The sequence below is a fragment of the Schistocerca serialis genome, chromosome 3 (assembly GCF_023864345.2).
Source record: "Schistocerca serialis cubense isolate TAMUIC-IGC-003099 chromosome 3, iqSchSeri2.2, whole genome shotgun sequence".
Classification (NCBI taxonomy): domain Eukaryota; kingdom Metazoa; phylum Arthropoda; class Insecta; order Orthoptera; family Acrididae; genus Schistocerca; species Schistocerca serialis.
The window spans coordinates 914951165-915239522 of record NC_064640.1 but is presented as its reverse complement, the minus strand read 5'-3'; positions in this window follow the sequence as shown (position 1 = coordinate 915239522).

Sequence of the window (288358 nt, the reverse complement as noted above, 5' to 3'; positions counted from 1 at the left end):
AGGTGATGTAGTTTTGTTGCTCGACTTTCTTACACTGCGACCTAAAGGTGTCTCAGTTGTTGACAACAAATTCCAGCTGTGATGCACACAGACCCTGAGGCAGAATTCGTAGTCCAAAACACACTTTTGGTGCTATCAGATGTAAAATATTATGTTCGCACTACTCTTTGCTCTAGTCTACTTCTTTTGGTGGGGCTCAGCCTTTCATTTCTTGTTTGGAAGTTACGATGAACGCATCATAACACGTCACCAGTAACAGTACTGCATAGGATTGCTCAGTGAGCGACCTGATGACGTTCAATAATAGTCACTCCGTTGATTTTTGTTGTTTCGAATTAGAGCATGCAGTACTCCTACACCAGACATCTGAACTTCGCCTGTTGAATGGAAATGTCGCATGATGGAAAAATGGTAATCTGTCACATATATCAATAGTCGAGACTTCCTTAATGGGGAAAATCATTCATGCCAGAACGATCTTTGTTGAAACAAGACTATATTTTTCTGGAGTATTTTTCCAAAAAGCACTCGCTCCAAACACAGTTCAAATCTCTCTAGCTGCCTCTTCTACATTCACCCCTCTGTTATAGTAAAAGTAAACGTTGTGTTGCAGATGTTACACCTTTTTCCACTTGCGACTCAATTTTACAATGCTTAACTGTAGTTCATGATTTTCAAGTATGCAAAATCCAATGCTTAACTGCAAGATGATAACTAGAACTTCAAATTCGAAAATGGCATTGATACATACACTGATAGCGTGGCGCCGCCTTCACATGGGCGGCGCCGGATTTCAGGCGGCGGGTGGCGCCTGGCCGGTGGCCGGTAGCCGCTGCAGCGCGAGGAAACGCCCGAGCGTCCTGTGGAATTGTTTCTGGAATACTTATTATTGCGGGTGGGTAGAATGTTAAGCGAATTGTCTTCGATGTTCAATCAGACTCATAACTTTAGACCGAAATGTGGTAAAAAAAGAAAATAGTTCGACGCGAACATGCGACTCTAAGTTTAGAAAGCACGGCGATTACCGCAAGACCCCGAGCTCACTTCTTCCATATTATCTAGGAAGTAGACAACACTTCCTCCTAACACTTCCGCATCTTACAGTGTTGCCAGATTGTGCAGATGGCCGGATTTAGCGTTGTCAGGGGCGGTCAGTTTTATTGACCACCTTAAGTGAACGACTCGGACTCAGTCTCTGTGGCGGCCGGCCGGCGGTCAGTTTTTATGTCTAATACTGTACCTGTGTGAACTTATCATTTCTGAGAACGCATGCTGTTACAGCGTGATTACCTGTAAACACCACATTAATGCAATAAATGCTCAAAATGATGTCTGTCAACCTCAATGCATTTGGCAATACGTGTAACGACATTCCTCTCAACAGCGAGTAGTTCGCCTTCCGTAATGTTCGCACATGCATTGAAAATGCGCTGACGCATATTGTCAGGCGTTGTCGGTGGATCACTATAGCAAATATCCTTCAACTTTCCCCACAGAAAGACATCCGGGGACGTCAGATCCGGTGAACGTGCAGGCCATGGTATGATGCTTCGACGACCAATTCACCTGTCATGAAATATGCTATTCAATACCCCTTCATCCGCACGCAAGCTATGTGCCGGACATCCATCATGTTGGAAGTACATCGCCATTCTGTCATGCAGTGAAACATCTTGTAGTAACATCGGTAGAACATTACATAGGAAATCAGCATACATCGCACCATTTAGATTGTCATCGATAAAATGAAGGACAATTATCCTTCCTCCCATAATGCCGCATACATTAACCCGCCAAGGTTACTGATGTTCCATTTGTCGCAGCCATCGTGGATTTTCCGTTGCCCAATAGTGCATATTATGCCGATTTTCGTTACCGCTGTTGGTGAATGACGCCTCGTCGCTAAATAGAAAGCGTGCAAAAAATCTGTCATCGTCCCGTAATTTCTCTTGTGGCCAGTGGCAGGACTATACACGAAATTTAACGTCGTCGCCATGCATTTCCTGGTGCATAGAAATATGGTACGGGTGCAATCGATGTTGATGTAGCATTCTCAACACCGACGTTTTTGAGATTTTCGATTCTCGCGCAATTTGTCTGCTACTGATATGCGGATTAGCCGCAACAGCAGCTAAAACACCTATTGGGCATCATCATTTGTTGCAGGACGTGGTTGACGTTTCACATGTGGCTGAACACTTCCTGTTTTCTTAAATAACGTAACTATCCGGCGAACGGTCCGGACACTTGGATGATGCTGTCCAGGATACCGAGCAGCATACATAGCACACGCCCGTTGGACATTTTGTTCACAATAGCCATACATCAACACGATATTGACCTTTACCGCAGTTGGTAAACGGTCCATTTTAACACGGGTAATGTATCACGAAGCAAATACCGTCCGCACTGGCGGAATGTTACGTGATACCACGTACTTATACGTTTGTGACTATTACAGTGCCATCTATCACAAAGCGAAAAAAGTGGTCCATCTAAAACATTCATATTTCTTTACGTACTACACGAATATGTGAAAAAAATGGGGATTTCTATTTTTAAAAACGCAGTTGATATTCGTTTTATCGACGGCAGCGCCATCTAGCGGGCCAACCATAGCGCCATCTGGTTTCCCCCTTCAAGCTAGACGAGTTTGGCCCGGTCACTATCAATGGACCACCCTGTATATATACGAGCCAGAATGGCACCAGGTATTTTCAGTGGGGATGCGCAATATATTTCAAATACCTTTGAGACTTGGCGAATGGTATAAGCATTGGGCATAATGGTTGGGGGCGCTATTTGCATGTGAGACGTTGAGAATTTTGGTTGGACTGGAAGTGGGTCCAGATGGTCGAGGCAGTTAAGGCAACTGTTCTAGAGAAGTAGAGCATCCAGGTTTGAGTTCTAGCCTAGCAGAAATTTTCAGCCTTCGGCACTGAAGTCTTAATTTCTCGTAATATAATAAATGAAAAAAACCTACAGCTATAACTAAAATACCATAATTGCCAACAAATTAACTAGGCCACATAACGAATAAAGTGATCAAACTATTACACAATACCAACGCATAATTAGCAATTCGCATTACCAATAATCTGAAAACAAAAATTCGATCAGGAAAAGCCAAAGTGCCGGAAGTCTTGTGAAAACTGTACGAAATTCTACATCGAGAAACAGGAAAAAACATCAACATTAGATGCAAAGAACGTAGAACTTTCTATCTACATCTTAAAAATGAAAACCACAAAGCAGAACACACTGGAAACAACGTACAATTTTTACACAAAACATTTAAAGAGCATACTATGAATATTGGAAGATTTAGAGCTATACATACACAAGAAAAGCTTTCCGAATCACTTAATCAATGAAAAAACTGATCTAAAACACAAATCCTATTTAGAAATTTTTTTGGAATTTCCGATCACGAGAAAAGATAAACATATGGAATCACAGGCAACACATATACAAAAAATTTTAACCAAATAATGTCTACGCACAAACACACCATACCTGTCTCCCAAAGCATCTAATGAACCCAGTTGTCAAACAATTACCACGAAAAATTTCGTATTATAAAATCTACACGATTATAATAATACTATTTCATAACGTAACAGGCAGGTAACAGTTGGCCCTAGACTCCATACGAGAGTCAACACCAGCTACGCATAACTAAAAATGTAATTTATAAAAATAACGTTACTGATCATAAGTAAGACGTAAGTAAGATCCACTATTCACAATACCCACAGGTGCACTTGAAAATGGCACTATAAGCCGAAAGAGACAGGCCTGTTGTGCAGAAGTCTCCAAATACAAGCAAATAAAAAATGCATTGCAGCTAATGGAATTTACTTCTTATAAAATGTTTGACATGTTCTTTGATGCTGTATACAGCACCGCTATCTGATGTGGCCAAAGAAATATGTGCATACTAACACATGAGTCCGCAGCTCGTGGTCGTGCGGTAGCGTTCTCGCTTCCCGCGCCCGGGTTCCCGGGTTCAATTCCCGGCGGGGTCAGGGATTTTCTCTGCCTCGTGATGACTTGGTGTTGTGTGCTGTCCTTAGGTTAGTCAGGTTTAAGTACTTCTAAGTTCTAGGGGACTGATGACCATAGATGTTAAGTCCCATAGTGCTCAGAGCCATTTGAACCATTTGAACTAACACATGTTCGTATACCACACAACGTTATCCATATCAAATGAGAAAATAAATTAAAGGTAATTTTTTTCTACTTTATTTCAAGTAAAGGTGCAATATATTATAACTTCTGGTTTATACATAGCATTCACTAGAAAACACAGAGAAACATTTTTCTTCGGTATATGCCTTTAATAACTACAAACTTCTTTACACTACTACTACTACTACTACTACTACTACTACCACCACATCTCCCATGACAGCTTATTGTTGCATGGTGTGTCCACATATATTGTTAACATCAAGGTACATAATGAAACTCACATCCTCAGGTGCTATGAACTATCCACCCAATCGTGAGTTGTACCTATGGGCATGCTGGCAAAATTCCCCAAGAATGCTGTATTCGAAAAAGAGCAGCATGTCGCTATCAATCAATAATTCGATGTGGACACGTTCCTGTTCAAAACTACATCTTACAAAAGCCATAGTATGGTGTAATAAAATGTAGGATCCAGAATGTAGGTAGTCATGCAGACATTCCAGTATTTGTTGAAAATATCTGCAAGTAGTCGTACATCTGGGTCCATGTATTGCTTTGCATACCTTCCTAAATCATAGATGTTAAATTCCTGCGAATCATTCACAACATACTCATACTCGGAATCGATTACGGCATTTTCTTTAAGTTTACTGGTGAAAGTGGCTAGGTTAGGCAACGGAAAGACTCCCTTCTTCATCATCAGCTGAAACTTTGCATCATCGGAAATGCAGCACTAGTTACGTGCATCTTCTCCTGACGCATTGTATCAGGAAGTTTCTGAAGCGGGGCTCACATAAATCGAAGCGATAGCAGGGACTGAAAGGTAACGTTTAGAATAATCCACTTGGAGAATGAAATTTATCTCTCTGCACTCTCAGGCTGGACACTAACCTGATAGTTGGGCAAAATGCAATCACCCAAGTGCTCATTGATGAAATGGGCATCATACTCTCTCAAACTATGGAAGAAAACGGATATGTATAGTAGCACTTGCCGGTTTAAGTTGCGTGCATTGTGCGATGCACTACAGAACTTCTCTGTTATATGACAAGTGGTCTCTGTGACGAGTTTTCTATTGTCTGTCTAAAGGCAGACCACAAATATGACATTTGACAGCTTTCTCGTGTAAGGCAAATTTTTCCCAAAATTTGGTCATGGGAATGTTGGTGCCATTAATACAATCAACATGTCTCGCAAGTTGTTAGAGGTCAGACAGCAACTTCTCACACACTTTCTCTGACTTGTGATTTGAAATTATTGTGACTTGAGTAAAATGAGTATATAACTTAATATGCCACCACATACAGTATGTGCTGTTCTGAGAGAGCTATACATAAGGCAGTGGGGTCTCCCTCACAGCATGCCACAACAGGAAACAGGCACGAATGGAAATTCTCAATAACTTTGTTTCCTCAGTTGGCATTTCCACACATACAGGTTCCTGGCTAGAGCAATCAATCATATGATTTTCTAGACCCTCTCTCGTAGTAAAAGAGTTGAGTCATCTAGGGAAATAATGATGTTTATCGTTATTGTTACTCTGTTGTGTGGAAAGTAAGTGGGACATGTTCTTGACACATATGTAATGCTTTTTCTGCTCCTTGGAGAAAAACAACAAATCTGCATGTTTCTCATGCTGACCAGCTGCTTTGGAAAGGTAAAATCTGTGCTTCACTTATTTCTTTTCTTGCGTATCATGCTCTTCTGGCTTCCTTTGCTCTTTATTCAAGTTATAGGCATGAATTGAATACTGTGAGTTCTGCGTCTCAAATTTACGTGTGTCCTGAATTTTAATGGGGAAATCCATTCTGTCAAATTTAAAACTGCACAAGTCTTGTCCATTCCATATGTGAATGGATCCTCACCATACTTCATATAATTTTTGAACAAGTCAATATTGACCAGGTGATCTTCAACATTAATACATGCCACTTTAGTGACTGTATCCCTTGGAAGTTTGATATAGTGAGATCCCCCTTTAATATCTCAAGAACATAGGTGTGGACATCCATGTAGTGTATAAGAATGAGTGTTTTACCAGACGCTCTGTCTTGCATTTCAGAAGGCTTGCCTAGTATGACACTCAAGATGAAATCACAGAACCTGTCAACGACTGAGTCGGCCATCGATATTACGCCAGTTTCCCCCCAAATATAGACAGTGACTTTCTCCTCCACACCACCATCTTGTTTGGCTGCGGGGTGGGGGCTACGTTAGTTTGCAGCATAGTACTGTGGTGCACTAAATGGTGGGATACTGCGGATCTTTTTTGATTTCAGGGAAAGCCCCTTCCCAGAGTAGGGGTACATATGTTAATACAAAGCCACACAGTAGAGTTTCTTGCATGAGATCCACTACCTAAATGTGCCTGCAACCACAGAGTAGTGTAATGCTGGCATGTAACTCACGTGGTTCTGTTCCAGACCAACAGGGTGGGTGAAGAAGCTGCTGCTAGCCAGCTAATGACTACATGTAGACGGCCTTGGGCAAGAAACTGGCGCCATATACAAAGTAGTAGACAGGAAGTGTCACCATGATGGCGCTGTAAACTATCAGCGACTGCAGCCATGACTGTCCTGTGTGAGGTGACAGTGCAGTAGATGGCCCCCTACATTAGGAGTGCAGTCATGGAGAGCCTAGACATGGTGAAAGCACTATAGACAACCCCACATGTGGGGAGTGGAATCGTGATGGGCCCATACATGGTGACAGCACTTTTCTCATCACCGACAAAATAAGGGGTAGCATTGTTGCTGCTGTTGCTAGCCATCGAGCCTGCCTCAAGATGGCTCCCTTAAATATTCTGCAAAAAAATCGACATTGATAAGTATCTCATATGTGTTTTGTAACGATTTCGAAAAAGCGACAAGAGTCATGCGTCAATAGTGACCTCTGGTACTTACCCATACATTTATCTACGTGTGCATCGCTGAATATATAGCTCATATTATCATCTATCTGTGTGAGACTTCGATTCAGAAGCATCTCAACATCATAATTTTTTCTCCCTCTAACCAATGTAGTTACTGAGCAAACCTAGAAGCAAAAAAAAAAAAAACCAGAATAAGAAATATCTCATAAGCATTGCATGTATGTGTGAAAAATGGTTATTACATAAATACATGCGTATCTGCTCGGCTATAATCAGGTGTACCCGTCCCTGCGAGCCCATGAGGGAAAATGGAGTCATGGGCTGAGACAGCTCATTCCACTCGATTTCTACTGGTGTGCCGTTGACCCATTTCCCCATGACTACATCTCCATCGAGAGCACCTAGAAACAAGAAGAACAATGCATGTAAAGAAAACGTGAATCAATATTATCACAGAATAAGAATAAACTACTACTGTACATGAATGTATCATCTATTATGAGTGGCCATGCCGGTGAGGCAAGGGGATAAACTGGTGTTGTGACCTGGGATGTCTTCTAGAAAGAAGAAGAAGTCGTAAGCAATTCATGCATACGAAGCAGTAATAATAATTGTAGAAGAAGAAGAAATATGTATCACTACATATGTATGCATTCATTGACAATCTGAGTCCAGCCCTGGGAACTAAGAGCCGAAGTCACATCATGGGCTCCACAAAAGAATCCACACAAGGTATTTCTATTAAAGAAAACGGACGGTACCGTATAACTACATGGGAAAGAAAAAATCACACACAGGAGAGGAAGAGGAAAGTTCGCATTAACGTTTACTACTCGTATGTTTCAGAACCAGCGTACATCCCAGGCGTCAGCGTGTGGAGCGACCATGGCCTAGTAGCGCACATCCAGGACTGGAAGGTTACGTCCATATCCATCCCCGTAACATTACTGAGAAATTCTACAAAGAAGAGGAAATACGTCAGATAATCGTGCTAGTATTCACCCACACACACACAGACATATATATAAGGATGTGTACTTATGGTTCAAATGGCTCTGAGCACTATGGGACTTGACTTCTGAGGTCATCAGTCCCCTAGAACTTAGAACTACTTAAACCTAACCAACCTAAGGACATCACATACATCCATGCCCGAGCCAGGATTCAAACCTGCAACCGTAGCGGTCGCGTGGTTCCAGACTGTAGCGCCTAGCACCGCTCGGCCATCCCCGCTGGCGTGAACTTATGGTCACACAAATTTCCCATCAGCGGTTCTTCAGCCATAGGCCCAAACTACTTCGCTCCTCCCTCAGGAGAGCGAGAGAACAGGAAATCGAGCTTGTCGCTTCCCATTAATGGCAGCAGTATACTACTACCATCTGCAACAGCAGGAAAAAATTATCATAATTAAAAGAATAAACAAGTACATGGCACATACCGTGATCAATGCAAGCTCGCTTATCTGTCTAACCATCACGGGAAGAGGAATGTATTATGGCTGAAACGAAACCACCATTCAGAGAACTAGGACAAGCCTGGCGCGTCTCTCAAACGTGTGCTGATGACACTTAGATATTCGGTTACGCTGATAGTATCGTTATCGTCAAAGGTAGTGAGAACGCGTGTTGGATGAGTACAATATTTAGGAACGCTTGAATTCACTATCATACGACTACTCAAGAATCCGCCAGTTCAAGAACATGACCAGAGAAGAAAAGGAGGAAGGGGAAGGAAGAACCAATGCTATTATTTCTGATACAACTAATGTGAAACTGCCTTTAAGTTAGGTGACCAATGAATGATGCCAAGGCTGTGAAGCAAAATTCCTATTCTGACCTATTGGTCACTCTAAGTGGTTCTGTCAACTGGCTGAGCAGAAATGAAGTGGGGTCCCGTAGCGCAGCCTATCATTAGTCCGTTGACAGCCTCTGTGGTGGGATCGGATCCGACCATTTGGGTAGCCCCTCAGCCATACTTTTCAACCAATGAGAGTAGGAAACACTGCCGACGGATTTTTTTTTCTTTCGATCAATAAGAGCAGAGGACGGCAACGCTTCTGCAGGTCAGAATAGGAATTTTGCTTCACAGCCTTGGCATTATTCAATGGTCACCTAACTCAACCAACTGGCTGAGCAGAAATGAAGTGGGGTCCCGTAGCGCAGCCTATCATTAGTCCGTTGACAGCCTCTGTGGTGGGATCGGATCCGACCATTTGGGTAGCCCCTCAGCCATACTTTTCAACCAATGAGAGTAGGAAGCACTACCGACGGATTTTTTTTTTTTTTTTTCGATCAATAAGAGCAGAGGACGGCAACGCTTCTACAGGTCAGAATAGGAATTTTGCTTCACAGCCTTGGCATTATTCAATGGTCACCTAACTCAAAGGTAGTTTCACATTAGTTGAATCAGAAATAATAGCATTGGTTCTTTCTTCTCCTTCCTCCTTTTCTTCTCTGGTCATGTTCTTGAACTGGCGGATTCCTGAGTAGTCGTATGATAGTGAATTCAAGCGTTCCTAAATATTGTACTCATCCAACACGCGTTCTCACTGCCTTTGACGATAACGATACTATCAGCGTAATCGAATATCTAAGTATCATCAGCACATGTTTGAAAGACGCGCCAGGCTCGTCCTAGTTCTTTGAATGGTGATTTCGCCTCAGCCATAATATATTCCTCCGAGTTTTACCATATGTAATGGTTTTGAAGTATTTAGGATCTAAACAGTTGCATAGCATGTCGCTATTACGAGACCAGAGATCCGAAAAGCGAGAAATGCCGCTTCCTTAAACATGAACTGTCCAGATTCCTTGTGAAGGTCTTGACTACGTTCGCACTCTAAGATCCCACCGTGAAACACTGCGGATGCCACGCATCAGTCGTAAATTTATGCTACACGTAGTACTATTCCGGTCAGTGGATATTAATTTATCTCCTGATCATGGAGCAACAATGTGTACAAAGCAGTTTCTTTAGGGAAATTGTTCAATGACTCAAATTCTATAGCTACAGTCAGTGACAGAATTAGCGAGACCCTTCACCACGTCGTTAGGAACAGCACATTTTTACTGTCTGTTAATACTCCATAACATGCAAAGCATGTTACCTTGCATATTATCTAGATGTGAAGTCGAAAAACTATTTTTTTCTTATTTTACACGTCTAGTTCCGTGGGAACAAATTGAGGAGCAAATCTCCATGTTCATGACGTGTCAGTACACGAAATTACAAAAGAAAAGTAAAAACAGATAAGATAAAATGTTTATGGAACCTAAAAAGCCGTCAAGCAATAAGTTTATGTTAACGCAATGAGCAATATAACACGGAAATCAGCTTAATTTTTCAAGGAACTTCCCGACAGAATAGAAGGAGCAACCCATGAGGAAATTCTTCAATTTAGATTCGAAAGCGCGTGGATTACAGATAAGCTTTTTTAATTCTTGTAGTAAGTTATTTTAAATGGATTCAGCAGAATACTGCACACCTTTCTACACAAGAGTCAAGGATGTGCAACTGCAGGCTGGATTACTGTCTGGTATTAACTGAGTGAAAGCTACTAATTCTTGGGAATAAGCTGATATTGTTAACAAAAACGACAGTAAAGACTATATACATTGAGAGGCTAATTTCTAAATACCCAGACTAATGAACATGGTCCCACAAGAGGTTCGTAAACTTACACCACTTATTGCCCGAACTGCCCGCTTCTGAGCCAAAAATAGCCTTTCAGAATGGGAAGAGTTATCCCAAAATATAATACCATGCGTCTTAAGCGAATGAAAATAAACAAAGTAGACTACTACTTCTCTTTTCCAACTGTCACTTAGGTGAGATACTGTTCTAATAGTAAAAATGCCAGCATTAAGCCTACAAAAAAAAAAGATCGTGAACATGGGCTTCCCACTAAGTTTACAATCTATCTGAACACCTAGATATTTTAACTGTTCAGTCTCACTAATCAAATGCCCATTCCGTGTAATTAAAACGTCAGATTTTGAGGAAATGTTTGTTAAAAACTGAAAAAACTGGGTCTTACTGTGATGTAGCGTTAGTTATTTTCTAGAAGCCATGAACGTTTGTCTTGAACTGCAGTATCTGAAACAGCGCCAACTTTCTACACAATATCCTTTACTACCAAGCAAACAGAAATATTTCAGGATCAGCTGTAATACTAGAAGGCATATCATTTATATAAATAAGAACCAGGAGTGGCCTCATCACTGATACCTGGGACATCCTCCAATTTAATCGTCCCCTGCATGGACCGCACATCATAACCGATATCAGTACTATGGAGAATGACCTTCTGCTGGCTGTTCGTGAGGTAAGAGGTGAACCAATTGTGTGCTACTCCCCGTATTCCATAGTGGTCCAATATTTTGCGATCAACACAATCAAACGCCTTAATAAAATAAGAAAAGATGCCTAGCGTTCGAAACTATTTGCTTAATCCATCCAGTACCTCGCAGGGAAAAGAGAATATAGCATTTTCAGTTCTTAAACCACTTCTAAAACCAAACTGTACATTTGACAGCAAAAAAGAGAATATAGCATTTTCAGTTCTTAAACCACTTCTAAAACCAAACTGTACATTTGACAGCAAATTATGTGAAACTAAATGATCAATTACCCTTACACACACAGCCCTTTCATTAACTTAAGCAAACAATGATGGCATAGAAATAGGTTTAAAATTGTCGACATTATTGTTTTCTTCCTTTTTATAATGCGACTTTACTACTGACTGCCTTAATCGTTCAGAAAACTAAGCATTCCTAAGGGAAAAATTAAAATTAAGTACGGGGCTAACATGTGGATTATAGTACTTTAGGATTCTGAAGATACTCCGTCATATCCACGACAATCCTTAGCCTTCAGTGATTTAATTATTAACTTAATCTCCCCGTTGTCAGTAACACAGGGGAGTATTTCAGATATCAGTCTCTGAATGCCATTTTCCAGGAGAGTTATATGATTCCCTGTAGAAACTAGGTTTTTATTTAATTCATCAATTATGTTCAGACAGTGACTGTTAAATACTGTACATATATCTGTCTCATCAGAACAGAAAATTTTTTACTGCGTATTGAATTTATATCCTCGACCTTCTGTTGCTGACCAGATACTCGTACTTCCTTCACAACTGACTATAAAGTTTTAATTTTAACGTGTGAGTTAGCTGTTATATTTGCATACCATATACTCTTTGCCTCCTAATAACATTTAAAATACCTTACAGTACTGTTTGTAATGGGCTACTGTAGCTCTATTGTGACTACTTCTAACATTTTGATATAATTCCCGCTTTGTTCTACATGATATCCTTATCCCTCTAGTCAGCCACCCAGGCTGCCTTTTGCTTCTAGTACCCTGTTTAGAACGTACTAATGGAAATCAACTTTCAAAGAGCATGAGAAATGCGCTAAGGATATCATTATATTTGTCATCCAGACGCTACTGGTACCATACTGGACGTCTATATGTCAAGAGCTCATGTCGCCAGAGATGCAACTTCTGGCTGACTTTGTGGAAGATGTCATCATACTAATCCGAAAAGCTCATGGAGGATCACGTATTATGGACTACCGACCATTACCTTTGTTGAACTGTGATACGAAAACTTCGCACTCCTATTGGCAGCTTAAATTTGGCGAACGACGTCTCATGTCCTATCAATGGCTCAGCATTGATCGGTAGGACGCATAATATCCGTGCTGCCTTGTATCACTACGGGGACCTGATTGCCCTCCCTAAGATGCGTCGTGTGTTGGAAGCGCTGGCTGCGACAGACTTCAACCAAGTCAAGCATTTGATCACAACAGTCATACGTACTTCACAGCTATCCTTCAGAAATGGCGCTACTCAGGTGCTTTCGTCGAGGTGGGGCTCCGCCTCCTACATGGGGCTACATCTAAAGTGCTTGTCAACGGCAGAACGTCGAAAACCTTGGTGATTCGCCGCTCTGTTAGACAAGGATGCCCTTTCTTGACGATACTGTACGCTGTAGCATGAGAACTGTTGTAATGTGGTCTGTGTCAGCGTCTCACGGGATTGTCTCACTGTTAGGTGTACTACGCATAAAAATGAGCTGATGTCAACTCTTCGTGAGCGACATGATGTTCATAGAGCCATGGATTAGTCAGCCACTTACGTTGAAGCTTCGGAGTGCAGTGTAAATGTACATAAATCGGTGGTCTTGAATGTTGACACTGGGATGACACCTGCAAACGTCGCGCCCAACTCAGACTGCTATACAATCCGTTGTCTTGGTATCGACTTTACAGACGACATCTCACGCACGACGATCTCTAATTATCGGAGCTTCTTGCAACATATACGACTGGACTTGTGGATCATCGTCTCCGTGCTTTGGACCTTCATTAGCGCACAAAATTTATTAAGGTCGATCGGCCATCAGGAATTCCGCACGTTGCGCAGACCCTACTAATACCTACACATAGCTCAGGATCTCAGCACGGTATACGGTCCGTCAGTGCTGGGACGATATTTATGATTCGATACGACTCCCTCAGTCATCCTAAAGAACACGGCTGACTCGGCCTTGTCATGATTAAGCAGCGTCTCTATACCCTGTAAGCACCTCAAGTGCTGCCAGCGTTGCCACACCAGTCTCACGGGCTTTCTCATGGAAGCTTTGGCACTGGCTTCCCTTGACCCTCCGGAGGCACTAACTGAAGTACTGGTGCCATTTTCCTGTTTTGAGAGGTTTTATCTGGAGTGTAGCTACCTACGGGACATTATCCCTGTCTCCATCTTACCAACGGCCAGTGATATCTATCGCATCTACTTCGTTTCTGGCCCCCTACTGTCTTCGAATTGACATATCCTGCTGTGCACTGGAAGGTTGTATGGCCCACAGTAAACGCCGTAACGTACTATCGACCTGGTACGTGATGGCGAACAAAGAACAGATTACTCGAGAGAGACTTCATAGGATCCATCGTGTCGATTCACCTTGATTTGTCAACTGCAGCGTTCAGGATACAGACGAATACCAGCTACATTATAGGCCGGCGGAAGAGATCTGGTATTTTGTGCGTCAAATTTTGGCTCTCTTAACGTATATCGCCCGCTTATATCAATTCACGCACTCTCCTTCACCTGGACGCTATTTACTACCCGAGGACGAAACACAACACTGTCACGTGGTGTCATAGGACTCATGGATTTTTGGAACTATTTAAATGATCGTTGTGAATAAAAGTGGAGCCAAAACTCTTCGAACTTCTTGTGGAGTATCTTCCAAGATCCGCTCAGCAGCTGGATGATTCATGACATGAGATGAATTTCATACATCCAAACGTAGAAGATTGAACAGATATTGCTACCTATAAAATATTACGAGAAGACATGCCATTCCAGGGGTATCCCATCCGGTCCTGTTCTCTTATTACACTCCTGGAAATGGAAAAAAGAACACATTGACACCGGTGTGTCAGACCCACCATACTTGCTCCGGACACTGCGAGAGGGCTGTACAAGCAATGATCACACGCACGGCACAGCGGACACACCAGGAACCGCGCTGTTGGCCGTCGAATGGCGCTAGCTGCGCAGCATTTGTGCACCGCCGCCGTCAGTGTCAGCCAGTTTGCCGTGGCATACGGAGCTCCATCGCAGTCTTTAACACTGGTAGCATGCCGCGACAGCGTGGACGTGAACCGTATGTGCAGTTGACGGACTTTGAGCGAGGGCGTATAGTGGGCATGCGGGAGGCCGGGTGGACGTACCGCCGAATTGCTCAACACGTGGGGCGTGAGGTCTCCACAGTACATCGATGTTGTCGCCAGTGGTCGGCGGAAGGTGCACGTGCCCGTCGACCTGGGACCGGACCGCAGCGACGCACGGATGCACGCCAAGACCGTAGGATCCTACGCAGTGCCATAGGGGACCGCACCGCCACTTCCCAGCAAATTAGGGACACTGTTGCTCCTGGGGTATCGGCGAGGACCATTCGCAACCGTCTCCATGAAGCTGGGCTACGGTCCCGCAAACCGTTAGGCCGTCTTCCGCTCACGCCCCAACATCGTGCAGCCCGCCTCCAGTGGTGTCGCGACAGGCGTGAATGGAGGGACGAATGGAGACGTGTCGTCTTCAGCGATGAGAGTCGCTTCTGCCTTGGTACCAATGATGGTCGTATGCGTGTTTGGCGCCGTGCAGGTGAACGCCACAATCAGGACTGCATACGACCGAGGCACACAGGGCCAACACCCGGCATCATGGTGTGGGGAGCGATCTCCTACACTGGCCGTACACCACTGGTGATCGTCGAGGGGACACTGAATAGTGCACGGTACATCCAAACCGTCATCGAACGCATCGTTCTACCATTCCTAGACCGGCAAGGGAACTTGCTGTTCCAACAGGACAATGCACGTCCGCATGTATCCCATGCCACCCAACGTGCTCTAGAAGGTGTAAGTCAACTACCCTGGCCAGCAAGATCTCCGGATCTGTCCCCCATTGAGCATGTTTGGGACTGGATGAAGCGTCGTCTCACGCGGTCTGCACGTCCAGCATGAACGCTGGTCCAACTGAGGCGCCAGGTGGAAATGGCATGGCAAGCCGTTCCACAGGACTACATCCAGCATCTCTACGATCGTCTCCATGGGAGAATAGCAGCCTGCATTGCTGCAAAAGGTGGATATACACTGTACTAGTGCCGACATTGTGCATGCTCTGTTGCCTGTGTCTATGTGCCTGTGGTTCTGTCAGTGTGATCATGTGATGTATCTGACCCCAGGAATGTGTCAATAAAGTTTCCCCTTCCTGGGACAATGAATTCACGGTGTTCTTATTTCAATTTCCAGGAGTGTAGATACCCCTTTTCGTATGGGAACCAATACTTCTTCTTCAGTCACCGATTCCAGCAGTTCCTTTGGGAGTTCTGGAGTAACTGTGGCAAGCTTCAAACCAGCGACAGCAGCAATGGCCTCTGGATCAGATCTCGTTTCCATGTACAGGTGAGAATCAGTAAAGAATGCATTGCTTACGTCTCTTTGTGTGATATGATACACGACATCTTCAGTCGTCACCTCATGAATCAAAGACCTGTGTTTGTGCTTTTGTTCCATGGCTATATGGGATTCGTTGGCGATTCTGACCGTTTGACATGTACAGGCGTGCTCAAAAGTATCTGAACGACCTGAATTGCATTTCCCCTTATTCACAAGCAACCCGCATAACGCAGCTATCTAGCAGGTCCTCTAATCGCTCCTCGGTACAGTCGTTTGACTATTGAAAATGGTTCCAACAAGTCACCACTAGAAAACACTGTTCTGTATCGCTGTAAGTCAAGATGTAAAGTAATACCACGATACTACAAATATCAGGGAACACCTTATCACAGATAAGACTATCCTTAAGGCTTGTAAGCTCACATTTATTACAATAAATGACATACCTGAAATGTTACCACTCTCATTATTACGTCAGACAGGTAATGCACGTAGTAAGTTCGTCGTATTCACGATTTCCTCTTCAAAGTAACTTACCATAGTTATTATTTAACACAAAATGACATTAAAAATTTAAGTTATTCACGAGCAGCTAGTTGAGAATATGTATGAACTTCAAATGACACGACGAACCGTCTCGTTCTGCATATGGATTCAAACCCAGGTCATGCAGACTAAGCAAACATTTCGTGAATGACGGAAACTAACAGTCATTCCAGACTAGGCATACAGAGAGTGATATACCTCGATTTTAGACATTATCAGTTAGCCAATGTCAACTTTAAATTACATAACGTAACCATTTTTAACAGACGCGATTTCCTACCCAGCATCTATTGTCCCTGTTAACGAACTACGAGAGATATTAAATATTGCTTCTTCTTACTTGAAATGCTGTGAGGTAAAGCTTTGTGTTGGACAGAGATTCGAACCCAGGACCTAATACGATTTACATTGAAGCACAATCAACTGTGACATATCGGATTTCCTCGGCAGTAGCTAGATGTTTTAACAGAAATAACGCGACGAAACATTAATTTTTTCCTTCTCAAGGCTCCAACCTGGCACCTATCGCTGTTATATTCTAGAGAAAACGAACGTAAATATGTGTTTGTTACACCAGCAGCGACATGTGAGCTTGTTTGAACTAGAAATAATATGACAAAGAGTTCAGTGCTGACTGGGAATCGAACCCCACACGTATCGTTGTTGACTACACACAAAGAGACGTCACCTACCGAATTTTTCTCCACCAGCAGCTCGAAATAACATTCTTGAACTTACAGTGATCTCGCAAATAGTTCTGTCTCTCACTGGGAGTCAAAAACGTCAGATATCGTTAGTGTTGACAACGAATTAAAACACATTAAAAATCAGAATTATTATACACCTGCAGATAAGTGTTCTCATGCTAGAGCTTGATAATACGTAATGAGAATTTTAATGCCAGGCCAGGATTCGAACCCAATCACGCACAATATGTGGAGATGTTGAGGAATCTGCAGCTTTGAACAAACAACAAATTGTAGTCGAGCTCTATTGTCACGAAGGGATCAAATTCCGCGTTAAGGGCGATCTGAGTTGCATTCCCAGTTCAGAACCAATTTTATCGACCTACAGAAGCTGAAATAAAAGATGGAATAGGTGTCCTATGACCCTACATAGCGTTTGTTTCGTCACTGGAATTAAATAACTAGTATCAGAAAGGTTACTGGTGATAGAGTTTGTACATGTCGCTACTCCTGAATTTATTGTGATTCAACATAACAGCTACTTGGTAGGGAAGGAATATCATGTTTAATGTGAATTTCAGACCACAATGCCATTATACCTTCTTCCTTTGGCGTAGCCAGAAGAGAATATAATCTGTCTCTCCCTATCGAAAATCATCAGCAGAAGTTGGAATCGAACCAGACCATAAGTATATGAACCCAACAGCAATCCAACAGACAAGAGAACTTAAATCTAATGCACTAATCTGTCATATTAGAATCTAGAAATTAATGGTAATTCTGAGTAATTATGTTCTGCAGGTGGATTGTTTTGTAATCATTCTGTTGATCTTCTTATATTAGCCCCAAATATGATTGCTCAGTTTGTAATTATTCTTTCTCATATGATTACAATAAATATAATCATTCCTACAATAGAAATTGTAGATCCAATTCCTTGAAACTACATTAGTGATGTATATGCATCTGGGTAGTCTGAATATCATCGTGGTATTCCTGCTAATAATAAGAAGTGTTGAGGGAAGAATGTCAAGCTTACTGCAATTAATGTAATTGTGAACTAAATGTTTAATCATGAATTATTTATGGTTAACCTTGTGAATAGTGGATATCATTGAATAACACCTCCTATGATTTCAAATACAGCTCCTATAGATAATACATCATGGAAGTGGGCTACTGCATAATATTTATCATGTAATACAATGTCATGGGATTCATTTGCTAATACTAATCCTGTTAACCCACCAATTGTGAATAGGAAAATGAACATAATAATGGCGGATTAAACTTGAATTTAGTTCCATAAAATGTGGCCAATCATCTGCATACCTTAATTCCTGTAGGTATGGCAACAGTTATTGTTGCTGATGTAAAGTATGTTTGTGTGTCAACAACCATTCATACTGTAAATATATTATGTGCACATACAATATGTCCTATTAATCCAATTGATAGTATGGCATAGATTGTACCTAGTGTTCTGAATGATTCAATTTTCTCTATTTCTTGGCATACAATGTGTGAAATAATACAAAATCCTGGTAAAATTAAAATTTAAGCTTCTGGGTACCCAAAGAATCATAATAGGTGTTGATACAGAATTGGGTCTCCACCTGCAGGATCAAAGAATGATGTGTTTAGGTTTCGGTCTGTTAGTAATATAGCAATAGCTCCTGCTAAAACAGGAAGTGAAAGAAGAAGAAGAAGGGCTGTGATGGCTACAGACCAAACAAATAATGGGGTTTGGTCTAAAGTTATACTTTCTGATGGTATATTAATTGCTGTTGTAATAAAGTTTACTGCACCAAGAATTAATGATACACTTGCTAAGTGCAGTGATAAAATGGCTACATCTACAGATCCACCCCCATGTGCAATAGCTCCTGCTAGAAGGGGGCGGGGGATAAACTGTCCATCCTGAAAGCACCATTATCTACTATAGAAGATGTAAGAAGAAGGGTTAATGAGGGTGGTAGTAATAAAAACTTACAATATTTATTCATGGGAATGCTATATCTGGTGCACCAATTATTAGTGGTACAAGTGAATTACCAAATCCACCAATTATAATAGTCATTACTATGAAGAAAATTATTACAAATGTGTGGGCTGTAATAATAACATTATAAATTTGCTTGCCTCTAATTAGTTACCTCTGGTTGACCTAATTCAGCATGAATAAGTATTCTTATTGATGTTCCTACTGTTCCTGTTCATGCTCCAAATAAAAAATGCAATGTACCAATGTCCTTATGTATTGTTGAGAATAATCATTTTTGCAGTAAGGTGGGTGAGTTTTCGGTGGTAGACTGCAAATGTACTTATGAGATATTTTCTCTCTTACCATAGTTGGATCTTATATTCAGTTATGATTCTAGATTGCAATTCTGGATGTGTAAGGTTTTACTAAGACCTAAAAGATTATTCTTTTAATTATAACTTTAAAGGTTATTAGTTTAATTAACTTAAGTCCTTAGTATAATGAGATTAAAGTTGATGTTGAAATCAATCCTATTGTTGAAATTATTACACTTATAGGAAGAATAATTCTTGATTTTTGAGACTTTATCTTTATTGATCACGAATTTTCGGTATATGATATAACTAGAGGCGAAAATCTAATTCGTATGTAATAATAATGTGTAATTGTAGTTAGTACAACTATAATTGTTATAATAGTTGCTATGTTGTTTTCTATGAGTGATTGTATAGCAATTCATTCTGGCAGGAATCCAAGGAATGGTGGTAAACCTCCTAGAGATAGTAGCGATAAGAATATTAAAAATTTAATTTTAGTTTTTACTGTTTATGGCTGAATAAATTTGGTTTATGAAGAACAAATTTATTTGCTTGAATAATAAAACCTGTTATTAGTCTCAGTAAAGAATAAATAATAAAGTATATTTCTGAATAGTTTTCTCTAACGGTTAAAGATGTGATTATTCACCCTAAATGTGTAATTGAGGAGTATGCCAGAAGTTGTCGTAATGATATTTGATGTAAACCACCTATTGCCCCAATTATAATTCTTAAAATGATAATGGTTCAAATAAACGTTCTTAGTTGAATACATTATGATAGTACTATTATTGGGGTAATGTTTTGTCATGTTATTAATGTTAAGCAGTTATTTCAGCTTGAAGCACCTATGACTTCTGGAAATCAGAAATGGAAAGGTGCAGCTCCGATCTTTAATAGTAATATGGATCTGATTATTATTGAAGGAATACATTCTCTTTCTCATCGTATTGGATACTTTATCTGAATCAGCAGAATTGAAACTAATAGTATTTCGATGCTATTGTTTCGACAATAAAATATGTAATTGATGATTCATTTATCATTATGTTTTTATTTCTTGTTATAAGTGGAATAAATGAAAGCAAGTTGATCTCAAGTGCTATTCAAACTCCAAATAAGGAATTTGTTGAAATGGACAGGATCGTTCCTATCATTAATTTTGATAGGAAGAGAGTTTTGTAGAGTTGTTGGTCATTAAAAAGTAGAGGATTGATATCTCTATAAATGGAGTATTAACCCATTAGCTTTAGTAGCTTACCTCTTTACATTAAGGTGTGTGATGCACATTAGTTTTTTATAGTAAAGGAGGTATTTTAATTCTATATCATATAATGTCTGATAAAGGTAATTTTATTCCCTTGATTGACCCTATCAAGGTAACCCTCTAATCAGGCACTCCATTTCTTTGTATTTAATATATAAAGTAAAAGTTCTTTTAAAAATTAGGTTGTTTATAGTTTTATTTATTTTGAATTAGTTTCTTGTAATTTGGGCACATATCTTTTTGTCTATCTATCCATTCTCTCTCTCTCTCTCTCTCTCTCTCTCTCTCTCTCTCTCTCTCTCTCTCTATATATATATATATATATATATATATATATATATATATATATTCATACTTATAGGTATATTTATTTAATTAAATGTAGTATATTAATATAAATTATATATATATTATTTATATTAATATACTACATTTAATTAAATAAATATACCTATAAGTTTATTTTATTAATTTTAGTGATTATTTTTATATATATATATTTACCAAGGATTATAGCTACTTATGTTTTTAGCTTAAAATATGTTATTATATTATAAATTATATAATAATATGTAATTAAATATTTTATATTATTATAATGTGATGTAATAAATACAATTGATCTTATATAATTTAAAAATTTGAGATATATGTGAACATTGCTGCATATGACGATTTAAGAAGCAACTAATTGCTTCAGCTACAACAATGTTTAATGAAATCGTCTTAACGCTGCTAAATTGTGTTTGTGAATCGTTTACCAGCCATACTCTGCCGCATTTCGCTGGTTCGAAGGCAAAAAAAGCCCTACTGACAAATTTCACAGAAGGAAAAGGGGGACGAAATGTCTCCCACTGGAAGGTCATGTTGTTTTATTTAAATAATTACAAAATCAAGTAAAACGGACAGTGAGGTTGTCAGTATAAACACATTACTGTTGTCAGTATGATGTTGCACTGCACAGGGCCTGTAATGATAAGGGGTCAATTTAGGTCAGGCATATTGTATACAGAAGTGGAATAGAGAGCACCACTAAATTCTACAATCTGTATGCATTGCATACACCCAGAAATTACTCTTACAGTGTACTTATGGAGCCCAATGAGTGAACTACGTATTTTCCGGTGAGAAAGAGCACTGTGAAACAGTCTTTGCTACATTAGGTTACTTAAACTGGTGTACTCTGAACTAGGATTTATGGTCAGCGACTAAGTGTAAGGTCAATGAGTCGGATGTGGGATTTGCAACTCTGACTTTTCTACATTATAGAAGTGAATATTAAATTTGAACTAATATTGAGGAAATTTTGAACTTGGACAGCTTAGAATCTTTCTTTTTATTGCAAAGGAAAACAAATTATTTTCTGAAACATTCTCTGTCATACACAACTTGAAACAGGTCACATCGACGAAATCATATGGAAGAACTGACAGTGACATATATTGGAAGACAGTAAGATCCCTTGGCTTTTGGTTTGACAGTATGCGACAGCCATTTCAAGGTGCAAGTAAATGAAACAGGCAGCTCGTTTTTGTTATTAAGTAACGTCTGCATCTATTACTTTACTTTTAATGTAATCTAAGAGTACTTGCTGATGTTTGATATTAACATGAAGAGGATTCCATGGACAGGGAAAGAACCTGTTATGGGGAATTTACTTCTATAAGGACCAAAAGGCATTAAATGATCTTCAAGCACATGTTTTCCAGCAGTGATATGAAGAAAATGATAGTACGGTAATAATCAAATTATCTGGTATCTTCACACTTCACAGTGGATTTTCTCCAACTGAGAAATTTGCTGAATTAGTGAAAATTTCAAAATGGTTTCACATCAAGGCTGTGGTGCCTATAAGAGTCCTTACATCCTGCTGACATGAGAATAGCAAAATCTGCATGTCAGAAGTTTCCTTCTACTTAGCCGTTTAACAGACTCGCATTTTTCCACCGTCACTAATTTTGTAAGCTAAGCACATCAGCCATTACAGCACACATCTGGGGATGGGAAATGTAGCTACAATGGTCTGGTGGAAGGAACTATCACAAGTACAATGCGTGGGTTCAGGCATTTACTTTTAAGAGGCACAAACAGATTTACTTTACGTATGGTAATCTCAAGAGAAAGATGTTATAATCAAGAATCCGCATTAAGCATCACATTCCTTCATTCCCATCTGGGTGCAGCCAGTTTACATTGGGAAATGACATAGGCGGAAGTTATGGTAAATTAATGTGATATATTATTAATACAAAATTAAATTTATATTAAATTAATTTAAGTATTAAATAATTGAATAATTTAATTATTACCAATAGATTAATTATATTATTATTATTGAAATATATAATTTTCTTAAGATAATAATATTAACAATATACGATCAATTGTATTTATTGCATCTCATTATATTAACATAAAATATTTAATTACATATTATTATATAATTTATAGTATAAAAACCTATTTTAATGTAAGTAGCTATAATCCTAGGTAAATATATGTATTAAAATAATCTTTAAAATTAATAAATAGATTTATAGGAATACATATACAATTAAAAGTAATATATTAATATAAATTATTTTATATATATATATATATATATATATACGTGTGTGTGTGTGTGTGTGTGTGTGTGTGTGTGTGTGTGTGTGTGTGTGTGTGTGTGTGTGTGTGTGTGTCTGTGTGTGTGTGTGTCTGTGTGTGTGTGTGTGTGTGTGTGTGTGTGTGTGTCTAAAAAGTAATGTGCCCAAATTACAACAAATTAATTCAAAGTAAACAAAACTATAAACAACCTAATATCTAAAAAAACTTTTAATTTATATGTTAAATACACACATTAAAAACAAACTATTTTAAGCTAAAGACATAAGTAGGTATAATCCTAGGGAAAGATATGTATTAAAACAATCATTAAAATTAATAAAATAAACTTATAGGTATATGTATTTATTTCAATGTAATATATTAATATAAGCTTGACATTCTTCCCTCAACATTTCTTATTATTAGCAGGAATACCACGATGATATTCAGACTACCCAGATGCATATACATCACTAATGTAGTTTCAAGGAATTGGATCTACAATTTCTATTGTAGGAATCATTATATTTATTGTAATCACATGAGAAAGAATAATTACAAACCGAGCAATCATATTTGGGGCTAATATAAGAAAATCAACAGAATGATTACAAAACAATCCACCTGCAGAACATAATTACTCAGAATTACCATTAATTTCTAGATTCTAATATGGCAGATCAGTGCAGTCGCTTTGAGCTCTACAAACGAACGTTTGACCTTTTATTAGAAACCCAATAATGGTAGCATGATCAAATTTATCACTTCAAGATAGAGCTTCACCATTAATGGAGGAACTATCATTCTTCCATGCCCATAGTGTGATCATATCATTATTAAGTACAGTAATTGCAGTCTACACCATAAGATGCATACTATTTATTGCCTACACAAACTGGAATATACTTCATAGGCATATAATTGAAACTTTTGAACAGAATTACCAGCAATTACCTTAATTTTTACTGCACTCCAATCACTACAACTATTATATTTACTTGATGATTCAGTTGAAGGATTAATTACAATCAAAACAATTTGGCTACATTGGTACTGAAAATATGAGTATTCACACTTTATAGACATAGAATTTGATACCTACACAACAACAGAGCAGGATTTTGAAAACGATGGTTTTCGACGTCTAAATGTAGATAAACGAACAATTCTTCCAATAAATACAGAAGTATGAGTATTAACAAGAGCCTCAGATGTTCTTCACTCCTGAGAAGTGCCTGCTCTAGGGGCTAAAACTGATGCCACACCAGGTTGACTAAATCAAGGAACCTGGACTATTCTTTCGCCAATGTTCAGAAATTTGTCTAGCAAACCACAGATTCATACCAATTGTAATTGAAAGAACTTCAGTAAATTTATTCATCAAGTGATTATCTAAGATAATTTAAGGAGTTAGTTAAAATATATAACATTAGAGAGTCAATCTAACATAAATAAAGAATTAGTACACCTTGAAACATCAGACGACTGAAAGTAAGTAATTGTCTCATAAACCAAACAATAGTAAATTAACGACTACTTCTGAAGGGGAAGTTTAAATCCAAATACCTGAAATATCTCCTCTGATATTATTCTCTCTATTCATTATATTTTCAGCCACTTTAATTCTGTTCAGTCAAATAAACATTTTCTCATATAAACCTAATCTTATTAAAAGAGCAGAAAAACAACAATTGAGATAAAGAATCTAACCTGAAAATGTTAACAAACTTATTATCAACATTTTATCCTACAACTAATATCGTCAACTTATCATCAAATTTAACTAGAACATTTCTAGGATTACTACTAATCCCAACAATATTTTGACTTACACCATCACGAATTAATATTATCTGAAATAAACTAAACTTAACCCTACATAATGCATTTAAAACATTATTAGGACCAAAACCATTTAATAGATTAATGTTCATTTTTATCTCAATTTTCATTATAATATTATTCAATAATTTCATAGGGTTATTCCCTTACATTTTTACTAGAACAAGCCACTTAGCATTAACATTTGCAATTGCTCTACCTATATGATTAAGATTTATATTATTTGGATGAATCGATCACACTAATCACATATTTACACACCTTGTACCCCAAGGAACACCACCTGCATTAATATCATATATAGTATTAATTGAAACAGTTAGAAATTGTATGTGACCAGGAACATTAGCAGTACCACTAGCAACAAATATAATCGCTGGACACCTATTATTATCCTTATTAGGAAATACAGGACCATCTATCACAATAAATTTAATTTAATTAATAATTATCAGACAAATACTCCTACTAACCATAGAATCAGCAGTAGCTATAATTCAGGCTAATGTTTTTTTTCAGTTTTAAGAACTTTATATTATAGAGAAGTATAATATACTTATGTTAACAACTTACTCAAACCACCCATTCCACTTGGTGGATTATAGATCTCGACCATTAACAGGAGCAATTGGAGCAGTAGTTGTAGTGTCAGGATTCGCAAAATGATTTCACCTATTTAACATTAACTTAATCATAATTTAATTTGGAATTACCTTATTATCTATAATTCAATGATGATGAGATTTAGTACAGGAAGGAACATATCAAGGATTACTTACAGGATTTGTATCAATTGGATTACAATGAGGAATAATTTTATTTATTGCACCAGAAGTCTTATTCTTTCTGTCATTCTTCTGAGCCTTCGTTAGCAGAAGGCTAGCACTAACAATTGAACTAGAAATATTGTGACCTCCAATAGGAATTCAACATTTCAATCCTATACAAATTCCATTACTTAATACAGCTATTTTTTTAGCATCATTAGTAACCGTAATATGAGCACACCACAGCCTTATAGAATCTAATCACACTCAACCACTACAGTACTATTAGGATTATATTTCACAATACTTCAAGCATACGAATGTTGAAAAGCACCTTTCAATATCACAAACGCACTATATGGATCAACATTCCACATTGCAACAGGTTTCCATAGACTCCATGTAAGTATTGGAACAATCGTCTTAACAACATGCTTACTTCGATACTCAATAAATCAGTTCTCACCAAGACATCACTTTGGATTTGAAGAAGCAGCATGATATTGACACTTCAAGATGAAGTATGATTATTCCTATATATCTCAATTTATTAATGAGATAGATAATTGTTTTTCTAGTATAAATAGTACATTTGATTTCCAATCAGAAAGATTGATATAAATCAAGAAAAACAATCCTAGTTCTATCTACAAGAGTTTTCATTAGATTAATTATCCAAATAATCGTTATAATCTTTGCAACAGCACTATCAAAAAAATTAATTAATGACTGGGAAAAAAGGTCACCATTTGAATGCAGGTTCAGTCCAAAAAGATCGGCATGAATACCATTCTCCCTTCGATTCCTCTTAATTGCGGTAATCTCTCACATCTCTGACGTAGAAATCACACTAATCCTAGCAATCGTAATTATTTTTAAAACGTCAGACATTATCATCTGAACAGTATCAGTAACACTCTTTATTCTAGTCCTATTAGGTGGACTGTATCATGAATTAAATCAAGGAGTCTTACAGTGAACAGAATATAGGGTTGTAGTTAACTATAACAACTGGGTTGCATTCAGAAAGTACCGATATAATCAATCAACCTTAAATAGAATAAGAAACGAAACACTGCAATCAGTTTCAACCTGAAAGATTGGTAAATAATATATACCCTTATTCTTATTAATTAATTGAAGCCAAATAGAGACATATTACTGTTAATAATATAATTGCACTATAAAGTTCCAATTAAGGAAATGTAAAGCCAATATGAAAGCTGCTAACTTTTTATGTTAGCAGTTAAACTCCATCTTAACAGCCTTCAAAATTGTTGAACACTCCGTTCTTGTCAGCAGAGTAATGGCACAATTCGTTAAGTGCATGTAAATCACAATACGAGTCGAGTTAGTATGCATTATTCCTGTTCTTCCTTGTAAATGTGGCCCAGTGAGTCCTTGATTCTCCTGCAACATTATTTACATTTCTACATTGTGTTATCCTCATAAACACTACACAGAATCTTGGGATGCCGAATTTTTCACGAATTTTGGTGTAACTGTAGTTGCAAGTGGCCTGTTGAATGGTACAGCTACAGGCTTTTTTTTAAATTCATGAACAATAAAAGGCATTACTGTATAGCTTTAAATAAACCTGATAGCGACAAATTCCATGAGCCTACTTCGTCTTTTCATCTCCTGAAGTTGCTGTTCCACACTCTGTACATTCTTCATGAACTGCACTATAGCCACAGGACCTCTGGCGAAAGAGCCAATAGCTGACAAGCCGGCTATGGCTGGAATTAAAAATGGGATAATAAATTGCAACCGATGTCTTGTATATTGGTAGAACCCTACATATCTTAACCTGTCTTCTCCTTCATACTCCATTTCACTTCAGAATTCTTTTAGCCGCGGACAACGATGACTGGAGGCATTTTTTAAACATCCCACTGGTTTCCTTGTCTGTTTGTTTAGTTGGCGGTGAGATGAGTTCATAACCTGTCTGAAATTTACCCCTACAGCCAAGTTAAAGTGTGTCACACATTGCTTTCTCAACTGTGAATGCGTTGGCCTATGCCTATACATCTTCTTTCATGTATCTGCTTGACTTTATAGGCTATAATTCGATCTGCAATGTGACTTTCAAGTAAACCTTTATTTTAAGTGTAAGCTAAATCATATTGCTTGCAAGCATCATCCAGCAGATTAACCCCTTATCACAATGCACCAGTCACATTTGCAGCTTTGTTCCAGGTACACAATAATTGTACCTGGTTATGTGTAACTCGCCATGTATGGAAGTGAAATATGGACGACAAACAGTTTAGATAAAAAGAGAATAGAAGCTTTCGAAATTCAGTGTTACAGAAGAATCCTGAAGATTAGTTGGGTTGATCACGTAACTGATGAGGAGATACAGAATAGAATTTGGGAGACAAGGAATTTGTGGCAAACTTGACGAAAGGAAGGGTCTGGTTGATAGGACACATTCTGAGACATCAATGGATCACCAATTTATTACTGGAGGGAAGTGTGGGTGCTAAAAATCATATAAGTAGATCAAGAGATGAATACAGTAAGCAGATTTAGAAAGGTGTAGGTTGCAGTAGTTCTCCAGAGATGAAGGGGGTCACACAAAATAGAATAGCTTGGAGAGCTACATCAAACCACTCTTCGGACTGAAGTCCACCACAACAACATGTTTAATTCATGGCAAACTGTCGAGAATACTGTCATTATAGTCCACGATGCACATCCTACAAGCCACACTATGCTACTACATACTTTGAGGTTTTGCGTTCATTATTATATACCATGACTCATCCACTCAGCTGCTGTGTGAGGATAGAAATCAGAGCCATTTAACTGAAGCCTAGCTCCCTCGATGTCTTATGACAGACTCTATGAGAAACACATCGTGTTCAGAGAGACTCTGTATTTCCTGTGTGTAGAAATTACCAGAAATCTCTTCACCTTCAGGATTCTTTACAATGTATATTCTTGGGACTGTTTGTCACACATTGGAAACGGTAAATATCTCTGTAGGCCAGTTTGGCAGGTAACATTTTTCAAATGCTGTCTTGCATTTTGAAATTCGCACAAAATCACCTACATTACATTTCTGCATTTACAGATTAATGTGTCAGCATACTGTATTTAGAAGGTCTTATTTTTATAGTATGATGTCCAGAGTGCTTGGACTGCAGTATTATTTGCGGGAGAATATCGAGCCAATGGTATGATCATGGAAGATTAAACTACGTCCACACATAGTTTTTATTGTTCTATTCAAATGCGTCATGATAATCGTTTTCATGTGGCAGAATGCCGAGCGGTGGTGTATTCCATACAGCTCCTTTACTGCCCTGAAATACAGATTGTAGAATTTGCCTCCATGATCGATTTGAATGTTGCCTGGGCAGCGATTCATCCCTGTCCCAGCAACTGCTCAAACACTTGTGCAACTTTGCTACCAATCTTCACCTCAAAGTAGGGCCACTTCAGTGTCATTTATTATATTGGTTAGCCTTGGTTCTAGTGATTTTTCGCCGTGCATTTCTTTCCCCAGTATTTACAGCAGCATTTTTTTTTACATCTTCTAATTTTTTTTCAATTTCATGGACCTTTACAGTTACCACTTTAAGGGCATCTCCTAACGATTGTCACTCTGCATTAAGGCGTTTAGCAGTTTTTCTTCCTGGAATCAGCATATTGCAGGACAAGTTACTGCAAAGTTCTTGTAATGGGAATGTTTAGTTTACTCAGCCCTGATGATAACTAAAAGCTTACATCAGCATGCAGGGGATTTTTATAGCTATCACATTGTCGGCTGCGTCGGAGATTTTCTCCACTCAGGGACTGGGTGTTGTTTTGTGGTGCCTTCATCATCATCCTCACTGACACGCAAGTCGCCGAAGTGATGTCACCTAAAAACACTTGCTCCAGGCGACCCTCACCACATTACATTTTATTTCATTTCATTTCAAATGTCCTTTGCTTTATAAATTTTTACATATGTGAGGGTAAATGCACACGCTTAATTATGCTTGTAATCCGACATGGATGATTCATACAGGGTGTTGCAAAAATGACCGGTATATTTGAAACGGCAATAAAAACTAAACGAGTAGCGATAGAAATACACCGTTTGTTGCAATATGCTTGGGACGACAGTACATTTTCAGGCGGACAAACTTTCGAAATTACAGTAGTTACAATTTTCAACAACAGATGGCGCTGCAAGTGATGTGAAAGATATAGAAGACAACGCAGTCTGTGGGTGCGCCATTCTGTACGTCGTCTTTCTGCTGTAAGTGTGTGCTGTTCACAATGTGCAAGTGTGCTGTAGACAACATGGTTTATACCTTAGAACAGAGGATTTTTCTGGTGTTGGAATTCCACCGCCTAGAACACAGTCTTGTTGCAACAAGACGAAGTTTTCAACGGAGGTTTAATGTAACCAAAGGACCGAAAAGCGATACAATAAAGGATCTGTTTGAAAAATTTCAACGGACTGGGAACATGACGGATGAACGTGCAGGAAAGGTAGGGCGACCGCGTACGGCAACCACAGAGGGCAACGCGCAGCTAGTGCAGCAGGTGATCCAACAGCGGCCTCGGGCTTCCGTTCGCCGTGTTGCAGCTGCGGTCCAAATGACGCCAACGTCCACGTATCGTCTCATGCGCCAGAGTTTACACCTCTATCCATACAAAATTCAAACGCGGCAACCCCTCAGCGCCGCTGCCATTGCTGCACGAGAGACATTCGCTAACGATATAGTGCACAGGATGGATGATGGCGATATGCATGTGGGCAGCATTTGGTTTACTGACGAAGCTTATTTTTACCTGGACGGCTTCGCCAATAAACAGAACTGGTGCATATGGGGAAGCGAAAAGCCCCATGTTGCAGTCCCATCGTCCCTGCATCCTCAAAAAGTACTGGTCTGGGCCGCCATTTCTTCCAAAGGAATCATTGGCCCATTTTTCAGATCCGAAACGATTACTGCATCACGCTATCTGGACATTCTTCGTGAATTTGTGGCGGTACAAACTGCCTTAGACGACACTGCGAACACCTCGTGGTTTATGCAAGATGGTGCCCGGCCACATCGCACGGCCGACGTCTTTAATTTCCTGAATGAATATTTCGATGATCGTGTGATTGCTTTGGGCTATCCGAAACATACAAGAGGCGGCGTGGATTGACCTCCCTATTCGCCAGACATGAATCCCTGTGACTTCTTTCTGTGGGGACACTTGAAAGACCAGGTGTACCGCCAGAATCCAGAAACAATTGAACAGCTGAAGCAGTACATCTCATCTGCATGTGAAGCCATTCCGCCAGACACGTTGTCAAAGGTTTCGGGTAATTTCATTCAGAGACTACGCCGTATTATTGCTATGCATGGTGGATATGTGGAAAATATTGTACTACAGAGTTTCCCAGACCGCAGCGCCATCTGTTGTTGAAAATTGTAACTACTGTAATTTCGGAAGTTTGTCTGCCTGAAAATGTACTGTTGTCCCAAGCATGTTGCAACAAACAGTGTGTTTCTATCGCTGCTCGTTTAGTTTTTATTGCCGTTTCAAATATACCGGTCATTTTTGAAACACCCTGTACATACTTACACATATCGACACATCACATAGAATGGATCATCCACTTGAGCAATGATTTCTTCAGACAGATTATGAGTTTGGCACGCCAACTCCATCAAATTGGTCCACATTTTCTCACAGGAGCTGTACACCTATGTTCGTAAGCTTATCCGCCTGTCTAGAGCATAATACATTGCATAAATGCCATAAGTTAGGTCTTTAAATGTCTGCTCCTGTAGATGAGTGTACTAATTTTCGTTACAAATTTTAATTGTGCCTGGGTAGTCCCCTAAGGCAACCATAAGATCACCTAGAACGACTGAGGGAGCTTTACCAAGTTCAGTGAACATAGCAGAAATATGCATTGAAGTTTCACATAGGCAAATTCACTCATCTAAGGAAAATATGACATTTGTATAACTATCAAGGATTTTCGAAAGTCTCCATGGGATAGAATTTGCGATCTCAGATCATCCCCAGACTAGCAGATTTGCTGTCACTGATGTTTAAACTGTATGTGGTATTATATAACATTGTTGGCGGCTGCTGCGACGACTTCGCATGAGCTGCAGGAAGTAGAAGAAATGTATGGTCACATCCTTGTTCTTTTTCTACTAACACCACCACCACTAATACTTCATTTCCGCCTGTATTAGGGGGGAGACAAACCGTGACGCATGGGTCGACATCTTCACCCTTTAAGAATTCTCATGCATCTGATATAGCGCTATTTTCAACTGCTATTAATACAAAACATTTGTAGGATGTACACAACCTTTAAAGAAGGAGAAAGGGTTATGTATATGTCTAACATTTTTGGTTTCAGGTGCCAATACAAAGAAGCACGAAGAGAGCTCCACAGGCAAGTCATTGCATGACACAATGAATAAGGATATAATACTGGGTGTTATTGCGATAAGAAAGAGGGAGAAGGTATTAGTCGTTAATTTCCACATGCAGGCTACAATTGTATACTACAAGTTCTCAACACTGAAGCATCGTTCATTTCTCTGAAGTTGCCCATTAATACGCTGTTAACAGAGAATGACGATTGCAGGACATTGGTGTCTTCAAGGAATATCCTATGTCTGACAGTTCTAAACTTCCTGGAGAAAATTCTACTGGAATACGTGGTGATGGTACAGCTAGAAGACTGTGGATTCGACAAGATGGAGAGTGTTGACACATATTACATATTCAAGTGGCTTAAACCCAAAGAAGAATGTAGTGTGATTCTTGAAATTTTAAAAAAACTAATGAAGGAATGTTATAATTTTAATTCAATATATTAGTATATGTTTCCTACAGAACTGATGCCTACCTTGTGCAATATTACACAGATTGCACAAGCATCACTAGTGTTTCAGAGCAATACGTTAATTTTTGAAAGTATGACTGTTGTGATAAACATTTTCAGTTGACTGGGTATAGCGAGGTTGATGGCCCACTTCCTATTAAACTTCTTTGTGATGGTTGTAAAAAATGGAGTGGCTAAAACAAATGTTATTTAATACTTCTTCTTTTTTCACATAAAATGCATGACTAATTTAGCTCAGCCAGTTTTTAATGAGGCCACTTCCTTTTTTGAGTAGAAGTACAATACTCACTGTGGTGGACAAGCAGCATGTCTTTAAGCACTATGAATTAGATCCACATCATACAGAGAGAGAAGCAGCCTGCTGCTACAAGAGAGCGAACTGATGTGTGTTTAATCAGTGCATGAGGAGGAGGTATAGTGCATGAGGTGACTGCCCACAGTTAGTAGTCCACCTGCCTGCATTAGCCACTGCCACTACTCAGTCTGGTAGCTGCCAGCCACACGGAGTGGAGTTGCCCCCTACCACCCCTACTCCCTGATGGGCCCTCGCCATGTACAGCGCTGGTATGTGTAGAAGATATTTGTTTATTTATTTACATGTCAAGTTCCATAGGACCAAGTTGACCAGCAAATCTACAAGGTCATGGGACGTGTCAGTACATGAAATTACAATGTAAAAGTAATAACAGATAAAAATAAAATGTTTATAAAAACAAAAAGAGTCAAGCCATAAGTTTAAGTAAAGGCAGTCAACAACAAAACAAGAATCAGCTTAATTTTTCAAGGAACTCCTTGACAGAATAGAAGGAGTGACCCATGAGGAAACTGTTCAGTTCCGATTTGAAAGTGCATGGATCACTGCTAAGATTTTTGAATTCTGGTGGTAGCTTATTGAAAATGGTTGCAGCAGTTCACTGCACACCATTCTGCACAAGAGTTAAGGAAGTCCGATCCTAATTCAGGATTGATTTCTGCCGAGTATTAATTGAGTGAGAGCTGCTTATTCTTGGGAGTAAGATAATATTGTTAACAAGAAATGACAGTAAGGGATAAATAAATAAATATATATGTATATACATATATACATACATACATATATATATATATATATATATATATATATATATATATATATATATATATATCGAGAGGCCCATGTCAGAATACCCAGACTCGTGAACAGGGGTCGACAAGAGGTTCGTGAAGTTACACCACTTATTGCCCGTTTCTGAGCCAAAAATATCCTTTTAAAATGGGAAGAATTACTCCAAAATATAATACTGTACAACATAAGCGAATGAAAATAAGCAAAGTAGACAAATATTCGTGTCGAACGACCACTCACTTCAGATACCATTCGAATAATAAGAATGGCAGCATCAAATCTTTGTAAAAAATTCCTTAAAGTGGGATTTCGATGACAGTTTACTATCTATCTGAACATCCAGAAATTTGAACTGTTCAGTTTCACTAATCATATGAACATTCTGTGAAATTAAAACGTCAGGTTTAGTTCAATTGTGTGTTACAAACTCTAAAAAAAATATTTTAGAGTTACCCATAATACTAGAGGGAATATCATTTATATATCATTTATATCTGTGGGACACCCCTACTTGACTGTACCACACTCAGACCCTACATCACAGCCGTTCTGTTAACTCTGAATAATGACCTATTGCTGTCTGTTGCTAAAGTGAGAGGTGAACCAATTTTCAGCTATTATTCGTATTCTGTAATGGTTCAACTTCTGGAACAATATTCTGTAATCAACGCAATTAAATGCCTTAGTTAAATAAAAAAATATCCCTAGCTTTCGAATCCTTTTGTTTAATGCATCCATTACCCCACAGAGAAAACGAAATATAGCATTTTCAGTTATTAAACGGCTTGTAAAGCCGAACTGTACATTTGATAGCAAATCATGTGATACAAAATGACAAATATTATCCATACATACACAGCCTTTTCAATAACTTCTGAAACACTGATGGTGTAGAAATAGGTCTTAAATTGTCTACATTATCCTTTTCTCCCCTTTTAGAAAGCGACTTTACTACTGAGTACTTCAATCAGTTCAGGAAACTGCCCATTCCTAAAGGAAAAATTACAAATATGACTAAATACAAGGCTAACATGTGCAGCACAGAACATAAATATCATTTCCATGAGAGTCCTTAGTTTTCAATGATTTAATTATTGACTCAATCTCCCCCTTGTATGTATCACAGAGGAGTATTTCAGACATCAGTCTTGTAAACGAATTTGCCAAGAGACTTATATGATTCTCTGTAGAAACTAAATTTTTATTTAATTCATCAGCAATGCTCAGAAAATGATTGTTGAATGCTGTACATATATCTGATTTATCAGCAAAAGCAATATTTTTACTACAAACTGACTTTATGATGTCGACTTTGTTCTGATGACCAGACACTTCCTTCACAACTGACTATATAGTTTCAATTTTATTCTGTGATTTAGCTATTCTAGTTGCGTACCACATGCTCTTTGTCTTCCTAATCACTTTTTTAAGCATCTTACGGTAGTGTTTGTAATGGGCTACTGTAGGTTGATTGTGAGTACTTCTGACTTTTTGATCTAATTCCCACTTTGTTCTATTTGATATCCTTATCCCTTTAGTCACCCACCCACGTTGCCTTTTCTACTAGTACCCCGTTTAAAGCAATTGTACTGGAAAGGAACTCTCAAAGAGCATGAGAAATATGTTAAGGACAGCATTACATATGTCATCTATGTTATCAGCACTGTAAACATCTTGCCACTGTTATTTCTTGATACTGCATTAACTTTCCTACATAGTTTGTAATTATATGTAATATTTGTTTGAGTACAAAAGCCTTTTAGTGTTAAAATTTGTGCATCACAGTCTGAAAGGCCATTCACCCTGTTACTAACGAGGGAACTTCCCCATCGCAACCCCCTCAGATTTAGTTATAACTTGGCACAGTGGATAGTCCTTGATAAACTGAACACAGATCAATTGAGAAAACAGGAAGAAGTTGTGTGGAACTGTGAAAAAATAAGCAAAATATACAAACTGTGTAGCCCATGGGCCACATAGGCAACATCAAGGAGAACGTAAGCTCAGGAGCGCCGTGGTCCCATGGTAGCGTGAGCAGCTGCAGAACAAGAGGTTCTTCGAGTGAAAATTTTACTTTCTTCATTTTTGCATTGTTATTATCTGTCCGTTCGTTCATTGACGTCTCTGTTCACTGTAATAAGTTTAGTGTCTGTGTTTTGCGACCGCATCGCAAAACTGTGAGAGTAGTAGACGAAAGGATGTGCCTCTCCAATCAGAACCGAAAGCATTTGATTGCAAGGTCATAGGTCAACCGATTCCTCCACAGGAAAACACATCTCTTATATTCTATACGACACTGGTGACGGCATGTGCGTCACATGACAGGAATATGTTGTCGACCCACCTAACTTGTACACTTGGCGAATGGGTAAAAAGATTCTTCTACCTTTCCCGATTTAGGTTTTCTTGTGGATGTGATAAGCACTCCCAAAAAAGTGATGAAAACATAAGAGTTTGTCACATAAACTGAAAATAAAAAAATGAAAGTTTTCACTTGGTGGAAGATTTGAACCAAGGACCTTTCGTTCCGCAGCTGCTCACGTTACCACGAGACCACAGTGCTCCTTTGGTCCCAGTGTCCTTGATGTTACCTATGTTCCCATGAACTACTCAGTTTGTATATTTTGCTTATTTTTTCACAGTTCCACAAAACTTCTTCCTGTTTTCTCAATTGATCTGTGTTCAGTTTTTCAAGGCCTATCCACTGTGCCAACTTATAACTAAATCTGAGGGGGGTGCGATGAGGAGGTTCCCTTGTAAGTAAAGCATGCAGCTAATCTATACCAGTGATGTTTAGTGTAATATTACCATGTCAAAGTAGCAGTAGCAAGAGTGTATTTTTGGTGAAGTATGTCATTACGTATCAAATATTTACACATTATTGCAGGTTATACACTATAGAGTTAGTGGTTAAAAGTGTATGGGCACCTGCATGTTATGCACTGTGGAGTTAGTTGCTACGTCCTGTATTCTTGTATGGAAATGTTATGTACTACAATATTATAGTGTAAAAGCAACTAGAGTGTATTTATGGAGCACTGTCACATTAGTTAGTAGACATTTACTGCATTTTCTGGTTATTCACTGTGGCATTAGTTGTCATTAAGCTCATATTTACACCTCCATTCTTTAACAAATCGAAAATGTCATTGGATAGAATACCCTGCTGGAAGTTAGCAACATTTCATGGTGTTTCTTGAGCGAGGTACAAGCTATAAATGACAAATGCCCCTCAGAATGCTGGACAACCTAAAGGGGTGAGGTGGGTGGAGGGCTCATAGTGGGGGAGCATCTTGTTCAAAAATTGTGTTAATTACAATGACAGTTATGGACCATTAATTGTAATTATAATGACAATTGTAGCTCATTGATTACATCGTTAATAAACAAAATAAGAGCCCAAGTGAGCAGTTTGATTACATAAGGATGCCAGTGCAAGTGGCCAGTTTATTTACATATGGAGCCTCTCTGCAGCTTAATCAGCATACTTGTAGAGCAATTCGAATTTGCATTTCCAGGATACAAGAAAGTGTTATGATGAATAACTCTTTTTGTTTGGGTAAGATAAAATGTTCACTATAGATATTACAATCTTATTAAAGTTACAAAACATTCATAAAATATAACATTTAGGCAACCATTTACTTGATATTAATATATGTCTTATCAACTTATATAGGTGGCTATGAATACAGCTGAAACATTTGTGTGAAAAACTACCTCAATGCAATAACTTCTTCCATGTATACTCCAAAAGCCACCCACTAATGTGCAGTGTAAGGTGCTCCAGGTACTAATATCACTGCTGCACTTCCCTGTTCCGATCACAAACGATGCATGCAAGGAATGACTGTTTATAAGCGCCTATATTAGTGCAGAATGGTGGACGTTTTCCTTCTAGTTGGGCATGAAAGTATGCATTTTGCCGCCTACCACTTCCAAGTCAATAGATTTACCAGGTTTACCAGGTTTACCAGCATATATTTAATGAGCAGCCCCATTTTAAGTCTACAATCAACCGTTTTCCAAATCAGAATCAAGTACACCATATTTATTTCCACAAAATTAAAATAAAGAACTCCATTTCACAAATGAACATAAACAAAAACCAATAAAAAATTTTAACTGAATATAAAATAAAAAATCAGAAGAAATGTAAGTTTTAACTGAATATGAATCAGTTAAATATACATTTTTAACTAGGTACAAAATCATAAATATTAAAAAGATTAAAATAATTTGAGGATACATTGTAACATATTTTTCATTTTGCTTTTTTCTAGTAAAGATTTATTATATTTGATATTTCATTCCTTATCTTCTGATTAATTTTAACTTATAAATTATAACAAATAAAAATAAGATTAGTCTCAATTGGACGCCAGATTTTTAATAAACCAAGAGAGAAAAAATTATTATTTTTAACTGTATATACTTATAGAACATTTGTAATGTAAAAAACATATGATACTGACTATAGGAAAGAATGTGGCTATGAATTTATTTTGACCTGTAAAGAAAATATAATAGATTTTTGGGAAGATGTCGAAACCATATACTCTCTTTCTTCTAACTTAAAAAAATAGTGAATTATCAGAAAATAATCATAATTTATTACTACATCCTTATTGTGGTAATTATGAATTACACAAAAATATTGTGATTACTACATCTTAATAAATACAATAAAATATTATAAAGAAATTACATACTATTTTTAGAAGTTACTCAAAAAATAAATATTGAAGGTAATGTTAATTTTCAAAAGATCTCAATTAATATTGTATTTTGAATATCATAAATTATAATTTTTCTGTAGTAAAAAATATGTAAGCTGAAGTGTTATTAGGAATTGTCTTAAAAAGGAACACACGATATTGTAGTTGTTTTTTGTATTGCCATAATGTTTTTTTCTTTGGGTCATATTTAAAAAATAAATAGAATATTTTGTAATAAAATTATAAAGGATTACTTCACTATCTCCTTTTAATTGTGTTACTATTTAAAAATCACGAAATGAATAATGAGTTTTTAAATCTTATTTGGCACATATGAATTCCACATTTCTTCAGCGAAAAATTTATTTTATTAATTTTTTAAATAAATGATCTGTAATTGGACATTATCAAATAGTTAAGAAACAAAAAATCTGTTTTATTTCATTTTTGTTTGAAGAACAACAAAAAGAAAATAATTCATATCAAACTCTGGTGAATTATAATGATTTGTCATATCTATCTCTAAATTATTTTTATTATTTAATACAGCGATTTCTTACTATGTAATTCAAAAAAGATATTGCTGTTTTAGGGTATTTTAATCTTTCTTGTTATAATTATAGTTCTAAATTATGATTGCATTTATCAATAGAATGCGTCAGCTTCCATATTTTCGATAATAAATTTTCCTTCATTTGGTAAGTATCTTTTGTTTTGACTTCAGCATTAATTTCAATATACCAAAATAACATCTCCAGCAGTATAACTTGAAGTAAAAATAACAGTTAAATCTCCTTCCCACATTACTACTTTATAGTAATTTAAAAAACCACCAATTATTTGTAAAGGATGAAGTACTTTATTTTCTTTACTATTTATGTTACCATTATTGAGTGTATGTCCTTCTGTATAAATTCTATGAGAAAGAGTTGAACTTAAATGTAATGAAAATGACAAGGAAATAAAATATAATTTACATTTTTCTATAGTTACAAAATAAATGAATTTGTCAAAATAGTTACCAATGATTTTCTGTTATATGCATGGTAATCTGATCTATCAGTTAGAACGATTTTAAATTCATAAACAGCCAAACATGATTAGGTTGAACCCAAACACAGTAAATAATAATTTCCACATCTTTATTACAAATATTTAAGTTGTTTTTACATTTACCATTGACTGGAAAAGAATAAATTTGATAGCTTTCTATTTCATTTGTTATAAAGATTAATATATTTATTAAAAGTAACACTGTCACATTATTTTTAGATGCTCAGCTATTATGCGAATTATCAAAACAAAGCCATTTAACGAAAACCTAATCATCTTTATTGTATTATAAGTTTTCTATCAGATAAATATCAGGATATTTTGCTTTTGTGGTCCATGTTCACAAAAATTTCCTTTAACTTCCTTTACGCTGACATCTCTTAATTTATATGTGACTGCATTAGAACAGATGAGTTTCTCAATTTCGAAAATTTCTATTTACCAATTAGCTCTATAGCCCCTTTCAAAAATTCCTCTTAAGATACTTATTCTTACTTCATCGCCAATTTCATATACAGGTTTTGCATCTTCTAGCAATAAAACGTTTTTCATTTTATTTGCCTACATCACTGGATTCATTTTTATTTTTGAATGTGTTGTCTTATTATATAAATCAAAAAGTACTAAACAGGTTCATTTATAATTCCCTTTTAAGTCAAATTTTTTCCACTATTTTTCTTTTCATGTTCTGTTGAATCTTTCAAAAAGCGACGTTTTTAATTCAGTAACAGTTGAATAATGAGTAATATTTATTTTTTGCCAAGTTTTTCAAAATATTTATTATAAAATTCTTTACTATTATCTCTTGATAAATTTCTTGGAGATTTTTTCTTCAAAACTTTTTCAAACGTTTCTGAGGTATTTTTACTACAGTTATCTTTGATTAGAATAGCCCAAGCTAATTTTGACAATGGAACGATTTTACTTTAAAACATTTCTTTCCTTCTAGAATTTTTGAAATTCCTTTAAATTTAAAAGAATCCATTTTTACTTAATCCACTTGACATACATCATTTGAAGTTAAAATGTACTTGAATATTCCTGGTATCTCAACTGCCGATTATTCAGCGCTCTTTTAACTTTAGGAAATCTATCTCAGAAAGAACAAAAATAGACTTGTACCACTATTGAAATAAGCCCTTCAGCTATGCCAAAATTTGAAATATTTTCTAATTTTTTTTAGTTATGGATTAATTCTTCTTCACAAATATTACTATGTTGTAAACCATTAACTACAAATCGTTTTAACAAATCTGCTTTTCTTCCTTTTACAAATTGAACAAATACCTTCAGTTATTTATCTTCCATTTTTATTGTAGTTCTACTTGATGGTGATTTTCAGTAATTTTTTTTTCATTTAGACTTCAAATATGATTGTCTGATAGGTGATTAAGGATAATCACATTTAATTTCACTGAATAACCTTTTTTTTCAAATCTACTGGAACAGTTTTAACTTTAGCTTTAACTTTCGCACATACAATTTTTAATTTACGAAATATCCTTATTTATAGTACATACTAAAAAAAATATCTATTTATCATATCTGGTTCTGTATGGAAATAGAATTAATCTTTTTTCTTACACCAAATTTGTAATCCTCAAATCTATGTAAGTATGATAAGTTTGAAAATGGTATTATTAATCTTTGATAATCCTCTATAGTGCTATAGCGATGTATTTCCTTTTTTAGCTTTTCAATATATGTAAATTGATTTTTCTATTAATCTTTTGTTCTTAACCTCTACTTTTTTTGATCTTTGATCCTGAGAACTTGATATTTTATTTTTGTTTTGATTCGAAAAATGTCCATTTATTATCTTTAAATTGTGTTGAACTTTATAATTTTCTCTTAATAGCGAATAACACAAACTAATTTAAATGACCACAAAAGAATTCCTTAGACTTTTATGTTCTTTAACCATATGGTATAAATTATTTTACACTAATGTTTAATTCGTATACCATCAATGATTCATTAATTGCAATATTTGTTTTAGAATAAGAAAGCCAGTGAGTTTCATTATTATCACAAATATCGAAACTCACTGTACAAAACTCAATTTTTTTTTATTTATTGGGTAATTATCAATCATAAAAGGGCCTCAAAATGTTTAATTTATAATTTTAGTAAGATTTTCTACATCAAAATGTGATAGAGGTTTATTGGATTTTATTTTTAAATTTTTTACTCCATTTCCACTCTTTCCCTTTGCTAAGTTATGCCTTTCTTTGTTCTCAAGGTTTATGTCGTTTAATTTTCTTGCCACTGTACCAGCTACCACATTTGCTGCAACGAAATATGATAATGCACCCAATAATAATGGTAAAAAACCTCGTTCAAGTGCTGTTAATGCAGAATGTTTCTGCTTCTTTCATAAGATTCCAGTAATTTTTTTAGGGTTATATGCCTGCTGTTATAAGTAAATTTCCACCAGCTTTTAACTCCTTTTTCCTTTTGTTCATCAGTTAAAAATTTTCAATAACATTTAATTGCTCATTATTTAGTTTTAGTTTAACTGCTTTTAGTTTAGTTTTACTACTCAGCAGCAAAGTACAATAAACTATAAGGTTATTCATTCATTTACAGTGATATTTTATAAAAATTGGATTGAAATTTTATTAAAAGAAGTCTAAAAATATAAAAGCTGCTTTATTTAGATTAAAGATTTAGAAGACTTCGCTTAAAAACATTTTATTTGCTTTAAAATATTATAGAAATTGCTAAAAATTTAAAAAAAAAACAAATTATTTTAATTTAAAAACTCATCCAAAATCATTGTACTTACATGAAAATTATATTAAATAAGCATTATAATTTGATTACAATTTTACAAAATTTTCTCTAAAACGACAGATATATTGTTTTGAAAATAATTAGAAAATTTATAATCCCCAACGATTGTCATTGAGAACCATAGCAAGTTTTTGTTTTCTGTACATTATTCCTCCCACTCTTTTTGTTGCTGATTTATCGCCAAATGAAGCATCTTTGCTAGACATCTTCTTTCTTCCCATTAATCGAAGTTATTCATTTCCTTCTTTTTTTCTAAATCTTTATTAATTGTATATGGAAATTCATGGTCTTTACAACTTTCGTCTAATAGATTTATTCCTTTATGGTCTGTAGCTAAACTTATTTCTGTTTTGTTCTTAGACCACATTAATTATTACCAGGAAGATGCATTTCAACATGTAATTTATTAATTAAACTATTAACTTATCCTTGTCCACAATTTTCTGATTCCCTAAATGTGTCATTTGAATTATTAAAAAATCTAATTAAATAAAGAACATTTTGGATTATTAATAACAAAATCACTATATTTATTTGTTAACTTTGTTGTTATGCCAACTTCTTCCTTACAATACTTTTATTTCCAGCTAAATCGTCCTTGCTGATTTATTGATTAATTAATTCGTCCAAATATATTTCACAGGTTTTTATGTAAATTTTTTAATAAAACTTGACCAGTCTCAATTCTAACTTTCAACCTGAACTTAAACCGCTCATAATTTTTTTAAAAAAAATGGACATTGCAGATTTCTTACATTAAATATTGATTTTTATTACATCTCCTTGATTTTATTTTAACTGGATAGATAGCAAAGTATTATGCACCTAAATGAAATAAAATATCTGTGTAATCTGGTTAATCATCAGCATTAAATCTATACAGAGTTGTTTGTTTTTTAGTTTGACTTAGTAATCGATTTGTTCCTTTATACATTCTATCACTATAAAATTCTACTGGCAATTTACCAACTATTTTAAGTGTACTCACAGATGTTTATCCAAAAATAGTATCTTCACAGTTATTGATAAAATCTACCATACTTTCAGTGCCATTTATTTTTTAAAAAATTATTTGGTGCTTGTTTATTATATTTTATTTTTTATGCATAATATCTTTTTCATATTTATTGAATAAAACTTGAATTTCTGATTAGCTTAATGTATAATCTCAGTCATACTTTTGGTTTATTAGTATATCATTAGATTATTCTAAGGAATGTTGTTGCTGATGACAAGGAACTATTTGTTCTTCATTTTTCAGCAGTTGCTTTTACGACTTTATCATCTAATCTTTGCTAGTATCAGTAACAGGTTGATCTCCTTTTTTGTGTTTTTCGTATTGGTTTTTTTCCATTTTTTAAATTTATCTCTAAATTTTCTTTTTTAACTTTTTTAACAACCTATATATCACATTTTTTAAACATTGAACCACAGCAAAATCATTAATGATTAATTCTTTCATGATTAAAAAAATTCTTATACAGAGTTATATCTATTTTTAAAAAGGTGATTTAACCATTATGTTGTTTTAAATAATCTTTAATGTTTCTATGGTAAAAATCTTTTATTTGGTGTCTATATTTTCCTTCATACTTTCCTTTTCTAGTCACATCTACTAGCATAAAATCCAAAATTATTATTATTTCATACATATTTCCTTAAAATCATCAAATTATAAATCGCTGCCAATCAACTGAAGGAACATGTGATTTAAATTTGTATCATACTGTTTAAAAATATCATAAAAATTGCAATTATCTCTAAATAATTGTTTTTCTATTTTTCAATGTGTTTGAGCTGTATAAAGCTGTATGTTCCTTTATGTGAAGTATAAAACAATCATATTTTACTACTGAATTATCTCCACATACATCTAATGGAATATTTACGTTATTGTATTCAATAAATGTAGGCGTTTCTTTATTTTTCTATTATAAATTTTTTCGTATTTCTTTATAAATATTGAGTATTTAGGTTGATCCAAACTTATATAATATATAAATATAAAAATGATTCATTTTATTCCAGTTTAACCTTCTAAGAGATAAACTATAAGTAACAATCATTCATGTCTTTTTTCCACAGCCACTTGAGTTACTGCACACTGAATGCAAGTCAGTAAAAGTTTACCACTTATGTTTTGTATTTTTTCTCGTTTTCTTATTTTTGGTTCCCATTCAGTATTCATTTCATGAAAATAATTTTTTATTTACGTTAAATGAGATGCCTATTTCTGTTAAAAAAGTCATCCGTTGTTAAAAAAGATTATCTGTTCTTATAAGAGATAGTTGTATAAATGTTGCAGGTGTAAACTTTTTTAACACCTTCCTAACTCCAAATATAACTTCAAAAAATAATAAATTATTCTATGATATAGAAACTATGCTAATTCCAAGTGACTATTATATGAGGGCGAGTCAAAAGCAAAACTTAAATTTGTAATAACAAATCGAAATTTCGCGCCGTTATCCTGTAAATTGGTAAGTGTGGTACAAACAGTGTGGAGAATATCCTGTAGGTGGCATCATAGTGCAGATTCACACTCACCATCACAGTTTCAGTATAAAGGTGGCCACCCGACTTGCAAGTTGCACCAGGGAAGAACAGTGTTCTGTTATTCTGTTTTTGTGTAGTGAAGGTGTGAAACCTATTAATATTCATCGAAGAATGAAGATTCACTACGGTGATGCATGTTTGTCAAAGCAGGAGGTCTACGAATGGAGTAGGAAGTTCGCAAATGGTGTGACTTCCGTGGAAGATGCTCCTCATCCAGGTCAGGCACAACGAGTTGTGACTCCACAGAACATTGCAGCAGTTGAAGCCATAGTGAAGGAAAACCGCCGAGTGACACTGAATGACATTACAGCATATTTAAGAATTAGTCATGTTTCAGCACACCACATTGAGCATGATATGCTCCAGTTTCACAAAGTGTCTGCAAGATGGGTGCCACAGCAGCTGACTCCTGAAATGAAAGAACGATGTGATGATGCTTGTGAATAACTTATTCAATGCGTTCAACGAGAAGGGAATGGCTTCCTTGCAAGAATCGTTACTTGGGACGAAATCTGGGTTCACATCCACCAACTGGAAACGAAGAGAGCGAGCAAGAAATGGCGCCATTCCTCATTATCATAGCAAAGACGTTTCGAACGGAACCATTACCAGGGAAGGTTATGCTGACTCTCTTTTGAGTAGAAAAAGGCGTCATTTTGGAGCATTACATGCCTAGAGGGACCAATGTCACCACCACATCATACACAGATCTCCTAAGAAATCATCTGCGGCCTGCAATCAAATCAAAGCTACGTGGATTGCTGTCAGCAGGTGTCCCTTTGCAACATGACAATGCAAGGCCCCACACCGCCTGTACAACAGTTGTAACAATCACAGACCTGCATATTGAGTGTCTTCCTTATTCACCATACTCACCAGACCTTGCCACAAATGATTTCCATATGTTTGGAGCACTCAGAGAGGCAATGGGAGGAACGAAGTTCCATTCTGATGTAGAGGTTGGGCACGAGTTGCATCAGTGATGCACAGACTACCAAAAGAATTTTTCGTAAAGCAATTTATGCACTTTGTAAGCCTTGGACGACTTGCATTGAGCGTGGGGTAGATTATGTTGAAAAGTGACACTGCTTTGTACCACTTCTGCACAATAAATAATATTTAAAATAATATTTAAGGTTTTCATTTGACTCACCCTCATACTTAAAAAGGTTCAGAAATTTTTTTCTTACAAGAAAATCAAGTATTCACACTGAAAAAGATAAAAAATTAAATAAGGTTTATTATTGACAGTGTTTTTAAAATATATGGATATAAAAGGTAGTACTGGAAAGATTTTATGCTTCAATGATCAAATTATTGAAACTAAACAATAAACTAGTATCAATATTTTTTATAAGAAGATATACCAGGACTGTTTCTAGAACAAGTAACATTATTGATTCCTTTAATACTAATTTCGAATTTGCTTTAGCTTTAATTTATGAACCAAAATATGCTTTATTCTTCAAAGTGATACTAAACTAATTCATCATTTCGAGATATATACACTCCTGGAAATGGAAAAAAGAACACATTGACACCGGTGTGTCAGACCCACCATACTTGCTCCGGACACTGCGAGAGGGCTGTACAAGCAATGATCACACGCACGGCACAGCGGACACACCAGGAACCGCGGTGTTGGCCGTCGAATGGCGCTAGCTGCGCAGCATTTGTGCACCGCCGCCGTCAGTGTCAGCCAGTTTGCCGTGGCATACGGAGCTCCATCGCAGTCTTTAACACTGGTAGCATGCCGCGACAGCGTGGACGTGAACCGTATGTGCAGTTGACGGACTTTGAGCGAGGGCGTGTAGTGGGCATGCGGGAGGCCGGGTGGACGTACCGCCGAATTGCTCAACACGTGGGGCGTGAGGTCTCCACAGTACATCGATGTTGTCGCCAGTGGTCGGCGGAAGGTGCACGTGCCCGTCGACCTGGGACCGGACCGCAGCGACGCACGGATGCACGCCAAGACCGTAGGATCCTACACAGTGCCGTAGGGGACCGCACCGACACTTCCCAGCAAATTAGGGACACTGTTGCTCCTGGGGTATCGGCGAGGACCATTCGCAACCGTCTCCATGAAGCTGGGCTACGGTCCCGCACACCGTTAGGCCGTCTTCCGCTCACGCCCCAACATCGTGCAGCCCGCCTCCAGTGGTGTCGCGACAGGCGTGAATGGAGGGACGAATGGAGACGTGTCGTCTTCAGCGATGAGAGCCGCTTCTGCCTTAGTGCCAATGATGGTCGTATGCGTGTTTGGCGCCGTGCAGGTGAGCGCCACAATCAGGACTGCATACGACCGAGGCACACAGGGCCAACACCCGGCATCATGGTGTGGGGAGTGATCTCCTACACTGGCCGTACACCACTGGTGATCGTCGAGGGGACACTGAATAGTGCACAGTACATCCAAACCGTCATCGGACCCATCGTTCTACCATTCCTAGACCGGCAAGGGAACTTGCTGTTCCAACAGGACAATGCACGTCCGCATGTATCCCGTGCCATCCAACGTGCTCTAGAAGGTGTAAGTCAACTACCCTGGCCAGCAAGATCTCCGGATCTGTCCCCCATTGAGCATGTTTGGGACTGGATGAAGCGTCGTCTCACGCGGTCTGCATGTCCAGCACGAACGCTGGTCCAACTAAGGCGCCAGGTGGAAATGGCATGGCAAGCCGTTCCACAGGACTACATCCAGCATCTCTACGATCGTCTCCATGGGAGAATAGCAGCCTGCATTGCTGCGAAAGGTGGATATACACTGTACTAGTGCCGACATTGTGCATGCTCTGTTGCCTGTGTCTATGTGCCTGTGGTTCTGTCAGTGTGATCATGTGATGTATCTGACCCCAGGAATGTGTCAATAAAGTTTCCCCTTCCTGGGACAATGAATTCACGGTGTTCTTATTTCAATTTCCAGGAGTGTATGACTGATGAATGTAATGATTTGAAAGATCTTTAAAGGTGTTACTGCAACAGTTAATTTAGAAATAAATTAATTACATTATTGTAATAGTGAAGATAATTTTCTGTGTATAAACGGAATCATTTAATATGAAGGCCAACATGAAAACTTTTTTTCTAAATTGGTGACATAAACTGAAATTTTCTTTAATATTACTGGCTGTGAATATTAAAATACTAGATATGGAGAAAAATGTGTTTAGAAGTCAGTTATAAATCTTACATTATTTTTCTAATAGTTATAATAAATTAATTGATGCATATGCTTTTGTTGCTTTGTAAATTGATATATTATACTAAAATATAAAGGAATGGAGAATATAAAAATAATGAGGAATATGATCTTAAATTTTATACAGAAAAAGCTCACTATTTTAATATTATAAATGAATTTTACCACATCTTATTTTTCCATTTTTAAATAAAGTTTTTTTTCGGAAAATAATAATTTTTTCCATTATAAATGTGTATTGCTATACAAAGCGATTCTAATTCATTTTCTAACATTAATGAGCTAAAATTAAATTTTTATATTATGTCAATAACTGAGAACGTATAAATACTTAATATGGTAGAAGACTTTGTTGGAAACTCAATAATAATTTTAAAATTATTTTGCAAAAAGATATAACAGTCGACTTGATGAATATTTGTTTCAGTTTCTCGATGAAGAGATTAATAAAATAAGATAAGAGGAATTAAAAATAATATTTCCAAAGTAGAATTCACTAATGTTCCATAGCGACTGAAGTTAATTAATAAAGTTTTCATAGTATTTACAATTAAACACTAAATAAGAAAAACATTGAGAATCCATTACCTTTTTCTGATAGTGAAAGTAATAATAATGAGATTATTAAAAAATAAGTCATCTAGAACAACACTTAATTATTATTTAATGGAAATAGCAATAACAGAAAGAGCAAAGTCCAAAATTCTGAGAGTAGTTAATAAAAGATCCAAAATTAGTTAAAGGTTTAAATATAAATTTCAAATTGTCTTCTGAATACGAAATGCGAATCAATAATGATGTTAAGGAATATCCCAAATTATACATTTACTAGAGAAAAAGATATGTTTAAAAATTTAAGAAATTTAATTAAACATTAATAGAGTACACTTATAATACTTATGTTCCATTAAGAAGCTCATCTTACATCAAATAACCAGAAAAAATAATAGAACAAAAAGTAGGATCAATGTTAAAAATATTGTCAAAAATCAAGTTAATCTCCATTAGGAAAGTGGGTGCACTCTGCGAGTGTTATGTAATTTATAAATAATGGAGGACAGTAATCAGTTGTCCTGTTCTGCAGGTTTTATTATGCAAATCCAGATTTTAGCTGGTTCCTATCCATTGTCAATGCACTATTTTTAATATTGATGCAAAGAACTGTGACAGGGAATTAACATGCATAGAGATTAAAAAATAGTGGACTGACAATCGCTAGGCACTAGCCGAAATCTGGATTTGCATAATAAAACCTGCAAAAACAAGGACGACTGATTGCTGCACTCTATCATATATAAATGATCAAAAATGTTTTCTATAAGTTACAAAACATATGAAATAAATGAAAATCCACAAAAGTGTTATTACATATAAAATCGTAGGTCTCGATACTGACCAAAAAATTAAAGGTTTTAAACTACCGTTTAAAATTGACAGTATTTCGAAAATTGAGACAAAAGACATGTATCGATTCATGTTTCTTCTTTTGATAAAAAAATGTGAAGTATATCCCTTATATACAATATAATTTAAAAAAGAAGATAGCAAACATACTAAATGATTATATTTTGAAGAGGAAATAATACATAGTACTGTTGGATAAAAGATTTATCTCAGCTCGTTTCACTTCGCCGGCGGAAGTGGCCGAGTGGTTCTAGGCACTATAGTCTGGAACCGCGTGACCGCTATGGTCGCAGGTTCGAATCCTGCCTCAGGCATGGATGTGTGTGATGTCCTTAGGTTAGTTAGGTTTAAGTAGTTTTAAGTTCTAGGGGACTGATGATCTCAGATGTTAAGTCCCATAGTGCTCAGAGCCATTTGAACCATTTGTTTCACTTCAAATCTCGAAATGTAAAGAGTAGAAATCTATATCACATATATGTATATTACATTTTAATAATAAAAGAAAGTTAGATGAATATATAAATATTTCTTTAATTAATATGCTAGTTCAGGTAGAATGACTGCAAGTAGTAAATATATAGAATTTAAAAATTACAATTATACAAAAAGATTGCTTTTCTTATTTATGGAGGTGTCAACTATTTGATATTAAAAATATATAAGTGTAAATCAAATCTGGAAATGACAAAAAGATTTAAATTAATTCAAAAAATTCGTTATTAACAAAGAATGGTCTTAATAATGTTGTATATAAAGAAATAGCAAAAGAAAAATATAAACTTTCTAAGGAAAAAAATATTGTTTGCTGTTATTTTGGGAAATTTTAGGGAAACTTTTTAACTATTTTAAATTTCTATCTAGCTTGGTATTATGGAACACCTAGTTTATCTTTTGATGCTATGTTAAAAATAACTAAACAACCAATTCAATTATTGCACTATTATGATATAATTTTAATGGTTGGAAAAGGATTATGAAGCAGTGTAATCCAATGCTGTAAAAGACATGTTAAAGAAAATAGTAAACACATAAAAACTTTGATAAAAATATTGTGTCGAATTATTTAGCATATGTAGACGAAAATAATTTATATGATAACAGTAGGTGTCAATATCTACCATATGGAGATTTTGAATGGGGTAAACCAAAAAATTTCGATTCTAAAATAATAAGTAAAATGATGAACACTTATAAAAATGGCTATATTTTTGAAGTAGATTTCGAATACCCAAAAAATTTACGTATTTTCCAAAACGTTTTAGTATTAGTCATCAAAAACAAAATTGTGCTTGGAATTAATGAAAACAGTTATCTTCTACTTAATATATGAAATATAATTATGTTGTCCATTATAGAAATATAAAGAGAATCAGTCTCTAGGAAGGAAAAAAAAGAAATTTTGAAATTTAAACAAACACTTTGTTTAAAAACTGATCTAGATTTAATTACAGGGATGACAATGAAAGCTAAAAATGACACTAAAATATTTCTATAAACAGATGAACAATGCAGTATTAGGAAAAATGATGGAAAATATGATAATTCAGTGTAGATACAAAATTAATCTTCAGTGCTGAAAAAATAATAAATTATTAGCTAAACATAATTTTAAAAATACAACAGTATGTAATAAAAATTTAGTTGCTGTCCATATAAATAACTCTAAAATTCTGCTTAGTAAACCTAATTCTGTTGTATAGTTGTACTTGATATCGATTAAAATAGTTTTCACTGTAATGCTATGAAAGCAAAATATGGAGAAAATATTGAACTTTGTTATCAAGATACTGACAGGTACATCCATAATATAAAAACCGAAGATTTTTATGAAGATATGTAGTCAGTGGCTGAGTATTTTGATACAATTGCCTATCCATACAATAATATTTATGATATTTCTCCAATAATAACAAGTATTCAGAAAATGATCAATGAATATAAAGGAAAAATAATTATTGGAAAAATTTTGTGGTTTATGACCTAAAACACATGCATATGAAGTTGATGAAAAGGAAGAGAAAAAAATCGAAAGAAGGAATGAAATGTGTTGTTAAAATTACAATATGTTTACAAGAGTATAAAGATTGTTTATTTAACAATAAAGAACAACATAGAACTATGAACTCAATGCAAAACTGTAAATGTAATACTTATTCCATCGAAAATAATAAAAGAATCATTAACTTCTCACAATAATAAAAGAAACATTTTAGAAAATAAAATAGATACATTGATGCATATACATTAATTACTTGTATAATTTTTAATTTTTTAAAACCATATCTTCTGTATTTATGTTTTCTATTAAATAGGAAATCACTTTTATGTTTTGTCTTCCAAAGCTGTGTTCCAACCACAATAGTCTTCTTTTGAATGGATAATTTATCATAATTCTCAACTGGATGAATAACATTGTCATTGATTTATCAAATAACACGTTTTATATTTCTTTTCAAATATATTTAATGTTTTCATTGTCTAACTCTTATAAAACATTAAAGAGACCCTGTTTATATAGAATTAATTTTTTATTCTTAACGTATTCTAGAATTCATTTTTTACATTTAATTGAATAGTGCACTTAGATCTTTGATTTTTATAAATAAAATTTAAAGCTTTAATTTCTTTACATTATATTTATTTTTTGAATTTATGTGAGTTAAAAATTGTCATCTTTTTTCGTTTCTACTGATAATATCATTCAATGTTCTTCACTTGTAATTCGTTTTAAATATACATATAATCTTCAGCATGTTTCTGTAGCACCACAACACGGAAATTTCTGTTCTCTTCTTGTCTGAACTGTTTATCGTTCATGTTTCATTTCCATTGAAGGCTACTCTCCAACAAATACCTTTAGAAAATACTTCCTAATAATTACATTTATACTTGATGTAAGAAATTTCTAAACTTCATAAATGCTTTTGTAGACATTACCCCTCTGCATTCAATGTAGTTTCTACTTCAGCTATCGTAAATTATTTTACCGCCCACATAGCAAAATTCATCTACTCCTTTTGGTGTCTCATTTCCTAATCTGATTCCCCCACACATTGCCTGGTTTTATTCAGTCTCATTCCATTACCTTTATTTTGCTTTCCTTGATGTTCATCTTATATCCTCCTTTCAGGACACTGTCCATTTGTTGCAACTGTTTTCCCAAGTTAAAACTCAGACAGTCCTTATGAGAGTTTTAATCGTAGTTCCTAATAAAATAATAATAATTTCGTTAGGGTCACTGGCCTAGTGCATGTATTTCAAATCAACGCCACTTCGGCCACTTGTGTTTCCCAAACGTACCTCAGTTATTCAATTGGGGAAAGGGGACCTACACTTAAATGTGGAATCCAAACCACGTGTCGTTTCTGGCGACTCATGACAAATATCTGAGAAGTAAGGCCAAGGCCCCCACACCTTTTGGTTGTATGAAGCACTTTACCACTAGGCCGCTAGGCCCGACTCATAGCTCCTACGAGACAAATGGAACTGGTAGACTAAGTTGGGAGTCTGCTATAGTCGAAGTCATATAACAGGCGACGGTCGGGCTACTGACTGTGTACTGGAGTCAGCTAACAGCATGTCCTAGTGGCGGCATAGATGCGGCAGACGATTCGTGTCTTTCAGCAGAAGCCAGAAGCAGTTGTCTGGTGTTAGTAGCAACAGTATTCAGAAGACAAGTCTCTTCAAGGGCGTCATAGGTGTCCCTACTCTCGCGTCTCCGAGTGAAATATCAACTTTCGCTACTTGAACCAGTGTAGACGGAAAACTATAGACTGTATGGGTGCCCAACTTTATAGGACCATGTGCTGCTGACTTTGCGTTATTAATAGTGTTAGTGTCTTGACTTGCCACTAGGTGCCGGAACTGGTACGGTGATGTAGGGTTTAAACACAAGCATTAGTGTGCATTACAGTTGCAGACAGTTAAAATGGGTCTGGATTAGGTAAACAGGGCTTTACTCTAAAACTGTTTTACCGAAACAACAACTGCTTTTCGCGAGTATAGGCACATTAAGGGATTACAGAGAGGCCTCTTTCCGCACGGGGAGTGAAGAACATGATTCGGAAGTTCGAATTAACTGTCAATTTAGGAAGTGATCCTAGAAGAGGCCGACGGCCTAATGTGCTATAAATTGTTCAAGAAGTTACTGTTACCATGGCTGAGAACGCTGAACGTAATGTGCGATCTTCAAGCAGTGCACGAGCTGTGTTAGGAGAGCTGAACATTCCATGGTCCATCGGTTGATATCTGCTGTGAAAAATTGTGAAATGGTACCTGAAAAAACATCCAGGTGGTCTTCACACTGAGTGACGTTTGAAGCGTGGAGTGTTCCATGATATGCGATTAAGAAATGTTATCCTCTCATGTGGAAATTAAAATGTGTTTCTTTTAAGATTTATTCGTTATTTCTCTTCTGCTAGTCTTTACATATGTTTCCACAAAGTTTCATTGTCCTAAGACCACTCATTTTCCATGGGGGGGGGGGGGGTCTCTCAAGTGGCGAAAGTTTAACTACAATCATTCTGTACTAGCGACTCTCTCCGGGAAGAACCTCTATCATAGTTTCGACATCATGTCTCCCACACCAGGATGACATTTCCCCTAAAATTCTGCAGAGGTTTCTCTGTGAGTGTGATCATGCACCCAGCTGGCAAGCTCATGTTCTTCTTCCAGCTGATCAAATTATTTTGCAACATGCTTCTTAATTATTGCACACCGCCTGTAATTCCCATGGTAGAAAGACCACGCAGAACCGCCAGTGAAGTTATTCCTAGAAGCCATTTCTTTACTTGGCGAGTTACGTCTCGCCCAGTAATTGTTGACATTCCCTGTCCTGTGTTCATCTCCGATTGCCATCGCTGTCCTCTAAAAGCTTCTATCTGCAAATGTCTACTCTCTCCTGTGTCGTAACTCCCCCAAGCTGCTATTGATATCATCTGCAGCCGATGATATTAAATCCTTCCTCACGTTGCATTGAACTTTTACCAGAGCTCTTAGATTGTGTCACGATTTTAAAGTAGTATAATTCACCCTAACTGCATTACATAAGAAAAACTAAATGAAATTTGCAGAAAGAAGTAGATAATTTCTCGTCATGTCACAAATATGGCGCTACTATCAATGAAATTCTTCCTAATTTTGAAGTTGGTACATTTTATGCATAAGCATGAGGTAAGAGTCAATTCTGACAGCGCAATGTTTCATTATACCACTTTTTTGGAATTATTGTGCTCCATGTGTTTCATTTAAAAGGAAAAATTGAAATAGAGTCCCTTCATAATACAGTTTGTTTTGGGAAATTTTTACCACCGAAATTCATCCAAACTTTGTCGATGCTTGTAAATACTCTATTTCTTCTTTGCACTTTTAATTGTAGGGTAACCTAATTCATATGTGGCTGCACTTCTCGCGAGAGAAGGACGCTCCAAAATTGTAACCACTGATCAAAACATTCAAAAAGTTCGCAGTATCGTGTTGAATGATCAGCAGTTAAAGAAGTATGATGTAGCAGGAATCATAGTCATATCAGAAGAAACAATACGATATATTTCACACAAAGAAACAAGTTAGTGGTACATTTCTTGTACATTTAATGATTACAATAGTTAAGTACGTGGAAGGAATGGTCCGGTTCAGAAGCAGTTCTGTGCACAAATGCCATAGACAGGTATGTAAATGACGATGACAGTGTTGTTGACTTTGACAAGGTTTATAATGGACGTGCAATGTGTCAAATGGATAGTGAGCATTGAGAGTGCCCTGTGCTCACTTGACAGTACGTTACCAACTTTTAACAAGATTTGAAAGTGGCGTCGTTGTGCGCCTGCATGTAGTTGCCTGGTAGAACCGTGCAATATCTAGACACTTGGATCTGACAGTGGCCTGATATTGGACTGAGCGGGAACGCTATGGGAACCACACATGTTGTGTAGGATCCGGTTGACCAGACTTGAGCACACTAAGGGAAGATTGCCCCATTACGCACCAAACACATTTTAACCCCTTCAAATCACCATCTGCTGACAGACCCATGTCATCCCACACTACTGACTGGAGATCAGCAGAATCCAGCGAAATTAACCGTCGTTCAAAAAGTAGGCCGCAGTTAACAAGCAACACAGATAGCTGCCATTGGAATGATGTTGTACTTGAGAAACATAGATTGCTAACGAGTGGCGCCGCATCATTTTAGTGATGATGCTCTACTCTGCACTATTTATTATGACCATTGTCGATAGCGACCGTAGGAGACGACGAATCTTACCAATGTTTGGAGACATAGACAGGTGACCTAGCATGATGGTATGGAGAAACATCAGGTACAGGTGTGACTAGAATCACCTCTGGTAGTGATTCAAGGCACTTTGACGCCACAATGGTACATCACAGACATGCTGCATACTGATGTGTTACCTCTCGTGAGGCAGTATCCTAGTAATACCTTTCTTTTGTATCTTTACGTGATACGAGCCCGCAGTCCGAAAAAAAAATGTAGTGACATAACAGGAGGTTACGTCGAAAATGAAGTTCATTTTTTGACTAAGAAACCACCGTTTTTCAAAGGCCCGCCGATAAACCGTTCCCTTGGCCTCTTAATGTAATTGAGAACCCATTATAAGAGAACCAGTTACCGATTGGTCTATACACACACCAAAAAGGTTTTGCATCACCACAGTTCCGAGAGTGTAGGTACCTGTACAGAAAAGTGGAACAGAGATCAACATAAACGTCATTTCCGCCCTTTTTGTTGCTCATGAAAACCACACATTGCATGTTGTACAACCATACAGCGACACCTTCAGAGGTGGTGGTGGAAATTGCTGTATACATCGATACTTCTAATACCCAGTAACACATCCTCTTGCATTGATGCATGCCTGTATTCGTCGTTGCATACTATCCACAAGTTCATCAAGGCACTATTGGTCCAGATTGTACCACTCCTCAACGGCAATTAGGCGTAGATCCCTCAGAGTGGTTGGTGGGTCACGTCATCCATAAACAGCCCTTTTCAATCTATCCCAGGCATTTTCGATAGGGTTCATTTCTGGAGAACATGCTGAGGTCTCTAATCGAACGATGTCGTTATCTTGAAGGAAGTCATTCAAAAGATGTGCACGATGGGGGAGCGAATTGTCGTCCATGAAGACGAATGCCTCTTCAATATGCTGCCAATACGGTTGCACTATCGGTCGGAGGATGGCATTCACGTATCGTACAGCCGTTACGGCACCTTCCATGACCACCAGCGGCGTACTTCGGCCCCACATAAGGCCATCTCAAAACATCTGGGAACCTTCGCCTTGCTGCACTAGCTGGACAGTGTGTCAAAGGCGTTCAGCCTGACCGGGTTGCCTCCAAACATGTCTCCGACGATTGTATGATTGAAGGCATATGCGACACTCATCAGTGAAAAGAACATGATGCCAATACTGAGCGCTCCATTCGGCATGTTGTTGGGTCCATCTGTACCGCGCTGCATGGTGTCGTGGTTGCAAAGATGGACCTCGCCATGGACGTCGGGAGTGAAGTTGCGCATCATGCAGCATATTGCGCACAGTTTGAGTCGTAACACGACGTCCTGTGGTTGCACGAAAAGCGTTATTCAACATGGTGGCGTTGCTGTCAGGATTCCTCCGAGCCATAATCCATAGGACTGGCATCCACTGCAGTAGTAGCCCTTGGGCGGCTTGAGCGAGACATGTCATCGACAGTTCCTGTCTCTCTGTATCTCCTGCATGTCCGAACAACATCAGTCAGAATCACTCCGAGACGCCTGGACACTTCCCTTGTTGAGAGCCCTTCCTGGCACAAAGTAACAATGCGGACGTGATCGAACCGTGGTATTGACCCTCTATGCATAGTTGAACTACAGACAAGACGAGCCGTGTACCTCCTTTCTGGTGGAATAACTGGAACTGATCGGCTGTCGGACCCCCTCCGTGTATGGTTGTTTACATTTTGAGCAATCAAAGGGACTGTGTCTGTGATACAATATCCACAGTCAACGTCTATCTGCAGGAGTTCGGGGAAGTGGGGTGATGCAAAACTTTTTTTTTTTGATGCGTCTAGTTCAGTTTCTATGAATCGCATGCAAATCGACGCACTGGGTGTCGATGAAGTGTGAGAGTAGTGTTAGTGTTCGATGCTTGACTGGTGGCGTGTTCCCCGACAGATGTGCCGCTGATGTGGCTGGGGGCGCGGCTCTCCGATCACGGCTGGGAGTGGACCAGCTCGCTGGAGAGCGTGCCGCCGGAACGGAAGGGCAGGCCGTTCCCACTCTGGACGCACGCAGACAAGCGACAGCTTCCCGGGCACGACTGCCTCGCCGTAGACCTCAGGAATCCGCAGATGCCCATGTTCGTGCCTCGCCCATGCACCGATGTCCTTCACTTCGCTTGCGAAAGAGGTGAGTACAAGTATCTGGTACTTTCAAGTACGTTGTTCAGTAACTTTGGGGAAGAAGGGCAATGCTCGTCTCTTGACTATATCGCTACTAATGGATTACAGATTATTAGGTAGTTTTATAAACATTTGTTTTTAACAAACCTCGAGGCAAATACGGTATCTTCTCAAAAGTATACGGACACTGCTATGTAATGCGGGATCGATCACTAGGTGGCACGAGAGGCGGACACGTCAGCATCATACAAGAAGAGGATAGTGTTGTGTTGTCAGCAAGAGGCAGTAAGAGCGGAATGCATTGGTCAGGAGAGCCCAATGATTTCGAATGTGGACTAGTCATTGGATGTCACCTTGGTAAGAAATACATCGAAGACATTTCAGCCCTTCTACTGCTGCCCAAGCCCACTGTCGGTGGTGTGACTGTCAAGTGGAAACGCGGAGAAGCAACCACAGCTTTACGGAGACCAGACATACGTCATGTGCTGCCGAACAGAAACTGTCGAGCATTGCGGAGATTGGTTGTACAAAATGGTATGAGATCAGCGGAAGGAATCACTCGTAAGCTCCAAAGTCCTACCAGGAATACAACTAGCACAATAACTGTGCGTAGGGAATTAAAAATAATGGTGTACAATGGCCGAGCAGCTCCTCATAAGCAACCCATTTCTGTAGTCAGTGCTACGCGTTGTTTGAGTTGGCGTAAGTAGCGACGCCACTGGACGGTGGTTGATTGAGAACGAGTGACCTGGAGTGATGAGTTACGCTGTACCCTGTGGCAATCCGATGGAAGGATTTAGGTTAGGCTAATTCCTAAAGAATGTTACCTGTCATTGTGCGTAGTGCCAACAGTGAAGTACAGAGGAGGTAGTATTACGGTATGGGTGTGTTTTTTGTGGTATGTTGTGGTCCCATTATGGAGCTTATGAAAACGTTAAATGTGGAAGGATAAGAACACATATTATAACAATGTGTACTGCGTACAGTAGAGAAGAAGTTCGGAGACGAGACCGATTGGATCAGCACGACAGTGCACCTGTCATAAAGTAACACTTTTGAGCTAATGGTCTGTGGACAACAACAGTCCTGAAATGGACTAGCCTACCCAGTGTCCCAACCTGAATGCAATGGAACACCTTTAGGATTAGCCAGATCGTCAACTTTCCTCCAGACCCCAGAATCCAACATCACTACCTTCTCTCATTTGGGCTCTTTGGGAAGAATTGGCTGTCTTCCCTCTACAGACATTGAGCCACATCATTGGAAGTGTCATCAGCACAGTTCAAGCCATCATAAAGGTGAAGGATGGACACACACCCCACATTAATGTCTGCTGATAGGTGTTCAGATACTTTTAACTGGATTTTGTATGTGATGTTATCGTTATGTAAAAGAGAGACGTTGGAAGCTGCGCCGCCGAAATTTGATTCCATGTACCCTGCAGGATAACATGCGATAAGTTGATGTTACTCTTTATTGTTGTTGTTATTGTAGAATATAACGACTTTATCAAAAGGTTGAATATCTTTATCATTTTTTTCCCTAATGGGCATATTCGATGAGTTTGGCAGTGTTTATTGCTGGATGCACATTTATTCTTAACAACTTTTTTATTATCTAACCCATGTTTGTAATTAGGTAGACCCTTGTGTTTGAGGCTATGTCATAAGCTGTTCTTCATCGTATTTCCCTTTCTTCCTTTTCTAATCAAAATTCTTTTCATCTAAATCTCAGTAACTGCTAAGTAATGAAATTAAGTGTTGGGTTTTGGGGTTATACAGCTATGTATGTATAAAATAAGAGAAAAGCGTTAGTAATGTTTTGTGCATCTTTAAAAAGTAATAACGGTGAAATAAGGCCTACAGCAGATTTGAAGGTGGAGGTTATGTGTAAAAATAGCAACCAATAAAAATAATCGACTGCACCGGTTTTAAAACCTTTTAAAGTGGACGCAGTCGAAATCGGCCCAGCATTGGCAAGCAATTGCACGCTCATCTATTAACAGACAATAGCGTTGCCGCAGTGGCAACACCGGTGCCCGTCAGATTAGCGAAGTTAGGCGTTGTCGGGCGGGACAAATGCTTGGCTGGGTGACCGTCCGAAGCTGAGCGGAGTATCGCACACTGGACTCGCATTAGGGAGGGCGACGGTTCAAACCCTTTTGAAGCCAGCCCGATTCAGGTTTTCCGTAATTTCTCTAAATCGCCTAAGGGAAATGTCGAGATGGCTCCTTCGAGACGGGACGGCCTCTTCCTTCTGATTCCTTCCCTAATCCGAGCTTGTGTTCCGTCTCTAATGATCTCAATGTCGACGGGACGTTAAACAGTAATCTCCTCCTACAGTTCCTACGTTCCAGGTCTGCAGCCGCTGTCGGCAAGCGTCATCCACTCAGCCCTTGTGAGGCCAGTTGAGGAGCTACTTGACTAAGACATTGCGGGTCCGGTCACGGCCGCTGCCAACAGCCGGGCGAGCGGTGTGCCAACCACTGCCCCTCCTTATCTGCATCTAGTGACGCCTACCGACAGAGGATGACGCGGCGATCGGTCGGAACCGTTGAGCCTTCCGAGACCTGTTCGGACGGAGTTTACTTTAGTTTCTAATCAATAAATATTATGAAAATGAAAGACGAATACGCCTATTAAAAATTAATGGCCTGCGGAATCCATAATGGGAAACAATTGTTGTACAGTTCTTTTCATTCCATCACATGCATAGCGGCTGGCAACAGACGTATCCGCGTTCTTCTGTGTACCTCTACTTTTTTTAACTAAGAGGTTCTTAGAGACAATACAATAAAAGGTCAAAATATCTTGGTGTTGTTGATAAGGTGATTCAGCGCAAAGCTGATAAATAATTATCAGCTTCTGGCGAAAGTAAATGGTTAGATGACTAGCTTCGTTGGAACCTAAGTAATGTGGATATCAAGAGCTTGATGTGAGTCCTACGGGATGGGGAATGGATTTTACGGAGTTGGATATGTCACAAAATATTTTCTGTCTACGGCTATTTTGTCTAAAACTGGCATGCTGAGACCGTGGCTGTGTACAGTTAATGTAGGTTAATTCTTACAAAGAAGAAGAAAGCAACCAGTCACTATTAATGCTGCTATTTATTTAGGTAAATAGCGCCGTAACGGTTTCGAACTGGCAAGTTCATCATCAGACGGCAGTTCACATGATTTGCAAGATACACTTCTCATAATCGTCAGTTTTCGACTTTTATTCTTTCACTGTGGCGAAATATTCTTGGCGTTTTGGTGCCGTCGTGTATTCGTAAATCTGCAGTCTTTGTGATAACTTCACATGTGGCAAATCTGCAATCTTTGTTATAACTTCACATGTGGCAAATTCTTTTTGGTGTGTGTGTGTGTGTGTGTGTGTGCGTGCGTGTGTGTGTGTGTGTGTGTGTGTGTGTGTGTGTGTGTGTGTGTGGTGCTTTGCACAATATGGTGATGTACAAATTACATAAGTGCAGGATATATTTTGGAATATTCGAAAAATACAATCCTGCAACTTCGCAACAAAATCGCAAGGAATTTTCGACGGCACCAACACACCAAGAATATTTCACCACAGTAAAAGAATAAAAATAGAAAACTGACGATTATGTGAAGTGTATCTTGCAAATCATGTGAACAGCCGTCTGATGGTGAACTTGCCAGTTCGAAACCGTTTACGGCGCTATTTACCTAAATAAATAGCAGTATTAGTGGTGGCTGGTTGCTGCCTTCTTCTTTGTAAGAATTAACCTACATTACTTCCTGTCTGTTTTGGTAAACTGCAAAGTATGGCCATTTGAAACTTCACAGGAGGTGGTAACCCTTTGGTTCTTATTTATTTATTTTTTTGTCGAGATATAACGGGTAACGAGCATTTCCTAAGGACGGGACGACAGTTAAGTGACATCTTTTGAGTTTCTCTTGGCGCCTTGAAATTCTAGACTACATTCTGGAATCAGAGACTCTGAAGAGAAACCTTGGAACTCAGACTTTGCGGTTCTTGGTGAGTCACCAAGATGAACACGGATAGGTGACGTCGTTGACCGTGTTGGAAGAAGCTATTCACCATTATGTGTGATGAGGTAACTACTGAAATCCTCATCAGTAATGTACAAAGTTTCGTGTCTCCTCTGACGGCTGTTATCATCACCGATGGTCATCGCAGTGAACATTTGTAATCACAGTTGCATTTTTTTAAGTGAAGGAAGGAAGATTTAGAGGTAGAGAGGTCGGGAGAAATGTAAAATTCGAAGTATTGTTCACAAAGAACTATCACACACGAAGACGGACGTGAGAAAGGAGACGCTCTGGTCTTAAAGAACCAACATGGTGTCCACTTGTACAAATTTAACCATATAAAACTAACTCGGAACTGAAAGACCGAAATTTACATTTTTCCTACCGAACACGAGCCCAATGTCTTAACCAACGTGGCTGTTTCCGTTTATTTAATTTTAGTGTTTGACATCGTTTCGCAATTATAAATAAAGAAATAAACAGTTCTGATACAGCAACAACAACAAAAGGAAAATACAGATAATAAAAGAATGGAATTGATGAGGTTTTCCTTGGTACCAGCCTAACGCAGTTATTTCAAGGATCTGTCGGTAGCACGCAAGTAACACTCCTGTACTATATGTGGCACCATCTGCGTTAACTCGTTACAGTTAAAGTATCTAGTGTCTCGCCATCCACTGTTTTCAAGTATAGCGATAGTTATTTTTGTGCCACATGCCTGTGTACTATTTTGTACTGCATGTTGTGAATTGCACTGCACTAATGTAGTGACTGCTGGCAGGAAAATTTTACTATTTTGGCAATTTTTTTTCACTGGTAAAATGAAAACTCATTTATTTCTATGAAAAGACAGCATGCTAATGGCAATATTTTTCCATACTTTCTATGTCCATTTTTTCGCTTATCCTATTACCTGCTAATCTCCTGGTATATTCATGTATATCCTTCTCGTAAAACGCCTAGTCCGTTGTCTTGCAAGACAGGGAATGAGACAGACCCAAACCGAATAAACCGCCAGAAACAATTCAAAGCAAGTCATAAAAATTCTCAACATAATCTAAATTGAAGTTTTCCATCCAGCTATATTAAGGTCGGTATATGTGTGATCTAGGTTCAATCGCTGTCACAACAAATTTTTACAATAAAGGTGAATGTTTCACGAGTATTTCCGTGAAGTGTTGAATACATAAAAATGGGGAAAAAAATTGGTAGCTCTCGACACTCGTAATCGCTGGTTCGAGTCTCGTTTCGGTCATTATTTTTTCTTTTTTTTTCTATTCAGTTCGAATACCAACATCATTTAAATAAAAAATTCGTTAAATATGTGCCAACTGACATATCTAATTGTCATTTTTATGAAAAATGAGAGTCTTCCTATGTTCCGTTACATATCGCACACAAAAATCCAGCTTTCATTGTAAACATAAATATGTAACTGCCGATATTTTATAAAAGATTATTTATCAAGCTTGTTTCGATCAAAAAACATTAGCCTTTAATTTTTTCACCTCCGCTTCACTGAAATGTTCATAGAATATCGGCCTTCGTTTAAAAATTCGATGCCGCTTGGAATCGAACCCAGTCCCCCCCTCTCCCCCGCCCCCCCCCCCCTCCCTCCGTGTCAGACGAGCACTCTACCCTTTTTTTTTTTGTTCTCATTTTAGTTAGGACACCCGTTCAAGTTAGGTGTTGAGCCTTTGACTCAGTTTTTTATTACAGGGGGCAGCTAGCCCTCTGACCTAACACGCTGAGCTACCGTGCCGGCATATCAGAGACCCACAGTACCTGGGGGAAACAAGTGCCCTTATTTCATCATACTAAGCATGACTGGGAAAGTTCAAAGTCGATTTCCTCTTGAACTTTCGGGATTTGCAGCGAACTGTTATGGATCTTTCGTGTTTGAGTTCTGAACCTCGTGTACCACTAATACAAAAAAATACAAAAATCTGCTGCCCGAGTGGTCTCATTGTTTGATGATTGTGAGTTCGTGACGTCGACAAACAAAACCAAGTGCATAAGCGAAAACTTATACAGTGGGGACCCTGTAGAATGAACAATCGTTAGGTGTATCACATTGGAGCATGCGGTGACTTCCCAACATTTTTACCCTCGCATTGAGATATAATTGCTTATAAATTATATGTTATTTTTGTGGCACATTGTAGTCATGAAAATCAACTTGTACCACATGGCATTAAGCAACATCCATAGATTGTTCAACTAGTAGCCACTTTTGTAAATATCACACACTATCAACGTAAACTCTGCAGCTCACCTTCACAACAGCTACAGCGTCTACTAAAAACTTTTTAATGTTACTGCCCTGAACTGCAGTACGTATCACTATTGTGAGTAGCGTGCTTGTAAGTTCATTTCTTGTAGACAAGTCTTAGTGTAACACTGGAACCCATGTATAGTGAAAATAAATTAGAGGGCGTAACAGTAATGCTACGTAATGGAATAATAACATGTAGCAGATCTTAAGTCAATTAGAAATATACGCTTTTGTCCACAGCTGACAGGGAGTGTCAACATTACATCAAGACCATCCACCTCCCCGATCGTAAAATAATGTTAATCGAAGAAAGGAAATCCTTCGACGAAGCAGTGCAGTCCTGCGCGCAATATGAGGGCGTCCTCGCGACGCTGAACAAGCCACATTTATTAAAAAGACTTCAACCACACAGCAAAAGTAAGTACCTTCTATAGATCATCCCTTAATTCATATAATTAGTTATAGCTCTTCCGAAAACTACCCTTACAGTCATGTATGTAATGTGTATGGCAGTCTGAATCGCAACAACATTTTCGTGTACTGCAATGCAAGAAGCGAAATAGTATAACTCACGGCTTAGTACCGCCACAGTTTACAACAAGTTACTCGGTAAATGGCTTACTTAAATACATACTAGAAAGCAGTGCACAGATAATAAAATTAGCATATCAGCCTTTCTAAAATTGAGTAAGGTCTATCGGTTTGTTAACAAACATTCAAAAGAGTACAAAATCATTGCTTTCGGCTCGTTATATAATTCCCCCCACCCCTCTCACCCCCCGTTCTATTCTGATTAAATACATACAAACATATCTGTATCAGCTGAATTAGTTTTTCTCATTTTTAGCTTGTTGTTGTTGTGGTCTTCAGTCCTGAGACTGGTTTGATGCAGCTCTCCATGCTACTCTATCCTGTGCAAGCTTTTTAATCTCCCAGTACCTACTGCAACCTACATCCTTCTGAATCTGCTTAGTGTATTCATCTCTTGGTCTCTCTCTACGATTTTTACCCTCCACGCTGCCCTCCAATACTAAATTGGTGATCCCTTGATGCCTCAGAACATGTCCTACCAACCGATCCCTTCTTCTGGTCAAGTTGTGCCACAAACTTCTCTTCTCCCCAATCCTATTCAATACTTCCTCATTAGTTATGTGATCTACCCATCTAATCTTCAGCATTCTTCTGTAGCACCACATTTCGAAAGCTTCTACTCTCTTCTTGTCCAAACTATTTATCGTCCAAGTTTCACTTCCATACATGGCTACACTCCATACGAATACTTTCAGAAATGACTTCCTGACACTTAAATCTATACTGGATGTTAACAAATTTCTCTTCTTCAGAAACGCTTTCCTTGCCATTGCCAGCCTACATTTTATATCCTCTCTACTTCGACCATCATCAGTTATTTTGCTCCCCAAATAGCAAAACTCCTTTACTACTTTAAGTGCCTCATTTCCTAATCTAATTCCCTCAGCATCACCCGACTTAATTAGACTACATTCCATTATCCTTGTTTTGGTTTTGTTGATGTTCATCTTATATCCTCCTTTCAAGACACTGTCCATTCCATTCAACTGCTCTTCCAAGTCCTTTGCTGTCTCTGACAGAATTACAATGTCATCAGCGAACCTCAAAGTTTTTATTTCTTCTCCATGAATTTTAATACCTACTCCGAATTTTTCTTTTGTTTCCTTTACTGCTTGCTCAATATACAGATTGAACAACATCGAGGAGAGGCTACAACCCTGTCTTACTCCCTTCCCAACCACTGCTTCCCTTTCATGTCCCTCGACTCTTATAACTGCCATCTGGTTTCTGTACAAATTGTAAATAGCCTTTCGCTCCCTGTATTTTACCCCTGCCACCTTTAGAATTTGAAAGAGAGTATTCCAGTCAACATTGTCAAAAGCTTTCTCTATGTCTACAAATGCTAGAAACGTAGGTTTGCCTTTCCTTAATCTTTCTTCTAAGATAAGTCGTAAGGTCAGTATTGCCTCACGTGTTCCAGTGTTTCTACGGAATCCAAACTGATCTTCCCCGAGGTTGGCTTCTACATTTTTAGCTATAGGATTTCAATTCCTATGTCTCAGTGTTCAAAAGAAATTAACAGCATTTAAGTTTGTTAAAGATTTCATTTTTGGAAATACTCCTGTCAATGTCTTCAAGTGACATTAACACTGATTTTCAGGCGGTGGCTATAATTATGGACAGAATTCGCGAGACTCCTCGCCTCTTCGGTAATGTCATTTGCAAAGCTTTACCGTCTGTTGCACAACATAACAGGCTAGGAGAAACAGTGCTACCATAATACTGTCGACTCACAGTGTCCAAGTTTACGTCACAGGAATCAGATAGTGATATGCCAACTGGACCCACTTTAGGAGTTAATAAAAACGACTTTTACACAAAAACAGTTTTTAAAAAAGTTTTCTTCTATTGTGGTAAATTTTCCCACGGCGTTGTAAGCTCTTCACGACTGACACATTCTTTTCTATAACCCTGCCATTGTTAAGTCCAGATAGCAATGAGAGTTGAGATGCTGCAGGTTACATTCATCAGTCAGATATTTCTGGCACATTGGAATGAAACAGTGCCTATATCGCAGTGGAATCCATGAATCAGATGAAGGGAAGCAAACCGTCGACAGTCCTAGTGATGCACATTTCTGTCACCTTCATCACACCAGATACAGGATACGGACGTTCCATTGGTCGCTAAGCTACCGATGACGATATATTCAGATAAGGATGACACATTCCTTTATCACTATTAACATGATTACATGTCTATACACGAACCGAGTTATGTCCAGCAGTCGTTCCCATAGTTGTGCTAGGATCCAAATAAATTGTTCCTGTTGCCCCTCATCGTGAACCGTGAACTAAACCAATAGTCACTAACTAGCCCAAAGTTCGCCTGGATGTATTTGAGGACACCTCTAGAACCCACACTGGGGCTGGCTGACGTATCCGAATCGAACGAGCTGGCCTCTATCCAAGACGACTTTCGCCTATCCACTCGGACGGACCGGTACCTTAGCCCATCCGCGCAGCTACTCCGGTACGTGTCCGTGGCCGCGGTTCTCGATTATCGAAGTGTGGTAACACACAGCGTCCACCACAGCAAATTTATGCATCGACCCCATTTAGCAAAAAGGAGCCAGTTAACTATTAGGCCAGTGAATAAGTTCGTAGCGCTATACACATAACAGACACTTTAGTTATCACTAACATATTCTCCTTCACTTTCTACGTCTGCCAACAATGGGATATTGTATGTGTGTATTGTGTGTGTTTGTGTATTAAACCGGAGGCTTCGTCCCGCCGTAGCCCTCAGTAGTTCACAACCCCACAACAGGCCACAGCAAATCACCCCACCCCACAGCAGCCCCACACCGAATCCAGGGTTATTGTGCGGTTCTGCCCCCAGTGGACCCCCTGGGAACGTCTCATACCAGACGAGTGAAACCCCAAATGTTTGCATGGTAGAGTAATTATGGTGTACGCGTACGTGGAGAAAGTGTTTGCGCAGAAATCGCCGACATAGTGTAACTGAGGCGGAATAAGAGGAATCAGCCCGCATTCGCCGAGGTAGATGGAAAATCGCCTTAAAAACCATCCAGAGGCTGACCTGCTCACCGGACATCGACACTAACCGGCAGGGCGGATTCGTGCCAGCAACAAGCACGCCTTCCCACTCGAGAAGCAGTGCGCCTGACCGCACGGCTAGCCGGGCGGGCTAACACTGGGGTAACTTTCCGATTCCACGACTGTAGAAATCACATAATTTTGAGGCGAAGAACTCGTCGAGCCATATTCAGAGTGCATTTTCATGAGGAAAGGAAGTTCCTTGAAGACTGTTCGACAGAACAGACAAGGTGAAAATCTGAGGGCCTAAGATCAGGTGAATAAAGCTTGGTGCAGAATGAGCTTCCGACCCAGTTCCTGTATAGTATTTTTTGTCAGTGTAGCAGAATGCTGACAGACGTTATCGTGTAGTAGGATCACTTCGCGCAGTCTCCCTGGTCGATGTTTTTTTGTATTGCGTCTGTAAGACGTGTCAGTGGCTGACAATAAATATCACCAGTGATGGTTACATCTCGGGGAAGCAATTTGTAGTACAACACCCCGTCGCTGTTCCACCAAATGCATAACATTATATTTTCTGGATGCGCGCAAGTTTTTGTACGGGGTGCTGCCACTTTGTTTGGGCACAACCATTCCTTTCCTTTCCTTACGTTAGCATAAAGACAGCATTTCATGGCACCAGTAACGGTACAGCAAAGGAATGGTCGTTGTTGTCCGTGAGCCAATTGATGATGAGCAACCAGAGTGCACATATGGCCTCTCACCGATTTTTGTGATTTTGACTTACAGCATGCAGTATCCATACACAACATATTTGAACCTTCTCCACCGCATGCAAATGCCGCACGATGGTGGAATGATCACAGTTCATCAATCTTGCCAGTTCTCGAGTACACTGACGTGAGTCATTGTGGATTAATGAGCTTAAACCATCTTCATCAAACCCCGAAGGTCTTCCCGAACGTGGAGACTCACTGTTGTCAAAACGATCCTCCTTGAAACGAGAAAACCATTTTCTTGCTGTGCTTTTTCCCAAGGCATTGTCTGCACACGTGGCGCAAATGCTTCGGACTGCCTCCGCTGCCGTCACCCATCTCTTGAACTCAAACAGAAGAATATTTCGGAAATGTTCCGATTTCTCAACTCGGCACTCAGCATCCACAGCTCCATCACTATCTCCAAATAACAAAATGACAATGTTTACTCGTAAACTCAAATAACAACAGATAACTATAAACAAAAAATGACTACTGATAAATAAACCCAAAGCAGCCGGAATACCAATATGCAAAACAAAAACATTGCGAACTTGTTCACTAACCCACTAATTTGTACTACACAATCACGCATGCTGGACCCGTACTGGAAGCAATTACTCGTTAGCGGAATCGGCATCCTCTGTCACGAATCGTTTGAGGCCACGTTGCCGCACAGCATTCGGATGGCCCACCAGCTCTCTCAGATGACAAGACATTACAAATGTAGGGCTGGGTGGAACGCCGGTGGTTTTCTCGAAACTGAAGATTCCATTCTAAACGTCGTCTACACTAGTTTTAACACTTGCAGTGAATGTAGAAAGTTAACTATTACTTTAAATATACATCAAATATAAATAGCTGTGATGCAGCCAATGATAACGTCCATTGTTGTTGTGGTCTTCAGTCTGAAGACTGTTTGCTGCAGCTCACCACGCTACTCCATCCTGTGCAAACCTCTTCATCTCCAAATAACAACTGCAACCTACATCCTTCTGAATCTGCTTACTGCATTCACCTCTTGGTGCCCCTCTATGATTTCCTTCCCCACCCCCCTCCAAACACACACACTTCCCTCCAGTACCAACTTAGCAATTCCTTGATGTCTCAGAATGGGCCCTATCAACTGATCCCTTCATTTCTTCATGTTGTGCCACAAATTTCTTTACTCCCTAATTCTATTCAGTGCCTCCTCATTAGTTACGTGATCTTCGAATCTAATGTTCAGCATTCGTCTATAGCACCACATTTCAAAAGCTTCTATTCGTTTCTCGTCTAAGCCGTTTATCGTCCATCTTTCACTTCCATGAAGGAGGAGGAAGATGATCTTATAGGGGTACACCTCATACACATACTTTCAGAGAAGCTTCCTAACACATAAATCTATATTCAATCTCTTCTTCAGAAACGTAGTTCTTGCCGTCGCCACTCTACATTTTATATCCTTCCTGCTTCGACCATCGTCAGTTATTTTCCTACCCAATCAGCAAAGCTCATCTACTACTTTAAGTGTCTCATTTCCTAATGTAATTCCTTCAGTACCATCTGATTTCATCGGACTACATTCCATTATTCTCGTTTTGCTTCTGTTGATGTTCATATTAATTCCTCCTTTCAAGACACTGTTCGTTCCGTTCAACTGCTCTTCCAAGTCCTTTGCAGTCTCTGACAGAATTATAATGTAGTCGGCAAACCTCAAAAGTTTTATTTCTTCTCCCTGAATTTAATTCTTACGCCAAATTTGTTTTTGGTTTGCTTTACTGCTTGCTCAATGTACAAAGAATAACATTGGTGATAGGCTATAATCATGCCTCACTCCGTTCTCAGCCACTGCTTCCCTTTCATGCCCCTCAACCCTTATAACCCCACCTGGTTTCTGTACAAGTGCTGAATAGCGTTTCACTCTTTGTGTTTTACCTGTGCTACCTTGAGAATTTCAAAGAGAGTGTGCCAGTCAACACTGTCAAAAGAATCCTCTAAGTCTACAAATGCTGTAAATGTAGATTTGCCTTTCCGTAACCTGTTATCTAAGATAAGTCGTAGGGTCAGTATTGCCTCGCATGTTCCTACATTTCTTTGGAATTCAAACTAGTGTTGCCCAAGGTCAGTTTCTACCATTTTTTCCATTCTTCTATAAAGAATTCGTTTTAGTATTTTGCAACCATTGCTTAGTACATTGACAGTTCGGTAATATTCACACTTGTCATACCTACTTTCTTTGGAACTGGAATTATTACATTCTTCTTGAAGTCTGACGGTATTTCGCCTGTCTCATACATCTTGCACACCATATGGAAGAGCTGTTTCATGGCTGGCTTTCCCAAGGCTATAAGTCGTTCTGACGGAATGTCGTCTACTCCCAGGGCTTCGTTCTGACTTAGGTCTTTCAATGTCCTGTCAAATTCCTCACACAGTATTATATCTCCCATCTCATGTTCATCTACGTCCTCTTCCATATCTATGACATAGACTTCAAGTTCATCTACACTGCTGGCCACCGTAAATGCAACACCCTGAAGGAAGCTTCCGAATCAAGTGAAATTTACATCATGGGTTTGCAGTGATGAGATATGCAACTGATTAGAATTTCAGCGCAGACGCACATCACGCGCGCCTTTGGCGCCACCTCATAGCGCCATTTAAGGCTTGGCGATTTCGACGAGTGTACGTTCGGCACGTGTGTTTACCTTGTGGTTGTTTCACAAGACGATCAGTTATGCCTCGTAGACAACAGCGAACATCGTTTGATCAAGTATCCGAGTTCGACAGAGGAAGGATAGTGGCTTACCGAGATTGTGGATTATCATACAGAGAAATCGCTAGTCGTGTTGGACGAAACCAAACAACTGTAATGCGGATATGTGACCGTTGGATGCAGGAGGGTACGACGGACCGACGTGGTCGATCGCATTCACCTCGGTGCACCACTGCACGTGCTGATAGGCAAATTGTGCGCATGGCAGTGACGGATCGCTCAGAGACATCCCGAACCATAGCACAGCACATTGCGTCTGTAACGCATCATCCAGTGTCTGCGCGTACCATTCGACGCCGTTTACAGCAGAGTGGTCTGTCCGCAAGACGTCCATTGCTTCGTCTACCATTGACGCAGAACCACAGACGTCTCCGTCGCCAATGGTGTGATGACAGACGGATGTGGACGGCAGAATGGACTGACGTTGTCTTTACTGACGGGGCGCGCTTCTGTCTGCAGCACCACGATAGTCGGATTCGAGTGTGGAGACACCGTGAAGAGAGGATGCTGGACAGCTGCATTATGCACCGCCACACTGGTCTTGCACCGGGTATTATGGTATGGGGCGGTATTGGATATTACTCTCGCACGCCTCTAGTACGCATTGCCGGTACTTTAAATAGCCGGCGCTACATATCCGAGGTGCTGGAGCTAGTTGTCCTTCCTTACCTTCAGGGCTCGGCCACAGCCATATTTCAACAGGATAATGCGGGACCACACGTGGCACGCATTGTCCAAAGGTTCTTCGTCAATAACCAGATTGAAGTGCTTCCCTGGCCGTCTCGCTCTCCGGATCTTTCGCCGATAGAAAACATGTGGTCCATGGTTGCTCAACGAGTGACCCAGATTACATCCCCAGCTGCCACACCAGATGATCTTTGGCAACGTGTGGAAGCTGCTTGGGCTGCTGTACCCCAGGAATACATCCAACGTCTCTTTGACTCAATGCCGAGACGTGTGGCAGCGGTGATCTCCAACAATGGCGGCTACTCTGGCTACTGATTCTGGCAGGAACCACATGTCATAGACGTCTGTAAACGTAATCATTTGATACTTGGTCAACATGTTATCTACAAAATAAATTTTGTTGTGCTGCCTCTTGTCTTTCTTGGTGTTGCATTTACGGTGGCCAGCAGTGTATATAGAACCTCTATATATATCATCTACCTTTCAGCTTTTCCTTCTTTGCTTAGGACTGATTTTCCATCGAGTTCTTGATATTCATATAGCTGCTTCCCTTTTCTACAAAGGCCTCATTAATTTTCCGGAAGGGGGTATTTATCTTTCCTCTAGAGAAACATGTTTGTAAATTCTTACATTTACCCTCTGTCCTTTCCTGCTTAGCCATTTTGCACTTCCTGTCAATCTCATTTTTTAAAAGTTTGTAATCCCTTTCGCCTGCATCAATTGCTCCATTTTTGTATCTTCTCCTTTCATCGATTAAATTCAATTTCTCTTGTGCTATTCAAAGTGATTCTACTATGCTTTGTCTTTTTACCTATTTGATCCTGTTCTACATTTACTATTTCATCTCTTAAAGCTACCCATTCGTCTTCTACTGTATTCCTGTCCGCTGTTTTAGTCAGCCGTTAGCTAATGTTCCCTCTGAAACTCTCTACTACCTCTGGTTCTTTCAATTTATCGAGGTCCCATCCCCTTAATTTCCTACCTTTTAGCAATTTCTTTAGTTTTACTCTACAGTTCATAAAAATAAATAGTGGTGAGAGTCAATATCTGCGCTGGAAATATCTTACAATTTAAAAACTGGATCCGAAACCTGTGTTGCACCACTATGTAATTAGTCTAAAGCCTTTTATTGTCTCCAGGTCTCTTCCACTATACAACCTTCTTTCATGGTTCTTAATCCAAGTGTTAGAGATGATTAAATTATGCTCCGAGCAAAATTCTACCAAGCGGCTTCCTCTTTCATTCCTTTGCCCCAGTCCATATTCACCTACTATTTTTCCTTCATTTTCTTTTCCTACTACTGAATTCCAGTCCCACATTACTATTAAATTTTAGTCTCCCTTAACTATCTGAATAATTTCTTTTATCTCATCATAAATTTCTTCAATCTCTTCGTCACCTGCGGAACTAGTTGACATGTAAACTTATACTACTGCTGTAGATGTGGGCTTCGTGACTATCTTGGCTACGATAGAGCGTTCGCTGTGCTATTCATAGTAACTTACCTGCATTCCTGTTTTCTTGTTCCTTATTAAATCCACTCCTGCATTACCCCTGTTTGATTTTGTATTTATAACCTTGTATAAATCCTGTTCCTCCTGCCGCCGAACTTTACTAACTTTCACTATGTCTGACTTCAATCTATTCCTTTCCCTTTTTAAATTTTCTAACCTCCCTGACCGATTACGAGGTCTAACATTCCACTTTCCGAGCCGTAGTACGTCAGTTCTGTTTCTCCTGATGACATGCTCCTGAGTAGTTCCCGCCTGGAGATCGGAATGGGGGACTATTTCATCTCAAGAATATTTTATCCAAGAGGATGCCATCATCAGACACCCGGATAGACCTGCATGACCTCGGGAAAAATTATGGCTGTAGTTTCCCATTGCTTTCTGCCATCACAGAATGTTCAATTTGGTTGATATTACAAGGCCAGATCAGTCAATCATCAAAACTGTTGCCCCTGCAACAACTCAAAGACTGTTGCCTCTATTCAGGAACCACAAGTTTGTCTGGCCTCTCAACAGGTACAATGACCAAGGTGCCACAATGTTTAGCACACTTGATTCGCATTCGGCATGCAGATTTAGGTTTTCCGTGATTTCCTTAATTCTCTTAAGGCAAATGCCCGCATGGTTCAACATCAACATCATTTCCGCCCTTTTAATTGCTCATGAAAACCAAACATTGCATGTTGTACCACCATACAGTGAGACCTTCAGAGGTGGTGGTCCAGATTGCTGTACACACCGGTACCTCTGATACCCAGTAGCACGTCCTCTTGCATTGACGCATGCCTGTATTCGTCATGGCATACTATCCACAAGTTCATCAAGGCACTGTTGGTGCAGATTGTCCCACTCCTCAACGGCGATTCGGCATAGATCCCTCAGATTGGTTGGTGGATCACGTCGTCCATAAACAGTCCTTTTCAATCTATGCCACGCATGTTCGATACAGTTCATGTCTGGAGAACATGTTGGCCACTCTAGTCGAGCGATGTCGTTATCCTGAAGGAAGGCTCTCACAAGATGTGCATGATGTGGGCGTGAATTGTCGACCATGAAGACGAATGTCTCGCCAATATGCTGCCGATATGGTTGCACTATCGGTCGGAGGATGGCATTCAGGTGTCGTACAGCCGTTACGGCGCCTTCCATGACCACCAGCGGAGTACGTCGGCCTCACATAATGCCACCCCAAAACAGCAGGGAACCTCCACCTTGCTCCACTCGATGGACAGTGTGTCTAAGGCGTTCAGCCTGGCCGGGTTGCCTCCATACACGTCTCCGACGATTGTCTGGTTGAAGACATTTGCGACACTCATCAGTGAAGAGAACGGGATGCCAATCCTGAGCGGTCCATCCGGCATCTTGTTGGGCCCATCTGCACCGCGTTGCATGGTAACGTGGTTGCAAACATGGACCTCGCCATGGACGTCGGGAGTGAAGTTGCGCATCATGCAGCCTATTGCGCACAGTTTGAGTCGTAGCACGACGTCCTGTGGCTGCACGAAAAGCCTTATTCAACATGGTGGCGTTGCTGTCAGGTTTCCTCCGAGCTATAATCTGTAGGTAGCGATCATCCACTGCAGTAGTAGCCCTTGGGTGGCCTGTGCGAGGCATGTCATCGACAGTTCTCCTTTTTCTGTATCTCCTCCATGTCCGAATAACATCACTTTGGTTCACTCCGCCTGGACAGTTCCCTTGTTGAGAGCCCTTCCTGGCACAAAGTAACAATGTGGACGTGATCGAACAGCGGTATTGACCGTCTAGGGATGGATGAACTACAGACGACACGAGCCGTGTACCTCCTTCCTGGTGGAATGACTGGAACTAATCGGCTGTCGGACCCTGTCCGTCTAACAGTCGTTGCTCATGCATGGTTGCTTACATCTTTGGGCCGGCTTAGTGACATCTGTGAACAGTCAAAGGGACTTTGTCTGTGGTACAATGTCCACAGTCAACGTCTACCTTCAGGAGTTCTGGGAACCGGGGTGATCCAAAACTTTTTTTTATGTGTGTAGATACGTAATTAATGTAATAACCTAACGTGCATCGTAGATCAGTGTCGAAACAGTATTTCTAACCGTACCGAAACAAAAAATAAACCTTTCAGTTGCTTGGTGCAGTGGTTATTAGTTTTATTCATAACGATTGCAGTGTGCACTCGTAACAGGGAAATAAATATTGTAATTTCTGAAATGAGAGTGACAAACTTTAGGCGGATTTTTTTTTATTGCCATACGTTAGTACCATACTATACAACTATAAATGTTAACAATCGATTGGCAACCTTTAAAGCCGTATCCTACCGGCGCAAAATCTGTTTTTCATTTATTAAAACAATTAATGAGAATCATAGTATAGCTTATTGGGGACTAATACTAGCGTACACTATTGTATGAAATGAAAATTCAGACACCAGATTTGTTAAAAATGTAAGCTTATTTATAAAGGCATACTAGCTGACATATAGCTGGTCAATAAACACAAAAATTGGACGCTCCTGTCCTCTCCATTTCTTGCATTGCTATATGCTTCTTAGTAAGTCTCCTGTCATCGCAAAGATAAAACGCATATATATTTTTAACAATACTGAAGGACTGCAAACATTATGACTAAATTAATGCAATCATTTACAGCCCTATTAAGTAACCTCGAAAAAATCTGGATGATAAGAAAGAAAGTAAATATATACAACAAGAAACTGTGTAGAATCAAATGAATTTCGCTAACACATAATATTTTTTTTTAGTTTGCGTCTTTGAGTATTGACACAAAAACTAAATTTTGCGGTTAAGTAAGATACAGAGCTACCGTTTACCTCTGTCATCGTATACCCTAAATCAGCTTCAATCAGCTTCACCCTAGTCGATAGCAAGGGAACATAATCGATTTTAACGTGATTTCCGAACACTGGTGGAGCCTGACGTTCTTCAGTTGACATTGCCAAAGATGGAGGAGGTCTTTTGGTGAGTTTGCCATCGAGCGTAGACCTCTAACATAGGAAACCAGAACCAGTCCACCCGACCAGACGCCTTTTGTCTAAAACTATGTGTCTGAGTAAAATTAAATCTGAATGGCCATACGGGAATTTGAACTACTGCACAAAAAGTCGGATGTAGTAATACTGTATGTATCAATTTTTGCTTGGACGTGACTTTAATAGTGACAAGATGTGGTGCATTTATATCAACTTAGGGAAAGTTTACTGTTGATCCTAACAAAAATATATCTAAAGCAAGGGTTTCTGCAAGTCTTCAGAAGGAATGTTGCACATCTCATGACACAAAGAAGGTGATGCGCACACCAAACTGCTTCCCAGCGTTTGTTCATCGCTGCTGGCATTCGTTATCAAAAATTCACACCCCTTTCTGTCACCATATAAGTAAAGAAACGAGAAGACAGCAGCAAATGTTTCTAGCGTGATATCGCCCGCCATCAGTTTGCCGATTTATAAAAAGAAGCTTCTCAAGCCTTGGTTGGGAAACAGTTCCTCACCACACTTACTCTTCTGATCTTATGCTCTGAAATGTCCCCCTTTTACGATTGCTATCGGATAACCATCAAGAAAATCCTTTTCTGGGTGAAAATGCGCTTTAACGGTTGGTTAACAACATATTTAATTCTGAATCAATAGTTTTCATAAACGTGGCAACAATAAACTATCTTAGCAATGTCAGACTGTTTTAGATCATGTGAGGTGTCGTATACTTGGTGATTAATTTCACTCTTACATTTATCTTTTGTGTTCAATTAACTAACGAAATATGCGATAAAACATACACTGTGCTGATAGGAATTAATTACTACTTATCATGAAACCTTGTAACAAAAGAATATTTTAATAAAACATAATGCATCCATAAGATGAGCGCGCTCAAACCGCCACGAATTAGTAAGATGTTCCACAATTTTAAACTAAAAGTCCTGTGCCATACGCAAGTAGCACTGCAGTACTTCCACAAAAATACGGAAATGTGGCAGAGACGGTACACATTGCAAAACATAGTTAACAAATAATTGTGACGCAATGTCATCAGTAAAATTTTATCTTCTCAAAAAAGTAAAAATGACCTTGGCAGGAGCAGAAAAATGCTGACCAGTGTGCAGTTCTGCAAGATAACCCTCAATGGGGCTCTTACTCTAGGTTGTGAGATAACTTATGATTCATAATTTTTCTTAATATTTCCTTACTGATATTATCTACCTGATCATAGTTACGTGACAGAAGAAGTAGAAATCTTGTCGCCAGTGAGATTTAAACAAAAAGACAATTCAGCGTCTGTGTTACGGGTGCAACCAGGGCAGAAACCGTAACTAAAAAGACGGAATTATTTGCACAGGTAGAGAAGAGTAAAACTGGGCTGGAAATAATCACTCACCTTAAGATATGCAACCAAACTTACACTATCTACTGCAGGGTGTGGAGCTTGTAAGTTGTGTCGCACATCATAAGGTGTATAAAATATACTCAAAGCTGGATTTATTTTGTCCAGCCTACAGTTTCCTAGACTTAGAAACCTAAAATTACTAACTCATTGTCACACCTTAAGAGGGAATAAATACGAATAATTAGTGGATATGACAAGAAAATATCAATTCTGAGCCACTCCAGAAGGTAATACGACGGTAACAGAGTTGCCAACCATATTCTTGAAGGTCGTCACGTACAATTACATTAGCGGTAGGGTTAATATATTTCCACAGCCAGACTTTCTTGAGGTGTACAGTTTATGCATCAATGAAGCTGCAGAGGCAGTACTGTTGCCTTAAAGCGAAAACACCAAACGAAGAGACCAGTGAGTTTTATTCCCATTTCTGTAACCTGGAATTGGGTTAAAGCACAGTTACGAATAATATTCAGATCCACCAACTGCAAGCTGAACACCATAAACTAAGAGCAGGGGGATTATTTAAGATTTGCTTTCTCTTTTTATTTTTTTATATGTCTAGTGATTGTCTACAATTATTATGAGTCGATAACTTTCTCTGGCCTTTTAGCATCAGAAACTTAAAAGCTGTTTTTCTTGGGAATACTTTAATCATAACTATCCCAAAACCAATGAATAACGTAAGGTATCAGCTCAATAAAGTGAAATTTGCGGGTAAATCATGTGTAAATACAATCAAGTATGCTCAAAAACCCATAAAGACGTGAAACTAGCCAACGTGTGCAGTGAAAATTCTATTCCAGGCTCTGCTAATACGATGGGAGAAACAACTGTCATCGGAAATGTAGAAAAGGACACCAAAACCTGACAGTATTGTCTAGAATACGTCATCCATACGCGAAACTGCCTCTCAGTCCATAATAATCAAAAGAATGAAAAGCGTCATGATCTCGTAAAGATAACAATACCACCGCTGCCGTTCCTTTGTAACACAGAACTGTTTCTCGTGAATGGGCTCGTCCACCGTCTGTAAGCTTAATACAAAGAGAAATCAAGATAACAATAAGAGGTCCATCAAGCTGAGCGTGGGCTGAAGTTTCTACGCAGTGCCTCACAGTTGGCGATGTTTGCTCTTAATTTAATCCCTGCTGATTTTATGCTAACGAAGCCTCAAGGCTATCAGCATATTCATATGAGAATTTTCATGGTGTAATAGTGGGTACAGTCTGTTAAATTTAGTAGTACTCCACTTGTGGCTGAACATGACTCAGTCGGTGACGCATCAGCTAATAGCATTCAGGAAAAATTCCGAACTGCCCTGACTGTTGTGTTACCTGCTTCATGAAAGTCACCAGAACAATGCCTTGTTGGCTGGCAGTCAGAACTGGTTACAGAAACGAGCAAAACTCTTAATTTTCGTGGGCTGTTATCTCTTCTTAACAGCATATTGCTCACCACAATAACTCGTAAAATATTTAAGAGTTCATTTTGCTGAAGCACTGAATGACAGCAAGACCATAGGTAGAAAATATAAACAAAGGGAGCAACATTTACACACAGAGTCCCGCAATAACTGCATACCACGGTGGAGACGGGCCAACGGTGCTGGAAAGCGAGGGGAATATCCCTATTCTCCTGAGCCATAAAGCAAAACTGCAATCAATATATAAAGGCGGACACTGGATGCGTCACTGTAAACCTGACTAAATTTGTATCAGGCAAAAAATTGCTCAACTGAGTGTGAGTACCACCTACACCTATGCGCCCCACACTTTACATCGATACCCCTTCTTGGCTGTTTAATATTTTATTGGACTCAGATTAATGTTTTGAACCTTTCAGCATATTTTGACTTTTGAAAGCGAATGTCGTGACTGAGCACGGCAGTTCACGGCTCTATGGCAGCAGCTTCCGACAGTGATAGCTGATCGGCTGTTTTGTTTTTTAAAGTAGAGTGTGTAGAACATACAATCTGATGTTATTAATCAAAGGCAGCTTCACGGAGTAAATCTACATCTACATTTATACTCTGAAAACCACTGTGAAGTTCATGGCAGAGGGTACTTCGTATTGTACTACTTCTTTCGTCATTTTGGGATAAATGAACACTGGGAGACTTTTGAAAGCAATGAATTTGTTCGCTCCCGAAATGTTTAGTTTGTTCCACTCTTGTTTAATTTAAAACTGTTGCTTCACCATTTATATACATCTTAAAGAATTTTTCAAATTTTCAAAATTATCAGTGGTATTGTCAACGTTGCTAGTCTTCATGTCTATCTGTCGTTCTCTTTTTAATTGTAATTCTCTCATTCCGTTAAACATATTCTTCTGAGCAGCAGAATCAGGAGACAAGTCGATGTACCCAAGAGTTACCACAACAGAGTTACTAATACATTACAGCAGCCTCCCTGCCTTTTCACCGGATTTTGATATATTGGACTATCCAAATTTGAGATCAAACCACTTTGTTTCTCTATGACTAAAGCTGCTACAAGCGTTAAGTCTGCATTTTCGTTAACCACAAAATAAAATTTTTGTATCATCATTGAAAAACAAAAAATAAAAGAAATTATTAAGAGTTTGCGAAATTCATTTTGTTCTACACTGTTTCTTGTTGCATACATTTCATTTCTTATCATCCATATTTTTTCAATCTTACAGAACGTGGCTGTGAATGATACTGTTAAACTAGTCATAATCTTTGCCTCCTTCATCGTTATAGTGATAGATGTGTGTTCTTCTTTGTGATGACAAAAATATACTAAGGAGAATACAGAAATGTAAGTAATAGAGAGGACACGAACGTCCATTGTTTGTGTTTGTTAAGTAATCGCACGTCAACTGGTCTGACTTTATAAATAAGTGCATTTTTAACAAATCTCTATTCTGAGTTTTCATTCCATACAATCGTATATGTTAGTATTAGGCTCCAATATATAATCGTTAGTTTGTCATTAATTGTTTCAATAAAAAACAGATTTTCCATCGGGTGGATACGGCCGCAAAAACTGACAATCGATTGTTATCATTTATAGTTGTGAGTACTAACGTATACCTGTAAAATAAAAAGAGCGGCCTTAAGTTTGCTGCTCTCGTTTCAGATTACAAAATTAATATCCCTATCACATTTGCACAATAGAATCACCATAATAAAACTAATGACCACTGCACCAAGGAACTGAAGTTTATTTTTGTTTCAATACAGTTAGATGCACGGTAGGTTATTATATCAAATATGTATCTATAAAGGATGCTGTTACCAATTACATCACAACTAACTTACATTTAAATTAGTATTTAACTTGCTACATCCGCTGCAAGTGATAAAACTGGTGTAGACTACAATTGTAATGAAATATTCACTTTGGTTGAAAATAACCGGCGTCCCACCAAGCTGTACAGTTGTAATGTTCTGGTACCACACAGAGATGGTGGGCCATCCGAACATTGTGGGTCTCCATGGCCTCTAACGATTCGTAACAGGGGATGCAAAGCAGGAGCCCTCTTGTCTGTTCCACTAACGAATAAGTGATTCTAGTATGTTCTTGTGTTAAATTTTTATTTTACCCATTGTAATATGTGACAGAGCCATAATTCCTATATTTCCGGTCTTTAATGTGCGATTAGCTGTTGAAGACGCATAGGTTAGCTGCTATAATAGAAGAACAAGGGGAAACGGTGTCGGTTTGACAACGAAAAACTGTTTTTTTAGGTTCAAAATACGCATATTTTACCGTTTTAGTCCAATATACTTTGTGTAATAATTTTCAGTGTGTAGATTACAATCCAGAAACGCGATTCAGTAGAGCTCCGCAAAATAACCATATGCATCTGCCATAGCATCTTTGTTTTCCCATCCAAATGTTTCCTCATGTATAACAGGTGTAATTCAGATGGTGCAAAATCTGGCCAATACGATGGATGTTCCCACATCTTGCTTTTTAAATCCCTTTGTAGGCTGGTGTGTTGTCCTGATGTAAGAAGACATTTCCTGTTGCATATTTTAACAGTTCCTTGTGTCAGAAGAGTTGTATAGTATTCGCCGATTAATTTTTACCCTTTGCAGGGGTAGTGTTGCTTCTAAATTTGAAGAATCGCCTTTTCATCTGTAAGATGAACTGCAGTTCGCTGTTCTACCAAAATATTTTCCTAACTTTACTGTTACCTTGGGACATTCGCACTTTTCTAGACCTGTAGTAAATAATCTGAGAATACCACTCAGAGTCTCAGACAACTTTCTTGTCTAAGTTGTGAACTAAGTGACTTGCAAAAATATGTTGTTGATCTGAAGGAAACTCACAATCAATGCTAACCTACACAGTTATAACTCCCACGAAATTCTGGTCCATTCACATATGCTACAAGGTATGCGTTATTGTACTTTTGTTATCAAGTGCCATTGTGGGACCGAAAATCTCTCCGTGAATATTTGCAGAGAACGCACTAGAGTTTGCTGAGCATTTTCCTGACACTCTCGCACTCACTAAGCGAAGCCTTCACGGATCGATCCACTCCTGTTTGGAAGGAAGGAAGGAAGATCAGGGCTTAACATCCCATCGATTACAAGTTATTAGAGACGGAGTACACGCTCTGATGGAGGAATGATACGGATGAAAATCGGCTGAGTCGTTTTCAAATGAGCACTTTCCTCCAGCGATCTATGGAAACCATGGAAAAAGTAAGTCTAGACTCTGGACGGGGATTTCAAGAGCCGCACCCCCTATGCGAATCTAGTGCATTAAAATTGCGCAACGTAGTTCAGTTCTTCTTTAGATCTCCTCTATTCGTGTATAAGAAACGAGCAGAAAATTTCCGTTCGAGGGCCGTATAATCTAGAATCGGTATGCCAATCAGGCAAAATCACCGTGAGTATTGATGCAATCGTCCTACGGACGCACCAAATTGAAGATTCCCATTAGGTAGTACACCGCGTCCTGCCACGTGAAGAAGTCCGTAACTGTCAGCTGTATACCTTCGTTCGACTGGAATACTCGACTCTTCAAAACCCATTATTAAGAGACCGAAAGCGTGATAATCGAACGGAGAGAGGTAAGAACTATAGGGCGGGTTCTCGATTGTCTCAAACTTGATTTGGAGTAACTTCTGCGTTACGCCATTTGTGATATTGGGACCAGCGTTGTCATAAAGCAACAGTACACCGTGTCACAGTTTTCCCGACGCTCCATTCCACAACGGTGGTTTTCGACAAACATGCTGGCCTACACATATTTTTCATTTTCCGATGGATGTCTACCGGTGTTTGTCCGTCGGCAGCCAAGAAAAGAACAACAAACCGCTGGTCCTGTCTGGATGCATTTGGTAATAAAATCGCCATAGTTTACATTTCTACATTCACGGCATGCACGTTGGAAACACACGAATGCCACACTAATCCATTTCCTGCATATCGGTGTTTACATACCCGCATTGCAGTAGCGCTACGTTGCATACGCGCTGCCGCAACGCTCTCAAACGGACAATATTTGATCGCCCCTTATATTACACTAAAGCGCCAAAGAAACTGATATAGGCATGTGTATTCAAATACAGAGATATGAAAACAGGCAGACTACGGCGCTGTGGTCGGCAACGCCTATATAAGACAAAAAGTGTATGGCGCAATTGTTATATCGGTTACTGCTGCTAAAATCGCAGGTTATCAAAATTTAAGTGAGTTTGAACATAGTGTCATAGTAGGTGCACGAGCGATGGGACACAGCATCCCCCAAGTAGCGAAGTAGCGACGAAGTGAGGATTTTCCCGTACGATCATTTCACGAATGTACCGGGAATATGAGGAATCCGGGAAAACATCAAATCTCCGACATCGCTGCTGCCGGAAAAAGATCCTGCAAGAGCGGGACCAACGACGACTGAAGAGAATCGTTCAACGCGACAGAAGTGCAACTCTCCCTCAAATTGCTGCAGATTTCAATGCTGGGCCATCAACATTCAACGAAACATCATCGATATGGGCTATCGGAGCCGAACGCTCACTCGTGTACCCTTGATGACTGCATGACACACAGCTTTACGCCTCGCCTGAGCCCGTCAACACCGACACTGGATTGTAGATGACTGGAAACTTGTTGCCTTGTTGGAAGAGTCTCGTTTCGAATTGTATCGAGCGGATGGAGGTGAACGCCTATGGAGATAACCTCATGAAGCCATGGACCCTGCATGTCAGCAGGGTGGAGGCTCTGTAATGGTGTGGGGCCTGTGCATTTGGAGTGATATGGGACACCTGATATGTCTAGATACGACTCTGACAGGTGACACTTACGTAAGCGTCCTGTCTGATCACCTGCATCCATTCATGTCCATTGTGCATTCCGACGACTTGGGCAATTCCAGCAGGACAATGCAACACCCCACACGTCCAGAATTGCTACATAGTGGCTCCAGGAACACTCTTCTGAGTTTAAACACTTCCACTGGTCACCAAACTCCCCAGATATGAACATTATTGAGAACCTCTGGGATGTCTTGCAACGTTCTGTTCAGAAGAGATCTCCACCCCCTCATACTCTTACGAATTTATGTACAGCCCTGCAGTATTCATTGTGTCAATTCCCTCTTGCACTACTTCAGACATTAGTCGAGTCCATGTGAGGTCGTCTTGCGGCATTTCTGGATGCTCGCGGGGGCCCTACACGATATTAGGGAGGTGTAACAGTTTTTTTGCTCTTCAGTGTATGTCTGCCTGGTAAGGCTTCCAGACTGACAAGCAACTCTAAATAATCGGTCGAATGAAGGTTATTTAAGTTATCTCACTGATGAATGAATTTTAAAGGGTGTATCATAATTAATAGCGTAAACGCATACAGTTGGAAGTACACGATATTAGAAGCAAAAAAGCCTCAGTGAACGTAGCGTCGAAAATGCATACCTTAAGAGCTACGAGTAATTTTTCGTCTTCGATACTGTGAAGCATATCTCTTCTACTGCAAGCTCTTTGCTTTCCACATTTTGGGAAGTAGTAGTATGGGCCAAAAAAAAAAAAAAGTCCAGTAAACATTTCCTCTAAAATTCATACATTAAGAGCTATGAGCACGTGCTCATCTTCGCTACTTGGAAACACAACTCTTCTAATGAAAATTGCTCATAACTTTTAAGGTATGCATTTTAGAGGAAATGTTTACTGGACATTTTTTCTTGTTTTGGTCAATACTACTACTTCCCCAAATGTGGAAAGCAAAGAGCTTGCAGTAGAAGAGATTTGCTTAACAGTATCGAAGATGAAAAATTGCTCGTAGCTCTTAAGGTATGCATTTTCGACCCTATATTTACTGAGACTTTTTGCTTCTAGTATCGTGTACTTTCAACTGTATGCGTTTAAGCCATTAATTATGATACACCCTGTATTTCCTTAGTAAATCTTAGTCTTGCATTTCCTTTTCGTACAATAGCTCAATTTTAGGTGGCGCTGAATGTACAACCACGTATATTTAACGCTATTCGGTCGCCAATCATGTAATCGAACAATAACGGGACTATTGGATTATTTATATGCTATACATTAGAGTAATTTATGCTTAAGGCCAATTCCTTTCCGTAAAAGCATATTTTCTGACATCTGAGTATTTGTTCATTGGAGGGGCTCAGCATAACGTCCATTCATGATATGTTTTCTGTTGTGGCGTAACAAGACAGCTATGCCACACTGAAATAGCCGAAAGGCACGCGTAATCTCACGTAGACTAGATAGAGGTCTGAAACAGGATGCTCAATGAATTGCTATAAAGAAAAGTACGTTGCTTTGGGAATACTTAACTTTTAATCCGTCATTGGTTTACAACGTTCTTGATGAGACATTTCATACGATAACTATCAAACTATGTAAGGCTAATGGCGCCTTGCTAGGTCGTAGCCATGGACTTAGCTGAAGGCTATTCTAACTGTCTCTCGGCAAATGAGAGAAAGGCTTCGTCAGTGTAGTCGCTAGCAAAGTCGTCGTACATCTGGGGCGAGTGCTATATCGTATCTCGAGACCTGCCTTGTGGTGGCGCTCGGTCTGCGATCACACAGTGGCGACACGCGGGTCCGACATGTACTAAATGGACCGCGGCCGATTTAAGCTACCACCTAGCAAGTGTGGTGTCTGGCGGTGACACCACATTCCTCCCCCGCAAATCGGCGAACGGTCGTGTGATAAGGCTTCCGCCCGCCGTGGGGAGGACCCCATGTTGACGTATGCGATGAGGTGGGGAGCCTAACAACAGGCGAGGCTGTGCCACCCGCACCCGGCCATTCGGTCCGAGGGGAGCTAGGAAACGCCTGAAAACCTAGTCCAAGGTGCACGTCAACATGCGGCGTATGCGCCCGTAAAGAGACAGGAGGAGTCGAAGGGTCGACCTCCATTGCGTCGGAGTATCCGACGCGCGAAGACGCCATGTGGTCCGGAGCGGGCAAGAGTTCCATGGCGGAGGACAGCTGGTCACGGGAAGCGATCGGCGGCGCGTGACCCAGGGAGGCGCTTGGCGGCTGCAGCGAAGCGTCCACTGCGGGCGGCGCCGGCTGGAGGACAGGCGGCGGCGGCGGAGGCGGCAGCGGCGCGTCGCCATGGGGCAAAATGGAAGGCATCGTCGGTAACACCTGGGGATGAGGCGAGCCAGTAGATGGGTCCCCAGGGCGCTGACCGGACGGCACCGTCGCTGAAAGCAGACGGGGAGCGGCAGAACCCATGCGACGACAGAGGCGCAGCTGATTGAGATGCCGACGCACCTCACCAGAGGCCCCCAAAACCAAATACATCGCGCGGCCGAGGCAGCGAGGAATGCGCCCTGCGAGCCAACGCCGTGAACCTCGATAGTTGCGATAGAATACAACGTCGCCTGGAGCAAAACCAGAAGTCTGCCGCTGCTCAGGAACCTGATGCGGCGGATGCAGCAAAGACATCAAGGTTCGATGAGGACGACCGTGGAGCAACTCAGCCGGCGAGCGACCATCTCGGGGCTGAGAGCGATACGATGACAAAAAGAGCAACAACACGTCCTCCCGAGAATGCGACTCTTTCAGCTTCAACATCTGTGACTTGAAAGTCCGGACCAATCGTTCAGCGGCACCGTTTGACTGAGGCGAAAACGGCGCGGATGTCAGATGTTGAATACCATTGGCCTTGCAGAATGACTGAAATTCCGCGGACATAAATTGTGGGCCATTGTCGGAAACAATAGTCTGCAGAAGACCATCAATGCAAAAGATAGCAGATAACGCTTGGATGGTGGCAGATGACGTCGTGGAAGACATCCGGACAACAAAAGGAAAATTACTGAAGGCATCTACCAGAACCAACCATCGAGCATTCCAGAATGGACCAGCAAAATCGATGTGTAAGCGTTGCCAAGGGGAAGTGGCTTTTGGCCATGCAAAGAGTTTCCGCGGCGGTGCGGATTGTTGTTCCGCACACGCCATGCAAGAAGAACACATATTCGTAATCGCAGCATCGATTCCGAACCAAGTACAGTGCTGACGAGCAAGTTGTTTCGTTCGCACTATACCCCAATGTCCTTGGTGAAGAAGCCGTAAAACAGAGGACTGTAACGAACGTGGGACCACGGCTCTGGACTGATCATTATCAGAACGCAACAACAAAACACCACGTCGAACAAAAAGTCTCTCCTTATGAGCAAAAAATCGGCGAACCAACGGATCCTCCATCCCAGACTTTGACAAAGGCCATTGCGTAGCAACAAAACGCAAAACGGTAGCAAGGACAGGGTCAGCAGCTGTGGCCGTAGCTACACGACTAAAATCAATCGGAAACGATTCGACCACTTCATCGGTTTCCGAATCAATGAACATGCAAGCAAGTTCGGAAGAATCGAATGCTTTATCCTCAGCAACAGGCAAACGGGACAACGCATCGGCGTTTCCGTGCTTAGCAGTGGACCGATACACGATATCGTAGTGGTACTGCGAGAGGAAACTAGACCAGCGAATGAATTTCTGCACTGTACGCGGAGGTACAGGCTTGTGCGGATGAAAAAGCGACGTCAGAGGTTTGTGGTCTGTGATGATGGTAAAGTGACGACCATACAAGAAATCATGGAACTTAGTAACACCAAACGCGAGAGCCAAAGCTTCTTTCTCTATCTGGGAATAATTTCTTTGCGCAGATGAGAGCAATTTGACGCAAAGGCAATAGGGCTATCATGCGAGCCAACTTTGTGCGCAAGCACAGCATCGATCCCGAAATCCGATGCATCTACCATCAACAAAAGGGGTTTCTGGGGATCGAATGGCGTAAGGCAAGTATTAGAAAGCAACGCCGATTTCAACTGGCGAAAGGCGCGTTCGCATTCCGTCGTCCAGTCGAACGGAACACCTTTACGGCATAAGCGATGAAGCGGAGCTGAAATCGAAAAGGCATTGCACACATTCACTCACACTTTGTGATGCTAAATCGTTTAATGTTCTTGCGACCTCATCACGCAATGCGTGAGGAACATTGCGCGCTCTGAAAAATTTCGGTTGCGCGTTGACTTTCAGTTCCAAATGTGCGTCATAGTTCTTAGTGCAACCAAGGCCCGGTGCAAAAATGTCTGCAAATTCTTCACACAGACGAGAAACACTGTCTGAAGGCACAGTCTGATTCACTGATAGGACCTGATTTACTATAGACATGTTAAACAACTGAAATAAATCTAAACCAAACAAGTTCACTGCAGTAGAAGAACGAAGAACGTAAAATGACACAAGTTTTGTTTGTCCCTTGTATGTTGCAAGAAGAGTGCACTGTCCTAACACAGGGATCTGCTGTCCTGAATATGAATGTAACTTAACAGTTGCGGCATGCAACGGAGGTTTGCCCAATTGTTTGTACGTTTCGTGATTGAGCAATGAAACTGCAGCACCGGTATCGAGCTGGAATGGTATGACCATGGCATTGAAGTCCAAATCTACAAAAAGTTTATTGTCCTGCTGACGACAAGAGCGACTGCCTCGTGCAATTGGAACTGATACAGGTACAGCATCACTTGCTAATTGACGTGATTTCCGGCGACGTCGACGTACAGTATTTGTGGGACGAACACAGTCACTGTTAGCGAAAGTGGCACTGGACGAAGTGGAATTAACTACATGAATGTCCATGGGTGAAGGTTCACGAGCCTGTGTGTCCTTGGTTCGAGTCCGGCGCGAAGCAAAAGGCCTGGAATGGTTGTGATTGTCTGATCTGAGCTTTTTCTGGCAAACACGTTGAACATCTCCTTTCTTATTACAGTAAAAACAAATAGCTTGGCGGGACGGGCAATTGTCACGCGAATGTCGAGTTGCACACTGCGGGCATGATTTCACTGCATTTGTGTGCTGGCGCGGCACACCTGGTTTAGAGCGTGGCGGCAGCTGTGTGGACGTGCGCGAGGGCAGTTTACCGGGCCGCGCAGCGCGCCCGGCGGGCCGGTTAATGTGACACACGGCCGGCGAAGTTGCAAATGATTCCTGAGCAAAGTCAAGCGTGTCTTGTCTATCCAATATGTCTATCACTTGCTGAAGGGAGGGATTAACTAGTTTCAAAATCTGTTCCCGTATACGAACATCAGAAACGTTCTGTGCAATTGCATGACGGACCATTGTATCTGAATAAGGGAGTCCACATTCACACTCAAAAGCACAATCCCTTGTAAGGCCTTGCAATGTTGCAACCCACTGCCTATTAGTTTGACCGGCCGTACGTTTTGTACGAAAGAAAGTATACCTTTTTGCAACGACATTGACTGTTTCTTTGAAATAGGCGTCCAATGCCGACAAAATTTCGTCGTAGGACAGAGTTGCTACGTCGCGTCGGGGAAACAATTTCACTATCACATGGTACGTTTGCACCCCTACACATGCCAATAAATGAGGCTGCCGCTCGTTACCTTGAATTCTGTAGGCGGCGAGATGAAATCCAAACTGGCGTGACCACTCCGTCCACGTCTCTTGGGTTGGGTCAAACTTGCGAAACGGCGGTGCAACTGCATGTTGTGGCTGCGGTAGTGGTGAAGCGGCGGCGGCCGCATCGTTGTGCAGTGCACGTTGACCCTGGACGAGCTGTCCAAGGGCATCCAATAACGCCTGCGTCTGCTGATTCTGCAAGCGATAAAATTCGGACAGTACATCTGGCGAAGCCATGACACAAGTAAATGTAAGCAAATAGAAAGAACAAGACCCTTTCCGTTGCCTCGTCGCCAACTGTTGTGGCGTAACAAGACAGCTATGCCACACTGAAATAGCCGAAAGGCACGAGTAATCTCACATAGACTAGATAGAGGTCTGAAACAGGATGCTCAATGAATTGCTATAAAGAAAAGTACGTTGCTTTGGGAATACTTAACTTTTAATCCGTCATTGGTTTACAACGTTCTTGATGAGACATTTCATACGATAACTATCAAACTATGTAAGGCTAATGGCGCCTTGCTAGGTCGTAGCCATGGACTTAGCTGAAGGCTATTCTAACTGTCTCTCGTCAAATGAGAGAAAGACTTCGTCAGTGTAGTCGCTAGCAAAGTCGTCGTACAACTGGGGCGAGTGCTATATCGTATCTCGAGACCTGCCTTGTGGTGGCGCTCGGTCTGCGATCACACAGTGGCGACACGCGGGTCCGACATGTACTAAATGGACCGCGGCTGATTTAAGCTACCACCTAGCAAGTGTGGTGTCTGGCAGTGACACCACATTTTCATATGTTATGCCCATCCATGGTACTGCACCCCTCTATCTTTCGGCGTAAAAAATCACTCCGTCGTCAGGTCACGAGTGGCCTACCGGGACCATCCGACCGCCGTGTCATCCTCAGCGGAGGATGCAGACAGGAGGGGCATGAGGTCAGCACACCACTCTCCCGGTCGTTATGATGGTATTCTTGACCGAAGCCGCTACTATTCGGTCGAGTAGCTCCACAATTGGCATCACGAGGCTGAGAGCACCCCGAAAAATGGCAACAGCGCATGGCGGCTGGATGGTTACCCATCCAAGTGCCGGCCACGCCCAACGGCGCTTAGCTTCGATGATCTCCCGGGAACCGGTGTACCCACTGCGGCAAAGCCGTTGCCACGTCTTTCGGCCTAAAGAATCACGCATTCTTGAATGTTAACCAGTTTTTGTTGTACGCGCTGACGCGCATTACGATGCAATCCTGTAGTACTGGCACATCGTTGACTGGAGGGGTGGTGTCCTTCAAGTACCATCGTAACCAAAAGACCAAGATACTGAGATCTGGGGTACGAACAGGCTGGGGTAACTTACCTTTCTGACCATTCCTGAAATGTAAGTGTTAAATGTTGATACTACACGTATGGCTCTATTAATCTGTCGCCAAGAAGAGTTGTATGCATTGAGGAACGGCGCCGCTGGCTTTTTAGTGCATTTGCATAGGGATTATCACCAGCCCACACATGCTGATTTTGATCTCTCATAACACTATCTCTCGTGAACTTCGCCTCGTTATTGAATACACTTCTGGACATTAAAATTGCAACAACATGAATGAGGGAACCTCCAAACGTCAAATTACACTGATCAGCCAAAACATTATGACCACTGCCGACTGCGATGTTGGATGTCGCCTGGTGGCGTTACGGGTACGTGACGCAGTACATGCAGAAGCATATAAACGGAGCAGACACGAACGGGGGATCACCCTAGCGAAGATATGAGGAAATTCATTGAGGTAATCAACTTTGACAAAGGACAGATTATTATTACGTAACATCTGTAAACGAATATGTCGGAAACGGCGAAGTCGATCGAATGTTCATGTGCTACTACTGTCATGGGCGTCTACGGAAAGAAGTAGATGGACAGTGAAACTACCATTAGGCGCTAAATGGGTGGACGTCCAAGACTCTTGACAAAACGTGGGGTTCGGAGGCTTGTCTGTTCTGTGATCTGTGGCATCTCTGTCGAAAGAATTCAATACTGGTGCACGCACAAATGTTTCGGAGCACACAGTTCCTCGTACTTTGTTGAACACGGAGATTCTCAGCAGACCACTCCTACGTGTTCACAGGTTGACCCAACGACGTCGTCAGTTACGATTGCCCTGTGCACGGGACCATCGGGATTCGGCCGTCGATCAATGGAAACGTGTCAACTCTTTAGTTGAATCACAGTTTTGCTACACTATGTCGAAGGTCGTCTCCACAAACGCAGCCATCGAGGTGAATGGCGGCTCGGAAGATGCAGCGCGCCAGAGACGCAGGCTGGTGGGAGCAATATTATGCTATGGGAGACATTACCCTGCGCTTGCATGTGAACTGTGGCAGTAATCGAAGACACGCTAACAGCTGCGGACCACCTGCAGCCCTTCATGCTTGATGTCTTCACTGACGGCGATGTCATATTTCAGCAGTATAATAGTCAATTTCTCGGAGCCAGAACCGTGGTTCAACTCACGTCGATGTCTCGGCGACCAAATTCTCATGATGTAAATCTTACGGAACCCATCTGGATCACCATCGGGCGCTACCACCGCGTACACAAATCAGCGGCCCATTATTTACGAGAATTACACGACATGTGCGTAGACATCTAACGCCACATTCCTTCACAAATCTACCAACAAACTTTCGGATGCCTGATGCGCAGAATCAGTGATTTATTTCGTTCCTAAAACGGACAAAGAAGGTATTAAGCAGGTGGTCATAATGTTTTGGCTCTTCAGAGTATCATGAAATGTACTACATGTTTCGATATTCAAATGTTTATCATTTCACTGCAACCGCACAAAGTATGTAAGAGTGATGTCATTTACACTCTGTTAAGAAGGAAAGATTACAGAGCGTGTTTCTCATTCAAAAATTTCATCTGAATCTTCGCTGTTTGTGATACGATTCTGTTATACCTTATGTAAAAAGGAGAAAAGTCTATCAGAACGCATCGGAGCTCGACACTAGCAGGATCGTGCCTATCAACTGTAGTTTATCGATCCGTGATACAGCTGTCGAGATGGTGCTCGTAGGAGCCCACGACTATCAAGCTAATACCGAATCGATTTGTCCAGGAGAGCCATCCATACACAACACCATGCAGGATTTCAGGGGGACTATCACAAGAGAGTACAGACATTTCCAGAAAGAATGTTCACTCTGCAGGTGGTGTGCGATGGTTTGAAACTTTCTGGCAAACAAAAATTGTGAGCCAGACCGTTACTCGAACCGTGAACTTTGCCTTTTGAGGGCAAGTACTTTACTGGCAGAGCTATCCGAGCACCACTCAGCACCCCCGCCGACAGCTCACTTCCACCGGTACATCTTCTCCTACTTCGCCAGCAGTTCTTCTGATACTCTGTGGGACTAGCACTCCTGGAAGCAAGGGTATTGTGCAAAAATGGCTGTGCCACAGCCTTGGGGATTGATTCCATTAGAGGTAGTTTCACAAGGTATACCGGAAAACTGTGAAGTTTGGAAGGTAGGAGAAGAGGTACTAGAGGAACTAGAGTTGTGAGGGGCAGTTGTGAGTCATGCATGGATACCTCAGACAGTAGAGCTCTTGACCGCCGAAGGAAAAACCCCACGTTCGAGTATCAGTTCAAAACACAGTTTTAATCTGCCAAGACAGTCATTGTTCGCCCAGCACTGAGGATCACACAGCCACATCAGGTACCGCGAGTCAGGGAATGGTCTTGTTTGCAGCAATACAAGTATCCACACAGACACTGCAACTACGTCTGGAGCACTGCGGACTGTCAACACAGCAAACATTGCCGTGGTTTTCTTGGCACGGCAGGAGAGAGATTAGTGCCCGACACTGGTGCATTCAACAACCGTGGCTACGGCACTGGCACCTCATTGTCCTTACAGACGACACCCAGTCCTGCCTGCAGCATCACGATGGACATAGCCCTCAGAGGGACTCAGAGGAGAATGAAAGTTGCTAGACTGCATTCGTCATCACCACGTGGGCGTTTGGTATGATACTGTGGGATGTTGTTGGGTGCACAACACGACCAATACCAGCTCGTATAGCCAGTTATTTGGATTGCAGCAGTTACGTTTCCGACATGGTAAGGTCGGTTGCAGTGTCTTAACTTCAAGCTTTCAGTGACGTTATCTCTGAGCAAGTTAAAGAAGTCTGCATGTTGCTGTTGCAGTCTTGACCTGAAGCAGAGAGCAATCAACTGCGCCACACTGGTCAGCACCTCCTCCAGATATATCACCAAGAGAAAACATCTGTTCATTGACGAGAGACAAGCATGCATCTCTTGCCAATAGAGAACCTCCACCGTTTCTGGATTAGACAAAGGCTTTTCCCCCTCCCCTCTCCTCTAGTCATCCAATGTAAAAGTCAAGGTCACCCTCACCCCATCCTCCACTCCCAGAGAATTTTGATACAGACAAAGGATTTCCCACTCCCTCTCCCACCTCCAGTCCACGACTGCTGACAACCCAATATTTTGGAACAAGCCCAGTTGTCTTAAGTTAAAATGGTGGTAAGTTACAAAAATCCAAGATGCTAAACTAGCACATTTGTGTTATGTTCAAAATAGCGGTAAATTAAAAAAATCGAAGATGACCCAATCTTCTTAGGTTACACTGGCGAAAACTTAAAAAAAATCAAGATACCACTTCTGTGTGCAGGTTTTATGTTTAACTTGATTTTAATCAATGTAGTGCAATTAGCCAACCATATTTTATTGTTATAGTTAGTAACTGTCCTCTCCCAGGAGTGTGTGTTTTGTTTACAACACTATGTCAGAGCGGTTTTCTGTTTATTGTGAAGCAGGAACATTTGACGTAGATAAACATGGAGCAGCGACATTTTGTTTATGTAAACGTCATAACATTGTTCAAATGTTCAAATGGTGAGGTCATCGGTCCCTAGACTTACACACTACATAAACTAACTTATGCTAGGAACAACATACACACCCATGCCCGAGGGAGAACTCGAATCTCCAGCGGGAGCGGCCGCGCAATCCGTGACATGGCGCCTCAACCGGAGCGGTCAGTATTCGCGGCTCATAGCATTGAAATGTGGATACTTGGCATGTTTATTTAAACATTTTATTGTTTATACAAGCACATCAATTGAAGAGTTCCTAGATAACAGAATGCAGCATGTCATTCTCAATGGAGAGAAGTCTTCCGAAGTAGGAGTGATTTCAGGTGTGCCGCAGGTGAGTGTCGTAGGAGCGTTGCTATTCACAATATACATAAATGACCTTGTGGATGACACCGGAAGTTCACTGAGGCTTTTTGTGGATGATGCTGTGGTATATCGAGAGGTTGTAACAGTGGAAAATTGTACTGAAATGCAGGAGAATCTGCAGCGAATTGACGCATGGTGCAGGGAATGGCAATTGAATCTCAATGCAGACAAGTGTAATGTGCTGCGAATACATGGAAAGAAATATCCCTTATCATTTAGCTACAATATAGCAGGTCAGCAACTGGAAGCAGTTAATTCCATAAATTATCTGGGCGTACGCATTAGGAGTGATTTAAAATGGAATGATCATAAAAAGTTGATCGTCGGTAAAGCAGATGCCTGACTGAGATTCATTGGAAGAATCATAAGGAAATGCAATCCGAACACAAAGGTAGTAGGTTACAGTACGCTTGTTCGCCCACTGCTTGAATACTGCTCAGCAGTGTGGGATCCGCACCAGATAGGGTTGATAGAAGAGATAGAGAAGATCCAACGGAGAGCAGCGCGCTTCGTTACAGGATCATTTAGTAATCGCGAAAGCGTTTCGGAGATGATAGATAAACTCCAGTAGAATACTCTGCAGGAGAGACGCTCAGTAGCTCGGTACGGGCTGTTCGAGAACATACCTTCACCGAGGAGTCAAGCAGTATATTGCTCCCTCCTACGTATGTCTCACGAAAAGACCATGAGGATAAAATAAGAGAGATTAGAGCCCACACAGAGGCATACCGACAATCCTTCTTTCCACGAACAATACGAGACTGGAATAGAAGGGAGAACCGATAGAGATACTCAAGGTACCCTCTGCCACACACCGTCAGGTCGCTTGCGGAGTATGGATGTAGATGTAGATCATTTATACTGCACCACACCGCTTGGCTGTTGGCTTCATCCAAATGCGTCTGGCTCGACAGCTGTATGGGGAGCTACTTCCGCTTCTATTCAGAGGATTAGAGCAAGGTGCACCTGTTCATTTTGCCAATATAAGGACAGACAAAACATGTTTCTCTCGCTTTAGCCACCGTCATCATAACTGTTCCTTCTGACGCAGCCTCCCAGCCCCACACTCAGCGGGTGAATACTACTTATTACGTTTCTCATTTACTAAATGCTTCTGAAAAGAACCTTCAAAATTCAGTTTCCCAGTTTGTAGCAACGAGAAATATAACATAAATCTCCCACCCAATATTAAGAAGTTGTCGAAGTTCAGAAAATAGTGCGTATAAAAAGTGAAATGAAATCAGTATGCAACATTAAGTATAAGTTTACATCTCATGCATTTTTAGGTCATATGAAACATAGAAAACATATCGAAAGTGTATTAAAAGTTGAGAGCAGTATAATATCTATATCTGCCCTGAGAGATATGTCTCGCCCAGGGGTCGCATGCACTGCACCCAGTTCTGTGCAAGTGAAATGTTAATCACTTATTCGTATCAACTATCACATTTCATAAACACTTCAAGATATCGAAACGAGGTTTTTTGAAAATGATAGCATGTCAAGAGGCATATATTTTGCCATATGATTAATACTCTAAACTAACTTATCTTTTGAGATATGGAAGGAACTATAGTTCTTCCGCTGTACTTCCTTTAATAGCATTTAATGTCTTGTCAAAGAAGAATACCGGGGCATGGCACACGTTAATATTTACAATATTCTATGTGGCTTGCTGTTCTTTAATGGAAACCTACTTGTTATTATTTCACAAGATGTGACTGCTAACTAACTATATGTTTTAATTATTTCAGTGTACCTCTAGACCTTCTGTTTATTTACAACCTTCAGGATGCTTTCTAGCTACATGTAATGACATTAGCTTGTCAACTAAGCTTTCCAGCGTCACTATTCAAATGGTCTTTTACCGAAAAATCACACTCCCTTATGCCATCAAACTATGATACCAAATACTTAGTACAAGACTAAGCTGCCTGTCATCATCTTCAGAATCTATAAATCCTGAATCCTGTGGCTGAAACATGTAAAGTGGAACAATCTGACGTCAAAATGGCTAATGTGATGGAATAATTGCAACAATGCAGCAGCATCAGTAGACGACTATTACCTTATGGACTGGACATAACAGAAAATTTTTCTAGGGTTTATAACAAAACATGGAGATGTGTGATTATCTAACATCAAAGCAAGATTTTTGTGAGCGAGAAGAAAATCAGTAGTGTGATTGTGAACAGCGATAATACTGTTGAAATATACGGCTTGATGTGGATGAGCTCAAACTGTACAATAAAGGTAACTACCACAAGAAATAACCAATGTTCGATCACAACTACAGTAGCTTGTTGTCCGTGATCCATTATATTTCGTCCCAGGTACCCTATCGTGCGTGACATTAAGTCACAATTTTAACACCTCTACAATTATTGGTCTCCTGTGGGAGAAGGAGTGAAAATTTTCATTGTGACCAGAGATCGCATGTCAAGACAAGTATTGTAAGATATACATGGTGAACATTAGTAACTTCAGGGACGGATTCCTGACAGGAAATGGAAGAAAAAAGGCCCTATGAACATGCGTCCGGAAATGCATCGTTGCCCTGGTAGATGGCGCCGACGAATGGAAGTTCCTCTGACTATGCGCAGTGTTTTCCTTGTGTGTCACAGGCTGTGTGACAGACGCAGCGTACTGTAAGGAGCAGAATGGTCCGGCATTCATGTCGGGAACAAAACGAGATTGTGTCTGTGTACGGCGAAGCAGAGGGAAAAGGCCGAGAGGCGGCACAGCTATACCAAAACAAGTACCTTCACAGACAACAAGCACATGACACAAAATTTCAAGCCCTTTTTGGGCTATTGTGTGATCATGGGTCGTTTCAGACAGATGAACGTGCAGGAAGGCTACGGACTGTGTGTACACCAGATTTGGAAGTCCGGGTTCTACAGGATATTGAGATGAACCGCAGTACAAGCTGCAAGCAAGTGGTCCGGCAATATTGTGTAAGCCAGAGAGCGATTATGTGTATCTTGTATGAAAACCGCTACTATCCCTATCACCCAGAAAGAGTGCAAGGATTATTAGTAGCGGATTTCCCTATACGGGAATGAGTTTGTCGGTGGTTTTAGCACCAGACCATCACTTTTATGGGATTTCTGTCATCGGTCAGGTCGAAGACGCTCCGTAGCATGGCCTGCTATATCACCCGACTTAAACCTCCTGGATTTTTACCTCTGGGAGCATCTGGAAAGCGTTGTGTAGCGTACACAGACAGCGGGTCTCCGACAATAAAGGTCACTCTTCCTAAGCCTTCTCTACACCGTTTGCCTCGATACAACACGTCCAGCGAATGCTGCGAGGTCAGATGCCAGTTGCCGTGCCCTGCTAAGGCGGAACCATCGTGCCTTTATAGCCAAATAACGATTCTCTCTTTCTGGTGTTACACGTGGTCGGCCCCGCCCTGGTCTTCGGGATACAGTTTCGATCTCTTATAAACTGTTGCCACATCCGAAAAACAACAGAACGTTCTATCAAGTTTCGGGATTGCAGCCGGATCACGCTGGCAACCGTCCGGTCCTATTCAGGTGAATATCCGCCACTGAAGCGGTGGCGGACACTCACCTGAAGGTGGCTGGACGGTTGCCAGCCGAAATATTGTGTCAAAATGTCAACATGAACCGGCTGCAATCTCGAAACTTCATAGAATATTCAGTACGCCGGGAAACGTCAAGAACCGCGACAGAAGAATGCTGCACATTAAGCCATCGGGCCACATCAGTTTGCGAATGTCCTGCTTCCATTCTTCACATGGCCCTTCACCGCACAGAGCCTGGTAGGCGTCTTCTCTGTACCATACTGCACCATCTGTGGATGTGGGACTACCCAGCAAACACTATCCCGTTTGATAGTTACCCTGATGTCATCATTGGTGTGGTTGTCTGTCGACCAGAATGCCATCTTATGTGCAGGACGCGATCTTTGACAGTTTGTATGACTATATAGTGAATTAGACACACGACGAGGAAATAGTGCTCGTTGCTTTAATTTTGGACACCACTGTATTATGTCAGGACCGCATTATTATTTCGTGTTGACTGATTTTCCATGTTGAGCGTTTTTTCACCACATCCTTATTTGTCATCTAACAAAATAATATAAACTATCAACAATAAATTTTTAATAGCAATCATAAAGTTGCAGGAAAATGGAATTTAAAGTTCCGTCTGCAATCGATGGATACATTGAGTACTACACCTTTGGATGGTCACCAAAGTTATGCAAGCAGAAGTACACTTCCATCATAATAGTGGGTTTTCGCCACACAGGTTGTGTGGCACGAATCGGGAACAAGTTTTCAGCTTACCTGAACCTTTCTTGGTTTGTAACAGTAAAACTTCCCACGATTAACCCCATTTTTTCCAAAATCAACGACAGTTGCCGTAGCTGATTTTATGTCAGTACGTGCCGTTCATTTGTGATGTCCAAATTACTTCTGCATTTCATCTAAATCGCTGATATATTACTTTGTTTTCTCTGACGGTGATGTATTATGATTAGGAAATGTATATAAAGGTTTCCCTTGCCAACTTGTACTGTATTTTACTTATTGTCAGCAAATAGCTTTGTCGGTCACTCTATAGTTACCTGCAACATCACCCATACGACACTCCAAACTCTGTGGCATGTTCCCATCATCGATTCCTTCCTGTACCGACAACTGGCTACTGCTTATGTATTGCCAATGACTCTAGAATGCACTGAAAGTTCTCAAGCAGTGTACGAGTCATTGGTGGCAAACTATAGTTATTCAATGTTTTACAAATGTTGACATACGTATCTGTGCAGATGAACTTTTCTCCTGACTCCAAATATCATGCAACCATGCGCAGGCCGATCAAAGTGCCCAGTAACATCGGTAGTAGGGACGCTACCCCAGGATGCATTGTTGCCAAATTTATTCAAGAAGGCGGATCCAAGATGGCGGTGATAGATGTGGCAATGTTGCAATGACGTCATGGCGGGAAGTTCAAATTTTGATGGGAAAATAGGTCAATAGGGTTACCTCCACTAACATAACCCCACGCCCCTTCATGACCCTCCCTCCCTCCACCCCCAAGATAATGGCGGCAAGTTCAAAATTTGGGGTAAAAAAGGTCACTTGGGCTACCCCCACTAACCTAAGAAAGTGGTGGGAAAAAAGGTCACTTGGGCTACCTCCACTAACCTAAGTCATTCAACCACCACCTCTTCCTTGAATTGGCAGGAAAAGAACTCAGCCTGTGCTAGGCTGCTGGATAGGATGGATGTAAGTATTTTGCATGCAGTGTTTATTTGAACAATTTAAGTTGTCATAGGCAGTAGCTACACCCAGTGTGTTCACCATGAATTCTGCAGTCCAACTGACCTAGCACACAGTACAGCCACCAGAGGGCGCTGTTATTCCTCCTGTAACGTAATCCAAGATGGCGGTCTGGGAAAAAAATGGTCGGAACCAATAGGAACTCCTAATCCAGTCACATGTTAGACTTCAGCCAGTAAGATGGCGGTATCTGGTAACTTCATTGAAGGGGGTATAGGGCAGGCTCAGTAGCCCTGGGACCTCAGTCTCGCTCAGTCAGCCAGCAGCAGAATAAGAAGAAGAACCATGAAGCATCAACAACTGTCGCAACCCAACACAGCCCTGCAGAGCAGGAAGAAACCGAAAAGTGAGTACCCCCTATCACATCTTTGTGTGTGGTTAGCGCTATTATTATTATTGGTTGTTTTCACATCTTGGTCGATATATAATGCTTCCTCATGTTTGTTCAGCAGTAGCCCTCGACGCATCCCAGACCGCAGGGTCGACCGGCAACATGTCGACCTGTAGCAACCTCGGCTGCCATCTTGTCAAGACCTGCACTGACCTCTGGACCTGCAACAGCAACAACCTCCACCATGTTTGAACCTGTAGCGACCATGTGAGATCCTGTAGCGCAAATAGCCCACTTGCTAGAGCAGGACAAGGAGCTGTTGTTGTCTGTCCCACTCATCGATTTGTGTAATGAGGACACGCAGTCTGCTCCCAACACATCAACCACTGCTGGTGGTCCTAAACAACAGCAAGGTGGAAGACAGTACTGGTCACCAACATACAACCTATACCAGCAGAACATCCCTGTGTTAGTGCAGTCACAAAGTGCAGATGCTGTGGATAAGAAGGCGTCAAGTGTACCCATGATTTTCAGTTCTACATACAATTTAACACCCAGTGGAAAGAAATGAGTAAACATTGGTATAGAAGCACATCATGACTGGGGCTTCCATGCGAGAATAGAAATTGGAAATGCATCAAAGGGAGTTAAAGTGACAATTTCTGAGTTCGACTGGGACAAAATATGTCGTGCAGAGCGCTACATCAGTCAGCAGATGACTACAGATTATTATCCAGTTCGTACTCCACAGACATTTGCCTTACTTTTGTTACGCTATCTATTACAACAGTGTATGATGACTCTGCACTATTTGTGAAATCGAGTGACAAGTGAGTTTATCTACAGCACGCCTCAGCTATGAACATGTACGATCTGAATACTGTGCTATGCCTTGCATTGGAGATATTGAATCATTGGTTGCCGAGCGTAGACTCTGCATACAGTGATGTTGTAAACTTCCTACATGTGCAAAATGTACATGTTGATGATTTGGAGCAGTACCTTTGTTTGCACATGAACGCTGAACCAATACAGAAACAGATTAAATGTGCGTGTGAAAAACCCGAGTACTCTGAGGCCTGAGGGAGATACGTGTGGAATTTATTGCATATTAAAAAGCTTTGTTTGTGAAATACTGTACAGGCGCGAAGAAGAAGATAAATAAAATGTCTGATGATTTTTTTGAAATGCCGATATACGATATTTAAATAAATAATGTATGTATATCTAATCTGAAACTGTGTTCGTGTTTTATTTCATACCTCTCTCATTATAGTCCAAGCATTACGCTTATTAATATCTCTATCTGTCAATGCTACAACTATATTGATGCAGCAGCAGCAGACAATTACCCCAGACGTCTCCTCACCAGTTACTGAGAAAGCGAATGATGAAATTCTTCATGGGTAAAATATATATAGCCGATTTCTCTGTGTAGCCAATATAGCTCAGTTGGCTGAGTGATGGAGTTATAATGGCTACACATACTATTACCGTCCTTGCAAGTGTACCTTTCTATATATGCCAACTACTTGCCAGTATCTGGCGTAGTTAGTATCATGGCAGGGTGGGTGAAAACACACTCATCACGAGGACTTTGTTGTCAGTGCCTGGTCATATAAAGATGCAAAAGAAGACCTGAAGAAGAAGAAGAAGAAAGGAATTCTCCTTCCTGATAATATAGAGCAATTATTGGTAGGCCCATCCAATTGTGGCAAGACTAATGTCCTCTGGCGCTGCTAACGCATGTAGATAGAGTCCGATTTGAACATGTTTGTGTATTCTCAAAAACACCAAGTATCAGCTGTTACAGGAGATATTGCGCGGTATAAAGGGTGTTACATACACGACATTCAGTGAAAGTGGTGATGTCCCCTCACCTGAAAATGCAAAGCCAAACACCGTCTTCGTATTTGACGATGTTGCTGTGGAAAACCAAGACCAAATTCGGAAACATTTTTGTTTCGGTCGTCATATGGGTGCTGATGTATTTTATCTAAGCCAAACATATTCCAAAGCCCGAAACAGTTGGCTAGGTATAATGCAAACCTCATCACATCCTTTAAACAACACAATCTTAATTTAAAACACATTTACCAGGCACATGTAGGAACTAAAATGTCGTTTAATGATTTTGTAAAGATATGTGCTGATTGCTGGAATGGATTTCTCGTTATTGATAAAACAAGACAACTGAATGCTGGTAGGTACAGGCGAAACTTTCAATAGTTTCTGTATATATCGCCTGGTAAGAGAGGCTAGTAAATCAGTATACGCTGCACTATGGACAAATTCGCGCGCATGTCTATCTCTTAACCCGAGAGAATGGGTGTACACAGACAGAACATTTGCCTGTACATGGATGCAAAACTTCAGGCTATTGTGCATGGAGTTGGAGGTATGCGCAGGGAACTACAGACGGATTACCAGACTCTTCTGAGAATGGTCGATGCATTAAATGAGTTAGTTAATGAAATCGGTAGGAAAGTAACCGACTTAACTGGAAAGGTCGAGGCTATTGAGGGAAAAACAGATGTAGAGTTCAAATGTCTCTGAGCACTATGCGACTTAACTTCTGAGGTCATCAGTCACCTAGAACTTAGAACTAATTAAACCTAACTAACCTAAGGACATCACACACATCCATGCCCGAGGCAGGATTCGAACCTGCGACAGTAGCGGTCGCTTGGCTCCAGACTGTGGCGCCTAGAACCACGCTGCCACTCCGGCCGGCAGATGTAGAGTTCCTTGTTGTTGAGAAGGGGGAGCAGGCGCATAGCAAGAAGAAGAAGAGCGAATATACAAAGCCTCACGCTGCGGAGACGTCTGATTAGTATACACAGAGATGTCAATGAAGTAGAAAATCATTCAAGCGCAGAAAGCGGTTCGAGATAAATTACGGTTGCTAAGGTTAGGGCATATGGATCGACAGCAAACACTAAGAGAGACCTTTGAGCCAGTTACTGAATCTCTCAGGCAGCTCTCAGAAAAAAACAGAACTACACGATAAAAATGATGTTGCCATTGACAAATTCATTAGCCGTCACGCCTTGGTCAGATAGAGAGAACATTCGGCGTTAGCAGGGGAGACCATACATGTTAGGCATGCATCCTGTAAATGTAACTGATGACACAATACAGACTGGTGAGAGACGGTTTGAGGTAACACCTGGCTTAATGTAACTTATTTTCCTAATACCTACCAAAAAACCTATAAATTATTCAGCTAATGACTGGGAAATGTACTGTGAAATTCTACATTTGACTGATGTACATAAGATCGCAAAAAGTCTGAGCAAGAAGAAATATAAAACCATTATAAAACTAATACTTGATGGCGAAAACAACAACAGCAGCAACGGCGGCGGTGGTATTGACCTTGAACATTCAGTGAACAATCGAATCCCACAGTACATATATTATGACAACCCCAACGAGCTAATAGATCGACTGCGGCTGCTCATGGCATCAGCTGCTGCAGGTAATACATCTCATTCGAATGAGGCTGTTTTAGTAACCTCTGAGCTTAGAGAGAGGGGTATCATCGAATAAGTATGCAGACTATAGTTCGAGAATTGCACAAACCAGCACGCAAAACATACTCTCGTAGGCGTGTTATGATTAAAGGTTTGGACGACTTATTGCAGGCTGATCTTGTAGATATGAGGGAATATTCAGATGAGAATAATGGTTTCAAATATATTTTAATGGTTGTTGATATGTACTCCAAATTTGTCTGGACATTACCTGTTAAAAAAAGAAGGAGGTATGTCGCGGATGTGTTTGAGCATTCGCTACAGACAGGGACGAATCGATGCCCAGGCAACCTTCAAACCGATCGCGGTGGAGAGTTTTACAATAGGTACTTTAAGATCGTGTCCAGCGGTATGGAATACATCACTACTCAACATTTACTCACCTGAAGGCAAGTATCGTGGAGCGTCTGAACAGAACAATAAAAAGTCGAATGTGGATGCGTTTAACCTTCGCAGCTCACACAAATGGACAGATATCCTCCCAGAACTAATTGCACAGTATAATAAAACCAAACATAGCACAATAAAAATGAGACTAATCGCAGTTCATGATAATGGAGTCATGGATACGATGTACTATCGCATTAAAATGCTCGATCCACGCAGGCAGAAATTTAATGTAGGTCATTTGGTACATCTCTCAAAAATCAAGATTGCATTTGAGAAATCATACCTACCGAACTGGTCAACAGAGATATTTACAGTTTCAAAGGTGCAAACAACAAATCCTAGAACTTATATATTTGAGGATAGTCGGCATCTTACAGTTGGTCTGTCTCGCCTACAAAAATAACAACAAATAAGATATATGAGTATAAACTGAGAAAACAAGTATGAAATAAGAAAATTTTGAATCGCTACTATAGAAGAACAAATTAGAATGAAAATTCTACTCACATGGAAATTCTGGCTTTGAACCCACCACAAGATGCTGGACTTTTGAGAGTCTGTCATGGTCCAGCCCCCTTCCATCTCTCCTTACACTCCAAGATAAAATCCTGGAGTTGCACTGTAACAAGGAGACAGAATTAATAAGGTGAATTTAATATACACACGAAAATTGCCGCTCAGAATACAAATTCTTTATTCACTTGGTATTAATGTCTCCAAAACTCTACGCCTCTTGCCGCTATACTCTGAAACATTGCTGCTGCTACCTCTCTTCATCTTGGGGAGGAAAAAACACGCACACACAAAGATGAAGGCACACACAACAAGGCGGACAGCAGCGGACTGAGGACAATGGAGGTTTATGTATAGACCAAGGTGACAAATGAGAGAGCTTCATTTGAATGGACGGTCAATGAGAAGCTTTTATGGAACGTCACTATTTCTGGAAGGGCCAGATGCGACCATCGTCTCTCTTTCCAAATAACAAGAATGTTTTTATGATTAATGGTGTTTTCGCAAGCATGCACAGACGTGATGAAGGCTTTTAGCAGTGAGAATTTTACCGTTTCTGAAACGCATTTTGAAAACATGTCTCTGAGCACTATGGGACTTAACATCTGAGGTCATCAGTCCCCTACAACTTAGAACTACTTAAACCTAACTAACCTAAGGATATCATACAACACCTAGTCATCACGAGGCAGAGAAAATCCCTGACCCCGCCGGGAATCGAACCCGGGAACCCGGGCGCATTTTGAAAGCAGGACATTGGGATTTCTGGAAGGATAACACATGATGGTCGGAGTGCATCATTAGGACCATCAAGGAGAATGCAATTGGTGTTACTCTGGGCTATTTTTGTGAACATGTCCTGTTAGGACAAGAATTTCCATGCAGACAAGCTGAGACATCACGAAAGCTGCTCCTACAACAACGAAACGACCGTTAACTACTACTGTGCACTTTAAGAATTCCGAGACAGGACTGATAAGTAATGGATAGGCTGTCCTGTTAGGATCGCTAGGAAGAATGCATCTTGTGTTATGCTGGGAAGCATTGCAAAACATTTCTATAGCGCGTACAGAGGCTGATCTGGCTGTTATTTACATAGACATGTCACATCAGTATAACACTGACAACCTTTCAGCTGCACCTGCAAGGGTGTGCCACTATGCAAACATCGCTCGTTCGGCGCTGGACCCGCAGCTCTGTGTCAGCCATGGTGGCCAAGTACTCATGTGTTTCGACAGGAATTTCTCAGGTGTCAAGTATGAAAGGGATGCCAGCGCCTCATGCTTGCAGGACCCTAACAGACACCTGCGTGTGGTCTGGCAGCTAATGGCTGCGTCGTCGCTGTGCAGGGGGTGCAGGTCTGTACTGGTGTGTGCGCACGTAGGGGCCTCTGTAGGGAACAGTTTGCTGATGCGTCACTGTCTAATTTCTTACCAAAAGTTCAAAAGCATTTTTTATGTGCAATGAGTGTTTGTACCCTGCATTATTTTCGTCCGTTTAAGCGTTTTGAGCATGTTTTCATAGTGTTATTTATGCATTTTTTGACAATTTTACACATAGTGGATGTATCTGTTGCATCATTTTGTGAACAGGACTGTAGGCTTTGAAATGCATTATTTCGACAGTTTACAATTAGAGAGCATGTTTGTAGAGCGTTTTAAAGGCATTATTTTGACAATTTACGAGTTGTTTGCGTGTCTGTATGTCAGTGTACTGCATTATTTTGTGAACAGATCTGTAGGCTGTGCAGTGCATTATTTCTACAGTTTATAATTAATGGGCGTGTTTGCAAGGAGTTTTACAGACATTATTTTGACAATTTACGAGTTGTTTTAGTGTCTGTATATCAGTGCACTGCATTATTTTGGTGATGTACGAGTAGTTTGCATGTCTGTAGGCCAGGGCGAGTGTTATGTATCAGTGTAATAAATAAACCATGTGAAATCCATCCCTAAATAAATTGTTCCAACTTCCCACTGAAAATAAATACACTCCCTCCTTTCCAACAGCTAGACACAGACAGAGTCCTTTTCCCTCCAGTTCCAAGTGGTGGTCAGATGACTTAGGTTAGAGGAGGTAGCACAAGAGACCTACTTTCCCACCAAAATTTGAACTTCTCGCCATGATATTGTGAAATTGCCACATGTATCGCCGCCATCTTGGATCCGCCATTTTGAATAAATTTGGCAACAATGCTACCTTCGGTGACGTCCTTGTTGCCCTACTACTAATATTATACGAATCGATTTTTAATTATTACCTATATCAGGCATGTTGATAACACACTGTGCAACAAGGTCAAAGGCTCATTTTTTCAAAAACCCATTATTGCCTCCCATTGCTATCTATAAGTTTGAACTTTGTTTCAAAGTGCCTACAACCTTCCTCTGTAATGATGCAAAAGCGTAGCTTCCTGTGACATCACACTCGGGCTTGGCGACGCTTCAAACAGCAAGGTGTCGACACATGCGAAAAAAGGGATACAGCTCGGAGGTACATGTGAGCTGTAAGGTGGGTTAACGATGTCACATTAGCACTGTTTAGGGAAATCCTCGTAACAAGCAGACAGACAAATCTGTTTAAGAAAATAAAAAAATTATCATCCCGAAACCATCAAAATCTGGCAACAATCCCGAAGATTATAGACCTATTGCATTTCTAAGTGTGTGCTATAAACTGCTGGAGAGAGTGCTCTACAATAGCGTAGCACGAACTATCTTGAAACTCATTCCTTTAGAATAGGCTGGCTTTTGACCAGACTGCAGCTGCAACAATCAAGCTGCAACAATCAAGTGCTAGCATTGTCAATTTACATAGAGAAATGCTTCAAAGATCAGAAGAAAATGATGATCATGTTTATTGACTTAACGTTAGAATATGATACAGTGTTGTGGAAAGTTATGGTTCTAAAGTTCTTAAGAACAATTCCATGTAAAAGGGGTTGCACAACTTCTCAGTGACCTGCTGTCCAACAGGAAATTCCATGTTCAGCAAAATGGTCAAGTAAGCAAGGTGTACAATTTACATGACGGATTACCACAAGGATACGTATTGGCCCCACTACTTTTCAATTTATGTGTTGCCGATGTACTAAAACCGAAAGCAAGAACATTTACCTATGCTGATTACATAGCCTTGCTGACACAGTATAATGATTTTACAACTTCAGAAATGACTCTCACTCAGGATCTATGAACTCTAGATGAGTTTCTTTGACTCATAGTAAATGGAAACAAAACTGAACCTTCCACCTTCCCTCTGAGTAACAGGTATGCTGGCTATAAACGCAAATTACATTCAGAAATCAGTAGCTGTCATATTTCCCATTCTCAGAATATCTTGGCGTGACCCAGGCTCGCTCCCTAACACACAGAAAACATCTAACTGAAACAGCTTCAGAAGTGAGAACCAAAAACAACATATTACACATAATCTCTGGAACAAGTTGGGGAGCTAAGATGCCAGTTCTGAAAAAAATTGTCCTCTCACTTGTGTATTCTGTTAGTGAATATCGCTACCCAGTATGTTTGAATAGTGCTCATACAGACATGGTTGACACACAGCCGAAAGTAGCCATGGGAAGCATGGCTGGCACTGCAAAGCCCACACCCACGGAGTGGCTACCTGTTCTGTGTAATATCGAACCACCGAATATACGACGTCAACCTGCGTCGGAAAGAGATTTGGAAAATGTTCCAGAAATCTCTACCTAGCACAGCACGATGACTTTGATACCACTCAAAGTCTAGGAAGCCCTCCTGGAGACTTGGGAAAAGCTCATTTCTGATGGATTCCAGCCAGAAACAGCATGGCGAGGAGAGTGGCTCGCAGTGAGTCCTGATTGTCGATCCTACATGAGACCGTCCTGGATTCCACCTACTGAGGAAGTTGTGGACCATCCTAAATCGTATGGAAGATGCCAGGACTTGCAGTACAAGTGGGGAATCGCTGAAAATGCCAAGTCTGACTGCGGACGCCAGTGAAAACAATGCACCACGTAGTCACAGAATGTCCTCTAGGAGAGAATGCTGGAAGTCTGTCCAGCATACATGAGGTTTCTGAGGTGGCAGTCTCCTGGATGGAAAATTTAGATATCCAACTATAACAAACAGTTTGCAGATATTTGAAGAACTTTCCTATACATTACAATCTTAAACTTGGAATATCTATTCTGTTTATAAATATTACCTTTTTTTCTTTTATGTGCAATTCACCCAAGAGTTTTTTTTTAATTTTTTCTATTCACATGGATAATATTGTCATACCGACTTCATCTAAGACATTCCTAATCAAGATTGAATGTAACTTATTGTATCTGCATTTTGTGTATATTGTATTACCATTAACACCATTGTTGTTCAATCTAAGTAATGCATCCTTGATGGCATAAGAAATAAAAAACAATGTTTTCTACTTGGCTCAACCTCTGTGACTGTTGCTGATACTGGTGTACTATCCAGCTCTTCCTAGTGCTGAGCTGGAGCATTTCTGACCACCAATTTGTAGGAATCGCCCATTGCCGGACTGGAAACCCCTTCTGTTTTGTCAGGACGGAGACTGAAGACCTGTGTGGCGTGATTAGACGCAATAAAGCAGTATTCAAAGTTATTCCATTTATTACTCAGAATTCAACTCGTCGTCGTGTCTTCTGCGACGGCTGGTGGCTACGTAATCCAGAGAGGAATCCCTTGAATCCAACAGCGGACTCAAGGATGCCGAGGACGCTGCATCAGCTTGTAGTTGAAGTCGATAACACTTTGATGCAGCGGTTTGCCGACAGCTGACGGGATAGGCACACCCCAAGGGGTAACTCTGCTTGGAGATGGCGGTGAGTGCTACGTGTGTGTTTGATTCACATGCAGTTTCAATTGATTCATGCACAGGGAGTACTCTGCCCCTACTAGATCACTGTCTCCGTTGTCCCATCTGATGGACCACGATGTGGGATGCCTTGATGTCGTGCTGAATACTGAACCTGGCTCGCCATTACGGTAGGCCGTGAGACTCGTGTGACGCTGGAGATTTAGGACAGCTTCTGCCCTGGACCAGACCAGCATCGGTATACTCCTGGACTACCCATCACTGCTGGCTACTGTGGTGACTTCAGTACTGGATGCTAGATTTCATCATCCGTGGCTACAGAATGCTGACCTTCTCGTAAGGCAGCAAGTGTAAGACAAACACTAGAACAATCTCACACACAAGATGCTACCACACCATTACCAGAGGAGCGCGTGTAAGATAACCACTAGAACAATCTCACACACAAGTTGTTACCACACCACTACCAGAGAAGCGACTGTGAACGACATGAATGACATTGATCCTACTGATCGAGTGGTCTAGGAGGTTTGCGGTGGAGTATTCATGTCATCGAAGAGATGCTCCGCTTTACAACGTAATTCGTAGTGATCGAATCGGTTCTGCTCTTCTCGAGTCGTCAGCGGTCTTCAATTCTGCTGCATTTGCTTAACGAATTCCTTACAGTGTCTTTACTACTTAGTCAAACCGCTGCTAGGCGCCCTTGCGCCCTATCTAGTGTCTCTTACATAAAGTTACGAAGGCAGTTCGATCTACACTCTTATATCGACTTTCTGCTGGCTTCACTCACAATCTTGCTGAAGAGTGTCAGGTTGCTGCCTTCCTGACCAAGTAGGGTGTTGAAATATTTACGCTTCCAGCCTGGCGACTGCTGATACGTCCAATTCACTGAGTAACCCGGCTGTTCGAACTTGCTCTCCAGTTTCCTTACTAGTCTGTCGCGTAACAATTCTTTCTAATATGATAACGCAGATATAGAGGACAGAACCAACAGTAATCGCACCAATGACTTACTTCTACTAGTAGTCATCTCATGTTTATACTTATTTATACAATACTGGCCATTAAAATTGCTACACCACGAAGATGTGCTACAGACGCGAAATTTAACCGACAGGAAGAAGATGCTGTGATATGAAAATGATTAGCTTTTCAGAGCATTCACACAAGGTTGGCGCCGGGGCGACACCTACAACGTGCTGGCATCAGGAAAGTTTCCAATCGATTTCTCATACAAAAACAGCAGTTGACCGGCGTTGCCTGGTGAAACGTTGTTGTGATGCCTCGTGTAAGGAGGAGAAATGCTTACCATCACGTTTCCGGCTTTGATAAAGGTCGGATTGTAGCCTATCGCGATGTCGGTTTGTCGTATCGCGACATTGCTGCTCGCGTTGGTCGAGATCCAGTGACTGTTAGCGGAATATGGAATCGGTGGGTTCAGGAGGTTAATACGGAACTACGTGCTGGATCCCAATGGCCTCGTATCACTAGCAGTCGAGATGATAGGAATCTTATCAGCATGGCTGTAACGGATCGTGCAGCCACGTCTCGATCCCTGAGTCAACAGATGGGGACGTTTGCAAGACAACAACCATCTGCACTAACAGTTCGACGACGTTTGCAGCATCAGGGACTATCAGCTCGAAGACCGTGGCTGCAGTTACCCTTGACGCTGCATCATAGACAGGAGCGCCTGCGATGGTGCACTCAACGACGAACCTGGGTGCATGAATGTCAAAACGTCATTTTTTCGGATGAATCCAGGTTCTGTTAACAGCATCATAATAGGCGCATCCGTGTTTGGTGACATCGCGGTGAACGCACATTGGAAGCGTGTATTCGTCATCGCCATACTGGCGTATCACCCGGCGTGATGGTGTGGGGTGCCATTGGTTACATGTCTCGGTCACCTCTTGTCCGCATTGACGGCACTTTGAACAGTGGACGTTACATTTCAGATGTGTTACGACCCGTGGCTCTACCCTTTATTCCATCCCTGTGATACCCTACATTTCAGCAGGATAATGCACGATCGCATGTTGCAGGTACTGTACAGGCCTTTTTGGATGCAGAAAATGTTCGACTGCTGCCCTGGCCAGCACATTCTCCAGATCTATCACCAATTGAAAACCTCTGGTCAATGGTGGGCGAGCAACTGGCTCGTCACAATACACCACTCACTACTCTTGATAAACTGTGGTATCGTGTTGAAGCTGCATGGGCAGCTGTACCTGTACACGCCATCCAAGCTCTGTTTGACTCAATACCCAGGCGTTCAAGGCCGTTATTACGGCCAGAGCTGGTTGTTCTGGGTACTGATTTCTCAGGATGTATGCACCCAAATTGCGTGAAAATATAATCACATCTCAGTTCTAGTATAATATATTTGTCCAATGAATACCCATTTATCATCCATATTTCTACTTGGTGTAGCAATTTTAATGGCCAGTAGTGTACTTACATCTCCAAGAACGTTATGTGTCACCTACTTGGCAAAAATGCATTTGTGCTTTTCTCAGGACAAGCTGAGTATTGCAGAAACGCATAGCTGGCGAATTGAGATTTTCTGACGACTATATGGTCTCCACCACCATTAATCAGCAGTTACATACGTTTTCTTACACTTTTAAGAACAACATTCACCTTAGTTTCAACAGCCGTCGTGAACTTTCAACCACGCCTACGCATACACACACACACACACACACACACACACACACACACACACACACACAGAAACACACACACATGCCCGGGCGCGCGCGCGCATGCATCTACTAGTCTCTCACCTTCTGTGATGACTGACTCTACAATTCTGCCTGTATTTTCAATTCGAATATGGCCGTTCACCATCCTTTCGCAAGATCCAATGCGCGCTGTTTAATATGCGAAATCCCACAGAATAATTACTCGAACAGTTTCTGAATTGGCGAAATACACCTTTCGTGGAGCTCTTTCAACTGATGAAATGTTCTCAAATGCAACTTACAGGCTTTCATTTTATTTTATGTACTTCATGTGATAATTAATGCTTCTCAAAATTCCTCTTGGACAGCTAGTATTTCACTATCATGTGCATTATTTCCCACTGCATTCTAAGCTTGGAAGGAAACTTATCACTCTATCAATTCAGTTGGGTCAATATGTGCTGGCGATTTGATGATGACAGTATTCCAGTCATGAACATTATCCTCTTCTTCTTCTTCTTCTTCTTCTTCTTCTTCCCCATCATAATCATCATCTTCCTCATCGTAATTATCCTCTTCTTCTCCTCAAACTTCTTCTTTCATAAATACTCGTACATTGACTTTAATGACTTCGTCTTGGTCTGTCTTCTTCTTTTTAGAATAGTTGTCCGAATGTCTGAGAAACAGGTCTGATGGGAAGTTGAAATGCACACTTCTTGAATCGCATCTCCTCCTCTGACAAAATCTGTCGAGATTTTTTCCTGAGTTACGTAGGCACAGTGTGATTAGGGTCTGAAAGTGAGACTGATATAATATCTCCATTAAGTGATGTAAGAGACTATATAAATATTGCATTTAACATATTGATTCACTGCGTTTTTTGTGGAAGATTGAAAATTAATTCACGTTGAAATATTCGTTCAATTACTTACATAAAATATTCTAAGTACACTCCTGGAAATGGAAAAAAGAACACATTGACACCGGTGTGTCAGACCCACCATACTTGCTCCGGACACTGCGAGAGGGCTGTACAAGCAATGATCACACGCACGGCACAGCGCACACACCAGGAACCGCGGTGTTGGCCGTCGAATGGCGCTAGCTGCGCAGCATTTGTGCACCGCCGCCGTCAGTGTCAGCCAGTTTGCCGTGGCATACGGAGCTCCATTGCAGTCTTCAACACTGGTAGCATGCCGCGACAGCGTGGACGTGAACCGTATGTGCAGTTGACGGACTTTGAGCGAGGGCGTATAGTGGGCATGCGGGAGGCCGGGTGGACGTACCGCCGAATTGCTCAACACGTGGAGCGTGAGGTCTCCACAGTACATCGATGTTGTCGCCAGTGGTCGGCGGAAGGTGCACGTGCCCGTCGACCTGGGACCGGACCGCAGCGACGCACGGATGCACGCCAAGACCGTAGGATCCTACGCAGTGCCGTAGGGGACCGCACCGCCACTTCCCAGCAAATTAGGGACACTGTTGCTCCTGGGGTATCGGCGAGGACCATTCGCAACCGTCTCCATGAAGCTGGGCTACGGTCCCGCACACCGTTAGGCCGTCTTCCGCTCACGCCCCAACATCGTGCAGCCCGCCTCCAGTGGTGGCGCGACAGGCGTGAATGGAGGGACGAATGGAGACGTGTCGTCTTCAGCGATGAGAGTCGCTTCTGCCTTGGTGCCAATGATGGTCGTATGCGTGTTTGGCGCCGTGCAGGTGAGCGCCACAATCAGGACTGCATACGACCGAGGCACACAGGGCCAACACCCGGCATCATGGTGTGGGGAGCGATCTCCTACACTGGCCGTACACCACTGGTGATCGTCGAGGGGACACTGAATAGTGCACGGTACATCCAAACCGTCATCGAACCCATCGTTCTACCATTCCTAGACCGGCAAGGGAACCTGCTGTTCCAACAGGACAATGCACGTCCGCATGTATCCCGTGCCACCCAACGTGCTCTAGAAGGTGTAAGTCAACTACCCTGGCCAGCAAGATCTCCGGATATGTCCCCCATTGAGCATGTTTGGGACTGGATGAAGCGTCGTCTCACGCGGTCTGCACGTCCAGCACGAACGCTGGTCCAACTGAGGCGCCAGGTGGAAATGGCATGGCAAGCCGTTCCACAGGACTACATCCAGCATCTCTACGATTGTCTCCATGGGAGAATAGCAGCCTGCATTGCTGCGAAAGGTGGATATACACTGTACTAGTGCCGACATTGTGCATGCTCTGTTGCCTGTGTCTATGTGCCTGTGGTTCTGTCAGTGTGATCATGTGATTTATCTGACCCCAGGAATGTGTCAATAAAGTTTCCCCTTCCTGGGACAATGAATTCACGGTGTTCTCATTTCAATTTCCAGGAGTGTATTACCAACAGAATCAGTTTTCATTTCTCAACAGAAAGTACGTAGTATCATGAAATTTATGCCATATTTATTAGCAGTTTTTCTCAGTGATTAAACAGCCACTGTTTCTTTTGTTTTTTTACTTACTGGGTTGATCAGTCAAACCGCGGTTGGTCTTTGACCTTGCCAGTCATCTTCCTCCATCTTCTTTAATCCATGTATTCTTCTACAGCTAGTCTCGTGGTATTCACATCCTCTCAGCTGTGGTCTTCCCCTTAGTCTGTTGCTTCTGACGTCTTCTTCTACCACCTGCCTGGTGATCTGGCCCTCTGATGCAGTCTCCTCTCTTTAATCACAGTTACAATGTCGAGAGATTTGTACAACTCCTGCAATTCGTGGTTTTTTCAAGTCGTATCCATCCTTCACAAATCCAAAAATGGTTCAAATGGCTCTGAGCACCATGGGACTTAACTTCCAAGGTCATCAGTCCCCTAGAACTTAGAACTACCTAAACCTAACTAACCTAAAGACATCACACACATCCATACCCGAGACAGTATTCGAATCTGCGACCGCAGCAGTCGCGCGGTTCCAGACTGTAGGGCGTAGAACCGCTCGGCCATTCCGGCCGGCTCACAAATCAAAAAGGCAGTCTCAGAACCGTATTATTTTGCTGATTTGTTATATGTTTTTTATGGTGTTGTGCCTCTGTTTTTCTCCTTTTTGTAATTTTCCATGTTTCCTTTAAAAGGAAAATCAGGTTGCTATACAACAATAAATCGCAGCAACCTGTAAATAATGACCCATATATTTTGTCTCTCTTTTTACAAAGTAAACTCAACGAGTAACGTGAGAAAAAGAAATTAATCACTGGGGGGTAGCAAGGAGATGTACTTCGGGCCTGGAGCTATGGATTTAACATTATTCTCTCACATAGTTTTCTGGAGAAAGTGTGAGAACCTGTATTTTTAAGTACTTGAGGAGTTCTGCACTTCTTCGTAATGATGTGAATTGTCACGTGCCTTGTATTTTTTCCGTCTTTAAGACTGTTATTTGTAGCTCTCGCCAGTGATAAGGTATCACACAGAGGAAATATGAGAGTTATTAATATTCGCTCTTAATAAAACATTGTTGCAGATCTGTGTTTAATTCACAAGAGTGTTTAGTTCCAACATACAAAGTCATTAGATTTGGTTCCTGCGGAATCGGCCGACATCCGGTCGGCTGTCCTTTCGAACATCCACGCTGCCAATTACGCCGCGGCGTTTCCTCCAGCCGCCACTGCGGCACGAGTGCGTCACCATGAGCGATTACGCAGCTGCCAGTGACATGCCAGTATTCCTTTCCAGAGCTCCAGCGGCGGGCGTACTTAAATTCGAACATTCATGCATTGACCCATTTTGTGTGCTTTTCAGTTGAATAACATTTACATACTTTCTTAGTGGTCAGGGCTTGACATTTTCCGAATAGGCATTACATTTAAGGCTGATGGATTTATAAATCTTTTGTACCCGTCTATACTTCTACATTCAGATATACTGTTAGCAACTGACGCTGCCACTACAGCAACAAAGTTACGTATTACTTTTACGATGTGACATTAAATGTAGAATAAATTAATATCTGCCGGACGGCGTGGCCGAGCGGTTCTAGGCGCTTCAATCTGGAACCGCGCGACCGCTACGGTCGCAGGTTCGAATCCTGCCTCGGGCATGGATGTGTGTGATGTAGTTCTAAGTTCTAGGAGACTGATGACCTCAGATGTTAAGTCCCATAGTGCTCAGAGCCATTTGAACCATTTTAAATTAATATCTGAATTTTCTGTTCATGGGCATCATCTGTTCGCTCCGCATCCATTAAAGAAGCACACAGTTTGCACGGAAGACATAACAGTTGCTATCTACAGTTTCTTCAGACGTGAGTGTGAAACTAACACTTGGACTTCAGAGTGGGTGCTTTACAGATTTCTTTTGAATGTTACAAGAATGAATGTATTTATTATAATGTGATTCTGTTTCAACATAATAAACTGATTGACTGACAAATTAACGATATATTTCTCATGTTATATGCAGCTGCTCATGTGATACAATGCAGTGGTTTTTGGATTTCTTTAAAGCAGCTACAGCTGTCAATACTTGGTTAGCTGCCGCAGATATCTCAGTTTACTCATATTGTAACGACCTACTGATTGCAATAGCCAACGGTCTTATCATAATGGTAACACAGTTTCCCATCAAATCACAGAAGTGCTGTAGGGCTTGGCTAGCAGTTAGATTAATGACCGTCCGAATTTGTGGAGCACTGTTGGTACGTATGGTGCCCTCACCTCTTGTGTGGCTAATTGAGGAGCTACTTGATTGAGAAGTATCAGCTCTGGTTACAAAAACTGATAAGGGCCGCGAGAGCGGTGTGTTGATCACATGCCCTTCCATACCCAGGCCCAGTGACGCCCTCCAGTAAAAGATGGCACAGTAGTCGGTCGATACCATTCGAACATACGAGGCCTGTTCAGATAGAGTTATTTGGTCAATTACTTAGTTACCGTTTACAATAGATGATATTCTGAAAAGTGGTGAAAGTGAATTAGAAAGTCCGTTAAATTCACATGTTTCTAATGTGTATGATGACATAAAAAGTGAATCAGTTTCAATGTATCAAACAAGCTGTAAGGCTACAAGTGTTGTGGTGTGAAAAATAATGTAAAAAACATTGTGCAGTTGAAACTGTGACTATTCCTTGTTGTATGTAAGTATGCAAAGTCATCCAAGTGTGCATCCAACTTTCCTTGGAATTTAATTTTTTTTTATACTCGTAATACATTTTTTACCAAGACTATTTTTTTGTTTGAGTCTTTACCTCTTCCCCATTTCATCTATATCACACTGATGATGAGGTAGTACAGTGTTTAACATAAACATTAAATGTTAGAGGAGTATGCAATCAGAGAGAGATGTAATTTACTGCTAAGACGGTAGAGTATTTCAGTATGAAAATGAGTAAAGCTTAAAACGATGAAATTTACTGCTGAGACTATATTATATGACATAGCCTTTGTGTGTGTGTGAGGGGGGCGGGGGCACATTTCATACGAACTATCGTTATTTTGCATTAACTACTTCACTGGGACTGGTTGGAGAAGAAGATGGAAAGGTATAGCAAAAGGTCCTGATTTGGTTTTCCTCAATTTACGTACATGAAAAATTGATCTAAGTCCAGTATCTTGGATTCTTGATTGGAGGGTGAGGTGGGGGAGGGGAGACAGGAAGGGGGTTGGGCTTCATGACATCATAGATAAGGCGGTGTGGCTTATGACATCACCATAAAGAGAGCAATGACCTAGGTCAAGATCAGTAAGGTAGGTTACAAATGTAAATAAAGTCAGCCTAGCCATACTGGTTTTCATGCAGATGTAAAGCATTCTTAAGGTGGTAAATAAATAAAACGTTTCAATGTAAACTGAAATAACTGAAACATTTAGTTACATAGCAATTATATTTTGTGACATAACAACAAGTAGATTTCCATTAAAGCAAATTATCCCACATAGAATACTAGTGTATGCCATGCCATTGCATTAATCTTTGATGAGACATCAAATGGTGTTAAGCAAAGCACATAGACACATAGAAGAAAATATAATTACTTTCATATCTCTATGGATAAAATAGTTTAGGGTATTTATAGTACGTCAAAACACGTGCCTTTTTAATGCTATCATTTGCAAAAAACTTCATTTTGATAGTTTGAGCTGTTTATGAAATGTGACAGTTACTGCAACTAGGTGATTCACGTTCCCCTTGCACAGAACTGTGTGCGATACACACGACCGTCCTGGAAGATGTCCAAACTAATATCTCTAGAATGGAGATTGATATCGTTCTGCTCACAACATTTAATACAGTATTGATATGTTTGCTACAATTCATATGAAGCGTTCTGTGCCTAAAAGATGCATCAGATGTAAACTGAGCCTTAATGTTATATACAAATTTCATTTCGCTTTTTATACACTGTTTCCTGAACTTCAACAACTTCTTAATATTGGGTGGCAATTTTGTGTTACACTCTAGCTGCTATAGATCGAGAACCTGGATTTTTGAGGTCTTTTTTCAGAAGCATTTCTCAGATAAGGAATAGTGTCAAATATGGTAAAATTCGCCATCTGAGTGTGGTGCTGCGACGTGGTAAGAGGAACAATGGCAGTGATAACGGCGGCTAAGTCGACAGAAACATGTAACGTCTCTCCTCGTCTTGGCCGAATGAGCAGGTGCACCCTCCCCTACTCCTCTGTAGAGGGGCAAATCATTCTTCTCGACCACTGATGCGGCTATGAGGAGGAAGGGAAGGAAAAGGGGCAACAGCATGATCTCAGCCAAGCGACTACTGGGCCACATGAAATGGCAGTCAGCTACTAGCAGCTGAGTGTCATACTCAGTTGTGCTGCACTGTCTGTGAGATGTCCCCATTTAGTAGCCGAGTCAGATTCGTTTTGACTTTACAGTGTGCAGGCGGCGCAGAACAACGCAACCTGCAGACACTGCCATGCTTGTTTAATCGCTAAATTTGTTAAACAAACATACCTGTCGACTGTACTTCACCTTTATAAAGTTAAAAAAAAAGTTCTTGCTCCAATTCTAATAATATCAGGCGTTCCTACTTCAGTAATAAATTTAAAAAAACCTCTCTGCCATACTGTTTAAAACATTATACAAACACCTGCAATTGCAGTAATTGTTTTTAATGATAAAACATGGTAGAAAAATCGTGGTACATGTTTATTAAAAAAATTAAAAATAAAACCTTCACACACAAGTCGGTGCTTTTGATTTTTTTAAAATTTCCCTCCATTTTAAACTTAGGAAAGTGGGCTCATTCCACCATCCCGGAATGTCAGCGTGTTAGGGTCATAGTGGAGGAGGAGAGGGCGATATCCTTTGATTGTGTCACAACTGTCTTGAGGATAGGGAAGGTGGTGGAGTGACCTTGATCTTAACTTTGGGTGGAAGTGGGAGGGTGGAAATCCTTTGTCTGTTCCAGAAATGGTGGAGATCCCCTACTCACGCCGGCCGCTACGATTGATGAACTGTGGCATATAGCTGAAGCAGCGTGGAATGACGCACTGATATCTGTCGTCTGATGTCAGTTTGACTCGAAACACAGTTAAGTGTGAGCTGCTGTTGCTACCAAAGGTGGCAGCTCTGTGCACTCAATTTTCCACCATATATAATCTCTAATCAGGTAGATGTTAATCAGATATTTTTCTTACTATATAGACACAATAAGTAAAATTTCATTATATTCTTTTCTTCTTGAATTTGTAAGTTTTATGACCAACAGTGTGAAATCTTGGATTAAAGCACTCGATCTGCGCTATATTTCTGCAAGAGCTGTTGCAATAACTACAATCAGCCACGTTGCTTTTGTGGCTCTAAGATCTCAGCGCACTGAAGATGATGTGGACACAGTAATTGTTCGTGAAATCCTACTCAGAAAGGGGACACCTCGTGCCTTCATCACATGTTTGTTCCATTAGATGTTTCACATATTTCTCCATCTCAGGCGTGGGAAGTGAGTGAAACCTTTCACTGCTCACATACTGAGTGTTAGACAAACTGTGAGTAGAGAGACAGGGCCAGTATGAGCCCGTATAATGGCCCCCTAGCTCAAATTCACGGGTAAGATAAGACTTCTGAGGTAACATGTTACACCTGACACAGTTGTGGTTTTTACACTATGTGATCAAAAGTGTCCGGACACCTGGTTGAAAATGACTTATAAGTTCGTGGCCCATCCCCGAATTGCTCTTCAACAGTGAGAAGCAAGAAGGTGCTTAAAACATCAGTGCATGCCTGTGCTGTGATAGTACCACAAAAAACAACAAGGAGTGCTAGCCCCCCCCCCCCCATGAAAAACACCATAACACCACCACCTCCGAATTTTACTGTTGGCACCACACACTCTGGCAGATGACATTCATCGGGCATTCGACAGACCCACACCCTGCCATTGGATCGGCACATTGTGTACCGTGATTCGTCACTCCACACAACTTTTCTCCACTGTTCAATCGTCCAATGTTTACGCTCCTTACACCAAGCGAGGCGTCGTTTGGTATTCACCAGCGTGATTTATGGCTTATGAGCAGCCGCTCGACCATAAAATCCAAGTTTTCTCACCTCCACCTAACTGTCATAGTACGTGCAGTGGAACCTGATGCAGTTTGGAATTCCTGTGTGATGGTCTGGATGGATGTCTGGCTATTACACATTACGACCCTCTTCAACAGTCGGTGGTCTCTGTCAGTCAATAGATGAGGTCGACCTGTATGCTTTTGTCTGGTATGTGTCCCTTCATGTTTCCACTTCACTATCACATCGGAAATAGTGGACCTAGTGATGTTTAGGAGTGTGGAAATGTTGCGTACAGACGTATGACATAGGTGACACACCATCATCAAACCACCTTCGAAGTCCGTGAGTTCCACGGAGCGCCCCACTCTGCTCTCTCATGATGTCTAATGACTACTGAGGTCGCTGTTATGAAACACGTGTCAGTAGGTGGCAGCACAATGCACCTAATATGAAAAAGTATGTTTTTAGTGGTGTCCGGATACTTTTGATCACATAGTGTATCTAATCTCCCTCTTCACTGGGAACCCCCCAAACTGCTCACACATCTGTGTCAATTGTATTTGATGCATTCAAGGTTCTCCTCCCCTGCTCTATTTTTGGAACTATAGTAATCAAATTACCCCTCTCCTTTGTCATACTTTTATCACTAGAGCAAATGTATGGGTCTCATTCTTCTTGTTCGGTGTGCCGTAGTGAGAGGATCATTCCCAAAAAAGTTATCCTACCTAAAAAAGTGACTGCAAATATTCCAATAATTTTCAAGGTAAGACACTTTCATGTTACAGTGTGTTATAAATTAATGGCATCAGGGCATATACTACAAAAATGGCGGAATATATTAGTGCTCTAGGCGAATTGTTTGACATGGTGTTAGCCTACTTAAAAATGGCAGCCAATATTCCTGTAACTGACAGTCTAAATGACCACCTTCATATAGGTACAAAACAAGGGCCATGATGCTTCCTGCTATCTAGTCTCAACTACTTCTCCAAGTCGCCCAACAACTGCCCACATTGAAACACCCCCAATTAAATTTTGGTAATGTTAGCACTCAAATAATGTAGCAGGCTAACCTTTTTATTTAAATGACTATGACCTAATAAGTAAGCGCTAATCGGTTTTGACCACCACAGGGGTCGTTTCAGACGGATTGTCGCTGTACAATAATGCTATATTCAAAGAATAGTGGTTTTGCATTAATCAGTGTCATAAAACTTGGTACTCAGTAGAGTTACATATTCTCATTAAACACGAATGGAGACGGTCACTACCATAGTAATAAATTTCTATTCATGGTTAAGTTTGGCACAGGTCAGATATATTGAAATATCGAAACACACTGTTATGATAATCGGCACATGTTATCCCCACTGCAGTTCATTGGCGGGCGCGGTAGACCTCAATGTGTAATATCAGTAGTCCTGCATCTATAATCACTTTTCGGTAAAAGCATTTCGTCATCAGCCAGTATAATTCAGTTTGCTGGGGGTCAACCCACATCTATGGGGCCACACACTCAGCCAGTGCAATATGCGTCCTCCCACTATGCCATTACGACAACTTTCTCACTGCTCAACACAACTGCCTGTCTTAACAATATCACTTGCTGGGCGCTCTCGGCACTTGACAATAGATTCTTTGCCTACCCTCGACTTGTATAAGTAAAATATACTTACTTTTGAGTAAGAGACCATTGATCCCTTACAAGTTACCCTCACCTAAAAGACACTTTGGGATTTTTGGTTGGTTAGAAAATAAGAAAACAATAATATTTCTGCACATAAGCTTTTTAATTTTTACATAATACTTACCCACGGAAAAAAACCTTCCTTCATTCTTATTTGGTGCGTTTTAGTAACATGCATCTTAGCTTTTTACTTATGATTTCAATCTAGATTGTTGTTGTCGTTGTGGCCTTCAGTCCAGAGACTGGTTTTATGCAGCTCTCCATGCTACTCTATGCTGTGCAAGCTTCTTCATCTCCCAGTACCTACTGCAACCTACATCCTTCTGAATCTCCTTAGTGTATTCATCTCTTGGTCTCCCTCTACGATTTTTACCAGCCACGCTGCCCTCCAATACTAAACTGGTGATCCCTTGATGCCTCAGAACACGTCCTACCAAGCGATCCCTTCTGCTAGTCAAGTTGTGGCACACATTTCTCTTCTCCTCAATTCTATTCATTAGTTACGTGGTCTACCCAACTAATCTTCATCATTCTTCTGTAGTACCACATTTTGAAAGCTCCTATTCTCTTCTTGTCTAAACTATTTATTGTCCATGTTTCACTACCATACATGGCTACACTCCACACAAACATTTTCAGAAACGACTTACTGACATTTAAATCTATACTCGATGTTAACAAATTTATCTTCTTCAGAAACGCTCTCCTTGCCATTACCAGTCAACATTTTATATCCTCTCTATCTTCGACCATCATCTGTTATTTTGCTCCCCAAATAGCAAAACTCTTCTACTACTTTAAGTGTATCATTTCCTAACCTAATTTCCTCAGTATTAACTGATATAATTCGATTATATTCCATTATCTTCGTCTTGCTTTTGTTGATGTTCATCATATATCCTCCTTTTTCAAGACACTGTTCATTCCATTCAACTGCTCTTCCAGGTCCTATACTGTCTCTGACAGAATTAAAATGTCATCGGTAAACCTCGAAATTTTTATTTCTTCTCCATGGATTTTAATTTCTACTCCGAATTTTTCTTTTGTTTCCTTTACTGCTTGCACGATATACAGATTGAATAACATCGGGGATAGGCTACAACCCTGTCTCACTCCCCTCCCCACCACTGCTTCCCCTTCGTGCCCCTCGACTCTTATAACTGCCATCTGGTTTCTGTACAAATTGTAAATAGCCTTTCGCTCCCTGTATTTTACCCCTGCCACCTTCAGAATATGAAAGAGAGTATTCCAGTCAACATTGTCAAAATCTTTCTCTAAGTCCACAAATGCTAGAAATGTAGATTTGCCTTTCCTTAATCTATTTTCTAAGATAAGTCGTAGGGTCAGTATTGCCTCACGTGTTCCAACATTTCTGCGGAATCCAAACTGATCTTCGCTGAGGTCGGCTTCTACCAGTTTTTCCATTCGTCTGTAAATAATTCGTGTTAGTATTTTGCAGCTGTGACTTATTAAACTGATTGTTCGGTAATTTTCACATCTGTAAACACCTGCTTTCTTTGGGATTGGAATTATTATATTCTTCTTGAAGTCTGAGGGTATTTCGCCTGTCTCGTACATCTTGCTCATCAGATGGTAGAGTTTTGTCAGGACTGGCTCTCCCAACGCCGTCAGTAGTTCTAATGGAATGTTGTATACTCCCGGGGCCTTGTTTCGACTCAGGTCTTTCAGTGCTCTGTCAACTCTTCACGCAGTATCATATCTCCTATTTCATCTTCAACTACATGCTCTTCCATTTCCGTAATATTGTCGTCAAGTACATCTCTCTTGTATAGACCTCTCTATACAGTCCTTCCACCTATCTGCTCTCCCTTCTTTGCTTAGAACTGGGTTTCCATCTGAGCTCTTGATATTCGTACAAATGGTTCTCTTTTCTCCAAATGTGTCTTTAATTTTCCTGTAGGCAGTATCTATCTTACCCCTAGTGATATATGCCTCTACACCCTTACATTTGTCCTCGAGCCATCCATGCTTAGCCATTTTGCACTTTCGGTCGATCTCATTTTTGAAACGTTTGTATTTCTTTTTGCCAGCTTCATTTACTGCATTTTTATATTTTCTCCTTTTATCAGCTACATTCAATATATCTTCTGTTCCCCCAGGATTTCTACTAGCCCTCGTCTTTTTACCTACTTGATCCTCTGCTACCGTCACTATTTCATCTCTCAAAGCTACCCATTCTTCTCCTACTGTATTTCTTTCCCGTATTCTTGTCAATCGTTCCCTAATGCTCTCCCTGAAACTCTCTACAACCTCTGGTTCTGTCAGTTTATCCAGGTCCCATCTCCTTAAATTTCCATCTTTTTGCAAAATGGTTCAAATGGCTCTGAGCACTATGGGACTTAACATCTGTGGTCATGAGTCCCCTAGAACTTAGAACTACTTAAACCTAACTAACCTAAGGACATCACACACATCCATGCCCGAGACAGGCTTCGAACCTGCGACCGTAGCAGTCGCGCGGTTCCGGACTGAGCACCTAGAACCGCTAGACCACCGCGACCGGCCATCTTTTTGCAGTTTCTTCAGTTTTAATCTACAGTTTATAACCAATAGATTGTGTTTAGAGTCCACATATGCCCCTGGAAATGTCTTACAATTTAAAACTTGGTTCCTAAATCTCTGTCTTACCATTATATAATCTATCTGAAACCTTTTAGTATATCCAGGCCTCTTCCATGTATACAACATTATTTCATGATTCTTGAACCAAGTGTTAGCTATGATTAAGTTATGCTCTGTGCAAAATTCTACCAGGCGGCTTCCTCTTTCCTTCCTTACCCCCATTCCATATTCACGTACTAAGTTTCCTTCTCTGCCTTTTCCTACTACCGAATTCCAGTCACCCATGACTATTAAATTTTCGTCTCCCTTCACTATCTGAATAATTTCTTTTATCTCATCATACATTTCATCAATCTCTTCGTCATCTGCGGAGTTAGTTGGCATGTAAACTTGTATTACTGTGGTAGGCGTGGGCTTCGTGTCTATCTTGGCCACAATAATGCGCCGTTTGTAGCAGCTTACCCGCACTCCAATTTTTTTATTCATTATTAAACCTACTCCTGCATTACTCCTATTTGATTTTGTATTTATAACCCTGTAGTCACCTGGCCAGAAGTCTTGTTCCTGCTGCCACCGAACTTCACTAATTCCCACTATATCTAACTTTAACCTATCCATTTCCCTTTTTAAATTTTCTAACCTACCTGCCCCATTAAGGGATCTGACATTCCACGCTCAGATCCGTAGAACGCCAGTTTTCTTTCTCCTGATACCGACGTCCTCCGGAGTAGTCGCCGCCCGGAGATCCGAATGGGGGACTATTTTACCTCCGGAATATTTTACCCAAGAGGACGCCATCATCATTTAACCATACAGTAAATCTACATGCCCTCGGAAAAAAGTATGGCTGTAGTTTCCCCTTGCTTTCAGCCGTTCGCAGTACCAACACAGCAAGGCCGTTTTGGTTAGCGTTACAAGGCAAGATCAGTTAATCAGCCAGACTGTTGCCCCTGCAACTACTGAAAATACTGCTGCCCCTCTTCAGGAACCACACGTTTGTCTGGCCTCTCAACAGATACCCCTCCGCTATGGTTGCACCTACGGTATCTGTATCGCTGAGGCACGCAAGCCTCGCCACCAACAGCAAGGTCCATGGTTCATGGGGGAGGGATACATTATAATCTACATTACAATCTAAATTAAAATCAATAATTCTCTATCCAGACAGAAACATGACAAATACAAAACTCCATCGCTTCTTACAATTCTTCTAGCTGAGAGTATCTGGAAATATTAACTTTGCCTCTTATTTCTTGGATAACACTATTGTTAAAGCATTCCCTATCTACATCAATGTACGTTGGAAACACTAGTCCTACAAGTTCTTTCGGTATTTCCATATACAACTTTAAGTATACGACTTCTGCAAATGAGTGCAGTTACTCTGTTAGTTTTAAACTATGCAAACAGCTCTTCTGTCGCTAGATGGACAACATCCAGTTCTCCACATTTAGATACAACGGAACCATTGTCTTTAAGCGGACCCAAATGGTAATGGAGATTTATAAACAGATTCTTCATGCGTCTTTTAATGTAGTAATCATGCTTGTAATTACGACTTACCTTATTTGTTAGCCCAGTTACCTTCGTTTCTGTGCAAATATCGTCACGAATGAAAAAGACTGTAATATGAAATCATTAAAACGTAATATGCATCTGATTTCCCCTACAACCCTGGGTACAGATGCAAAAGGACTGTGATGTGGTAGTCGCCTGTGTGGGAACAGCTCAGCAAAGGCATCGTCGTTGTGCCGCTCTTCCACTGCATTCACTGAAACCATACACGATGTGTGAGTCTCTCACTCTTCATCAGTAAACCTAAGCATAACACTGTGTGTCACTGTTAACGTACAGCTGTCATTGCTGGGAAAATAAACCTAAGACACAACATGAAATGTATTCACAGTTGCGAATACTAACATCCATCAATCGTATAATGGAATAACAACAATGAAAATTTGTTTCAAACCCTGGTTTCCTGCTTATTGCGAGCGGTCCCCTTACCATTAGGCTATCCGTGCACGCTTCACAGACAGAACCAAACTTCCATATGTCTTCAACCATATGCCTGCAACCTTCATTCGTACATGCATTACGTATATTCCCGTTCGGGGGGGGAGGGGGGAGGGGGACACTTTGATTGCAAGTCGTTTGCCCACTGTCGGAGGATAAATGCGATATTTCAGTGCAATTGTTCAGAAGTACGATGCAGTGTTCCTAAAGACAAGCATACATGCCCATAGCAACAGTGCATCGTACTACTGAACAACACGGGCACTGCAATATCGTAAATATCATATAAGACACGACAGTTCAACACTAAACACAAACTCTAATGCAAAGAGTGAAGTGGGCTTTATTGTTTTCAATAGGAAATTCTGCGAGTGAACGGAATAAATTCGTTTCCAAACAAAACACACAACGCATTCTGTTGACATAGCTACCTGGGTCAAGAAATCAAATGAAATCCAATAATTCAATAACTAGCTGACGTATCTCATACTCCTATACCAAAATACTCAGGAAGTATCTCTGAACAACCGCTGAAACATTGTCGATGGAGTCCTGCTTCATGTTGTATATCGACATCCATAATCATCTACCCAAGAAAGCTCATAGCTTGTTCAGCCAATTGTCTCCATATTTCTAAAAGGGGCAGTCAAATGAAAACGAAACAGATGGAAAAAAGCAAGTAAACTATTTATTGTCCGTAGCCCGTGGTCTCGCGGTAGCGCTCTCGCTTCCCGATCACGGAGTCCCGTGTTCGATTCTCGGCGGGGTCAGAGATTTTCGCCTGCGTGCTGTTGTGTCGTCTTCATCATCATCATTCATTCCCATTATGATCGGAGTAAGGCAACGGCGGGTCTCCCGCACCATTTCCCTACGTTCTGACAAGAAGCATGGTACCAGAATGAGACTTTCACTCCGCAGCGGAGTGTGCGCTGATATGAAACTTCCTGGCAGATTAAAACTGTGTGCCCGACCGAGACTCGAACTCGGGACCTTTGCCTTTCGCGGGCAAGTGCTCTACCATCTGAGCTACCGAAGCACGACTCACGCCCGGCCCTCACAGCTTTACTTCTGCCAGGATCTCGTCTCCTGCCTTCCAAACTTTACAGAAGCTCTCCTGCGAACCTTGCAGAAATAGCACTCCTGAAAGAAAGGATACTGCGGAGACATGGCTTAGCCACAGCCTGGGGGATGTTTCCAGAATGAGATTTTCACTCGGTAGCTCAGATGGTAGAGCACTTGCCCGCGAAAGGCAAAGGTCCCGAGTTCGAGTCTCGGTCGGGCACACAGTTTTAATCTGCCAGGGAGTTTCATATCAGCGCACACTCCGCTGCAGAGTGAAAATCTCATTCTGGAAACATCCCCCAGGCTGTGGCTAAGCCATGTCTCCGCAGTATCCTATCTTTCAGGAGTGCTAGTTCTGCAAGGTTCGCAGGAGAGCTTCTGTAAAGTTTGGAAGGTAGGAGATGAGATACTGGCAGAAGTAAAGCTGTGAGGGCCGGGCGTGAGTCGTGCTTCGGTAGCTCATATGGTAGAGCACTTGCCCGCGAAAGGCAAAGGTCCCGAGTTCGAGTCTCGGTCGGGCACAAAGTTTTAATCTGCCAGGAAGTTTCAAGAAGCGTGGTACTTCATTTCCATTTCCAATTTGTTTATTATTTCAAAAATAATCGCCATAACTGTTAGCACAATTATCCCACTGTCAGACATGACGGCTAACGCCTTCATGACAAAATATTGGCGGTTACCTAATTAACGATGATTGTACCCAGGCGAGAATCTCTTTGTCCGAAGCAAATCTATGGCCACCAGTGCCTTTCTTCTGGGCCCCAAAATTATGTAAACTGCACCGAAATATATCAGGACTGTATGGAGGATGTATGAGGGCTTATCAGTTAAACTTCTGTAGGGTAGTCGAATAACCTTGGCCACACGTGGACGTCCCCACGTCGCTCCCTCTTTCTGTGTTAATTACATGTAACAGATTTTTTCAAACGCAAGAATTCCCATTCATTATTTACGTCAATAGTGTATTGTCACATGACCAACTGGTATTAGATCTACAGCTTTTACAGAGCCCCAAATCGATCAGTGTGAACTTTTAAAGCAATAAACAATATTTTGTCCAGTGATCTAATTTGACATCTTTCCGTACTTCTCAGTGATCCACCAGCTTCAAGGTAGGTAGGATCCAGTAGATCAGCTTCGATTTCCAGTCATCCCGGAAGTAAAAGGATGGAAAACCTTTATCCTATTGGTGTGCTGCCGGCCGCTGTGGCCGAGCGGTTCTTAGCGCTTCAGTCTGGAACCGCGCGACCGCTACGGTCGCAGGTTCGAATCCTGCCTCGGGCATGGATGTGTGTGATATCCTTAGGTTAGTTAGGTTTAAGTAGTTCTACGTTCTATGGGACTGATGACCTCAGATGTTAAGTGCCATTGTGCTCAGAGCCATTTGAACCACTTTTTATTGGTGTAATATGAATACAGCGAGGGTAGGGGGAGGAAGGGGGTAGGAGTAAGGAGTTGAATGACACCCCTACGAAAGGTGGGTGTCTAGGTCTGATTCCCTATATAGAATACTGTTTTAATTTGTCAGCTTTCAGCTACCTTTTGATTAACTCCATATGTTAGGTTATTACGAAAGTAGTCACAGCCAGGCCCGACGAGAAGGCGTGGTAGGGGGGGGGGGGGGCCAAAATCACTGGGTCCCTAACCTCATGGGGGTCCCAAGTCACTCACGGTTCGGATCCCCCAGTGTGCTCGGTTCGCAAATACCAGACTTCTATCGTAAAATAAATTTTGTATCATATTGGGTTTTAGATCACGTCCAAAGATGCCAACACGCATCAGTCGCCGGTTCATAATTCTCAAATCAGTACTATCATAGTTACACCTCCACAAACGTAAGCTTGCATGTGGTAGGTCACCTTTATGTTTGATGTTATACGATTGCGTCTTATAATAAGATCATCTAAATAAATGGACGCCACAAGGCGAGAACCACGTTGTTAGTTCAATAATGCTGAAGTCCTTCTAGTGTCATGTGACTGTTGCACAGGATTGTAATTAAAAGAGTACAGCTTGCTTTATTTTGTTTTTAATAACCCAGTATTTAAACCAATCGAAATTTTACCTATAGAAACGTTTTATTTAGAAACTGCAAATTTTAGCACCACTGATAACGCGAGTTGAATTTTCGCCTGTTTTATTTGCCCAGTTAGTTATCAGCTCTTTTTTAAAAAGCGGTTATAACTGAGACAGCTTTTTCCCGTCCCTGTTTCTCATTTCTGTTGGCATCAGCGACAGACAGCATCCTTTGATGCTGAAGTAAACGATTTCTGTAGTTACGCTGTCTCCTGGATTCATCCTGTTACTCCTCAAAAAATCCTTCCTTTCCTCAAAAGATCATCTTCGCGAACACCTGTTACCCGTCAGCTCCACCCACAACAGAAGAGCTACCGGACAGTAGTAATATTGTAAGGAATACTGTTTCGTAAATAATGATACCAAGAGCTGACCATAGTGCACCTCCACCTCGTCTCGAGACCTTTGAGTTTGCAACACCGACAGGGAATTGTTTTACAAACTTTTTACAGTTATTAGTTTGAAGAGTAGGGGAGCGAGGGGCTTCTTGTAACGGTTTTCGTGAAAACTAATATATCTTGAGATCCATTGATGAAATTCCTACTAAATAAAGATGGATGGATGCGGTAACTCTTCCTCTATCAAATAAAGTAAAAATAATACCATAACTGTTGGTCATTATTTTACAATCAATTATTTGCTAGAAGAAGTGCGGTGTTACAACATACCTCGTGCTTGGGGCAAGTTGTAACGTCTACCGGGGCAACTAGTAACCACAAACATTGTTTCATCTATGTTCCATATTCGAGAAGCATTAAACTGATATTTTTGGAGAAGTCGTTGAAATTCTGCAAAGAATGAATTAATGTTAGTCTTATTGAACAACGTCTCTCGACTTAAAGACGTCGCTTCTGGTGTCCTTAAAGATAACTGTGGATTTCTGCGCATAAAATTTTGGAACCAGTCAGTACCAGCCATGTTATTTTGATGCCAAGAAGGAGGAATGTTTTTAGCATTAAGCCGCACACCGCATTGGTAAGCTAGTTTCCTTACTTCTATAGGAAGTAGTCCAAAATATATTTCGGCGCACTTGAGTAGGTAGGAAGCCATCTTACCCTCTTCTTCTGCAGTAAATACTTGTCTAGGCTTAACATAACCAACTCTTAAACATTCATTATTCTTCTTTTTCTTATAAAGAGAGATGTGACATAATCCGAAAGTCTGACTAGCTTTCCGAATACTGCATTTTTTTCTACAACTACAGCCAGCGCTAACTCGTACACTTCTTGACTTTGTGTTTCCCCACTCTGACTTACTTTCATACACCCTCATTCTAGAAGAAAGGAAAAAAAAGTAGGTATCTTCATCATAACGTGGGGCATGTTGTAACACTTTACAACAAGCCCCGGGATTTTGTTACAACTAACCCCATGGTATGATTTTTAACATTTATCAAGATAACTATTTAAACAATTTAGCAATCTGAAAAAACTGTTACGTATTATCAGAGATGGATAAATTTGAATGTAAATAAGATATAGAAAGTTTGCAATTAGTCAATAATAATAACGCGAACCAAAATGTTACGACAGTACAATTTTTTATATTACCTCGCAAAAGTGAAGCGCGTGCACACTTCCGCTCACTGCGCCGGCCGGCGGGACACTGGCTATGGCAACATGATGCGGCGCGGTTTATAGGTCAAATCGAGTCAAAGAAATACGCTAATAAAGTTTAAGATCCTAGTGAAAAGAGCCTGTTACTACGTACCCCTGTTACAACAAGGCCCTCGCTCCCTTGAGAGCTTGATTTAAGTGATATTAGCATTATGGAATCTAAACACAAGTCTGGGACAATGAAGAGAAAAGCAAAAGAGACAAAGCGGAGAACGGGAAAAATGGTGAGAAAAGTTTATTCTGCCTCGTATTTGTTTTTAACTCAATGCACAATGATAAAGAAAACGACAAAAACTATTTCACCTGAGGTTCAAGCTGCAGAAGTGGAAAACGTTAATCATAAATCTATTACGTGATTGTGGAATATTTACTGTTTATTAATTTGTCATTCCCTATAATTTTATTTTCTGTCATGCAGATGGAAAATGGAGAGGTCCATCTCAGAAAATGGGAAATTCAAAAAATGGAAACGTCTTCGGAATTTTAGAGCTCTCGAGTCACAATGATCCAGTTCTTGCAAAACGCATTAACAAGGTCAGAGACAGACAAAAGGCTGGAAAGCGTTTACAAGTGCATTATCCATTTAGTGATACTCAGAATGAACATTCATCTTGCGTTATATTTACTTCAATAAGGAAATAAATCCACAGTTTTTTGTAATTTCGTAGATTGTGATTAGAAAACAGGAGTTGCTATTGCGCATTTAATTCAAGCAACACTTGTGAAACACTCCGTTCCTATCAGTGAATGCCGAGGACATGGTTATGGTAACGGGAGTAATATGAGTCGTGCTTATAAAGGAGCTCAGGCTCATATTGTTTGGTAGAATCCTCTTGCAAAATTTTCTCCCTGTGCTTGCGATAGCCTTAACTTAAGTGGAGTACGTACAGGTGGAAGCTGTCATGAAGCAGACACTCTTGTCGTAGTGTTCCATCAACTACAGAACCTGTTCAGTTGCAATCCACAACGACGGAAAACTCTGAAACTGTGTTGAAAGTTATTTATATTTCGCGTGTGATACCCGATGGTGCGCACAGGTTGATGCTGTGAGACCAACTGCAGCTCGCATTGGAACAAACCTACTTCCTTCTGCATATGCCTCTTCCGTTCTTCTCGGTAGCTGCGATGGCTCTGAAACTTTCTGAAATATGTTAGTTCCACTAACAGTCTGTAGAAATAATGTTTTCGAAACTAGAAGTACATTTAAAACACTTTAATTACATTCTTGGTGGAAAATATTCACTGATATGGCCAGTTTCGGGTCTCACATACAGTTCGAATTAAAGGAAAGCAGATTGTTACCTACTACACTAGTTCATAGATAGTTAAATTGTCCTAGCGCAGTAATCACACAACACAGTTCAGTGGTTCAAAATGATTCACATGTGCCGAACTTTTAGCGTATCAGTTCATCATATCACTGTCCTCATACACATTTAAGGAACTCGAAACAATCGAGATAGTGCACAAAATTAATGAGTAAGTCCGTCAACACTGCACTGCTCAACAAAATTATAATCCCAAAATTCAGAATCTAACTGTAATTTTGACATAATTTGCAACTGAAGTTAGCTATGGTCTAAAGCTTTAATGTTAATTAATCTGGATGATATTTGATCTCAGACAATTTTAGATACATTACGGTAAGGTTCGAGATACGTACTCTCAAATCATAGGCGTTAATACTCAGAAATATGTTTTCTACCGCTCACTAAATATGTAAAGTCGTATTGTACTAACCTTTTCAGTTAACAATATTTCGTAATTAACAAAGTTTCTCAGTTAACTAATTATATTTTGCAATTATATTAGCAAGTAGTACGTGATGAGCAATGAAATTCAATGGGACTAAGGTTACTTATTGATCTGAAATTACTACGCACTTACTGGGTACAAGGTACACTGTCATATTGTCATCATCATAGTTTAGGAGAATGTTAAGAAAATCTTGGGAGGCAGAAAAACGTATCAGATGAAACTGGATACTCAACATGCTTCTTCTCAACGTGGACAAGATTGCCACTATTGATGAAATTCACATAAGGTAAATTTGTCAGCAGCAACACGTTCTGTGGTATGGGATGTTTTAACTTACGTGAGATCTTTCAAGAATTTAATCATGGCATCGATTTGGCTAAAGTTTTGGTACCAACTGACTACAGAACAAATAACAACAAACTCGAAATACTACAACTGTTGTTGTGTTAAATACATTCAGAGCTTATTAAATAATTTCAAATATCTTCGCAAAAACTGACACTATTCTTTCGGAGTCTAAAGTTGTTGCCACTGCAACTAATATCGGTCCTGACTTTCTGGAAGTGCGTACTACGAAGAAGATATCATTTAATGATGAGACAAAAAATTAAATCACTTCTGTTGCCATAAACTAGGAGTGCTGTGAGTACGATTACTTGCTCGTCAGGGGCTTTGTCGGTATGCAGATTAGACTGATGCTAATTCTGTCTTCCTAGGTAAAGTAAAATGATAGATTACCCCATGAAGTTAATACGCAACCTGAAAAGTCAACTGCTGCACACATTGGAAACTTTATTTTGTAATATCCTGAACTCGTAGGGGATCTCGCCTGTTGCTTATGGTGGCCGTGCGGTTCTAGGTGCTACAGTCTGGAACCGAGCGACCGCTACGGTCGCAGGTTCGAATCCTGCCTCAGGCATGGATGTGTGTGATGTCCTTAGGTTAGTTAGGTTTAATTAGTTCTAAGTTCTTGGCGACTGATGACCTCAGAAGTTAAGTCGCATAGTGCTCAGAGCCATTTTGTTGCTTATGGTTTGGAAGACCTGGGCGTTTCAATTAAACGATTTGCTTTAGTGGTTGCCAAATGGCAGAGTTTAATTTGATAAACATAAGATTTATTGAAACAATGTGCAATCTACTCGCAACAAATTAACGTTGAGATTAAAAATAATTTGAGAATGAATTTTTCATAAATATGATAAATCAATGATCAGATAAATGAATTGTTATTAGGGTCGCCACCAGCATGATGCTGGACAATTACGACTGAGATGGTGCCCAAACATCTAAAGGACATGAAATACAGTTTAATCCGTGATTGTAAAAATTCGTAATCATTAAAAAACAGATCAACAAATAAAGGAATGAACAGAAAGAATCGTCACTGCACGGGTGAGCTCCAATGAATTAATTCAATACCGAAACTAAACGGAAAGAGAGATCCCTTTAGACTTAGACTGCAGAAGACATGCGTATTAGTGTGTGAAGCACGCAGGTCGAATTATGGAAACTGAGAGTGTAAAACGGGAATGTACTCTTATCCCGGCGTTACATCGTGATCACTGAAGTCGGGAGTGCGAATTACAGATGTGGTCATGCCGTAACTGCTGTTGGGACAGCTGCAGACGAGTCACCGTGCACCGTGCTGCAGTTGTTGGCCTGGTCCGATGTGGCGTGATTGCGAGTGGAGGATCTCATCTTCCTCGTTACAGATCAAGGATCCCAATAAGTTCGAAGAAGAATTTAGAAAGACTGGGCGGAAGGCCGAAGCCAAGAAAAACGCGTACAAGCGTGGAAACCCATACAGAATGAGAGTTAGAAACAGAATCAGATTGATACAGAGACGCCGCAGAGCTAGAATGCTTCTCTAAATTTTGATAGCATGCCTTCAGACCTCGGAAAGACATATGGCACAATCTTTCTAGCCAATCCTAGAAAAGTCCTAAATGCTCCTCGAATGAGAAATCTGAAAGTCCTTTCTCTGGCTCCCACCATCACGTAAAAACGTATCCGCCAATGAGATTCTTGTCTGTGGAAACGAGAACCGAGTGTCGCCCCGTTCCCAGGGCCAGACTTGTTTGTTGGACATTCTCGAGATTTTGTACATCTACGCGGAGTGTTCCCACAGTAAGGGCAGAGTTTGAAAATTTTCCAAACCTACGTACGACGACATATTTAGCTTCTGGAAACAGTGACAGAGAACCGGAACACATCGGGATAACGGCAAGTGGACAGCTGAGGACCCCACCGAAAGTTTGCTAGCAAGCAGAGTTGTTTCTCCCCCCCCCCCCCCCCTCCCCTTTTCCACCATTGGTTTCCCGTTTTTCTATAGAGGGCGACTGTCTACCGTTCCACCGCCCATCATTCCAGGTGCTCGCGGGATAATCCTTGAGAGGCTTGCTCGACTGTTCGTGTGGTCTGCTATCGTGAAAACCTGTATTTTGAGTGACACGAGGCTCCTCAAGAGCGTGCGAAACGTTCCACGCGTTTCTGTCTCCAGCGAAGAGCATTTCCCATGATCCAGACCAGATACAGTAAAGCGAAAAGCTACTACCAGGATGAAATATTACATTAGTTACAGAGAAATGAGTTATCTACACTGTTAGAAACTATGCCCTGAACAATCATGTCATAAACGTGCAATATGGTGAAAAGCCGACAAATAGGATAAAATGTAAGGAGAAGGCCTGAAACAGCCCACCATCTCACAATGTGAATTTATAAGATTTATTCAACATTAATGTTTTTATGTCATTACTAACAATGTAGTGTAACTTGGAAACCCGATATGAAGCAGTACAGACATTTAGATGAAACATTTGGGTCTTTATGAAAATATTAAAAGGTGATTGACTATATGTCGCTGAGACACGCAAGTTATATATCAATGAATACTTCAGTGATGCCAGAACAGATTTAGAAGATGAAATTAAATGTTTGAATAAAATTCATACTTTAAGCTTCGCAGACATTACTTTGGAACCATTAGACTTCTTAATAAGATCAAAGAGCTTAAAATTTCAAGCTTATTTCCGAATCTGTGTAGCTTTGTGCATCTTTTGGATCTTTCCAGTGACTGTAGCTGAAGCAGAAAGATCATTGACCACTCTGGCTCGTGTCAAAAATTGTCACAGATTGACTATGCATCAACAATGTCTCACAGATTTGCGGTCCCTGGCAACTGAATCTTGGCGAGGCAACTATAATTTCATATTGTGATTCAAACATTTTTTGAACGAAAGGCTCGCAAAGCGCCTTTGAGGAAGTTATAGGCAAATTCATATTCATTACTGAGTACCATCGGAAGACGAACTTGTAAATACATCAGTCGTATCAGTTTTCTCTCTTGCTGTGTACTGTATATCCCGGTTGAGCTATCATCCAGTTCCATAGTTGGGGTCGTCTTGGGTTACTGATAACATTCTTCATAACTGCTTTCCAAACCAATATTTATTACTATTCTTTCAGTCTGCTATTCCCTGAAAGTGTCATGGCAGTGGAGTTCGTTCTTATGTAATATTTAACCCTTCCACACTAATTCATGATACATCCTATTGGTGTGTTAGTTCTTTCAAACTCCCAGTGGGACACTGGAAGCGTGGTCAAAGAATTTTTTTGGTTTGTCTTACTACATTCCAAATGATTTTGATTGTAATAGAACATTTTACAAGGTTTATCATAAAAATTATACCTGGTTTTCTGACATAATAGAGGGCATGAATTAAACATTTGTCTTAATAAATCAATGTTCAGAAATGCGTCGTTTTGAGTTTATACTGGGACGAAGAAAACTGTGTATTGTAATGAAAGCGCTGCAAGAACTTGATAGCAAAACGACTCTAAAATTTAGAGCACGAGCTTAGAAATGATACATCACGCAAGTGTGCTACAAATTGTTTTGTTTCTGCGAAATTATTCTAATTAAATATAATGAAAATTGCGAATATATTTATAAATATAGTTTAAATTTGTAGCTACTGCGGTCAATGCTATTTCCGAAAAAAATGTATGTGGAATCAGAAACGTGAATGCAAAACTGTACACCGAAAAAAGTTCGTACTATAGGTAGGAATTTAAAATTAATTGTCAGTTGCGTAAATGGAAGCCTATCTTTCCGCATTGTCGTAGAAACTAAGTCATCAAATTTCGCAGAAGAAATTCTGTGACTTACCATAACAAACTAACTTCAGTAGTTCATTGCTTTCATGGTAAGAGTAACAGCTGAAATGAAGGTATGTAAAATCTGAGCGATGAGCACTAGTTTTTGTATAGAAAACTAAACATTTACAGTCACTGATAAATAATGTTTATGTTGATGTCCTCTACATCAGAAAATAAGGAACAGTAATAAACTTCATGCTGATAAATAATGTTTATGTTGATGTCCTCTACATCAGAAAATAAGGAACAGTAATAAACTTCATGCTTAGCGCTGGAACACATCGCGCGATTTCTTCAGGTACGCCTGCTTTCTAAAAACAATGCAATAATTTCCTCTGATGTTTGCAGGCCCTGTAATACAGAATAACATGGCATCCAACATCCAGTCGAACTTAACGTTATTAATAGTGGTTCGACAATACACGTGTGTATACGACAGCAAGCTCTGATTTAACCTCCTCCACTATAAAGAACTGTTAGTTCGCTCGATTTCCACCGATAATATCTTCTGCAATGTAAAGTACTATAGTATAACTTAGATTTTTGAATATATGTTTACTGTTTAATAAGAAATTATATTTATTCTGTAGCTCATTCCAGTGAATATGTTTTGTGTGTTTTCAGTATTATGATACGTAGCTTATGCTATGTTTAATTCATGTCAAACTTTCTTTAAAATACGAGGCGTGTTTTTAAGTAAGTACCGTTTGGTTTTGTGCACATCCGTCAACATTTTCGGTACCCAGTGTGCGCACAATTTTCGGTAATTCAAGTGCTCGGTCACAGTGCCATACAAAACACTACGAGAAACATTAGGAAAGTCATCCCGCAAGGAGGAAATCGTAAAGCGTCTGTTTTCTCTCACCTTATTGTCCACTTCCTGCACCAAACTTTCATTAACGACAGAAGGACGCCCACTCCATTGTTCATCATGCACATTTGCGCGGCCATCTTTAAATGCTCTCACCCACTTTCTTACCACTCCATCACTCATAATGTTTTCTCCGTAAACTGCACAGATCTCACGATGAATATCGATCGCTTTTAGGCCTTTAGCACTAAGAAATCTTATAACAGCCCGTACTTCACAGTCGGCGGGACTCGACGATTATCAGAGGCATCTTAAACAGTCACAAGGGGAGGCCACGACGTTTGGAACGCAAATTTACTGTAAACTTCGTACACTCGCAGTAATCCATGAGGACAACAAAATGTGGAAGCAATAGCGCGTGATTCTCAAGCGTTACTGAGAAAATCGCAAGATAATTTCGGTCGTCAAATATATATCTGTGCGTGCCCATTTTAACCATAAAGCAGCTGCAGCCGAGTGGTGCCGGCACGGTAGCTTAGCGTGTTCGGTCAGAACGTGAGCTTTCCTTTCTAATAAAAAACTGAACGGTTGTCATCGGACGTCCGTCCTGAACAAATTCAGCGACCAATATAGAACAATTAAAAAAAAAAAAGAAAGATAAAGAAAGTGGTTGGCGTTGAAGTCGCTAGATCGCTGGGTCGAGTTCCGTTCGTCAGTTTTTTTTTTATTTTCAGCACAGTTATTTTCTTTACTATTTATATTACAATTGATATAATGGGAAAAATACGTGTAATCGGATGGACTTTTATTAAATTTACAATGTTATTTGGCAGTCTATTAATTTTTATTATCACAAATAATATAATACTCATAACTATCGACTAGTAAACGACCAAACGCATGAAGTGATACTGAAAATGTATGCTTGTCCGTGTCTTCAAAACTTTTCGTATTTAATCGAAAGAGAACGAGAAATTTCTTCTTGGAAGACGCTATTAAAATACACTCGATACTGCATAACCAATTATCAGCGCCAATTTTTAAGGAAATACTGCGTTATGCATGGTTTGCTTCCAAACTATCGTCTGAAAGAGAGGTTTTTGAAAATGTTAACGAGGTTTGTTTTTCCACGGAAAACGTCAAAAGACCTTGCGTATGAGGAAACATAGCATTTATTCAATGCAGCTGGTGCCGTTTAACTTCACGTTTTCCATGTTTTTACGAAAAATACCATCCTCCAACTTGTACCCGTAAAGTCGAAAGCGACGATTAATAGTACATCTTTCGAAAGCCGTCCGTGCCGGTCAAAACTTGGAGGTAACAAGTCATTTCGGGCTCCTTCCAGGTATAAGGGATTTCTCAGATCACGGACAAGCATACATTTTCAGTATCACTTATGCGTTTGGCCGTTTACTAGTCGATAGTTATGAATATTATATTATTTGTGATAACAAAAATTAGTAGACTGCCAAATAACATTGTAAATTTAATAAAAGTTCATCCGATTACACGTATTTTCCCCATTATATCAATTGTAATATGAATAATAAAGAAAATGACTGTGTTGAAAATAAAAAATAAACTGACGAACGGAACTTGAAATGATTCAAATGGCTCTGAACACCATGGGACTTAACATCTGAGGTCATCAGTCCCCTAGAACTTAGAACTACTTAAACCTAACTAACCTGAGGACATCACACACATCCATGCCCGAGGCAGGATTCGAACCTGTGACCGTAGCGGTCGCGCGGTTCCAGACTGAAGCGCCTAGAACCGCTCGGCCACACCGGCCGGCGAACGGAACTCGATCCAGCGGTCCAGCGGCTTGAACGCCAACTACATTTTTTTTCTTTTTTTTTTAAATATTCCGTTCTATATTCTTCGTTGAATTTGTTCAGGGCGGCAGTCGGCTGATACCCGTTCAGTTTGTTCGATGGTCCGTTCGCTCAGTTCTTTTATTGGAAAGGAAAGCTAACGCTCTAACCGAACACGCTGAGCTTCTGTGCCGCCACCACTCGGCCGCCGCCGCTTCATGGTTAAAATGGCACGTACTGATATATATTTGATGACCGAAATATCTTGCGATTTTCTCAGTAACGCTTGAGAAGTACGGGCTACTGCTTACATATTTTGTTGTCCTCATGGAGTACTACGAGTGTACGAAGTATGCAGTAAATCCGCGTTCCAAACGTCGTGGCTTCCCCTTGTGAGTACACAACGTAAACAACGGAGAATCAGACTGTAATGGCGTCAGTGCGTAGCTTAAGGTACAGGCTTTCATGTAAAAATAAAATTATTGAGATATCTTAGCACGTCTTTTTTTTAAATTTCAAAACGGTACTTACTTAAGAAAAACACGCCTCGTAACAGTAAAATTCGATTGCTATATTTGGAGATGGGGTCTAATCAATCATCCTGCCCCAGACCTACAGCTGGCTCTCAGCGGGTCTGTCACAGCAGTTACTGCCAGTAGGTAAGTGGCAAGTGTAAAGCGGCGTGTGTATGTGTGTGTAGAGTTCGCAGGATTATGGGTTGGCGCACGCTCGGACGAGAAGGGCGTGGTACGCTGGCTGTCCACGGGCGAAGAGGCGCCGGTCTTCGCCGAGCGCAGCCTCGTGCTCTGGGAGGAAGACACCGAGGTCCTCGTCACGCACGACCAGTTCAGGATCAACGCGCGCCGCTACGGGGACATGGCATACAGCTTATTCCGCCGCCGCAGGAACGCCGTCAGTGGCAACCTCCATGCCAAGGAAGCCCCCAGAGGCAAGTGCATAACCTATATGATAACGAAGTACACCGTTCGCAGATATAGCGCCACCTTAGCCTTTAGTTTACCATACGCTGGTTTCCACTGATTAGAGGAAATCACATAACGGTAGTGATGCATCGTCTCTTGACCGCGTCTGTCTGCTCGTTCTGCTCGCTATGTTGTATTCCAGGGCTGATTTCCGGTAGCTGTGGGAAAGGGGCTTTCTTCAGCCTGGGGCAGATGGGCTGCTGTAGCCTTAACCCTCCTAGATGTGTAATGACCTGAGTTTACTAGGCAGGCTTAAGGGTGAGTAATTGTCCTGTGATGTAGAATCTTTTCCAGCACGTGGTACAATAAGCTTCTGAGGATACTGGAAAAAAGGAGAAACTTATAGACACGTTTGACTAGTGGGAACAAGATATGGTTAATGGTTGAGACGGGTATTACGATCAATCAAGGAAAACCCCCAGTTGGGAAACGGGGCCAAAATTAGTTGGTTACTGTCGAGTTGCAATTTACAATTTCTTTATTGATTACTTCAACCATTAAAAGTCATTTCCTTACCACTTGATCAGGAACAGATCCAAAAAAATTGGCAGGCATGAGCGCCTTTTCAAAACAATTTACTTTACAGTTAACGGCCAACCCATTTTACTTAAAACCGGCTTTGATAAAACATTTGATAACAAATCAAAATTATCCAAGTAATGAAATTAAAAACTTTACCTTTAATAGCCAAGCCATTTACCTAAAACAGACTTTGATAAAGCATTTCATAACAGAATTAAAACTTTCCAAGTAAGGAAACATAAAAACCAACTTGCATATAATTTCGCTACCGAACATGTAGGGAGCCACTTCTTTTAAATTTTGGCACAACAAGATACTAAATTACAAGGGCTCGCTAACAGGGAGGCAGAACTAACATTTTCAAAGGATGCCAAATAGATTAAAACAATCAAAGTAAAGATACAGTCATTCACCTTTTACAATCACTAACAATTTTAAAGACACAAAATTTTAAAAAAACCCACCAATGAAAGGCAAACTTAACCTTTTTAAACAGTGGCCAAAAACAGAGTAAAATACAACCATTTAAAATTTTACAATAACTAACAACTTTAATACCATGTCCTGCCACCAAAATGTCCTGGGATAGAAATAATTAACCGACCGGGTGTAAGGGCGGCCACCATTGTCTCCCGAAGGATGCTCAGGCTAGAAGAGGACTAACAGACCCACAACGCCTCACATCCAGCAATCACATCGACCTCACGCGAGCAGGAGAGGAGGAGGAATCAAATCAGGAACCATAATCCCTGCCCAAAAATACACTTCCTCCCAGACAGTACTAATAAGAAGTCAAAAGATCACTGTCTATAATTACACCGGCGACAGGGACAGGAAACCCGAACGCAGGAGGCCACAAGGCAGAAAAGACGCTGGTTGCACAAACAAAAATTCTTCAATTAACATCTAAACCTTTAACCAACTGAACTTGCAGTTTATCAGAGAAACAGCAAGTCAACTCCGATGCCAAGGTTCCTCACACCCGACCGTGTCCACGTCGCCAGCGTACCCAACTGGGCACAGTCACGCAGCCACGCGCTCTGTCACGGAGCCCTCGTCTTCTCTGCACCCACGGCGGCGAAATACCACTCCTCAGGTTAGGCGAGTTACTAGTCCATCTGTGGTGTCACCGCCAGACACCACACTTGCTAGGTGGTAGCTTTAAATCGGCCGCGGTCCATTAGTACATGTCGGACCCGCGTGTCGCCACTGTCAGGGATCGCAGACCGAGCGCCACCACAAGGCAGGTCTCGAGAGACTGACTAGCACTCGCCCCAGTTGTACGGACGACTTTGCTAGCGACTACATGGACGAAGCTTTGCTCATTAGCCGAGCCAATAGTTAGAATAGCCTTCAGCTAAGTCAATGGCTACGACCTAGCAAGGCGCCATTAGTAACACTGCATGTATCTAACGAGTCTCACTTATATCGTCAATAGCGATGTACCAAGGATGGATTAAAGTTAAGTATTCCAGAAGCTACGTACTTTTCTTTATAGCATTCATTACGTATCCTGTTACAGACCTATCTCTTGCCTGCGTGAACTAAACGCGTGCCTTTCGGCTACTTCCGTGGCGTGGCTGTCTTGCTACGCCACAACACCATCATTCCCGCCTACAGACGGACAATTTAAAGACATCCGTTGCCGCTCCCACCAAGTAGTGACTCGGAACCACAGCCGTGGCCCCCGGGTGTTCACAGCAAGAGCTTAGAGCCTTGTCTTGTCAAATCGCCCCACACGTCTCGCACCGCCAGGATAGACCACGTGGCTTCTCGGAACAACAGCTAACTCTCCACCGCCACGCCACGCCGCGGTCTCCTCGTACGACATTCTCCAATTCCCGATTTTAAAAACCGACCGACCGACTCGTCACCGCTAGGCAACCAACCTGCCATCCCCCCAAAGATCTTATTCCCTTACACAAGGCTAACAGGAAGCAACGACTCGAAGATCGATAAGACCAAACACGCCGCCAGAGGGTAATCTCAACAGAATCGTAGGCAGCATAACGATAAATATGAAAGAATCAATTAACGATGGAATGGAAGGACTCAGAACAATCTTAACAGCGCGATATATGTTGAGAGCCGACACACGGCTCAATGGTAGTGCCTGGATTCGGTTTCTGAGGTTGACTGGCTAAAAGGGCTAAATTTGATACATGCTGCCTCACAAAAAGTATGAAGCGCCCAAAGAGGAGGAGGAAACCGATTGAGGGATTATTTGATGTTATTTTAGTGCTTACAATATTGAGTCAAATTTACAAAAAAAAACTTGGCAGTTTGACACTGCATCCCATCTGGCGCAGATGCAAGCAGTCATTTGGTTGCAAAGGGTGTCATAAAGCCATTGTATCCTCTCATGACGCAACCTGGCCCACGACTATTGTAACTGTTCCTTTATATCCTAAATACTGGCACTGGGATGTTGTTGGTCCCACACATGTTCTGTCAGGAGCAGATTTGGGGATCTTGCTGGCCATGGGATTACCTCAACATTATGCAGATAGTGCGTAGAGACACGTAGCATGTGTGGACGTGCGTTGCCGAAGAATGGAACCACGATACTGTCGCATGAGAGGTAACACAGGAGGTAGAAGCCTAACTGTGACGTATCGCCGTGCCATTAGAGTTCCATCAATTGCTGGCAGTGACCTGAAGTCATACCTGAAGACTCCTAACATCACAACTGTGGTGTCACCGCCAGACACCACACTTGCTAGGTGGTAGCTTTAAATCGGCCGCGGTCCATTAGTACATGTCGGACCCGCGTGTCGCCACTGTGTGATCGCAGACCGAGCGCCACCACAAGGCAGGTCTCGAGATACGGACTAGCACTCGCCCCAGTTGTACGGACGACATTGCTAGCGACTACACTGACGAAGCATCGCTCATTAGCCGAGCAGATAGTTAGAATAGCCTTCAGCTAAGTCCAAGGCTACGACCTAGCAAGGCGCTATTAGCCTTACATAGCAATTGATAATTATCGTCTAAAGCATGTCTCAACAAGAACGATGTATACCAAAAGGGTGGATTAAAGTTAAGTATTCCAAAAGCAACGTACTTTTCTTTATACACTCCTGGAAATGGAAAAAAGAACACATTGACACCGGTGTGTCAGACTCACCATACTTGCTCCGGACACTGCGAGAGGGCTGTACAAGCAATGATCACACGCACGGCACAGCGGAAACACCAGGAACCGCGGTGTTGGCCGTCGAATGGCGCTAGCATTTGTGCACCGCCGCCGTCAGTGTCAGCCAGTTTGCCGTGGCATACGGAGCTCCATCGCAGTCTTTAACACTGGTAGCATGCCGCGACAGCGTGGACGTGAACCGTATGTGCAGTTGACGGACTTTGAGCGAGGGCGTATAGTGGGCATGCGGGAGGCCGGGTGGACGTACCGCCGAATTGCTCAACACGTGGGGCGTGAGGTCTCCACAGTACATCGATGTTGTCGCCAGTGGTCGGCGGAAGGTGCACGTGCCCGTCGACCTGGGACCAGACCGCAGCGACGCACAGATGCACGCCAAGACCGTAGGATCCTACGCAGTGCCGTAGGGGACCGCACCGCCACTTCCCAGAAAATTAGGGACACTGTTGCTCCTGGGGTATCGGCGAGGACCATTCGCAACCGTCTCCATGAAGCTGGGCTACGGTCCCGCACACCGTTAGGCCGTCTTCCGCTCACGCCCCAACATCGTGCAGCCCGCCTCCAGTGGTGTCGCGACAGGCGTGAATGGAGGGACGAATGGAGACGTGTCGTCTTCAGCGATGAGATTCGCTTCTGCCTTGGTGCCAATGATGGTCGTATGGGTGTTTGGCGCCGTGCAGGTGAGCGCCACAATCAGGACTGCATACGACCGAGGCACACAGGGCCAACACCCGGCATCATGGTGTGGGGAGCGATCTCCTACACTGGCTGTACATCACTGGTGATCGTCGAGGGGACACTGAATAGTGCACGGTACATCCAAACCGTCATCGAACCCATCGTTCTACCATTCCTAGACCGGCAAGGGAACTTGCTGTTCCAACAGGACAATGCACGTCCGCATGTATCCCATGCCACCCAACGTGCTCTAGAAGGTGTAAGCCAACTACCCTGGCCAGCAAGATCTCCGGATCTGTCCCCCATTGAGCATGTTTGGGACTGGATGAAGCGTCGTCTCACGCGGTCTGCACGTCCAGCACGAACGCTGGTCCAACTGAGGCGCCAGGTGGAAATGGCATGGCAAGCCGTTCCACAGGACTACATCCAGCATCTCTACGATCGTCTCCATGGGAGAATAGCAGCCTGCATTGCTGCGAAAGGTGGATATACACTGTACTAGTGCCGACATTGTGCATGCTCTGTTGCCTGTTTCTATGTGCCTGTGGTTCTGTCTGTGTGATCATGTGATGTATCTGACCCCAGGAATGTGTCAATAAAGTTTCCCCTTCCTGGGACAATGAATTCACGGTGTTCTTATTTCAATTTCCAGGAGTGTAGCATTAATTGAGCGTCCTGTTTCAGACTTCCCGATATTCTGCGTGAGCTTATAGCGTGAATATCGGCCCCCTTAAAATAACACTGTGTCGGCACTTCCGTCGACACATCAACAACCTCAGGAGTAACAGTGTTGTGCCTCTCCAAGACACTGAAAGAATGTGACCTCTCCTCAGGTCTACCATACTTGCTCATGATGGTCATCAGAGGTAGTGCAGACTCGCAACACATTTCTGATCACAATTCATTCATCAGCAGTCCATGCTTGCCAGTCGCACCACCACTCGGAACGCAGCCGTTTGTTCTACAGTGTTACCAACAGCCTATGCATGGGTTATTATATTGCTAGTCCGGTTGCTTCTAATCTCCAGCTGGATGACACAGAATGTTGCAGGCAGTGCACTACTTGTTGTTGGATGGCAGGTGCAGACGTGAAGGCGTTACGACGCGTTTCGTGTACAATATGGTGAGCCTGGCGGTCAACTGGAACCTTAACGACGAGTATGCATTCCCACTCGTTCCCATGCTATCCAACATTGGGACACAGTCACATGTTAATGCCCCACAAATTTAGATATTGCGCAATTCAACCAGTTGGCCAAAGGAGATCAATAATGAGACCTCTTTCAAACTCTCTTAGGTTCTGATAACGTTGTGTCACACGAGTAGGTGGCATTTCCATGTGCTTCACAGTGATCATGCAACATCTGATGCTGCTGACGCCCTTTATATACCTTACCAGGTCTGGTAACGGCACTAAACTGGAGCAATACTAATCCACTCCGTGGTTATTCTACCTGTCATAGATAATTGTAACTCTAATTATTTACATAGCCGCCAATGGTGTGTATATGTACGATATCACACTGACATCCAACCATGTCTTCTGAGTGCTTCAGTTTTTATTTGCCTGGAGCGGTTTAGAACTCGTGAAACTATGGTATAGGCAAGCAACCGTTGTGGGGTGTAGAAACCGCGTGCCCTCTGTGGCAGAGATGGTGTTTTCGCAGAGTTTTCTAAGTAAGGATGTAGGTCATCCTTCGCGGTCAACCAAATTATTAATTGCAGTACAGATGACTGATAGAATCGGAAAGTCCTTTCCGTCACGCGGGCGCAGAATTCTGTTTACACTTATCATGGTTTGTCTAGGTGATAGTTGTCTTTTAGAGAGCGTATACATTCAAAGTAAGCACCTTACGGATCGTAGGTAGCTGGAGATGGTGTTTATTAAAACATGTACTTGGCGAATTTTAATGGAAGCCAATCAATTCCATTTCCCTCTATGGAAATGTGAGTGTAATGTATTTGTGTCTTTTGACCAACTTCAGCTGCAGTCCTCTTTTTGCAAAGATTGTCGACGAAAGTTGCTAGGAGCCAGTTGGAGTTGGTGTATAAAATGTTATGAGTGTGCATTATCCAGTCCAGTAGTTGGGTCGGGAGTCTTTCTGAAACTAGACTGCACAACACAGTTAAAGGATCACTTATTCGAAACGTCGTAATTGTCTCCCATTGCGGCGTAGAAGTTTCATATTGGGCTCAAAGGCACCTACATTAACCAGAACAGCTACTCACAACAGTGCGAACCACCTGCAGGCCAGCCACAGATACCTCGTAAGCGACTGAACAGAATTCCAATGGACAGTGATAGCTACCCACAAGAACTAAACATGATCAGACAGAGTGCTACAGTAAATGGTTACAAAGTAAACACTGTTGGCAATCTAACGCATAAATTAAAAACACAACTGACCCCAAACACATACAACAGTATCACAACAGGAAACACCAGTAACAACCACACAACAGAGAACACACAAGGCACACAAGATGAAGAAACCACAATCAAAAAGAAAACGTGGCACACCCTGACATTCGACAATAAAATAATACACAGACTAGGAAACATTATGCAGAGACAAGATATACATGTGGCATATAAAACAAATGACATACTGCAGAAAGGATTAAAAATACCCAACACCCCTAGATAAATTCAACAAACCAGATAAATACCAGCTAATCTGCAAAAGACTGCGATTCAGTATACACCGGACAGACACATAGAAACTTCAGGATAAGACACTCAGAATATTTAAAAGTACTGAAAGTGACAGCACACATTACACATTTGCAGACTACCTCATTAAAAACAACCACCACCAAAAAGACATAGAAACAGACCTACAAATCCTAAAACACAGTAATCATATGTACCATTCTTTAACAATAGAAGAAAATTACAACATCCAAGAAGCTGTCACACAGAGCGAAAAAGTCATCAATGACGAAACAGTAGTTTCCAACACGACACTATTCAACACTCTAAACGCACTATCAGACAACACAAATTAAAACAGACATCCACACACGCACACACATACACACACAGAGAGAGAGAGAGAGAGAGAGAGAGAGAGAGAGAGAGAGAAAGAAAGAGAGGGAGGAAGGAAGAGAGAGAGAGAATGAAAGCAAATGGAAAAGATTCGAAGTTCATGGACGTCAAACCAAAACAAAACAGTAAACAAACGATATTCGGAAGCGCACCAGAAAAGTAAATTTGTGCAGCAAAACATGTCTCCAAGCCAAAGCAACATAACAAGAAGCTGTATTCACAAATTAGCAGCAGAAAACATGAGTAAACACTGTCAAAATACGAAATATAAACTGTGGATAATAAACGATACCAAATAATTCTCCACATCTAAGATTCATAAAATTTTTTATCGATGTTCACAGGTCAGTCCAACTACACAATAACATCAACAACACGTTTTCCACACAAGTACGAGCCAGCCACAACTCAGAACTAGCAAAATACTGCATTGACAAAACCAAAAACGGGTACATACTACGATTTTTACCGAAACATGTCTTTTAAAGGTTAGATGTAAACAAGAATTTAATGCAGACGATACTGTATTCCGATATGTCTCATGCCTGCAGATGACATGGTGTACTAATTTAGGCACAAAGGAATTACAGACGTTGGCTGCGAGCGGACATTGATTTAAATCAGTGGGGAAAGTTAAAAATTTATGCTGGATCGGTAGTCGAGGCCGAGCCTCTTGTCTTTTATAAGCTGGAGCCGAGGGCAAAGTGGGCAGGGGCCGCTACCCGAGGACTGCCCACGATGTCCCATTCTCCCTCTCAGAACTAAGCAGGATGGAGAACATAGGATCCAAGAGGGCCAAAATGCGTCAAGGAAAAGGAGGAAATAATATATTTTAATTATTTATTTTATTTTTTACTTTATTTATTTATTTAATTTTTTATTTTTTTAACAATCACCAAAGTGTTGCAGAAGCTCGTTCTGTGGCATGCCTCATAATACCGAGAAGAAGGTAAATTACAGCTGGTCCTCGTCGGCTACCAAACAGGAAGGAAAACAAAAGAGATCGTCCCGTTATAATACGAGGGCGCTCCGTGGTACTACTCGCTGCGGAATTATCGATCCCTGTCTTCTCCTATAAGTGTTGAAGCCATTGGTATTTCAATCTTAACAAATAAAAAAAAGGTTCGTGGTTCAACTTCTGCTGTCATGGATAATCCAACTGACAGATGAGTAATGAAAAGCGCTCTGGAGGAAATTTGAGACTTATTTCTGGTACTTGGTGTTCTATACGGTTTCTCAGTGTCGTTCGTTTAAGTAGTGCCAAAAATCGAGGACTGTTTACTTACTGTCACCAAACAAGTAGTTGATGGTGTGGCCGCGTATCGATGACCCAGAATTTTGCTCGTGGAGAATACACGTCGTATAGGAAGAGAAGCGATTACGCAGTTATCTAGTCGGGACTCGACGTGTGAGGAAAGCAACATCTGACGCACCAAATACGAAACACGATTCGCCGATCCGCATACAAGGCGATGGTCACCTGCATCCATCACTCCGCAGGTGATATGCAATGGAGAGTCTGCGAGGTGAGTTTTATGTAGGTGAGATTGGCACACCTGCTTCCGGTTAACCGATAAGTACCAAGCGAACTGAAAGTCCGTATCAAGGGTGGCGGCGCTCAGCGATTGCCACACAACACGCCACTCTATGCAGGGGTATTTCCTTTCAGCCACGTTCGACGCCCTACTCAGTTGCAGGTTGTTGTATACCGCCCTCGCTGATACCAAGGGTGTTGCAATAGTGCAGTGCAGATATAACTTAGCTCAAAGAAGAATTGGCTAATGTAGAAGAAGGTGATGGGATGTCCGATAACAGCACAGGGGGCGAGAGAGACATCGGCACTGAGACCTCCAGGAGCGGGCTTATAAGTTACGTCAGATAATGTCGCCACATCTTCATGTGAGAGCTTAGAAATAGGGCCTTTGTTCTGTCCTGAACATGAAAAAGGCCTAAGCCTCAGTAGTAGGCGGATGGGGGTGCTGGTGCAATTTTGATATCAAATTGATTTCTAAATTAATTAAATCGATAAATTAATCCCCCCCCCCCCTGACACCCACCTCCACCACCAGATGACGTCATGTGTTTTCGTCAGACTGCAAGTGGGTCCCAGTGCCCCCTCTCCCCACCCTCCCCCTCCCCCTTCCCCGCCTATCCTATTGGGGCGAATGTCGAATTTCGGTGGGAATTTCGAATTTCGGTGGGAATTTTTTTGTCCCAGGGCTGTGCTGACGTCGCATCCCACCCACCACCCTGGAATTGGTGGGAAATTAAAAATGGTGGTACCCTTTCTGGGACTCGAACCCTAGTCCTTCTGGACTGAAAGCTCAAATGCCCCCCCCCCCAAAACAATTATACCACCAGAGGCGCTTGGAATTGGCGGGAAATTAAAAATTGTGGTCCCCTTTCTGGGACTCGAACCGTGGTCCTTCTGGACTGAAAGCCCAAGTGCACCCTCTCCCCCCCCCCCCTCCCCCACATGGAAACTGCCCAGATGCAGAAGAGACAGGTGAGGTTAGTGTACTTTAATTATTTTGGTTGGGAAACTGACGTAAATATCGGCCCTAATTACGTAAATAATCATACAGATCGGTCCAAGTTACACAACTATTTGCATAGCGCTAAACAAGGAATGCCTAAAATTGCAATACAGCTAAAAAATAGACGATACCATACAACTGCAGTTATCCTGCTGGGAAAAAATTTCGCAATACCACTCGAAACTAGTGACAGCTACACTCAAACTCTACCCTTCTCTTACAAGCTGGCGGGAAAAAGGCTGGGATGTAAGGTACTATCTTTATTCTTTGTGGCAGGAAATATGTTCAACTCATGAGATGCTGATGTTGGACAGAGAGGTGTTTAATACGTGTATTGCCTGTAATCATTCAACTGAGGACTGTATCTATCTTTCTTTGATGTCAGAGTTCGCTACAGATGCCTCCTCAAAAATCACCCTGTGGCCCAGGTAATCAAAGCCAATACATGGTACCATAACTGATAGATAATATGCGTCACTGTTCTAATTACACATCGAAATTGTCATGAAAAAAAACATCACTCATAATGAACGGATCATAATGCAACACATGTACTGGGGAAAATCGTCGTCGCAAAAGACTGCAGAGGGGGCAGTAGTTGAACGTGCATTCTCCTTGATAGGTGCTCACAAGCTGCCAAAATTCAAGACCCTCTTCCCTCCTCATATCCCTCACCTCCTTCCCTCCCAGCCTCCATCCAACCCCCTACATGGGGGACACAGGCTTTTTCAAATGATCAGGTGCTCTGCCGAACACCTCGTGGCACAAGCTGGCCACGGTTGTTGTTAGCCTTGAGGTGACAGTCCTTCGCCAACACAAAAGCGTGTATAGTCAACTAAACAATAGCAGATAAAAGGACAGCAGTCCCAAGTGCAACTTGTTCATCCAAAATATTGTGACACAGCGCCACCCCCACACGTTGCCCCCAATGTTTAGGGGTTGCACTTGCAGCAGCAACCTCACACAGACTAGGCATGCCCCCAATGCATCCAGTAGACCTGTCGTTCTGCGATGGAGAACTCTTTTATTTAATATCAACGCAACTCTTTCTTGCAATCTGTTAAACGAATACTCGGAAAGACTGCACGCCTCTGAAACAAGAAAGAAATTCAGGAGAACGGGCCAGATGGTCCGCAGTGTCCTCAGTACAAAGTGTCGCCATTAGCACGTGGCTGGGCGGACAGCATTATCGACGCCAACAAAAGCTACACATACAATAGAGCGGGACGCGGGCATTCCTCAGAACAAAACCATGATAAATGGGGACTATCCTGACTGCAGGTTGTTTGTCTAAAAGGACTGCCACCACGACCTCCTTCGGTACTCGGCCATCACGCCGTTCTGAGTACTGGACTGTAACATTTGTATTTAACATCAACGCATCTCCTATAATCAACCGGCTATTAAAAAAGAAAAACACAATCGCGACGATAGTAGGCGCAGTCCATTTTCTTTTAGTTAATGGGCAAAATTGGTATAGTTTTACATTCAACTGCAGAATACAATTCGCATCTCATTATTTTGCGACATCCAACGAAGTGCATCGCTACAAGTTACAGATGATCAGCAGGGACATGCCCAACCTGCGTAAAATCAGGAAAAAAACTTCCACTATTTTGATGCGAAAATTTTCGATCACCACAGAATATGCTCGTATTTCGAAACCGTCATCAGAGTAAAGGAAAAGCGAGAATTTGAACTCCAAGGAAGAAAAACATTTATGTTAAGCAATTTCTTTCAGCTTAATCGACGAATTACATGACCTGAGAGCATCTGTCGCATTCAAATCAGTGTCTGTAAACAAACTGTCATGCACGTATGTGTTACGAACATTTCGGACACGTGAAATAAAATTAGAGGCTACAATCTTTCACGCCATTTGTTTACATGTCTGGAAAAAAAACACAATAATTTCACTGTCAACAACAAGAAGCCATAATTCAAGAGGACGTAGCTGTTTTGTGTAGTATGGCAGGTCTCGTTTCACCAGTACAATGCTATATCATACTGGCGTTTACAAAACAAATTGTGAGAGCCTGTCTTGTAATAGAACCCCCTATAAAATTTTATCATATGTCTCTCTCTTCCGGTACATCGAAACAAAGTGCCGTCCACGTGCTTACATTTGACATTTTTGATCCATAACTCACCTCTACCGACATATCTGTAAAGGTTCCATCATACATCATTCTCGCGTTCTAGTTTTGTAAGCAATTTGAACATCACAGCCTGTTTCACGCGATCTACTCACATGTCGAGAAAAAAACACTATTATTTCTAGGCTCCACAACGAGCTATAATTCAAGCTGTGTCTACTTCATAATTAGAAACTGTGAAGTATGAAATAACACAGGACGTTCAGTAAGTCCAATTTTTGAACACGCAATCGTGACAATAATAATAACAACATTCGCGATTCCACAAGGATAGATACAGCCGATTTCTATTAGTTTTATGAGCAAAATCGGTGTAGTTTTGAGAGAACTATCTGCATCCAAACTGTAGCCAGTTATAGCTTTCATAACAGAACCTCCTATAATATTTTACCACATCTCTCTCTTCCGATGTATCGGTAAACAGTTACCTTCTGCATTCTGTTATCGAGCATATTACATATACACGTATCGCTCCATTGGAACTGGAGGTCAGTACTCGAAGTCCTTTGCGCAGATCTGCACAATGTTTTGTCGTCTGTACTGGAGGAAAACCATATCCAACAGACTATCAATCACACAAGAGGGTTCCTGTATTGTTCCTTCATAAGCAGTTTAATACATTGTTTTTTCTGTTGTAACACATCCAATCAGTGTATAGAGCCATAAAGTCCGTTTTTTCCACAATGACTTAGAGGTCTGTGTCACCTGCTGCTAAACTGACACTAACAAGTTTCTATCCTTTGGCTCTCCCAGAAAGCTGAACATCAGGTGGTGTAAACTATGCAGCTCCCATAACACATAGGTTGGTAAAAATAAAACACAGAGGCGATGTTTCACGTTGACAAAAATGTGGAAGACATCGCAACATACGGAAACTGCAAGAGTTTTCGGTATTGTAGAGCTTTTTCAACAGTTAATCTCATCTTCTACAGCAACAGGGTTGGTTCAAATGGCTCTGAGCGCTATGGGACTTAACATCTGAGGTCATCAGTTCCCTAGAACTTATAAATACTTACACCTAACTAACCTAAGGACATCACACACATCCATGCCCGAGGCAGGATTCGAACCTGCGACCGTAGCAGTCGCGCGGTTCCGGACTCAAGGGCCTAGAACCCCTCGGCCACCGCGGCCGGCCAACAACAGGGTAGCGGATGTCTCAATGTTCCGTTTCGAAGAGCATTGCTTCCTCATTTTCCAGTCATGTACATGATTACTGTTCCAGTGTTGACCATCGCCAGAAGGTGCTGTTCACAACACACACGAGTTAGTATAAAGAAAAAAATAGAAAAAAATAAAAACATGTGGAGGGCATCGCAGCATAAGGAAATAAGACGAGTCTGCAGCATCATGAAGCGCCTCCAAACAACTGTCTGAAGGTGATGACCTCTACATTTATTGTCATACTCCACAGTGACAAGTAGCAGATATCCAATTGTTCTGTTACTTCAACACCAGCCAGTGACACCGCAGAATGCTTCCCAATTTCTGGATCATCGCTAAATCACCCCTCCACTACGTTGCAAGTATCATATATTAGATTCCTAATTCAGCTAGATGACTGTGCAGAACATCCATTCAACCATATACATCAAAGTATTCCAGACAGCGTCCTATACCGATGCGATGGAGTTGCCTACACATTTCTAGCGCATCGATCATAGTGCGGAAGTTACGATTACGGCTGGCCGATTTACCCTGTGTGGATGGGCGTTACAGAGAATTGTCGCATTCATAGGATAAAGTCGGAGACTGACAGATTCCTCCCACATTGTCGCCGGCTGTTGTGTCGAGCGGTTCTAGGCGCTTCAGTCAGGAACCACGCGGCTGCTACGGTCGCAGGTTCGAATCCTGCCTCGGGCATGGATGTGTGTGATGTCCTTAGGTTTGTTAGGTTTAAATAGTTCTAAGTCTAGGGGACTGATGACCTCAGATGTCAAGTCCCATAGTGCTTAGAGCCATTTGAACCATTTGAACCCACATTGTCCGCGACCATCTTACCCACGGCACCCATCCAAAAACACAAGATCCCCCGATGCGTGAGTGACAAGAGGGTAGCACCTGTTATTGGTGTATAGTCGACATGAGAGTGTTGCACTGGTATAACAGACAGTTAAGAAGAAACGTGTGGTTTATACATGATGAAGCTCCAGATGGATTGAGTTTGAAACATTTCATGTAAATCAAGGGTGCAATCAATCTTGAAGTATTATTCCACTGTCCGGAGTCAGTATCAGGAAAGCACCGGCTTGAGAGAAATGATTGTAGAGTATAAACGCACACTCGGATGATTACACGGTCCTGCACCTGAAAGTGCTATATTGTTAAAGTCATACGTTTTCCGAAGTATTAGTCATGAGGAACGCAGCTCTCTTAATACTCTAATGCACGACATACTTGTCCAACATCAGACATACTGTAACACCCCACCCGTCACTTAGCTGGTTTTGGCGTGTGTTCACCCCAACTAATTGACTAACAGATCAACAGAGAGTGCAAAACTGCCGCAATATCGGATAATGCAAAAAAATAATATGGCCCTGTGACTCCTGATTGAACTGCGGTGGCAGTGTTGACATTAATTTATTCAGAATTGATCACTTTTAATTAAAAAGGGGTGCACATTGATGTTATATTCAGCTATTGAACACCAGATGCAAATGTTGAACGTAAAATTAATTAAGAAAGTGACTTGGGATTTCAACTACTTGATTGAAAACAGATGCAGTTGATTAGCACAAATTTATTTTAACTCCCGACCTTCAATCATCACATCACAAGACTCTCCTACCAGGCAGTGGTAATAAATTGCGTTTGCGTGGAGTAAAGTGCGATAACTCAAAAGTAATTCCTATCGACTGACCCAGGTGTAATGTGAAGTGCGAGAAGAATTCTACAATGCACGGCCCATGAAACTCTCGTGGAAACTTTGCAGATGTGATCCAACAAATTAATCAGTGGCTGGAGCGGGTGCAATATCACCGAATACAGCGTGGTGGAGCGGTGTCGTTGTGTGGACGTCGGCCGACCTCATGGTACTGCAAGGCTGGTCTCGTCTATTCACTCCTGGCTATCTTGCTCAGTACATAGCTGAACCAAAACTGTATATCTCCAAGCTCAATAGTTCCATTTGCTAAGTCCTAAACTGCAGAGATGCTCACTCTTTCTCAGGCAAGCTGAGTAAAGAACGCCACGTCCGCACTCTAGGCAAGCTGGGAACGGAAGACCTCTATGGGGACTTCTCCCAGTCCGCTCTTTGCCTCGGTTTCCCCTCCAGCAAAATCACTTACGCCAATTGCAGCGCAAGTCAGGTTAATTATGCGTCACTTCCCAGAGCCGACCAATGCCTGCTCTGGGAAGTGACCAAATTCCCACAAAATTTCCCTTCCTCTCAACTTCTGTTATTTAGCTCCGCCCAGGCCACCCATCAAGGTTAGCGTCTGCACAAACACCAGTTTTTCCGGAATTCTGACTCCCAGGAGAGTACTTCAAATTCCTCAGTCCTACGTTCCCATCGGAGGCCGGTGTATTTCATTCTGTCGCTCTTCACCTGAGTTACTTCAGACTCTGTGGACCGTGAATTCAGCGTGAAGTTGCTATAGTCACGAACACGCATATTTTGACCTCTGTTGACCGCTCCACTGTAGCTTTGCACGGCTTTCTCGCATGTTTCACAGAAAACGGGACGACGGACATTTATCAACAGGCGTACAAGTTCTCCGTCTGTTTCCCGGTACACCAGCATGGAGTTGGGGTCAACCACCCACTCACTGTCACTCATCTTAAGGCAGCTGGAGGCCGCACCCCGTTACCACTTTCTCAGAGCTTGAACCACCCTAAGCTGCCTATTGTCGCTTCCCTTAGCCGCTCCCCTGGCGGCCACGGTCAATTCTGAGTACTTCCCTGGGGTAAACTAGCCTCCAGTAAATCGACGCGTTTCCAAAAAATTTACATGTCGTGTGAATTACTTTAAAACCATCACCCGACATTAATTATTCCAATACGTCCATACTATACCCTCTACAAGATGCATTGTGCCTTGTCAGTCATTTTTGTTAAGCCCTACTGTTCGCTCAACGTGAGTTAGGTGATCTTTAATGACTTCATGTAAGGGGCATAGTTCTTGCCATCTTACAATACAACCACTCTATAAGTTTCCTACCCCAAACACTACGGTGACAAAGTTTGAAATGATAAAACTACTTCCTTCAACACTATTCTGGTGTCCTAGGATGTGACCGTCAGTGTATAGCCACTGCTCGAACTGCTTATAAACCAGCTAGAACGAAGTCTGAAGACAGTCGTTCCATCTCTTAGGAAGTTAATAGATTTTATACATCTCTTTAAAACGGAAACGTACGTGCCCTCAATCAGACTTCCCATGTCAGTCGTGCAATTAGTAGTAGTAGTAATAGTAGTATTGGTTTTGACAGATGTGGCTATGGCTCCCTAGGAACTAGAGCGAAGAAAATCCGACTTGAATCTTTTCGACAGTTGATACATTGAGGTACCACACACACACACTGCTGCAGGAAAATGCGCATGAAGAAACAGCAACTTCTTATGAGGGAGTATGCACCACAATCAATAGAAAAAGGAGATGTAAAAGTTTTATTGCTGTTTACAGTAGCATCACCACAGCTCTGGTAGAACTCCTCTTGCACAAAGACGTCCTGGTCTCATGTTAGATAGTTTTGCTCATGTGTAGGATAATACAGCAATTTCATCCTATCACAGAATGTCTCGAGTACACCCCAGGCTGCACGGAATGGCCGCGCGTTTAGAGGCGCCATGTCGTGGATTGCCTCGCCTCTCCCGCCAGAGGTTCGAGTCCTCCCTCGGGCATGGGTGTGTGTGTGTTGTTCTTAGCATAAGTTAGTTTAAGTAGTGTGTAAGTCTAGGGACCGATGACCTCAGCAGCTTGGTCCCTTAGCAATTCACACATATTTGAAGATATGAGTACACCCCAGTCACACTATTAAAGGTGGGATATGTGACATCAGTCCACTCTCCTACAGAACATTCTAGGAAACGGCTTAAGTCTGATAAACGCAATGATCCTACTCTTTAATACTTAAGAAATAACGTTGTTTGTGAGAACCAGCTGTAATCCGGAAATATATATTCGACTGCGTGTGTGAGAACACAGTTATGGATTGCGGTGCATATGTATTGCCTGCTTTAATACTGTATGGCACCTCTGTGTCATATATATGCCGCCTTTGTGAATGCAGCCAGAGTATAATGTTTAAGCTTTTGTTGGTCTTGAGTAACCCTGTACCCCGCAACCCTGCTCAATTCTTTTTCTCTACTTTTACGTATTTTCAATCAATTTAAGTAATTTTGCAAGCTTTTTTCACAGTTTTACATATTTCGTAGTATTTCCCATCAGCTTGTCGTTATTGTAGTAGGTTTTCGTAGATTTTTATCGATTTTATGTCGTTTTCATATTTTTTATGTTTTACCATAGGTATATAATCATATTGCAGGCGTCCCATGCGTTGTTTGATTTTATACAAGGAGACTTGCGTGTCCTATGCATCTGCCTTTTAAAAATCCCTAGGAATTCCCCTCTTCCTGATGATCTACATGCACGCATTTTGGATAGATATGTCATAAAAAGTTTAGTAACACTCGCCTCGTGCCTAGATGATATTCAACGAGTGGTGCAGAGAGGAAACTCGTAGTCTCGGTACAAATCTGTGTACCGCTACGGCATATCAGAGAACTTGTCTGCAGACTCATGTAGAGATGCACTTGATAAAAACTCTGGCACAGTTATACACATTCATCTGACTTCCACTCTACCAGGTAGGGATCTGCAACAACGAGTGTGTACAGAGTTGACTTCTGATGCTGCTGCTCTGATATTCGTTTCCCTGTAAGTATATGCTCTTATCACTTACTAGATGAGCTTCGTTACTTTTATTTCCACCGTCCAACTCTGATACGCCCCCAGTACCACGACAGGACATCTACAAACCGTATGTTTCGGGTTTTTTTAATCCTAGTAATAAGGTATTCGTTAGTTGACAGTGTGTCGACTGCACATAGCGTCCTGGACCGTGAGAGTTTCTCCTCCCCGTACCTACAGAGTGCGCATCCTCGGCAGAGTAATTTATAGACGAACAGTTAGCAAGTTATGCATTCGAACTGCAACCGTACATCGCTGACAGCACTACACACATACATATAGAGACTATCCATGCATATTACCAATCACGAAGTCACTATTTCAACCACTTGTAGATTATTTTCGACAGTGCTACAGCCCCAAAAATAGCTAAAGACTCTTCTCAAAGCAATTCTGTAGGGGATGTAAACACATTTGAACTTCCTGCTAAAGAGCATATTCTTAAAGATACATGATGATGGAACATGATCATTCCCATTCCACTGTTTTGTGTGCTAGTGTCCATCAGATGGAGGGTGACAATCCTTCATGAGTATTAATGTTATGTACGGTACAGAACAACATGAACGTTATAGTACTGTATGCGAATGCGTCATCACTCACAAGCAAATATTCTACAGATCCAATGCATTTCTTCTGTTTTTCAGTATGTCTGTTCCTATGCATGTGTTGCGGATGGCTCCAATAAACCCGACCCAGTCCTCCCATTGGGAAATGCGCAATGCAGTATGTCTGGGATAGGGAGATATCAATTTGCTGTCAAAATTGCACCAGCACCCCCATTCCACTACTACTAACCACCTCTGTCCCTCAGGAGGGAATCTTAAAAAGCATGTCGATACTAACAAAAGAACCCAAAACTGCCAGCATGCAGTGGGCAGAGATGGTGGGATGGGAAGTATCTGTGCGATATCAATTTGCTATCAAAATTGCACCAGCACCCCCATTCCACTACTACTAACCACCTCTGTCCCTCAGGAGGGAATCTTAAAAAGCACGTCGATACTAACAAAAGAACCCAAAACTGCCAGCATGCAGTGGGCAGAGATGGTGGGATGGGAAGTATCTGTGCAACATGAGGAATGAGCGATGCCAAATAGACGTTGGCACTGTGCGTCAGTTGCTGAATATCTAGAGTCCTAAGACGGTGATCAGTTACCTCTGATATGGTTTAATAGGTGCCCGAAGTTGATGGTTATCGAGCGCCACAGGTCAGTTGTGAAACCAATGCCCAGGCAACATATCATGTCAATTATTCGAAGGGGGCGACACACCGGTAGGGCAGCCCCTTATCTACAGGCAGAGCATGCGATTTTTCGACATTGAGACTACTGCCTAATGTCCCTTCATACGTCGCCACGCACGCCAGTGCTGTGCGTACATCATCGCAGTCGCGAAGGAGTAGTACCAGATTGTTGGCATAGGCAGTGCAGCAAAAGGTATGTCCGCCAAGTGTCATCTCCACCAGGTGTTGCTGGAGGCCATAGATCAGAGGTTTCAAAGCGAGTGCGTACAATATCGCTGAGAGAGAACAGTCCCATGTCACTGAGCATTGATCATGATCGGCGGCGTGAGACGGCCGTTGTACAACACCCTAGCGCCCAAGGTCCAGTTACTGCGTCACTCACGATGGTGTCTGGGTATCCAGTTTGTCGTAGTGCCACCGTCAAAAACGCTTAGTCAATCCTATCAAATGCCTGGATCAAGTCGAGTTAGGCCAAGACCCTAGGCATTTGGTCCTCCTTGGTAAGTGCACTCATGTAGCGATACTGACAGATTACAGTGCTGATATTATGATCGCCTCCCAACGATGGCTGGACCGTCTGCTTAAGACGCACCGCCGGCAGTCGAGCAAACATCTTCATGGTACTGATCAGTAAGGTCAACTGGCGATAATCGCAGATCCTGGATCCGCCACATGGTTTATTTATGGGAACAATCAGTCCTTCAAGGAAGGCTTCAGGGAGCTGCACCGCGGGGGACAGTAGATGTCCGCCCAAGCTGGCGCTAGCAATTGTTGTAAAGCAAGGTACAATCCCAGAGGGAGGCCGTTGGATCCCAGTGACTTACATCTGTACCGCTTCAAGGACCTGCGCCTCTGTTACAGTGCAGTTAAATCAGTTGCTGCAACCAGGGGGGATTATGCAAAAAGTGTGCTGAGAGACATCCGCAGTCACCTCTGGGTGACGATGATGCTCCGAGTACAACCTAGTGTCATGGGTGTGAAGGATATTCCCTATATCTTTCTGAGTATCTAGGCATCGCCCAGCATCCGTTGTGACAACGTGGATCAAGGCCCATCTCCGGAGTCGTCTTTCTGCAATGATATGATACATTGACAGACCCTCCTGTGCCACTCTGTCTTGAGTGCGCATCCTGACGATCGCCCCCTGAATGTGGCGGCGTGGGAGAATGGTGATCTAGGACTTGGTCGATTCACCATCGTCTGCCGTGCGGGCGAGTGTGGGAGTGTGGAACATTCCTGTAGAATGCTGTAATAGAAGTGAATGGAAAGGGCAGACTGGTAGGCGCTGCGCCGATGAGTGCAAGAGTCCCACATGGCTTCTACGAGATGCTGACATTCTGGAGAAGCGAGGTGGGCCACGTTTAACTTCCATGGACTATGCCTGTGCCATACCCTCTGACGGCCGAGATTGATGGTACGTACAAAGACCGCATGGTCAGAAAACGCTATGGGCAATTCTTCGTCAGCTCTTGTCCCTCTGCCAGCAGAACGGGAGATGCAAACCTGATCGAAGTGGCTAGGTGAATGACTAGTGTGGTTCCCATGAGTCCACAAATGGAGATTATTGACAGCTGTGGCAAGTTCGGCGCACGCAGAGTGACGCAGTAACTGAACCTTGGGAGCTAGGGTGCAGTTGAAATCCCTCCCAGTACTAAGGCGTTCTGTCGTCCCAGAAAGAGGGGAACGATTGCATCTGGAAAGAAGGTAGATCGTTCCCGATGCCGGCCTGATCCGTACAGCGCATGGATGTTTATGAGTCTGACTCCTTGGATTGTAAGAGCCATACCTGTGGTGTCAGGTAGATACTCAACATTGTTCGCAGGTATGCCTTCGAGGAGGAGAAGCGCCACTCCTCTACCAGTGCAGATAAAAGTGAGGCATATGTCGTGTGTCCGAATGGTCCTGTGAAACCTTCTTCGACATGCACCTTCCGAAGGAGGGCAATGTCAATGTCCGCTGTATTGAGCGTGTCTTGGAACATGACCAGTTTATGGCGTGCATGAATGTTATTGATGTTAATTGTTACCAGGCGGTAAATCTGATCGGTCGCTGTCTCGAGTAAGTTGTTCGGTATAGCGTCTGCAGCCGCCAGGGGCGGTCCCATCAAAATCGCCGATGCAGCGACGGTCACTGTGACGGGATGGTGCTGGATACAGCGGAGGCACTCCCGCCCTCTGCGTCCAAGGTGTGCTCTAATTCTTCCTCGATTTCGTCTGCCCAGGTGTCAGATGTGGCAGTTTCTAGCCGCTGAAGGTTACTGTCAGTGGAGCGGTCGCGCGCATGCTCGGTAGCAGAGGTTGGACCATCAGCGGCAGGCGCAGCAGGTACTGCAGTCTCTGCGACAACAGGACAGGCGGGCTGCGGCGTAGGAAATGGGTCTTCGTCCTGTTCAAGCATTTGAAGAAGGCAATCATCAGATGGCGTACAGCGCCACTTCTTGCGTTTTCGAGTTGACCGTTGTTTGCGGACGTGTTGTTCCGTATCGGAATGCGGACTGCAGTCATTCGACCCTGTCCCCGGTGGGAGGAAGGCAGAAGTCGGCACAACTCCTGATTCGACATCCATCTTCTTAGGAAGGTGAGCCTGTAGATGCGAGTGGTCGTTGTCCTTGGATAGTTCGGCCGGAGACAATGTGCAAGGAGGTGTGCGGTCCGCACGGCGGCAGGGTGTGTCGGTCCAGGGCAAGAAAATCTGTCGCTTTCGTAGCCGCCGCGAAGTAAGGGGAAGTGTAGTGGGCGTCGCAGGGGGTGCAACGTCGCGGTTCAGTATCTGAAGCTGTCTACGTTAGCTACATAGTGATCGGACATAGCCTTCCTGGCCGCAACCGGCACAAGTACGAGGCTGGCCATCGTACATGACGATGACCCTGCAGCCCCTGATAACTAAATAGGACGACCCGTGCTCCGACAGTTCAGTCTTGATTCGCAGCACGCCGTTTAAGAAGTGACATGTCTCAAACGTTTGTCATTTTTCAGCCTGGTGGCTGATCACGTTACCGTACTGTTTGACTAATGTCATCACAACATTTGGCGGGACTTCAAACAGGAGCTCGGAGATCCTGAGAGTGTGAATGCCAGATCCAGCGTGGTCTATCGTGATAGTACCTATATGGACGTCACAGTGCCGAAATTTGAGATCACTAGCGTGTCTGCTGAAGACATCTGTGCACATCTCCTCATTTATCAGTCTGATATAGACGACGCTGCTAGTAATTGATAAGTGGATCCCTATGATGTCTTGAGGTGCAGTATGAAGATCGTCCCGCATCCGTAGTAAGCTCGAATTCTTATGGGAATCGGCGAAATGCCACGACTAATGAGGTTAACGGGCAAGGAGCAGTACATTAAGTAGTGTGTGGATAAAGTTGAGAATTTGGGTCTGACGGGGGAGTGTACTAGGGCAGTCCGTGCAGTTGCGAGACCAATGAGTACGGATGGTGCAGTGGTCAGCGCATCTGGCTAGTAAGCAGGAGACCAGGGTTCAGCTCCCGGTCCGGCACAAACTTTCAACTTTCCCCATTGATGTAAATCAATGCTCACTCGCAGTCAATGTTTGTAATTCCATTGTGTCTTAATTCATAATGATTTCTGGATTACAAGGGTCTCCTATCTTTTGAAGATGTCCGAAAGAAGAGACATCATATATACAGTACTTATTTAGGCCTATGACTGATTTCTATTGGCAGCCACGGGACACAGATAATGTGAAATAAAAGGTAAAGTGCATGTATAATTTAAATAACAACAAAATCCACTGTAATATATTTCCTAACCTAAACAAAAGCCGGTCGCTGTGGCCGAGCGGTTGTAGGCGCTTCAGTCTGGAACCGTGCGGCTGCTACGGTCGTAGGTTCGAATCCTGCCTCGGGCATGGATGTGTGTGATGTCCTTAGGGTAGTTTGGTTTAAGTAGTTCTAAGTCTAGAGTACTGATGACCTCGGATGTTAAGTCCCATAGGGCTTAGAGCCATTTGAACCATTTTTTGCAACCTAAACAAAATCAGTATGTACATATTTCAGAAAAATAAAAGAAAAAATCTACTGAGAATGCCACAGCTGTGGTGAAAATTTTAAAGCAAAATAATAATTTGCATACTTGCAAAAAAAGCAGACCCATCCTTAAGTACTCATAATCCCATTTATGCCTTATAGTGCGTTTTACAATCAGTTTCATCACATTCGACTCATAACTTTTTAAGTTATCGATATTTTGTAATTTTTATTGATTTGAGTAAACCACTAGACATAAAGACTCCACTGACTGACAATAGAATTCTCCGGGAATAATGTGCAGTACATTTCGTCACTTATGCTTCACAGTCTGTCCAAGATGTCCGAGCAATGCAGAAGCACATTTATAGATCAACTAGCTGAGTGCCCGACGTTCTCAGCTGTGCATTTTTTCCAGTCTTCTGTTAGCCTACTTCCCCTTCCTCTTCTGTCCACCTCCTCCACCCACACTCTGCCCATCTCATCCTTCCCTTCTTCCCGTTCATCTCCTCCTTCCATCTGCTCCCTCCTCCTACTCTTTGTCTGTCAGCTTCTTGCCAGTTTATCTCCTCTTCCCCCCTCTAAACACTGGACTCGATTCGGGAGGACGACGGTTCAATCCCGCGTCCGGCCATCCTGCTTTAGGTTTTCCGTGATTTCCCTAAATCGCTCCAGGCAAATGCCGGGATGGTTCCTTTAAAAGGGCACGGCCGACTTCCTTCCCTAATCCGATGAGACCGATGACCAACCAACCAACCCCCCTCTAAGTTCATCTCCTATCTCCCTCTAAGTCAATCTCCTCCTCCTCCTCCTCCTCCACTTCTCTGTCCACCTCCTCCTCCCCCTATCCGTGTCCATCCCATCCTTCGCCTCTCTGTCCATTTCTACCACTAACTGTCTATTTCTACCTAATAGCAGGCTGGTTGTTCTTATCCCACAGCATTTCTTTCTAGACAGTAAGAAATATGTGTATCAAGTTTGGTTGAAGTCCATCCAGGGGTTTACGAGGAGATTTTAACCTGCGGCCTTTCCAGAGTACGTACATGTCACATATATTTAATATATTTCACACACACACACATTATATATATATATTTCACATGTATGTCTAGCGAATTTGACAGTTTCGTTTTCACGTAGCTCAATCTTTATGGTATCATCCCTCTTGAATAATCTGTCATAAAACGATATAATTTTTGTAGGTACATTCATTGGTACATTTGGATGCTGTCTGCGAAATGTGTTGCGACTGGAGTTAGTAGTAAAGACGTAATAAATTAAAACGTCATGCATGATGCGGCAGTTTTTCACGCATCACAGTGTTTATGACGACATATGTCCTCAAATACGTACTGTACGTTGATATAATTTTGTAAGTACATATAAACTTTCTTTCTTTCGTCATTTTGCGGTGGCTGTTAGCATGAAAAATTTTCATACAGGTTTGAAGTTATATATAAAGTTTGCTGAATTCACCAAGTGCCTTCATTCTCAAATACTGGGTGCATAAAGTTTGGGTATTCGCGGGTCATTGGCTACACTTGTTTTTCACTCTACCTCCACCCCTTTGATAGGTACGTGGTTCCTACCTCCACAGCGATTCTTTCCATACGGTAAGTAATATATGTACCAAGTCTGGCTGAAATCGGGCCAGTGCTTTAGGAGAAGATACATACAAACATTTTTATAATATGTATGTATGTCAGGCAAGAACCTAGTAATGTGGGGCATGAAAGGGAGGAAGTAGTTGAAAAGGGAGTGAGACGGGGTTGTAGTCTATCCCAGATGTTATTTAATACCTAGATTGAACAAGCAGTAAACAAAATTAAAAAAAATTTGGAATAGGTATTAAAGTTCAGGGGGAAGAAATAAAAACTTCGAGGTTTGCCGATGACATGTGATTCTATCAGAGAGAGCAAACGACTTGGAAGAGCACTTGAACGGAACGGTCAGTGTCTTGGAAAGAGGATTTAAGATTAGCATCAACAAACGCAAAACAAGGATAATGGAATATAGTCGAATGAAATCAGATGATGGTAAGGGAATCAAATTAGGGAAGGAGACACTTAAAGTAGTAGATTAGTTTTTCTATTTGGGCAGTAAAAAACTGATGATGGGCGAAGTAGAGAGGATATAAGCTGTAGAATGGCAATACCAAGAAAAGTATTTCTGAAGAAGAGAATTTCGTGAACATCGAATATCGATTTAAGTGTCAGGAAGTTTTTTCTGAAGGTATGTGTCTGGAGTGTAGTCATGTATGGAAGTGAAATATGGACGATAAACAGTTTAGATAAAAAGAGGCTTTCGAAATGCGGTGCTATAGAAGAATTCTAAGATTAGACGGATCGATCACATAACTAATGAGGAAGCCCTGAATATAATTGGGGTAACAAGAAATTTGTGGCACAACTTGACTAAAAGAAGGGATCGGTTGATTTGACACAGTCTAAGACATCAAGGGATCACCAGTTTAGTAACGGAGGGAAATGTGGGGCGGCGGGGGGGGGGGGGGGGTAAAAACTGTAGAGAGAGACCAAGAGATGAATACAGTAAACAGATTCAGAATGGTGTAGGTTGCAGTGGTTATTTGGGGATGAAGAGGCTTGCACAGGATGGAGTAGCATGGAGAGCTGCAGCAAACCAGTCTTCGGACTGAAGACCACAACAACAACATTGTAGTACGAAATCCACCTTAGCTCCTGAACATTCAACAGATATGATTGCCGTTGATAATGTACAACCAGGGATTTTTTCCGTGTTAAGAGAACTGGAACGGGGTGAACTCAGCCTCGTGAGGCCAGTTGAGAAGTTAAATGAATAAGAAGTACCGACCCTAACATTCGGAAAGCTGAGAACGGCTGGGAGAGCGATGTCCTGACCATATGCCCCTCCATATCACATGCGGATGAAGCCATTGGCAGTGGATGATGCAGTGACTAGTTGGAATGGCGTGGTCTTCACAGCCCGATAGTGGAGTTTTTTCATTGTGATCTGAACAATTACAAACGCCTCCAACTGTTGCATTCGTAATCGTCACACTCACCTGTGAATTCACCAGGCAGATTTCACGGCAAGAAAGACACTGAGAGAATAGACGTTCGGAGCGAGGGAATGATGGACATGTTATGAATGTCACGCTGCTACTGAAAACAACCCGTACAGTAAAGAGCTGTATTTTAAAATCCATTCAGAATAGAGGGTATGTCTGTTTGAAGTTTCTAGCTACGAATGGCCATTTCTGTCACTTCTCAGAGCAGTTTTCTGGGATGCCATGTATGGTACTCGTAGATCGGTATCTGTATTTCAACGTTTACTTCCATTGAATTATTTGTCGGCATGACTTAAGGCCCGTAGAAGTAGAACATGTTTAGGAAGGACAGGCAATAACTTATTTATTTATTTATTTATTTATTTATTTATTTATTTATTGTTCCGTGGGACCACATTTAGGAGAAGTCTCCATGGTCATGGAACGAGTCAATACATGAAATTATAACACGATTGTAGAAACAGATAAAATGAAATACAAGAAACATATTCAGGTGACAAGTCGTTAGTTTAAATAAAGAAAATCAAGAATGTAACACTGGAATTTGCTTAATTTTTTAGCTCTTCCAGGAGCTCCTCGACAGAATAGAAGGAGTGAGCCATGAGGAAACTCTTCAGTTTAGACTTAAAAGTGTTTGGGCTACTGCTAAGATTTTTGAGTTCTTGTGGTAGCATATTGAAAATTGATGCAGCAGAATACTGCACTCCTTTCTGCACAAGAGTCAAGGAAGTGCATTCCACATGCAGATTTGATTTCTGTCTAGTATTAACTGAGTGAAAGCTGCTAACTCTTGGGAATAAGCTAATATTGCTAACAACAAACGACATTAAAGAAAATACATACTGTGAGGGCAATGTCAAAATTCCCAGACTATTGAATAGGGGTCGACAAGAGGTTTTCGAACTTACACCATACATAGCTCGAATAGCCCGTTTTTGAGCCAAAAATACCCTTTTTGAATCAGAAGAATTACCCCAAAAAATAATACCATATGACATAAGCGTATGAAAATATGCGAAGTATACTACTTTTCGTGTTGAAATGTCACTTATTTCAGATACTGTTCTAATGGTAAATAAAGCGGCATTTAGTTTCTGAACAAGATACTGAAAATGGGCTTTCCACAACAGCTTACTATCTATCCGTACGCCTAGGAACTTGAACTGTTCCGTCTCGCTTATAACATGCCCATTCTGTCTGATTAAAATGTCAGTTCTTGTTGAACTGTGGGTTAGAAACTGTAAAAACTGAGTCTTACTGTGATTCAGCATCAAATTATTTTCCACAAGCCACGAACTTATATCATGAACTACATTATTTGATAATGTTTCAATATTACACACAAGATCCTTCACTACCAAGGTGGTGTCATCAGCAAACAGAAATATTTTTGAATCACCTGTAATACTAGAAGGCATATCATTTACATAAATAAGAAACAGCAGTGACCCCAGCACCGACCCTTGGGGAACGCCCCATTTAACAGTGCCCCATTGGGACTGAACATCATTACCACTCTCAATATTGCGGAGGATTACCTTCTGCTTTCTGTTCTTAAAGTAGGAGGCGAACCAATTGTAAGCTACTCCCCTTACTCCATAATGTTCCAACTTCTGCAGTAATACTTTGTGGTCAACACAGTCAAAAGCCTTCGTTAAATCAAAGAAAACACCTAACGTTCGCAACCTTTTATTTAATCCGTCCAAAACCTCACAGAGAAAAGAGACTATAGCATTTTCAGTTGTTAAGCCCTTTCTAAAACCAAACTGTACATTTGACAGCAAATTATGTGAATTTAAATGCTGCAGTAACCTTGTATATACAACCCTCTCGATAACTTTAGCAAACACCGATGGCATAGAAATAGGTCTATAATTGTCAACATTATCCCTGTCTCCCTTTTTATAAAGTGGCTTCACTACTGAGTACTTTAATCGGTCAGGAAACCGACCACTCCTAAAGGAAAAGTTACAGATATGGCTAAGTACTGAGCTAACATATGTGGAACAATACTTCAGTATTCTGCTAGATACCCCGTCATATCCATGAGAGTTCTTGGTCTTTAGTGATTTAATTATTAACTCAATCTCCCTCTTGTCAGTATCATGGAGGAGCATTTCAGGTAACAGTCTCGGAACACTTTTTTCTAAGAGCGCTATATGATTCCCTGTTGGGACTAGGTTTCTATTTAGTTCACCTGCTATATTCAGAAAGTGATTATTAAGTACTGTACATATATGCGACTTATCAGTAACACGGACATCCCCACTACGCACTGATTCTATATTCTCGATCTGTCTCTGCAAACCAGCCACTTCCTTTACGACTGACAATATGGTTTTAATTTTATCCTGAGACTTAGCTATTCTATCTGCATACCACATACTTTTTGCCTTCCTAAGAACTTTTTTAAGCACCTTACAATACTGTTTGTAATGGGATGCTGTATTTAGATTTTGACTGTTTCTAACGTTTTGATATAATTGCCACTTTGTTCTACAAGATATTCTTATCCCTTTAGTCAGCCACCCAGGCTGCCTGTTTGTGCTAGTACCCTGTTTTGAACGTTCTAACGGAAAACAACTTTCAAAGAGCACGAGAAAAGTCTTGAGGAAAGCATTATATTTATCGTCTACTGTATCAGCACTATAAACATCTTGCCACTCTTGTTCCTTGATAAGGTTTACAAAAGTCTGTACAGCAACTGGATCAGCTTTCCTAAAAAGTTGGTAACTATCTTTAACATGTGTTGCAGCACAAAAATCTTTTAGACTTAAAATTTGTGCATCATGATCTGAAAGGCCATTCACCTTTTTGCTAACAGAATGCCCTTCTAATAATGACGAATGAACAAAAATATTGTCTATGGTTGTTCTACTGTTCCCTTGCACTCTCGTTGGAAAGAATACGGTTTGCATAAGATTATATGAATTAAGGAGGTCTACCAGCATCCTTTTCCTTGCACAATCACTTATACAATTAATATTGAAGTCACCACATATAACTAACTTTTTGTATTTCCTATAAAGTGAACCAAGAACCTCCTCTAGCTTTAGCAAAAAAGTTGTGAAATCGGAGTCTGGGGATCTATAAATAACAACAGTAAGAAGTTTAGCTCCACTAAATTTAACCACACCTGCACAACATTCAAACACCTTTTCAGTGCAGTACTTTGAAACATCAATTGACTCAAATGGGATACCGTTTTTCACATACATGGCTACTCCCCCACACCGCAAAGAGCTCCTAGAAAAGCTGCCAGCCAACCTGTATCCTGGTAAAGGAAGCCTCTGAATTATCTCCTTATTTAAGAAGTGTTCAGATATACCAATAATTTCAGAGTCAACATCTATAAGCAGTTTACTAACTTTATCTCTAATACCTTGTATATTTTGATGAAATATACTAATTCCCTCATTAATCGGATACCCAAGCTTTGTAGAAAGTGGCTTCTTTGTTAGAGAGACTTCCCTTAAGCAGGAATACCTATCAGCTGACTTCAATCTAAAAAAGGTACAGCTCTAACACCCACAACTACCGGAATTTTCCCATGAGTGATCCCACCACCCCCACCTATGCTGTCACCTACAAGTTTTGCCAACCTCCCCTTCCCACACCTGTTGAGGTGCAGGACATGTCTAGTGAAACCCGTCCTACTGATAGACTCCACCGACACCACTGAAATGTGACTCATGCCTTCTGTCATCAGCGCACCCCCAAGTCTCATGTTATTACGCCTGACGGCTGTATTAAGATGAGGCCGATCGTGACGCTGAAACAGTTCCACGAAATGCACATTCGTGTTGCCAGTCTGAGTGGCTATCTTTTCCAGGTCACCATCTATGTCATACTCCCCATCCCTATCAATACTATTACCAGCCCCACCCACAATCACTACCTGATCCTCTTTAGTAAAATCCCTACATAACCCCCCTATGTTAAAAGTCACCTGAGCCAATCCTGCATTAGGCTTCACAATGCTGGTGACCTGGTACTCACTCCCCAAAACTTCCTGCAACTGCTGGCCTACACCTCTACCATGAGAACTACCTAACAGCAGAACCTTCTTCCTTCTCTTAGACTTTGCAACTGTCCTAGCCACCGTAACTGCTGAGGTCTGCTGCATACTTCCTACATCTACAGCTACTAGAGATTCCTCTCCACTAGACTCTGACAGTTGGTCATATCTATTACAAACACCAATAGTAAAACTGTCTGAAAATCTCCTTCTCCTAGCAGATCTCTTGCCAACAGCCAGCTCCCATTCCCCAACCCCCTTCTCCCTCCTCATCCTATCTAGCTCCTCCTGTGCGTTTTTCAACTGCACCTGAAGGGCACAGATCTTACGCTTCTGCTCCTCTATCAACTTACTCTTGCTACATAACCTGCAGTTCCAGGAGAGGATCTCACCAGAATGCCCACTGGCTTCCCCACTGCATTCCCCCCAGTGAAAATACTTCGAACAAGTCTCACACCGTAATCCACTACTCACGAACCTACGGCAAAGCCCACACTTCTCACTCATGGTAAAATTTTACAATTATTGAAACAAGAAAACAACTTTATCTAAGTTCCGCTACTACAATAAGAAGATGTTAAAAACTGACTACAATTATCACAAACTTGCTCTACAAGGGAAGTAACTACTATTATTGACAGTATTAATCAACAACAAATGAGAATATAATAAAATACTAACACAGAAAGAAAATCAAACGTCTAATGACAGTAACGAAACTGAAAGCAGTTCGCAAAAATTTCTTCTGAAGTTATTTCACCGGAAAACACCAAGAACACCGGTTGAAGACTACTAAAGTTCCTAAATAAACTACTATACACAAACAATTAATTAGTACTTAGCTTTCGATGCGCCGCTACAGCTGCAACTGGTCAGCGCGGAATGTAAACACGGGTAAGAGGTTAAGTTGCTCGATACGAAACACTCACAAATATCAGGCCACAACACAAGAAATGCAGAGGTGAATGAAGAAACCACTAATAAGTCACTTATATAGTAAATATTATCACAAAAACAGTTAAAATATATATCTGAAACCTAAAAATAGATGAAAACTTAGAGAGCGATATCACACGCCGTCACGCGCTTATGACGTCACACCGCATAACTAGTGAAGTAATGTTTTAAAAACTGATGTTTTGCAGGACGAAAGAAACCACCCGTAGTCTGCATGCAGCTGAACAAGAAAGGTCTTTTTGTAGAATCCTCCTGCCACATAAAACGAAGTTTTGCATGTGAAACGCGTAAGTATCTTATTTTATATGCTCATGGTTATGTCGTTAACTTTTATCTCGTAGCTACCAAATAATATTTTTTCAAGTTATTGTGGTGAACTTCGTTACATTTTTACTTTTCACTGTTAGTGTTAGCAGTTACTACCCAACCATATATTCCTGTTCTTGATTTTACAGACTGATTTAATTAATGTAGTTAATACTTTAAAAAATGTCAAAAACTTTATTGGATGCTCTGTGACGAATAACTGTTTTTGGCTCCTAAGGCAATTCAAGGTGATAACTGACTGTTGCGATAGCGGCGTAGAAAAAAGTAGAGTAGACATACTTAGGATTACTCAACAAGGAGGAAAAATATTACGAAGGCTGCACGCTGCTATGCACAACGAGTCAAGGACCGTTAGTTTTTCTCTTAGAAAAAACGTTAACCATTTAAGGAGACACCGAACATACTCAACATCTACACATGCTATTTCCCAACAATGCATCACATGACACAACAAAGACATGATTTGCATCAGCGCGCGCTGAGATGATTTGGGGAACAAACCTCATCTCAACCTATAGGACGAGCTTTCGTATAAGAACTTGTGACCCACACTTCGCGATAGTAACAGTGTGTTCAGTCTCGTGCCACGTGAAGCTTAAGCTGTAAACGGAATGAGCTGCCAATGGCGCAAGTAAAAATGTTGTTTGCAATTCGGACAACTAGTTCAGTCTTGTTGCAGGTTCCTCCTGGCTTACGTAAGCTCAGAGGAACACTCAAAATTTCTTTCACTTACTCGATTTTATGAAATATTATTGCATTACCATATTCATAGGAACATGGTAAAAACAATTTTGTATTTGTATTTCAAATTTGATACAACGAACTACACATTTTTCCTCATTTATGACTCATCGCGTAGAATACAATAACGGAAGTAACGTGGGAATATCAACAATCAATTTCTTCGAGTGACAACGTGCTCGAGCAGCGATACCTAAATAATGCTACATGTTAAAAACGAACTTAATTTTCCAAGCATTCTTCTCAGGTTTCTCGTACTAAATGAACTATTGAAGCTAACCAAGATAAATCATTAATATAGACATTGAGTTACTGTCATATCAGACATTGCTCTCAACGAAACCTGCAGATTGATCACAGGTTGCTTAAGACCTACCCCAACTGATAAGCTCTACTGCCTGGCTGGAATAGCGCCACCATGGGTACGCAGAACAGTGGCTGCCAACAAGGAGAGACTGAAAGTGGAACAGGACAGTGCCCATCCACTGCACGGACATAATACACCACAGCAACGGCTGAGATCGTGAAAGAGCTTCCTGAGAACATCCGAGAAGCTCACCATTTCACCAGAGAAGGCAAGGCTGGAGTTATGGAAGCAGTCGACGCCTCACCTGCAGACGCCAGAAGCTGAAGAACTACAACCTGGACACAACGAGAACTGGCTGGTGTGGAAATCTTTAAACAGATTACGATGAGGAATTGGACGATCCAGAGACAACCTGAAGAGATGGGGCTTCATAACAGAAGATAAATCCTGTGATTGTGGACAAGAACAAACCACAAGCCACATGCTTCAGTGCCTTTTGTGCCCTACATCCTGCACAAAGATTGATCTCCTGCAAGCCACTCCAAGCGCCTTGGAGGTTGCAAAGTACTGGGCACATGTAATACAAATACTGATGTGTATGACTACTGTAAATTGGTATGTTTCTGACTCGAGAATAATAATATCAGTAGAAGCTGAAATACCATGTACAATCCACTGCTTTTTTAAAAAGTAAGTGAATGAAACAAGTTCGGGTACTCTGCAGTGAATTCTCGCTAGAATTAAGCTGATGATTGGAGGAAGTAATAGATGGTCCATATGAGATTAAAAAGCATACGGGAACAATCCGGGTGCGTGTATCTGTAGCTCGCAAAACGTGGAAATATCTAAGATAGGCCTGCATCCAGCAATGGACGTAAAATTGATTATGATGGACGCCATAACGATGAATGCCTCTAAATGCAAAACATAAATTTCTGCTTCTTATCGAAAATCCAAATTTGCCGCACAATACAGAGACCTACAATCATTTTCTAAGGGGTTGAGAGGCGTATAGCGAACACCTATTGCGATATTACTACACAGTTAACTTAATGTCTGTTAATTAAGAGTACGAGAACACATATTAGTGCCTACCTTTCACCTTAATGGCGGCATGAACTCTGCTTGAGACACTTTAAATGTGTTGTATGAATGTCTGTTGAGGAAAAACAACTCACTCTTCCACAAGAGCCGAAACCAGAGGAGGTAGTGACTTTGACGCTGCGGTGCGGATCGAAGTCGACATTCTAACTCATCCCAAAGATTGGATTCACTTCAGGATTTCGGGCAAGACAGTCCATTTCAACAATGTTATGTCCACAAGCCTTGTCTCACAGATGCTACTTTATGACAGAATGCATTGTGTCCAAACTATTCCTCTACTGTACACACTACGTAATTCTATAACATGCTTTCATATCCTTTTGCATTTAGTGTTTTCTTAAATGCAATAAGGGGACCTCACCCCAACCACTAGAAAACCTCGCACACCGCAACACTACGTCTTCCGTGCTTCACTGTTGGCACTACACTTACACTATGTGATCAAAAGTATCCGGACACCCCAAAAATTATGCTTTTTAATATTAGGTGCATTGTGCTGCCACCTACTACCAGGTACTCAACATCAGCGACCTCAGTAGTCATTAGACATGGTGAGAGAGCAGAATGGGCGCTCCGCGAAACTCACGGACTTCGAACGTGTTCAGGTGATTGGATGTCACTTGTGTCATCCGTCTGTACGTGAGATTTCCACACTCCTAAACATCCCTAGGTCCACTGTTTCCCATGTGATAGGGAAGTGGAAACGTGAAGGGACACGTACAACACAAAAGCGTACAGGCCGACCTCGTCTGTTAACTGACAGAGACCGCTGACAGTTAAAGAGGGTCGTAGAGTGTAATATGCAGACATCTATCCAGACCATCACATAGGAATTCCAAACTGCATCAGGATCCAATGCAAGTACTATGACAGTTAGGCGGGAGGTGAGAAATCTTGGATTTCATGGTCGAGCGGCTACTCATAAGCCACACATCACGCCGGTAAATGCCAAACTCTCCTCACTAGGTGTATGGACGATTGAACAATGGAAAAACGTTGTGTGGAGTGATGAATCAAGGTACGCAATGTGGTGATCCGATGGCAGGATGTGGGTATGGCGAATGCGCAGTGAACTTCATCTGCCAGCGTGTGTAGTGCCAACAGTAAAATTCGGAGGCGGTGGTGTTATGGTGTGATCGTATCTTTCATGGAGGTGGCTTGCACCCCTTCTTGTTTTGCGTGACACTATCACAGCCCAGGCCTACACTGATGTTGGTTCCCACTGTTGAATTGCAATTCGGGGATAGCGATTGCATCTTTCACCACGATCGAGCACCTCTTCATAATGCACGGCATGTGGCGGAGTGGTTACACGACAATAACATCCCTGTAATGGACTGTCCTGCACATAGTTCTGACCTGAATCCTATAGAGCAACTCTGCGATGTTTTGGAGCGCCGACTTCGTGCCAGGCCTCACCGACCGACATCGATACGTCTCCTCAGTGCAGCACCCCTTGAAGAATGTGCTGCCATTCCCGAAGAAACCTTCCAGCACCTGACTGAACATAAGCCTGCGACAGTGGAAGCTGTCATCAAGGCTAAGGGTGGGCCAACACCATATTGAATTCCAGCATTACCAATGGAGGGCGTCACGAACTTGGAATTCATTTTCAGCCAGGTGTCCGGATACTTTTGATCACATAGTGTATGAGTTGGTAACGTCCTCCAGGCATTCGCAAACCGAAACCGTCGGATTTTCATACAGTGTGGAGTGACATCACTCCAGGTCATTCGTTTCTAGTCATCCACTGTCCAGTGGCGTTCCCTTTACACCACCTCAATAGTTGCTTAGCATTGACTACGGAAAAGTGTGGCATGTTCGACCATTGCACTTGACTCTTTAACCCCTGAAGCACAGTCATTGTACTAGCTGGACTGCTGGTAGCACTTTGGAATTCACGAGTTATTTCTTCCACTGATTTCATGCGATTTTCTACAACCATCCTGTGCTCGATGGTCCCTGACTACCTGGTGTTGGTTTATCTGTGGTTTAAGAACATAGATTCGCAAGTTGTCTCGGAATTGTAATAGTTAAGTCGGCCATATACCGCTTTCAGTACTGTAGAGGCAGTTTCTGTACATGGGCTATCGCCTGTGTTTGTCACACTTACACCACGGAATGTTTGAAAAGGGACACACCACCAAGACATAAAAAATAGATACTTCTCAATGCAACTTATGTCGAAGCTACAAACATTTATTTCAGTTAGCTGTGGTTGTTCCTTCGCCTTTCCACTTCACTATTACCACATCACCAACAGTCGATTTGTACAACTTTAGAAGGATTGAAATACCCCTGGCGTATATAATACTCGGGTGGCATCCAGTGACTAGCCCACATTCGAAGTCACTGAGATCTACGGACCAACCCATTGTGCTGATACTGCATCTCTACTGACAGCCCAATACTCCCCGCCTCCTTTTGCACTGGTGGGTCCGCTTTTCGTGACGTCTAGTACTCAGTTCCTCAACACGTACGAGTGTGTGGAAATTTTTTTATCTAGTAGTGTATTCCTCACACACCTAAATTGCTAATAAATTCCAGTAATTATCTTTGAATACATCAGGACTCGTAGTCGTCCAGCATTTTTCTTCTTTGGTCATCAACCATCAGGTTGACTGCCAGCAACTCGCCATGTTTTTCTGTCACTGGCATTCCTCATGACAGCAGTACAGGTGGTTCAGCTCGTATCCACTGTTGTGACCGACAATTCGCAATTTTTCACAAACACAACTTTTATTGATGAAAGTTCACAAGGTTGACCAAACAACAAACGAAAGGTAATAATAACGATGCCAGTAAAAGTCTTCTAATTGAGGCAAACAAAAGGTCACTTCTAGTTTTCCACAAAGGCTCGTGGTAACACATACATACTAGTGAGAGCCCAATTGAGAGATGAAGACGTAATCTTCAGCGGTCGAAGTACACAAGGTCAGCATCCAGAGTGAACTGAACTTCAGGACTGGTTCTAGCCCCTAAATAGCTGTCTCCAGCCAATCAGGTTTTCGCATAGTGATACTTCCTGCAGCCCGTGGCTCCAGCTCCCTCTGCAGTAAGTGTGCTCGGAATGTCTGTTTCCATTATCTTGTATGTAAATAGCCGGTGTTTACCATGGTGCTTTTGGTACCCCTTGGCCATAGACAACCTTGTCCTCTGTAATGTAATATGGAGTGCCAGCCCTCAGGGTCTACATTGGCTCCAGCATAACACCCTTCCTGCCTTGGAAAAGCTGGTGCGGCACAAGCGACCACAGGGGAGAGAGTACCAATATAGCCTGGTGCCATAGGCTGATCTGCAGCTAAGTCCTCCTGAAGGAGGCAGTGGAACCTGGCCGCCAGAGAGTAGGGCACCGCCATCCGCACGAGGCGGCTGCAATGCTGCACCAGTGGCAGTTGTGAGGCGACGTCAGGCTGGGCAAGCGGCATGGGGACATCCACGTCATCCAACTGAGGTGGCGCTGAAGAGAGCCCAGGAAGTGGCTTCAGTGGAAAGTCCCGGAGCTGTCCCAGGTCCAGAGTATGCGTCAGTGCTGGGCTAGCAGCTGGGAAGATCATCCACCAACTGAGGAAAGGGTATCAAGGAAGGGACCAGCAATGGGGGAGAGAGAGGAGCTGGCATTTGGGGCTGGGGCCGCTCGAGGAAATGAGGATGCAGTTGGTTGCGCTGACCCAAAACCACCCTGTCATCCAGGCGTATGTTGAACACTTGTCGACCATGGGGCTGGATAATGACCCCTGGAAGCCAGCTGGGCCGGGGCCTGAAACTGTGAACCCTCTCCTTGGAGCCGGATGAATATCAGGAAGCGCCTGGCAGGGGGTGAGGTCCAACCTGTGGCAGGAGGAGATGGAGTAGGGTCCATGGCTGGTGACTATGGAGCAGTTCAGCTGGACTCTTGTCACCCACCGTCACGGCCCTGTCGGTACTGAGAAATAATGTAAGAGCTTCTTCCAGAGAACAGTCCTCCATGTACTTCTTCATCTGAGTTTTAAAATTGCAAACAAGGTGCTCCGCCTCTCCATTGGATTGGGGATGGAAAGAAGGGGTAAAGGTGTGGTGGATACCATTATTGTGGCAGAATTTGGCGAACTCTTGACTGCGAAATTGCGGGCCATTGTCTGATACCAAGGTGACAGGAAGGCATTCAATAGAAAATATTTTTGACACGGCCATGATGGTATTCTCTGTGGTGATAGTGGAGCATCAGATAATGAAAGGGAAGTGGCAATAGGCATGCGTGACAAGTAACCAGTAAGCACTGAGGAAGGGTCTTGCAAAATCCACATGGATGTGTTCCCATTGAAGGGAAGCGGCTGGCCAGGATAGGAAGGACCAGTGTGGTGTGGGCCCGGGTACACTGCTGACAACCCTGGACCATGCGCTCTGCTTCTGCTGTCATGCCTACCCAGTAGACATGGCGACTTGTGTGGGTTTTCATCCGGACAATACCCCAGTGACCTTGATGTAAGACGTGAAGAATCAGGGGACCACAGGGAAGTTGGTACAATGACTCGTAGATTGGCGTTATTTTCCGCATGAAGGAGCACCCTGTTGAAGGCCAGCAGTTGATGGTGGATGGAGAACAAGAATCGGAGGTCAGCCTGGGCGCGAGGCAGAGGAAGTGCCAGCCAGCTACGGAGAACATAGTGGTGCAACAGATGGAGGAGAAGATCTGTGGTCGTCGCTGCGGCCACCCTCTCAGCTGTGACGGGGAATGCAGCTAACGCATCCTGTATGTCTTCATCGGCCTGAAAAATTAGGAGGTCCGATGAATCAAATGCCGAATCCTGGTTGGAGGGGAGCCGAGACGAGGCATCATTGTTGGCATGGTGGGACGTGGGCCACAAATGGATGGTGTACTTAAAACATGAAAGCAATAGGATCCTTCGCTGCAGGCAGTGGGATATCTTCGTGGGTAACTGGGCTGACCGGGAAAATAAGGCCATGAGGGGCTTATGGTCAGTGATTAAGGGAAAAGAAGTACCGTAAAGGTACGGGAGGAATTTGGTACAGGCAAACACGATGGCTAGGGCCTCCTTCTCAATTTGGGAATATTTGCATTGGACCTCTGTAAGGGATTTAGATATGTATGCCACCGGGCGTTCCAATCCATCTGGAGATGGTGCAAAAGGACAGCCCCAACACCATAGTCTGAGGCATCTGTAGCCAAGAGGAGAAGAAGAGAGGGGTTATATGGCATGAGACACGCTGCAGAGTGCAACCTTCTCTTTAAGGTTTGGAAAGCCGATTCATAAGCCGGGGACGAATGAAAAGGCACGTTCTTTTGACATAGGTGATGGAGCTGCGCCGCAATGTGGGCGGCGGAGGGAATGAACTTTCGATAGTAAGCAATTTTACCCAGGAAAGACTGCAGTTGGTGGACGTCACACGGACGAGGAAGGGCCGTTATAGCAGCGATGTGGGAGGAGGTAGGCGATATGCCATCATGGGTAATGATGTGACCCAGGTAGGAGATAGCAGGTTGAAAAAAGGAGCATTTAGCAAGGTTGCATTTTAGGCCTGCGGTTCGCAGGCGCAGGAACAATAGTGCAGATGACTGAGATGTTCATCTGCAGTATGGCCGGTGACGACGATGTCGTCCAGATAGTTTATACAACCTGGCACATCCCGCAAAATCTGTTCCACGTAACGCTGAAAGATGGCTGGTGCACCAGTGATGCCATATATGAGGCGGTTCAACCAGAACAGCCCAAACGTTGTGTTGACGATGGCCAAGTGAGTAGAAGGCTCATCTAAAGGTATTTGGAGGTAGGCCTCGGCAAGATCGATCTTCGAAAAAAATTGTCCCCCTGCGAGCTTGGAGAACAGGTCCTGGGGCACGGGAGGCGATAGTCTTCAACCTGTAGCTGAGGGTCAAGCACAGCCTTGAAGTCGCCACAAACTCGAAGACGCTCATCTGGTCTCTTGAGGACGACCAAGGGTGCCGCCAACGAACTGTAATGGACTGGAGTGACGACTCCCTCCATGGTGAGACGGTCCATTTCTTGTCGGAGAGGCTGCTGGATGGCATGGGGAACCTGCCACGTCCAGAAGTACTTCAGGCGGGCAGACTGTTTCACCTGGAGTGATGCATGAAAATCTTGAGCACAGCCGACACCCAGCGAGAAGAGGTCCTGGAATTCCATGCACAAGGTATCGACTGCCGGGAATGGAACCTGGGAAGACACCAGATGAACATTGTCGTTGATGGCGAAACCAAAGGCCCAGAAGGCATCCAACCCAAAGAGATCCACCATGGTCGCATTGTTGACCACAAGGAAGGTAACTTGCCGGCGAACCGATTTATACATGACAGAAGCCGTGATCTGACCCAAGAGGGCGATCGCTTGCTTATCACAAGTAAGGAGACGCTGAGGTGTGGGCGCCAGGGGGGGGAGGGGGCGCCCCAGTCTTCGCATAAGAGGAATAGTTGATCAGTGAGACCGCTGCTCCAGTATCCACCTGAACGTCGATCATCAGCTTGGAAGATCCCGAAGACAGCACCTGGTTGATATCCATGGGTATAGGCCCCCAATGGTCATTGGCCGGATGAGGAGGGGGCTGCCGAGATCGGCAGACAGAACTGACATTTCCGTTACAGGTAGACACTGCACAATACGTCTACCTGTCAGGGCAGTCGTCCCATGCATGGTTCTTAAAGCATCCCGGGAGGACGGCAGCCGGAGGACTAGCGGCGCTGCCGAGGGCGCGGGGGCCTCTGTGCACCGACGGTCTGCGCCAGACCCATGGAGCCGTCCGAGGGTGCGAAGTCCTGGACAGGGCGGCCACGTTGTCGACGCTGTGCAGAACAGGACGGTCGGCGCTGGTCATCGGAACGGACGGCGGCAACATCTTCGACCTCCACCAGCGATGCGACGGGCTCCGAGGCGTCGTTGTCGCGGAGGGCCGCCACTTCCGCCCTGGATTCCAAACGCTTGTCGGCCGCCATAGAAACTTCGTACTTGAATGCTAGATCAATGACCTGGTCCAGAATAGGATCGTCGAGTCTGAGGGCGTCGCGCCAGAAAGCTGCATCAGGGGCGGCCTGGATGAGGTGGTCGCGGACCATGTCGTCCTCATAGGATGATTTGGAGACTCGTGTGTTGAAGTGACATTTCCGGCTGAGACCTAGTAGTTCCGCTGCCCACTGGCGATAGGACTGACCAGCCTTCTTGCGACACTGGTAAAATTCGACACAGGCAGCCAACACGTGGAACCGTCATCGATAGTAAGCCACGAGAACCTCACAAATCTGGGAGAAAGTCAAAGAATCCGGAGGTCGAAGTTGGAGTTTCGTCAAGAGAACGTACACTTTGGACTGGTTCCAGGACAAAAAGTAGGAACGACGAGCAGCCTCTTGGACAACCTGCTGGATTTGAAACTGCTACTGGAGCTGCTTCTCGTATGTTTCCCAGTCTTCAGCATCCTCGTTGAAAGCGGGAAACGGCGGGGGCGGCGGAAATGGGCGGTTTTGAAAGAGTTCCGTAAATAAACGTTCCTGTGTATCCTGAGATTTCTTTCAAAACTGTTGAAAACCTTGTAGTAAGTCGTGCACACTTTGGAGCAGCTGTTGAAGTACAACTTCCACCATGAGGAAGAAACATACAGGCACCAACTCGTCGCCGCTAGTGTTGTGACTGACAACTCGCAATTTTTCACAAACACAACTTTTATTGATGGAAGTTCACAAGGTTGATGACTGAACAACAAACGAAAAGTAACAATAACGATGCCAGTAAAAGTTTCCTAATTGAGGCAAACAAAAGTTCACTTCTAAATTTCCACAAAGGTTCGTGGTAACACACACATACTAGTGCGAGTCCAATTCAGAGATGAAGACGTAGTCTTCAGCAGTTGAAGTACACGAGGTCAGCATCCGGAGTGAACTGAACTTCAGGGCGGGTTCTAGCCCCTAAATAACTGTCTCCAGCCAATCAGGTTTTGGCGTAGTGATACTTCCTGCAGCCCGTGTCTCGAGCTCCCTCTGCCGGAATTAGTGCTCGTAATGTCTGTTTCCATTATCTCGTATGTAAACAGCCGGTGCTTTTTGTACCCCTTGAACATAGACAACCGCATCCTCTGTGGTGTAATATGGGTTGCCAGCCCTCAGGGGCTACCTTGGCTCCAGCATAACATCCACCATGATATTACAGTCTTGGTTTGTCTGCTGCATTCTTCCCCTGTACTGTACTTTCAATGATACTCTTGATGACACCATCACATATCAGCAGATGGACGATCCACATGTCCCTTCTGTGTTTTATAAGCTTGCAAAGACATTACTTCTATTCCTACACTCGCCAGAGCAAGTTCTCTTTTGATGCCTTGTCTACCCAGGCAATCTACACAGTGTGTCCCAGTTCCGTTAGGACTGCTTGTGTGAAATTCCGAATTGCAAATGTTATGACGTGGTTAATTGTGGCGTTGCGATCCTCGAAGTTTCAACAACAGCTGTAAAGAAGGTCAAAGTGCCAGTTTCACTGCAGCAGGCGTTCCGGTCACGAATGTAACAGTACGTGTCTGACACTTGTCGTAAAATGGCGGTGGAGCAGCGAGGCTACAGTAACTTTTTTGGATCTCCCATCGTTCGTGGGCGAGGACTGATCACATTCGACCCGAGTACCGAGAGGCAGGATCCTGGTCGCTCGTCCAAGACAATGCCCCAACCCACAAAGTGAAGATCGTGTGCACGTTTTTGGCCAGAAAATGGATCACAGTCCTGGATTACCCGCTGTATTTGCCGGATTTGACCCCAGCCGACTTATGGTTGTTTCTTTAATCGAAATTGGCAATGAAAGGGCACAATTACTATTAAACTGAGAAAATGCAAGAAAGTTTCACTGCAGTACTAAATCGAATTCCAAAAAAGGACTATAGAGTCTGTTTCAAAATACTTTTAAAACGATTTTAGCTGTCTACTGATTCAGGAGGAGACTATTTTGAATAAATACAAAGATTTTGTGGAATATAATCCGTGACTTTTCTTTTTCACAGCCACTCTCCTAACGGAATTGCGACACACTGTGTATAGTATTCTGCGGTAGCACCACACCTCGGAGGTCATTATTTTGTGTTTTTCTGCTTCTCCGAGTGTCCAACATGTTTCACTTCCGCACAGTAGCAAATAAACCTCTTTATAAGATATTTCCAGAGATGTTTGCATATGCAGCTAGATGTAAAAATGTTTCTTCTTTTGTTAAAAGGAGCCCTTCTCTGGTAGGTGCGGCTTGCAATATCCTTCTGATCTTCCATTTGACGTAATTTTGCATTGTAAGTGTGTGAAGGATTCGATGATGTCTAGTAGCTCATTGTTAAGTGAGCATTGAATAAGTATGTTTTGTCCGCTCACCTTTACTATTTATGTTTTAGAATTAACAGGTTTCATGTTACAGCAAGAGTTGTAACCATGGACTTTAATTTCTCCTATAGCTACGTTATAGACTGTTGTTAATTAAGTACCTCTGAAATTTCATAAGACGGCTGCGCCAAAACTACAAGACATAAACAAAAATCGCGCTTATCAGTGAAAAGAAATTTCAATTCGTAATATTTTGACAAACGGCTCGCAATTAGGGGCAAACGTGTCAGAACATGTAGACAAATCGTCCGATCCGTATCTTCACATCGAATTGATTCGGACCTGCAGGTAGGCGACCCTACAAAAAGAGTTCCCTAGCTTCCGCTGCCATTAAGCCTTCCTCGACTTCAATGAATTGCATGCATGTAAACCACTTGCTGACAACATGTCGACATTTCTTCCTTTTACAGCAGAGATAAATAACTGAATAATACCGGTTTAATGCGATTTATCTCCTGACATGTAATTCTGGTTTCTTGATGTAGGTACACTTGCTTATTATGCACACGTATGAAGTAGATGGAAAGACTGGGATGACTTTTTTGATGTTCCACATGTTCCCATTCTGCAGTACACTAGATTTTCAAATTAATTTTTGGGGTTAAGTTCCTTGTTTTAAGTTAGAATTTTACGTACTAACGTCTTTTATTGTAATAAACATTTTTACATGTTTCTGGATAATATTTGACTTTTGCATAGTTGCATTACTCAGTTATCTTCATCTGCATAACGATTTGCCGTTGTTATTGGCCATGATGATATAGACGATAGATTTCTTGATGTCATCCATTTTCTTGTTATTTATAGGCAGTACCGATATGAAGGATATCTCTGAAGGGAGTTCCAGGGGCTGTACAGCTTTTCTCAGCCTAAAAATATCCATATTCAAGCCAGTAATATTCATGTTGCACTAAACACTATCCGGATTTTCAGCTGAAAAGGTCAATTCATGGTATTTTGAAATGGAGAGAGACCTTTTCAGGTGTCTCGGAACAACTTTACTACTCTAATCATCGCTCAGGCAGGTTCTTTTGCAGAATGTAGGCCACTAGAAACTGCAGTCTATACAATAATCCATCTTCATTTGAACAATGGAAAACGTCTTCTCGTTTTTTGAGGAATGTTTTATGAGTTCAACAATGCCATCCACTGTGTAGTATCTTTCCCCCTTCCACCAACATATCCCGAACTAGTTCGATATCTGCAGTAAACGTAAAACTGACGGCGTTGCCAAACCCGTTTATCGTGCAGGCAGGTTTCCTTTTGGGGGTAAACAGTGCACTGATCCACTCAGAATCAAAATAGTCAAAAAAACGGAGATTTATAAATTTCTGCCTAGCTGCTTTCTGCAGTAAGCGATTCATGTGCTCTTCCGCCCGTATAGACATTTGCAGCGACACAGCCGCTGCACATATTGAACACATGCAGTGAGAGTTAGAAACTTGAAGAGATACTCCATCCACTGATATTTGTCTGTTTGCTGTATGTCTTCTAGTTTCCGCATAATTACGAATAACGCTGTATAATAAATTTTATATTGATAGATTTTCAAAAATTATAATATAATTTAATCGTCCGCAGCTCGTGGTCGTGCGGTCCCGCGCCCGGGTTCCCGGGTTCGATTCCCGGCGGGGTCAGGGATTTTCTCTGCCTCGTGATGACTGGGTGTTGTGTGATGTCCTTAGGTTACTTAGGTTTAAGTAGTTCTAAGTTCTAGGGGACTGATGACCATAGATGTTAAGTCCCATAGTGCTCAGAGCCATTTTTATAATTTAATCAATCTTGCTTCCTCCCACGCACGGTGTAAATAATGCTTCACTACAGGTTACATTTCGAATTCTATGTATACTTTGCAAGAGTTATATTCTATAAGGTATAATGATTCAAATCTTTCACAGAGCATGATTGTTTTAGGGGCAGATTCCAATGTCTGAAAATAAGATTATATTTCTCTCAAAAGTTCCTTCTTATTATTGTTCATAAGGTAATAAGACTAGGTAATTCAGTATCTATATGTCATAATGGAATACAGAATTTTCTTATGCCTCCTGTAAAACTACCTAAAGTTCAAACCTCGGGCTGTCCTTTAGGTACACTTTAATAACATTTTACGATGGTTCTGCTTGGTAATAAATTGTTTTACAGGAACTGTGGCATATTTGTGGTTTCAGGCGCTAACGTATCACTACTAGAAACAGAAAAACTAACCTTCGGTAATGTTAATTACCTTGTTGTCATGAACAAGCTTATTTGGGACGAGGCCTCGGAAATATGTAGGCACAACAATGGACAACTCGCTCAACTGGATCCGTCGGAGAATCAGAGGCTGAATGGCATAGGAAAAGGTGAGTTTTAATTTTAACATCAGACTAAGCAACCTCATATGTTGCATGATACTGGCTGTAATAACATCGTTCTAAAAACGACTGTCACTATACTTCATGCAACTATTCCATTAGTTAACTTATAACTTTATCTCATAACGTAACAATCTGTTTTTGTTAAAATAGCAAGTATAAGGGGCGTTCAAAACGAAACGAGCCGGAGGCATAATTACAGAAACCAGTACCTCTATGATAGAAGTATTGATCCTGGATGTTGAGACACTTGTCCCACTGTGACACAAGGCGGTGAATGGCTGTATCATAAAATTCCCGGGACTGCGATGTTAACCAGTTCCGCACGTACAGCTGGACGTCGTCGTGCGAGGTGAATATTTTGCCCTTGAGAGCCTTTACCAAAAATGGCGTAATCACAGGGAGAGAGATGCGGACTGTATGGAGGGTGGCCGAAAACCTCCCATTTGAATTTCTGCAGGAGTGCCGCGACTGTGTTGACCGTATGAGGTTTTGCATTGTCGTGGAGCAGAATGACCCCACAGGTGAGATTGCTTGGTCGTTTTGATTTGATCGCTTGGCGAAGGGTGGTCGAGGTTTGCGAGTAACGCTGGGCGTTCACTGTTGACCCGTGCTGCAGCAAGTGAATCAGAAGGGAGCCATCTTGGTCAAAGAAGAATGTCAACATAACTTGTGTGGATGGCCTTTGATTTTTTTGGTGGTGGTGACCCTGGACGCTTCCATGGAGACTTTTTCGTTTTGATTCTGGTTCGAAGTGATGACACCATGACTCATCTCCAGCCACCACTCGTGCCAGGTACGCATTCCCTTCCCGAGCATAGCACTGCAGATTAGCGAGACAGTGGGCCATTCGACATGCTTCCTGGTGTGGTTAAAGACTGTGGGGCACCCATTGGGCACACACTTTGTGCATGTGCAGTCGTTCCTTCATGATGGTATGGACATTTCCGACACTCAATCCGACCAAGGCGGCAATGGCTTTCACTGTCACTTGGCGGTCCTTGGTAATGAGTGCATCCATCAGCTGGATGACGTCATCGGTAATGCAGTGTGGTGCTCCAGATTGCGCATCATCGGCTAACGACACCCGTCCTTCCCTGAAGCGATTGTACCACGCCTTGACCCTTGCAAGGGACATGCAGTGTTCGTCGATGAATGTCCCTTCCTCCTACTCCTTCCGCTGTCTGAAAATGAACAACACCTCTTTGCTCTTCTTTAGACACCTCCATGTTACTGTTTGCAATGCAACTGGCAGCGTTGGACGGTTGATGCATGCTGCTGCTAGCTCTTTATAGTCACGTGACGTGCACTCGTGCCCTCTAGCGAAGGGCTGTGAACTTCCACGCTTTGGTCGGAACCACACCTCGTTACACACCCCACGATATTACCCTCCTTTCACCAGTTTGCGCATTCCAGACTCCGGCTCGTTTCTTTTTGAACACCCCTTAAAAATTTCTAGGACACACCGAGAAAAAACTACCATCTGATCTAACATTCTTTTTACAAAATATTTCACCCGTAGTGGAGTGCTTATCTACATTTATATACATACCTCGCAAACTACCGTACAGTGCGTGGCAGAGGGTACCAAGTACCCCTACCACTAATATCCTTTCCTGTTCCATTCCAAATAGAGCGAGGGATAACAGGACGGCCTATATCCTACTGTACGAGTCCCAATTTCTCCTACCTTGTCATCGTGGTGCTTCCGCGAAATGCATGTTGGCGGCAGCATATCGTTTCCAGTCAGCTGCATATGCCAGTTCCCTAAATTTTCTCAGTACTGTTCCTCAAAAAAGAGCGTCGCCTTCCCTCCAGGAATTCCTGATTGAGTTTCCGAAGCATCTCCGTGATACTCGAGAGTTGCTCTAACGTAAGGTAACAAATCTATCAGCCCTTCACTAAATTGCTTCAATGTCTTTCTTTAATCCGACCTGGTGTGGACACTAAACACTCGAGCAGTATTCTCTACTATAATCCTTACATGCTCGTTCCATTTCATATCACTTTCAATAGTTATGCCTAGTGCTTAATCGGCGTAACGGTGTCAAGCAGCACGCTATTAATGCTGTATTTGACATTACAGGTTTGATTACTGGCTCATCTATACTAACTAACATTTTTCTACATTTTGAGCTAGCTGCTATTCGCCACACAAATTAGAAATTTTATTTAAATCGTCTTGCATCCTCCTACAGCCACACAACGACTGCACCTTGCCGTACACCACAGTATCAGCAGCAAACGGCTGTGGACTGCTGCTCACTCTATCCGCCAGATCATTTATGTACACAGAAAATAACAGTTTCCCTGGGAATTCCTGACGACACCTTTGTCTCTGATGAACATCGAGAGCTGAAACTGACTAGATAAAATACAAACAGCACTGATTTTGCTATTTTGCCAAAAACTGACATGTTGAGCCAGTGGCTATGTACAAAATATAGGTTGACTCTTACACAGAAGATTACAGCACCCAGTCACTTTTTAAACACTATTTATTTATTTAAACACCGCCGTTACCGGTTTCGAAGCGATAGGTTCGTCTTCAGAGCGCTAGTTTACGTTTCACATTACATTTCGTGTTTTGTTTCCCCATCTGACGAAACTTCCTTGGGGTGGCGATGCCCTGCAACGAAAACAAGATGTGAAACAACGTCTTTTCAATTGTAATTGTCCCTCACTACCATTTTAAGTGATGTAAACAAACTATTATTATTAAATGGAAGATGTTTCGGTTACCTACAATGAAGAATCCACGCCATTACGTTCCAGTGCAGGTTGCTTATCATCTTGCAACATCCAAAACTGTATAATGCACTTTTTTGTGTATATATATGTATACAAAAGTGCATATATATATATATATATATATATATATATATATATATATAACTGTACATAATGATATATACACAAACTGCACACAATGCACATATATGCACAAAAAATTGCATTATACAGTTTTGGATGTTGCAAGATGATAAGCAACCTGCACTGGAACGTAATGGCGTGGATTCTTCATTGTAAGTAACCGAAACATCTTCCATTTAATAATAATAATTTGTTTACATCACTTAAAATCGGTGGCCACGCGGTTCTGGCGCTGCAGTCTGGAACCGCGAGACCGCTACGGTCGCAGGTTCGAATCCTGCCTCGGGCATGGATGTGTGTGATGTCCTTAGGTTAGTTAGGTTGAACTAGTTCTAAGTTCTAGGGGACTAATGACCTGAAAAGTTGAGTCCCATAGTGCTCAGAGCCATCTCAACCCGTTTCAGAGGACCATAGCGAAAGAAAGTGCATTCAGTCGATATCTGAAGTCGACTACATCGTTAAGGGCCATTGCTCACAGAGGTACATTAAGTTGCATATGCTCAATGGGGCAAACAACACAGAAACTCAAAAATAACTTACGGGAATGCAGCCGGGCTACGTCACCTACGTACATTCCCGTACGTTACTTGACTGGTATACGCCAGGAAAAACGTAGGTCTCACAACACGGAAACTGCTCAGTAGCTGAGTAGAGGTGTGTACTGTGGTGCGACGAGTCCAGAATTTGCCTCCTTTCAAACCACCGAGCTCATTTATGGCCCAGTGAGGTGCTCAACCGCAGTCTGGGGAAGTGTTTCTTGTATCATGATGTGGGCCCATTCAGGTTGTTGTAAACCTGGGTGTTTATTTCACCATTCTCGATGACCAAATGTTGCCCTTTATTGTATATCTTCATGGTAAACATGCTCTGGACGCTTCAGTCTTCCAAAATGACAAAAATCGTGTTCACAATACATTCCTTGTTTGGCAAACACTCAGGCGCCATGTCGCACCACGATTGGCCCTCTAAACCACCAGATCTGAATCCCATAGGCATTGTCTGAGACTATTTTGAACAGTAGGTGAAACATAGCCATTTACGGTCCCGTAATATCTTAGCTCTGCGGGATCTAATCATCAGGTGGTTTTATCTGGATATGGAATACCTGAAGGAGCTTGTGGACTCTTTTTATCGCCGAATTCTGGCTGTTATTAAGGCTAGAGTCGGTTTTACTCGTTGTTGACGAGGTGTTACCTTGGATTAGGACGACCAATACGGTTTTAGGGAAAATGACCATGATTTTTAGGGAGGTTTGAGGAAGAATTAGTCACAATAAAATTTTAACTGAACAACAACATCGCATTTTCTTGGAATAGGTGGCAACAAGGATAAAAACGCTGGCATACTTTGCTTGCCTACTATTAGTCTATTATGTCATACAATATGATATTTTTGGGTAACTTCACAAACCGAGGGAAGGTGCAAGTGATGAAAATTGATTCACTTTAGAAGTACATGAAGACACATGTAAACGCTGGACAGTTTAATCATTATGGTTATGGATAGAAGAATACACAGATCGGAAAATTTCATATTGGCTGGCTGGCTCTTTCGAAGCGTTGCGAAACGTTGTTGTGTTCTGGGAGTTAACTGGGAAATAAATAACGTAAAGAGCATGTTTAAACATGAGCATCTCTATAAGCCACCTTCGTGAGTCCTTGTTACTTCCGTGAGTTACTCATACCATAGCTGCTGATCGGTACGAGGCAAGCGCATCCAGTAGGTTAGATGTCGACAATAGTATTGATTATTATACGCTAACTCTTCGAGATGTGTCGGTCAAGAAATCTTAACTATCAATAGAACTACACATATTAATATTTATTGCATTGGTCACTGACGAAATATACGGGATAAATAGGCGGTCAATAAGGGAGTCGGTAGATGCGAGAAAACAAAGGAGAAATGGTCACCATACCTCGAAGTGACTAGTTTTAGTACGGTGTACTTATAAGTAGATATACTGATGAGCCAAAACATTATGACCACTGCCCATCGCGAAGTTGAATGCCTCCTGTTGGTGTTGCGAGCACGTGATGCAGTAAGGAAAGAATGTAGGCGAAATAAAGACGATTGGGCAGTCATTATAGCGAAGATGTGGGCCGCAAATGCGGAAATCCACTGATATAAACGGTTTTGACAAAGGGCTCACTGTTGTGGCGCTGACGCTGAAAACGAGAATCTCTGAAACTGCTAAGTAGGTCGCCTCTTGGCGAACTACTGTGGTGACCACCTATGGAAAGTGGTTGAAGGATGGTGAAATAACGAATAGGCCGTATGGTATTGGACACGAAAGGTAGAGATTGGAGAATCTTCCAGTGTGTAATTGCAGACAGGCAGGGATCTGTGGCAGATCGGACGACAGAGCACAATGCTCGTTGTAATCTCCCCCCCCCCCCCCCTCTTTCCTACTTCCATCTATTATCCACATTAAACGATGTCCAGTCCAAGCAAAGTATTTCATGACGATTTGAGAGGAGCGAAGATTACAATAAACTTTCAAGTTTACTTAGCTTGTCATGTCGAGATGGCTCCAGTTTTTCTTGTCTAGGGGTCTGATTCTTGAAGATTAAAAATTTAACATCAGGTCCTCATGGTTGGTTTGAACTAATAAATTTGAGGATTATTGTTGCAACAGTTTTACGTAAATACGAGGGTTGGAACTTTAATAGCCGGCCGCGGTGGTCTTGCGGTTCTAGGCGCTGCAGTCCGGAACCGTGGGACTGCTACGTTCGCAGGTTCGAATCCTGCCTCGGGCATGGATGTGTGTGATGTCCTTAGGTTAGTTAGATTTAAGTAGTTCTAAGTTCTAGGGGACTGATGACCTAAGATGTTAAGTCCCATAGTGCTCAGAGCCATTTGAACCATTTTTTTAACTTTAATAGTGGCAACTATTTATTTATAGCTCGTACAAAATATATACGTGTTTCAAAGTTTTCCTGACCTTCAAAGTAGTCACCAGCATTATGTATAACCCTTTGCCAGCGATGTGGAAGTCGTAGGATACTCTTAGCAGTGTCAGTTGTGTTGACAGTTCGAGTGGCGCGGTCTATTGCCCGACGAATTTGTAGCAATTCTGAAGCGAATGCCGTGAAGTGTTTCCTTCAGTTTAGAAATCGAGTTTAACTCACGAGGACTTAAGTCAGGGGAGTGCACTTAGCAGCCGCACCAGTCAAACAAATCAGTAACAGCTTACACTGTACGTACTTGAGCATTGTCCTGCAAAATGATGGTCAAGTCCTGCAGGAAGTGTCATCACTTCGGTCTCTATGCTGTTCATTTTTGAAACACAACCTACGACCAGCTGTTCTACTGTGTTTTAAAAGTGGAACAACTATTAAACAGGTGGTCATGATGTTTTGGCTCATCGGTGTAGATGTAGGTGTTATTGTTGCTTGTTGCTTTCCGAGAAGTCATTTTTGTTTCATTAGACTTTTGATTAGTTTGTTTCTACAGCCTCGGAAGCATAGACGCTTCGCGTTGCAGCAGTATGCAGTTGTCGAAAGAGATTCTAGCATTTTTGAGCACCATGGTACGCAGTTGACAACTTCACGTTGCAGTGTACGTTGAAAACTTCATGTTGCAGTGTACGAGAACCTGTGGCTGGGCGGACAAATAAAGGACGCCGAGTGGCTGTGGGACGATGGTTCGAAGATCCAGCAACCCGGAACGGCAGTGGCTGCGACGACGTCGGAACGACGGTGCGTGGGCGTATCGCGCATCGGGCCGCAGCAGCCAGTGAAGCTGGAGGCGTGGTCGTGTTCCGAGCCGCGCGGCTTTCTCTGCCGCTTGGGAGCCTAGGCCGCACGGCGCGGCCCGAGGACAAAGCCACACGGCAACGTCAGCGCTCCAGACTGTACACCTGCCCTCTGAAGAATCTGTCCAGGCGATATTAACCCATTCCTCGGCTTATTTCTTCTGCATTCGAGCAATGACGGGACCTTCCGCTGCCGACCATTACCGCGTCTCCTTCGTACACCTCATTCTGGAGACTTCCGGATTGGGTGACATAGTGTCGCGTCGATTATAATAACTTTGTTCCTGAGTCGTTAGATGTGCAAGAAATGTGATAACCTTGAAAACTAGTTTTTTTTTCGATTCGGTTGTTTTTCTGTTATCTGACTCGTAATCTAGATGTTATAAAGGCATCTAGTAATTGTAATCTAAGAAAACGAGGTTTATTTGAGGTACATTTATTATATATGCTCTGTAGGAGTGAATACACATAAACTTTCTCGTAGTTATTCGGACGGCTCTCGAAGATCGTCGTTAACGAGTTGCCTATTTTAAAAGCAACGGACATTTCTCCAACAGTGCTGCCACAGGGAATAAGGCAATGAAATAGTTGAATAATAGAAATAGTATCACCAAATTTACTTACTCATACTGTATAATAATTTTAAATTATATAATTGATTTTTATTCTCTGTTCCCTATTCCTGAACGACAAGGTATTCGCAGTTAAATAAATATTTATTAATTATGTCACTTTTAATTTTGATAAAATTAACTTATAACATTAAAATGCGAGGCGTTGCTAGTGGGTTTCACTAGTCATCGCGCTTATAATATGCAGAATCAAAGCAAGAATCTGCAACTAAAATTAATGTTGTTTAACGGTGCTAGGCAGCATTTCATTCATTGGGGAGGGGGGGAGGAGGGTTGAGGTTTGGAGTTACATCTGTGCCACTGATTCGTGCGTGAAACCCAGTCAAAACGCATCGTATTTTCATGTTTTTATAACCTAATGTGATCATTAAAAAATGACCGGTGGCATAATTAATAAATGTCTATTCTACTGATGCACCACACACACTGTATTCACATTCGACCATCAAAATACTTACATGCTAAGAGAGAGTGTGCCAACCGTTTATTGGGACGCTTAACCTTTGACAAGGAATGGCATCGCTTTTATTATTTTTTCACATATTTCATAATTTTTAGACAAATATATTGTGTGTGTTTCTTCGATGACGAAAACGAAAAGAGTACAAGTTCCTGGTAAAGGTAGGGTGACCATAATGAAAGGAAATAACACCTTTGAAACATCTGTTGTTAAGTTACCAGTAAAGCACAAAAGATTAAAAGGTAAAAGGTGTCACCTCATAACAGTTTCTGTTTAATTGTAAAATATTAGTACTGTTAAAATTTCTAATGATTCCTTCATTAAAGTAAGTAAGATAACATTAACTAATTCTTCTGGTGATAACTGCCAACAGTTAAGTGGTACAGTGTCGGCAGTTAAATAACAATAATACCACAAGAAAAAAGCATGATTCCGCTCATATTTACCATGCCGTTTCAGAATGTAAATCAGTATCCATATATTCGGTGGCTGAAATTAAAACATGTCATCTCTTGGATGCATTTATCGCCGAAATGTTAATGTACTCATTACATGCAATGACTTAGACTGTCGGAGATGCCACACCTGATTGCCTTAAGTCCTCTTAACTACATGAAGAAATGTTTTCCGTAAAGTAACGTATGTGTAAGTCCGTCTCAGTAGGTGAGTGGTCAATGCGACTGACCCTCATATGGGGGACTCGACTTCGATTTTCGGTACTGCCAGAGGTTTTTCCTTGGTGGAAGGGCTGGGTCAGGATGCCAATTGAGGAGCTACCTGATCAGAGGTAGCGACTCGAAGGTCAGACCGTCGAGAACGGCAGGAAGTGCAGTGCGCTGACCCCATGTCCCTAAATACCGCATCCGATGATCTGTAGCTGAGAATCTGAGATCTGTAGCGGTCGGTCGACTTCACTGCCTCATCACGGGGTTTCCTTTTTTTTCCTTTATCGTATGTGTGAAGAGAAAAATTTATATCCTGGTACCTTGTATTCTGCCGTAGTGTGTATGCGTCTAAAATAAGTAAGTTGGTAAAGGGTAGCTTGAAAAGATTTAAATGTCAACATTAACTAGTTTTAAGAGCAATACACTGAGACTATTTATCCAACCACCACTACATTATAAATATACTGACTGTAGCGAGCTTTAAAAAAAAATGCTGATTTTGTGCGTAGTACAGCAGTTAGTTAAAAATTACACTTGAGTGTTAATACTCTTTTTTTAGGGTAATTCGTGTGCTAGAATATGCGAGAGCAAGGAGACAGTTTGTAGGCTTTCCAGTTAGCTTATAAGACCTTTTTTTCCAAAAACGCATTGATTCTCAAGGTAGAAATTTTATGTGCACAGTTGTAGCCAGTGGATCTGAAAGAGCTATAAATAGTGTGCCGCATCTCAGAGCGATCAGTTCCAGCATTGAAATTTGAAAGGAGGTTAGCGTGTCAAAGGAAGAGTTTGAAATCATGTATTCTATTCAACAAAATGTTTTTCTGGTACTGGAATTCCGCAGATTAGAACACACTCCTACGGCAAGAAGCCACGTCATGGTTAAATCGAAAACTGCACGTTGTTGATGTAGGAGTGTGATCTAATCTGTGGTATTGCAGAAAAACATTTTGTTCAATGGAATACATGTTTTCAACCTCTTCCTTTGATAAGCTAATCTCCATTCAAATTTCAAAGGTGGAACTCATCGCTCTAAGCTGCGTGGCACTATTTAAGCCCTTTCAGATCCACTGGCTATAATTGCGTGCATTAAATTTTACTGTCTCTTACTTGGAACAGAAATATTTTTCCTCAGTGGAAACCTCATGAACACATTTGTGAATGTTCAGTCTTTTTATCATGTACAAGAGCTGCCAACTGTTTGGCTTCACTATGAAAATATCAACTAGTCAGTGCAACAGTGCACAGCAGCTTATGAGCGCCAGAATATAAAGAAGTAGTTCGTTAGCTATATTCCACTGTATAAATGAATATTATTAATATTGTTATATTGCATGGTAATTATTGAATGGCCAGTTTATTTATTACAAAAGTGAATATTTCAAAATTAGTTATATTAGTCCACAAAAAGAAGCCAAATGTACAAAGTATATTTTGAAAACGGGTACATATTTTTGTATACATCTTGCATCGAAAATCATTAAAAAATCTCATAAGGGTATTACAGCATAAAAGAAAGTTTTTCTACCTCCAGAAAAAAAAATCAGGTCTGAAAGGGATAGGCACTACGTATTGCGATTACAGCGCCATCTGCTAGCAGCATTTCGAGCTATTTAGAAACTTCTGTATAACTTCTTTATAAAATACTTACAGCTTTCGCAATAAACATATCATTTATTGGACTCGTCTATCGATCTCAGTTTTCGAGGTATTTAATTTTGAAACCAGGGACTTCTTCGCTGGACACGCTGTATTTACATGACACTTATGGCAATACATAAAAGTATAAAATGAGAATCCGAACTCCACGTATAAAATTTCAGAGGTTGTTTAGGGATGTTTACTGAGTATCAATGATCTCAGGTAGCTCGTTACAGAGTGATAATGTAATTATAACAAATTCTGTTTGTTGCACCAACTACATTTGTTTATATGAAGAACCGTTAATGAGCAGTGAAAAGACTGTGATATGTGATCACCAAACATACAGCACAAGACACGGAGTAACACAACTACACTCAGATGCCAAAGTGCTGCAATATCGGTGTCATCTCCATACGAAAAGTTCATCACAGAGTCGTTGTACCGCTCTTCCAATGCGGTCAGTGTACACATACACGAGGTGCATTTCGGCCATTTCTCCATAGGTACACCTATCCTTACTGCTGTATAACACTGTACGACTAAGACCTCCAGAAAAACAAACTCGAGACGGGGCAGAGTAATACCGAGTGCAAGTATCAGAGCGAAAAGTAAAGTGGTCATGACTGTTGTCGTTCTTTTTAAGAACAATTATTTGAGTGAATGGAACAAGTATTATCTTTCCAACCAAGAAATACAACGCATACCGTCTAAATTTTCATTGTTGTGCAGATATTTTGTGTGCAGTACAGATGTAAAGGTAAGTACGGGAAATAAGTCAAACGAAATGCGATTACTCTATAAAACACACTGGAGACGACAGATCTATTGTACCAAAATCTCAGACAATGACTTTAGCAAATTTAGTTGGGTTCACCCTCCATAAATAGTTTATGCTATAACTACCATCAGGAGCATCTAATTGGAGTAACTTGCTGGTTTGCACATCCCTCACCCCCATCACCACCTCGCAAATTAGAATCTTATTTATTTATTTGGTGATACATTTTTTTCATCTGGCAAAATTATGGTTTTCAGGCTCTCTCTTGCATCTAATTAAATATATTTAAGGAGTTGACACTATAATGTGTACAGTACAGGAAATCTACATAATACTAAAAACAATAATTGCTATAGTAATAAACGTATCGTGTTACAGTAATGTCAGGCTTATTTTTGTGTTAGGTAATTTTCACATAACGTAACATTCCAGTAGGGTGGGAGCAATGACATATTAACAGAAATGCATGGCAGCAGTAAAGGAGTTATCAGATCTCTGGAAGAAATTGATTGAGTGAGGAATAACGAGAAGAACTGAAGTTAGCAGATGAGATGGAAAAAATACAGAAGTAGACAGGTACGAGGAAAGCTGGAATAGTATTGACAACGTGGCACAAATTTTGGTCCACTGCTGGACAGGCAGAAGACAGCTAGGGTATTACGGGATGGATGCTAGTTCGATCAAAACAGGTAAAACTTTAATCTCCTCTTGAATGCAGTGTTTTTAGGATCAGATGCAGATTACTGGGTAGTTTGTTGGAAAAGCGTATGGATGAAATAGAGAAATAGGTGGAGGAAGATTTAGTGTTACTCATAGTTACGGCCAAGGTGCTGCACGTATTACAGATAGTGTTGCAGTTATGAAATATTCCTCTGAACGAGTACTGAATGCCTACACCAAAAATTATTTTGAGCAATTAGTTGAAGTATGCACACGTAAGAGTAACTAGCTTCAATAACATGCTGGAGCTCTCAGCGACAAACAGTCTTGAGCCAACAGAGAGATAGGAATTAGTGAGCACAAGTTCATCGTAGCGAGACTGAATACCGTAACATCCAAATACCAACAAAAATTCACGTAAAATATATCTTTTTAAAAAAGCGGATAAAAGAACGCTTGACACCTTCCTGAGAGACAGTCTCCAATCCTGTCATACTAATTATGTAAACGTCAACCAATGTCCCTTAAATTCAAAGAAATAGTACTGATGGCAGCTGAGAGTTTTATATCAAGTCACTTAATAGGAGACGGGACAGATCCCCCATGATACACAAAGCACGTCAGGACACTGTTGAAGAACCAATGAAAAAAACATAAAGACATGCAGTATTTTAAAGAACCCAAAATCTTCATAATCAACGACGGTTCATAGGTGTTCGATATTTAGCGTGGACTTCGATGAGAGATACTTTTAATCCATTTACGTCTACATCTACATGACTACTCTTTTTCGTGAGAGGGTTCATCGACGACCTTCATACAATTTCTCTACCGTTTCACTCCCGAACAGCGCGCGGGAAAAACGGACACTTGACTCATTCCGCGCATTCTCTGATTTTACTTATTTTCTTACGGTGGTCACTTCACCCTATGTTAGTGGGAGTCAACAATATATTTTTGTATTCGAAGGAGAACGTTGGTGACTGAAATTTCATGACAAGATCTCGCTGCAACGAAAACCGCCTTTGTTTTAATGATTGCACCCTAATCTGCCTATCATATCTGTGACACTCTCTCTCCTATTTCGAAATAATTCAGAACGAGATGCCCTTCCTTGAACTTTATCGATGTCCTTCGTTAATCCTATCTGGTAAGGATCTCATACAGCGCAACAATATTCCAGAACATGACGGGCAAGCGTAGTGTAAGGTGTCTCTTTAGTAGACCTGTTGCATCTTCTAAGTGTTTCGCCAATAAGGCGCAGACTTTGATTCGCCTTCCCCTTAACATTATCTATGCGATCTTTCCAGTTTAAGTTATTTGCAATCCTAAGTATTTAGTTGAATTGGCAGCCTTTAGATATGTTTAATACCTCGTGTAACCCAAATTTGACTGATTCCCTTTATTACTCATGTGGATGACCACACATTGCTCATTATTTAGGTCATTTCCACTACTCTTGTCATACAAATACCTTGCTAAATCATTTTCCAATCGGTTTTGGTCTTCTGATGGCATTACTAGACGAGAAGCGACAGCATCATCAGCAAACAATCTAACAGTGCTGCTCAGATTGTCTCCGAAATCGTTTATATAGATTCGGAACACCAGAGAGCCTATAACGCTTCCTTGGGGAATGCCAAACATCATCTCTGTTTCACTCTATGACTTTCGCTGCGACCTTTCTGACAGGATATCACGAATCCAGTAGCACAGTAGAGACGAAACTCCGTAGGCACGCATTTTGGTTATAAGCCGTTTGTCAGGAACGGTGTCAAAAGCCTTATGGAAATACAGAAATATGGAAGCACTTTGAGACCCCGTGTTGACAGCACTCATTACTTCGTCTAAATAGAGAGCTAGTTGTGTTTCACAAGAATGAGATTTTCTGGATACGTGGTCACTATTTTTAATAGCTCGTTTTGTTCGAGGTAATTCATAATGTTCGAACACAGTATATGTTCCAAAAGCCTACTGCAAATCGACATCAGTTATATAGGTCTGTAAATCAGAGGATTACTACTATTTTCTTTCTTGGTGTGACTTGTGCAAGTTTCCAGTCTTTTAGGTATAGATCTTTCGTCGAAATAGCGGCTGTATCTGATAGCTAAGTATAGAGCTGTTATATCATAATACTCTGAAAAGAACCTAACTGACATACAATCTGAACAGAAGGTCTTCTCTTTATTAAGTGGTTTAAGCTGCTTCGTAACATGGGGGATATCTGCTTCTAAGCTACGCATATTGGCAATTGTTCTTGATTTGAATTTTGGAATATTTACTTCGTCGTCAACAGCAACGTTAGCATTGGTATGGCACAGTGAAGTTATTGATTGTGTCTTGCTGCTGGTGTACTTTCCATATTTCCAGATTCCATAACGAAACTATGTCTCGAAATCTGGATGAATATCAAAGGACGTTCTGGTCGTATATAAAGTATACCAGCGTCAAGGCGCCATCAATACCTTCGCTGTGCGATAGCAATGGTAATGTTAACGACATCAGCGCCCTCAAGACGTAGGTATAAAAAATTGTTTTCTGAAGTTCCTTTGCAAAGGAAGATGCAGGAAATATTCCGGCTTGGATTGTGTATTAATTTAATTCCTTTCGGGGTATACTAGTGCAATAGTTGTACAGTTAACAGTCATATACAACCACAGGTCCGAAGAAAGATCCATACCTAACGACTGGGAAGTTGTTCAGGTAACAACAATACACGAGAATGGAAATATATGAGGCGTCATGCAGCGTATGTGCAATGTAGCGTGACTCCGATGTGAGTATATAAGCACCAATATGTAGGTAAGGGATTAGTGTGGCATTCGTATCTTTCCGACGAGCGTGCATTAAATGTAGATACATGAACTACAGCGATGTTATTACCAAATGCGTCGAAACAGGGCTGCCGAAGTACAAACACTGGTATACATTTATCAGATAATGAAATATGTGCGTGGGGTAGCATGTCCGTCGAAAACTACCATTGTGGAATGGTGCGCCAAGTTCCGTGCTGTAACGCACGTTCCTATATCGCAAATGTCGTAACGCAGAAGTTACGGCAACTCAAATGGGAGACAATCCAGCACGCACCCTATAGTCCTGATCTCTCCGCAAACGATTATCACGCCTTCGGTCCTGTAAAAAAGGTACTGAAGGGTTGACGATTCCTACTGGACAAGGATGTGCGCCAGGCAGTTACGGAATTCTTCCCACAGCAGGACGTGATGTTGTACCATGTGGGCATCTTCAAGCTGGTTGATTGATCGGATGATTGCCTCAATGCTCACGCGATTTTGCGTGATTAGCATACTGATTCTGAACTGTACAGTCTAAAGGAGTAATGTGCTGAATTATAGTCTCGTATCACTGACATCGATTTGTAGTGGGGTTTTGGAACAATATGTTCTGCAATTATGAAATATCTGGAATAAAACGACCTATTGACACATAACTAGACGGATTCACAAAATTTCACTATTTTGAAACAGAATTGGCTCTTTTGAAATACTGTTAACACTACTGGCCCTCTATTCCCATGAAGTAATGAAAGCTGCCTAGAGCGGATCCCAAGTTAAATCCACATTTATAGATTTCCAGGAGACTTTTGACTCCATTTCTCGCAAGAGACTTCTAATCAAATTGCGTGCCTTTGGAGTATCACTTCCGTTGTACAACTAAATTCGTGTTTTCCTGTCAGAAAGGTCACAGTACGTAAAAATTGACGGGAAGGCATGGAGTAAAACAGAAGAGATATCTGGCATTCCTCAGGGAAATGTTATACTCCCTCTGCCGTTCCTAATCCATGTCAACAATTTAGGAGATAATCTGAGCAGCCATCTGAGATTGCTTACAGATGATGCTGTCGTTTGCCGAACGTCATCACAAGATCAAAACCAATTGTAAAATGACATGAAAAGTATTCGCAACTGCGAATATGGACCACCATTAGGTGTATAATGGAATGACGACAGTTTAAATTTGTGCCGAACCGGGACTCGATTCCCGATTTCACACTTATTGCATGCGGTATTTTTACCTTTTGGCTATCCGGGCACCACGCATGGCCAGACACAAACTTCCATATGACAATGTATCCACAATCTAACAATCTATGCTCTTACATCCATTATGTATATTGCCGTACAGAGGAGACATTTTACTTGAAAGTCGCTTCCCCAGCATCGGCGGCTTAATACGATATTGTTGTGCCTGTGCTAGTCCGAATTACTATGCAAAGTTCCTTCGGGCATGCATGAATATCCGAAGGAACTTTGAATTGTAATTCGGAATAATACAGGCACTGCAATAACGTAATTGTATAATGATTTAGACAAAATATTTGCATAATGCAAAAAGTGGTAATTGATTCTAAACCGTAAAAAATAGGCGGTCCTCCACACGAGTTTCCATTAAATTTCGTTTGCACGATAAATCACACAAATTTAATGGTTGTTAATGCAATTAAATACCAAGGGATTACAATTACGAACAACTTAAATTGGAACCATCATATAGATAATGTTGTGTGAAGGCAAACCAACGACTGCGTTTTAGTGAAATAACACTTAGAAGATGGAACAAATCTACTAAAGAGACTGCCGAATCTACGCTTGTCCGTTCTCTTCTGGAGTATTGTAGTGCTGTGTGGAGTTCTTAATAGGTGGGACTGACGGAGGACATTGACAAGTTCAAGAAGGGCAGCTCGTTCTATATTATCATGGATGTGGGCAAGAATGTCAGGGATATGATAAGCGAGTTGGGGTGGCAACCATTAAAACAAAGGTGCCTTTATTAATGTAACTGAGTGTTGTCTCCTCTATCGGTCATGTCCGACAGAACGACAACACTCAATTGCATTACTATAATCAAGCACGACGGCTCTATAACATATGTTTCAGTGCAGTATACAAATATCGTTCGAGACCACTACGGGAATCAAGAATTTGCGAGTAGGAGGTATAATGGACGGGGGACGCTGCAATACAGAGTGAGGTAAGTTGAGAACTTTGGTTGGCCGGAATGGATGTCCGGGTGGCCGACACGGTTATTGAAATCGTTCTAGAGAAGCGCAGCATTTGGATTCGAACCCCGATCCGGCACAAATTTTCCACTTTTGCCACTGAATACCGCAGTGCCACGTTCGGCTTGGAGTCATGATTTCCCACCTACCCCTTTTCCTTTCTTCCGCCTTCCTCGGTTTCATAAACAGGCGCTTTCGTTTGCAATGAGATCTTTACACGGAACTTCAGTAATCTGCGTTGACCTTTGAACGCCAAAATAATTTTAGTCTCCGTAAGGAGAAATTGCCGTCTTAATAAAATAAGATAAATCAGATTTCGCACGTAAAGATTTAGATGTTCATTTTTCACACGTGCTGTTCGAGAATGGAACAGTCGAGAAACTGTCTGAAAGTGGTTTTATGAAACCTACGTTAAACACTTAAGTGTGAATTGCAAAGTATTCACTTAGATGTAAATGTAAATGTAGGTGATATGAGGACATTAGTGACTAAGAAACTGGTGAGTAAAATAGAGAATGTGAAATACAAATGTTCAAATGTGTGTGAATTCCTAAGGGACCAAACTGCTTAGGTCATCGGTCCATAGACTTACACACTACTTAAACTAACTTATGCTAAGAAGAACACACACACACACATGCCCGAGGGAGGACTCGAACCTCCAGCGGTTCGTGACGTGACGCCTCAAACCACGCGGCCACTCCGCGCGGCTGTGAAATACACGTCGTGTATCCGGCCACATCTAGCCTAACATCAAAGGAAAGACTGGAGTGATCAAACAACTCAGCTTTGCACACAAAACTTACGTAAGCATTCATAGTTAGCTCAGATTCCCTGGAGTTTTCGCTGTTTGTGCCGTGTTGAACACCACAGAATAAATATTCGGCTGGACGATTGACTGAACTAGTTTTAGTTTTAGTTTCTCAAACTTTCTAATTACATGTAGGTGAGAGAGAGATTATCTGAATACTGTGACAACTCGTTCTTCCTAATTTATGTGCCCATCGCTTTTACTGTTTTTCGATTGATAATGGTTACTGTCAAGGAGTATCGGAGGAAATGGTTCACGACAATGTTCGCTGCTCAACTTTCCACGAGATATAAGTATCACCTGTGACTTCTTGGGGTTTAATTTAAGACAGGTTTTGTGACCACTGTATTCTAAAAATCTGATACGGCAGAAGCATAGTTCTTAGTTTAGACAAGGCTGAATGACGTCAGAATGTAAGTGGCAGTTCTAAGAATGTAAAACAGATGAAATATCATTGAGACGTGGGGAAAAACGCAACGGACCAAGAACTGAATCCTTGGGCACTCATGCCAACACATATCTCCTTCATGACTCATCCGTTCCACAGTCAACTGATTAACTGCTCTGAAGTAGTGTCAAAGCACAGTGGTGAGGCCGGCCGAAGTGGCCGTGCGGTTAAAGGCGCTGCAGTCTGAAACCGCAAGACCGCTACGGTCGCAGGTTCGAATCCTGCCTCGGGCATGGATGTTTGTGATGTCCTTAGGTTAGTTAGGTTTAACTAGTTCTAAGTTCTAGGGGACTAATGACCTCAGCAGTTGAGTCCCATAGTGCTCAGGGCCAGGGCCACAGTGGTGAATTGTTTCAGAAATGCAACTGTTTCATTTTCATCAGCAGTACATCGAAATCTGCAGCATCACAAGCCTTGCTGAAATCAAGCAGTGTTAAAATGATCGTTCCACGTCTATCCGTCGCATATTTGACGTCGACAGGCACTTCGATTAATACAGTTGCTTTGTTATGGTGTTTTCGGAAGGCAGTAGATATGTATGGTGGGTATTATAAATTATAGGGTAGACCATCAGCTGGTCATGGATAATTTATGCCAATGCTTTGAACATAATATTGTATATTGGTCGAATTATGTTCTGTTTCAGCAGGATACGTACCGTATAGGAGAAAGAAACTGAAGACATTTCAACCAAAAGTTCGAGCCTGTAAAGCTTAAATAGCAAACTTTGATTTTTGACGCCTTGGTACACATTGTTACGTGACGATTATGAGCATCTTACTCTGTCTGTATTTGGTTTCTACAGTTTAACCATCGAGTCATTTCGCTACAGCAGTCGCTGTTATCTACCTCCCAGGGACTGACAGCCCAACACTGAGCTATTTCTCGTTATCCTTACCACTCCCATTTCTCCAGCCTCTACCCCACTCTTTGCACGTAAGGTGCTGCAGTCTTCCGTGGCTCTGCTGTTTGCTTAAGGTGAGTTTTCTGGATGTCTAGTTGGAGAGTACGTTACGCTAATGTATCTATTTAGTTCTATATCTTTCAAACTATAATTTTAATGGATCTCCTATTTGAAACTAGAAACAATTAAGCAAATATTTTGTCACGTAAGTGGAGTGCGACGAATTTTAAAAGGCTACATGAACATGTCAAATGCATGACATATCGCACAAGTTCGTAAATAACATCCTTATTTTGGAACACTAGAATCAGTGAACGTACGAAAACGTCTAACCTCACCTTATGAGCAGTCAACAGTATGATGTAATAACCACATGGAGGAAAACAAAGCCAGTCGAACAAAGCCAGTGTCACCCACTCTGCATTGTTGCCAAACTTATTAAAGATGGCGGATCCAAGCTACCGGCCATAGATGTGGCGATGTTGTACTGACAGTATGGCAGGAAGTTCATATTTTGGCGAGAAATAGGTCTATTAGGCTACCTCCACTAACCTAACACCAGCCCCCCTCCCAGTTTCCCCCTCCCCTCTCCTCCCTTCTCTGTTCCCCGCCCCCACTCACTCATTTAGAAATTGGCAGGAAAATGACTCAACCGGTGCTGGGCTGCTGGATAGGATGGACGCAAGTCTTTGTTTTGCATGCATTGTGGTATATTGTTTACTTAAGCAATCTGAGTTGTCATAGACAGCATCTCCACCCAGAGTGTTCACCTTGAGGTCTCGAGTCAAACTAATTTAGTTCACAGCGCCACCACCATAGGGCGCTGTTGTAATCCAGGGTGGAGGTCCAGGGGAAAACCCGAAAAATTCCCTCAGTCTGTGTCTAGTTGCCGGACTGGGATGATCTCATTATGGTAGGCTAATATAGTGTGCACAACACATCTACATCTACATGATAACTCTGCTATTCACAATTAAGTGCCTGGCAGAGGGTTCAATGAACCACCTTCCAGCTGTCTCTCTACTGTTCCACTCTCGAAGGGCGCACGAGAAAAACAAGCACTTATTTTTTTCAAAATGGTTCAAATGGCTCTGAGCACTATGGGACTTTACTTCTGAGGTGACATCAGTCACCTAGAACTTAGAACTACTTAAACCTAACTAACCTAAGGACATCACACACATCCATGCCCGAGGCAGGATTCGAACCTGCGACCGTAGCGGTAGCGCGGTTCCAGACTGTAGCGCCTAGAACCGCTCGGCCACTCCGGCCGGCACTTAATTTTTTTCTGTGAGACCCAGATTTCTCTTATTTTATCGTGATGATCATTTCTCCCTATGTAGGTGGGTGCCAACAGAATTTTTTCGCAATTGGAGGAGAAAACTGGTGACTGAAATTTCATGAGAAGATCCCGTCCTAACAAAAAACGCCTTTGTTTTAATGATTGCCACTCCAGTTCACATATCATGTCTGTGGCACTATCTCCCCTATTTCTCGATAGTACAAAACGAGCCGCCCTTCTCTGAACTTTCGCAATATCATCTGTCAGTCCCACCTGATACGAATCCCACACTGCACAGCAGTACTCCAGAATAGGGCAGACAAGTGTAGTGTAAGCAGTCTCTTTAGTAGATCCGTTGCACCTTCTAAGTGTTCTGCCAGTGAATCGCAGTCTTTGGTTTGCTCTACCCACAACATTATCTATGTCATCGTTCTAACTTAGGTTATTTGTAATTGTAATCCCTAAGTACTTAGTTGAATTTACAGCCTTCAGATTTGTATGACTTATCGCGTAATCGAAATTTAGCGGATTTCTTTTAGTACTCATGTGAATAACTTCACACTTTCCTTTATTTAGGGCCAATTGCCACTTTACGCACCACACAGATATCTTATCTAAATCATTTTACAATTCATTTCGATCATCTGATGACTTTACAAGACGGTAAATGACAGCATCATCTGCAAATAGTGTAAGAGGGCTACTCAGATTGTCTCCTATGTCGTTAATATAGATCATGAACAATAGAGGGCCTACAACACTTCCTTAGTGAACGCAGAATATTACTTCTGTTTTACTCGATGGCTTTCCGTCTGTTACTACTAACTGTGACCTTTCTGACGGAAAATCACGAATCCAGTCGCACAACTGAGGCGATATTCCATAGGCACACAGTTTGGTTAGAAGACGCTTGTGAGGAACGGTGTCGAAAGCCTTCTGAAAATCTAAAAATATGGAGTCAATTGGACATCCCCTGTCGATAGCACTCATTACTTCATAAGTATAAGGAGCTAGTTATGTTCTGCAAAAACGATATTTTCTGAATCCGTGCTGACTATGTGTCAGTAAATCGTTTTCTTCGAAGTACTTCATAATGTTCGAGTACAGTATATGTTCCGAAACCCGATTGCAAATCGACGTTAGTGATATGGGCCTGTAATTCAGCGGATTACTCCTATTTCCCTGTTTGGGTATTGGTGTTTCTTGAGCAACTTTCCAGTCTTTAGAGCGGATGTTTCTGTGCGCGAGCGGTTGTATGTAATTGCTAAATATGGAGCTATTGCATCTGCATACTCTGAAAGGAACCTGACTGGTATACCATCTGGACCGGAAGCCTTGGCTTTATTAAGTGATTTAAGCGGCTTTGCTACTCCGAGGATATCTACTTCTATGTTTCTCATCTTCGCAGTTGTTCTTCATTAGAATTTAGGAATATTTAGTTCGTCTTCTTTGGTGAAGGAGTTTCGGAAAACCGTGTTCAATAACTCTGCTTTGGTGGCACTGTCATCAGTGACTTCACCGTCGTTATCGCGCAGTGAAGGTATTGATTGCGTCTTGCCACTGGTGTGCTTTATATATGACCAGAATCTCTTTGGGTTTTCTGCCAGATTCCGAGACAGAGTTTCGTTGTCGAAATTATTAAAAGCATCTCGCATTGAAGCACGGGCTATATTTCGAACTTCTGCAAAACTTTGCCAATCTTCGGGATTTTGTGTTCTTTTAAATTTGGCATGCTTTTTTCGTTGCTTCTGCAACAGCGATTGGTATATATCTCTCAATTGCCGTCGATACTATCTCTCTGAAGTCATTCCACATCTTTTCTACGCTTACGTGATCAGATCGGAAGGAGTGGAGACTGTCTCTTAAAAAGGCGTTAAGAGCATTTTTATCAGCTTTTTTTAAATAGATGTACTTTGCGTTTCTTTTTGATGATTGTGGGTGTTTCGGTATTCAGCCCAGCAGCAACTGCCTTCTGGTCGCTAATCCCTGTCTGTATTTGTCATGATACTCCCTATTTGTCCTGGATTATTTGTTGCTAAGAGGTCAAGTATGCTTTCGCAGCCATTTACGCTTCGAATAGGCTAATGAACTAATTGTTCAAAATAATTTTCTTTGAAAGCGTTCAGTACAATTTCGGATGACGTTTTATGTCTGCCGCCGGCTTTAAACGTATAATTTCTCCAGCATATCGAGGGTAGATTGAAGTAGCCACCGACTATAATTGTATGAGTGGGGTACCTATTTGAAATGAGACTCAAATTTTCTTTCAACTGTTCAGCAACTATATCTTCTGAGTCGGTGGTCGGTAAAACGATGCAATTAATAGTTTAGTCCGATTGTCAGATATAACCTCTACCCATACTGTTTCGCAGGAATTATCTACTTCAATTTCACTACAAGGCAAACTGCTTCTGACAGCAATAAATACTCCACCACCAACTGCATTTAATCTATCCTTTCTGAACATTGTTAGAGCGTTTCAAAAAGTTTCGTGTGAACTTATTTCCGGCTTTAGCGAGCTTTCTGTACCTATAACTATTTGAGCTTCAGTGCTTTCTATTAGGGCTTGGAGCTCTGGTTCTTTCCCAACACTGCTACGACAATTTACAACTACAATACCGATCGTCTCTACCACTACCTTACTGTGTTTTACCTGCCCCCTTTTAGACGGACTCCCTTTCTGTAGTTTCCCGACACCCTCTAACCTAAAACGCCGCCAGTCCCTTCCACACAGCGCCCTCTACCCGTGTAGCCGCCTCTTCTGTGTAGTGGACTCCTGACCTATTAAACGGAGCCCGGAAACCCACCACCCGATGGCGCAAGTCGAGGAATCTGCAGCCTATTCGGTCACAGAACGGCATGAACCTCTGATTCAGACCCTCCTCTCGGCTCCGCACCAAAGGACCACAGTCAGTTCTGTCGACGATGCTGCAGATGGTGTGCTCCACCTTAATCTCGGAAGCAAGACTGGCAGTCTTTACCATTTCCGCTAGCCACCCGAAACCAGAGAGAATCTCCTCCGATCCAAAACGACACACGTCATTGGTAGCGACATGGGCTACCACCTGCAGTTGTCTGCACACTGTACTCTTCACCGGAAGCTTCATTTCCACATCCGGAATGACTCCATCCGGTATGCACACGGAGTGCACACTGTTTCTAAGGGGCCCCTAACGTTCGAGCTCCCAACTACCAGCAAACCTATCCTATGTGAATGGCCAGACCCTGCGGGCCGAGAAGCTTCCTCTGAAACGGGGTGGACGACTGCATGGGGCTCAGAGACTTCGTCAGCCACAAATAACGTCCGAAACCTGTTCGTCAAACGAACCGGGGAGGCCCTACGATCGGCCCCACAGAAAGTCTTTCGCTACCTGCCAGACTTTGGAATGATCTTCCATTCGACCACAGGTGAGGGGTCAACCTCAGTGCAGGCAGTACCCGGGGCGGCCACAGCAGTGGATCGATCGGGGGACACATTCGCTGAGCTCGAAGTCCCTCGCATCCCAGCATCCGAACTCCCACAGTGATGCTCCTTGGCAGCAGTCTCAAGCTGTGTGACCGAAGCCAACACTGCCTGCAGCTGTGAGCGAAGGGTCACCAACACAGCTCGCATCTATACACAGCAATCACAGTGCCTATCCATTTCTGATCTCGCTCCTGTTTGAAACTTGTAAAGATATGTGATAAACAAAATAAACAAACGGTGTCGCCTTATTAGCAACACGAACTCGCGGTACTCTCTCACTGACGGTCTAACGGACACTGAGCTGTTCTAAGCAAAAAAAAACGAAAGCCTGTACGATACACATTGTTTAAACAACTTGTTTAAGACGATGTTAAACAATTGCGGCGTTTTCTCGTTCCGACAGCATATGGAACCACGTAGTTACACTGTTACGGATCGCTTAAACGCATCTGGAAAACTTCCTCGCTTCTCGCCATTCGGCGCATTTTGCCCGGAGTCCGGGTGTGCTGGAGGGACTTGGAACCGACGGTGTCCATGCCAGTCACTGGAAGAAGCCATGCGGCAGGCTAGCAGAGCCGGCGCGCGGTAGCTCCTGCGTCGCCACGCACTTAGCTCTTCCTGTCGGGCTGGAAATACCCTCAGCCTTCCTCCTTCTCATCCCTGGAACATCGATGCCCCTTTCCATTGAACATAAACTGATTCAGGGTTTGTTAAAGCTGGTGTTTAGACAATGTGCAGAATATTGTCACACAGATATCTTAAAGTTGTCACAGGAACTAAATGCACCACTGCACAAAGAGAGAGAGAGCGAGAGAGAGAGAGAGAGAGAGTGCTTTCCAGATGACGCAACAATATTTAAACAATTTGCACTGCAATTAAACGTTTTGTTCCGAGGGATGCCACCACAAAACTTCCACACTGGAACACGGACACCAAACAAGATCATGGCACATTTGTGAAACCTTCCCTGAGGCACTTCGCGCTTTGAGCAAAGGCTGCTTCAGCAGTTACTAAATCCAATTGAACATATCTCTAAATACACTTTCAAAAAGATCGCAGCACTGTAGTTTGATTCAGTTTTGCGGTGTATACCGCCAGACTTGAACACAGACTCTAAAAATATCGTGGAACACTTGTGAAACTTTCCAGTCTTCCTCCCAGAGACAGTTCACCCACTTTTGCGGGAAACAGATCCCAAAACCGATAGCAACAGCAATACCCAATTCTACACGCCAAAGTGACGATATTTGGAGGTCGAAATAAATAATTCTGTAACTCTAAACGGGACGCTCATTACTTGTCGACTTTGTACTGCTTATCTGAAGACACTGACAGACAGAGAATAATTTCTGAGTCCTACAACTGGTGTGCTGTTTATCACCTTCCTGAAATGTCGTGTGGTCTTAGTGTATATTTGTTGCTGGAATCAGGGCGTTAAGGCTCTTACTTTTTATGGTTCAAATGGTTCAGATGGCTCTGAGAACTATGGCACTTAACATCTGAGGTCGTCAGTCCCCTAGACTTAGAACTACATAAACCAAACTAACCAAAGGACATCAAACACATCCATGCCCGAGGCAGGATTCGAACCTGCGACCGTAGCAGACGCGCGGTTCCAGACTGAAGAGCCTAAAACCGCTCGGCCACCGTGGCCAGCGCTTACTTTTTATCTCCCTTATTCTCGAAACACACTGGTGTCTAACCACAGACGGAAAAATCAGAACAATTACATATCTAAAGTCAGATGATGTATTTCGAATCTCAAAACAGATCGTGAAAAAAACCACAAATAGAATTCAAAGCAATGTGTTAAGTCGAGAAAAAACTTCCTAGAATTTTCGATATCCTAGAACTCATGGTCTCGAGATGCTCCAAAGCCACATCAGCAGATGGGGGGGGGGGGGGGGGCAGCATTGCAGCAATCCGCCTGTACAAACAAGAGGAGGATGATCTGCTTGGACTTGTGCCTAAACAAGCAAGACATCATGTGACTCTTAGATATCACAGAACTTTCCGTAGACACCTTGCCCCTGTCTTGTTCGAACCAGTCTATAGAGGCTCCTGTGCGCTGCACAAAGGCTGTCTTGTGACTCTCTGACGTCATAGCACTTCCTGCGAGTGGAGCGCTCTGACCGGTTCTCACTGAATTTACCCGCCAAACTGCTGCTGCCGGCGTGAAAGCACTGCTCACCACTTTCTGCAGACGAACAAATTACTGGAGTTTCAGGGGAAACTATTTTGTACACATCGAAAAACGTACAGATTGTACTGGCAGTTAAACTCTGCAAAAGTGGTTTACAGATTACGAAATACGTAAACTACCGCCAAAGACACTTGCTCAATTACGCTGCTCTGCTATTGCCGAGGATAGCTTGAACTTTTCGGTGTGTAACCGATTTCCAACCACGCTATATCACAACAAACTACCGTACCACCGTACCATATCGATGTAGCAAACACAAGTTGTATCCTTACAAAATCATCATTTCTGCGTCCTCCATATAGCTATCGACCACCAGACATTCATACAGTTACCGCGAAGACAGTCAGATGCCAAAAAACCCTAAGTATGTTCACGGAATATTTCCTGCGAGGTCGGTCGATCATCCACCGTGGCCAACAGTTACAACTCAACTGTCCACCGCACATGCTGGCGTAATGCGCGATCAGAGCGCTCTCTGCAGACTGCAGCCACTCTCCAAACCGGTGTACAAATGCTGGGCTGGTTCCCTCTAACAAAGACGTCCACCGATGGTGTTGTTTCCGAACTGGTCCACTTGCTACCGTGGTACCTGCAACGAGCTGCAAACATCTCTAGACTCTGGCATTACAAGGACAAATATATTTACACATGCATTGCCAGTACATCGTACCATTTACGCGATATTTCTCGATATCAAGCACGTAGCACTATGCTACCAATCACTTGCACAGTATAATCTCGAAGACAAAGAGTGGGAATTATATCTACAAAAACCCGAAACTTTAGCAAGGTGCAGCGAGGTGGGACGTACTGCAAACCACTGAGTAACTAGAAACTTATCTGCGAAGATCTTTACGTGAAAACTCGAAAATAGAGGAATCTGGTAGTTCCACATATATTTTCTAAATGAATACCGACGTCAATGATATAAAATATTCCAAATCATCCTTCTACTTTACAATGTCTCTTAGGTTTTAACACTTAGAATCATATGTGTTTCTCATGTCTAGAGAACTGGCAAATGTCTCTTCCACTTGTTTTTCACCATCTGGATGCACACAACACACTTCGCAACCGGTGTTTTCTTAAGCAAATAAAAACTGGCATGTGCACGATGGCAGTACAGCCAGTCAACCGGTCGATTTACATGGGAGGGAAAATTGTACAGAGCGAACACTCGCCCATATTGAATCTTCTCAAATTTCCACGGAGTATACTCGCGACCCACGCGATCGCGAAGACTGCCTAACGCACAAGGAGAATCAGATCACTATTCACCCACCTAGAGGGTGACACGGTTAGGTCAGCTACGTTCTTGTATCCCAAGCTTTCCAGGTCGGGTAGCTCCCGCCGTAAGCCAAAAATGTCAATCGTTCCTGCCACACGCTACGTCTGCCACATTCCCGCACACCAGAAAGAATCGTCCCAGGAAATGAGCCGAATATTTATCATTCCACTTACAATGATCAAAGTATCGTAAATACTCCCTGCTGACGATTATGGCTCTGGAAATATCAAAATCTGTACCATTCTTATGACTGGACATAATTTTACAATTAAAAAATTTCTCTTCCCTTTAAGACTATGAACATGTTGAAATCGCAATTTTCCTTGTTATATCCATACCTTTGTTATGACAGGACAAAACCATATTCTTTGCCCATGCCACAACAGCGGCCACAGTAACTTTACACCCCAACACATATTTTATAAGCCTGCTGATCACAGCGAATCTGTCGCACGTCCCCCACTAATTGTAATATTTCGCCAGTAACTGAATGCTGGTGATACCAAGTAATATTGCGCGAAAATCCGCGATGGATGGACATGTCTCATTTATACTCCTGGAAATGGAAAAAAGAACACATTGACACCGGTGTGTCAGACCCACCATACTTGCTCCGGACACTGCGAGAGGGCTGTACAAGCAATGATCACACGCACGGCACAGCGGACACACCAGGAACCGCGGTGTTGGCCGTCGAATGGCGCTAGCATTTGTGCACCGCCGCCGTCAGTGTCAGCCAGTTTGCCGTGGCATACGGAGCTCCATCGCAGTCTTTAACACTGGTAGCATGCCGCGACAGCGTGGACGTGAACCGTATGTGCAGTTGACGGACTTTGAGCGAGGGCGTATAGTGGGCATGCGGGAGGCCGGGTGGACGTACCGCCGAATTGCTCAACACGTGGGGCGTGAGGTCTCCACAGTACATCGATGTTGTCGCCAGTGGTCGGCGGAAGGTGCACGTGCCCGTCGACCTGGGACCGGACCGCAGCGACGCACGGATGCACGCCAAGACCGTAGGATCCTACGCAGTGCCGTAGGGGACCGCACCGCCACTTCCCACCAAATTAGGGACACTGTTGCTCCTGGGGTATCGGCGAGGACTATTCGCAACCGTCTCCATGAAGCTGGGCTACGGTCCCGCACACCGTTAGGCCGTCTTCCGCTCACGCCCCAACATCGTGCAGCCCACCTCCAGTGGTGTCGCGACAGGCGTGAATGGAGGGACGAATGGAGACGTGTCGTCTTCAGCGATGAGAGTCGCTTCTGCCTTGGTGCCAATGATGGTCGTATGCGTGTTTGGCGCCGTGCAGGTGAGCGCCACAATCAGAACTGCATACGACCGAGGCACACAGGGCCAACACCCGGCATCATGGTGTGGGGAGCGATCTCCTACACTGGCCGTACACCACTGGTGATCGTCGAGGGGACACTGAATAGTGCACGGTACATCCAAACCGTCATTGAACCCATCGTTCTACCATTCCTAGACCGGCAAGGGAACTTGCTGTTCCAACAGGACAATGCACGTCCGCATGTATCCCGTGCCACCCAACGTGCTCTAGAAGGTGTAAGTCAACTACCCTGGCCAGCAAGATCTCCGGATCTGTCCCCCATTGAGCATGTTTGGGACTGGATGAAGCGTCGTCTCACGCGGTCTGCACGTCCAGCACGAACGCTGGTCCAACTGAGGCGCCAGGTGGAAATGGCATGGCAAACTGTTCCACAGGACTACATCCAGCATCTCTACGATCGTCTCCATGGGAGAATAGCAGCCTGCATTGCTGCGAAAGGTGGATATACACTGTACTAGTGCCGACATTGTGCATGCTCTGTTGCCTGTGTCTATGTGCCTGTGGTTCTGTCAGTGTGATCATGTGATGTATCTGACCCCAGGAATGTGTCAATAAAGTTTCCCCTTCCTGGGACAATGAATTCACGGTGTTCTTATTTCAATTTCCAGGAGTGTATTTTTCTTGCGAGTGTTATTAGTGCATCTTAGGAAGAGAGATGTAATCGCCTTATAAGCGATGGGCTATTAAAAAGCACAAGCGAAACGACTATATTACTGTCATCCTGCACAAAAAAACAGTCTTGTTTCTACAGGTGCAAACGAGCATCGCCGAAGATATTTATGTTAAAAATTATACAAGCTTTATAAATCGAGATATGGTATTACTTTTGAAAGAAGGGTCTTCCTAACAAGTACCACGACATTGAATATAGATGATGATTGCTGGTGTGTGTATCAATAGAACAAAAGCGCGAGTGAACGTCACTGGCTGTGTAAGCTCGTAATAAAATCACTATTCCCACCAACTTTAGACAGTGATTCGACTAAGAAACGTGGTAATAAGCCAATATTTGCAAGTCCCTCATGACACTGTAGATATTTCTCACGCTAACAATCAGTATTTGTAGCGCATTCTAACTCAGTGCCATGTCAAAGATTCTATGATATATCCACTCTCTTATAGGTGAGGGAGGATGATAGTTGATTGAGAATGCTCACATACAGTGCATAGTGTGCTATGTGACGAAGTACGTTAAGAAAAATGCAATGCTACGCTGAGGTAGTAAGAAATTCACAAAATCATGTGACCAGTCCACTGGTTTTCATATCTATAGAGTTATGCTTTCCAGTAGATATGCTGTCTGTGATTTGGAATCAAGTCTCACCATTCAACCAAATACTTCTTTGGACCCTTTGGAGATGTCTTTTTAATGATTACAGTGAATGTGGCGCTCTCATATCTCAAAGCGAGTCACCTCTTTTTAAACCTATCTGCTAAGGACTCCACACATCAAAACTTCAACATGGTTTTAGACAGTCCCTCTGCATCTCGTAACTGTTCCTCAGTCTCTGCCCTACCCTCCTTGCCGCTTTGTCCGTATGATCGTCCCAATTTGAGTTGGAACTGAGCAGAAGTTGGAGAACGCTGTATCTTCCACCTTCTGTAACTCGTGGATAAACATGGTGAGTCGAGTTAATGCGACAGGACTGTGTTGTGGTCACTCGGCGGAAATGGGAACATGTTGTCATTTGTGGTAAGGTCTTATGGGACAAAACTGCTCAGGTTATCGGTCCCTAAGCCTACACACTACTTAATCTAACTTTAAACTAGCTTCTGCTATGGACAACACACACAGTCATGCCCGAGGGAGGATTCGAACCTCTGACGGGGGGAGCTGCACAGGCCATCACGAAGCGTCTCAGACAGCGCAGTCTGCGACTGATAATCTGTGGCATGTGGCCTTCCTATAGTACAGGCAATGAAACTTTACACTGGTCTGTGCAAGTGACTTCGATCAATGGCCAACTGCCCCATTTGATCAAAACCTGTATATTTAGTAGGATCACCACAAATGCTCCATGCCACGCACACAGACAGTATTTGTCTCCCCATATACCAGAAGACAGAAATGTGTTAACATCTTACTGAGTTCTCTACTAGGTAATGTTAGTGGAGTTTTTATGGTTCGTAGTGTTTCTCTGTTGGAGGGTACAAAATAAAAGGGGTAGAGAGAATGTTTAGGTGTCAGATATGAAAGCATACTGAGAGATGCGGAACTTCACTGGACTCCAGTACCAGAATGTAGTCTGGAGATGCACTGCAATGCAGTAGCAAAATCATAGTCCCTCTTTCAGTTCCCATAACTCACACTGTCTTTGCTGCTAGCTCATGTTGCAGGAGAAAGCTACGTTTGCGCTGACCTTACACACTGAATACACTTGGCGGAGCTATGACAATATGTTCCCACTTCCACCGAGTGGCCAGAACACAGTCCTGTCGCATTAACTCGACTCACCCTGTTTCTCCACGAGTTACAGAAGGTGGCAGAACAAGCGTTCTCCAACTTCTGCTCAGTTCCAACTCAAATTGGGACGATCATACGGACAAAGCGGCAATGAGGGTAGGGCAGAGACCGAGGAACAGTTACAAGATGCAGAGGAACTGTCTAAAACCATGTTGGAGTTGTGCTGTGTGGAGTCCTTAGCAGATAGGTTCGAAAAAGGTGACTCGCTTTGAGATATGGAGCACGACATTCACTAGTGGCTTTAATAATTAAAAATACATCTCCATAGGGTCCAAAGAGGTATGTGGTTGAATGGAGAGATTTGATTTCAATCACAGACAGCATATCTACCGGAAAGTGTAACTCTATAGATATAAAAACCTGTGGATTGGTCATATCATTTTGTAAATTTCTTACAACCTCAATGTAGCATTGTATTTTTCTTAAAGTGATTTGTCACATAGCACACCATCTACTGTATGTGATCATTCTGAATCAACCATCACCCTCCCTCACCTATAAGCGAGTGGATATATCATAGAATTTTTGACATGGTATTGAATTAGAATGCACTACAAATATTGACTGTTAGAGTGAGAAATATCTACCAGTGTCATGAGGGCTTAATAGCACGTTCCTTTGAATCACTTTCTATAGTCGGTGGGAAGAGTGATTTTATTACGAGCTTGCACCGCCAGTAACATCCACTCGCGCTTTCGTTCTATTAATACACACACCAGCAATCACCATCTATATTCAATGTTATAGTACTTGTTTGGAAGACCCTTCATTCAAAAGCAATACCATAACTCGATTTATATATCTTGTATAATTTTTAACATGAATACCTTTAGCGATCCTCGTTTACATCTGTAGAACCAAGACCGTTTTTTTATGCAGGATGAGAACCATAGACCTTGCCGTTGGTGGGGAGGCTTGCGTGCCTCAGCGATACAGATAGCCGTACCGTAGGTGCAACCACAACGGATGGGTATCTGTTGAGAGGCCAGACAAACGTGTGGTTCCTGAAGAGGGGCAGCAGCCTTTTCAGTAGTTGCAAGGGCAACAGTCTGGATGATTGACTGATCTGGCCTTGTAACAATAACCAAAACGGCCTTGCTGTGCTGGTACTGCGAACGGCTGAAAGCAAGGGGAAACTACAGCCGTAATTTTTCCCGAGGGCATGCAGCTTTACTGTATGATTACATGATGATGGCGTCCTCTTGGGTAAAACATTCCGGAGGTAAAATAGTCCCCCATTCGGATCTCCGGGCGGGGACTACTCAAGAGGATGTCGTTATCAGGAGAAAGAAAACTGGTGTTCTACGGATCGGAGCGTGGAATGTCAGATCCCTTAATCGGGCAGGTAGGTTAGAAAATTTAAAAAGGGAAATGGATAGGTTGAAGTTAGATATAGTGGGAATTAGTGAAGTTCGGTGGCAGGAGGAACAAGACTTCTGGTCAGGTGACTACAGGGTTATAAACACAAAATCAAATAGGGGGAATGCAGGAGTAGGTTTAATAATGAATAGGAAAATAGGAATGCGGGTAAGCTACTACAAACAGCATAGTGAACGCATTATTGTGGCCAAGATAGATACGAAGCCCACACCTACTACAGTAGTACAAGTTTATATGCCAACTAGCTCAGCAGATGACGAAGAAATTGAAGAAATGTATGATGAAATAAAAGAAATTATTCACATTGTGAAGGGAGACGAAAATTTAATAGTCATGGGTGACTGGAATTCGAGTGTAGGAAAAGGGAGAGAAGGAAACATAGTAGGTGAATATGGATTGGGGGACAGAAATGAAAGAGGAAGCCGCCTGGTAGAATTTTGCACAGAGCACAATATAATCATAACTAACACTTGGTTTAAGAATCATGAAAGAAGGTTGTATACATGGAAGAACCCTGGAGATACTAAAAGGTATCAGATAGATTATATAATGGTAAGACAGAGATTTAGGAACCAGGTTTTAAATTGTAAGACATTTCCAGGGGCAGATGTGGACTCTGACCACAATCTATTGGTTATGACCTGTAGATTAAAACTGAAGAAACTGCAAAAAGGTGGGAATTTAAGGAGATGGGACCTGGATAAACTAAAAGAACCAGAGGTTGTACTGAGATTCAGGGAGAGCATAAGGGAGCAATTGACAGGAATGGGGGAAATAAATACAGTAGAAGAAGAATGGGTAGCTTTGAGGGATGAAGTAGTGAAGGCAGCAGAGGATCAAGTAGGTAAAAAGACGAGGGCTAGTAGAAATCCTTGGGTAACAGAAGAAATATTGAATTTAATTGATGAAAGGAGAAAATATAAAAATGCAGTAAGTGAAACAGGCAAAAAGGAATACAAACGTCTCAAAAATGAGATCGACAGGAAGTGCAAAATGGCTAAGCAGGGATGGCTAGAGGACAAATGTAAGGATGTAGAGGCCTATCTCACTAGGGGTAAGATAGATACCGCCTACAGGAAAATTAAAGAGACCTTTGGAGATAAGAGAACGACTTGTATGAATATCAAGAGCTCAGATGGAAACCCAGTGCTAAGCAAAGAAGGGAAAGCAGAAAGGTGGAAGGAGTATATAGAGGGTCTATACAAGGGCGATGTACTTGAGGACAATATTATGGAAATGGAAGAGGATGTAGATGAAGATGAAATGGGAGATACGATACTGCGTGAAGAGTTTGACAGAGCACTGAAAGACCTGAGTCGAAACAAGGCCCCCGGAGTAGACAATATTCCATTGGAACTACTGACGGCCGTGGGAGAGCCAGTCCTGACAAAACTCTACCATCTGGTGAGCAAGATGTATGAAACAGGCGAAATACCCTCAGACTTCAAGAAGAATATAATAATTCCAATCCCAAAGAAAGCAGGTGTTGACAGATGTGAAAATTACCGAACTATCAGCTTAATAAGTCACAGCTGCAAAATACTAACACGAATTCTTTACAGACGAATGGAAAAACTAGTAGAAGCCAACCTCGGGGAAGATCAGTTTGGATTCCGTAGAAACACTGGAACACGTGAGGCAATACTGACCTTACGACTTATCTTAGAAGAAAGATCAAGGAAAGGCAAACCTACGTTTCTAGCATTTGTAGACTTAGAGAAAGCTTTTGACAATGTTGACTGGAATACTCTCTTTCAAATTCTAAAGGTGGCAGGGGTAAAATACAGGGAGCGAAAGGCTATTTACAATTTGTACAGAAACCAGATGGCAGTTATAAGAGTCGAGGGACATGAAAGGGAAGCAGTGGTTGGGAAGGGAGTAAGACAGGGTTGTAGCCTCTCCCCGATGTTGTTCAATCTGTATATTGAGCAAGCAGTAAAGGAAACAAAAGAAAAATTCGGAGTAGGTATTAAAATTCATGGAGAAGAAATAAAAACTTTGAGGTTCGCCGATGACTTTGTAATTCTGTCAGAGACAGCAAAGGACTTGGAAGAGCAGTTGAATGGAATGGACAGTGTCTTGAAAGGAGGATATAAGATGAACATCAACAAAAGCAAAACAAGGATAATGGAATGTAGTCTAATTAAGTCGGGTGATGCTGAGGGAATTAGATTAGGAAATGAGGCACTTAAAGTAGTAAAGGAGTTTTGCTATTTGGGGAGCAAAATAACTGATGATGGTCGAAGTAGAGAGGATATAAAATGTAGACTAGCAATGGCAAGGAAAGCGTTTCTGAAGAAGAGAAATTTGTTAACATCCAGTATTGATTTAAGTGTCAGGAAGTCATTTCTGAAAGTATTCGTATGGAGTGTAGCCATGTATGGAAGTGAAACATGGACGATAAATAGTTTAGACAAGAAGAGAATAGAAGCTTTCGAAATGTGGTGCTACAGAAGAATGCTGAAGATTAGATGGGTAGATCATGTAACTAATGAGGAAGTATTGAATAGGATTGGGGAGAAGAGAAGTTTGTGGCACAGCTTGACCAGAAGAAGGGATCGGTTGGTAGGGCATGTTCTGAGGCATCAAGGGATCACCAATTTAGTATTGGAGGGCAGCGTGGAGGGTAAAAATCGTAGAGGGAGACCACGAGATGAATACACTAAGCAGATTCAGAAGGATGTAGGTTGCAGTAGGTACTGGGAGATGAAAAAGCTTGCACAGGATAGAGTAGCATGGAGAGCTGCATCAAACCAGTCTCAGGACTGAAGACCACAACAACAACAACGAGAGTAATATAGTCGTTCGGATTGTGATTTTTAATAGCGCATCGTTTACAAGACGATTACATCTCTCTTTATAAGATGAAATGATAACACGCACAAGAAAAACAAATGAGACATGTTCATCCATCGCGAATTTTCGCTCAATATTGTTTGGTATAACCAGCATTCAGCTACTGGCGCAATATTACAATTAGTGGGGGACGTGCGACAGATTCGCTGTGATCAGCAGGCTTATAAAATATGTGTTGGGGTGTAAAGTTACTGTGGCCGCTGTTGTGTCATGTGCAAAGAATATGGTTTTGTCCTGTCATAACAAAGATATGGATATAACAAGGAAAATTGCGATTTCAACATGTTCATAGTCTTAAAGGGAAGAGAGACTTTTTTAGGTGTAAAATTATGTCCAGTCATAAGAATGTAACAGATTTTAATATTTCCAGAGTCGTCAGGAGGGGGTATTTACGATACTTTGCTAATTGTCGAATGCCATCAGACTGAGGCTGCAATCGTAATATTTAATTGTTAAGTACAGTGATAAATATCTGGCTCATTTCCTAGGACGATTCTGCCTGGAGTGCGGGAGTGTAGCAGAGGTTGCCTGTGGCTGGAACGCTTGACATTTTTGGCTTACGGCGGGAGCCACCCGGTCTGGAGAGCCTGGGATACAAGAATGCAGCGGACCTAACCGTGTCACCCTCTAGGTGGGTGAATAGTGAACTAATGCTCCGTGTGCGTTAGGTAGCCATCGCGATCTCGTGAGGCGAGAGTATTCCCCCTGGAAATTTAAGAAGATTCAATATGGGCGAGTGTTCGCTCTGTACAATTATTCCCTACCATCCAGATCGACCGGTTGACTGACTGTACTGCCATTCTACACATTCCCATCTTCATTTGCTTGAGAGAACATCGGTTGTGATGTGTGTTGTGTGCATCTTGATGGTGAAAAACAGGTGGAAGAGACATTTGCCAGTTCTCTAGACACGAGAAACAAATACGAGTGTAAGTGTTGAAACCTAAGTGACATTGTAAAGTAGAAGGATGATTTGGAATCTTTTATATCATTGACATCGGTATTCATTAAGAAAATATATGTGGAACTACCAGATTTCTCTATTTAAGAGTTTTCACGTAAAGATCTTCGCAGATAGTTGCTAGTTGTTCAGTGGTTTTCAGTACGTCCCACCTTGCTGCACGTCGCTTAAGTTTCGGGTTTTTGTAGATATAATTCCCACTCTTTGTCTTCGGGATTATACTGTGCCAGCGATTGGTAGCATACTGCTACGTGGTTGAAATCTAGAAATATCGCGTAAATGGTACGATATTCTGGCAAAACATATAGAGATGTTCGCAGCTCGTTCCAGGTAGCAAGTAGACCAGTTCGGTGACAGCACCATCGGTGAACGTCTTTGCGCCAGAGGAACCAGACCAGCATTTGTACACCATTTTGGAGAGTGGCTGCAGTCTGCGGAGGGCGCTCTGATCGCGCATCGGGGCAGCATGTGTAGTGGGCAGTTGAGTGGTAACTGTTCGCCACGGTGGATGACCAACCGACCTCGCAGGAAATATCCCATGAACATGCTTAGGTCTTCTTTGGGATCTGTCTGTCTGTGCAGTATATGTATGACAGTCTGGTGGTCGATATCTATATGCAGGATGCAGAAATAATCATTTTATAAGGGTACCAATTATATTTCCTACATCGATATGGTATGGCGATATAGTGTGGTTGGAGATCGATTCCACACCGAAAAGTTCAAGCTTTCCTTGGCAATAGAAGAGCAGCGTAATTGAGGAAGTGTCTTTGGGGGTAGTTTACTTATTTCATAATCTGTAAACCACTTTTGCAGGGTTTAACTGTCAGTGCAATCTGTACAAAAATAGTTTCCCCTGAAACTCTAGTAATTTGTTCGTCTGCAGAAAGTGGTGAACAGTGCTCTCACGCCAGCAGCGGCAGTTTGGCGGGGAAATTCAGTGAGAACCGGTCAGAGGGCTCCATTCGCAGGAGGTGTTATGACATCAGAGAGTCACAAGACGTCCTTTGTGCGGCGCACAGGAGCCTCTATAGACTGGTTCGAACAAGACAGGGGCAAGGTGTGATGTCTGATAGTCACATGATGTCTTGTTTGTTCGGATGTTCAGAAACAAGTCCAAACAGGCATTCCTCCTCTTGTTTGGACAGGTGGAATGCCGCAATGCTGCCCCCCACCCTTCGATGTGGCTTTAGAGCGCCTCCAGACCAGCAGTTCTAGGATATCAAAAATTCACCGCAAATTCCAGCAAATTTTTTATTGTCTGTAGCACAGTGCTTTAAATTATGTTTGTGTTTTCTTCACGGTCTGTTGTGAGATTCGAAATACATCATCGACCTTTAGATACGTAATTGTTCTGGTTTTTTCGTCTGTGGTTAGACACCAGTGTGTTTCGAGAATAAGGGAGATAAAAAGTAAGCGCTGGCCACGGTGGCCGAGCGGTTTTAGGCTTCGCGAATTCAGGGAAATAAAAAGTAAGAGCCTTAGCATCCCTGACTCCAGCAGCAAATATAAACTAAGCCCACTCAACGCTTCGGAAAAGTGATGAACACCACAGCAGCTGTGGGACTCAGAAACTTTTCTCTATCTGGCAGTGCCTTCGGACAAGCACCTGAAACTGGAAATGTGATGAGTGACTTGTTTAGAGCTATAGAGTTATTTATTTCGACTTCCAGATATCGTCATTTCGGCATGTAGAATTGGGTATTGCAGTTTCTATCGGTTTTGGAATCTATTTCCCACAAAAGTGCGTGAAATGTCTCAGGGAGGAAGACTGGGATGTTTCACAAGTGTTCCACGATTTTTTTTGGGTCTGTCTTCAAGTTTGGTGGGATAGATCGCAAAATTGAATCAAACTACAGTGCTGCAATCCTTTTGAAAGTGTATTTAGAGACATATTCAGTTGTGTTTAGTAATATCTGAAGCAGCCTGTGCTCAGAGACAAGGGAAGGACGTGATATGTTCCACAACAGTGCGAGAAGTGTCTCAGTGATTGTTTCACAAGTGTGCCATGATCTTTTTTTGGAGTCCTTGTTTAAGTGTGGGGGTAGCATTCATCAGAAGAAAAAGTGTAATTACGCTGAAAATTGTTTAAATAGTCTTGCGTCATTTGGAAAGCTCTCTCGCTCTCTCTCTTTGTGAGTGGTACATTTAGTTCCTGTGACATCCTCAAGATATGTATGTGACAATATTCTGCACATTGCTTAAACAGCAAATTAATAACTCCTGAAGGAGTTCGTGTTCAATAACAATGGGCATCCATGCGTCAGTTTTAAGTCCCTCAGGTGCACCTCTACTCCGGGTAGCCTGCCGGAGTAGAGAGATGCAAGAAAGTTTTCCAGATACGTTTGACAGATCTTGACAGTGGTTCCTTACGTGACTGGAATGGAAAAGCGCCGCAGTTGTTTAACGTCTTCTAAGTTCTCTGAAACACCAGCATCAATTTAGAGGTGATTTGAGATTTCTGAAATAAATAAACAATATTCTTAAGCAAATTGTTTAAACTATGCTTTGTGCACTCTATGCTAGACTACTGTCGTGAGATCCTCCCAGTCCTCCAGCTAGACACAGACTGAGGGAATTTCCCGCCATTTTTCCGCAGACCGCCATCTTGGATTACATCATGGGATGGGAGAGGTACATGACTGGGGGGAGGGCCAACATCACCCTCGAGTGGAGGCGTTTTGAACTAAGTCAGTTGGACTCCAGACCTCAAGGTGAACACACTGGCTGGAGCTACTGTCAATGACAACTCATATAGTTTAAATACACAATGTACCGCAATGCATACGAAATAAAGACTTACATCTGTTCTATCCAGCAGCCCAGCACAGACTGAGTCCTTTTCCCACCAATTTCCAGGTGGGGGAGGAGAGGAGTGGCGAGGGGGGAGGGGGCCAAAGTAAGGTTAGTGAGGTTAACCCAGTTGACCTATTCTGACACCAAAATTTGAGCTTTCTGCCATAACATGAGACGTTGTTACATCTGTGGCCGCCATCTTGGAACTGCCATCTTGAATGAATGTGGCAACAATGCAGACTGGGTGATGCCAGATTTTTTCCACTACTCCCAAGATCACTGAGTGTTTTTTAAATTCCACTAAATGGCTCTGAGGTTACATTTTTAAAACGCTGGTTCAGTTGACCAAGAAGAATTTGAAATTTAATATTTTTTTATAATTTAATAAATGATACCGCTGAAATAGACTCACATCTGAAATTTCATCTCGAAATTTTATCATTTTAGGGGACTTCCAAGACAATACAAAATTAATTATTCCAAACTATGCTGGGTGTTATCAGAAGAAATAGTTTGTAAGAAATTAAATCAACATAGTTTGTTTCTGGTATGGCTGAAGGACTTATTCAATCCACGGTCTTGTTTCATGTCGTTGTCCTACGATACTGCTATGCAAAGGCATACCCTTAATGAAGGTTTTGAAGATCTTCTAATTTTAATATTCAAAACGACAATGCTATTGACGGATGTACGATATGTAAGCTTGACAAAATATTGAAAAATAGGAATAAATTAAAAGGATAAAATGTTGATGGCGAAAAAGGCTACTGGACAAAATATAGAAGGCTGAGTTTTCTCTTCCAAGCTGTCTGTTAGATCAGATTTCCTCTTTTCCTTCCCACTCCTCACATACATCATCAATTTTATATTTATATGTCGTATAGAGAACTGCCAACGTTATACATGATAAATGGGAAGCACTAAAGGAACCTTTTGAAATTTTGGCAGCATCAGATACTTTAAGCACTGTGAGAATAAATGAAGTGCTTACTGTGTAGGATTATCTTCAAAATCTGGAGCCATGTTCCTGGCCTTTTTTTCAGTTATATGTGTGGTAAGCGTTCACTCAGATGTCCGAAAAAGCAGACACCACACATATAATTATATAGATATGCCTCGATGGGCTATTCAGTTATTTCAATGCAGATGCATAGTATCGTTCGTCCCCTTGTGGGGATCCAGTGAGGCTGTGAGAACAGGCGAAAGTAAACAGTGTCACATCAGTGATGAGCTTCATTTTTGAACTGGGGTTGGACAGGAAGTGTATCCAGACAGCTTTCGCAGCCATGCAGAGCGGATGCATTGTGTGTTTCCACCTGTGAGACACCCATGCTTCTTGCATGTGCAGCATACGAGTTTTCGATCTACCATTCGAGCTCCTAGCAGAAAACATTATCACGGCTTACTGTCCCTATGGCACTGTAAATGGTCACACTGCCAAAAGCTCAGCGCCGCTCCAAACATACGTCGTTCTTAACAGTGTACGACAGAACAACATCAATCTCTTGTCACATGCCATCTTATACACAAATCAGCGTCTGCAGCATGGTCGTTATATACAACAGCCAACCCAAGACGTGTTCTGGATGCAGCAAAGAAGGCCGCTCAGGTCTGAGTGTCGTCAGCTGTGTATGACCTAACTGCCGGCAGCAACCATGATGCCTTCAACTCTAATGACGGTTTTACCGATTAGCAGCACTAGCGCTCTCTTCTCATCCCACCAATCATCGACAGTGTCATATACTGCTGCCACGGATAACGCTGGGGACAGCATGTCACACTCACAAGCTGACGCGACTCCAACGCCACTACCAACAGCGATGTCTGCAAATCCCCTCCCTGCCAACGATATGGACGTCACGTCGCTTACTATCCCCGTGACCTCCTTCATCCTGGAACGCAGTGACATCTTGTAACGTTGTTGCTTTAATTTGCTATGAAAGCGGTACTGATAGACAATAAAAGCAGGTTAAAAGCTGTGAGCTGTCTGGGGAAGTTAACCTTGCATTACTGAGCAGCTGTTTCACCAGGTATCCAGTCTAGCTTACCAAATTCCCAACCAGACTAACATTAATTATAATCTTTTAATAGTCATACGACAACCGGTGATATGTATATAAAAAAGAGAATTTAAATAAAAAGAAATAAATCAGTTTATATTTGGAAATTTATTTTAACATCGATCATTGAAATTTCAGCATATTAAACTCGATTCATAACTAAGCTGATGCCGTATTTAGGATTGTGAAAATGTGAGACTGTAATTTTACGGAACACATCAAATGTGGAACCAAGATTGGGAGACTGCATACAACACTGCATTCATAAAATAACACACGAAGAACGTTGAAACATATGCAAGAGCAAATTAACCACAACCAACCGATTCAATTTTCACCCAAAGAAGTTACGTTCGTAGCACAATCCTGTCCGTCATGTAATTACCACACACTGGTATACTAAATTCATACTAACTCTCTGTGAAATCTTCCCGAAAAGAATAGCTGAGGGCTACATTGATGATTACACCACATGCTACACGTGGTCAACTTGGTTTACACAAAGTGTGTAACTCCACAATAATTTTGATAATTAAAATAAATTAGATCGAAAAGCAATTTACAAAAGAAAAACATAGAACTGGTTACTATCGTCTTACCATTAACCTGATGGATCAAACAATTGTATAAGCACGTGGTACTGGTCTCACAAAGTATACCCCACGCGCGTTGAACATAAAGAAAAGTTGCTATAATGAAAAATATTGTCAAGACGAGACTTCATAATCTCACGCACATTCGCATTGAAGATTGATGATGCTAGTTAGAGTTACTGATCAACACGTGGTTCCACTTTACTCACAAAGTAGTGACAAAGCAACTACCAGAATATATTCTGAACTTCACACGAGAATTACACTGCGCTGCAATTTAAGATAACATTAGATATTTTAGAGCTAAACCTGAAATAAAGGTGATTAAATTTTCAGTTAGGCTGAACTTAAGAAATCCATTGTCCTACGGACTTAGCAGACACGCGCTTAGCCGGAAATCTTACCACTTCAGACGCTCGCCACGGACCGACTGACTGGTCCCTTCCTGAGGGGTGGCTCACAAATACAAACGGAAGTGGCCAGAGGGGCAGCTTCCTATACCAACATGACAACGGACGGACAGGACCGTACTAAGGATACAAATCTGTTTGCTTTTAGAAAGCGTAGCTACCTGTTCCGACGTTGGTCCTACTGTTCTCTAGCAGACAGGCTTGTCTGCTACCCTCAAGCATGCAACTAGAAATACATTTGCTCATTCATCCTCTCACACAGAAGGGAAGGGGGATGACAGTATCTTATCATATACAGTATATAAAAGAAAGCGGATGTAGGTTCCGTATGAGACTGTGTGACATGAATTACATATAAACTGTGTTTTAAGGTGTAGTAGTGTTACAGATCGTTCTTGTTTATGTGTAAAAGTAACACGCTCCACTACTCAGTCTCCTCCCAGATAGTCAGAAACGCCACAGTAAATTTAGAAGAGGAATTTATGCCGTAAATGACAACAGATTTAAGAAATTAAACATGAAAGGAATCCAACAGAGACCTTTCATAACCCCAACGCTCCGGGAAAAGACTGTGCAGGGAATTTTCTGGCCATGCTAGGACATTCCCAAGCAGGCTTCTCACACCCAACTTAAACCAAAATGTAAAGAAAAGGCAAAAGGTCACCAGCTATTTGCTAAAACACAATAATTTCAACAAATCTTTAAAATCTACCAATTTCAAACAGAAAAAGAACACAATCTGTGACACCTATTTAAAATATAGTGTGGACCTAATTCGGTCAGCAAGTAAAAACAATGGTTCCTGTGTCATTAATATGAAAACAATTTCTGGTTGTTACCCTTATGGAGTTCACCAGTATTTGCTCATTGCAAGAGCCAACTGATCACAGGAAAATTTATGACTGTTTATTAACAAGCAAAATTTATGAAAATAGCAAAGGTGCCACAGCAATTAAAAAAGAACATGAAAATAACATCAGTACTATAAATTAAAACATTACAATGCACAATCCGCAAAAGCAAAAAAAAGTGATAAGAGAAAAAAACATGTTTTACAAAGTGGTTATCACAAAAAACTTCTATATCTTATAAAACTAATAATTTGTAGAATTAAAATAACTTTGTGGCACTAATTTAATCACTCTACTATATTTCAGTTAATTAGCAAACAATGATCACTGTGTCGTTATACTGAAACCACAATTAATTATGTGATTGTTACCCTTAAGGGGTTCCTCACAATAAATATGCCCCATGCAAAGGCTAATCGATCACAGTCCAATGAGAGTGAATAGCTGTCTGACTGATAAACGAAGCAATGCCACAGGAATGAATTTACGAAACAAAATATCACAAATCTAATACATCACACAAGAACAAACATTGATCAATAAAACAGCTCTGAAAGTACCATAGTCAACATCTAAAAAAAAATCAATGAGTAAAACACCTGCAAAATACAAGAGTCAAAGTCTAAAAAAAAAACAATAAATGGAACACCTGCAAAATACAAGAGTCAGTCTAATAAACACCAATAAATCGAACCCCTGCAAAACACACGAGTCAAAGTTTCTGTGACAGAAACACACGTATATGCACTGGACTAAGAACCGTATAATCACTGTTCACTGACACACTCAGTACTTCCACTGTTCCGAGGCACAATATAAGAGGCGGGGGAGGGGGGGTTCGTCGCCGCAGCTGTCAGTAGGGATTTTTGTCCATCTGTTGCGTGCAATCCCGCCGTCTCTGCCCTCTCATGAAGTTTCTCTTGGTGGCCTGTGTCACGTACATCTCGATTTGGTTCCATGTTTGTGTTGTCAAATTCGTGCGGTATCCTCGATTGACACGCCAGGTTGATATTCCTGGGCAAGGATGACACTTAATGGCTCTTCTTTGTGCCACCCTTAGCTTCAGAGAACATCGAACTATGATTTACTGTCGCTTGACAGTGGGCATCCGTCAGGAAATGTTGATAGGCGTCGTTGAAGTCTGCCAGTTTCTCTGGACAGTACCTGTCAAAAGGCTCCACGCCCCTTGTGTCGTTATATTCTTGAGTTATTCTCAAATGGCTCGCCGGTTTGATATTCCTGGGCAAGGATGACACTTAATGGCTCTTCTTTGCGCCACCCTTAGCGACCAGAGAACATCGAACCATGATTTACTGTCGCTTGACAGTGGGCATCCGTCAAGAAATGTTGATAGGCGTCGTTGAAGTCTGCCAGTTTCTCTGGACAGTACCTGTCAAAAGGCTCCACGCCCCTTTATCCCCTGTCTTCTGTCGTTTCACCGCGCCCGTCTCGTCACGGTCGCGTGCGTGTGGTGCGTTGCCAGCAGATGGATTTCTGCGCTGTGGACCGCTCGCCCATCTCAGGTCATCGCCTCCAGGAAGGGTCGCACGGGGCGGCCGCCCATTAGCTCCAGGTGCGAGGGAAAGTGTTTGCCGCGTACCCTTCTTCTGTTGTCGGCCGCGCTCCCGAAGTGGCCCGGTTGACAGCGTGTCCTGCTGGGAAACCCGCCAGTTTACAACTAGCCCTCCTCCTCGCTGCTCCCGCTGTCTCGTAAGAGTTTAGCCCGTTCGCTTTCACGTTCTCAACTGCATTCACAGAAATTGTTCATCATACTTATGTGATTACAAAATGTCATACATAATACCACTTCGTATTGTCTTTCACAATTTTTAAGAACGAAAGTGAGACTTAATTTTTTTTTAAATAAAAAAATTACGTGAATCGACAATATAAAAAATAAAAGTTAAATGACTTGACAATATAACAAAAATAAAAGTGAAATGACTTGACAGTATAAAAATTAAATTTAAATGAGCTGACAATATAATATTAAAATCCACATCACTAATGTGGTTCACTTACGTTTTAATAAATCAAATGCTACTTATTAATTCACTAAAATGAATAGGATTATGCCTTGTGCAAGTATAGGTCAGGACAGCATAGGGTTCACATGTTATTTACACACACACACACATGCACACCTGTTGTCTATTCTACAAACTAACTACCCATAAACATGCATTACTCAAAATTTTACTTCAATCGACCACTAGTTAAGCCAACAAGCTACTTCAATGCTATTTCAACACCGTGTATATACCACTACAACATTGTTCTAATTCGTCCTCTTCTTGACGCTCGCGGCATACGTCTTGTCACATGATAAACATGGAGAAACGTTCCTTAAACATACAAAGTAGAAAGAACAATGGTTATTTGCAAATCAAAACATTTATACCAGTTCACACACCTGATATGAGACTCGCAATTATACATTTATCATACTTATATATTCACACGTAAAACAGTAAGAAAATTTTATCTAAAATTACGTTATCACAAGAATTAATCACGCAGATGACTCTGAGAACGGTAAAAATATCTGCATCATACAGGTTATACTACATTGTCTTACCCATTTTGCTGCGATTTCGTTCCTTCTTTAAGTTACCTTTCGCTTCCAAATCAGTTATTTCGCCTGTGGTGGTTATTCTGGATTCATTTCTTATGAATGGCAAAATTGTGGTCTCCTCTATTCTGTAAAACAGTTTCATCTTAACATATTGAACTTACAACAGACACAAAAGATCCGAATCCTCCTGTAGTTTAAATGACAAATGTTTTGCTTCATCCTTATTATATTAAACCAAGCTTTCCTTCGGTCGCATAATCAAAATTATTTAATCTTCCTCTACCTTCAAGAGGGAAATTTCCTCACAAGGGAACCTCCCCATCGCACCTCCCTCAGATTTAGTTATAAGTTGGCATAGTGGATAGGCCTTGAAAAACTGAACACAGATCAAGTGAGAAAACAGGAAGAAGTTGTGTGGAACTGTGAAAAATAAGCAAAATATACAAACTGAGTAGTTCATGGCAAGATAGGCAACATTAAGGACACTGGAACCGTAGCAGCGCCGTGGTCTCGTGATAACGTGAGCAGCTGCGGAACAAAACGTCCTTGGTTCAAATCTTCCATCGAGTGAAAACTTTAATTTTTTATTTTCAGTTTATGTGACAATGTTTTCATCACTTTTTTGGGAGTGATCATCACATCCACAAGAAAACCTAAATCGGGCAAGGTAGAAGAATCTTTTTACCCATTCGCCAAGTGTACAAGTTAGGTGGGTCGACAACATATTCCTGTCATATGACGCACATGCCGTCACCTGTGTCGTATAGAATATATCAGATGTGTTTTCCTGTGGAGGAATCGGTTAACCTATGACCTTGCGATCAAATGTTTTCGGTTCCGATTGGAAAGGCACGTCCTTTCGTCTACTAATCGCACGGTTTTGCGATGCGGTCGCAAAACACAGACACTAAACTTATTACAGTGAACAGAGACGTCAATGAACGAACGGACAGATAATAACTATGCAAAAATAAAGAAAGTAAAATTTTCGCTCGTGGGAAGACTTGAACCAAGGACCTCTCGGAACAGAGACGTCAATGAACGAACGGACAGATAATAACTATGCAAAAATAAAGAAAGTAAAATTTTCGCTCGTGGGAAGACAGCTGCTCACTCTACCACGGCACCACGGCGCTCCTGAGCTTACGTTCTTCTTTATGTTGCCTATGTGGCCAAGACTGATGACCAGTTTGTATATTTTGCTTATTTTTTCACAGTTCCACACAACTTCTTCCTGTTTTCTCAATTGATCTGTGTTCAGTTTATCAAGGCCTATCCACTGTGCCAAGTTATAACGAAATCTGAGGGGGGTGGGGTTGGGAGGTTCCCTTGTCAGTACAAATCATATAGGCTGCAGTGCATCCCGCACCAGCGAAAACAGTAAGCTGTAATGCTCACAGCATCAGCAAAACACATAAACGTCTCTTTTCTAGGACAATTATTAACGCAGAATAATTTTTCAGGCTCTGGCTCAACATCAATCAAGACTACAGAAAGGATCCATATTTCTGTTCCATTCTCCATTTGCTGAAAAACTGCTCGTATTTGACTACCACAATAATATTTCAGGGCCACGTAAATTACACAAACCACAATTCTTCTTTCACCTTGAAGGGAAGCAATATACTGACGAAATCCACAGACAGCACTTTACATACTCAGCTATAAAGAACAAAAAAGACATATATCATCAATATTAACATATCATCGCATATTTGAAAGCCATTGGTTAAACAATCGTATTATCGGTATTATCGCATCCTGTTTTCAAGATTCAAAACTTACTCATTCCTTTCTCAGAGTTCTCCTGTCTTAAAATATTCATACAGCACGCATACTATAGTAAGAGATCCTCATTTATACTGACAGATATAGAACAGTAATAGATAGATAGTAGCACTGAAAGCAGAAAATCGGAAACAAGGCTACTAACAGCTGGGGACCTGGGTTTGCCAGACCCATAATACCCACAGACCGGATATTCCCCTGAGTTTTGCATTAATTCAACACAGATCTTGCTTCCCTCAGGAGCGACTCGTTTCAATTTACACACAAAAAAAAACATAAACAGCATTTCACTCGTTCACAAAGAAACCTTTTATGTTCACATTTGAACCAACCTAAATCCTAATTGCACAAGGAAAGAAAAAAAAACTACAAACATCACTTCAATCAATCACATAGAAACATCTTTATCACTATTTTTACCAACATATTATTCAAAATGCATTTATCACAAATGTAAACTAATCAATTGTTTCTCTTCACCGTCCTCTCTACTCCTCACTGTCCTTTCTACTCATTTGCCATGTCGCTCATTTGTTCCGATTGGGCCCCTTCTGCGCTGATCTTTTGTCATTGCCGGTTTTGTCCATTTCCATTTGCTGGATTATGTCTTGGGTTAGCCGGCCGAATTTCAACATCATGTGGTGCTCCGCCTACGGTCCTATTCCCACCGTGTTCAGCGTAGTATCGATACTGGTTGCCGTACCTGTTGCGTTCACGATCTTGTCCACGTCCTCGATCATTTCTGTTGTTCCACCTGTGTTCGCGACTGTCACCCCAGTTTCTATACGGCCGGTCCCGATTATTGTTCCGTTCGCGTCGCGACGACCAGTCACACCGTTGATTAGTAATACGGCCACGACTGCGGTCGCGCTGCTGTGCCCCGTAATAACTTTGTGCCTGATAAGGCGGGCATTCTCCTGTATAGTATTCCAACTCTTGGAGAAGTGTCTTAAACGTTTCCACGTCCTCTTTGCATCGTCCCGCAAGAATGACGTGGCGCAAGTGCATCGGTAATTTGGTGATGCATATCCTAATTAGTTCCGCAGGTCCGTATGGATCGTATAGAAATTGATTCGCCTGCAGCATGTGGTCGAATAGGCGTGCTGGGCTGCCGAAACCAGACTGGTTCAAATTTGGCAGCATAATTATGCCATGCTTGACCCTATCTTGTGCCGCTTCCGACCAATAGGCGGAGAGAAAGGCTTGTCGAAACTCCCGAGTGGAGTTGCAGTGACGCGCTGCCGACCTCAAGCGAATCGCCGGTTCGCCTTCCAAATAGCCACACATATATTCTATCTTATGTGAACTTGCCCAGTCGGGGGGGAAGACAGAACTCAAATTGCTCGAGCCATGCTCGTGGATGTATTCCTTTTTGCGAATTTCGAAATATCTCAAACTTTCTCACCGTAAGGAAATGTTTGAAATCAAATCCCCGCATTTCCTCCCGGCGAGGCCCTTGAATGTTTCTATTTTTCTCATGTCTGCCCCTCAAAATACATTCTTCCCTGTCGTCAAAATCTCCCTCGTGGCCGGAGTCCCTTTCTGCACTGTTCGTACGGCTATTTTTAGTGCTATTGGCGATTTCGGAATTACACGCCATGCGATTTTCCAGATGCGCCACGCGTTCTTGTAATTCGCCTGTTACAGCTTTGGGCCGCCTGGTCACTTCGAACTGTCCCTTCTGAAATCTAAGAAGCGAACGCACTTCTTCGGTCTCTGCGGCCGCTACCGGTGTAGTATTGTTCTCGCTTTCCACCACCTTCATCGTGCCTCCGATGTCCGCTAATGCCGCAGTCTTATCATGTATTTGTCTGTTGTCCTCCGCCCCAGTCTGCTTCAATTGTTCTACTTGCTGTTCGAGTGAGTGTATCGCTTGACTGTTGCCCACTACTGTGTTGCTAATGGACGCTGGACAATGCGTTTCCGCCTCCTGGACCCTCGAGAGTACCTGCTGGTGTTCTCTTTGGCATTCTTCCCTCAGCGCCTGGAAATTCCTAAGTAGCTGTTCTTCGCTCTCTTTAGATTCCGCAACGCGACTCCGCTTGCCCTGTTCTAAGGCTTGCAGACGGTCATCGATTTGTTCAAATGTACGGCCTAATTCTTTCATAATATCACTTTTTATTTCACTTGCCAGATTGTTTATTCTTTGTGAGATATCATCGGACACTCTCTGCATCGACTTGTCGACTTTATTTGTCTGCTAGATTAGTTTTTCGTCTATTTGTTGGCCTAGCTCGCGGATCGATTTTTCAGATTTCTGTGTCATTTGTTCGCCTAGCTCACGGATCGATTTTTCAGATGATTCTTTTTGTTCTCGGAACGATTTTTCAGATTTTTGCGTCATTTGATCGCCTAGTTCTCGGATCGATTTTTCAGATTTCTCTGTGTTTTCTTTATTTTGTTGCAATAAGGTTTTCATGAGTTCTGCCAAATCAATTTGGTTAGTTGGAGGCAAATTAATTTCTGACTCTGATGTGAGCCCGTTCGTCCTGTTTTGCATTTCCTCAGAAGTATTTCCCAATGTATTTTCGGAACCGTCCGACGCGTTAGTATTCGAAATCAAATTATCCCCTTGGTCCATGTTGCTTAAGTTGTTGGACCGACTACTTTTAGGTTGGTTACGTGTCTGCATTCGTTCAATTTATACCCAGTACGCAACACACTAATCACAATAAATGTATCCCCCAAAAATTACGACAGTCACACGAAAGGTACCCAACCTAGTACGCACTTTTTTACACACAAAACAAATTTTTATCTTTGATCGAAACAGTGCAATTTACAAACGAGAAAAAAAAACACACACACACATATAAAACACACAAATATAGAAAACAAAACAAGACAAACAACACAACGCCGCTCAACAACGGCGTGAATCTTTTGAAAGTCTGCTCAGAAACAACGCAGAAGTTGTTTGAGCGCTGCAGGGAAAAAAAATTAAGATTATACCACGCTCGCAATCTAACGTTTCAGAGATTCCAGAGTCTAGCGGAATCACAGAACAGGGTCGCCATGTGTAACGTTGTTGCTTTGATTTTGTGGTGTAAGCGGAACTGATAGACAAGACCATAAAAGTAGGTTAAAAGCTGTGAGCTGTCTGGGGAGGTTAACCTTGCATTACTGAGCAACAGTTTCACCAGGTATCCAGTCTAGCTTACCAAATTCCCAACCAGACTAACATTAATTATAATCTTTTAATAGTCATACGACAACCGGTGATATGTATATAAAAAAGAGAATTTAAATAAAAAGAAATAAATCGGTTTATATTTGGAAATTCATTTTAACATTGATCATTGAAATTTCAGCATATTAAACTCGATTCATAACTAAGCTGGTGCCGTATTTAGGATTGTGAAAATGTGAGACTGTAATTTTACGGAACACATCAAATATGGAGCCAAGATTGGGAGACTGCATACAACACTGCATTCATAAAATAACACACGAAGAACGTTGAAACATATGCAAGAGCAAATTAACCACAACCAACCGATTCAATTTTCACCCAAAGAAGTTACGTTCGTAGCACAATCCTGTCCGTCATGTAATTACCACACACTGGTATACTAAATTCATACTAACTCTCTGTGAAATCTTCCCGAAAAGAATAGCTGAGGGCTACATTGATGATTACACCACATGCTACACGTGGTCAACTTGGTTTACACAAAGTGTGTAACTCCACAATAATTTTGATAATTAAAATAAATTAGATCGAAAAGCAATTTACAAAAGAAAAACCTAGAACTGGTTACTATCGTCTTACCATTAACCTGATGGATCAAACAATTGTATAAGCACGTGGTACTGGTCTCACAAAGTATACCCCACGCGCGTTGAACATAAAGAAAAGTTGCTATAATGAAAAATATTGTCAAGACGAGACTTCATAATCTCACGCACATTCGCATTGAAGATTGATGATGCTAGTTAGAGTTACTGATCAACACGTGGTTCCACTTTACTCACAAAGTAGTGACAAAGCAACTACCAGAATATATTCTGAACTTCACACGAGAATTACACTGCGCTGCAATTTAAGATAACATTAGATATTTTAGAGCTAAACCTGAAATAAAGGTGATTAAATTTTCAGTTAGGCTGAACTTAAGAAATCCATTGTCCTACGGACTTAGCAGACACGCGCTTAGCCGGAAATCTTACCACTTCAGACGCTCGCCACGGACCGACTGACTGGTCCCTTCCTGAGGGGTGGCTCACAAATACAAACGGAAGTGGCCAGAGGGGCAGCTTCCTATACCAACATGACAACGGACGGACAGGACCGTACTAAGGATACAAATCTGTTTGCTTTTAGAAAGCGTAGCTACCTGTTCCGACGTTGGTCCTACTGTTCTCTAGCAGACAGGCTTGTCTGCTACCCTCAAGCATGCAACTAGAAATACATTTGCTCATTCATCCTCTCACACAGAAGGGAAGGGGGATGACAGTATCTTATCATATACAGTATATAAAAGAAAGCGGATGTAGGTTCCGTATGAGACTGTGTGACATGAATTACATATAAACTGTGTTTTAAGGTGTAGTAGTGTTACAGATCGTTCTTGTTTATGTGTAAAAGTAACACGCTCCACTACTCAGTCTCCTCCCAGATAGTCAGAAACGCCACAGTAAATTTAGAAGAGGAATTTATGCCGTAAATGACAACAGATTTAAGAAATTAAACATGAAAGGAATCCAACAGAGACCTTTCAATCTACATTTACATTTATACACCGCAATTTAGAAGAGGAATTTATGCCGTAAATGACAACAGATTTAAGAAATTAAACATGAAAGGAATCCAACAGAGACCTTTCAATCTACATTTACATTTATACACCGCAAGCCACCCAACGGTGTGTGGTGGAGGGCACTTTGCGTACCACTGTCATTACCTCCCTTTCCTGTTCCAGTCGCGGATGGTTCGCGGGAAGAACGACTGCCGGAAAAACTCCGTGCGCGCTAGAATCTCTCTAATTTTACATTCGTGGTCTGCTCGGGAGGTATAAGTAGGGGGAAGCAATATATTCGATACCTCATCCAGAAACGCACCCTCTCGAAACCTGGACAACAAGCTACATCGCGATGCAGAGCGCCTCTCCTGCAGAGTCTGCCACTTGAGTTTGCTAACCATCTCCGTAACGCTATCACGGTTACCAAATAACCCTGTGACGAAACGAGCCGTTCTTCTTTGGATCTTCTCCATCTCCTCTGTCAACCCGACCTGGTACGGATACCACACTGATGAGCAATACTCAAGTATAGGTCGAACGAGTGTTTTGTAAGCCACCTCCTTTGTTGATGGACTTCATTTTCTAAGGACTCTCCCAATGAATCTCAACCTGGCACCCGCCTTAGCAACAATTAGTTTTATATGATCATTCCACTTCAAATCGTTCCGTACGCATACCCCCAGATATTTTACAGAAGTAACTGCTGCCAGTGTTTGTTCCGCTATCATATAATCATACAATAAAGGATCCTTCTTTCTATGTATTCGCAATACATTACATTTGTCTATGTTAAGGGTCAGTTGCCACTCCCTGCACCAAGTGTCTATCCGCTGCAGATCTTCCTGCATTTCGCTACAATTTTCTAATGTTGCAACTTCTCTGTATACTACAGCATCATCCGCGAAAAGCCGCATGGAACTTCCGACACTATCTACTAGGTCATTTATATATATTGTGAAAAGCAATGGTCCCGTAACACTCCCCTGTGGCGCGCCAGAGGTTACTTTAACGTCTGTAGACGTCTCTCCATTGAGAACAACATGCTGTGTTCTGTTTGCTAAAAACTCTTCAATCCAGCCACACAGCTGGTCTGATATTCCGTAGGCTCTTACTTTGTTTATCAGGCGACAGTGCGGAAATGTACCGAACGGCCGGTCGAAGTGGCCGTGCGGTTCTAGGCGCTGCAGTCTGGAACCGCGAGACCGCTACGATCGCAGGTTCGAATACTGCCTCGGGCATGGATGTGTGTGCTCTCCTTAGGTTAGTTAGGTTTAACTAGTTCTAAGTTCTAGGGGACTAATGACCTCAGAAGTTGAGTCCCATAGTGCTCAGAGCCATTTGAACCATTTGTACCGAACGCCTTCCGGAAGTCAAGGAAAATAGCATCTACCTGGGAGCCTGTATCTAATATTTTCTGGGTCTCATGAACAAATAAAGCGAGTTGGGTATTACACGATCGCTGTTTCCGGAATCCATGTTAATTCCTACAGATTAGATTCTGGGTTTCCAGAAATGACATGACACGCGAGCAAACATTTTCTAATCTTCTACAACAGATCGATATCAGAGATATAGGCCTATAGTTATGCGCATCTGCTCGGCGACCCTTCTTGAAAACTGGACCTACCTGTGCTCTTTTCCAACCATTTGGAACCTTCCGTTCCTCTAGAGACTTGCACTACACGGCTGTTAGAAGGGGGCAAGTTCTTTCGCGTACTCTGTGTGGAATCGAATTGGTATCCCGTCAGGTCCAGTGGACTTTCCTCTGTTGAGTGATTTCAGTTGCTTTTCTGTTCCTTGGACACTTATTTCGATGTCAGCCATTTTTTCGTTCGTGCGAGGATTTAGAGAAGGAACTGCAGTACGGTCTTCCTCTTTGAAACAGCTTTGGAAAAAGGTGTTTAGTATTTCAGCTTTACGCGTGTCATCCTCTGTTTCAATGCCATCATCATCCCGTAGTGTCTAGATATGCTGTTTCGAGACACTTACTGATTTAACGTAAGACCAGAACTTCCTAGGATTTTCTGTCAAGTCGGTACATAGAATTTTACTTTCGAATTCACTGAACGCTTCACGCATTGCCCTCCTTACGCTAACTTTGACATCGTTTAGCTTCTGTTTGTCTGAGAGGTTTTGGCTGCGCTTAAATTTGCAGTGAAGCTCTCTTTGCTTTCGCAGTAGTTTCCTAACTTTGTTGTTGAACAACGGTGCGTTTTTCCCGCCCCTCACAGTTTTACTCGGCACGTACCTGTCTGAAACGCATTTTACGATTGTCTTGAACTTTTTCCATAAACACTCAACACTGTCAGTGTTGGAACAGAAATTTTCGCTTTGATTTGTTAGGTAGTCTGAAATCTGCGTCCTATTACTCTTGCGAAACAGATAAACCTTCCTTCCTTTTTTTATATTTCTATTTACTTCCATATTCAGGGATGCTGCAACGGCCTTATGATCACTGATTCCCTGTTCTGCGCTTACAGAGTCGAAAAGTTCGGATCTGTTTGTTATCAGTAGGTCCAAGATGTTATCTCCACGAGTTGGTTCTTTGTTTAATTCCTCGAGGTAATTTTTGGATAGTGCACTCAGTATAATGTCACTCGACGCTCTGTCCCTACCACCCGTCCTAAACATCTGAGTGTCCCAGTCTATATCTGGTAAATTGAAATCTCCACCTAGGATTATAACATGCTGAGGAAATTTATGTGGAATGTATTCCAGATTTTCTCTCAGTTGTTCTGCCACTAATGCTGCTGAGTCGGGAGGGTGGTAAAAAGAGCCAATTATTAACCTAGCTCGGTTGTTGAGTTTAACCTCCACCCATAATAATTCACAGAAACTATCCACTTCTGTTTCACTACAGGATAAACTACTACTAACAGCGACAAACACGCCACCAACGGTTGCATGCAATCTATCCTTTCTAAACACCGTCTGTGCCTTTGTAAAAATTTCGGCAGAATTTATCTCTGGCCTCAGCCAGCCTTCCATACCTATAACGATTTCAGCTTCGGTGCTTTCTATCAGCACTTGAAGTTCCGGTACTTTACCAACGCAGCTTCGACAGTTTACAATTACAATACCGTTTGCTGCTTGGTCCCCGCATGTCCTGACTTTGCCCCGCACCCTTTGAGGCTGTTGCCCTTTCTGTACTTGCCCGAGGCCATCTAACCTAAAAAACCGCCCAGTCCACGCCACACAACCCCTGCTACCCGTGTAGCCGCCTGCTGTGTGTAGTGGACTCCCGACTAATCCAGCGGAACCCGAAACCCCACCACACTATGGCACAAGTCGAGGAATCTGCAGCCCACAAGGTCGCAGAACCGTCTCAGCCTCTGATTCAGACCCTCCACTCGGCTCTGTACCAAAGGTCCACAGTCAGTCCTGTCGATGATGCCGCAGATGGTGAGCTCTGCTTTCACCCCGCTTGCGATACTGGCAGTCTTCACCAAATCAGATAGCCGCCAGAAGCCAGAGAGGATTTCCTCCGATCCATAGCGACACACATCATTCGTGCCAACATGAGCGACCACCTGCAGATGGATGCACCCTGTACCCTTCATGGGATCCGGAAGAATCCTTTCCACATCATGGAATGACTCCCCCCAGTAAGCGCACGGAGTGCACATTGGTTTTCTTCCCCTCCCTTGCAGCCATATCCCTAAGGGGCCCCATTATGCGCCTGACGTTGGAGCTCCCAACTACCAGTAAGCCCACTCTTTGCGACTGCCCGGATCTTGCAGACTGAGGGGCAACCTCTGGAACAGGACAAGCAGCCATGTCCAGCCGAAGATCAGTATCAGCCGGAGACAGAGCCTGAAACCGGTTCATCAGACAAACTGGAGATGCCTTCCGTTCAGCCCTCCGGAATGTCTTTCGCCCCCTGCCACACCTCTAGATGACCTCCCACTCTACCAGGGGTGAGGGGTCAGCCCCAATGTGGGCAGTATTCTGGGCAGCCACAGTCCGATTGGGGGATGCGTGGAACGAGCTGGCCATCCCCGACTAACCCCTGTCCAGACCCCCACAGTGATGCCCATTGGCAACAGACTCAAGCTGTGTGACCGAAGCCAACACTGCCTGAAGCTATGAGCGAAGGGATGCCAACTCAGCCAGCATCCGAACACAGCAGTCGCAGTCCCTGTCCATACTAAATACTGTTGTGCAAAGAACGTCTGAACTAATCTACAGAGAGCACAAACAATTCGACACAAAATTTAAACGGTTATTAAAATACAAGACTGCCTAGTAAATACAGTAATGCTGCTACTTGCGCACTGCTGACACACTGCTCAGCGGCAGAAGGCTAACTGTACTGTCAGTAACGTACAAAGACTATTTGAAAGAAATAAACAAATGACAGACGACTACGCGACTTTACACGTCACAGTTATTAAAATACAAATCAGCCCCTGCTAAATACGAAACTACAGAATGATTTGGCGGATTTAACTAAGCAAACTCCCTTATGTCTTCCGACACAGAGGGACAGACATGCAAACAATGTTCACCTAAACGTCGCAAAAGGAGGCGTCATATGGTCTCAGAATGAGACAACTCATCTCTCCCTGATGCTGATGCTGCAGAGGCTGTCCAGCCTGATGAGCCCTTAGAGAACCTGCACAACGACAAGAACAGTGACAATGCGATGCTGGGTCTGACTGTGGCGGTACCTACTCCGCCAGCTCGCCCATGTGCACCTGAAACAATGGAATCCACCATTATGACTACTGCCGAGACATCATCCACTCTTACAGACAAGGTGAAAGTTATGAATCCTGCAATGACATTGCCCTCGATGGTGCGGAGTGACGACATCGATGATGACTCAAACCACAATCTGGGGATGGACTTACCCCAGATGGAGTTCCAGCTACGTCGACACCAACGCTGTAATGGGGTGTACAGCACTGTTCGTCACTGCCTTGCCCCTCCTCATCCCCTACTGATGGAGTTCCCGCCACAATGGGACTCGATTCCAAATGTACCAAACAGCAATGATCAACACTAACAACATTAGCTCCCGTGTGGAAATCCAACTGCTGCAGGAGATGATATGGGCTTCGAAGGCCGACATCCACTACTACAGGAAGTACACCTAGACACACTTAGGACATCGTGGACTATACCACTTATCCCTCTTCTGGTGACCAATTTGGGCGTTGTGTACCCATCTATGCCAAAGAGGGCATCCCGGTAGCTGATGTCACATGCCTTCTGACCGCCAGAAGCATGACGATCACCGTCATGTGGATGCATATCATCTACATTTACGCCCCATCAGGCTTCACCCACAGACACAACAGACTGCGCTTCTTCTCAGAATAAATCGTCCCTTTTGTTGCCTGGGCACTGTGACCATTACTTGCTTGTGGGCGAATTTAATTGTGTCCTCACCCTAAGGATCAAATGCCTCACTACAACACCTGTCAAAAACTGTGCCTTGTCAACCATGATCTGTTGCTTCATGACACTTGGAAAGTTCAGCATGGCGACGCACCTGGACAAACTTACCAGACTAGTCATTCTGTGAGCCACCTTGACATGATTTACGTCTCTGGGGAACTCACACCTGCGCTCCAAGGTGCAGAACTTTGGCCCTTTGGCTTTACAGAACACTGTGTGTACATCTGAAATAGTCTCCTCCTGTAGCAAGTGGTCTGGCGCAGTCGTGCATAATAGAAGTTAAATACCTCTCACCTCTATGATCCAGAATGTCTTCAGTGCGTTATCACCTTTGAATGTCGCTTGCCTAAGTACTGCACAGCCTTGACTTGGTGGCTGGGATGTGCCAAACTGGCAATTTGACATGCCTTGAATCACAACTGCAAGGAAGTAGCTGCGTGATGCTGGCACGCTAATGACTATTTCTATGCCATTCTTCGCGACCTAGACGCCCAGCCGCCCACCCCTGAAACCCAGAGAGAACGCAGCAGGATTAAGGCAGAAATTGTGACATTGACACGCTGCAGACTGCAGGGGGCGGCAGTGAGTAGCAGACGTCAAGATTCGGCGGAACAGGAACACCTCATCATGCACCATACAGCCTCCAATGGGAAACAATGCCGACAACGACTCATCACCAAGATCTACATCTATTGCGCCCAGCACTTCACTTATCAAGCCGAAATCGTCACTGCCTATAGTAGGCCACTACCGTAAAATGTACCAGGAGGAGCCTACCAACACCCACTCTGAGGAGGTGCTGTTGCCGCATGGCACATATGCCCTCACTGGTGACGAGTTGACAGAGCCAGTTACATCTGATGAGGTCCACGATACAATTAACAAGGGTGCTTTGAATAAGTCACCTGGCGTCGATGGATTGCTGATAGAATTTTATCAAGCCTTCATTTTGCTAATGGCGTCGCGGTGAACGATAATGTTTCATGAACTGTTGACGACAGCCAATGCTGTACCATCAGCCTTTGTCATGGAAATTATTATACCGATCCGCAAACTGATTGGTTGGTTGGTTTGTGGGGGTTCAAGGGACCAGGCTACAAAGTCCATCAGTCCCTCCACAAACTGACACTAGGAGTAATGACAGCACTTTACCAGCCCCAACTCTGATTAATGCAGACTATAAAATTTTTTGTACGACTCCTGGAGACGTGTTTCTGCAAGATACTCCCACGCATTCTATCCCCAGAACAGACAACTCTGGGTGACCCAGTTAATATACAAACACAAACGGCTACAGGGGAATGTCACAGTCTGATCGCTCTGGCAGCGACATTCAGTCTCTGTGCTGTGGTGTTTGCCATTGATTTTGACAGCGCATTCGATAACATAGACATCGTTTTCTATTCTCTGTGATAGGCTGAGTGTGTTTTCCAGCGCCCTTTATTTCTATTGGTTCAAATGGCTCTGAGCACTATGGGACTTAACTACTGAGGTCATCAGTCCCCTAGAACTTAGAACTACTTAAACCTAACTAACCTAAGGACATCACACACATCCATGCCCGAGGCAGGATTCGAACCTGCGACCGTAGCGGTCACGCGGTTCCAAACTGACGCCCTTAGAACCGCACGGCCACACCGGCCGGCTTATTTCTATTGTCTGGAGCTTGTACAGCAGCGCCGAATCCCTGATTCAGGTCAATGGCCATGTGGCGGGATCAGTGACCATACGCCTCTACATAAACGATAGTTGACCACTTTCGACACTACTCTATGCCATACCCTGGAGCCACTCATCAGGAGCCTGACGACCCCACCTCTCTGTTCCCACGTTATGACAGCATGCGTTTCGTTGCCGTGCGTATATGGATGACTTTCTCCTCTTAGTCCACTTGTGCACCGAAACACAGATTTTACTCAGTTTGATATCAACACTGCAGTGGGCAGTGGGCAGTGTCATGAATGTGGCTAAATCCTCGGCGATGCCCATTGGACAAAGTCTCTCTCAGGATGACTTAGCACCCCTCCCGATACGCAGAGCCCACGATACCTTGGTACCATATTCGACTCCACCATCCACCACTTTGCTGCCATCAATTTTCAGCGTACTCTCCAACTTATCTGCTCAGCAGTGCGACAGAATCTTCTCCATCGACTAGATTCTTTAAAATATGTCGAATACCTCAATCAACATGTGGCGTCCAAGATGATCCACATCACGCACGTACTCTCACTTCCATTTACTATTGGACACAGCCTGAAGGCCACATTCAGCTATTTGTTACAGCCGATATGCTCTTTAAATGCTCATACTCCCACTATGAGCAGAGGGCCTAAACCATCACCATGAGTGGCATCTTCGTACATGGCCACTACGCACATGCAGTGGAACGGGGGTGCTTTCCTTATGTGCAGCTTGCTAGATATTCTTACGTCCATGACCATACCCCTGGTAGTGTCAATAGGTCACACGACACCCCATGTGGCGCACATTTCTGAATTCATTGTTGACTTCAGTTATGCTCACTCTCACTAACTGGGCATGCGTCTTCTCGAACCAAAGATTTCTACACCCCACTACTTCTGAGCATATCCTGTAACAGCGTCGAAGTCAAACACTCATCGATATAGTGGCCCACAGTTTGCTGTCATATCCCTAGCCTTTCTTTCCCTCCAATGTCCTGGCAACATGGTACAATGTCGCGTGCGGAAAATTCACCAAAAATCAGCGTCTTCACCCGATCGGATTGTTGGATGCTCCACTTTGTACAGTATGCTATCTTGTGGATGACGCTGCCTGCCACCTGACCTGTGCGTCCACCAGTGATCTCTTGAAACTGGGTCGACAGTTCATTGCTGCTACCTCTGCGTTCCACCAGACTCGATTAACCTATGGACTTTTATCCATCCTGAAGATACTCATTTCTCCACCACCAAACCCATGCTACTGTATGAGTCAAGGGGTCGAGGGATGGAAGATCACTTACCTGTATACTGATGGAGATAAATCACGCCTTGACTTCTGGCAATACTTGCAAACCATCCACAATGAAATCAAACACCGACCAAGCTACTGCACGTTATTCGCAAATGACCTTCTTTACGTCTTCTGTTCACCTGGATGGTGCCATATGCAGTTGGCACTCTGGCCCTCTTACTGACATCTGAGATGCTCACACTACTTGTACTCACAATTTCATTTCTTTTACTGGATTCCAAAATAAAATAATGTACACTCCTGGAAATTGAAATAAGAACACCGTGAATTCATTGTCCCAGGAAGGGGAAACTTTATTGACACATTCCTGGGGTCAGATACATCACATGATCACACTGACAGAACCACAGGCACATAGACACAGGCAACAGAGCATGCACAATGTCGGCACTAGTACAGTGTATATCCACCTTTCGCAGCAATGCAGGCTGCTATTCTCCCATGGAGACGATCGTAGAGATGCTGGATGTAGTCCTGTGGAACGGCTTGCAATGCCATTTCCACCTGGCGCCTCACTTGGACCAGCGTTCGTGCTGGACGTGCAGACCGCGTGAGACGACGCTTCATCCAGTCCCAAACATGCTCAATGGGGGAGAGATCCGGAGATCTTGCTGGCCAGGGTAGTTGACTTACACCTTCTAGAGCACGTTGGGTGGCATGGGTTACATGCGGACGTGCATTGTCCTGTTGGAACAGCAAGTTCCCTTGCCGGTCTAGGAATGGTAGAACGATGGGTTCGATGACGGTTTGGATGTACCGTGCACTATTCAGTGTCCCCTCGACGATCACCAGTGGTGTACGGCCAGTGTAGGAGATCGCTCCCCACACCATGATGCCGGGTGTTGGCCCTGTGTGCCTCGGTCGTATGCAGTCCTGATTGTGGTGCTCACCTGCACGGCGCCAAACACGCATACGACCATCATTGGCACCAAGGCAGAAGCGACTCTCATCGCTGAAGACGACACGTCTCCATTCGTCCCTCTATTCACGCCTGTCGCGACACCACTGGAGGCGGGCTGCACGATGTTGGGGCGTGAGCGGAAGACGGCCTAACGGTGTGCGGGACCGTAGCCCAGCTTCATGGAGACGGTTGCGAATGGTCCTCGCCGATACCCCAGGAGCAACAGTGTCCCTAATTTGCTGGGAAGTGGCGGTGCGGTCCCCTATGACACTGCGTAGGATCCTACGGTCGTGGGGTGCATCCGTGCGTCACTGCGGTCCGGTCTCAGGTCGACGGGCACGTGCACCTTCCGCCGACCACTGGCGACAACATCGATGTACTCTGGAGACCTCACGCCCCACGTGTTGAGCAATTCGGCGGTACGTCCACCCGACCTCCCGCATGCCCACTATACGCCCTCGCTCAAAGTCCGTCAACTGCACATACGGTTCACGTCCACGCTGTCGCGGCATGCTACCAGTGTTAAAGACTGCGATGGAGCTCCGTATGCCACGGCAAACTGGCTGACACTGACGGCGGCGGTGCACAAATGCTGCGCAGCTAGCGCCATTCGACGGCCAACATCGCGGTTCCTGGTGTGTCTGCTGTGCCATGCGTGTGATCATTGCTTGTACAGCCCTCTCGCAGTGTCCGGAGCAAGTATGGTGGGTCTGACACACCGGTGTCAATGTGTTCTTTTTTCCATTTCCAGGAGTGTATCTGTGAACTCTGGAGGTATCAACGCTAATTAATTAGGATACCCAAATGAGACCTAATTAACGAAAAACTTAAAAACTAACGGGAAATTTGTACGACTTATCTGCTTGATATCATACTCCACAGTAGGGTAGGAGCATGGACAAGCACCCTATTCTTATATGCACTATACCAGACCAAACTGGGCTTTCTCTCAACTCTACTGTCCCCTCGTCCTTGGCTAACGCCATCCTTTCGTGCACTTCTGCCTGGTAGTGGTACCATGGACACTGTGGCCAGGCCTTGCATGGTGACCCCTTTCCACTCTGCCCCCCACACTCCATCTGCCAAGTAGGAGGACGCCTGGCAGTCTTACCATGCCCCTACCCCTTCTCCCCTCCTTGTCTATAGCGTCGTCTCTCAGATAACTTTCAGTTTTTTTTCTTCGTTGCCTCCACACCTTGTTATTAAAGACCTTTGTATGTTTAGGTGTAGGGTCTAATGTTGGTTTCACTTGAAGGATGGCCTTTACGTTGTAGTTATGCTTGTACGAATAAAAATATTTTATTTAACCTGTTCCCTGTTCCCCAATAAAAAAACCGGAGGGGAGCAGCTCAAGGACAAGAGGGGAGAGGCATCATGGCTCATGATCAGGCCTCAGGTTTCCACCCCTGTCCACACTGTCTCCACCATATCGAAGCTAATGGCGACCATTCAAGAGATGCAGAGAATCCAGGTTTGAGTCTCAGTCCAGTAACAAATTTTCAATGCTACTGTTGAATTATTTCAACGCTCAAGCAGGTAAGTCGTACAAATTTCCTGTTAGTTCTTAACATTTTCGTTAATTAGGTCTCATTTGGGTATCCTAATTAATTAGCGTAGATACCTCCAGAGTTCACAGACACATTATTTTATTTTGGAATCCAGTAAAAGAAATGAAATTGTGAGTACAAGTAAAATAAAATCAGAAAATCCGAACCACCGGAAAGCAGATTCAATAAGTCAGTCGAGAGTAGCTATACCCAAGGAAGTACACAATAATCAGACTTAAATTAACATGCACAATAGTTCACAAAGCATCTTTGTGTAGCTTTATTGTTGAGTGGATCCAGTTTTGATGAATTTAAGGCATATTTCCGGAAGGATGCTTAAACAAAATAATGTAATAAGCTTCTTCCAATCTTCGATTAAGGAAAGTTGCATACAGAGCTTTCTGTACTGTACTTGAGGAAAGAATTCAGAAACCATGATGGAATTGTAAAAAATACTTCTGTATCTTAGAGCAAATACTCTTGTTCTTACTTTTCGTGAAGTGCTGGACGTTTTCAAAATTGCCATAACACTTCCCTTGATAATAAATGAACCTTAATGCTGATTCTCTACGTCGAAAATGAAGGAAATCGTTTCTTAGTAAACACATGTGAGAACTTTTAATTGAACAAGTTATAGCAAAATATAGAAAACAGTGCTCATAAACATCAAAAAATTAATTTGAAAGTTATCAAGTCAGCTTCGAATAAGTTACACCACATCGAATTCGTCTACAAATAAACAAGGTAAGTGTGTACCAATGTAGCTCCATTGTGTGGATATCCCATTGACTATCCTACTTATATTATAATAGTGATAAGACAACAACAATTTTATAATAGTGATAAGACAACAAAAATTTACAAAGAGGATGAGAAAAAGAGGGTAGAAGGAACAGAAAATGGAGACAAGGAGTTAAAACGCGTCTGAGGCTACAAATTATTGTGTTTATGGACTCAGTGAGCTGTATGGCAGTAAATATAAGTAAATATAAAGCAGTAGATGAACAGAAGGTAATGGAGAACTGCTGAAACCTGCCAGAAAGATTTCACATATTTTAGAATATCTACAAATTTTCATTTAAACATTTGTAACTTTCAAGTAAATCAGAACTCGACATTCTGATAGAGGAGTAGATAAACTAAATATTAATCTTATTCACACTCGGGAGAAGGGAGTATTCACTCCCTGTCAGGCCATATTCATTTAGACTTTCCATGGTTTTCCTAACCACACTGACACCGAAAAAAAGTGCAACACCAAGAAGGAGTTGTGCGACATAAGCAAAAGTTGGTAGAACGTGTTTCTACATATGAAATATGATATCTTTTCAGATTTCACTCCAGTCTCATCAGAGTGGTGTTAGTAACGCCACAGTAAAGACTGAAATCGCATTTGCTTTAAATACACGCTATAACGGCCGTGAGCGTTAGTTACCTTTGAGATTAGACGTGATGACTTGATGTTAGTCAAGAATGTCTTTAAGGCGACAAAGGAACCGTCATCAACACTTTATGGAGTTTGAATTATGAGGTGTAATAGTGCTACGAGAAGCTAGACGTTCCGTCTGTGATACTGTAGAAAGACTTGGAAGGAATGTAGCCACTGTACATGATTGCTGGCAGTGGTGGTTACAAGAATGTACGGTCGCAAGAAGACGGAGCTCCGGACGTCCACGTGGCACTACCGAGAGGGAAGACCATCGTGTTTAGTGTATCGCTCTAGTGCATCTGTAGCAGCAATTTGAGCGGCATTTTGAACCACAGTGACACAACCAACTGTTACTTGAAGCACAGCTCTTAGCCAAATTCCCTGTAGCGTGCATTCTATTGACACCTAATCATCAGCATTTGCGACTTCAATGGGGTCAAGTGAGAGCTCATTGAAAGGCGGGATGGAGGTCTGTCCTGCTTTCCCAGGAAGGCCGGTTCTGTCTCGGTGTCAGTGACAGTCGATTGTTGGTTAGGAGGCCAGTTGAGTGCCTGGAACCAAATTCTCTGTGTGCAAGACACGCTGTACCAGCACCTGGATGTATGGTCTTGGGTTCTATTTCATCCGATAGCAGGAGCACTCTCACGGTAATCTCACTCACCCTAACTGTAAATCTGTCCGTGTACCTGGTGATTCGACCTGTTGTGCTGCCACTCATAAACAGCATTTCAGGGGATATTTTTCAACAGGATGATGCTCGCCCACATACCGCTGTTGTAACCCAACATGTGTTACAGAGTTTCGATATGTTTCCTTGGCCTGCTCAATCACCAGATGTGTCTCCAGTTGAGCACAGGCAAATCATTAGGCTTCGCATGGACTGACTGAACTCCTCTATCCGACTGGCTGGCACAGGTGCAGCATCTTCTTATGTTGGCTCAGAGGTGGTGCTACTAGCACGTGCAGTAGAGGGTGTGTCTTCGAGCCAGCTGCGGATCGATAGAGCAGACACATCAGTTATTGCCGCTCTCGCGAAATTGACTGCCTGGCGTGGTGTCGATAGTGTACGATACCACATTCCTCCCCCATCGCCATCGTCATATACTGGTTCTACCAGAAACGACGCCGGACGGGGGTAGGGGAGGGGAAGGGGGAGGTCTGGGCGCAGGTGCTACTGAGCAGGTGGGAGCCAAAACTTAGCCAATGACAAGCTCCTTCTTGCACTCTGGCATGGTGAGTAGCTGGAAACATCAGACGAAAAACCAACCATAGTGTGCAGACCCACGCCCACAAATGAACATTATCATCCATCTGCGAAGGCGCAACAGCGCCTGGAGGGTCTGTTTGAAGGCGAAAGGGTGAAGGGGCCCCACCTCTTGTGGCTGGGGCTGCTGGTACTGGGGTGACAGCGACGGGGCTGTGTCGACGATCATTGGCTCTCATCCTGCTCTGGTGGCACAAGACCTGCTGAGGAGTGGCGAATGTGGCTTAGGCTGCTGGGTTATTCTGAGCACCAAATCTGCAAATGAAAAATATGGTGCAAAAAATGGTTCAAATGGCTCTGAGCACTATGGGACTTAGCATCTGAGGTCATCAGTCCCCTAGAACTTAGAACTACTTAAACCTAACTAACCTAAGGACATCACACACATCCATGCCCGAGGCAGGATTCGAACCTGCGACCGTAGCGGTGGCGCGGTTCCAGACTGAAGCGCCTAGAACCGCTCGGCCACCAAGGCCGGCAAGATATGCTGCAGGATCACGTTGTCCACACAAGCGAAGGTGATTGTTGTGGCTCTGGTGGGACACTATAAAAACATATAAAGGGCGCTCCAAGACTTTGGTGATAACTCCTAGTTCCCAATGCCTCTGTCTGCCAAAAACTCTGAAAAAACCTAATCATTTACATTAAACTTGGAGCATTGTGGAAGACGGGCTGACTGCTGTGAAGGATGCATTGGCACCCGTGCAGAAATTCCTCCAGTGACTTGGTGTTGTGTGACTGGGAATGGTACAATGAAAGGAAGAGCACTGCTGACTGCACCTACTTATGGGCAGCAATAAACTCGTTCATCTCTTGCTTGAATGTTCTGAAGAAGCTTTTCACTTCATCATTAGCTTGAGGGTGGGATGTCGACGTCATCACATGCTTGATACCATTGGCGTCACAAAACTGCTGAAATTCTGCTGCTTTCCATTGCCTGAAACCACATCTTTTGGTAGGCCCTCTATCCAGAAATTAGATGTCAAAGTCCTTGTAGTACTAGCTGCTGTGGTGTTTCCATGGGCACCACAAACTGAAACTTGCTAGAGGCGTCCACCACAATACGCCCACGAGAATCCCAGTAGGGACGAGCAAAGCCAAAATGTAGATGCTGAAAAAAGACGCTGGGCTAGGGATAATCAAAAAATTTATGTGCCAGAGCAGTCGAGTGTTCTATTCATGTTGGACATTGTACAGTCACACATGCAATTTGAGTGTCCATGCCGATACACGTGCAATGGCGTCAGGCGAGCTGCTTAGTATCTACAATGCCCAAATAGCCTTGATGGAGGCGATGAAGAATTTTCTTCTGTGGGATAACGGGGTCAAGGGTTTGATTCCCAGCCAGGTCGGGAATTTTCTCTGCCGGTGGACTGGGTGTTTGGGTCGTTCTCATCATGTCATCAACATCATCATCATCATCATTCGTGACAGTGGCTAGACTGGACTGTGTAAAAAATTGGACTGTGTAAAAATCGAGACTTTGTACAGGCACTGATGACGGCGCCCCACAAACCAAACATCATCATCATCATCACCAATTTCCTTCTGAAGAAATCGTGGCACAAGCACATGGGACTGATCATTTTATGTGCATGACAAGACAACATCCCACTGGACAGATAAGTTGTGCCGAAGAGCAAAATAACGGCATACAACTGGATTACTAATCTGTTTAGTAATGGAAATGCCATGTGGCTAGGGCCTCCCGTAGGGTAGACCATTCACCTGGTGCAAGTCTTTCGAGTTGACGCCACTTCGGGACTTGCGTGTCGATGAGGATGAAATGATGATGATAAGGACGACACAACACTCAGTCCCTGAGCGGAGATCTGTTTAATGGAATGTGGTCAACAGGTGTAGAGGTACTGCGACAGAATCTTGAAAGTTGGATCCTTAGCTGCTGCCTGAGCAATCCATCGACAGTCGGTGGGAAAACTACTAAATGTTTCATTATCCTGAATGTCAGTGTTGAAACAAGAATCCTCTGAGGTGTCCAACGCTGTATCAGTACCAACTGGTAGGCGAGAGAGAATGGCTGTGGTTGAATGCTTAGCGACTGGCTTGTACACTGTTCCTTACTGATAATTTGAGAGGAGCAGAGAGCAGTGCTGCAACTTTAGCGCCGTGTGAGGAGGGACTGGCTTGGAAGAACTGAGCAGTGGGATGAGAGACTTGTAACCCATCACCAAGTGGAACTTCCTGCCACATAATTATTGGTGGAATTTGGTCACGCTCTATACGATAGCAAGAGCTTCCTCCTCAATGTACTTGTACTTCGCTTTGTTGAGGATGTGAAGGCAATTGGCCTGTTCAATGATCAACTCTGTGTGAGAGAACAGCGCCTAATCCCATAAAATGATATGTCAACACAAGCCTGACCAGCTTAGCGGCACCAAAATGTACCAAACAATGATTGTTCAGTAAAGCAGCTCTCAATTTCTGAAATGTGGCTTGACACTCTAGAGTCTAATCAAACAGAACATTCTGATGTTGAAGACTATGCAATACATCTGCAACCTGCACAGCATTTGGAATGAACTGAGTGTAATAAGTTAGGTTACCCAACACAGATTGGAGTTGACTGACATTTCTAGGAGTTGGGAGGTCCCGTATAGTGGTTAAGTACAACAGCGAAGAGTGGATAACCTGACTGTTGATCACATGTCCTAAATATTCAGTTTCATCCTGGAAGAAGTGGCTTGTCTTTATTACACTTTGCCTCAGCATCTGAGAGCAATTGAAACAATTTCTTGAGATTGGAAAGATGTACATGAAGAGTACAACCCAAAACGACAATGTACTCTAAACAGTACAAACGAGAAGGAACTGTAGCCATTAACTGCGACAAAAAAGTCGAAAAATTGCAAGTGTAGATACACTGCTGCAGGGCAACCTCAAAAGCTTAAATAACCCCTATATACGACACTTACGATATTGCAGTGCCTGTGTTATTCTCAAATACATAGTAATGTTCCTTCGGTCATAGACATAGCAGACTTCACAGAGAGAACGTTGTCTTGAATGTGCAAACCAAACAGATCAAAAGAATCCATGCCAAAGGTATTTTCACTTTCAATTGAGCGCAAAACCGTGAATGAAACTGTCTTGGTAACATTACGAGAGGTGGCAGGTAGGTTGTAAGAACAGGAATTTCATGTCCACTGAAACCAGAAGGAGTTGCCTGTCAATCATGTAGAGTAGGTTTGACTAACAATTCGTAAGTGCTTCTGTTGAACAAAGTCACTGGGTTACCAGTTTCCAACTCCATTCATATTCTGCAATTGGCAATCTGCAGAGTGACGACTTATTGGCCTGACGCTGAATGGAAGAAGTGCGTGACCCCTTTGCTGTAGCACCTGATTTAGACTGATCAATACTAAAGCGATTCGTGGCTTTGAAAAACTTGCATTAACACTCATGGACTGAGACTTTTCAGAACTTTTCAGTGCGTGTTGGACTTTCGTTTCTGCAAAGAAAGAGCTTGAACATGACCGTGCTTGCCACAATGATAATACTTAGTGTCACTCAGGAACGCCTGGCGCATGTGTGGTGAGAAACACGGAGAACATGATTTAACGTCGCTAGTCTGCTACCTAGCAGCATCCGACGTATGAGCACATCCTGTTTACCTCTACTCGGTATGACACAAATACGAGTGGAATCAATATCAACCACTGCACTGTCATAAAAGTTCTGATGCTCCACTATTTCCTAAACCTGCTGCAAATTAGGGTTAGGATACTTAAGAATCTGTTCGCATATGCGAGGATGTGACACGTTTTGGGTAACGCCATCCCTGAACATGGCATCACTATAATAACATCCACTCTCACACTTCAATTTGCAATGGCATGGAAGCCCTTGCAAGCCTGCTACTCAGTGCTTATGAGTCTGATTTTGTTGCCTCTACAAATGAAAGAAGTTTTAATGCGCAGCTGCCACTTTAATATTCTCTAAGGCAAAAACACTGCATACCACGAAGGAATTATTCGAATGGGACGTAAATCGGTAAATGTGGTGCACATGTACCAACAAACAACTGATTACAATTTCAGAAACTTAGCAAGTCATCTAGGTCCATTTAGAAGCGGGCCTCATCACTGAAGACATTTCTACTCCAGTTAACGAGATTCTAAGCCAAAGACGTGTCTGCAGACGCCCCAGAGTGTGATGGGATACCAAAATGATTGTCTCCCACCGTATGGCCCAACAACTTGAAGTGATGGTCTGGGATGCCATTTCTTTTCATAGCAGGACCACTTTGGTAGTCTTCTGTGGCACTCTTACAGCACAGCGGTGCCACAGATATAATAGCAAGTAAAACTGTTCATGAAAAAGTTTCACAAAAACAGAATATGTGAAAGACAAAAGATAATAATAGACATCTTTCATCCGACTCCGCTGAAAATGGAGAACAGACACTTAGAATACCTTCTATAAAACTTGTAAACTGTACAGGAATTATTATCCTAGAAAATGTAATAAATGAAGATCAAATATAGCCTCATGTAGCTGTAATGTCTCACAACAGATAGTGAACATCCTAGTTTATGTAAAAAAACTACACATTCATTTAATATAATTATGTGCTTATAGAGTGTTTTACTCATTGAGTGTACTCATTCTGCAAAGCTCATTATCTTATTTCAGTGGCATCTATATAAATTTAGCCAAATCTTACTACTCACTGCACCAGGCTACAACAAATTATGTTAAATAAAATACCCACTATAGCGTTCCAATCAATGTCAAAAGTCAGGTAAGCCATTCCCTTCCTGTAGAGAAATCACATAGTAGTAATGAAGGAAAGATACAATAAACAGTATTCAACAAACATTACAAAATAACATTCAGGCACAATCAGTACACAAGAAGAAGTGCTTCCCTAAGCTAAACACAGTACAAGGCGATCTGTGTGTAGATATTAAAACAATAAAGGAAAAAAACATGGCCATGTTTAATATGCCTAGCAACATAACATCATTATCAAAGGCATCTCCACTGGTAAGAACTTCACAAATCATGTCATAAACAGGAAATATCGATAACACTAAGATAACCAGCTAACTCACGTAAGCATGCATAAATATTCGTCATGAAATCACATACATACACACAGACTGACATGTTGGTTCACATGTCAAAAGGATAATAAGTTAGTTACATGTTCTATGGACCATTTTGCATGGTAGATAGTAATGATGTGGAACAAGTCATTTTACATTCTCATCACAAATTAATTTCTAGTCTGAAAGTTCCTAAGAATATTTATTTTAAAAAAAAAAAAAAGAAAGAAAGAAGATACACAGATATGAGTTTTTAATCCCTACCCACCATCTTTTACGCATCACAGTAATAAAAATTCTTCTGTGGAACAGAAGAAGTTGTCGAAGAGAACTTTCTTAGTTTGTTACAAAATTTTACTTTGCTGTCTGTCGCACATTTCATATCACTCGATAAATGATCAAAAAAACTTTTTTGCAGGGTTTTACACGGCTCTTTTGTACTATGGACAACCTTACCTTGAACGTCATTTTCCCTTCTGGTATTTAATTATGTACTTCATTGTTCCTTTTGAACTACAGTGCATTATTTACAACAATATATAAATATACTGTGAAGCAGTAGTAAGAATACCCACCTCCTTAAACAGATGTCTTTAAGATGATGTGGATGAGCACCACATATTATTCTCACAAATCATTTTTGTGCACTGAAGACTTTCTTTCTTAAAGTTGAGTTACCCCAGAACATGTATTCCATATGGCATTATAAAATGAAAATATGCAAAATATGTCAACTTACTGATTTGTCTCTCTCCAAGATTTGCAATGATTCTAAGTGCAAATTGACTGAACTAAGTTCTTTTATGGGTTCCAAAATGTGTTGTTTTTTTAAATTAAATTTTCATCAATATGGATACTTAAGAATTTTGAGGTTTCCTCCCTATTTATTATTTACTCATCACATTGGTGTAGTACCTATAGATATGCAAAATTGAATATGTTGTGTCTTTTTGAAGTTGAAGGTGAGATCACAGCAAAACAGTCAATGATACTTATATGAACTTTGTTTACCATTTCTTCTGCTTCTGCACATATGCTTGGATTGATTAAATACTAGTGTTACCTGCAAAAAGAACTAATTCTATTTGTTGCATACTAGGAAGAAGATTGTTTACATACATGAGGAGCAGTAGTGGATGTAAGATTGAACCTTGGGGGACCCCATATTTGCTTTCTCCCCAGTCAGAATCATAGCCCTGGACTATATTGATTGAACTACTAAGTAAAATTTTCAGTTTTGTTTTGGTTAGGTATGTCACTATCCGTTGGTTGGCTATACCATCAGTCCCATAAAATGTCAATTTATCTAGGAGAAAGTGCGATTCCCACAGCTAAATGCCTTAGAGAGGTCGCAGAAAATACCAGCCAGCGCCATTTTATTATTTAATGCTTGTAAAATCTGGTGAGTGAACGTGAAACGGCATTCTCAGTAGAGCAACCATTCTGAAACCCGGACTTTGATTTGCTGTGAATACTATTGTTGCTAAAGTATGACACTATTCTAGAATACATCATCTTCACAAAAGTTTTGGAGGATGATATCAGCAGTGAAACAGGTCGGTAGTTACTGACACCTCTTTTACCACCTTTGTTAAAGAAAGGTTTAACAAAGGCATATTTCATTCTCTCTGGGAAAATGCCTTGAGTTAATGATGCATTACATATATCAGATAAGACAGGGCTTATCTCATGGGAACAGATTTTTAATACACTATTGGAATCACCATTAAAACCAGAAAAGCCTTTTTTTCTTAGTTTCAAAAGGAGAAATGGGTGATACATCCATATGATTGAATTTTATGAAAGTTAATTTTCAACATATTGATGTTATTTTGCTCTTGAAGTGATGTCCCCATGCTTAATACTAAATGTAAGAAATGGTTATTAAATGCATTTGCTACCAGTGACTCATCTTGCATTCAGTTCAATAGTGATGCTGTCTTGTTCTGTGGCTGGTTGTCCTGTCTCTTGTTTCACTACATTCCAATTAATCTTAAGTCTGTTGTTAGAAGTACTGATTTCTGACATTATGTGCATGTTCCTAAACTTTTTAATAACCTTTCATAGTAATTTTGAGTAGTTTCTGTAGTGTGCAACTATTGCAGGATCCCTACTTCTTTTAGTCAAAGAATACATTTCTCTTTTCCTTTCACAAAATACTTTACTGTCTACTGAGCCATGGTTTTTTACATGGCTATTTAGCGTCCTTAACGATTAGCTTATACAGAAAGCTATTTTCAAGTAATGATACGAATTTATCATGGCATAGATTAAATTTTATGGCAGCATTTGATTCATTATAAATTACATCCCACGTCATCTCCTGTAAACTATTCTTAAAAACATTTGTCCAGGAGTCATTAATTATTCTAGCTGATTTCCTTTGAGGAGTACCCATAATGTACGGTACTATATTATTTATCCTAACTAGCTGTGGATCATGAGCAGAGAGAGCATTTGTTACTGGGTAAACTGATTTTCTTGCTTTCATCTTCATCAAAGAAAACATTATCAGTTAGGGTCCTACTGTCTTTATCTACTCATGTCGGAAAGCTAATTACTGAAATCAAATTGTAGGATCCAAATAAGGTTTACAGATCATTTTTCCTATCAGAATCCCTTAGAACATCTACTTTGAAGTCACAGCAGTCTATCAAGTGCTTGCTGCTGTCTGACAGTAAGGAATCCAGATTCCTCATTAACAGTTCAAAACTTCCCAGTGGAGCTCTACAATTAAAAGTGAACTATTTCTCAGCATTAATTCACAAGCACACACTTATATGCGCCAGTCACTACAAAATCTAGTTATCTCAATGTTTTTGAACTTGTGTTCTGTCTTTATGTATGTAACAATTCTTCCTTTTGACATCTTACTTCTGCGTGAGTAAGCTGCAGTAGTGTCATCTTTTATATGTGACTTAACTAACCCTGTGGTTATGTGGTGCTGAGACAGGCATAAGATGTCTGTCTTTTCTTAGTTCTCTAAATTTTCGAAACAGACAGAAGCTCTTCTACCTTATTAGTCAATCTTCTAATTTTTCAATGAATCCAGGTATCACTATGACATCGCTGTGCAGAGAAAAAAGTCGTCCTAGCTAATTCAATTCACCACTCACCAGTTGTTTAATATGACAGCCATCCTTTGAGTCAAAAACATTATGTTCACTCACCAGCATAAACAGATTAAAAGTAAAAGTTTCAACTTCATTATTCACGTCCAAGTTCCGATACCTTAATATTATTAATCTCAACACCATCCTCTGATTATTCCTATTATCCTTCATCGCTTCCTCTTTAATTGTTCAGAATAAATCTAGTGGGGCATTACTCTTGGTTGGATTTCATGGAGCAAAGTCTTTATTACACATTTATTTATGATACCTCAGCCATCTCAAAATATATGACATACTAGACAGACAGACATAACTCTATAGGACTTCATCAAGTCGAGGCACTTCTCTCCATACTACTATTTAAATTTTTTTATGCTTCAGATATGATTTAGCCTTGAGGCTTTTCCTACTCTTGAAAGTCTCCATCTCTGTTCTATTTTGATGTGCAATGTCCCTAACATTTTATGGTTCTAATTCTACAGGGGAAAAGTTAATGAATATTGTTTGCTGGATAATTCATGTAATTTCATCAACACCTTTTGTTCTACCTCTATTGACTTCGCTACTCTCCTGCGCTTGCCATTCCTCTGACATGGCTCAGCAGCCCTTCTGATACACATTCCTTAAAGATAGCTGCGTAAAATCACTGTTTCAACTTGGTGTTCGTTAGAAATACTACTATCTCTTGATTTTTATCTTGTTGACGACGACACTTTGGAACCTGAATTGGTAGTAGGAAAGTCGATCACTAGGTAATTCATTAAGAACGTCCTCATATTGTTGAACATAAAAATCCCATAGTTTGTGACATCTTTGACAGTGAAGTCTGCACAGTTCTCCTAGTTCTTTCATCACAGGTTCTAAGCGACTGGATACCAGATGATATACTGAAACATAAATAGTTTATATAGAAGTTTGTATTTTTTATGATATACAGCACTTTTCCAGGCTATTGATTTGGATTGTGGACCACTATCCGATATCACCATTCCACATATCCAGTGTTACACAAAAATTATTACAGTTTGTGTGTATGACAGACTGACTAGTAGCTCTGCTTGAGGGTATGAGTGACACAGATTTAGAAACTAACCTGACAGGAACAAAAAAGGGGCCACCTCACGAATTCTTGAAAGAGGACCAATCAAGTCTACGGCAGCAAGCTCTTTTAATCCCGATAGAATAATCGGAAGTTATGGTGTATGATGAGATCCTGTCGGTGGTTTCACTTTGGACAAGGCTTACACAAAGCCAAGACTTTACAAATACATTTTTCCACATTCAAAAAGTAGCATGTTTCATGAAGCTTGTGAAAACACTTCTTAGCACCAAAGTGAGCATAACTTATATCAGTATACCAAGTCATCTTATTGACCAAGCTACCAGGAATGCACACAACCCACTGTCAATGATTTACACCTCTAATTCTGAACAAGATAACTAAATAGAATTGTCGAATGAAAACATCACTGGGATCTCTTTACTTTACCTTTGCCTGCTTCCACATCAGATCCTTGTCTTGCCCCATGGCAATGTTTTCAAGAGAAGTCGTAATGAAATTATTAAATGTGACATTCTGCAAACATATGATCCTCAAAATTGCTTTCTTTGAGATCCAACTTGACTCCATAGTTTAGCCCTAGATGAGACTTTGAAAGCACATGAGCAATGATGTTATCCTGACTGGGAATGTAAACAGTTCTAAAATTCAACTCCTGAAGATACGGGTTCCACCTGACTAGCGACTATGAATCAATTTCGCATTCATTAAAAATTCCAGGTTCTTGTGATCAGTATAAACCACAGTCTAATATATACAGTCGCGACACTCACTGCTGTGAAAGTTGTTACCATTTGACAGTTCAAGTGACACTAGCGCCCCTAGCGGCCAGAAAGCTCGCCTTCCTCTGACAGCAGATGCGACGTAAATATAATGTTTGTTTTTAATTCGTTTTGTACGTAATTTACAAAATAGTTAGTATATTTTTGCGTCACAAGTGTTAGGAGAACAGCGAGAGACATAAATGATCGTGAAATATAAGTAAACAGAGCACAAACTATTGAATGAAGTGACATAAACTGCAACATATTCTTGAAGAAATAATTAAGAAGTAGCATACAATAGCACTTATTCCACTGAAACTAAGAGAATACACACTGTATATCCCACATATGAAGTATACAGATGCTCTTCCTTGTGTAAAAATGAAGCGACATATCACTTTTCATTACGTTCTGTTTTGCAGGAAGCCTGCTTCCAAAAATACAATTTCCATCTTATTCTTTGTGGTATCAGGTTTTCTCAATAAAAACCATGACCGTTTTAAAACTTTATTATATCCCATTGATACATTTACCGAAAATAAAATTAAATGAATGAGTCAGTCCTAACACTTTAGCAACCCAAATGAGCCAGCTTCATCACTTTTTTATTTCTTCTCTTGCTCCTACAGACTTTTTCTTGATTCCTGAATTTAATAATGTAAAAGAGCCTCGCTTTCACAAACAGTCTTATTAACAGCAGCTTGGTTTCAGCACAGCACCCAGGAGGAAAATTGGGGATGTCCATCAACATGTTCACAAAGAAAGTACCACAATTACTTATGTGAGCATATTCATCAAAAGTAGAAGTCATCTTAGTCTCACAATGAGTTAAAAATTCTTTGACATCTTCTGTGCAAATAAATAGGCTTCCAAAGTTGCCTTCATAACTTTTAAAATGACAATAAACTTTCTCATTTGCATCTAAGTCTTGGCTGCCATCTACAAGTACTGTCCTACATTTATAACAGTCATGAATTGTAATCAGTTTCTTTAATATATGACCAACCATTATCTCATGCTGTTTGCCTCTCCCAGGTCTGTTTGGACTTACACATTTGGTAGTCTGATCACTGAACTCGTGTCACTGATGTAGAAACGGTGGTGAAACAAGTAATTTGGGCGCTGCTTTCACATCCACTATTGTCTGACCCCAGTTGATCCCCTCACAATTGGAGGTAGCTACACTGTGTGTGTTCATTAATTTGCTTGAAGCGCAATTCTTGAATGCAGCACAAAACTGTCGTGGTGATGGGTTGCTACAAAAAGCAACTTTATGCCTAATCACTGAGAAAATGTTTTCCAGTGGATCTTGATTAATTTTGGGTGTCATCAACAAACATGGTAAATGCGCTTATGTTACCCACAAGTCCTTTAACACACTTAATCCTAGACGAAAAATCTTTCCCATCAACATCTACAAACTTCCATGACTGTATCCATGGCTTCAGTGTCTTTAATATTTCCAAATGTCTTGAGGCACTTGTAATGCAGTTCCTTAAGTATACAGGCCCTTTAACACTATATGCATTAAATATGTCAAAAATATCGTTTACTTTTTGGCAAACATCTGCAGTAGCAGTAGCAAATGATGATGTCATGCCACAAGTAACAAGTGTCTCAATGCCTGTTGCTACTGTATGACTAAACACACGAACTGCAGTGCTTACCTTCATTTTTGAAAATGCTGCCAGTTGGACAGCTCTTTTAGTGAGCTTGGGGGCCAACTAGTACTTCCTTTCACAATCACTTGAGTACAACTGACAAATGTCCTTCCATGAAGCAGTGGCAATCCATCCTTCATCTGTTGTGTGGATAATGTTATACCTGAATAAATTATTATGTATGCTTTTTATCATGTGTGCAGTGTCATAAAAAAGTAGATCTTACTCTCTTTGTGTACTAAGCGTGGATTAACTGGTGTGATACCCAGTCTACGCCTCCACTCCACAAAATTCGAACCTTGGTCAGTCACACATGTTTTTACAACCAAACCAATCTCTATGAATTTTTTGACAACTTCAAAAAATATGCGAGTCAGATGGGTGGCTCCTACTGGTCGTTTAGGGAAATAATATACTAATGGTTGTTTAAAATTTGAGAATATGCCGTTAATCATTATAACTAATGCAGTATTGGCAACCACAGATGTACGTATGAAACCCATGTCTTCAAATCCAATAACACGATCCCTAGAGCTGTCATATATCAAATTTTCCATTAGTGACATCTCATCCATAGACAAATTAACAGTTATATCAGTTTCTGGTAACTGCTGCACTTTCTGCTTTAAAAAATGAAATATGCTATTATTTATCCCACAATTTAATTGTATATCTTCCATATACCTTTGTAAGGTACATACTGATGGAAGGCTAAAACAGTGTGATAAAAAACTGTATGCCTGAGTACTATAATACAACAAATTAAGTGCAAATAATTTAGTTTCAACTTTCCATCTCGCGCGACGTTTTCCATTCAGTGGTATACTGATTTGGCTTATCAATAAATCGAGAGCATCTTTTTTCAAGTACTTGGACTCAATACTTTTTAAAATGAGCTTGTCCTTTTGTACTTGTGTCTTGTGACGTTGTGCTAGCAGTTTATTCTTACGATGGGCACTTTCCTCGTCACGTAGTAATTTTGTACAAAGTCTAATGATTTGCACGTTTTTACATTTCACACGATTTTTCAACACGCGAATAATTTCACGTAATCTAAGCATTTCATCTTCAAAAGATATCTGTGTTGCAGATTCCGTTGTTAGTGATTTTATATATGTCTCTCGTGCAGGAACACTTGTGGTAGCTGTTTCTTCTATGTCAGGAGACAGTTTTATTGTTTTTGCAGTAACACTTTCATGTTTGTATGGCAACTTTCTCTTCATCGTCACTAGTTGTGGCTTATTCGGCACGTCAAATAACGTAGGAACTGCATTCCATACCAATGTCTTCTTTTCCGCGCTCATGAACTGGTTTCACTCGAAATGTAACGCACAAAACTTCAAGTTATTGTGCAAATAAAGGACATCTTTTTGCAGCAGGTCCTGTCCTCTACTATTTATTAACCATTTTTTGCTCCTAAAAAAGAAAAACAAATTCAGTAATTCAATACAGTTTAGAAAAAAATCGTAAATTAAGAGCCCTCTAATGTAAAGTTTCATACCTCCCAGGGTCCTTAGGAAACCTGAAGAATGACAAATGTGGTGTCTTCTTCCTATTATTACTGCAATTGATTGCGCCACGTACATTGCCTTTCGTAAAAACCATGTTAAAAATTAATATAAACGATACTGCTTACATTTACTGAATACCGTATTCAGCAGCGTAGCTTCTCCACCACTTGGGGCGCTGTTGTCACGGTGTATAACAAAAATCAGCGAGAGTGTCGCGGCTGTATATATTAGACTGTGGTATAAATCTTGGCTCTCCAACCAAAGAAGTAGCCCCTAAACTTTCCAACCAACAGACAATGGCTACATCCTCAAGTTCAGTTACTGAACAGTTGAGTTCACACTTCATGAGCTCTCAGTTTTCAAAAACAGTTGTATGATGTTTCACCACTCCATATACCTTAAATTCCTGAAATACCTCAGTACAAAGACACATCTTAGAACTGTCTGAGCTTAGACAAATATCCCTACTGAAATCTGGATGTGGAGGGGAGCCTCCAGAAGAACCTGTTTTACATTCTTAAACTCACGTCTACTTGGCGATCCAGTCCCAAGCAGTTTCCTTTCCCGTCAGTGTACAAAACTGTGGTATAGCCAGGACAGTCAAATTCATTAACCTTTTGTAAAAGTTGATTAACCCCAAAAATGCATGAATCTTTTTCCTTGTCTTTGGAACAGGAAAATTTCTAATTTCTTCTTTAGGTCAGATAAAATCCCTTATGCAATAACAATGTGTTCAAAACATTTTACTTGCTTCTGACCAAATTCTGACTTTTCCAAGTTACCAGATGCATTGTACTCTTTGAAAACACTAAACAACCTTCCCAAAACCTCATTATGTTCCTCTCAACTCCCTTCTGCAATTTATCACATCATCAACATATGTGCTCATCTTCTTCCTCAAATGATTTCTCAGTTTTTGCTTCAACTCTCTCCTTGTCTATAATCGAAATTTTTATTTTTATTTTGCATAATGGCTTCATTTTGCTCAGTGACCATACACATACAAAACTTTTTTCTCTCTGACAGAAAATGTATGGTACTGGTGTAACCTTAAAAGGTATAGGTAGTCACTTATTCCTGGCACACTGTCTTCAATGCTCACTCCCTGTGTGGGTGTATCTAACACTAACAGTAAGAGTCAATTTTGAAGGTCTATTTTGAGCTTTAAATAGATGTAAATTGCATCCTGTGCAGATAAGAGTGTCATCTATGTACAGAAAATGGAGCCAAACGCAAAAAAATCTCAAAAATTAAAACAGCATAAAAAATTAAATTAAGAAATTATATAATAACACTGTAATAAAACATTAAAAGCAAAATTGCAGATCTGTTTAGTGTAGTTTACATTGACCATTTGCACATGGGTTATCACTATAAATTATCTGTCTGACTATGAATCTCTCACTCAAGCAAGTGTCATCATAATAATAGCATTATATATTAAAAGTACAAAATTACTTTTATTGAAAAGAAACTGAGCATCTGGCAGGAATAGTGATGCAGTGTAACTATGCATTACTCTGCAATGGTCCACTGGTGACCTTTGGCCACTTGTCCAGTTGCATGTTTATCCATGTATATGATAGGGCTCTTAATGATGATGCATTGCATCTTCTCCATGCCATGTCACAGCTCATTGACCAGCCATGGCTGTGATAATAACTCCTCGTATGTAGTGTGCAGTTGTGAAATGGTGCATCAGTGGGCTTTGATGTTAGGGGACCACAAAGGATCACAAACTAATTGAAATGTATGTGTCATCCTAAGAATGTTGTGCTACTGGGGAACTTTAATCCAGTTATTGTATCTGCAGCTTGTGGTCTCGTGGTCGCGTTCTCGCTTCCCGAACACAGGGTCTCGGTTTCGTTCCCAGGGCAGTCAGGGATTTTCACCTGCCTCGAGATGACTGGGTGTTTGTGTTGTCCTCATCATTTCATCATCATTCATGAAAGTGCCGACATTGAGCCGAGAAAAGTTTGGGAATTTGTATGGGTGCTGCTAACTGCACAGTTGAGCGCCCCACAAACTAGTCATCATCATCATCCAATTATTGTGTTCTGGGCCTGGTAGTGCTGTGTGTCTATAAGTGATGAACCACTTTAAGTCCATAGTTTCCTTGTGTATCAGCAACTTTAAACAGTAAGCCAAGTGCATTTAAAATACTATAGGGCTAGGGCCCCTGTCATCTCAAAATAAATCTTTAAGTCAATCATTTAAAACAGAGTAAACAGTAACATGTCTCTCGTTGTAGATTGCTAGTATAGGATATACACTTATGTACCTTAACTTCAAACTGGATAAAAATCGCCAACAGTACCAGGGAGATCAGAAAACACTGAAGAATGATGATACATACCTCAAATTTCCTTTCACTACACCATGTGCCTCCTCATTAGAGTCAGTCTGATTCCTTATCTTTTGCTCGGCACTGGCACTTCTTTGGAAATCTAGTAACAGAACTGCATTAGCCATACTCTCGTCCACAACAGTTTAAGATGGCCGCCGAGTGAGATCACAGGTATTTTCTTTGTCCACAAAAACAACTTATTTAAGAGGAAATAGTGTCAAATTTAAATTTTCTTTGTTTCGTATAATTGCTGTAGTGCCTGTTCTTACCACACAACTGAATATTAGCATCCCAGCAGAGCTTATTCTTGAAAAAACTTCGTGTCATCTGGAGTCCCGATAATCACGACATAACCCGATATTTTTCGTGACATAAACACAAAAAATTCTATTCAAGTTTTCTTATTAGTGCAAAATTCGTTAAAAACAGACAGCTACTATTTTCATCAGTGTCTATTGTCACAATAAAAGTTTAATTAAACGTTTCTAAATCGTATCTAACACATTTCATATTCTTTACTAGTTAGACAGACACGATCTAGGCCTAAATTTTCCGAGTTATAATCGGTAAAAAACCTTACCAAACACGCTTGATAACGTAAATTCTCTGAAAGCAAAGCAATTACTAATTCATTCTCCTGTCATTGTATCTTGTACAAAAACAACAACAACCGCTGATAAGACCTTTATGTTGTTTTTGGTTTATGTACAGCCAGTCTCGCCTCCTTGACAAATTTGAAACATTCTTTAAACTTAATTATTGTTTCAAAACTGACCACAAGTGAGAAATGTGGATTCTGTTGTTGTTGTTGTTTTTGGGGAAGGAGACCAGACAGCGAGGTCATCGGTCTCATCGGATTAGGGAAGGACAGGGAAGGAATTCGGCCGTGCCCTTTGAAAGGAACCATCCCGGCATTTGCCTGGAGCGATTTAGGGAAATCACAGAAAACCTAAATCAGGATGGCCGGACGCGAATGTGGGTTCTGTTACATGGTAGTGAGTAGAGGAATTTGTTGCCAATCTTGTAGGAAACAATTTCATTGGGGGGGGGGGGGGGGGAGGGGGGATGCAGTGGGGAAAATGTTGGGAAAACAGAAGAGGCCCTCTCCTGGAACTGCAGAGTATGGAGTAGGAACATTTTAATTGGGGAACAGGAAAGGAAAATCTGTGGCCTTCCAGCACAGTTGGAGGAAGTAAGGAAGGAACTGATAAAGATCAAGGGAGATAGGGGGGAGAAGAGGGGTTGGGAACTGGCAGTCAGTAGGAGGATAGGTAGAAAGAGAAAGCGATCTGACAGTTTTATCATCAACACCAAAAACAGGTATCTACCATTGCCAGAGTTAAGTGGAGAAGAGCCTCGGGTAGAACGAGGAGCAGGAAATGAGCAGCACATTTCAACTGATGACAGGAAGCCTAGGAATGAACAAAGTGTTAGGAAGAAGGAAGTGCTACTGCTAGGTAGTAGCCACGAGACAAGTGTAGGCCCTCAGTTACAGGAAAGTTTAGGGGTAGTGTACCAGGCCACCAGTATCTTCAAACCAAATGCAGGGCTAAGTTATGTGATAGAGGACTTAGAGTCTCTATATAAGGACTTTACAAAAAAGGACCATGTAGTGATAGTGGGTGGGACAGGAACAGTTTGGACAGGGATGGGGCATATAACATAGGTGATTATCTGGACAAGATAGTTTCCATGACTCATGGCACCAACATACACTTTGTTGAGCATCATGACTGACCACATCTTGATAGAGCAGTGAGGCAAATCAATGTGGAGTTAGGGATGGTTCTCAGGGCAGCCAACTTTGCTCATGCTTCTATGGTGCCTGTCAGGATTATCAACAGATAGAGTTTCACTAGGCATGGCCTGCACCTAAACAGGACTGGGAAGGGAAGATTGGAACGCCTGATTCATGAAAGTATAGGGGGTGGATCTCAGGCTATACATGGTCAAATGCCTATTGTCATGGGTAGGAAAAGTAATTCTTTTATAGGATAAATCCAGACAACAGGTTCACCTGCCTAAAGACTATCTCCAGCAGTTTAAAAAATACTGAAACAATCACTCATAAGACAGATTTTAACACTTCAAATATCACACATACCAGAAGTCACAAAGAAAAACAAACAATTGGAAAGAGTAACATGGGGCATTTCACAGACTTAACAATCCTCCATCAATATATGCAATCAACAAAAAATAAAATACAACTATTGGAAGTTGAGTTCCAATCTTTGAATTGCACAGTAGTTTGTGTTACTGATCTCTGGTGTAGAGACATGCAAATCCAACATGTAGAATTATCATTGCATGAAAGGGCAAACTGTTACAGCAGAACTGCTTCAAGGGGTGGAGGATCATGCATTTATATCAGAAAAGGAACACAGTTCAAATCAAGATACGACCTCAGTACAGTAAGTGAAGACAAACACTTTGTAATATCAGTTATTGAATTAACAGGGCTTGATATCACAAAGAAATTAATCATTTTGTGTGTGTATAGATCTCCTAGTGGTAGTGTGGACACTTTTTTCAATGAATTAACAGAAGTTCTAGATAAAGTTTCAAGTAAAAACATCAACATAATTCTGTGTGCGGACATTAAAATCAACACTATTATCATAAATGAATCCAGCAGCACCCTCATAAATATCCTTCAAAGCTTTGGCATGTCCCTATTGGTCAATAGTGCAACAAGGGTTACTACAATGACTGCAATAATTGACCATGTGGCCACAAATATGGACAGGGAAAAATGTGATATAGCTGTAAAAGATCTCAGACTATCAGACCATCTCTGTCAAATAATAACAGTAAAATCAGGCATTGAATCATTCCCTGAACTACAAGCCTACAAAGACATCTTTCAGAAATCAAAATAAAAGATTTTTCAAAAGAACTAGAAAAACATAGCTGGGATCAGGTGTATAAGGAAACCAATGTGAATATGAAATTCTATAAATTCTCCACATTATTTAAATTCCATTTCCAAAAGTATGCATGTGTGTATCAACGTCTCACAAAAACAGATGGATAACATTAGGTATTAAGAAGTCCCCCAAACACTTAAATACCTCAGTTTCATGAAAAAGAGTCTTAGTGATCCAGAATTCTTAAATTTCTATCATAGGAACAATGAGATCTATAGGAAGATGCTGATTGCAGCAAAAAGTCATTTAATAATAAAATAATATATAATGCAGAGAATAAAAGCAGAGCAGTCTGGGATCTTACAAAAAAGAAAATGGGGATAGGCAAAACTGCTAAGGGAGGGGGATAAGGTAATAAATGATCCACAACACTTCGCAAACTATGTAAACGACCATATTTCAAGAATTGCAGAGAAATTACAGCAAAAATTTCCCAAACCAAATATAACACCCGTAAATAATGTTCCACTAAATAAAATGATGTTACTTCCAACCTCAAAGAATGAAGTCAATAAAACTGTTCAAAAACTGAAAAATAAAAAGTCAGTAGGCTTAAATGAAGTACCAATATGGGTACTGAAACAATCCGTAGAGATTATACAAGGCCCTTTTACAAATATAGTAAATGAATCCTTCACATCAGGGACATTTCCAGAGCACTTAAAACAGGCAAGAATTGTACCTTTGCTTAAGAAAGATAATGCAAAAGACATAGAAAATTACTGGCCCATTTCCCTGCTGTCACCACTCTCAAAAATAATAGAAGTAGTTAAGATAGACAGATTAATGAATTACCTGAATAAATACAATCTTTTAAGCGAATCACACTTTGGTTTCTGAAGTGGAAAAAATACGGAGTCTGCCATAGTAGAATTCACAAAAATTGTACTCAATACTCTTGACAAAGTTGAGAGTGGTACAGGCAAATTTTTTTATCTTTCTAAGGCCTTTGATACAATCTACTCCAAGATTCTATTAAATAGATTAGAAGCATTAGGAAGAAGATGAGTAGCTAATGACTGATTTTGGTCATACCTAGCACATAGGGTTCAAAGAGCAGAGATAACACATACTTCAAACAGATCTAAACATTTAGTAATACATCTATCAGCACCAAAATACATTAATATAGGGGCTCCACAAGGTAGCATATTAGGACCAATACTGTTCCTGACATACATCAATGACTTTCCCAGTATTGTTACTCATGGTGAAAAAATTCTCCTTGCTGATAACAGCAATATTATAGCCGCTGAAAAAACAAGAGAACTCCTTGCTGGGGAAGCAAATGAAACTCTCAAGGAAGTTTACAATTCGTCAAGAAGCAACAAAATGACACTGAATACAAAGGCCATGAATTTCAGTTTGAAGAGGAAAATGACAATGTTAAATTAAATGTAGATGGCACCTCTATAGACAGTGTAACAAATGCAAAATTTCTAGGAATGGATATTGATTCTTAGTTGAAGTGCTATGAACACACCAAAGTACTTGCAAACAGAATGTCATCAGCATGTTACGCCCTTAGCATCCTATCATCAGTGTGTAACATGCAGTGTCTTTTAGATACATACTATCTATATGTTCACTCGATTCTTAGCTATGGCATTCTTTTTTGGAGAACAATGCACAAAATATGAACACAATTTTCAAATGCCAGAAAAGGGCCATAAGAATAATAACCAAAAATAGTAGTTGAGCTCATTGTAAAGATCTGTTCAAAACACTGGGGATTTTAACTGCTCCATGTGAATACATTTACCAGTCAGCAGTATACATCAAAAATAACTTTGGTAATTACTGCACAAACAGTTCTGTCCATGACCATGGAGCAAGAGCTAGACGCAACTTACATTTACGAAGAAAAATAAACATAAAACTCAAAACATCATTTTCTACTAAGGAATAAAACTATACAATAAATTACCAAAAGAGATTAAAGAAATTGCAAAAATATACTTATGTAAAAAGGCAGCAAAAAAGTACCTGATATGCAATACATTTTATACATTGAAGGATTACTTAGATAAAACAGAGTAACGGTTCGGTAAAAAAATGTTATACAAATAAATGCTAATAATGATTATAAAACAGCGAACATTCCACATAACACCTTCACATTATGTTTTTTCATTCTTTTTCCCTTTTCTAGGAAAACGTACCCCCGAGGTATGCATGGCACAATACTAACACCTTTTCCTCTTTCTGACCTCAACATCTCACTCACTACAGAGGGATGCTGACCCAATTTTTAAGGATAGCAAATTGGAAGTTGCGGTACAGAAAATGGCCCAGAGATCACCAGTGTGTGTGTATTTGTGTGTGAAGTCAGTGAAGTGTTATAAAAAATTGTGTGTATAGTGTGTGCAGTGACTGATTGTGAGATATGAGAGAACAGTGTGGCATTACATTATTAAATAAGTTATTTGTAATAAAAATTATTGTATGCCATGAGCAAATCTAATTATTGTCTCTAACTATAAGTGTGTACATGTATGTGTATACGAATTAGTTTATTTTAAATTGGCCTAAACTTGTAAATACTTTGATATGTCCTATATCCTTGTAAAAAGAGATCTATGGATGAATAAAGCTACTACTATTACTACTACAGAGATCGATTCAAAAGAGAACTTAGACCTTGTGAGAAATTTTAGACAGTCATTCGAATTCGTGTCCCTCATTACACATTCATCAAAGAAAAACTTCAACATTAACCCACAATACTTCAGCAACACTTGACTATGGCCGAAGTCCATCACTGCTTAGTATGTAGACAAAAAATCAATTCCTAATATAGTAGCAATCGCCAGCTTTGGCACAACCACAAAATTTGCAGTAAACCACTTACAACGACACGAAAATTCGACACACAACTATCTCTTCACCTCAACACTCCTTCTCAGGCTTGTTCCCTTCACCTTAGTCTATTGTAAAGGAAGAGCAGGCCACGAACAACACCTTCACATCTCTGAAATGCTGCCTCACTCAACACAGATTTGTCTACCAGTATCGAGAATACAAATCAAAATAGCCCTGTTAATATTCCTCTGAAGCACTGGACTCATTACAGCATCTACATTTCCCTGTCTCTCATCAGGGAAAAGTTCCCTTGCACCTTCAAAACCCAACAGGTTTATTTGTTCAGTACTATTGTTCATCATATTTGCCATGCCAGATTAAGTTTCAGACTGCAGTTTCAATTGTGTGATGGCAGACTATCTCCCTGCACATTATTGGGCAGATAAGCTGTTTACAGCTCCTCAACTTGCAGGACTGAATCTTTATCATACACACAATTGTCTCTACCATTACATCTGCTATCTCTGCAATTTCGAAAACATATAGCTTTCCAGTTGTTCCTACCTCTCCTGCAATCACTATTCACACTGAGATCTGGTATTTTATCCTGATGCCTCCATCTGCCATTTTCATACATGTCATGAATCATATTGGCCACAATAACTTCTACTTTGGTGTGGTCGAGAATCCGGACAGACAAACTGGTTATTGTTCCTACCATGACTATTCTCATCATCACTCTCATACTCCAACTCTTGTAGCAAACTTAGGACATCATCCATCTTTCACATGACAAGCAAGGGTAATTGGATTAAATGTGGAGAAAGTATCACAAGACAAATTCATCAATACTGTAAGAATGGAATCTGCTCCACATTAGTCATAACCACAATTGCCACTGTATTAGTCATCGGATAACGTTGTCTAAGAAACCACACAGTTCCAATACAACTCGCCAAGTGGTACAATAAAGAAACAAGGTGCCTTGTATTCTGGAATCAACCTATAGAAAATTTTATGTTCGATTCTTAGTCCCACTGCATGAGTAGAAACAATAAACTCTTTTCAGTTATTGCTCTCCACTTTCTCAGTGTAACACAATGCAGTTTCACTCAACAGCACACCATATCATACATGAGCAATACGTCGATTCACTCCAAATAGAATACGCTAAAATAGGATGCCTCGTTTTCTTTCAAAACAAGCAAATCGTGTGTAGCGATCACACCCTCGCTAGACATTGGTCAAAACAACTGTTGCCTCAAAGACCTCAAGCAGATTCACACGTGCAGCTGAAACAGCAGTGAATATGCAGAAGTCGAGGATGTGTCCCAGATATAATAGCAAAGGAAACTGCTTGTGAGAAAGCCACATAACAACAGGATATATGGAAGGTGCAAGATTGTAATGGATGTATTTCAACATCTTAGATGCTGATAAGAATGTGACACTTGCTAAGTGTCATACTATAATGTAGATATGTAAATACACTCCTGGAAATGGAAAAAAGAACACATTGACACCGGTGTGTCAGACCCACCATACTTGCTCCGGACACTGCGAGAGGGCTGTACAAGCAATGATCACACGCACGGCACAGCGGACACACCAGGAACCGCGGTGTTGGCCGTCGAATGGCGCTAGCATTTGTGCACCGCCGCCGTCAGTGTCAGCCAGTTTGCCGTGGCATACGGAGCTCCATCGCAGTCTTTAACACTGGTAGCATGCCGCGACAGCGTGGACGTGAACCGTATGTGCAGTTGACGGACTTTGAGCGAGGGCGTATAGTGGGCATGCAGGAGGCCGGGTGGACGTACCGCCGAATTGCTCAACACGTGGGGCAGGAGGTCTCCACAGTACATCGATGTTGTCGCCAGTGGTCGGCGGAAGGTGCACGTGCCCGTCGACCTGAGACCGGACCGCAGTGACGCACGGATGCACGCCAAGACCGTAGGATCCTACGCAGTGCTGTAGGGGACCGCACCGCCACTTCCCAGCAAATTAGGGACACTGTTGCTCCTGGGGTATCGGCGAGGACCATTCGCAACCGTCTCCATGAAGCTGGGCTACGGTCCCGTACACCGTTAGGCCGTCTTCCGCTCACGCCCCAACATCGTGCAGCCCGCCTCCAGTGGTGTCGCGACAGGCGTGAATGGAGGGACGAATGGAGACATGTCGTCTTCAGCGATGAGAGTCGCTTCTGCCTTGGTGCCAATGATGGTCGTATGCGTGTTTGGCGCCGTGCAGGTGAGCGCCACAATCAGGACTGCATACGACCGAGGCACACAGGGCCAACACCCGGCATCATGGTGTGGGGAGCGATCTCCTACACTGGCCGTACACCACTGGTGATCGTCGAGGGGACACTGAATAGTGCACGGTACATCCAAACCGTCATCGAACCCATCGTTCTACCATTCCTAGACCGGCAAGGGAACTTGCTGTTCCAACAGGACAATGCACGTCCGCATGTATCCCGTGCCACCCAACGTGCTCTAGAAGGTGTAAGTCAACTACCCTGGCCAGCAAGATCTCCGGATCTGTCCCCCATTGAGCATGTTTGGGACTGGATGAAGCGTCGTCTCACGCGGTCTGTACATCCAACACGAACGCTGGTCCAACTGAGGCGCCAGGTGGAAATGGCATGGCAAGCCGTTCCACAGGACTACATCCAGCATCTCTACGATCGTCTCCATGGGAGAATGGCAGCCTGCATTGCTGCGAAAGGTGGATATACACTGTACTAGTGCCGACATTGTGCATGCTCTGTTGCCTGTGTCTATGTGCCTGTGGTTCTGTCAGTGTGATCATGTGATGTATCTGACCCCAGGAATGTGTCAATAAAGTTTCCCCTTCCTGGGACAATGAATTCACGGTGTTCTTATTTCAATTTCCAGGAGTGTATTTATTTTGAGGGTCTGCAGTGCCTTAAACCAAGTGTTGGCCAAAAAATTAAGTGTCAACTACCTGCTTAGGATCTTATTTCTAGCCACAAGGCACTTTAATTGAGAGTCAACAGCCACAATTAGGCATCAGTGCTGGCAGATACACATGTCTGTAAATAAAATTTAGACATTTGACACAAACATTTCAGTCTTGTGTAGCTGACAATTTTGGTAGACATTTGAGATTGTGACACTTGACAAGCATCATGGGACAATTTAGAGAAGGAAATACTTAATTTGATGAGGCATTGTGCCTTACACCATTTATCATACAGAGATTGAATTGTGAATGTTCACAACAGCTGCTTAACTGAGAAGTTTATGGTATAAATATTGAGAGTATGTGTGTGTGTGTGTGTGTGTGTGTGTGTGTGTGTGTGTGTGTGTGTGTGTGTGTGTGTGTGTCTATGTTTGTGTGTGTGTGTGTGTGTGTGTGTGTGTGTGTGTGTGTGTGTGTGTGTGTGTGTGCTACTGACAAGTTTTAGATGTATGAGTACTGCTAGTTACATCCTTTCTAGAATATTTATATGCTAAATTTCTTGAACATGGCATTAATTCAAGAAAAGGTTAGATATTTTTCGACTTGGAAAATGTTGCACTACTGGCAAATATCTCAGAACATGGCGCCACTTTCACGCAATTTAAGTAAACCACAAATATCAACTTACACCGAAATACTGCAATATTGGCAAATATCTTTGAACACGAAGCGAATTATATTTTTCAGTATGGAAGTATTGTAATACTGACAAACATCTTTTAAAATGGCACCGTTTATATGCAATTACGTTAAATCATCCAAGAGGGTTAAGGGAATGACTAAAATATAGTTCTATTTAAAAAGGCAGTTAAAAAGTACATGTTAAGCAGTACATTATATTCATTGGAGGATTTCTTAGACAACATAGAAAAGAGGTTTGATAAAAAATAGAACATGTATAAATAGTAATAACAATAATAAAACATATATCATTCCACATAACACTTTCACACTAAGTTTTATTTCCTTTTTTTCTTCCAGAAGAAGCTATTGCCAAAATTGTGAAATGTGTAGAATTAAAAGCTTACCCTCAAATGGAATCAGAGATTGTTACTATAATCCCAGCTGATCGTGTATGTAGTATTAGATTATGAAATAACGTGTGTGTATTGTGTGCAGTGACTGGGAGTGTGTTATGATTGAACAGTGTAGCACTAACCTTTTCCATTATTAAATAACTTCTTTGTAAAACGGCATTACACACTAGAGATGAATCAAATGAGGTAGCATGGTTCTAAACAGACTGGTCTTTCGCTCTGGAGGGTGGAGGCTCCACTAGTGGATTACCTCTGTTCTCCTTGTCAGACTAGACTCATAAATATGTTAATGCCTGTATGTATGAATTACATTACTTTTGTTGTTCTAAAATTGTATTACCAAGGCATGTTCGACATCCTTGTAAAAGTGATCTACAGAGGAATAAAACTACTACTGCTACTAGGCTGCAATTGGCTGGCGAGGAGAAATGACCGAGGGGAAGGGGGAGATGAGGGGTAACAAACCACAACTGGTTTAGTTCCACCGTCTTGAATTGTGTTTGAAATTTGCTGTTAGTGCACAGCCATCTTGGATTTTTAAATTTATCGCAATTTGGATGGATAGATTTCTCAACTTAATAATGGCAGAATCTAGGATTATTTGGCAACTGCTGTGACGATCCGCAGCAGACAATTTAACTGTGAACTAGGTCTTTCAGAGGTATACACTCAGTTCCAGAAGAAAACGCACGCCGTTGTCTGTATGGAATAAAAGACTCTATTATAAATATACACTGAAGAGCCAAAGAAATTGGTACACCTGCCTGATATTGTGTAAGGCCTCATGAACATGCAGAACTGATGAAACACGATGTGGCATGGAATCGAATAATATCTGAAGTAGTGATGGAGGGAACTGACATCATGAATCCTGCAGTGCTGTCCATAAATCCGTAAGAGAACGTGGGGATGGAAATCTCTTCTGAACAACACGTTGCAAGGCATCCCAGATATGCTCAATGATGTTCATGTCTGGGAAGTTTGGTGTCCTGCAGAAGTGTTAAACGTAGAACAGTATTCCTGAAGCAACTCTGTAGCAGTTCTGGACGTGTGGGGTGTCGCATTGTCCTGCTCGAATTGCCCAAGTCCGTCGGAATGCACAATGCATATGAATGGATGCAGGTGATCAGACAGGATGCTTACAAACGTATCACTTGTCATAGTCGTATCTAGATGTATCAGGGGTCCCATATCACTTTAACTGCCCACACCACACACCGTTACCTAGCCTCCACCAACTGAAAACTCCCATTTATCTCTATACTCGTACATATCTATCTGCTCAATGCAATTTGTAACGAGACTCGTCTGACCAGACAACATGTTTCCAGTCATCAACAGTCCAATGACACTGTTGACAGACCCAGGCGAGGCGTAAAGCTTTGTGTCATGCAGTCGTCAAGGGTACACAAGTGGGCCTTCGGCTCTAAAAGCTCATATTAATTATGTTTCGTTGGGTGGTTCGCACACTGACACTCGTTAATGGCCCAGCATTGAAATCTGCAGCAATCTGCAGAAGAGTTGTATTTCTGTCACACTGGAAGATTCTTGTCATTCGTCGTTGGTTCTGTTCATGCAGCATCTTTTTCTGGCCGTAGTAATGTCGGATATTTGGTGTTTTACCAGATTCCTGAAATTCACAGTACACTCATGAAATGGTCATACGGGAAAATCCCCACTTCATCGCTACCTTGGAGATGCTGTGTCCCATCGCTTATGCACTGACTATAACATCACGTTCAAACTCACTTAACTCTTGATAACTAACCATTGTAGCAGCAGTAACTGATCTAACAACTGCACCAGACACTTGTTTTATTATATAGGCATTGCTGACCGCAGCGCCATATTCTACCTATTCACATATCTCTGTATTTTGAATACACTTGCCTATACCAATTTCTTTGGCACATCAGTGTATGTTTACATGAAAATACGTGTTATTACTAATTGTACAGTTACCCAATAGTTAACCCAATTTCCGCTATTATCGGTTATAGCTAGGCATCTTAGCCCTCTCTCCGGCAAATCAACCATGTTCCCTGCCTCTAAATATCGTTTGACCCACTTCGCAACGAATAACTTTGACATTCCAAGAGCTTTAGCAGCAACTCCATATCAATGCTTTGGTCCCTTTGTATGATTTATAAGGAACACTGCCTCATTACACTTCAGATATTTTGCACTCATTTTAAACTGCAATCGACAAAACTAAACATTCAACTCTCACTCTCTTTATTTATATCAAAGTCTAACTTGACAGCCTCTACTCTCAAGGCTGTAAAAATTGTTACCGTTCGACAGCTAGAGCGACACAACCGCTCCAAGCGGCAAGAAAGGAGAATATCAGATGCGTCGTAAGTATAAAGCCAGGTTCACACACATAATAAAATTGTTGCCACAACTAGTGGCATACCGCAGTTACACTGCAGTTAATGTGTGAACCACCAGTTTTTAGTGGCGCAACTTAAGGAACGCTACTTTTGTCACGTCACAAGAAGTTAAGCTTGGTTGTACTTTGTTGCGCCACTTTCCTACCACCACTTCTCCCTGGCGGCAGTATTTCGAAACACAAACATTCTGTCGCAGTTATCGTGGTATAATTGCTATTTTATTTCTGAACAAAGTGAAAACAGGTACACTTTTGCAGCTTCTAGAACTGCAAGAACAGAAACCTATGTTTGATTTTGTGCAGCAGTGTGTGTGTGTGTGTGTGTGTGTGCAGACCAATGACGTATCCCACAGTCTCAAAAGATTAAAAAATGAACAAAGAAACAAAATGTTTCTAACCAAAAAAGCGAGTCGTATAAACTTCGTAATTTGTGAGACCAAGCAATTCGTAAATTGTGGATTATGCGCAGGAAATAGTTACAGAGTGTGATGTGGCAGCTGTTAAACTAAAAACTAGTTATTCGAAATTCCTGTATGAACGAATATAAAAAGGTTCTAAAATCTTGGAAGAACGGCGTGTCTGCCGATGATATTTACATGTCAGCTGTTGGTTAGTTTTCCACTGCAGAGAGGATTTTCGTCTCTGAGTGTTATTTCTTTCAAAAATGGGTTTGTTTCCCCGATTTGTCCCTGCGCAAAATCTATTTTCGGACCCAACATTTGGGTTTCGTCTTCCTTGTATTTAACTCCTGTCACAGCTCTAAGGCCATAACCTGCACTAAAACATTCACACGCGCCCACGTTAAAAGCTGTGAGACTACATAGAAATCTAGGCGTCCTGTGTGAATGGTAGTTCACGATGCCACTACAATAAGCCACAAGCTGTGGTGCCCACAATAGATGCATGTGTGAACCTGGCTTAATGTTTGTTTTCATCCATTTTCTATGTGATTTAGGAAATATTTGAATTATTGTTTTGCCTCCAGGAATTTGTGTAGTATCAGAAAACAGAAATGTTTCTAAAAATGATTCTAAAATAACAGCAAGTTGGGATAAAAATCATGAATCCAGGGGCAAGCTACAACACAATCGTGAAGAAACACTTGTGACATTGGATAGAACAGCAGCTTACCACGTTGATATCAGAGGAAAACAAACACACAGAGTCACATGTAAGAATCACAGACATGTACTTCTACATGCAAAAGGGATTGCACCCCATTTGCAGTTCCGCAGGCCTACCATGTTTTAGCCATTGTCTCCTGTTGCCACAAGTATGACCTTCATCTTTATATTATTCTAAGTGAGAAAAGCAACTGCCAAATAGTGAGAGAAACATGCTGTGTGTGTAAACCTCTCAAATCCGAAACCACCATCAAACGTGCTGCCACATATTAAATCTGCCATTAGAGACATTTCATCCAATGACATATTCACTAGTTAATCAGTATCGGAGAAATTCTGTACCTTCTGCATTAAAAGCTGGAATATATTGTTACTTATCCCACATTTTATTTGTCTGTCTCCCACATACCTCTTTGATGTATGCACTGATGGAAGCATAAAACATTCTGACAAAACTGTATGCCCGAGTGATGTAGCATAATAAATTTAGAGCAAACAACTTATTTTCGTCTTTCCATCTTCAAGCACGTTTCTCTTTCAATGGCGTGATAATCTGGCTTAACAACAAGTCAAGGTCACCTGTTTGTAAATATCGGGTTCCTATAGTCTTCAAAATTTGTTTGTCCTTCTTCACTCGATCCTTCTGATATAGTTGCTGATGCTGTCTGTGCTTAAAATGATAGGCACTTTTCTTATCTCGTAATAGTTTTCCACAAAGTCTAGGGATCTGCACGTCCTGACAGGTCACGTGCTTTTGCAAGACACGAATACCTGCTTTTAATCTACCCACTTCATCGTCAAAGTAGGTCTGCGTTGACAATTCAGATGAATCTGACACTGATGTATGGAGAGTTGAATTGGCTGCTTCTGTGCCATATGACTGTTTTACAGCTTTAGACGGATTATCGAACCTTTGTGGCAGTTTCTTCTCCAGCGTCAGTTGAGGTGTCTTATTTGGAATGTCAAACAGTGTGGGTCACTGCATTCCACAAGAGTTTATTATTATCTGCATTCATGAACTGGTTTTGTTCGAAGTGTGCTGCACAAAACATTATTATAAAGGTAAACAGGGTCTTTTTTCATAAGATGTTCTCGACTGCTATTCACTAGCCATTTTCTGCTCCTAAAAAGAAACACTAATCATTAATACACATGTACTTTGCAAGCGAATCCTGACAATACACGTTAGTAACATGATGCTGTACACCTCTCAGGGTCCTTATTATTTGATTAGATTAGATTAGATTTATTTTCATTCCAATTGATCTGTAGTGAGGAGGTCCTCCAGGATGTAGAACATCTCAGAAAAACAATAATACATGACAAATATTTACAACTAAAACAAATAAGCTAATGTACCTTTGACAGGTCCCATGTGGAATGACCATCTTTTTCTTTTTAATGAACACTATATGAGAGGATCATTTTGCAACACTCATTTACTAAGATCACATTAATGCACTGAATTTAAAATTTAAAAAATTATTTTTTTATATATAAGATAATAAACATATAACTACTGCAAAATGGTTCAAATGGCTCTGAGCACTATAGGACTTAACATCTGAGGTCATCAGTCCCCTAGAACTTAGAACTACTTAAACCTAACTAACCTAAGGACATCACACACATCCACGCCCGAGGCAGGATTCGAACCTGTGACAGTAGCAGTCGTGTGGTTCCAGACTCAAGCGCCAAGAACCGCTGGGCCACCGCGGCCGGGCAGAACTACTGCAATACTTATTTACCATTAACACAGTACTGCACTGAAATGGTGCAGAAGTTTTACCCACACAAAGTCAGTTGCTTCTACTGAGAAATTCATCAATGGAGTAGAAGGAATTGGCCACCAATTAATCCATTAGACTTCTCTTAAACTGAATTTCATTGGTTGTTAAGCCTTTTATAGCTGCTGGTAAGTTATTGAAAATGTGGGTTCCTGAAAATCACACCTTGCGGTACGAGAGTAAGTGACTTTAAATCCTTGTGATGATTATTCTTATTTCTAGTATTGATTCCATGAACTGAGCTGTTGGTTGAAAAAGTGATATATTTTTAATGACAAATTCCACTAAGAAATAAATACTGTATATTGGAAAGCAGTAGTTAGTATGACTAGTTCCCTAAACAGGCCGCTGCAGGATGTTCTTGAGTTCACACCACATATGACTCTTATTGCACGTTTCTGTGCATGGAAAACTTAAGCTTGACTTGATGAATTACCCATTATGCAGTGAAAGTAAGCGTAGTATGCCAGGTATTTCGTATCTCCTATGTCTGACAGAATTAGCACTGCAAATAGAGATTTGTGTAGACACTTCAGCAGTTCTATGGTATGCTCCTCCAGTTGAATTTATTATCAAGCTGTAATCCCAAGAATGTAACACTGTCCACTTCTTCTATCTGCTTGTCATCATATGTTAGGCATATATGTGGGGGACACCCCTTACAAATTCTGAACTGCATGTAGTGTGTTTTTTCAAAGTTTAGTGACAAAGAATTGGGTAGGAACCAGTGATTAATGTCCACAAATATTTTATTAGCCAATCTTTCTAAGACTACACTTGATTTTCTATTTATTGCAATGTTTGTATCATTGGCAAAGAAAACAAACTTTTTGGCATCTGGTAATGTTACTGATGAAAGGTCATTGATATACACAAGAAAAGGGAAGGGTCATAACATGGAACCTTGTGGGACCCCAAATGTAATTGGTCTCCAGTTGGATGATGTCCAATAGCTTAATACATGTCTCTTTCCTAATAAAACCGTTTGTTTACTACCAGAGATATAACATTTGAACCATTTTAAGCATTTCCTGGTATACCATAATATTCTAATTTACTTAAAAGGATATTGTAATTTACACAGTCAAATGCCTTTGACAGATCACAAAATATACCAGTTGCCCTCAGTTTTGTGTCTAATGAATTAAGTACATTTTCACTCTAAGTGTAGACAGCTTTCTCAATATCAGAACCCTTTAGAAATCGGAACTGTGACTTTGACAGTATATTATTTGTGATAAGATAGTTATAAAGCCGATTGTATATTACCTTTTCTAAAACTTTTGAGAATGCTGGCAAATTGAAACTGGACGGAAATTTGATGCTATTTCTTTATCTCCCTTCTTAAACAGTGGCTTAACTTCAGCATATTTCAACCATTCAGGAACTATTCCACTCATAAACGACTGGTTACACAGATAGCTTAATATGTTACCTAACCCATAATCACAGTCTTTAATTAACTTTGTTGATATTTCATCATACACACTAGATGTTTCTGATTTTAAAGATTTTATGATGTTCATTACTTCTGCTGGGGTAATGAGGGTCAAATTCATATTGTGGAAGTTACTTGAAATGTCTGATCTGATGTATCCCATGGCAGGATCTACAGAAATGGACAACCCCATCTTTTCAGTAACAGTTATAAAATGTTTGTTAAAAAGTTCTGCAACACAATACACATTTTTCACCACTGTATCATTTGCTCTTAATGTTATTTACTCCTTTCATGTCTGGTTCTACAGGTCTCCTCCTTCTCTATATCACATTTTGTCTTTATTTTGTTATCTAATATGACTATCTTTTCCTTGTAATTTATTTGATTTGATGTCCATATTACAGTCTTTAATATTTTGCAGTATTTTGTGTGATGTGGTAGCTTTCAACATCAGATCTGCTTCAGATTGACAGATACAGCTTTCTTTTTGTTTTACAAGATGCCTCTATTCTTTGAACAATCTATGGCTTCTTTGTAGACTTTGATCTAACCTTGGTTAGTTTTGGGGTAAAACAGTCTTCGGATAAGATATGTACTTTATTAGCAAAAGTGTTATATTTTTCATTCATGCTGTGAGCACTGTAAACATCACTCCAGTGAATGTTTTTCAGGAGTGTACTAAAATAATCAATTTTTGGCTTTGGATTACCCTCTTGAGTTCAGATTTAACAGATTTTAGATTCTGTTCAGTATTAACATTTAACAAAAAGGAACTGCATGTCATAGTCTGAGAGACCATTGACTATTGGTTTTGTAACATAATTTTGTTCACTGGACTTTTCTATAAATATATTATCGATGGCTGTTTGTGAGCAGTTGGCTATCCTAGTTGGGAACTTTACAGTGGGAATTGAGTTGAATGATAGTGTTACTAAATCATATAAGTTTTTATTAGGAGAGTCTTTAAGGAAATCTACATCGAAGTCACCAGCAAGCACTATTTCTTTGTTTTTGGTTGTTCAATGGGCCAGTACAGCTTCAAGATGGTTTATGAGCAGATTAAAGTTGCTTGCAGGTGATTGATGTACATTTAATATTATGAAGGAGTTTTTATGAAACTCTACTTTTGTTACACGTGCTTCCATATGCTGTTCTAGGCAAAATTTAGGAATGTCTATGTTCTTAAATTTATGACAGTTCCTGATGAATGTGGCAACTCCTCCTTTCTCCATTTCTGTTCTATAAAAGTGAGATGCTAACCTACATCCTGTAACACTTAAAAGTTCTATACCAGTGGTCACATGAAGTTTCAGAGAGGCAGAACTCTAATTCATCTATACAAATAATTAATTCATTAATTTTATTTCTCAGTCCTCGAATATTTTGATGCAATAAAGATAGCTGAAATTTCACACTGACTGAGTTAAAACTGTGTAGAGTTGAAATTTCTGCTGATTGTTGAAAATTCTTAACCAAAAGATGTTTATGCTGATGTGAGAAGCTAGAATTATGTTTTTTGGTTTCTTTCTCAAACTGAAGGTTTGTCTCAATCCTAACCTCTCTTAAAACTTTGTTTCTTCCTGTCCTCCCTACCCTAAAAAGGGTCTTTTCTGAGCCCTATAACCACTGTTATTTTCTCACTCATGACAGTGCCTCCTCCCTTTAACTTTCCTGCTATTTTCCCAGCCAGTTTACCCTTCCCAGTCCAGGTAAGGTGAAGGCCATGCCTAGTATAATCCCACCTATTGAGAGAATCAACAGAAACCATACCAATGTGTGACCCTGCACCTGACATAAGAAGCCATGCCAACTCCAAATTAACTCTCCTGACAGAAGAGCTCAAATGAGGTCGGTCATGGCGCCCAAGAACAAATACAAACTCAACACTATTATGCTTCGATGCTGATACAATCTTTGCCAGATCACACTCTATACTTCACCCAGGATCTCAGTCAATACTATTACCTGGTCCACTCACTACAACCACAGTATCTTCCTTAGTGAAATCTTTGCAAAAGTGATCCTAAATCCTCTGTCACCTGCTTCAGCCAGCACCAGGTTTAAAAAAATTGGTGATCTGGTATTCTGATCCTAGTTCATCCTGCAAAAGTTGGCCAACACCTCTTCCATGGGAACTACCTAACAACAACAATTTCTTTCTCTTTACTGATTTCCCAACATTCTCACTTTTTAATTTACTGCTGAAAGTTTGTTATGCCCTCTCTACACCTGCAACTGTTTGAGGCTCACCAGCTTCTAACTGAAGCAACAAGTCAAATCCATTTTCAACATTCACCACAAAGCTGTCAGACAAAGTTCAGGCCTGTTCCCCCTACTGCCACTTCCCACCTCTCTTTGCCCATCTCACTCCTTAACCTGTCAAGATCTCCCTTGGCCTTGTCTAACTCAGCCTGAAGGGCGGTAATTTTCCCCTCCTGTTCTAGTGCGCCGTGGGGTAGCCGTGCGGTCTAAGGCGCCTTGCCATCGGAGGTTCGAGTTCTCACTTGGACATGGGTGTGTGTATTGCCCTTAGCGTAAGTTAGTCTAAGTTAGATTAAGTAGTGTGTAAGCCTAGGGACGGATGACCTCAGCAGTTTGGTCCCATAGAACTTACCACAAATGTCGAAATTTCCTGTTCTAATATCTTCCTTTCTCTACTACATATTGTGGTGTCACCGCCAGACACCACACTTGCTAGGTGGTAGCTTTAAATCGGCCGCGGTCCATTAGTACATGTCGGACCCGCGTGTCGCCACTTTCAGTGATAGCAGACCGAGCGCCACCACACGGCAGGTCTAGAGAGACGGACTAGCACTCGCCCCAGTTGTACGGACGACTTTGCTAGCGACTACACTGACGAAGCCTCGCTCCTTTGCCGAGCAGATAGTTAGAATAGCCTTCAGCTAAGTCCATGGCTACGACCTAGCAAGGCGCCATTAGCCTTACATAGCAATTGATACTTATCGTATAAAGCATGTCTCATCAAGAACGATGTATACAACAAGGATGGATTAAAGTTAAGTATTCCAAAAGCTACGTACTTTTCTTTATAGCATTCATTACGTATCCTGTTTCGAACCTCACGCCATCCTTCGTGTGTTTATAGCGTGCATTGCGGTCCCCTCAAATCACACTGTCGGCACTTCTGTCGACACATCACATATCCTACAGAGACAGATGAGGTATCTTCTACTTGTTGTTGTTGCAATTTATAGCGATACAGACGCTCTAGTTTGTAAAAACCATTGTCAAACCAAAATAAACAACTAGTATTCGGTTTTGCTTTCACGATTGCGCCGAACTCAACGGATTTACGTACTGGCCGCTTGGCGCGCTGATGGCGTAGTATGCAACAAAATTTATGTGGAGTGTCGCGACTGTTACTTTAGACTGTGATCTATACACTGAGCATAAGCTCATTGATTACAGATTCGACACTACTACTAGAGATGTCGGTGCGGACGTTACATTTAAAATTATGGTGTACACTTTCTTGTGGAATTGACTGTACCACTGATTGACAAACTTTGCTTGTGTCGCTTTCGGTGTGTCTAAGTATTATAACACTGACAACCAAGCACTTAAACTCTGTAATGGAATTTAAAGTTAATAATATTGAGCCGCGTGGGATTAGCCGAGCGATCTGAGGCGCTGCAGTAATGGGCTTTGCGGCTGGTCCCAGCGGAGGTTCGAGTCCTCCCTCAGGCACGGGTGTGTGTGTTTGTCCT